Source organism: Mastigoproctus giganteus, chromosome 11 (genome assembly GCF_048544385.1).
Source record: "Mastigoproctus giganteus isolate SK-2022 chromosome 11, ASM4854438v1, whole genome shotgun sequence".
Taxonomy (NCBI): domain Eukaryota; kingdom Metazoa; phylum Arthropoda; class Arachnida; order Uropygi; family Thelyphonidae; genus Mastigoproctus; species Mastigoproctus giganteus.
The window spans coordinates 33,105,969-33,334,732 of record NC_143585.1 but is presented as its reverse complement, the minus strand read 5'-3'; the positions used below and the strand labels follow the sequence as shown (position 1 = coordinate 33,334,732).

Genomic DNA, 228,764 nt, shown 5'->3' with positions numbered 1-228,764 from the left:
ATTCATGTATTTAATCTGAAGAAGGCTGCCTCCCAGCCGAAAGCTTATTAATTGAAATTATGTTTAGTTTGCTCTGAGAAACAAAATAAATTTTCGTAAGAGCTTTCTTTTGGAGCTCTCTTTCCGTGTCCAGTGAAAAAGAATAAGGAACATTTCCGACGGGGACAATACGCCGTGATCAACCTGTGTTCTGCTGTAAACACTCGATTAGAGAATTAGAAAAATGTGTTTTACCTTTATCCTTGAAATTAATCTGTTCTTTTGCAGAAATAAGTCATCGACACTTTCAGTAAATTTCACCTGTCTATGTTTACATGGTAGGTACACGTTGGCCCTAGTTTGTATCACGGCGTTAAAAAGAAGAAATCCCTTTAAAAATTTGAGATTACAGAGGGCCCTGCGATGACCCCCCCTCTGGTGAGGCCTGAGGCTCGTTCCTCATGTGCCTGTTCAAGCGCCGCCCTGAAGCGAGGTTAAAACCAATAATCAGCGCTCCGTTGTCTGCGAAATTCGGGGTTTCAGCACAAGTCAGCCCTAATCTGTTCGCAAGAAAGGCCATCTCGACCGAACATGCTTCATCTTTTCTTAGAAACAAAGACGAACTTTTCTTCTAATCTAATATGTCGACGGAAGTTCGATATTCTGCATTTGAAAAAAAAAAAAAAAAAACAAGTTTAGAGGCAATAATTGCAACACTTCCAAGGAATATCATGGAATATAACCCCAGGGGCTCATATCTGGTGAGTATGGGCTTGGCACACCCAGGATCCTGAGCTGGATATCATCATTCTTCTCTTTCTTGGCGATTCCCTTCTATTTCTGACTCTCTCTCTCACAGGGTAACTCGGGAATTTTTTTTTTGGCTAGTGCAGCATAAGCCTCAGGCTTCCTTGCACCATATGGCTAATAATAATAATATTTTATACGCAGTAACATTACTTTATGGCCGCAGATTATGCTAGGCTTAGTTTTTGTAGAAAAACAAATCTTTCCCTTGCTCTTCTGCTTCTAGCGCCTCTGTAAGAATGGTTCCCCGGACGAATGCCCTGTTAGCCTGTGCCTTAATTCGGCACTGAGGAATAATAACTGTAAAGTAGAGAGAAGAAATTTTCTTTTATTCGAAGAGTAGTTATTAACTGTGGATATATATTGCTGTCCAATTTTTTCTTGTGGACAGTGCAGTTTTTCGTCACGCCTGCTGGAAATTCGGATTTGCATACCGTTTAGACCGGTCACTTTTTTTTTGGTCAGTTTAACCTGCCTTGGCTCATTGGTCTTATTCTAGTAGCGTTTAAGGCCACTTTTGTCTATCTTGCTGCGACTGAATTGTTCCCATTTCTTTCTATTTTGGACCCTTTTCAATAGGGATACGGTTGCGTTGGTTAACTCATCCAACGAATACCTGCTGCATGAAAATCGGTCTCACGAAAGAGCTGTATACTTAATAGTAATAATTGCATAATGAATAATATCAAGGAAATTCGACTTTTTCGGCCAGAAAACTGACCGATTTTGTTAGATGCAAAATACAGCCATATTATACTAACATCTGTTGGCTTTATCTGCTTTTCCGCTTCATAAACGCTGAACTAGAAAAAAAAAAAACGTACGTAAATTTATTGACTAGTTGGACAGATTCCTTGATGAAATCAATTGTTTTTATTATTATTATTTTTTTATTTTTAGAAGGATGCTGACTAAGCCTGATTTCTTTGCATCAATTTGTCATTTTTAAATTTAAAAGCATAATATGTAGTGAATCTGGTCACCGTATTACAAATTCTATAGTATTTTGTTGCTATTTGTAAGAATTCACCGATGTACATCGTAGAATTATGAGACTAATTACTGGATTTATATTTCAGTTGCAGTTTATTTATAGTAATACCTCTGGTTCGAGAATTCTGTTTGGTTATTACGTCACTTGTGTTCATTATGGCAGATGATCGGTGAAAAGAGATCTTCATTGAAAAGAGTTTAGCAAAATGGCAGTAACAATAAAATTAAACATTTCATGTAGTATATCAGTTTATTTTTTTAATTGTACCGTTTAAATATAAATCCGCCATGTTAATAAAAAAGCGCATGCATTTAAATATTTGTTGTCGCAACAAGTATGTTTCTATTACTGTCTCTTAGAACTGTACATATTTTTGTACATAGCATTGCAAAATTCAGTCTCCGCTGACCTTCAATGAGAAAAAACGGAAAAAGAAAATACTTCCTTTTCATTCTTTGAAGTCCGTTAAGTTGTTCTTTTTTTTTTTTTTTTTTTTTTCGACTCTTAGTCAGATGATGCCTGCATTTAGCAATTGATTTATTTATTATTTTTTTAATTATCACGTTCTTCGTGTTTACGTTCGTATCTATGTGTGTGTGTTTATATTTAAATGAAGCTTAGGGTGAAGAGTTTTCTTTTAGGTGAATAGTTGTAAAATACATAATTTTTTGTTCACTGCCATTTTGTCACTCATTATTGTTTAATAAGGTCAGCATTTTCAATAAAACAGTCTAAAGTAAGTAGAGCATATTAAATTGAGATTTCTCTAACCAGCTGACAAGTGCCAAACAGATTATAGTTTGGAGAAAAATCATGAAGCTAGTTATAATATGTAATCCAAAGCTGGAAATTAATTAACAAATAAATCATAATAGTTTTAAATGGCAATATTTGAAAACAAATATTGCCATTTAAAACTATTATGAAGTATAATATATACTTTTAATGTCTCTACTTAATAATTACATATTTTTAATGTCTCTACTTAATAATTATATATTTTTAATGTCTCTACGTATAAGTATATACTTTTAATATATTTTGATGTCAAGTTTTTAGATTGCGTGTTGTGATTTTGAACCCCCCCCCCCCAATATGCACCATTTCGGCTCCAAAACTTTGGGACCGAAGCTGTGTTCTGCATGGTTAGTTTCTTTTTCTCCTGTAATAGCCAACTTCTATAGATCAAATGATTTGAGAGATTAGTTTTGGTGCATGGGGATTATTCTTGTCCAATGAGATTTAATTGCATAATAAACAAATCTGAAGTTTGCATTAATCCTCCTCCCCCCTCCATCTCACATGTCGGCCAGGTTTGACAGTGGCTCTGCTCAGACAATAAATAATGATAATTAATTTTAAATTTGGATTAATATAACATTTATGCAGATCTTTAAGGATTCAAATGGGCTATAATAAAATGTTACCCACTTTGAAATATTGGCTACTTTTTTGGGTGTCATTTCTACTTTTTATAGGCTACTTTTCCTATTTCATTTCAGCATCCCATTTTCAGCTCAAAAGAAATAAATAAAAAATGAGACAGGACTATGGAAACTAAATCTATAAAATATATGAAAATGTTTTTGTGTACAATTGAATGTTCAAAATCTGTTATTCAGGAAAATGGGCAAATTGGCAAACTAATTCAGATTGTTATTAGCTTCAAGTGGAGCTGAAATGTAGATTTCATATTAGAGCCTTAAAATTTTTTTTATCACAATTCATCTGCATGGTGAATTTTGTTGGATGATTATGGGATTGACTACTACTATTTGGGAACAAGAAAGCAAGTTACTGATAATTAGCAATGGATTACTCTAAGAGAGTCTGGTTCTTATTCATATACAAAGCATTAGGTTGATATAACTTATTTACTGAAGACTGAACTTTATGTTGGTGTGTTTGTAAACAACATTGATGAAGCAACTTTAAACCATTTGTTTTAATTTTCTTGACCATAGATATTATCTAAGCATGTGACCCAGAGGATTGCAGAGGTTCAAAATAGAAATAGGTCTTCGTTGTGGGAAAGGTTGCATTTTTAAAGAACCTTGAGAGTCAGACTTCAGTGCAGATTAATTGTATGAAGCCTTTAGGATTGGTTCAACAAGTATTCACAGCATATTTTGAAAGGCGAAATGAATTCTTTTTTTTTTTTATAGTATTATACATTACCATATACTTTACATTGCCTTTCTCTTGATAGGGGCATATTTTTAAATGTGAGACAATGAAAACGAGAATATATGAATGCTCGGTTTTAGGGTGTGGTGATGTGTTTGTTTAAATTGATGGAGACTGGAGTCACAGTTGATGTGTTGGAAATATTACAAGGCCCGGTACTGTATGATTGATATAAAAAATGATATAATGGCTGTAGATGTATTGTGCAATGATACAATGCAGTAAATATAATTAATGCAACAGAACCTGGGCTAGGTTCTGAGCAGGACCTAGGGTTGTTTTAGGTCCTGCCATATTATGGGAAGTAGACAGTTGTATGGTTTTTCCAGGCTGTCTGTCTCAATGTAGGGTATACTTGTACATTAACTTAAAGTATAGAAATGCAGTATTCCCCTTTTTATTTTTCTGTTTAATCAATCAACTATAATACAAGGTACTTCATGTGGGTAGCAGTAATCCCAGATTAATGTTCCAACTGTGGTCCTGTACTAAGGGTAGTGGAAAATAAAAAATACTTGGGAGTCAGATATGAAGTTCTCTGAGCAGTGTAGGTAGTCTGTCAGGACAGTTGAGAGGGTTTTGTCAGGAATAAGGAGGTGATTATCCCATTGTATAAAGCAATGGTTAAGCCACATCTTGAGTACTTCATACAGGTCTTGAAGCCTCATTTGCAGGATGTTGTTCTCTTGGAATTGGTGTAGAGAAGGGCGACGAGATTAGCGAGAGGAGCATAAGGGTGATCTTACCAGGAAAGGCTTCAGTTCTACGTTTGGTGACTAAGGGAGGATATCTGATTGAGATGTTTAAGGCTTTGAATGAATTTAATAAGGTAAATGCTGATGGAATCCTTCCTCTTGCTCAAGACTACACACGAGGTGATATAAATTCAAATTGAGAAAGGATGGTTGGTTGCAGAATGCATGTGTGGAAATATGCTTTCAGCCAGTGGGTAATTGAAATTTAGCAAGTACAGGCAACCCCCGTATAACCCGGTACTTCTACAACACAGTTTTGCTCTAACACGGTTGATAAATTGCAGCAATCCTCGCACTACACGGTACTTATATAACACGGTTTCGCTCGGTTAGAGAATTTCTGTAAACCTCTCATAACACGGTATTTTTGAGCTTTTGTGCGGGGAAACCCTGCTATTATTTTCGATGTAATTTTTCAACATTTCCACTCTTTTTGAATCCCCACTGTTGACTCACCAGTCAAAAAAAAAAAAAAAAAAAAAAAAAATTATTGAGAAATCCCTGTATTTTATTTTGTTGGAAAATTCCCTTGTTATGTTCTGTGATAGTGAACTTATAGAAAAATCTAGATTTCAAAGTTTTATTACTATTGGATAGCATACCAGTCCATCCAAAAGATTTAAGTTATCCAAACGTTGAAGTTATGTTCCTACCACCACAGTTGTACCGGGTTAATACAACTTCTTTCATTCAGCTGTTGGATAAAGGTATTATATCTGCGTTTAAAACTCATTACATCAGAAAATCGTTACAATGGATTTTGCAAAAATATTGATTCCGAATCTATTGAAGTAATGGAGGCATGGAAACATTTCTCAATTGTGGACTGTATCAGAATCATAGCTTTATTGCTGAAAGAAGTAAAACTGTCAATGTTAAATGCATGTGGAAAAATGTATGGCCATAGTTAGTTCATTCAGGAAATATGGTTGAACCGGTAGAAAACGGAATTGGTGCGTAGTAGAATTGCTACGTCGGTAGGAGGGGAAGGTTTTTATGATATGACTACTGAAGCCTCCCGGAAAGCACAGTTGATAGAATTGCCCTTCTCCACACACCGGGTGGAAAAGACCTGAGTTCGAATCCCATTGATGAAGGGAGGAATTTTTATAGGTCTTTTTCACGACATGTCTGAATTAGTCGGGCTCGGAGCAGCAATGTTTTTTTTCTCCTGGAAACTCAGGTTTTTCGTCCAGCAAAACAGAAAATCGACCTCAGGACACGCAATTTATAGACAATATACACAGAATAACATGGCCTTATTTGCCGGTGCTCCTAAAAGCATAAAAAAAGATATGATTACTGAAGATGTTCAAGAATTACCGGTAGAAAAGAGGACAGCACGGCGGATTTGGTGCAAATGGTATCGGAGGTAAAATCAAATCAATTCAGACAACGCAGATGAAAATTCTAAACTTTCAAATTTTACACTAAAAAGCATATGGAAAGGCATAAAGTTAGCCAAGCAATTAGCATCTTATTTTTTGAATGCAGATTCTTGAATGAAAGGAGCCCCAAGTTCAAAAGCGAGCTTCAAAAATGCTTAGTTCCATACGATGAAATTCACAAAGATTTATCAAGCAAAAGCAAACAAACCCAGATTACTGATTTTTTAAAGAGAACAGAAGATATACGAAATCTAGAATGGTGTATTTTTGTTAGCTTTTAGAATGTAATCCCCTTTTTGTACTTTTTTTTTTAGTCTCGTATAACACGGTTTCACACAACACGACATTTTATAGGAACATAAGAACCGTGTTATACAAGGGTTACCTGTTATTGAATAATGGAAGTTTGTTTCAACAGCCTGCAAGTGAAACAAATTCCCATCTGGTGTTATTTGAAGGGATGGACAGTTGATAATGAGTTTTTTTTTTTTTTTTACTGATGCTGTATAGGCCTGCTTTCCTGTAACATTTTCTGATACTGTTACTATTACTATCTGAAATTTGGTAAATTGCATAATCCAAGAAAGAACAGGTCCAAATTCGCCGGATTTTGGGAGTTTGCCCGTATTATAAAAAATTTGCTGCATTATTAATAATCAATTAATACTCTTTACTACAGTTGTATGTATTTAACAGTTAAATACATTAAATTTATTAAAATAGTGTTTTCAGCGTTAAATGACTCTCTCTCAGCATTTCTCTCAGCTTTAATCTGAAATATTTTATCTTCTTATATTTTACGAATTTATATTTCCATAAACTTTCCCCCTTTTTTCCTTGTTTTTTTTTTTTTTTTTGGTGTTGTAATAGAATTCTAAAATAAATATAGAAGTGTAAATTTTTAATCATTATTTTATTACATCGATTATACAAGATGTGGGCTCCATAATCTTTCATGTGATACCAGGGAAGATTATGGATTCCTTAGCTTGCCCTAGGAAGAGTGTATATATATATATTTACATTTTTTAGGTGTATGTCTTATGGTTATAATTATAATGTGCTTATTTATATATTAATTTGGCTTGGGAGCTTCCAGTAGGTGCTGTCATTTTTTATCTGTTTCCAAGTAAATGTAGGCAGTGTAAATAGATGGCAGCACAAAAATAGCTGTGAAAATTGGAATAGAAAATCACATCTGCTGTCTGATGTCAGAATTTTGAGCTTACAGTAGCTGAAATTCTGAGGAATTTAGATTCAGATATTGTTTAATTTGAATTGAGTGTTAGATAATGTTTAGAGGATATTATTACATAAGGAAAAGTAACTAGGAGTTTTAAATAAAAATAATGATTTGATTTTTGATTGCAATTTCTTTCTAATATTGTACAGTTAAGTAAAAATAACAAAAAAAAAAAATATATATATATATATTTAAAATCATTTATGTCAAATGTTTTTTGCAAAATTTCAAATTCTTTAAAGGAAGTCACACCACAAAGCTCTTAAAACCCTCTTAACCTCCCTTCCAGCAAGAAAACTCGTCTGCTAAGTTCCCATATTTTTTTTTCTGAGAACTCATTCCTTAATAGATTGAGGATAATTCCTCAATCTATTAAGGAATGAGTTCTCAGAGGTAAAGTTTGGTATAATCCTGAGCTATCTGGTGCCCACATTTTTAGAGGCCCAAAAAAATAAAGCAATAGGAAGGAATTGAGAGGGTTTCATCCCTTCCCCTGAAATTTGGAGTGCTAGTTCAAATTGTGCCACTGCACTTTGGTTTTGATTAAGGGCATCATACAGGATATTCAGGACAGGGATGGAAATAAGTGAAACACAGCATAGCCTTGTGAAAAGAAGAGCAGTGACTAATATGTCATTGAAGAGCCTGACTAATATAACACCTTTAAACAATATATTTAAACAGTAATATATATATATATAAGTTATATTAGATAGTATGAATCAGAGCTGTACTACTCAATATGTTCTACGTTGATAATAATATTAGTAAAATCTTTTTGAATATTTTCGTTAGATTCTTTTAATTGCGTTAATTTTATTTTTAATTGTTTTAAATTGATTTGTATTGTGTTAAATTGATTATTTAATTATTTATATTTTACTCTAATGTACCGGTAAGTTGTCGATTTTTTTCGTTTTTTCCATTTTAATTTCTGGAGGGGTATCATACGGAAGTGTTCTACGCACTATATTGAGGTAACTCCTCTTATTATTTTACTAATAAGTTATATTAATATATTGAATTAAGAATGCATAAATGGATGTGAAAGTTACACAAAGTGCCAGTAACTAGAAGGGTGAGGAAAGTAGAAAAAGAAATGTAGTAGGATTTATGAAAGGGGAAAGAATGTTAATATCCTAGAGGTTATGATGAATTAAGAAAATTATGGGCTGAATTGCCAAGCCAATATAAAATGGGGGAACTGTAAAGTAAAATTAATACATCAAAATACTAATAAAATGCAAAGAAAATTAAAATAAAATGGTGTAGCTGTCATTAGATATGGGAGGAAACATTTTTAGTAAATGATCTAATATAGGTAATGCAAAAATGCTTGATCTGATGTCAGCTGAAATAAATATTGATACATGATCAGGTATTTCATCAGGGGACTACACCTGACCATGTATCAGGAACTGCATTTCTATACTTGTCCATAGTAGAAGAAAAGTGAAAGGCCAAAAAAGCAACGAAAATGAAATTAGCACTTTCTAATACAGTATGGACAAGGTAGTCCCAACGCAGTGTAATTTATGTAGGTAAAAATAGGTATTGAGTTGGAATAAAAATGGTTAATATCAAATATGTTTAATATAAATGTAGTGTAGGATTTAATTTTGTATAGATAGGAAATCAATATATTTTAAAAAATAGATTTGGAACAAGCAAATTGTATAAGGGTGAGGTATTAAATTGAGGATGGGGAAGGGAAAAAGGAGTATTTTAAATAAATAAAGACGAAAAATAGCAATAGTGACACGAACGTTCCTACTTCTATTGCTATTTTTTATCTTTATTTAAAATACTCCTTTTTCCCTTCTCCATCCTCAATTTAATACCTCTCCCTTTTACCATTTGCTTGTTCTGAATCTATTTTTTAAAATGCATTGATTTCCTATCTATACAGAATTAAATCCTACACTACATATTTATATTAAACATATTTGATATTAACCATTTTTATCCCAACTCAGTACTTATTTTTACCTAAATTATTTTTGCCTATATAAATTACAGTGCATTGGGGGGACTACCTTGTCCATACTGTATTAGAAAGTGCTAATTTCATTTTCGTTGCTTTTTTTTGGCTTTTCACCTTTCTTCTACTACTACTGTGGACAAGTATAGAAATGCAGTTCCTGATACATGGTCAGGTGTAGTCCCCTGATGAAATACCTGATCATGTATCAATATTTATTTCAGCTGACATCAGATCAAGCATTTTTGCATTACCTATATTAGATCATTTACTAAAAATGTTTCCTCCCATATCTAATGACAGCTACACCATTTTATTTTAATTTTCTTTGCATTTTATTAGTATTTTGATGTATTAATTTTACTTTACAGTTCCCCCATTTTATATTGGCTTGGCAATTCAGCCCATAATTTTCTTAATTCATCATAACCTCTAGGATATTAACATTCTTTCCCCTTTCATAAATCCTACTACATTTCTTTTTCTACTTTCCTCACCCTTCTAGTTACTGGCACTTTGTGTAACTTTCACATCCATTTATGCATACTTAATTCAATATGTTAATATAACTTTTATATACTCTTGCATCCTTTAATGCTGCTTTGCACTTTTATGTGCATTTGTTATATCTGATTTATTAATCCTGCATTCACTGAAACCATTTCATCAACTGTATACCTCTTTTCATATGTAACTCTTTAAACATTAGCTTTAAGGGGTTACATTGAATACCCATTTATATATATATTTTCCTCTGAGTAAAGTAAGACCTTCTTTTAATCCACTTTTTACCCCAATTCTTATAGATATTTTAAGAAATTTATTATTTTGTATTAAAAGATGGACTGATATGACAGTATGAATCATATAAATTATATTTGTGTTTAAAATTTCATTTTCCTTAAGACTGACAACAGCTATTAGCCTTAAATCATAAAGAGTTGTTAATTACTGTAGGTGGCACTCATTATTGTGTAGTAAATTGCGACATGTTCTGAGCAGTTAGGTTAAATTTAGTATTAGTAGTGGCAAATTATACAAGAAAGCAAGCTTAGAGCATCAGCCAGAAAAAGAAATTACCCACCTCATCCATCCATTCCCTTTGAGAATTTGTTTAGTTCTTTGAATTAATTCAAACTACCACTTCCACAACAATAAATGGAATTTTGTTCCAGCAATCAACCACACATTGACTGAAAGCAAACTTCCACAGATCTATCCTGCAAGCAACTTTCCTCAATTTGAATTTATGCCCCCTTGTGTGTAGTCTTAGTAAGAGGCCATCAAGCTTGATCTTAAATACCCCATCAGATCTCCCCATAAGTGATGGTCTTCAGGTACTTCAGTAGCACACCCTATTCTCATAATAATTACTGGGGGCTTACTTACCTCCTTTCCTGCCTGCCTTAATATAATTGAATAGATTCCATCCACCCCAGATGCCTTTTTTTGTTTAGCTTCAATTTCTCTTCCACCTTCCTTTCAGTTATCACAGAATCTTTAACTCCCTATTAAAGTTTGATAAACTTCTGGCATTGGCTTTCCTAAAGAATTTCTCATGTGTGAATGTAGATACAATATACCTATTCAGTTTTTCAGCAACCTGAACAGGGTCTTCAACAGTTAACCCATTGACTTTAAGTGGCCCAATATGATTCAACCCCTTTCTTCTACTGTTCACATAAGCATGGAAGTCTTTGCTGCTGTTCTTTAAAAGAGACTTCTTGTAATCTGCCCTAGCTTGCCTAACCTCCTTTGTGACTTAATTACAGACTACTTTATATCTACCATAGGCTTTTGTATCACCAGATAATATATATATGTATCCTGTGCATTTTATTCTATGCTAAATGTCTGATGAGTTCATCTGACATCCATTTAGGTCTTCAACAGTATTTCTTAATTGGTATGAAAAGCCTGTATGCTTGTATGATTATTTCATTGAATGCTTCCCATTTGGAATTTGTTGTTGGTAACATCATCAGTTGCTCCAACTGCATAGAATTTTAAACTTTCCAAGTCCACTGTAGTCACCATTATGACAGCAAAAGCTTTGCCTTTGCACCCAGTTGGTCTTTTATGTGCATATTTTTAATGCATGAAGAATCGCTGATAACCAAATAAAAATTACTGCTTTCTTGTTGATGCCTCTCTAACATGCTGCAATGGAAAACAGTCATCCAGTAAATCCACAAAAGTCTTGCAAATTTGTGAGTGACAAAGCCATAAATTCTAGTCAATATCTGTAAAGAAAATCCCCCCCCCCCCATTAAAAGACATTCTAATTTACTGGCACACTCTGTTTCTTTGTATATCTATTTGATATATTCATTGCTGTCATTAGGCTTGTAGCACACCCTATTCTGATTTTTGTTTTTCCAATGCTAATGTCACACTAAACTGACAAAACATTACACTGGTCACCCATGTTGACTAGAGCCACTGCCTTTGATTTAATATGATTCTTAACTAAGAGTATAACCCCTCCTGTACTTCTTGTATACATTGTATTCCCCAAATTCAAATTCAGCATCGCTTAACTCTGAGTGACACTATGTTTCCACTATCCGAACAATATCTACCTGTGATGTCTTTACGGGCACTTCAGATTCATCAAATTTATTTACAATTTTCCTAGCATTAATGTATATCCTAGTATTAATGAATATATTATTGTAGATCCTTAATGTATTTCTTAACATTAATGTTAATAGTAATAGAAGCATGTGATGCAAGAAAGCAAGCGTATGAGCTTATGTAGCATCATCCAAAAAAATAAATAAATAAAAAAAATCACAACCATTCCCTCTAAAAGTATGTAGACATACTTTTAGAGGGAATGGTTGTGATTTTTTTTAAATTCAAGGAGGAACTAGAGTTCCTCCTTGAATTTATTTAAGCTATCAACTTTCACGACGACAGATGGAAGTTTGTTCCAGCAATTAACCACTCGCTGGCTAAAGGCAAATTTCTGCACATCTATTTTACAACTGTCATTCCTCAATTTGAATTTATGCCTCCTTAGGTTCGTAATCTGAGCAAGTGGAAGAATCCCATTAGAATTCAGCATGCTCAACCCATTCAAGGCCTTATACACTTAAATCAGATCACCTTGCATGTGCTAGTCTCCAGTTGCTACAATTTGTAGAACTTAAGCCTCTCTTGGTAAGATGATACCTTCATTCCCCTCACCAATTTTGTTGCCCTTCTCTGTACATGCTCAAGAAAATTTACATCCTAAATTGCGGCCTCCAGACCTGTATGCAGTACTCAAAGCGTGGCCTTACCATTGCTTTATACAAAGGGATAATGACTTCCTTTTTCCCTGATAGCAAAATTCCTGTATATCATTGACAAAACCCCATGACTTGCTCTTGTAGCCTGTTTGCATTGCTCAGAAAACTTCATAACTGCACAATTACTCCCAGGTCTTTTTCATTTTCTACTACCCTAAGATATTGTTGCACATGGAAGACTACTGCACAAATTGCTGCTATGGATAAAGGGATGGTTGAGGGGGAGAAGACAGAGTGGTAATCAATGGACACTGCTCTTTGTAGACTAATGTTATTAGTGGAGTTCCCCAGGGTTCGGTGTTGGGTCCATTGTTGTTTTCTGCATTTATTAATGATATTGATGATGGTGTATTAGGCTTAATGTCCAACTTTGCAGATGATATGAAGTTGTTAATGACAGTACGCTGCTGCAACAGGATCTAGAAAAGTTGAGCAGGTGGGCTGAGGTGGCAACTGATGTTTAACATTGACAAATGTAAAGTACTGCATATGAGAAGCAGTAACCCCAGAGTAATGTATCAACTGTGTTGTACTACACTGACAGTGGTAGAAAATGAAAAGGACCTGGGGGTAATTGTGCAGGCAGATATGAAGTTTTCTGAGCAGTGCAGACGGTCTGCAAGAGTAGCTCATGGATTTTGTCAGTGATATACAGGAATTTTTCTAGCAGGGATAAGGAGGTGATTATCCCCTTGTATAAGGCAATGGTCAGGCCACACCTTGAGTACTGTATACAGGTCTGGAGGCCTCATTTTAAGAAGGATGTAGAGTTGTTCGAACGAGTACAGAGAAGGGCAACAAGATTAGTGAATGGAACAAAGGGTTGCTCTTATGAAGAGAGGCTTAAGTGTCTGGAGACTAGGTACCTGCGAGGTGATCTGATTGAGGCGTATAAAGCCTTGAATGGTTTCAGCATGCTCAGTTCTGACTGGATTCTTCCTCTTGCTCAGAATAATCGCCTGAGAAGGCATAAATTCAAATTGAGGAAAGACAGTTGTAGGATTGATGTGCGGAAGTTTCCTTTAGCCAGTGGGTGGTTGATTGCTGGAATAAACTTCCATCTGTCGTTGTAGAAGTTGATAGCTTAAATAGATTCAAAGCAGAACTAGACAAACATTTGGAGCAAGTGGATGGGAGAAACGAGAAGGGTGTGTGTGTGTGTGTTTTTCTTTGGCTGATGCTATATAAGCTTGCTTTCTTGCATCATGTGCCTTTGTTAATGCTAAATAAGTGTATTATGTCACAGTTGGTACGTTCATCTGGCGTTATTTCTACCCATATGCAGTACTTTGCATTTGTCAATGTTAAACTTCAGTTGCCACTTCTCAACCCATCTGCCCAAATTTTCTAGATCCTGTTGCAGTAGCACACTGCCAAACCTTTGCAGTAGCACACAAACAAACCTTTGTATCATCTGCAAACTTCGACACTAAGCCTGATATACCTTCATCAATATCGTTGATAAATAAACTAAACAACAGTGAGCCCAACACCAAACCCTGTGGGACTCCACTAATAACATTAGTCTACAAAAAAGCAGCATCCATTGATTACCACCCTCTGTCTTCTTCCACTCAACCACCCTTTTATCTATTGTAGCAACTCACCCTTAATACCATTCTGCTCCAATTTGTATAGTAGTCTTCCATGCACAACAGTGTCAGAAGCTTTCCTAAAATCCAAGTATATAATATCAAAATTATTTTTTGCATCCAGTTCCTCTGTAACTACTTCATAGTATCCAATCAAATTTGTCAGATAAGACTTTCCCTTAACAAACCCATGCTGTGTCTGAATTATTTCTGCAGTCTTGTCTAGATGATCGTGCAATGCAGTGACTCCATTATTGGTGAAAGATGCATTACACATGTTCTTACTCTTAGTTCCCCTTACACAGCCCATGTTTTCACTGGATCCCTGATGCCTTGCTTTCCAGGCTGCTGCATTTTCCAATAGAATCAGTGCAAGGATCATTTTTGTCTCTGTTTGTGGCTTTAGTTAATCTATTAGTCTGTGTTTCCTCCCAGCTAATAGCTTTCCAAACCATCTATCACTGCCCCAATAGCATCAGGAAATATTTTTGCACCCCCTTCTGTTTAAGTGTATCCCATCCCTGTAAAAACAGCCTCTGCTGTTAACAAGCAGTCCATTGTGAGAAAAAATCTATCCCATGAGTCTTACACATTCTCTCTGAATTGATTGACAATGCTCTCAACGTGTACCTCCTTCTATCGTGTCTTGGCTGAATGAGAGACACTTTCAAATTGAATCCTAACTCTTGATTTAGTGTACGAGATTTCTATTCTTTTTCTTGGTTGGATTATTGTTTTAAATCTTCTGATCTCAATGGTTGCTCAGATTGTGTCGTGAAATTATTCTTGTTGGAATGAAATCTTGTATTCCACACGCCATTTTAAAATTTTGTTCTTTATCTAAAGCTTCGTTTTCCAATGAATGTGCTAAGGTTATTCAAGATAAGAATTTTGTATATCATTCACATACCAGAATAAGTGAAAATTCTGAACATACCCAGCGCTCTTGATCTTTCTATCATGAACAGCCTTTCAAAATACGCAATTAACGTGAGTAGTTTAAGCAGCTCAGATTAACATATAGATTAGTGCAAAAGCATCATTTTAATGTAGCCATCTACCAAAGCAGTTAAATTAATTAATTAAATTGACATCGTTTTGGTTATATCTCATTGTGAATGCCTTCACAATGATACCACAGCAAGTACAATACCACGACAACTCGTTGTGAAGGCATTCACAAGATGAGATATAATCAAAACGATGCCAATTTAATTAATTAACTACTTTAGTATCTCTCATTACACTTCATAACTGGGTTGTCACTATTGCAACATGTGGGTAACTGTCCACCCACTGAGGAGAAGCCAACAAGCTTTGAAACAGTGCCGTCTGGGTGGTGGTATCTGATGAGAATAAGTAACAGTAGTCTTCTCCGCTGGTGAAGTAACACTTCACCAGCGGAGAAGCTTTATTATTCGAGGTAGTACAATACCACGGCAACTTGTTGTGAAGGCATTCACAATATGAGATATAACCAAAACGCTGCCAATTTAATTAATTAATTTAACTACTTTGGTAGATGGCTCTGTTAAAACGAGGCTTTTGCACTAACCTATATGTGTTAGTCATTCTACCTCGTAGCATGAAGCCTTTGCTCTTAAATATTTTATAGGCATCTCAGATTGCAACTTGGTTGATAGTCTGTTCGTTCTGCATTTGGCCTTTCTCTTGTGGGCATCCTCTCCCTGTGTTGTTTGGTATTACAAGAATGTGAAATGGATGATCTGTGAGATTACTATTCTTTTTCTTGGTTGGATTGCTGTTTTAAATCTTCTGATCAATGGATGCTCAGATCGTGTGAGTGAAATTATTCTTGTAGGGATGATATTCTTTATTCCACACTCCATTTTAAAATTTTGTCCTTTATCTAAACTTTGGTTTTCCAACGAATTTGCTAAGGCTATTTAAGATAAGAATTCTGCATATTGCAATTGGCTTGCATCAATATCTCCAGGTTTATTTTCTGCCTACACTAAGGCTCGCAGCAATTGTAAAGCAATTATTAATTAGTCCATGCTAGATTTTGGACAGGCTGTGAGTACAAAACTTCCTTCTTGTCCAAATGATAGTCAAGCATTCTGGTCTCTTTCCAAAGTTATTGGCCACAACTTTTGCCCATCTGTAACCGCACCTGTATTAAAATATAATGGTTCTGTCTCCTGAGCTAAAGATAAAGCAAACTTACTACTATCCTACATTTCTTCTATTTCTTCTTTTCGCTTGCCTAATTTCCTTTGTGACTTGATTAAGGACTAGCGTATATCTGTCATAGGCCTCTGTGTCGCCTGATAATTTATATGCATCCCATGCATTTTTCTTCTCTGCCATGAGTCTGATTAGTTCATCTGATATCCATTTAGGACTAAACATTGAACAGTGCTTCTTAATCTGAAAAGCAGAGTGGCTTCCATGATTAATTCCTTGAATGCTTCCCATTTAGAATTTGCTGTTGGTAACATCATCAGTTGGTCCCACTGTACAGAATTTAAAAACTGTCTGAGGCCACTGTAGGCACCTTTACGAAAGTAAAAACAATTCCCCTTACCCTTGATGGTAATTATATCTTTAAGTAAATTCCACATCAATACACTGTGATCACTGCCACCTAGTGGTTTCTTTATCTGCAGATTCATAATGCATGAATAATCACTGCTGATAACCAGATCAAGGGTATTACCCTCTCTGGTTGCCTCTTGAATATGCAGCTGCAGAAAACAGTCATTCAATAAATCCACAAAAGTTTTGCTAGTGTGTGAGTGACCAACCCACAAGTTCCAGACAGATATTGGGAAGTTAAAATCATCCATTATAATACAATCTGATTTACTGGCGCATTCTATTTCTCTGTACAATTGTTTGTTGTACTCATTAGAGGCATTAAGCCTATAACCCTTCCTACTTTCATTTTTGCTTTCCCACTGCTTATGTCACACCAAACTGACTCAACATTGCACTGCCCATCTATATCAACTGGATGCACTTCCTTAGATTTTTTTTTGTAATTAGCAGCATAACCCCTCCTCCCTTCCTATCCTGTCAATCCTTTCTGTACACATTTTACTCTCCAATTCCAGTAAGATCTCAAATATCGTACTTGTAATACCATTACTGCCAACATGTAAACAATATCGCCTTTTGTGCCCTTAAAAGATGATATCTGCTGTTCAATGTCATCTGCTTTTGCCCCTGGCAGACATATCCTGGTCCTGTTCCACCTATCCTTGCACAACATATTTCCCGTTTCCCTGAGTCAACAACAATAACTAGCTACTGTGGGATCATCGAATTCTGCCTTGAAGATTGCTGCTGTGTTGTGTGATGCACATGAGTGAACTCTCTCATTGAGTTGGGCAGCTGAGAGTTTAATTGTCCCCCATTTAATTCCTTGGAGGGCATCTACCTGTGTGTGTACACACACACACACACACACACACACACACACACAGCTGTGATGCATTGATGTATCACCCTTAGGTTCTCCCCTGAGCCATAGCACTCCCGCTATTTTATGCCTGCTGCTCCAGTCTGGGCCATGATATCCATTGAAATATGATTCTAGCATTGATGATGGAGTTCCTCAATGTTCAGTGCTGAGTCTATTTTTGTTTTTAGTATTTATCAATGATATTGATAAAGTTATATCAGGCTTAAGGTCTAACTTTGCAAGTGATACAAAGGTTGGCAGGGTGGCTAATGACAATCATTAGGATGAGCTACTTCAACAAGATCTAAGAATATTGAGTTGATGGGCTGAGAAATGCAACTGAAGTTTAACATTGACAAATGCAGGGTATTGCACATGAGTAGCAGTGACCCCAGATTAACTTATCAACTGGTGGTACTACACTCAGGGTAGTGGAGAAGGAAAAAAACCTTTGGGTAATTGTGCAGTCAGAAACTTTGACTGCAGGAATAAGGAGCAAAGTTTCTTATACAGAAATTTTGCTAGCAGGAATAAGGAGGTGATTATCTGTTTGTAAGGATACGGTTAGGCTGCAACTTGAGTCCTAGTATACAAGTTAGGAGAATTCACTTTAAAAGGATGTAGATTTGTTGGAACGGTTGCAGAGATAGGCAATCCGATTGGTGAAGGGAACAAAAGGGTGCTTTTACCTAGAAAGGCTTCAGTTCTGTAACTTGCAATGTCTCTTGGGAGTAGGCACCTTTGGAAAGTTCTGATCGAGCTGTATAAAACACCAAATGGTGTTTTATACAGCTTGAATTGAGTAAGCTGAAATTAATGGTATTCTTCCACTTGCTTGAAACTACACACGTGAGGGGGCATAAATTCAAGTTGAGGAAGAATGGTTGCAGGATAGATATGCGAAAAATTGCCTTCAGCTGGTGGGTGATTGTTGGAACAGGCTTCCATCTGTTATTGTGGAAATGAATGGGTTGAATAAATGCAAGGGAGAACTAGATAAATTCTTGGAGGCCACAGGTGGGTGAATTCTTGTTTTTTTTTTTTTTGGTCGATGCTATATGAGCTTGCTTTCTTGCATCATAGACAGGCTGCTATCTTAGCAGCCTGTCTATGCTGCTCAGAGAACTTCATGTCAGACTTTATAATTACTCCCAAATCTCTTTCATTCTACCACCTCATTGGTATGTTATTATGCTAGCCATATGTTAAACCTTAGTTACTGCATCAGTCCATCTGCCTAATTTGTCTATGTTTTTTTTTTTTAAAGTAACACCGATAATAACTTGAACACTCACAAACATTGATTACTGTCTTTAAATACAAAGTTAATCTTTGTATCATCAGCAGTCTCAGACATTAAGCTATGTTTTCATCAATACAGTTAATAAATATTGTAAAGAATAACGGGTGCAGAATAAGGAATAGGATTTGAACCTAGACCTTTTCCACACACTTTAGGGAGGACAGTGTGTGGGAATGGTCTGTGTTAAAAACCATATTGCTATTCATTAAGGCATGACTGTAGTACAAAAATTAATCTTGTTATTATTATTATTATTAGCCATATGGTGCAGGGAAGCCTGAGACCAAAAAACATTTTTTAGCCAGTTCTCAGACTTTGCTGGCCGAAAAATGTGGAAGAATTCATGGAGAAAACCCTGTTCTATCCACCTGAGTATGACGAACTGTACCCTTTAATGAAGGGAACTCTAGAATTTCCTCCAGTTATTGATGGAAATCAAACCTAGACATTTCAAAATGAGTGGCAGCCTGCAATGTATCATGCAAACCGAACTGCCAGGAAGCAGGCAGTTATGATTAGTGCTTGCTGTTCAGATTGGGGCTGGTGCTAGAAGAGGGGTCCTTCAGGAAATCACTGCTGGGAATTCATTGTTTCTTATTTTCTTAAGTGACAAGTAAGAAAGGATGCAGAGTATGATATTCAGTTTGTATATGATATCAAAATTGGGAGAGTGGCCAGTGCCAAGCAACACCCCTTCAGGACAATTTCAGTAGGTTTCAAAGATAGTCAGAAAAGCGGAAATTATGTTTTAATGATGCAAAATGCAAGGTTTTACATATGGGTCGTAACCTCACATAGACTTGTACAGCAGGAGAAATTGATTTATACAAGAGGCGAGAGATAATAGCATTAGCAGTGGCAAATGATGTAAGAAAGCAAGCTTATATCTGTCATAGGCTTATATCAGTCAGAAAGAAAAAAAAAAAGATACACCTCCCATTTCGCCTATTCATTCACTCCAATAGTTTGTCTAGTTCTTCCTTGAATTTATTCAAGCTATCAACTCCACAACAGATGGAAGGTTGTTCCAGCAATCAACCACCCACTGGCTAAAGGCAAACTTCTGTGCAACTCTTATGCAACGGTCCTCCTTCAGTTTGAATTTGTACCATTGATGTGTGTCGTCTGAGCAAGAGAAAGAATCCCATCAGCATTCAGCTTGCTCAATCCATTCAAAGCCGTCAATCAGATCACCTTGCAGGTGATCTGATTGAGGTGTTCAAGTCTCCAGTTCAAGTCTATACTACCCTGAGTGTAGTACCACACAGTTGGTATGTTATTCTGGGGTTATTGCTACCCATATGCAGTACTTTGCATTTATCAATGTTATACTTCAATTGCCATTTCTCAGTCCATTTGCCTAGCTTTTCTAGATCTTGTTGCAGTAGCATACTGTCATTAACCACCCTGACAACCTTTGTATCATCTGCAAACTTGGACATTAAGCCTAATATGTCTTCATGAATATAATTGATAAATATGGAAAACAACCATGGGCCCAATGCCAAACCATAGGGGACTCTACTAATAACATTAGTCCACAAAGAGCAATGTCCATTGATTATCACTCTCTGCCTTCTCCCACTCAACCATCCCTTTAATCCATAGCAGCTACTCACCGTAGTTAGGTGCATTATGGCTTTGCTACCCTTGTGCCGTAAAGCCTACAAACAAGCAAACAGCAGCTATTTGCCCTTAATGCCACACTCCTCCAATTTGTGGAGGAGTCTTTTATGTGCAATATCATCAAAAGCTTTCCTGAAATTCAAGTATATGATATCAAAATTATTTTTTACATCCAGTTCCTTTGTGACCACATTGAAGTATCCAATCAAATTGACCAGACAAGGTTTCATCTTAACAAACTCATGTTGTGTAGAAAATATACCTGGAGTCTTCTCTAGATAATCCTGTATTACCTCTTTAACCAGTGGCTCCATTATTTTCCCTGGAACAGAAGTTAAACTAACAAGTTTGTAATTACTTATGTCATCCTCTGATCTCCCTAGTGACTTCAGGATACATTTGCACATTTCCAGTCCACAGAGACCTTGAATCCGGGGATGCTCTCATAAGTATGGCCAAGGGTTTGCATACTTCCCATCCACCCCAGATGCCATCCTTATTTTTAATTTCACAATTTCTCTTCCACTTTTCTCTCCGTTATTACAAAATCATTTAGCTTCCTGTTAGAGTTTGATAAACTTCTGGTATACCTGCTCTAAAGAAATTTCTCATGTGTGAACATAAATGCAAAATGCCCATTCAGTTTGTCAGCAACCTGAGGAGAATCATCAACGATCAAACCATCGATGTTGAGTGGACCAATTTGATTCATCTCATTCTTTCTAGTGTTTACATAAGTAAAGAAAACTTTGCTGTTTTTCTTTGCATTCTTTGCCAAAGATTTCTAGTAATTTGACTTTGCTTGCATGACCGCCTTTGTGACGATTACATACTAGTTTATATATATACTACAGGCTTCTGTGTTGCCTGATAATTTATATGCATCCTATGCATTTTCTTCTCTGCAACGAGTTTCATCAGTTCATCTGACATCCATTTAGGCCTATACTTTGAAGAGTATTTCCTAGTGGGTATGAAAAGCTTAGTACTTTCTATGAGTAATTTTTTCAATGCTTCCAATTTAGAATTTGCTAATGGTAACATCAGTTGGTCCCACTGTACAGAATTTGTAAACTGTGTGAAACCACTGTAGTCACTTTTATAAAAGCAAAAACTCCTCTCTTCACCCTTTATAGTAGTTACATCTTTATGTAAATTCCGCATTAGCATTAGTAGAGGCATATGATGCAAGAAAGCAAGCTTATTAAGCATCAGCCAAAAAAAAAAAAACACAACCACTACTCCCATTTCACCACTCCGTTTGTTCAAAATACCTGTCCAGCTGAGCCTTAAACTTATTTAGGCTATCAACCTCCACGACAAGGGATGGAAGTCTATTCCACAAACCAACTGCCCGCTGGCTAAAGGCAAATTTCCGCACATCTGTCCGACATCCATCCTTCCTCAATTTGAATTTATGCCCTCTCAGGTGATTATTCTGAGCAAGAGGAAGAATCCCATCGGCATTGAGCATGCTCAAGCCATTCAAAGCCTTATACACCTCTCATCAGATCACCTCGCCGATGCCTAGTCTCCAGACTGCAATTTACAAAACTTAAGCCTTTCTTCGTAAGAGCAACCCTTTGTTCCATTCACTAATCTTGTTGCCCTTCTCTGTATTCGTTCCAGCAGCTCTACATCCTTCTTGAAATGGGGCCTCCAGACCTGTATACAGTACTCAAGGTGTGGCCTGACCAATGCCTTATACAAGGGAATAATCACATCCCTATCCCTGCTAGAAAAATTCCTGTATATCATTGACAAGACACCATGAGCTACTCTTGCAGCTTGTCTGCACTGCTCAGAGAACTTCATATCTGCCTGCACAATTACCCCCAGGTCCTTTTCATTCTCTACCACTGTCAGCGTAGTACCACAGAGTTGATACGTTGATCTGGGGTTACTGTTTCCCATATGCAGTACTTTACATTTGTCAATGTTAAACTTCATTTGCCACCTCTCAGCCCATCTGCTCAACCTTTCCAGATCCTGTTGCAGCAGCATAGCATCAGTAGTGTCCTTAACAACCCTGCCAACCTTTGTATCGTCTGCAAACTTGGACATTAAGCTTGATGCATAATCAGTGCACTCTCACTACCCCCTAGTGGTTCTTTTATTTGCAGTTTCTTAATGCACGAATAATCACTTTTGATAATCAGATCAGGAATATTGCTCCCCCTTGTTCCCTCTTTAGCTTGCTGCTGTAGAAAAGCTATACAGTAAATCTACAAGTGTTGCTCCTTTGTGAGTGACCAACTTGCAATTTCCAGTCAATATCTGTTAAGTAAAAATCCCCCTTTCTAAGACATTCTGATTTTCTGGCTGTACAGTTGTTCATTGTACTCATCAGAGTCATTAGGCCTATAACAGTGTTCTGCAACCGGTGTGTTGCCACAAGGTGACAGTGGTGCTGCAAACTTTGCTGAAGCTGTAATAACTTTGCTGGTACCTATAAATAATACTATATGTATTATGATTATAAATTGACAACTGAGAACTTTTACCTATTGTAAGAAATTAACTGTACATTATTTACTCCCAATTATAGTATTTATATGTTTGTAATTCTATTCGTTGTTATTTTTCACAATACCATTTTTACTGAAACACAGTGTTGTACGCGTGGGACAGTAAATTATTTTTCGCGTGGGTATTCAACACTCACTTTCTAAAGTTATTTGTGTGTTTACCCATCGAATATTTCTTGTTTTGTCACTGAACTGACTGAAAAAAGATGCCGCTTGTTAAAGTTAGATACTTACATGTTGTTCTTTAAAAGTGTAAGGATTAGCAAAATATCCCCTGTCTTTTTTTTATTTTATTGGCTTGTTTTGATATTTGTCTCTGTTTGTCCGTACTTCAACTCTATTACTTTGTTCCTGTGCCGATGCACCCATCCTTTGTTATAAGACTATATTTTAAAGCAATAGATGTACCCCCCCCTCTGTTCGAAGAGTATTAGTCCCGTGTCTATTACTTTCAGTTTCCTCACAGCTGTGCTCTGAAATAGTCAGAAAACTGTGATTGTGAGCCACAACATTGTTGATTTTCTTTTTTTAACAATGGACAAGTTCCTCGTAAAGAGTATTCCATCCAAGAGTGCAAGTACTGAAAGTGCTAGCCCGAAAAAAAGAAACAAATAGTATGCAGGCAGTATAGGACAGGATTCTCAACTATGGATCACCTTCACGTAATATCACAGCTAATGGAGAAAGCAAATGAATATAAAACACCATTATGCGTGGCATTTGTGTATTATGAAAAGGCATTTGACTCCATACAGCATAAGGCAATGTTTGGGGCACTGGAAAGACAAGGCATAGATACTCCATATATTATGATTTTGAAGAAAATATATGAGAGTACTACATCCTTTATTAGACTAGACAAAGACAGTAGGAAATTTAAAATCGAGAAAGGAGTTCGACAAGGAGACACAATATCTCCGAAGCTGTTTACTGCTGCCCTTGAGGAAGCTTTCAGAAGATTAGACTGGTCGCAGAAAGGAGTCAATGTGAACGGAGAGTACCTAAACTGTTTACGATTTGCAGATGACATTGTGGTCATAAGCCACGATCCCAAAGAATTAGAGGAAAATCTTAATCAGTTATGCACAGTTAGTACGGATTTTGGACTAAAGATGAATATGGCTAAAACAAAAGTAATGATGAACAAGTATGCCACGGAAAGGGAAATAATGATTGAAGGAGCAGTAATTGAAAAGGTGGAGTCATATACTTATCTGGGACAAGTTATTAGCTGTAATAATGATAAATGGCTGGAAGTCAAGAGAAGAATAAATTTTGGATGGATAGCATTCAGGAAATATAGTCACATACTGAAGAGCAATATCCCAGTTTGTCTGAAACGTAAAATAATGAATCAATGTATACTCCCCACCATGACTTATGGAAGTGAAACTTGGGCACTCACCAAAAGAATGGAAGAGAAGCTAAGAACTACACAGCGAAGAATGGAACGAATTATATTGGGAATCAGACTGTTAGATAAGAAGAGAAACACATGGATTAGGCAGCAAACTCAAGTAAAGGACATTCTTATCAAAACTAAAGAACTAAAATGGTCTTGGGCAGGACACATAGCTAGAAGACATGATGACAGATGGACTAAGAAAATAACAGATTGGTACCCAAGAGGAGCTAGAAGAAAACCTGGAAGACAAAGGCGGAGATGGATAGATGAAAGGCATGAGTTTTTGAGTAGTAAATGAATGGCCAGTGCTCAAAACAGAAGGAACAGGAAAGTTGCTGGAGAGGCCTTCATCCTGCAGTGGATTGAAAATGGCTGATGATGATGATAGTGATAATTATGTCTTTTGGATTTTTCTGGTGTGGTGATAAAACATGCCCAACCGCCAATTGTCTCGTGCTCGGAAAAAAACTGAGAAATGTTGCTATGGTTCCCAGTAAACTGAAATCGCATTTCTCAAAAAAACATTCTTCTCTGGCGTGCAAAGATATTAGTTTTTTTCAACGGTTGTTGCAAAAAAAAAAACGGCCAACATTCATGACTTCATCAGTATGTATTTCAGAAAAAGTACAGGAAGCTAGCTACAAAGTAACCAAACTTTTAGCATTAGTAGAGGCATATGATGCAAGAAAGCAAGCTTATGCAGCATCAGCCAAAAAAAAAAAAAAAAAAAAACCACCTTCCACTTCACCCCTCCGTTCGTTCAAAATACCTGTCCAGCTGAGCTTTAAATTAGGCTATCAACTTCCACAACAAGGGATGGAAGTCTGTTCCACCATCCAACTACCTGCTGGCTAAAGGCAAATTTCTGCACATCTATCCTACATCTGTCTTTCTTCAATTTGAATTTATGCCCTCTCAGGTTATTATTCTGAGCAAGAGGCAATATCCTATCAGCATTGAGCATGCTCAACCCATTCAAGGCTTTGTACACCTCTATCAGATCACCTCGCCAGTGCCTAGTCTCCAGACACTGTAATTTGCAAAACTTAAGCCTTTCTTTGTAAGACCAACCCTTCATTCCGTTCACTAGCCTTGTTGCCCTTCTCTGTACTCGTTCCAGCAGCTCTACATCCTTCTTGAAATGAGGCCTCCAGACCTGTATACAGTACTCAAGGTGCGGCCTGACCATTGCCTTATACAAGGGAATAATCACCTCCCTATCCCTACTAGAAAAATTCCTGTATATCATTGATAAGACACCATGAGCTACTCTTGCAGCCCGTCTGCACTGCTCAGAGAACTTCATATCTGCCTGCACAATTACCCCCAGGTCCTTTTCATTTTCTACGACTGTCAGTGTAGTACCACAGAGGTGATACGTTGCTCTGGGGTTGCTGTTTCCCATATGTAGTACTTTACGTTTGCCAATGTTAAACTTCATTTGCCACCTCTCAGCCCATCTGCTCAACCTTTCCAGATCCTGTTGCAGCAGCATAGCGTCAGTAGCGTCCTTAACAACCCTGCCAACCTTTGTATTGTCTGCAAACTTGGACATTAAGCTTGATATACCATCATCGATATCATTTATAAATACAGAAAACAACAATGGACCCAATACTGAACCCTGAAGGACTCCACTAATAACATTAGTCCACAATGAGCAGTGTCCATTAATTACCACTCTGTCTTCTGCCACTCAACCATCCCTTTATCCATAGCAACAATTTGCCACCAATGCCACACTGCTCCAATTTGTGCAGCAGTCTTCCGTGTGCAACAGTATCAAAAGCCTTTCTAAGATCCAAGTATATAATATCAAAGTTATTCCCTGCATCCAATTCTTTTGTGGCTACATCATAGTATCCAATCAAATTGGTCAGGCAAGACCTTCCCTTAACAGAACCATGCTGTGTCTGAGCTATAACTGAATTCTTGTCAAGATGATCCTGCAATGCTTTTTTAACAAGTGCTTCCATTAATTTACCTGGAACAGAAGTTAAACTCACATGTTTATAATTACTTGTGTCAGCCTTTAATCCTCCTTGTAAATTGGGGTTATATTTGTACATCTCCAGTCTGTGGGTACCTCCCCTGAGTCCAAGGAAGCTCCCATAATTCTGGCTAACGGATTGCTTTATTTCCTTTGCTGCCTCCATTAATATAACTGGATAGATCCCATCCACCCCAGGTGCCTTTCTTGTATTTATCTTCAACAATTTCTCCTCCACTTTACTCTCAATTATTACAATATCATCTAGCTCACTGCCAGTGTTTACTTCATCTATGGCATTCCCCTTCCTGAATAACTCCTCATGTGTGAATGTAGATGCAAAATATTGATTTAGTTTGTTAGCTACCTGAGCAGGATCATGAACAGTTGACCCATCGATATCAAGTGGACCAATCTGATTCATCCCGTTCCTTCTAGAGTTTACATAAGTAAAGAACTCCTTGCTGTTTTTCTTTGCATCCCTTGCCAAAGATTTCTCGTAATCTGCCTTCGCCTGCCTAACCTCCTTTGTAACTTGGTTACAGATAAACTTATATCTATCATAGGCTTCTGTGTCACATGTAAATTTATAGGTATCCCTAATGAGACATATCTGCCAGCCGACCGGGCTAGCCGAGTGGGTAAAGTACCTGCCCGGCAACCCAAAGGTCGCGGGTTCGATTCCCGCCTCGGGCTTGGATCAAAGTACTGCAAAAACCTTGGGAGGTGCAATATGGCCACAGAAGCCGATGCGTCACCAACTACCAAATCAAAAAAAAAACATATCTGCCATATATCTCATTAGTTCATCTGACATCCATTTAGGCCTGAACCTTGAACAATATTTCTTAGTTGGTATGTAAAGCCTAGTAGCTTCCAAGATAAGTTCTTTGAATGCTTCCCATTTTCAGTTTGCTGTTGGTAACATCATCAGTTGGTTCCACTGTATGGAATTTAAATACTGTCTCAGACCATCATAGTCGCCTTTACGAAAGCAATAACTCTTCCCTTTACCCCTGATGGTAGTTACATCCTTGAGTAAATCCCACTTCAGCACACTGTGATCACTGCCACCTAGTGGTTCCTGTATCTGCCGATTCTTAATGCATGAAGAATCACTACTGATAATCAAATCAAGAATATTAGTCCCTCTAGTTGCCTCCCGAACATTCTGATGTAGAAAACAATCATCCAATAAATCCACAAATGCCTTGCTAGTGTGTGAGTGACCAACCCACAAATTCCAATCTGGGAAATTAAAATCCCCCATTATAAGACTCTGATTTACTGGCCCACTCTATTTCCCTGTACGGTTTCTTATTATACTCATCAGAGTCATTAGGCTTATAGCACACTCCTACTCTCAATTTTGATCTCCCAATGCTTATGTCACACAAAACTGACTCAACACTTCACTGTCCAGCGATGTCGACTGGCTTCACTTCCTTGGATTTTAAATGTTTCTTAACTAATAGCATAACCCCTCCTCCCTTCCTATCCTGTCTATCCTTTCTGTAGACGTCGTACTCCCCAAATTCCAGTTTAGCATTACTTATATCAGTGTGACACCACGTCTCTGGTATCCCAACAATATCCGCCTTTGATGCTTTGAGCAGTACCTCAAATTCATCAAATTTATTTACTAAACTCCTAGCATTGGTGTACACACAAGTATACATGCACCTGTTCTTTTTCTTAGCTACCCTAACACAACCCATGTATTTACTTGTACCCCAATGACTCCCAGCAGACTCTGAAATATCCTGCATCTTATTTTCCAAGCTGCTACTCATTCCAATAGAAGCAGTGCAAGAATCACTTTCACCTCTGCCAGTGGCTACTGTTAATCTATTAGTCCTTGTATCCCCTCAATCTAGCAGTTTTCCAACCCACCTAACACTGCCTCGATAGCATCAACAAACATTCTTGCACCTTATCAGAAAGCAAACTTATCGTAAAGGTCAAGAAGCCATACAGAGAGATTGTAAAAAGATTGTGAAAATAGTCCTTGGACCAGAAGCTGCTAACGAAATTTCAAAAATTCCACTCTCAGCTGACACAATCAGTTGCTGAGTCAATGACATGTCCAGTGACATTGAAGACATTATGAAGGAGAAAATCAGCAGCAGTCAGAAGTTCTCACTTCAGATTGATGAGCCCACAGATGTTAGCTGTCACACTCAGCTTCTTGCCAACATTCGTTTCATCGATGGAGATATAATTGCAACAAATTTCTTTTTTTGCAAAGAACTATCGAGGCCGAGCAATCCACCGGTGAAGAAATATTTTGTGTTACTAATGAATATATTCTCCAAAAGTGAATTAAATTTGAAGAATTGTGTTAGTGTTTGTTCAGACGGAATCACTTCCATGACCGGTCGAGTTAAAGGCTTTGCAGCTAAAGTGCACGAAGTGACGTGACATACGATGTGACCATTGTCTTATTCACAGTGAAGCCATCTGCTCTGAAAGTTGCGTTGGACAAAGTAATAAAAGTTGTTAACTTCATCAAATCACGGCCCCTCAATTTGTGACTTTTTTCCATTTTGTGTCAGGAAATGGGATGTGAACACACCACACTCCTGCTACGTACAGAAGAACATGGTAGTCACGTGGTAAAGTGTTAACACCTTTTTGAACTTAAGGAGGAGGTACAGATGTTTTTAACATTTGCGTGGTATGAGTATGCAGAGTTATTTGCAGATGATTAATGGGTGACTAAGTTGGCATATTTTTCCAATATTTTCATTCACTTGAATGACCTGAACTGAAAAATACGAGGCAAGAATGAAAATCTTTTTACAAGTATGGATAAATTTCAAAGCTTTCAGAATAAGCTGGATTTGTGGATACAGCGCATTGCAAATGGGTTTTTTGAGATGTTCCCAACTGTATGGCCACTTGCTGCTGGTAATAAAGTGGTGATGGACTTCATTAAAGAAAATTTAGATAACTTGCAGCAGAAGTTCAAGGATTATTTTGGAGAGAGCGTTGAAGATTTTGGCTAGGTTCCTTGATCCATTTGTTGCAGATACAAAATCTCTTCCGATGAATGTACAAGAGAAACTAACAGAAGGAGTACAGAACATTGATATTAAAAAATCGTGAAGTGCAATTGGACACATTTTGGTTGTCAATAAGGAAAGAATACCTGGCTAGCCCCGAGATGGCAATTAATGTTATTGCCATTTTCAATTACATATTTGTGTGAACTGGCTTTACGACCTTGACTGAAATTAAAACATCAAAGAGGGAGATCCAGATCCATTAATGAAGAAATGAGGCTTGCATTGTCAACAATTCCTCCACGCATCAGCCATCTGTGTTCGGCAAAGCAGGCACAGGTATCACATTGAAGGTACGCGTAGTTATTTGGCTTAATAGAATTATTTTTATTTATTATTTTTTTTGTGTTGCTTTTGTACAGTGATTTAGGGTTCATAAAATGTTAATATATGCAGGAGCCAATTTCCTTTCGATTGTAGGAACAATAATAATTGATTCTATTGTGACTTATAACATATTCATATTAACATTGCCATAAACTATGCTTTTTGGGGGATTAAGATTTTGATGTGCTGTGTTGCGTCATGGTGTGCTGTGATGAGAAAAAGGTTATGGAACACTGCTATAATACACTCCTACTCTCATTTTTGCTTTCCCAGTACTTATGTCACAACAACCTGACTAGTACTAGCCACCCATGCCTTAGATTTTATGTGCTTCTTAACTAAGAGCATAATTCCTCCTATCCTGTCTGTCCTTTCTGTATTCATTGTACTAACTTGTTCTATGCCCCATGCCTGTGAAGATACCAGGAGCCAGCAAACAATACCCAACAGAGCAAATGCATCACTCTATGCACCCACACTTACCACACTACTGCCGTTGGCACATTCCTCATACATCAGTTAACATCTATCATTGTACATCTATAGCGGCTAATGGGGGGGGGAATCTCTGGAGACCATCATGAAACATAAACATATTTTGTATTCATTATACTCCCTATATTCAAATGATGCATCCCTTATATCTGATTAACATAACTGAAAATCCCAACAATGTTATTTATTTATTTTTTTTGCGTTGCTTTTGTACAGTGATTTAGGGTTCATAAAATGTTAATATATACAGGAGCCAATTTCCGTTGAATTGTAGGAACAATAATAATTGATTCTATTGTGACTTACAGCATTTGATGTCTTGACCAGTACTTGAAATTCATCCAATTTATTTTCTATACTCCTAGCACTGGTGTATGTGCAATTATTAGTAGCATCAGAGCCCTATTTAAACTTGTTATGTCCCTAAGCTATAACATGTATGAGGTCCTTTACCCGTTCACTGTGACAATATTAAAAAAAAAAAAATTTTTAAGGAGCATATTCTTCATTATACAAGGAGCAAGGCCCCTTGTCTAATGAGGCCCTAAGCTGTAGGTTGTTTAGCTTATGTGTAAATCTGGCCATGATTAGCATTAGTAGAGGCATATGATGCAAGAAAGCAAGCTTATATAGCATCAGCCAAAAAAAAAAAAAAGAAAAGAAACTTCCCATTTCACCCATCCATTTGCTCCAAAATTTTGTCCACTTCTTCCTTGAATTTATTTAAGCTATCAACTTCCATCCCGTCACCACCAAATACGGAGGATGCGGAAAGGTCAGGGAATGACCACCGTATATTCCCGGAGCAATATGGCCTTAGTTGCTAATGCTCCTAAAAACCAAATAACAAACAAACAAACTATCAACTTCCACAACGAGAGATGAAAGTTTGTTCTAGCAATCAACTACCCACTGGCTAAAGGCAAATTTCCTCACATCTATTTTATAAATGTCTTTCCTCAATTTCAGTTTATGTCCCCCTCACGTTTGTAATCTGAGCAAGAGTAAGGATCCCATCAGTATTGAGCCTGCTCAATCCATTCAAGGCCTTATACACCTCAGTCAGATCACTTTGCAGGTACCTAATCTCCAGATGCTGCAATTTGTAGAACTTAAGCTTTGCAAATTGCAGCTTCTGGAGAGTAGGCACCCGTATTCATGCACCTGTTCTTACTCTTAGTTACCTGAACACACCCCATCTGTTTACTTGCTTCATGATGACTCCCAGCAGTCCTTGAAATTCCCAGCAACTTGCTTTCAAGGTTACTGCTTGTTCTAGTAGAAGCAGTGCAAGAATCACTTTTACCTCTTTCTGTGGCTATTGTTAATCTTGTGTGTTAAAATTCGTCTGCGTATCCTCCCAATTGAGCAGTTTTCCGGCCTATCTAACATTCCTTGACAACATCGGCAAATTTTTGCAATCTTTATTTATTTATTTATTTATTCAGTTGATTGCAAGTTACAATCGCCCCTTGTATGGCGTGCAAGCCAGAAGGGCATATTTACAATGCAGAGGATAAATTTACAAAAATATTTACAGTTTAGTAATAAAGGATATGTATATTAATATAAAAATTTTGATCTTCATTGCTGGATGTCTTCGTAAAGGAGCATTCGCAACACTAAAATTTATTAATTTCGCACCTGAGTGTCATGATGACAGCATAACTCAAAGTAACTAGAAGACGATGGGTTCCACCTAGTAGTGTTGTGACTCAGTTGTTTGTTGGTAGATACTCTTTCTACAGGCCTTATTGGAGCACAGCTTTTCACAGTTAACCTGAAACCAGTTTATGGTTTCTATTGTATTTAGTGGGATCATCCTGTGTAAACTTTTCAATGAGTTTAGATTAGAGTGAAGTGGCCTAATTTGCAGGCTGCACGATTGCCTCTGACTTTATGGGTGTAAGATGCCTGTAAGTACTGGCACATCATATCTTTCTGTCAATAGCTTGGCCAGGATGTGAATATTTGTCCAAACGACAATAAACATCCACAGTGGCCACTTCTTATTTGCATACAAAATGCCTCTGGAGACAGTGAAGGGGAATTGGAAAATCTTGTTTAGCCAGCTAAGTATCCAATATTCTGTTTAGGAAGGTTTTAACGTATATTTCAGGAGCTGAGGACCAGATAACCGAAGCGTATATGGCAACCGGGGCAACGCACCTAACAATGTATTCCCTCACTAGTTGAGCATTTTGAACCCCAACCAATTCTTGTCTTGAGTGCCAGCTGGTGTTTTCTTCCTGGTGGTAGTGAAATTCTCAGTGAAGGATAACTTGTTCCAGGTAATTCCCAGATCCTTGTGATGATCAACTTTTTGGATGAGTTGGCCGTTTAAGAGAATGGTGATGTTATGTATTTTATGCTTTCTGGAGAAGGACATCTGGGCAGTTTTAAGAGGGTTAATTTTAAGCCCAGCCGAGGCGAGGAAGTTGGCCAGATTATTTAACTGCTGTGTGGCTCGTAGAGCAACGTTATGCTCACTATCATTACTGCTGGGTGGGAAGAATATTTTCAGGTTGTCCGCATAGGCTAGGATGTTATTGCAGGTTGAGAGGAAAGGATCGAGGGCTGCAGTGAATAGTGTCGCAGAGAGCACCCCTCCTTGGGGAACTCCTATTTACTGTGAAATTGACTCTAAAATCTTTATGCTTTACTATTATGATCCTCTATCTGTAAGTAAATCTTTCAGTAATGTGAGTAAGTTTCCTGTAATGCAACAGTGAAATTCCAGGAAGTGGAGGAGGGGTTGGATCACTATCCTGCCATGAGCGACTTTGATGTCCAGGAATAGGATATCCACCTGGTTTTTACTGTTCAGGGCTGATTTTGGATTCTGCAACTTGTCTCTAGGAGGTTAGTAATGGTAGACCTGTTTTTGATGACTGAGTGAAGATAGCATTAGCATTAGTTGAGGCATATGATGCAAGAAAGTAAGCTTATACAGCATCAGCCAAAAAAAAAAAAAAAAAAAAAACCTTCCCATTTCACCCATCCGGTCACTCCAAATGTTTGTCTAGTTCAGCCTTAAATTTATTTAAGCTATCAACTTCCACAACAACAGATGAAGTTGTTCCAGCAATCCACTACCCACTGGCTAAAGGCAAACTTCCACACATCAATCCTACAACTGTCTTTCCTCAATTTGAATTTATGCCTTCTCAGGCGATTATTCTGAGCAAGAGGAAGAATCCCATCAGAACTGAGCATGCTGAAACCATTCAAGGCATTATACACCTCAATCAGATCACCTTGCAGGTGACTTTTAAGATCTGCAGGTTGCAGATCTTAAAAGTCTTTCTTGTAAGCGCTGTTGTCCAATCTTGTTGCCCTTCTCTGTATATGCTCAAGCAACTCCTTCCTAAAATGAGGCCTCCTGACCTGTACACAGTACTCAAGGCGTGGCCTGACCATTGCCTTATACAAAGGAATAATCACCTCCTTTTCCCTGCTAGCAAAATTCCTGTATATCATTGACAATACCCCATGACCTGCTCTGGGAGCCTGTCTGCATTTCTCAGAAAACTTCACATCTGACTGCATAATTACTCCCAGGTTTTTTTAATTTTCTGTCACCCTAGGGGCTATACTAGACAAGTACTTGAAGCACGAGCATAAGCTGGCATTGTGAATGCCTCCAAAACAGCAAACTACTTGTAGTGCTCCTAACGTCAGATCGTTTCAAACTAGACGGGGCACTTCTAACATTTCATTGGATATCACCAGCGACTCACTTTTTCTATTCCCAGTTTCAAGATGGATGTTGTTCAAGTTGGATGTATTGCACATTTATGTATAATGTTGATTGCGAGTAGAAAGAGAAAACGACAATGGTGGATTCATCCAGAAAATTCAAATAGGTTAAAAAAAACAGAAAAAGTTTTATATTATGTTTGAAACACACAGGAAGTCTCCCGAGTATTTTTATTTTACAGAATGTTGATAGAGTTTTGATGAACTTCTAACATTAATTAGTAGAAAAAACGCAAAATTTGATACCGTGATGCAGAAATCAATACTGATACCGTGATGCAGAAATCAATACTGATACAGTGCATAAAGCATAGTACCAACAAGCCAACTCCCACTAATGGAAATATTTCTGAAACATTGTTTTATTTGTTTGTAAAATTATTTTATTTCTACCCACTATTCTTATTCGGAGATTAAGGTATTTGTAAATAGAATTACTTTCGGTAACATAAAGGACAACTTCCTGTTTGAATTTACCGCACAGGAATGCCCAGAATAAAACACCTATGTTACTGTCTTCCCGCCACTTGACATTATTTCCAGATGGAATATTGATGAGTATTTTCCATCCTTTTGAAGCAGAAAACATTCTCTACTACCTACACTGTAACGGAGTACTTTCCATGAATAAAGGATTAATGTTGTTTGATTTTACGAATGCTCATTCGAAGACACCAATATTTGAAATTTGTAACTCAGCTATCAATAGAAATATTTTCTTGAAATTTTGCTAGAAGATCAAATATATGAACAGAAAACGTGCTGCACCGATATTATTCCGTAAAAACAGTTACAGTAAAGCGAAATTTTTTTTTTTTTAAATGAGATGTGCATTGCAGTGTTATCAGTTTTACACCAGTTTTTCCTGTTTCCAGTGTGATAGGAATTTCCTCAATTTTGTATTAGTAGATGCAATATACTGAAGATATGAGGTATGATATTTTTGTTTTTGAAAAACAATCCATTGCAATTCTTTTGGTCATGTTTTTTATGCCAAGAAACAGTTGCATTCATTATTTTTTTTATTATTATTCCCCCCATCCCTCGTATCACGCTAGCAACGACTCTGTACTTTGGGGCTTACTGCATGCTTTCATTGCTTTCACAATACTTTTTAAAAAAGAAAGACACCTAAGTTATGTTTGAAACGAAAGGTTTTCAAAATTCGTTTTGGAAGACAGAGACCCCCACGTGATTCTCATTTGTTAACACCGACATTAGTTATACTCTTGCAGTGGATATTCTTCAGCAGTTTTCCGATTACTGGCTTGATCTTATTTAATAATAATACGGTTCTTTATTAACTTAAATTATATACATTTGTGATTCTGTACACAGATAACCACAGGAATCTACAATAAGTTGTCTCTGCAAGTGAACAAACTTGTATTTCATTAACCATTAAAAAGGTACTAAAATAGAAGTAATATTTACAGTAAATATAAGGTTCAGAACTGAGCTTTCGGATTCTTCTCATCATTACTTGCTTTGTAAAAAGGATAGGTGGAACAGGACCGGGGTATGTCTGCCAGGTGCAAAGGTTGATGACGTTGTAGAGCGGATATTATCTTTTAAGGGCACAAAAGGTGATATAGTTGTACACGTTTGCACTAATGATATTAAGAGTAGGAGACCGGCGGAATTACTTAACAAGTACAGGTCACTGTTGAAAAAAAAGCCGTGAATTAGGGTTGAATTTGAAAGTGTCTGCAATTCTGCCCAGACACGATAGGTGGGAGTATATGATGAGAGCCCTGTCGATCAATTCAGCCCTGGAAAGATTGTGCAGGGCTCAATGGGTAGAATTTTTTTTAGCCTGGTGTGTACTTGTTAACAGGAGAGACTGCTTCTACAGGGATGGGATACATTTAAATAGAAAGGGTGCAAGAATGTTTGCTGATGCTATCGAGGCAGTGTTAGGTGGGTCGGAAAACTGCTAGATTGGGGGGATACAAGGACTAATAGATTAACATTAGCCACTGGCAGAGGTGAAAGTGATTCTTGCACTGCTTCTATTGAAATGAGCCGCAGCCTGGAAAATAAGATGCAGGATATTTCAGAGACTGCTGGGAATCATTGGGGTACAAATAAACACATAGGTTGTGTTAGGGTAGCTAAGAAAAAGAACAGGTGCATGCATACTTGCGTGTACACCAATGCTAGGAGTTTAGTAAATAAATTTGATGAATTTGAGGTATTGCTCAAAACATCAAAGGCAGATATTGTGGGGATTTCAGAGACGTGGTGTCACACAGATATAAGGAATGCAGAACTGGAATTTGGGGAGTACAATGTCTACAGAAAGGATAGACAGGATAGGAAAGGAGGAGGGGTTATGCTATTAGTTAAGAAATACGTAAAATCCAAGGAAGTGAAGCCAGTCGACATTGCTGGACAGTGCAGTGTCGAGTCAGTTTGGTGTGACATAAGCATTGGGAGATCAAAATTGAGTAGGAGTGTGCTATAGGCCTAATGACTCTGATGAGGATAATAAGAAACTGTACAGGGAAATAGAGTGGGCCAGTAAATCAGAGAGTCTTATAATGGGGGATTTAAATTTCCCAGGTATTTTAGCATTAGCATTGCATTAGCATTAGTAGAGGCATATGATGCAAGAAAGCAAGCTTATTCATCATCAGCCAAAAAAAAAAAAAAAAAAAAAACACACACCACTCCCTTTTCAACCCTCTGTTCGTTCGAAATACCTGTCCAGTTGAGCTTTAAATTTGTTTAGGCTATCAACTTCAACAACAAGTGATGGAAGTTGGTTCCACCAACCAACCACCCGATGGCCAAAGGCAAATTTCCGCACATCTATCCGACATCCGTCCTTCCTCAATTTGAATTTATGCCCTCTGAGGTGATTATTCTGAGCAAGATGAAGAATCCCATTGGCATTGAGCATGCTCAAACCATTCAAAGCCTTATACACCTCTATCAGATCACCTCGCCGGTGCCTAGTCTCCAGACTGTAATTTGCAAAACTTAAGCCTTTCTTCGTAAGAGCAACCCTTTGTTCCATTCACTAATCTTGTTGCCCTTCTCTGTACCCATTCCAGCAGCTCTACATCCTTCTTGAAATGAGGCCTCCAGACCTGTATACAGTACTCAAGATGTGGCCTAACCATTACCTTATACAAGGGAATAATCACCTCCTTATCCCTGCTAGAAAAATTCCTGTATATCATTGACAAGACACCAAGAGCTACTCTTGCAGCTCGTCTGCACTGCTCAGAGAACTTCATATCTGCCTGCACAATTACCCCCAGGTCCTTTTCATTCTCCACCACTGTCAGTGTAGTACCGCAGAGTTGATACGTTGCTCTGGGGGTTACTGTTTCCCATATGTAGTACTTTACATTTGTCAATGTTAAATTTAATTTGCCACCTCTCAGCACATCTGTTCAACCTTTCCAGATCCTGTTGCAGCAGCATAGTGTCAGTAGTGTCCTTAACAACCCTGCCAACCTTTGTATCATCTGCAAACTTGGACATTAAACTTGATATCCCATCATCAATATCATTCATAAACACCGAAAACAACAACAGACCCAACACTGAACCCTGAGGAACTCCACTAATAACATTAGTCCACGTTGAGCAGTGTCCATTGATTACCACTCTCTGTCTTCTGCCACTCAACCATCCCCTTATCCATAGCAGCAGTTTGCCTCCAATGCCACACTGCTCCAAATTGTGCAGCAGTCTTCCATGTGCAACAGTATCAAAAGCCTTTCTAAGATCCAGATATATAATATCAAAGTTATTCCCTGCATCCAGTTCTTTTATGACTACATCATAGTATCCAATCAAATTGGTCAGGCAAGACCTGCCCTTAACAAAACCATGCTGCGTCTGAGCTATAATTGAATTCTTGTCTAGATGATCCTGCAGTGCTTCTTTAACCAGTGCCTCCATTAATTTACCTGGAACAGAAGTTAAACTAACAATTCTATAATTACTTGTGTCAGCCTTTGATCCTCCTTTGTGAATTGGGGTTACATTTGCACATCTCCAGTCTATGGGTACCTCCCCTGAGTCCAGAGAAGCTCTCATAATTATGGCTAAAGGTTTGCTTACTTCCTTTGCTGCCTCCTTTAATATAACTGGATAGATCCCATCCACCCCAGGTGCCTTTTTTATGTTTATCTTCAACAATCTCTCCTCCACTTTCCTCTCAGTTATTACAAAATCATCCAGCTCACTGCCAATGTTTACTTTACCTACATCATTCTCCTTCCTGAATAAATCCTCATGCGTGAATGTAGATGCAAAATACTCGTTTAGATTGTTAGCCACCTGAGCAGGATCCTCAACTGTTGAGCCATCAATATCCAGTGGACCAATCTGATTCATCCCTTTCCTTCTTGAGTTTAAATATGTAAAGAACTCTTTTCTGTTTTTCTTTGCATCCTTTGCCAAACATTTTTCGTAGTCTGCCTTTGCCTGCCTAATCTCCTTTGTGACTTGGTTACAGACCAACTTATATCTATCATAGGCTTCCATGTCACCCATTAATTTGTATGTATCCCATGCATTTTTCTTCTCTGCCACATGTCTCATTAGTTCATCTGACAACCATTTAGGCCTAAACCTTGAACAATATTTCTTAGTTGGTATGTAAAGCCTGGTAGCCTCCAAGATTAGTTCCTTGAATGCTTCCCATTTTGAGTTTGCTGTTGGTAACATCATCAGTTGGTCCCACTGTATAGAATTTAAATACTGTCTCAGACCATCATAGTCTCCTTTACGAAAACAAAAACCCTTCCCTTTACCTCTGATGGTAGTTACCTCCTTGAGTAAATCCCACTTCAACACACTGTGATCACTGCCACCTAGTGGTTCATTTATCTGCAGATTCTTAATGCATGAAGAATCACTACTGATAATCAGATCAAGCGTATTGCTCCCTCTTGTTGCCTCACGAACATTCTGATGTAGAAAACAATCATCCAATAAATCCACAAAAGCCTTGCTAGTGTGTGAGTGACCAACCCACAAATTCCAGTCAATATCTGGGAAATTAAAATCCCCCATTATAAGACTCTCTGATTTACTGGTGCACTCTATTTCCCTGTACAATATCTTATTATACTCATCAGTCATTAGGCCCATAGCACACTCCTACTCTCAATTTTGATTTCCCTATGCTTATGTCACACCAAACTGACTCGACACTGCCCTGTCCATCGATGTTGACTGGCTTCACTTCCTTGGACTTTGTGTTTCTTAACTAATAGCATAACCCCTCCTCCCCTCCTGTCCTGTCTATCCTTTCTATACACATTGTATTCCCCAAATTCCAGTTCCACATTACTTATATCTGTGTGACACCACGTCTCTGATATCCCAACAATATCTGCCTTTGATGTTTTGAGCAATACCTGAAATTCATCAAATTTATTTACCAAACTCCTAGCATTGGTGTACACGCAGGTATACATGCACCTGTTTCTATTCTTAGCTACCCTAACACAACCCATGTGTTTACTCGTACCGCAATGACTCCCAGCAGTCTCTGAAATATCCTGCATCTTGTTTTTCAGGCTTCTGCTCATTCCAATAGAAGCAGTGCAAGAATCTCTTTCACCTCTGCCAGTGGCTACTGTTAATCTATTAGTCATTTTATCCCCCCCAACTAGCAGTTTTCCGACCCACCTAACACTGCCTCGACAGCATCAGCAAAAATTCTTGCACCCTTTCTATTTAAGTGTATCCCATCCCTGTAGAAGCAATCTCTCCTGTGAACAAGTACAGTCCAGGCTGAAAAAAATTCTACCCCTAGAGCCTTGCACAATCCCTCCAGGGCCGAATTGATCGAAAAGGCTCTCATCATATACTCCCTCCTATCGTGTCTGGGCAGAATTGCAGACACTTTCAAATTCAACCCTAATTCACGGCTTTTTTTTTAACAATGACCTGTACTTGCTAAGTAATTCTGCCGGTCTCCTACTCTTAATATCATTAGTGCCAACGTGTACAACTATATCATCTTTTGTGCCCTTAAAAGATGATATCCGCTCTACAACATCATCAACCTTTGCCCCTGGCAGACATACCCTGGTCCTATTCCACCTATCCTTTTTACAAAGCATGTTCCCCGTTTCCCTGACAATAGAGTCACCAACAACTGCTAGTTCCTGTGGGACCAGCGCATTCTGCCTAGGGGCCTCCCTCTGTGTTGCCTGATGACCAAGTGCAAGCTGTGGCGTTGATGTGGGCAGCTGAGAGCTTGATGGGCCCTCAATTTATTTCCTTCGAGGGCATCCACCCTGTCTTTCAAGCTCTCATAAAGGCCCATAACAACGCTGAGTTGTCGCCTGATTTCCTTCCACTCCTTACATCGTGCACACACAAAAACATCCCCCTTGGCAGTATCATGTCCCGTACCCGACTGCTCCGCAAACATCAAGCAAACAGTGCATTTTAAAAGACTGTGATTCAGAGGGCAACTGCCCCCCCCCCCCCTCAGTTCTCCCTTGAACCACAGCACTCCCATTAGCTTGAGCCTTTTGCTTTACTGCTCTGGTCAGAGTCATGATTCCGATTTAATTCAATAAAATTTCAAAACAAAAATTAAATCCTTAAGTTATATCCCAACAGTTATGTCATATATATATATATATATTTTTTTTTTTCGGTATCTAGTGTTTTCTACGAGTTCCCTTTATACAACTTCCGTATCACGTGTACCACTATAGTTATGTATTAATTATTTGTTACGATTAAGTCGTTATATATATATATAGAGTTAAAAATACAATTTAATTGACAATAAAGTTTATCAAGATTAATAGATTTACTGATTAATTGACAATATTATATTATGCACTATACTACACTAGGCTTACGCTATCGTGTAAAAATGGTGGGAATTCTAGAACGGTACTTCTACGGACTCGTAAGTATTGATTAGCTTCCAAATCTCGCTATCTCAATTTAGAATAAACTAAGGATCCTGACTAGGTCTATAATCTACTTATAGAAGATAATTTGATATAACAATTGGTTAATAAATCGACTAAATTTGGTTAAAAAAAAGACCTCTCGTTCAATTTGTAACACGTGGATTTGATACCATTACCGATACTAAGTAATACCTACAAAATCTCTGTCTAAGTTAAACTTTAATTGACTGGAATTTGGGGGCTGGTCACTCACACACTAGCAAGGCTTTTGTGGATTTATTGGATGATTGTTTTCTACATCAGCATGTTTGGGAGGCAACTAGAGGGAGTAATACTCTTGATTTGATTATCAGTAGTGATTCTTCATGCATTAAGAATCTGCAGGTAAATGAACCACTAGGTGGCAGTGATCACAGTGTGCTGAAGTGGGATTTACTCAAAGAGGTAACTACCATTAGGAGTAAAGGGAAGGGTTTTTGCTTTCGTAAAGGCGACTACGATGGACTGAGACAGTATTTAAATTCTATACAGTGGGACCAACTGATGATGCTACGAACAGCAAATTCAAAATGGGAAGCATTCAAAGAACTTATCTTGGAAGCTACTAGGCTTTACATACCAACTAAGAAATATTGTTCAAGGTTTAGGCCTAAGTGGATGTCAGATGAACTAATGAGACATATGGCAGAGAAGAAAAATGCATGGGATACATACAAATTAACACGTGACAGAACCCTATGATAGATACAAGTTTATCTGTAACCAAGTTACAAAGGAGGTTAGGCAGGCGAAGGCAGATTTCGAGAAATCTTTGGCAAGGGATGCAAAGAAAAACAGCAAAGAGTTCTTTACTTATGTAAACTCTAGAAGGAAGGGGATGAATCAGATTGGTCCACTTGATATTGATGGGTCAACTGTTCATGATCCTGCTCAGGAAGCTAACAAACTGAATGAATATTTTGCATTGACATTCACATATGAGGAGCTATTCAGCGAGGGGAATGCCAGAGGTGTATTCAACTCTGGCAGTAAGCTAGAGAATCTTGTAATAACTGAGAGTAAAGTGAAGGAGAAATTGTTGAAGATAAATACAAGAAAGCCACCTGGGGTGGATGGGATCTATCCAGTTATATTAAAGGAGGCAGCAAAGGAAGTAAGCAAACCCTTAGCCATAATTATGAGAGCTTCCTTGGACTCAGGGGAAGTACCCACAGACTGGAGAAGTGCAAATGTGACCCCAATTCACAAAGGAGGATCAAAGGGCGACACAAGTAATTATAGACTTGTTAGTTTAACTTCTGTTCCTGGAAAATTAATGGAGGCACTGGTTAAAGAAGCACTGCAGGATCATCTAGACAAGACTTCAGTTATAGCTTAGACACAGCATGGTTTTGTTAAGGAGAAGTCTTGCCGGACCAATTTGATTGGATACTATGATGCAGTCACAAAAGAACTGGATGCAGGGAATAACTTTGATATTATATACTTGGATCTTAGAAAGGCTTTTGATACTGTTGCACATGGACGACTGCTGCACAAATTGGAGCAGTGTGACATTGGAGGCAAATTGCTGCTGTGGATAATGGGGTGGTTGATTGGGAGAAGACAGAGAGTGGTAATCAATGGACTGCTCATCGTGGACTAATGTTATTAGTGGAGTCCCGCAGGGTTCAGTATATTGGGTCCATTATTGTTTTCTGTATTTATAAACGATATTGATGATGGTATATCAAGCTTAATGTTCAAGTTTGCAGACGATTCGAAAGTTGGCAGGGTTGTCAAGGACACTACTGACACTATGCTACTGCAACAGGATCTGGAAAGGTTGAGCTGAGAGGTGGCAAATGAAGTTTAACATTGACAAATGAAAAGTACTACATATGGAAAACAGCAACCCCAGAGCAACGTATCAACTCTGTGGTACTACACTGACAGTCGTAGAGAATGAAAGGGAACTGGGGGTGGTTGTGCAGGCAGATATGAAGTTTTCTGAGCAGTGCAGACGGGCTGCAAGAGTAGCTCATGGTGTATTGTCGATGATATATAGGAATTTTTCTAGCAGGGATAAGGAGGTGATTATTTCCTTGTATAAGGCAATGGTCAGGCCACACCTAGAGTACTGTATACATGTCTGGAGGCCTCATTTCAAGAAGGATGTAGAGATGCTGGAATGAGTACAGAGAAGGGTAACAAGATTGGTGAATGGAACAAAGGGGTGCTCTTACGAAGAAAGGCTTAAGTTTTGCAAATTACAGTGTCTGGAGACTAGGCACCGGCTAGGTGGTCTGATAGAGGTGTATAAAGCCTTGAATGGTTTGAGCATGCTCAATGCTGATGGGATTCTACGTCTTGCTCAGAATAATCACCTGAGAGGGCATAAATTCAAATTGAGGAAAGACAGATGTAGGATAGACGTGAGGAAATTTGCCTTTAGCCAGCGGGTGGTTGGTTGGTTGGTGCAACAGACTTCCATCCCTTGTCGTGGAAGCCTAAATAAGTTTAAGGCTCAGCTGGACAGGTATTTCGAACGAACAGAGGGGTGAAGTGGAAGTGGTTATTTTTTATTTATTTATTTATTATTTATTTATTTATTTTTTTTTTGGCTGATGCTGCATAAGCTTGCTTTCTTGCATCAAACGCCTCTACTAATGATAATGCTAATTACATTCATCCCGGTTGGAAACATTTATTTTCCAATTTCAATACAACACTTTGCTTTTATTTCTTTGCTGGAGTAGTCTTTTAATGACTTGTTGTACAGGAGAGGCCTCCTTTCCACCCCACAAATAAACTCCTCTGTGTCAAACATTGTTTTCTCCAAAGTACAATAAACAAACAAATTAAGGCCAACCACCCCATGCATGGGGATAATTCTCCTCAGCCTACGAAATGCCAAGGTTTATGCGCTTGTAACATGACTGAAGGCATTGGCAAGCGTTTTATGCCAGCTTACGTCATCCTACCCGGCATTCGAAGTGCCCATCTCGTTTGCATGCATTACCCTCTTCTTCCTGTAAAATTCGTCATTGGAAGGCATTGCTGACACCGCGCTTCAAGTGCTCATCTAGTATAGCCCTAAGTGTAGTACCACCTAGTTGGTACATTCCACATTTGCCAATATTAAACTTCAGTTGCCATTTCTCAGCCCATCTGCCCAAATTTTCTATATCCTGTTGGAGTAGTACAGTGTCATTACTGTCATTAACAACCCTGCCAACCTTTGTATCATCTGCAAATTTTGACACTAAGCCTGGTTTACCTTCATCAATATACAAAACAATAATAGGCCCCAACACCAAACCCTGTGGAACTCCACTAATAATGTTAGTCCACAAAGAGCAGCATCCATTGTTTACCACTCTGTCTTCTCCCACTGAACCACCCTTTTATCAACAACTTATCCTTAATACCATTCTGCTTCAGTTTGTACAGTAGTCTTTAATGTGCAACAGTGTGAAAAGCTTTCCTGAAATCCAAGTATATGATATCAAAATTATTTTTTGCATCTAGTTCCTTTGTAACCACATCATAGTATCCAATCAAATTTGTCACACGAGACTTTCCCGTAACAAACCCATGCTGTATCTGAATTGTTGCTGCAGTCTAGTCTAGATTATCCTGCAATTCATCTTTAACCAGTGACTCCATTATTTTCCCCAGAACAGAAATTAAACTAACTGGCCAGTAATTACTTGTGTCACCCTTAGATCCCCCCCTTTGTGAATTGGGGATACTTTTGCACATCTCCAGTCCATGGGGACTTCCCTTGAGTCCAAGGATGCTCTCATAATTATGGCTAATAGTTTGCTTAGTTCCTTTGCTTAACTTCAATTTCTCCTCCACTTTGCTCTCAGTTATTACAAAATCATTAAGCACCCTGTTACAGTTTGATAAACTTCTGGCATATAAAGTAGAGGGCATCATAATGTAGGATATGATGGAGTCCCCCCAAATGATTTATTGAACTCTTGTAGCGAGAAGGAGGTCGTAAGCCCACTTAATAAAGCAATGGTGATATTACATTTCGGAGACTGTGTCCAAGTATGAAGTCTTCACTTCAAAAAAAGCCATCAAGTTTCATTCAAAGATAAATGGCACCTGGTGAGAGTCCTTCCCCATCTATATGGCGAAAGACTTTGAATATATGCATAGCAGACTTGGTAACTGGGCATCTTAAAGTAGTGTTACTGAGGTCTATAAAGCTTTGTTGCAGTAAAATGAATGAAGATGTTATTTTCACAGTATTTTAAATAATAGTAGAATTAAGGGCCATAAATTCAGATTACAGAGTGGATTGTTGGTAGTTTTTTCTTAGCCAGCAAATTGCATTTGCTGGAATAAGTTACCTCCATAGGCAGTTGAGGCTGACACTTAGGAAATTTTAAGGGTTAGTTGGATTGGTACTTATGTATGGAGAATAGGCATAGCAATTTTTTTTTTTTTTTTTTTTTGTTATTGTTGTTTTATTAGTGCTTTAAAATCTTGGGGCTTCCTTCCACCACAACTTTTAGTAATACTAATTTTCATTCCAAATGTCTACAATCCTTATATAAGAAAGGCACCTAGGGTGAATGGGAGGATCTATCCAGTTATATTAAAGGAGGCAGCAAAGGAAGTAAGAAAACCCTTAGCCATAATTATGAGAGCATCCTTGGACTCAGGGGAGGTCCCCCATAGTCTGGAGATGTGCAAATGTATCCCCAATTCACAAAGTGGGGATAGAAGGGTGACACGAGTAATTACAAAACCAGTTAGTTTTATTTCTGTTCCGGGTAAAATAATGGAGTCACTGGTTAAAGATGCATTGCAGGATCATCTAGACAAGACTGCAGCAATAATTCAGACACAGCATGAGTTTGTTAAGGGAAAGCCTTGTTTGAAAAATTTGATTGAATATTATGATGTGGTTACAAAGGAACTGGATGCAAAAAATTATTTTGATATCATATACTTGGATTTCAGGAAAGCTTTTGACACTGTTGCACATGGAAGACTACTATACAAATTGGAGCAGAATGGTATTAAGGGTAAGTTGCTACAATGGATAAAAGGATGGTTGAGTGGGAGAAGACAGGGTGGTAATCAATGCTTGCAGTGGCTGGATACTAGGCACCTGCGAGATGAACTGATTGAATGTTATTAGTGGAGATGCACAGGGTTCAGTGTTAGGTCCACTGTTGTTTTGTATATTTATCAATGATATTGATGAAGGTATATCAGGCTTAGTGTCAAAGTTTGCAGATGATATAAACATTGGCAGGATCTAGAAAATTTGGGAAGGTGGGCTGAGAAGTTGCAAATGAAGTTTAACATTGACAAATGCAAAGTACTGCATATGTGTAGAAGTAACCCCAAAGGAACGTACCAACTGTGTGGTACTATACTTAAGGTGGTAGAAAAAGAAAAAGACCTGGGAGTAATTGTGCAGTCAGATAGGAAGTTTTCTGAGCAATGCAGACAGGCTGCCAGGGCAGGTGATGGGGTTTTGTCAATGATATACAGGAATTTTGCTAGTAGGGAAAAGGTGATTGTCCCTCTGTATAAGGCAATGGTCAGGCCACGCCTTGAATACTGCGTACAGGTCTGGAGGCCTCATTTTAGGAAGGATGTAGATTTGCTTGAGTGTGTACAGAGAAGGGCAACAAGATTGGTGAGGGGAATGAAGGGATACTCTTACCAAGCGAGGCTTAAGTTTTGCAAATTGCAGTGGCTGGATTCTTAGGCACCTGCGAGATCAGATTGAGATGTATAGGGCCTTGAATGGGTCGAGCATGCTGAATTCTGATGGGATTCTTCCACTTGCTCAGATTACGAACCTAAGCGGGTATAAATTCAAATTGAGAAAAGACAAATGTAGAATAGATGTGTGGAAATTTGCCTTTAGCCAGTTTGTGGTTAATTGCTGGAACAAACTTCCATCTGTTGTTGTAAAAGTTGATGGGTTAAATAAATTTAAGGAGGAACTGGACAAACATTCAGAGGGAATTGTTGTGTGAATTTTATTTTATTTATTATGTTTTTTTGGCTGATGCTGCATACGCTTGCCTTCTTGCATCACGTGCCACTACTACTACTACTCTGAGAGTTCTGTGAGATTATAATAATACTGTACTGTCGAACAGTACAGTATTATTATCATATATAAATCAATATTTACACTGTCTCTCATACTAAACTCCTGTTAATAACTTAAATTTTTTTAATTAAAGGTCCTTGGAAATGTATAAAAAAAGGTGATGCAGTGCAGTTACATCTCATGATATCCTTATGATATTTTCAACCTTCACTGCAGACTTGCCACTTTATGTTTTTATTCAACAGACATAAGTTAGCGCAAATGTATCGTCTACATGTAATAAATTAACGAAAGTCATTTATAATTGCATTATTTCATTACATCTCATATTGTGATATGCATATTGTATATCACAATATCTCATATTCATATGAGATACCGTGATATATATATGAGATATTGTGATATACAATATCTCATATGAATACGAGAGATTGTATATCAGGATATGAGAGGTAACGAAACGATACCATTTTAATTAACTTTGGTTAACTTCTACTTAAAGACCTGATGCGTTTGCACTAACTTATATGTCTGTAGGTTTTTCCGTAGTCTGAGGCTTTTAGCCCTGAATTTTTATTCTTTTTATTCCACTTAAGATTATCTTTCATTCCATATCTTTCATTCCATAAAATATAAAAGAGCAAATTTTAGGCACTCAAGTGATACTGTTTATGTATTCAAGCTGAACAAATTTTTAGATGTAACTGTCATTTCCTGCTCTTTCAATTATATTTTATTTCTTTATGTTATATTTAATGATAAGGTTATTATAAATTTCAGAAATAAGTTTTTGCAATTTTTAACTGATTGGTCTCAAGTTATGCAAATTAATTTTCTCTTTCTACATTTCAGATGGTTAATTGACAAGCTTCTTGTTAATTTAACTATCCCTAAGGCCTTGGTTCAAAAATACCATGAGCCAAAACGGAGGAAAGTGGGTTTGCCAATACTGCACGTATGAAAATTGGCCAAAATCTCAGAAGTGTACTATTTGCTTATCATTACGACCACCAACTCTCATTTGTGAAGAAGCTTCTAATCAAGAAAGGGACATTTATAAGGTATTTTTTCATAATGATTTTTATATTTTTTTAGATAGATATACACTTTTCTTCAGCACGTATTGGGACACCTTACTTATGAGAAGTAATGGTTAATTCCAGATGTCATATGACAGGTGGATAAATTACATTCTATTTTTAACTGGTGCTGCCATCTGGCATCAGTTAAAAATAGAATGCAAAAAGTTAGAAGTTTTGCATATATGTAAATGGGACAAAATGGCCCAAATCCCTTTATAAGAGGTTCATAGTAGGTTGTCATATAGTGGGCTGTCCATTTTCCAGATAGCAGAAAAAGTGGGACACCTGAAATCATCACAAATGAAAGGCAGAAAGTAATGTGACCATTCATCCCAAGGCAGGTCCTCAGCATTAACAGATCTGGAGAATATTGACAATTGAAATGGATAGGAGTCATAAAGGCATCAGTAATCCATTTTTGAGAAAGTTTCTGGATAGTATGTGTGATATCTGGAGTGTTTTTTTAAGAAATATAGATGTCTGTAAAACTTAGAAAAACTGAAACTGTTTACACAAATGTTTTAAGTATTATTTTTTAAAAAAATTTTGCTTTACAGCCAGACACCTTGCAATGCTTTCTTTCAGATTGGTCAGATATTGTATAAATTTTTGATACCCCCCCCCCAGTTTTGAGATATCCCCCCACAACCAAAAGTCACGAGGATTGCATTCTAGAGGTTGAGGTGACTTGAAATGATGTGGGCATATTTGAATGTGTTATGATGAAGCTGAATTACTGGTTGACCTTTGTGGAGGAAACTTGTCCTGCATGAAAATATTTGTTTCCAAATATGCCCCTTAAGAAGTAGGAGTCACATGATAAAGGAGAAGATTGCAGTAATGCTTGGGTGTCAGGATACTCTTCTGTGGACTGCAAACTTGAATCTCTCAAATAAAAATTGTCGAATTACAAAATTTCTGGAAACCCACACCAAATAGTAGACGGTGGAGGATACTTAGTTGACAGTACCTTGAGGTGATGATTCTCCCAAACCTAACAATTATGTCAAGTGTGGGGGAATCATCATCAGTGTTCTCCCCAGAAAATTTTGCCAGCTGGGTGGCATTATGAAGTAGCTGGGTGTGGAAGTGTAATATTTCTCAATATTATAAAATTTTCTGTTATTTATAAATGTCACTTAAGCGATCCAGAAAAAAAATTAATTGCATAATTTAACATTATGTGCTCCTGTCGCATTGACCTCTATTGCATAGTATGTTTGAATTAATATTGATCAAGATCAGTGAGCAGTACCATATGGTACCTCAAGAATCGCTTAAATTTTAGTCGGGCAGTGTGCACCCATTCGATAGGTCCTGGGGAAAACACCATCTCAAGGTATTGTCAACAAATGATGATTTCCACACACCTGCCACTTAATTGGAAATGTGTTTCATTTGTCAACAAGATGTTCCTTGTCATTAATCTCCATCTAGAAACCATAGAGGTTATTACACTTTTTTCTTTATGTGGATCAGTTCAGGCTATTTGTTACACCATGGATCTTGTAGGTATTAATAAATATGGACTGAAAAACTTTACTAACAGTTGACCAAGGAACATTAAGCTGTTGTGATATTCGACTTTGCTAATGGATGAATATTGATTTTGTGTGGCACCATTGGCCACAGCAACAGCAATATCTTCAACAACATCTGTTGTGACAAGGGATGTCCTCTACCATGAGTTGCAATTTAGTTATTAATTTCTTCTTATTTTCTTTAGATGTTGGTATTAATTTTGTGCAGCTATGAAGTTGCATTGGTAAAATAGCCTTACCAACAAAGTGGTAGCTCTCCTTTGTTTGGATTGCTGTTTTGAGATCTGTTGAATGCATTCACCAGTTCCATTTCTAAATCATCTCAGAAGCATCTACAGTGGTGATGTGATAAGGATAGATTTACATTCTGTTGCACACACTATGCCTTTTTCTACTTGGTGGCAGTTTTTGTTTTGCCCTTTCCATTTTCACATTTAATAGTAATAGCCATGTAGTAAGGAAGCTACAGGCTTTTGCTGTGCTGGCCTGGAAAAAAAAAAGTAGTTAAGAAAATACAAATTATTTGCTTCCCTCCTCACATAAGTAACTCCAGTTGACCTTTGAATTTATTCAAACTCAGCCTCAACTACCTGTGAAGGCAACTTGGTCCAGCAATCAACGACTTGCTGGCTAAAAGAAAACTTACCACAATCTAGACTAAACCTCTTCCCTTGTAATTTGAATTTATTGCCCCTAGTTCTGGAATTCTTTATAACAGTGAAAATTCCGTGTTCATTCATTTTACTAACCCCTCTCAGAGCCTTATAAACCTCAGTCAGGACCCCACTGAGGTGAATGGTTGACAAGCCCTACAGCCCACATAATTAGTCTTCCTTGTAGGATCACCCTTTTGCTAATCTCTTCAATGGTTTGCCCATCTTTGGACTCTTTCAAGAGCTCTGTCTTTTATCACATGAAGTCCTCCATAATTGCACACTGCATTCTAAATGTGGTCTCACAATTGCCTTATATAGTGGGACTATGACCTCCCTATTCTACAGGATAATGTTTGATAAATCATCGATAGGACACCATGGGCTTTCCTGATTGTGTGTGTGTACACTGCTCAGAAAACATCATATCTGCCCATAATGTAACTCCCAGATCCCTTTCTTCCTCTGCTGTTGTTAATTCAACCCCACAAAGTGTATAATTTATTTTGGGGTTGCTATTCCCCAAGTGTAAGACCTTGCATTTTACTTTTCTGACCATCCTTAAAGCCTGTTCACGTCATCCTTAAGGATCGTCGTTTGGTAGTACTGATCATTAAAGACTCTGCCAATCTTTACGTAATCTGCAAATTTTGACATAACACCTTTCCATTTATCAATATCATGTATGAAAATCAGAAACAACAGTGGTCCAAGAACTGATCTTTGGGGAGACTCCCGACTTCTGACTTTACACCAATATGAAGAATAACCATTAATCACAACCCTCTACCTTCTGCTCTGCAGCCATCGAGCAATTCATCTTAAAACTTTTCTATTAATCCCAACATTGTGCAGCTTATACAGTAACCTCTCATGAGAGACAGACAAATGCCTTGCTAAGATCTAAATAAACTATATTAAAATCGTTCCCTGCATCCAGCTCATGAGTAACTGTATCAAAACAGCATACTAAGTTAGTTAGACATGATTTTCCGTTAATGTTGTGTTTTATTCAGAATACCGTATTTATTTAAATGTCTTGAATTGCACTCTTAATCATTGCCTCTAAGATTTTCCCTACCACTGAAGTTAGACTAACCAGTCTGTAGTTACTGGCTTTGCTCTTAGAATTGCCTTTATGTATTGCCGATGCGTTGGCACTTCTTCAGTTCAAAGGAATCTCTCCAGAGTCCAAAGATACCCTCATAATTAACGTCAAAGGTTCCATATGCTCCCTGTCAGTTCCCCTCAAAATCGCTGGGTATATACCATCAACTTCGGGCACCTCTTGCCTTTATGCTCAAAAGTTTTTTTTTTTTAATAAACAGTCGTAATTTTGAAATCACTGATTTCTCACAGCCTCTTCCCAGCACGAAGGGTCTTTCTTCAATAAAGAGAGATGCAAAGTACCTGTTAAAGTCATCTGCAACATCAGCTGGGTTGGCTAAGATGTTCCCATACCCAGTATGCAAGGGTCTGATCTGATTCCCTTTTTTCTTCTTTGTATTCACATACATGAAAAATCCGTAGCCGAGTGGTCAGGAGCGGGAGTGCAGTAGCACACGCTCTTTGAGTAGATCGGGGTTCAAGCCCCTGACTGCTGAATACGGTCGATCTGCCAACCCGCACTGGACCAGCGTGGCAGATTATGGTCCATTTCCCTCAACATGAATTGTTGAGAAGGCTTCCATCCTGCAGTGGGTTGATAATGGCTGCCCTTTACCTTTTTACATGAAAAATTCCTTGTCCCCATTCTTTGCTCTCTTAGCCAGTGTTTTCATATATGCAGCCCTGGCCACTCTGACCTTTCTCTGTTTTACTCTTACAATCAACTTGTAGCTGTTGTAAGCTCGGTACTTTTCATCTCTCTGTAACTATCCCGTCCTCTCTTTTTCTTTGTTTGTGATGTGCCAACATTCATTCATTTCAGCATCCTCCTGCTGCAATATTTTTTTGGTGGTATGAGCATTTGTGGTTTCAGTGATTTTTGACTTTTGCTTTAAAGGTATTCTGAGCACAAGTGGGATACACTTAAATAGAAAGGGTGCAAGAATATTTGCTGATGCTATCAAGGCAATGTTAGATGGGTCGGAAAACTGCTAGATTGGGGGGGAGACAAATGACGAATAGATTAACAGTAGCCACTGGCAGAGGTGAAAGTGAATCTTGCACTGCTTCTATTAGAATGAGCAGCAGCCTGGAAAGAAAGGCAATGGAGATTTCCAGGACTGCTGGGAGTCGTAGTGGAACAAATAAATACATGGGCTGTGTTAGGGTAACTAAGAGTAGAAACAGGTGCATGTATACTTGCATGTACACCAATGCTACAGGTATAGTAAATAAATTTGATGAATTTGAAGTGATGATCAAGATATCAAAGGCATATATTGTTGGGATATCAGAGACATGGTGACACACAGATATAAGCAGTGCAGAATTGGATTTGGGGAGTACAATGTGTACAGAAATTATATACAGGACAGGAAGGGGGAAGGGGTTATGCTATTAGTTAAGAAGCACATAAAATCTAAGGAAGTGCATCCAGTTGACATGGGTGGACAGTGCAATGTTAAGTCAGTTTGGTGTGACATATCATAAACATTGGGAAAGGGAAAATGAGAGTAGGAGTGTGTTATAGTTCCCAACACGCTCCATTCAATGCCTCCTGTGGTCTTCCGTCAAAAGGATGTCAGAAGGATTTTGATGGTATTTCTCCACTTGTTCTCAAAACCTGTGCTCCTGAACTTACTCCTATTCTTTGCCGCCTTTTTTCACTTTCTTATTCCAAAGGTGTTTTTTCTTCTGCTTGGAAATTTGCTCATATCCAGCCAGTTCCTAAAAAGTGACAAATCCCTCCCATCCAATTATCGTCCCATTGCAATTACTTCTACTCTTTCTAAAGTAATGGAGAAATCAATTAACCGCCAACTCCTAAACTACCTAGAAACTTTCCATCTGATCAACGATCGTCAGTAGTATGGATTCCAGCAGTGTCGATCCACTGGTGATATTCTGGCTTATGTTACCCATTTATGGACTAATTCAATGGAAACGTTTGGTGAAACACAAGCAGTTGCTCTTGACACCTCAAAGGCTTTTGATCGTGTTTGGCATAAAGGTCTTCTAAACAAGCTTCCATCTTATGGTTTGCCAACTGTTTTTTGTAATTGGGTTTTCTCTCTGATCGCTCACTGAGGGTGATGGTAGATGGCTCTCTGTCTTATAACTTCTCCACTAATGCTGGTGTCCCCCAAGGTTCAGTTCTTTCCCCCCACTATTTTCCTCTTGTATATTAATGACCTTCTTCCATTGACTGGATTCCTATCCATAGTTTTGCTGATGATAGCACATTGCATTCCACTTTCCATTTTGAGAAACCTTGTCCTGCTCAATCAGCTTCAACTTCTCGAAAATCTGCTACCAATTCCTTAAATACCAATCTTCAGGTAATTCTCCAGTGGGGGCAATGACAACTTAGTTGATTTCAACCCTTCTAAAACTCAGTCTTGTTTTATATCTTGCAAAAAGGATTCTTCTGCTCCTATGCTTATCTTTAGTGACACTCCGATTTCTAGGCAAAATGATATATCTCTTTTGGGGATTACCCTGACTTCTAATCTCTCTTGGCACAAGCACATTACAAATATTGCTTCCTCTGCATCTAAAAAACTTGGTTTTCCTCTTTCGCTCTCGGCGTTACTTTTCTTCCAAACAGCTGCTCACTCTGTATAAATCACAAATCTGCCCTGCCATGGAATATTGTTCCCCATCTGGGGTGGTGCCCCCAAAACCTCTCTCAGGCGTCTTGATTCCATTCAGAAGAGGGGATTTAGGTTAATTAATGATTCATCTCTAACAGAGTCTCTCCACTCGCTGTCCCATAGACGTACTGTTTCTGCTGCATGCCTCTTCTACAGATACTTACATGGCACTGTTCTTCTGAATTGGCTTCTATAATTCCCGCTTTCTCTTTCAAAACAGTCCGAACACATGCCGCCACCAGCCAACATCCATTTACTGATCAACTTCAAACCCACAGAACCAACTTTTCATCTTCCTCATTTGTTCATTCAACTGCCGTTTTCTGGAACAACCTTCCTTCATACGTATTTCCTGAAAATTACAATCTACAGAAGTTCAAGTCCAATGTCAACAAATATCTTCTTTTGTCTTCTCAACCTCCAACCCAAGCACGGTACTAAGTACTATAGGTTCTAATACCTCTTGTGCTTGGGGTTCACATAAAAAAAAAAAAATAAATAAATGACTCTGAGTACAATGAGCAGCTGTACAGAGAAATAGAGTGGGCCAGTAAATCAATGTCTTGTAATGGGGGATTTTAACTTTCCAGATATTGACTGCAACTTGTGGGTTGGTCACTCGCATGCTAGCAAGACTTTTGTGGATTTATTGGAGGATTGTTTTCTACAGCAACATGTTCAAGGGGCAAACAGAGGGAGTAATACTATTGATCTGATTATCAGCAGTGATTATTCATGCATTAAATGTTTGCAGATAAGGGAACCACTAGGTGACAGTGATCGCAGTGTACTGATGTGGGATTTACTTAAAGATGTAAATACCATCAAGGGTAAAGGGAAGGGTTTCTGTTTTTGAAAAGGTGACTACTGTGGTCTCAGACAGTTTTTAAATTCTATATAGTTGGATCAACTGATGATGTTAAAAATACAAATTGTAAATGGGAAGCCTTCAAAAAAATGATCTAGGAAGCTAATAGGCTTTTCATGCCAACTAAGAAATGCAGTTCAAGATTTAGACCTAAATAGATGTCAGAGAACTAATTAGGCTTGAAGCAGAGAAGAAAAATGCGTGGGATATGTATAAATTATCAGATGATACAGAAGCCTATGTCAGATATAAGCTAGTTTGTAATGAAGTCACAAAGGAAGGTTAGGCAAGCGAAGGCAGTAAAAGAAATCTTTGGCAAAGGATGCTAGGAAAAATAACAGACTTCGGCGAAGGTAAAGAAAGCCCACATGAGAAGCACACTAAAGTTCGATAAATTTACCAGTAAAAGTACTTTGCCGTAACGGCATTTGTATTGTTGCTCATTCAATAAACATACAGTGGTTGTTATCGGTCAGGAGTAGAAATTGAATCCAGTGGGAGATTGTAACCCTCCTGAAGTGGAGGGGGTAACATGACCTTTTTTCTTTAGAATCACTGGTGGACTAGTGGATAAATTGTTTATTAAGGAAAAAAAGGCAAAGATAAAGGAAGCCCACACAAGAAGCACGGCAAACTCGAAAAAGTTTACCGGTGAAACTACGTTACGAACATTTTTTACGTTGCCAGAACTTCCAATACGACTCTGTTAGTGATTCAGTTAGTTAATTCAATTAGTGTTTCTAAAGAAAAAAAAGTCAGGTTACCCCCCCCCCCCCTCCACTTTTGGAGAGTTTCAAGTTCCGTGGTATTTAACTCCAATCCAGACTGATAACACCCACAGTCTGTTTACTGAGCGAGCAACAATACAAATGCCTTTACGGCAAAGTACTTTTACTGGTAAATTTCATCGAACTTTTGCATGCTTCTCGTGTGGGCTTTCTTTACCTTAGCCGAGACTTCTTTACTTATGTAAACTCTAGAAGGAAGGGGATAAATCAGATTGGTCCACTTGATGTTGGTGGTTCGACTGTTGATGATCCTGCTCAGATAGCTGACAAACTGAATGAGTATTTTGCATTCACACATAAGGAATGGGAGGACAGAAGTTTATTAAACTCTAACAGGGAGTTAAATGATTTTGTAATAACTGAGAGCAAAGTGGAGGAGAATTTGTTGAAGTTAAACATAAAAAAAAAGGTACCTAGGACAAATGGAATCTATCCAGTTATATTGAAGGAGGCAGCGAGGGAAGTAAGCAAACCCTTAACCATAATTATTAGTGCCTCCTTAGATTCGGGGGGGGGGGATCCCCATGAACTGGAAATGTGCAGATGTATCCCAATTCACAAAAGGAGTTCAAAGGGTGACACAAATAATTATAGACCTGTAAATTTAACTTCTGTTCCGGGGAAAATAATGGAGTCACTGGTTAAAGAAGTGATGCAGGATCACCTAGACAAGACTACAGCAATAGTTCAGACAAAGTATGGGTTTGTTAAGGGGAAGTCTTGTCTGACCAGTTTGATTGGATACTACGATGTGATCAAAAAGAAACTGGATGCAAAAAATAATTTTGATATCATATACTTCAGTTTCAGTAAAGCTTTTGATACTATTGCACATGGAAGACTTCTGTACAAATTGGAGCAGTATGGCATTAAGGGCAAGTTTCTGCAATGAATAAAGGGATGGTTGAGTGGGAGACGGCATAGTGGTAATAAATGGACACTGTTCTACCTGGACTAATGTTATTAGTGGAGTACCCCAGGGTTCGGTGTTGGGCCCATTGTTGTTTTGTATATTTATCAATGATATCAATGAAGGTATATCAGGCTGAATGTCCTAGTTTGCAAATGATACCAAGGGTGGCAGCGTTGTTAATGACAGTAAAGAGAGTATGCTACTGCAGCAGGATCTAGAAAAGTTAAGCAGATGGGCTGAGAAGTGGCAACTGAAGTTGAACATTGACAAATGCAAAGTACTGCATATGGGTAGCATTAACCCAAGTGAAACATACCAACTGTGTGGTACTACACTCAGGGAGGTAGAGAATGAAAAAGACCTGGGGGTAATTATGAAGTCAGATATGAAGATCTCTGAGTAGTGCAGATGGGCCGCCAGAGTAGGTCATGGAGTTTTGTCAATGATATATAGGAATTTTGCTAGCAGAGACAAGGACGGTGATTATCCCTTTGTATAAGGCAGTGGTCAGGCCACCCTTGAGTACTGCATACAGGTCTGGAGGCTTCATTTTAGTAAGGATGTAGAGTTTCTAGAACGAGTATAGAGAAGGGCAAAAAGATTTGTGAAAGGAACAAAGGTGTGCTTTTACCAAGAGAGGCTTAAGTTCTCCAAGTTGCAGTATTTGGAGACTAGGCAACTGCAAGATGATTTGATTGAGATTCCTTGCATTGTTTGAGCAGACTGTATGCTGACGGGATACTTCCCTTGCTTAGATTAAAAACCTGAGGCTACATATATTCAAATTGAGGAAGGACAGTTGTAGAATAGATGTGTGGAAGTTTGCCTTTAGCCAGCAGTCTGTTCCAGTAATCACCTACCTGCTGCATTTAGCCAGCAGGTAGGTGATTGCTGGAATAGACTTCCATTTGTTGTTGTGGAAGTTGATAGATTAAATAAATTTAAGGCTGAACTAAACAATCATTCAGAGTGACTTGTTGGGTGAAATGGAAGGTTTTTTTTTTTTTTTTTTTTTAGCAGATGCTGTATAAGCTTGCTTTCTTGCATCACATGCCTCAACTAATGCTAATTAGCATTAGTTGAGGCATATGATGCAAATTCCATAGTTCAAAGGTGTTCTCCTGTACTCTGCATTCTGCCCATTATTAGATTCCATATAGTGTTTTTAACTGTCAAAGTCCTCTTCTGAAATTAAAATTCATGTCTTTACCTTTAACTACTGCAATATCTTTCTTCATCTTCCAATCGATGACTGTGTGTTCACTACCTGCCAACGGTTCTTGTGTTTTGAGTGCTGCCATCTGGTTCTTGAGTAATGATGAGTTCAAGAATATTCTCATTCCTAGTATTTTCTCGACGATGCTGGTAGAAATAACGATTTATTTTAAAAAATTTTATCCCAAGGTAAGTTTTCCTTCCACTTATTCCAATCAGTATGGGACAGATTGAAGTCATCCATAATAAGACATTTACAGTTGCTTGCATATTCCATCTGCATGTAGAATCTCTCATCATATACTCTTCACAATCTTCTGGTCTGTAGAATACTTCCACTCTCATTTACCTTTCTGTCTCAACTAACTCATACTACACAGATTCTATGCTGAGAGATGTAACTTCGGTCTCAGCAAAAGCTCTTTCCTCACTCAGACTGCTTTTGATAAGGGGATGACTCCACCCTTTCCATCTTCCCTATCTTTCCTAAATGCATTATACACACCATAGTGGAACTCATCTCTAATTTCTGCGTTGCACCATATTTCTGTTATCCCGATTATATCAGCATTAGTTGTTCTAAATAGGAGTTCAAGTTCAGCCATTTTATTGACAATGCTGCTGACATTACTTCTGAACATTTGCTTTCCTGACTCATCCCCTGAAGTTAGTTTGGCTTGTTCCCCTATCTGTATCATCCTGCTCATTTGAAACATTGCTTCCCTCAGAACATCTTGCTAACATCAGCTGTTGAGGCAACAAAGAAGAATTCTTGAGATGAGTGCAAGCATTACTTTGATTCATATCATCAGATAAATGTGTGTCTATATTACCAATCTCCTCCCCTAACTATTCAGTTTCCCTGAACCCTTAAGGTATTTTCAATGATAGTAGCAAAAAATCTTTGCACAACCTTTGTTTAAATGAATACCTCTACAAAATAGATTCCTTTTACCTACAAGTGTGGGCCAAGCAGATAAAAATTACCACACCTAGAGTCTTGCAGAAGATTTCCTCAAGTCTTGAGTTAATCCACAAAGCTTTCAACATATAGCCCTTCCTATTGTGTGTGGGCAGAATTGCAGAGACATACACACATTCTGACCTAACTCATGGCATTTTTTCAGCATGGTTCTGTATTTATCCAACAAATAGTCAGGTCGTGTTTGTTTAATATCGTTAGTCCCCACGTGAATAATAATGCTCTTTTAGCCCCCATAAAATTTGACAATCTGTTGGTAACATCATCGATTGTTGCTCCTGACAATAGAATCTCCCAATAAAACTAGATTGCCCTCAACCAGAGTGGCATGTGCTTGACTATTCTTATCTGGGACCCGAATCGGGGGTATATCACTTGACAGGTCACGAGATACTTGAACCCATGGTGAGCTCCCTAATATATTTGTTTCTAGGGCAAGCACTCATTTCTTTAGTGGCTCAAGAATTTGTTAAGTTCTGAAGTTCTGATTTTCAGATTGGTATACTCCTTACATCGGGTGCAAAGAAAAGAATCGTCAATTGAGCTATACCAATCTTAGAATACATGTCACAGGCTGTACAAATGATGAACTCAGTGATTCACACTTGAAATGCCTGCAGGCATTTCCACAATGTCCTTGGACTTTGCATTATAAGTGGATCTTGTAGCAACCATTATTAAGGAAAAATCTGAACTTTAGAAAGGTTATAAAATTTAGCTTTACAATATATTACAGAATTTAGATTACCAAATTATTACAGGATTAAACTGTTGACATAACTTTAACCACTACATAAGTTAAATTTAAGCTACTGAGCAAAAGTTACAAAGTTCCTGCCAAAATATCGATAACAAAGGCTATTTGAAAATTAGAGTATTCCAAATATTTTAAAAAATTTAAATTTACAATATATTACAGAATTTAAATTAATAAATTATTACAGAATTTAAACTGTTAACAAAACTCCAACCACTAGTGAAGTTAAAATTTAAGAACTGGGAAAGTTAAGTTCCCACCAAAATATCAATAAGAATATTAAGCCTTAGCTTTAAATATTTATTTAAATACAAAAATAAACTAACCTATGTGACTATAGGAATTCAAACTATATATTAAGTACAGTTTAGTGTATTAAATTTAAAAAAAAAAAAAAAAAAAACCCTCAAAACTGTTCCAAAAACTAACCTGCTATGAGGTTCCGAAATGCACAGCCTCTGTATACAATCAAATGCTGCAATGTGCTATACATCTACACTGGCTGACGTCCAACCCGAGAATCAGATTTGTTAGGTAGTTTCCATTCCAAACTTTTTATCTTTATACTGTTAACAGTTTTCTGCCTACTGTTAGCTGAAAGTGAAGCATTTTAATTATAACACAGTATATCTATTATTTAATTCAGTTTCTTCAACCTCTGTATCTGAATTTCAGTGAATTTCTTCAATTTTGGCTTGCATAAATACACTTCATATGTAATTTTATTTAAAGGACACAGCCCCCATACTGATTTTTGAAAATATAAATTTAAAAATGTCTATTATTAAAAGGTATATATACCTGCATACTCATGCTGTGTCATAATGCATATAGGCAGTCATTCTTAAGTGGTCAATATGTAAGTGGTGTAAAGGTAAAGGCATGTGTAATGGACTGCTTGATTCTGTTGGCATGCTGATTGAACCCTGGCTGTTATCGTCATTGATTTGTTTCTGTTTATAGCTTGATACACATTGTTATTTGTTTCTTGCTTGTGTTTAGGTTACATACGTAGAATAAAATTTCGATAAAACTTTGTTTTGTTCTAATTTACAGCCCAAAAATTAAGTGTTAAATTTTAGCTATGAATTCCAGACTTTTACTTTTCTATCATCATTATTTACAAATTTTTGGAATGTAGAATATTGTTGTTCTCATCATTCCAAAACAAAACTCATGGCACATTTATTGTGCTCTCTCAAATATAGATGGCAGCAAATATGTTAATGAGGTGACTTGAGAGGTAGTTGATAGAAGAGGGATAAGACCAACAGCCATCGGAAAAACATTTTGTATGTGGGTTCTTGTAAATTGTATTCAGTTTACAAGAAGCAATCAGTGTTGCAATTCTGCCAACTGTAGCCTATTATGCCTTGTACGTTTATTCTTTTTAGTATTATTACAATGCACACCACCTGGCTCTCTCATATTGTGGAGTTATACTTCACAACTGGGTTGGCATGATTGCAAACCGGGATACCTACCCGCCCACCAACCCCCTGAGAATAAGTAACAATAGTCTTCTCCATTGATGAAACGTTACTTATTTGAGGTAGTGCAATGCGTGGTAACTCATGGAGGTAGTCACAATATGAGATACAATTAAATTGATGCCATTCACACTACTTCTGTAGTTTTTTACTACTACAGAAAAATACGGTGATATATCACTGATATTCTTATAGTGAATTGCCAATCCATAGCCAAATGCACAAGGTGTAAACCGTGTGCATTTATTTTTAGTTTTAAGAATCTGCAGATATAAAACCCACTAGCAGATAATGATCATAGTGTATTGATGTGGAATTTGCTTAAAGCTGTAACTGCTGTCAAGGGCAAAAGGAAGAACTTTTGTAAAGGTGACTACAATACTCAGATAGTTTTTGAATTCTATACAGTGGGATCAACCGATGATGTTACCAGCAGCAAATTCTAAGTGGGAAGCATTCAGGGAGGTAAACATAGAAGCTACTAGGCTTTTATACTAACTGAGAAATACTGTTCAGGATTTAGACCTAAATGAATATCAGGTGAAATAATGAGACTCGAGGAAGAGAAGAAAAAATGCATGAGATGCATATAAATTATCATGTGATACAGTAGCCTCGGTAGATATAAACGGGTCTGCAATCAAGACATAAAAGTGGTTAGGCAAGCTAAGGCAGATAATGAGAAATCTTTGGCAAAGGATGCAAAGAAAAACAACAAAGACTTCTTTACTTATATAAACACCAGAAGGAAGGGAATTAATCACAGCGCACTTGATAGTTGCTGACAAAACGAATAGGCATTTTCCGTTTGCATTCACACAGGAGGAATTATTTGAGAAGGGATGACAGATCTTTATCATTTTCTAACAGCAAGGTAAAAGATTTTGTGATAACTGAGAGAAAAGAAGACACGTTGAAGCTAAACATAAAAAAGGCAACTGAGGTGGATGGGGTCTATCTAATTATATTAAGGGAGACAGAAAAGGAGGTAAGCAAACCCTTAGCCATAATTATGAGTGCATCTTTGGATTCAGAGGAAGCCACTGTGGAGCTGAGATATGTGAATGTATCCACAAACAAGAAAGGGGGATCAAAGGGTCACATGAATAATTACAGACTGCTAGCTTAACTTCTGGTCCAGGAAAAAATAATGGAGTCTCTGGTTAAAGAAGTAATGCACGAACATCTAGACATGAATGCTGTTATACTGTAGTCACAGCATGGATTTTTAAAGGGATAATCTTTTCTGATCAATCTGATTGGAAACAATAATAGAGGAACTGGATGCAAAGTATAATTTTGATATCATGCACTTGGATGAGAAGGAAATCAGGAAACAGTGGCAGGACTATTTTGCAACCCTGCTTAATGCTAAGGCCAATATGAAGGAAGATGGTGTAAGAAGGGCAGAATCCACAGTGGGAGAAGAGAGCCCAAAAGTTGGTCTTAATGAAGTAAAAGAAGCAATGAAAAAGACGAATGGAAATGGAGGATGAATAAAAAGAATTCTAGCAGAATCCAAGCAACGGAAATGAAGGTGCTAAGGATTATTCAACAAAACTAGAAGAGATAAAATGAGAAATACTGACATAAGAATGAATTTGGGAATAGAAAGTCTGAGGGAGAAGATGATGACATCATGTTTGCTAATGTTTGGACACATGAAGAGAATGAACTTGGACAGATTACCAAGAAGAATGTTTGAGATGAAAATGGACAAGAAGAGGCCGAGAGGAAGACCTAGGAAGAGCTGGAGAGGTCAGATTAGAGAAGATGTGGAAATAAAGGGAATTGAGTGGGAGAGAATGATAGAAGGCAAGATCTGGGAATGTAAAAAAAAAGATGGAAGGCTTTGATCCACATGACCCATCCTTAGTTGGAACAGTGAGGAAGATGATCATGTGTTTGGATTTCAGAAAAGCTTTTGATACTGTTGCACATAAGATTACTGTACAGATTTGTTCAGTGTAGCATTAAGGGCATGTTACTGCTATGGATAAAGGTATGGTTGAGTTAGAGAAGACAGAGCATGGTTATCAATGGATACAGCTCTTTGTGGACTAATGTTATCAGCAGAGTCTGCTAGTGTTCAGTTCTGGGCCCATTATTTTCTATATTTATGAATGATGTTGATGAAAGTATATCAGGCTTAATGTCCAAATTAGCAGATGATACAAAGGTTGGAAGGATGGTTAATGACAATAATTGAGGTATGCTACTGTAACAAGAACTATAAAAATTAGGCAGATGGCCTGAGAAATGGCAACTGAAGTTTAACTGACAAATGCAAGGTACTGTGTATGGGTGGTGGTGGTAGTAGTAGTAATCCCAGATTAATGTATGAACTATGTGGTACCACACCCAGGGCAGCAGTGGAAAATGAAAAACACCTGGGAATAACTGTGCAGTCAAATATGAAGTTCTTTGAGAGTAATGTAGACAGATTGCCAGGAGAGTAAATGGTGTTTTGTCAATAATATACAGAAATTTTTGTAGCAGGGATAAGGAGGTGATTACCCCATTGTACAGTGCAATGGATCAGCTGCATCTTGAATACTGATACTGGTCTGGTGGCCTCATTTTAGGAAGGATGTAAGTCTGCTGGAATGGCAACTAGGCACCTGCTGGGTGTTTGATTGAGGTGTTTAAGGCTTTGAAATAATTGAGTAAGCTCAGTGCTGGTGGCATTATTTTTCTTGCTTAGACTACACATGTTACAGGTCATAAATTCAAATTGAGAAACAATGGTTGCAGTATAGATATGGAGTTTACCTTTGGGCAGTGGCTAATTTGTTAGAACAAACTTCCATATGCTGTTGTGAATATGAGTAGGTTGAATAATTCAGAGAACTAGACAAACTGTTGAAGGGATGGATAGGTGATGTTGGAAGTTTTTTTTTTTTTTGTTTAATGTCATATAAGCTTTCTTTCTTGCATCATTTTCCGCTACTAATACTAGTAACACTGCTATATTGAAGAAGCAGTAAATGTGTTGATAGATTTTCATCTAGTTGTGCATTGAATGGGACATGTTACTCAGAATGAAATGTTGTTGTTGTTTGGTTTTTAGGAGCATTAGCAACTAAGGCCATATTGCTCCGGGATATGCGGTGGTCAGTCCCTGACCTTTCCGCATCCTCCGTATTTGGTGGTGACGGGCTCGAACCCCGGTCTAATCAAGAAGCGTGTGCTACGCACTGCTGCTCCTTCCCACCTGGCTACGGAGGCGCCGCAGAATGAAATGCCGACTCCTGTTATCATCTAGCATTTGAGTGGAGTTGGGGTGGCACATGCTCTCATTGAGTAGACGATGATAATCTTATCGGCCCCTTCATGATACATTTTTCTCAACATGCATTTCCCTATAAAATGCCTCGAATTTCTGAAAATTACTGTTTAGTCTTGTGACAAATTTATTTTATGGCCTGTCACCCACAACTAATGATGAAAAACACTAGTATAAATGTGTACAAAATTTTTCAGCAACTAAGTTGGCATTATAAACCTAGTTATGTTGAATTCTTATTATATCAATAAAGCCATTTACTGAATTTTGTCAGTATTTTTCTTCTGGCATGCGAAAAATTGTTATATATATGTTTCAACTTATTTTCAGCATCTTCACAGGAAAAGATTCACCTTTTGTGCTTATTGCATGTACCACCTGTTCATCTGATTTAAATCTTGTGCAATAACACTAGAAGGGCATAAAAAGTGAGCATAGCGGTAGCACTGGATCTTTAAGAATGGAATACATCATCACAACTTTGCTGAACACCAGGAGAGTTAGAGCAGATACAAACTGATCTTTTGTAATTCACAAATATTCATGCAGTAGTAAAAGCAGTCATAAATACTTGTTCTAACACTTCAATCAAGTCAAATACCATGACCTGTATCTGCATTTTTGGTGTATTTGCTCACTGACATGTGAAAAATGTAAACTGATGATTAAAATACATTGTTTATCATAATGAGAACAGTAATTTATACCAGCACTAATGAATTATAAAGCACTGAACAGAACAAAGCTCTTGTTTTGTTGTGCTATGTAGTTTATAGCACATACAAGCAATTCTCCCTTTATGAGTTTTTGCTTTACGAGTTCCTGGGTTTACGAGTTTTTTTTTTTTAATCAAGTATCAACAAAATTGAAAATATAAACATTAATTTAAAAAAAATGAATGTTAAACATTCATAAATAATGCATTTCAAACCACGTCGTAGCGATACAATGCAACGTACCCCAATTTACGATATTAATCCCTTACCATCGTATTGTGAAAATATTGTAACGTGAACCCAATAACACATTGTTTTTTGGTAATTCATTCCATGACCTTGGAAGTTCAAATTTTCGCTATATAACTCCCTAAAAGGTCGTTTTTATAGCGTAAGTTGTATTAGTTACCAATTCAAATCATTAAACGCACTACACTTTCATCGTTATCATATGTTCTGTTATAAGAACCAATTTGGAAAGGCTTTGTGATATTTTTCTAAAGCACGTTTCTGGAGGTCATGACCATAAAATAATAAAAACAATTTGCACTTTCCAGTTTATCGGGCTTTTCTGTTACCGCAAGCAATTATAAATGGGTAGTAAACTCTGTGTTATCGCATTTGTGAAAATACCGATAGCTGGAATTGTGTGGGTTTTTACGTTATTATGGTGAAATGTGTTTGTCCTTTACTGAAATATTCAATTGCATAAAAAACATAAATAAATTTTCAGAATCTTCTCTTCGTCCTTTTTTTTTTTTTTTATTTAAGCTTCGTAAACTTGTTCCTCTGCGCAAATTGTGTTAGTTGCAATTTGTGCGTTCCGTTAAAAAATGTTTATGCATGCTATTGAAATTTATAAAGAAAAGAGAAGATTATCTTGGAAATGAACACCTCTTGAGGCATTTCTGAAGAAAACTGCTTGTGCAACAAACTAACGAGTGCTGAGCCAATAATGAGTGATCAACGAATGTGCATTTAGTCGATGATGATGATGAAGAATAAACATTCTTTAACATTTGTAAGTCATAAATAATTTCTTTATTATTATAATTTGCTTGATTTTATGGGCTATGTTTTCATTTCTTTGGATAACTCAATCATTGTTTAAACATAAACTAATTAGCTAACTAATTTCATCGTTGCTAACGTAACCCCTATTTTTAACATTGTCTATGGGAAATAAATTCCCGCTTTCCGAGTTTTCGCTTTATGAGCGTGCGCTAGGAACAAATTAACTCGTAAAGTTGAGAACGACCTGTAATGCAATAATTTTAGTGTTAGAATACATAAATCATTTATAACATGAAGCAGTATGTTTTAACAGTTAAGCTGTACACCATATTACTGAACAAAGCAAAGCTCTCATTCTCTAATATGTTTAATATGTTATATAGTTCATTAGTGTAAAAATAAATTAAAATTGTTAATACAGTGACATTTATCTATCCAAGTGTCTACATGCAAACACGTCGAAAACATGACACAGGCACTTGGATGGATACAACTCAATTGCTCACCATAAAACATCTCTTCAACTTACATTGGAAAGATATTTGTAGTGAGAAGAGCCTGGTTTAGGTAGTCCTTGGCCCAGGTGCACATATTTTTAGAGGCCTTTTCTAATGTTTTACACATGAGCAAGCTTGCAGAGTTTTTTAGATATGTATGGGATGTGAACAGATTGGGAAATGGAAATAAAAGATTAAAGCACAGTAAGCAGAAAGACCAGTATTTACAGTAAAAAAAAAAAATAACATGCTGAAAAGTTTTTTACTTCAACTAACTCTGATAATTACCCCCCCCTCCCACTTCCCTGCATGATTTTAGGGACCTGGAGCAACTGCACCACTATATGTTCTGTAAAATGAACTAGATGAACTGCACGAGAAGTTTTTTCAGGATCTGCTAAGTGGAACTTTATTTATTGATTTAAAATTAGTAGTGTAGTATTTATGTGTAATTCCTTGATTAATTGGCACAGTTGTTCTTTACTTGGGCCTTGTAATTGCTTAAAAAACTACAGTTGGCTTCTGCCGTCATTGTGTTGTATCGATAAGAATGTTTGAATTTTGCTGCCATTGTTTTATTATTGATATAGGAGATACTTGGATGTTTCTACATAGTTTTGTTGCAGTCTAATCAATATTAGAAGAGGCTTATAAACTATAATTTATAGCAAGGGTGGCCAACAAGTCGATTGCGATCTACCAGTTGATCACTGCTTTAATTTCGGTCGATCACGATGAATGTTAAATATATATAAAAAATAGATTAGTCAAAATCTAAATGTTGTCATTATTATGTGCCCCACTGCATAAGCTTATCAAAATCCATAGAACCACGTGACTACTCTTGTCGCCGCGCAACCACTATGCTTGTCTAGTGAAAATTTGCGCAGTTACATTGTGGAGAGCATAGTGTGTGTTGAATTCTTATTTAGCTTACTTAATATTAATAACTGGACAGTACTTATACGTTAATTTAATACCCTTTGATTTAAAATGAATACTACGAAAAAGAGTAAAATGTATAATTTTCATCAAGAGTGGGAACTAGAATACTTTTTTTAATGATAAAAGAAACATGTTTTCAATGCTTCCATGGCTATAACCAAAAAAAAGGAAATTTAGAAAGGCACTTCAACGCATTTCATGGTAAATACCAATCGGATTTTCCGCCTAATAGAGTGACCTTAGAAAAAATAAAATAACTTAAATCCAGATTATTTGCACAACAAAATTTCTTTGCAAACCTAAACTTACAATCTACAGCAGTAACTGTAGCATCATTTAAAGTGGGTCATCTGTTTGCAAAAAAATGCAAACCACTTCTTTGCAAGAAGATGGCTATGGTAATGATACAGTGCAGAAAACATTATTTGTGATATGTGCAAGTGAATTTTCTGATGGTCAATTCATCAAGGACACATTTTTAGAAATAACATTCTTTTTTTGAAAATTATAAGAACAAAAATGAAATTAAAAGTGCTCTTCAAGATCTGCAATTATCTCGAAATACCGTGATGCAGCCAGCACATCAAAAAAATGAGGTAAAAATGTGACTGAACAATTGCATACTCATATTGCTAATTATGTATCCTTTTCTTTACAACTGGATGAATGTACAGACGTCAGTGATACAGCTCAGTTGCTCGTTTTTGATGATTCTAACACCGAGAAGAACTGCTGGTATAGTTTCATTGAAAGAACTAGAGGTCTTGATATATTTAACGCATTAAAAAATTTTATTGAAAAAAATTAAATTACCACTATTTAAGCTCTATCAGTAACAACAGATGGAGCTAAAGCAATGGCAGTGCATCTTAACTGATTCATCACATTGTACCAAAAGGATGATGAATTCCCAGATATTTTGAGTTACCACTATATCATCCACCAACAAGTATTGGCCAGCAAAAGATTAAATACTAAAAGTGTTATGGACATAGCTTCTGAAATCGTGAATTCCATTAGAGGACAATCTCTTCAAAGGAGACATTTCAAAATGCGACTCGATGAAAATGAACCAGATCTGATATTACACACAGATGTGAGGTGGCCGGGTCAGAGTAAGTTTCTACAGAGATTTCGAAATTTGCTGAAAGAAATTAAAAAAATTTGTTGATCAAAGGGAAGATGATTATCAGCAGCCAGCTACAAGATACGGAGTGGTTGTGTGATCTGGCTTTTTTGGCAGATTTTACCAGTAAATTAAGTGATCTGAATTTGGAATTATAAGGAAAAAATAAAACTGTGGGTGACATGATTAGTAGTATTTCTGCATATAAATATCAACTTTTGGCAATAGCTAAGGAGCTCAAAGAAAAAAAATTCGATCATTTTGCAAATATGCACGATCATTTGCAAAAAATCCTGTTTTTGAATTTAATTATGAGAAATATGTTTCTGAAATTAAGGAAGTTGTTGATGGTTTTGAAACCAGATTCATTGATTTTAAAACAATTGAAGACATTGTTCAATATATTTCTTATACATTTAATGTCGACTTAGATACAAAACAAATTGTAGAAAAAATTGCTGAGATTTTTCACATGGAGAAAATATTACTTGAAAATGAAATTATTACATTGCGAAATGATATCTTCCTAAAAGCCAGATCATCAGAAAAAGACTTTTGGAAATATGTTTGCTGAGAAAAGTACCCAACTGTGTAAAAAAATGCAGTGAATTTTTAAATTTGTGTTTTGGTTCCACATATCTATGTGAATTGGCCTTTTCGTATTTGAAACAAAAAAAGACAGAATCGCTCTACTCTTACGGACTTGCATACAGAAGATTCTTTACAGTTCGCTTTATCATAGCGATTTTGAAAGCCTGGCAGCAGATGACATTAAGACACAAACTTCACATAAATTCAAAATTTAAATACGTATGAATTTAAAATAAGAATTCTGAATTGTATTTAATTTTAAAATTTATAAAGATTTGTTTGTTTGTTTTTTTTTTTTTGGAGCATTAGCAACTAAGGCCATATTGCTCCGGGATATGCATTGGTCATTCCCTGATCTTTCCGCATCCTCGGTATTTGGTGGTGACGGGCTCGAACCCCGGTCTAATCAAGAAGCGTGTGCTACGCACTGCTGCTCCTTCCCACCTGGCTACGGAGGCACCTATTTTATAATGAACATTTTTCAATGTGTTAATTAACTTTTTTAACCATGTGCAATGAAATTCTTGAGATGGTAGATCGCGCACGTTTTGAAGAAAAAAGTAGATTGCATCACAAATTAAGTTGGCCACTCCTGATTTATAGCAATACATATGCTTTTTAATAACTTGACTTTACCACATATTACATAATGTATGACATTAATATTTTCAAGGGGTATAAATTCAAATTGAGGAAAGACAGTTGAAAAATAGATGTGCAGAAGTTTGCCTTTAGCAAGTGGGCAGTTGATTGCTGGAACAAACTTCCATCTGTTGTTGTGGAAGTTGGTAGCTTAAATAAATTCAAGGAAGATGTAGATAAACTGTTGGAGGGAATGGAGGCAATATAAATAGCATTACCCCGTTTCAGAGATATGCTTTTTATTTCTTTGAATTTATTTTAGTGACAGTTAATAGGTGAGAGAGGGATAAATTGATAGTTGATGGTAAAATGTGATAATGGATTGATATCCATGGCTTATGAACAGAAAATTGAAGCAAAATATATCACTTGGTAAGAGTCAAACATATTTTGATTGACTGTGCATGTTAACAACATCGAACTTCAATATTTCTTTCTCTGGCTAATCTCCGAGAATCGATGACATTAAACCATATCATTGGTTGTTGTTTGTTTGTTATTTGGTCTTTAGGAGCATTAGCAACTAAGGCCATATTGCTCTGGGATATGCGGTGGTCATTCCCGGACCTTTCTGCATCCTCCGTATTTGGTGGTTACTGGCTCGAACCCCAGTCTAATCAAGAAGCGTGTACTACGCACTGCTGCTCCTTCCCACCTGGCTACGGAGGTGCCTCATATCATTGGAGAGGAGGCAAACATTATTGAACTTTAGTGTTTTTTTGAAAGAAATTGGAATTTATGATCGAATATAAATAGTTTCTGAGCTGAAATGAAATTGAGCTGGCTTCATATTAATTATTATTTATAACATTGCTATGAATAGGCGCATTATAGCCACAGCAGCTTGTGCACCATTAAACACACACACACACACACACACACACACACACACACACACACACACACACACACACACACACACACACACACACACACACACACACACACACACACACACCCCACTTGGATAACTAAAGACTTTATTTTATTTTTTTTTTGTTGATACAGTATATGACAGTGATAAGTGGCAAATTTAGATTTAAAAAAAAAAAATGAGATGGCTATTCAATTGGCCAGTAATCATAGGGTGAATCAGAAAAATTTAACTTGGCACGGAAACCAAGTACACAATATGTGCATTAGCCATGTAATGAAAGGAAGCCTTTTTTGCAGGCAAAACAAAAATAATAATAACAATAAATAATTCAAATGAATAAAATGAAACAAAAAAACTACTGTGTGTTTTCCAAATTGAAATTCAAAGGTCCATCTGACCTTTGAATTTCCCCCAAGTGTCATCATAAACTATTACAGAGTCATCATCATCATCAGCCATTTTCAATCCACTGCAGGATGAAGGCCTCTCCAGCAACTTTCCAGTTCCTTCTGTTTTGAGCACTGGCCATCCATTTACTACTCAAAAACTCATGACTTTCATCTATCCATCTCCGCCTTTGTCTTCCAGGTTTTCTTCTAGCTCCTCTTGGGTACCAATCTGTTATTTTCTTAGTCCATCTGTCATCATGTCTTCTAGCTATGTGTCCTGCCCAAGACCATTTTAGTTCTTTAGTTTTGATAAGAATGTCCTTTACTTGAGTTTGCTGCCTAATCCATGTGTTTCTCTTCTTATCTAACAGTCTGATTCCCAATATAATTCGTTCCATTCTTCGCTGTGTAGTTCTTAGCTTCTCTTCCATTCTTTTGGTGAGTGCCCAAGTTTCACTTCCATAAGTCATGGTGGGGAGTATACATTGATTCATTATTTTACGTTTCAGACAAACTGGGATATTGCTCTTCAGTATGTGACTATATTTCCTGAATGCTATCCATCCAAAATTTATTCTTCTCTTGACTTCCAGCCATTTATCATTATTACAGCTAATAACTTGTCCCAGATAAGTATATGACTCCACCTTTTCAATTACTGCTCCTTCAATCATTATTTCCCTTTCCGTGGCATACTTGTTCATCATTACTTTTGTTTTAGCCATATTCATCTTTAGTCCAAAATCCTTACTAACTGTGCATAACTGATTAAGATTTTCCTCTAATTCTTTGGGATCGTGGCTTATGACCACAATGTCATCTGCAAATCGTAAACGGTTTAGGTACTCTCCGTTCACATTGACTCCTTTCTGCGACCAGTCTAATCTTCTGAAAGCTTCCTCAAGGGCAGCAGTAAACAGCTTCGGAGATATTGTGTCTCCTTGTCGAACTCCTTTCTCGATTTTAAATTTCCTACTGTCTTTGTCTAGTCTAATAAAGGATGTAGCACTCTCATATATTTTCTTCAAAATCATAATATATGGAGTATCTATGCCTTGTCTTTCCAGTGCCCGAAACATTGCCTTATGCTGTATGGAGTCAAACGCCTTTTCATAATCCACAAATACCAGGCATAATGGTGTTTTATATTCATTTGATTCATTTGATTATATTACAGAGTAGCTTACAGTAAATAACACTTCCTGACTAAAAGAAAGCTTCCTACAATCTAGTCTTAAACCTATTTCCTCTTAATTTCAGTTTATGGCTCCTAGTTCTGGAATCAACATTTGGAGTTATCGGATGAGTGAAATGGAAGGTTTTTTTTTTTGGTTGATGCTGTATAAGCTTGCTTTCTTGCATCATATACCTCAACTAATGCTAATGCTAATCATTTGGATCAGTGGAAATTTCACCTTCCTTCATTTTACTTTTCCTTTTCAGAGCCTTATCAGGTTTCCTGTAAGGTGCCTGGTTACCAAGCTGGTTAGCCCACATTTTTAAGGTCTTTCTTTACATAGGCAGCCTTTTGCAAATCTCACCAAGCAAATTACTTATCTTTGTACCCTTTCAAGAAGCTCATTTGCCTTATTTTAGCCTCCATAGCTAAAATAAGGCCTTATTTTGCCAGAGCTTCCATACTTGAATGCAGTGTTCCAAGTGTGGTTTTAAAAAATTGCCTTATGTGGGGGAATTATGACTGCTCTATCTTTACAAGAAAGATTTGATAAATTATTAATTTGACATTATAGACTCTCCTTGCTGACTGTTTGCAGTGTTATGTAAACAGTCAGCAAGGACTAGAAATCAAACTTCCAAATCTTTATCCTCCTCTTCCACTGTTTGTAATTCAATTTCTCCTAGTGTACAAGTTATTTTGGTATTATTTCCCCATGTATATATCCTTTCATTTTGCATCATAAATGTAATTGCCAATCTTCTGACCATCTCCAAAGCCTATTCTGGTGTTGTCCTGAGGGAGTGCTGCTTGGTACTGATCATTAACCACTCACCTAAATCTTCACATTGCACCTTCAATCAGCCCGTGCCCACCAAATATGGAGGATGCGGAAAGGTCAGGAAATGACCACCGCATATCCCCGGAGCAATATGGCCTTAGTTGCTAATGCTCCTAAAAAAAACAAATAACAATAGCACCTTCAATCACTTAATCAATGACATTTAAGAAAACTATAAAAAACAAACATCATTTAGGGATTCCACTTGTAATGTTAGCAGAACTTATAAAGAGTAATAAAAACCCTCTCCTGCCCTACTATTCATCTAATCCAAATGATCAAAATGTGTTCCACCTTATACAGTAGCATTTTGTGCAGGACTGAGTTAGATGTTTTGCTAGAATACAGATAAACAATGTGAGATTGATTTTGATTGAAGGTAAAGAAAGATTGTATTGAGAACTATCCATGGATTGGTGGAACCCTATTGGCAAACTGCTTACTGTTAAGAGCTGATTGATCTAAATTATTATGTTAGTCACTTAAACCTATGTTGTTATAATATTTTATTTATAGGCTGTTACACCCATGTGTTCGATCAGTTTATCATTTGTTACTTGTGCATGCCACTCAATCACTCATTCATATACTTTTATTTTCTGGTATGATATTTAATGTTAATTTCATGCAGCCCACCTGTGAACTGTGGATTGCCAAAGTGAACTATGTTTGGTTTGCTTTTAGGGCTTTTATTTGTTTCTTTAATCAGCCATTTGAACATTAACTTCTGAACACAATCAAATTAGTCATCCAAATGGCATAGAAGATACTTACCTTTTACTAACTTTGCATTCAGCAGAATATCAGGGACTCACTCTTGATATATTTAGTACTTCACTTACAATTAATTATGTAAATGAATCACAATTTCTGACTTAAGTCAGAAATTGTCATTTTCATAATTAATTGAAAGATGATGAGGAAAATACAACTCTTCCCCCATAAAATGTTCATTTTAACAGCAAGATATTGGAGGAGAACTGTTTCCCCCCCTCCTTCTTACCCTTATATAATAGTCAGGAACTGTAATTCATTTAACAGTACAGTTCCTGACTTTTTATACAAGGGTGGAATGGGGGATATTCCTCCCATAAAATGAATATATGTCTGTTATAAATACTAAATGTGACCTTGGTACCTGACATTTGTCCGTGTGTGTGTGTTTATTTTATTTTCAGTTGGAGTTGTTTTACGTGTGAAAGTGAGGCATGTTTCATTCTTGTTGTCGAATCTGGCTTCCCCCTTAGCATATGTTATAGCCATGTTTCCTGGTAAGTTTTTGTAGCCTATGGTGCTTGATGGTAACAACAAACATATAAATTTTTAACAAAGTCATGAAAGTTAAGTTTCCTCTTATGTGGTTGAAAAACATCTTAATTATAATCACTTTGCCATAGCTTTTGGTAGAGGCACATGATGCAAGAAAGAAAGCTTATACAGCATCAGCCAAAAAAAAAAAAAAAAAAACCAATTTCACGCATCCGTTCCTCTAAAGGTTTGACCAGTTCCTCCTTGAATTTATGTAACATATCAACTTTCACAATGTCAGATGGAAGTTTGTTCCAGCAATCAACTACTCACTGGCTAAAGGCAAACTTCCACACATCTATTCTATAGCTATCTTTCCTCAGTTTGAATCTATGCACCCTCAGGTTTGTAATCTGAGTAAGAGGAAGAATCCACTCAGCATTAAGCCTGCTCAATCCATTCAAGGCCTTATACACCTCAATCAGATCACCTCACAGGTGCCTAGTCTCCCGAAGCTGCAATTTGCAGAACTTAAGCCGTTCTTCATAAAAACACTCCTTTGTTCCCTTCACCAGTCTCCGTTGCATCTCTCTGTACTCATTTTAGCAACTCTACATCCTATAATGAGACTTCCAGATGTGTATGCAGAATTCAAGGTGTGGCCTGACCATTGCCTTATAAAAGGGGATAATCACCACCTTATCTCTGCTCTCAAAATACTGTATATCATTGACAAGAACCCATAACCTACTCTGGCAGCATGTCTGACTGCAAACAAAACTTTATATCTGACTGCACATTTACCCCAAGGTCTCTTTCATTCTCCACTACCCTGAGTGTAACACCGCATAGTTGGTACATTTCTCTGGGGTTACTGCTACCATATGCAGTACTTTGCATTCAGTTGCCACTTCTCATTCCATCTACCAAACGTTTCCAGATCCTGTTGCAGCAGCAGATACTGTCATTACTGTTATTAACAGCGCTGCCAACCTTTATATCATCTGCAAACTTTGATATTAAGCTTGATATACCTTCATCAATACCCATTGATAAATATACAAAACAACAGTGGGCCAAACACCGAACCCCGAGGCACACCACTAATAACATTAGTCCACGTAGAGCAATACCCATTGAACAGCACTCTCTGTCTTTTCCCACTCATCCATCCTTTTATCCATTGTAGCAACTTGCCCTTAATGCCATACTTCTCCAATTTGTACAGTAGTCTTCCATGTGCAACAGTATCAAAAGCTTTCCTGAAATCTGAGTATTTGATATCAAAATTATTTTTTGCATCCAGTTCCTTTGTAACCACATCATAATATTCAATCAAATTTGTCAGACAAGGCTTTCCCTTAACAAACTCATTCTGTGTCTGAATTTATGCTGCAGTCTTGTCTAGATGATCCTGCAATGCATCTTTAACCAGTGACTCCATTATTTTACCCAGAACAGAAATTAAACTAACTGGTCTGTAATTACTCGTGTCACCCTTCTATCCCCCCTTTGTGAATTGGGGATACATTTGCACATCTCCAGTCTATGGTGGACCTCCCCCGAGTCCAAGAATGCTCTCATAATTATGGCTAAGGGTTTGCTTACTTCCTTTGCTGCCTCCTTTAATATAACTGGATAGATCCCATCCACCCCAGGTGCCTTTCTTATGTTTAACTTCAACAATTTCTCCTCCATTTTGCTCTCAGTTATTACGAAATCATTTAACTCCCTGTTAGTTTGATAAACATCTGGACCTCTCCTCCTTGAATAACTCCTCGTGTGAATGTAGATGCAAAATACTCATTTGGTTTGGCAGCTATCTGAGAATGATGACAGTGAAACCATTGATATCAAGTGGACCAATCTGATACATCCCCTTCCTTTTAGAGTTTATATAAGTAAAGAAGTCTTTGTTGTTTTTCTTTGCATGCTTTGCCAAAGATTTTTCATAACATTCCTTTGCTTGCCTAACCTCCTTTGTGACTTGATTACAGACTAGCTTGTATTTACCATAGGCTTCTATGTCACCTGACAATTTGTGCATCCCATACATTTTTCTTCTCTTCCACGAGTCTCAATTCATCTGACATCCATTTGTGCCCGAACATAGAGCAGTATTTCTTAGTTGGAACAAAAAGAAGCCTAGTAGCTTCCAAGATTACTTCCTGGAATGCTTCCCATTTAGAATTTGCTGTTGGTAACATCATCAGTTGGTCCCAGGTGCCTCCATAGCCAGGTGGGAAGGAGCAGCAGTGCGTAGCACACACTTCTTGATTAGACCGGGGTTCGAGTCCATCACCATCAAATACGGAGGATGCAGAAAGGTCAAGGGAATGACCACCGCATATTCCCGGAGCAATATGGCCTTAGTTGCTAATGCTCCTAAAAATCAAACAAACACATCAGTTGGTCCCACTTTATAGAACCTAAAAAATCTCTGAGGCTACTGTTGTTGCCTTTACGAAAGCAAAAACCCCCTCTTTACCCCTGATGGTAGTTACATCTTTAGGAAATCCCACATCATTGCATTATGATCACTGCTATCTAGTGGTTCCTTTATCTGTAAATTCTTAATGCATGAATAATCACTGCTGATAATGAGATCAAGAGCCTTACTCCCTCTTGTTGCCTTTTTAACATGCTGCTGTAGAAAACAATGACCAACCCACAAGTTCTAGTCTATATCTGGGAAGTTAAAATCCCCTATTATAAGACACTCTGATTTTCTCTATAATTGTCCATTGTACTCATCAGAGTCATTAGGCCTATAACGAACTCCTACCCTAATTTTTGCTTTCCCAGTGCTTATGTCACACCAACCTGACTCAGCATTGCACTGTCCATCTATGTCAACTGGATGCACTTCCTTAGATTTTGGTGTTTCTTAACTGCTAGCATAACCCCTCCTCCCTCTTTACCCTGTCTATCTTTTCTGTACATATTTTACTCCCCAAATTCCAATTCTGCATTCCTTATATCTGAGTGGCACCAAGTCTCTGATATCCCAACATTATCTGCCTTGGATGTCTTATCTAGCACTTCAATTTCATCAAATTTGTTTACCATACTCCTAGCATTGGTGTACATGCAAGTATACATGCACCTGTTCTTACTCTTAGTTACTCCCCTCGATGTGGACACCTGTACATGGTAAGTGGACCTCTCCGTGATGCTGCTGGTCTTCCAGATTAGCATCACTGGGTTCCAACGCTCATACCTTGGTTCCAGGGTTACATCATTGGAATCTGGCGTGTGCAGCCATGCGCCACGACCTGTGGAAACTTGGAAAGGGGTATCCTGGTGGTTGAGTGGCCCAGCCTTGATACACCACTTTGGCCTCTGTTCGACAAGACAGGTGGTCCTGGGCCGGCCCAACTGGCATCAATCGGTGGGTGGTTCTTGCTGCTAGGGTGAACTGCTTTCCAATAAGTCTCCCTCCCGTTGGTCCTTGGACAGGATCAAGGCTTATTGGAAACATAGGTATGGTGCTCCTAAGTCAACTTGGCACCCCATTTGTGTACACAGTACCTGCTAGTTCACGAGTGGGCGTCTCCTCGTAGGGCTCTGTCATGGGTGAGGTACTTAGGGCATTGGAAATTATCTTACTCATATGAGTAATTTAAATTCTATTTCTTCTGGGGACCCAATTAGGCCCCTACCTAACTGATCAGAAGATACAAATAACTGCAGCTCAAAAAGGCAGAGAACTGAGGATAGACCACCATCTGTGACACCGCTTTTCCTTATTCTCCATTCCACCAGAGAGCACACACGCTCCTTGATTAGACCGGGTTCGAGTCTGTGACCACCAAATACGGAGGATGTGGAAAGGTCAGGGAATGACCACCGCATATCCCCGGAACAATATGGCCTTAGTTGCTAATGCTCCTAAAAACCAAATAACAAACAAACAAACTGGAGAGCAGGAACTTGGGAAAATGTCACCCTTCTTCATCCAGAAAGGATTAGAATGGTTGACAAGATCTCCAAAATCTGTCAAAAGGCTACATTCTGGAGATATTTTAGTTGAGGCTGCAAGCCAAAAACATGCACAGCAACTACTGAAAGCCACATCTTTAGGGGGATTACCCATCATTGTTACCCCCATAAAACCTTGAATTTTTCACGTGGTGTCATATCAGAGTGGGATCTCCTCTGAACTTAAAGACCAAGGAGTGACTGCTCTTAAAAGAATATCAATGCGGAAGGATGGGAATCTCATCCCTACTCGAGTTCTCAACCTAACGTTCAACACCCCATGGCCTCCAAGTTCCATAAAGGCAGGCTATTTAAACTGCCCAGTGAGGATTTATATTCCAAACTCACTGAGGTGTTTTAAATGCCAAAATAGTGCCACTCTCGAACAGCTTGTCGTGGAACCCCTGCCTGTGTTTGCTGTGGTACTAAAGACCACGAGAGCAAGGAATGTTTAACTTCTAACCAAGTTGTACTAACTGCCAAGGAGAACACCCTGCATACTCTTGACCATGCCAGTGGTGGAAGGATGAAAAGGAAATTCAAAAACTAAAAACAGAGCTAAACATCTCCTATCAGGAGGCCAGAAAACGCATCCAACCAATAAATAGCGCCAAGCCTTCATATGCCCAAAAAGTTTCTGGGAAAAATACCATCGATACTCAGACTGATATGACTATTAGTCATTTACCCCCATTGCACGCTATTTATTAAGTTCCCAAAAGCCCACCTAAAAATCACAGTCAGCCTCTACTCCTATATCCATACCTCCTAGTGCTCCACCATTTCCAAAACACAGTGCTAAAGAAAATCCGAAGAAAGGGGAACAGCCACCTACAATCCAAGAGACAATGGATGTAGAATATAAAGAGGTACAGGACAAGTCTGTCCTGGAACTCTTTGTGAAAGAAGGAGAAGATATGGATACAGACCAATGTCCAGTCTTTTCAAAGAGAGATAAACCCAGGACTAAGAAAATGAAGCCCTCAGCCCTTTGGAAGCGACCAGACGGACCCAATAAATCTAAATAATGGGTACATTCAAATTTCTACAATGGAATTGCCGTGGATTCCGTAGAAATAGAGATGACATCATGGTTCTCCTGAGTAAGCAAGAGCCAACTTGCTTTTGCTTACAGGAGACATATTTAAAGGCAAATGAGGACCCTTACTTACGCAACTGCTCAGTTATTCGCAGAGACAGAGCTGGGGATGGACCTGCCCATGGAGGAGTCAAAATCCTTGTGGGTAACCACACCCCCCTTTCAGTCTATGCTACTGAGAGGCTGTAGCAGTTCGTCTTACTGTAGGGTTCCTTTTAACTGTTTGCTCCATCTATTTGCCACCTGGGAATGACATCCCTCAGACAGACCTTGATGATCTCATTAAGAAGTTGCCACCCCTTTTCTATTATTGGGGGATTTCAATGGACATAATACTCTGTGGGGTAGTTCTGACATCAGTAGAAGAGGTTGGATTATCGAGCGATTGCTTGAAAACAATGATCTGGCCCTTCTAAATGTGGGATCTAACACCTTTTTTCCACATGGCTACCTCGACATTTACTGCCATTGATCTTTCCATCTGCTCCACTTCCCTCTTGCCTCTGAATACATGGGAGGTTGAAGAAAACTCTTATGGTGGTGATCACTTCCCCATGTTATCCACCCTTTCTAATGGGAGACAGTGTCACCAGTCAAGGATGCCACATTGGAACTGATCACGCCGACTGGAATCCCTTTCGTCATCTGGCAATGTTCAATACCACTACAGTCAGCCAGAAGCCAATTAATGAGTCAGTAAAGCACATCACAGAAAGTAGGGCCCAGGCAGCGGCAGTTGCAATCTCAAGGACATCATCCCACTTCCCACGTTTTCCAAAACCATGGTGGAATAGAAAATACACAGCAGCTAGGAAGGCTCAAAACAAAGCATGGGGAATATTTTGTCATTACCCCACCATAGATAATTTAATAGCCTTCAAACGTGCATGTGCCAAAGCACATGCACGTTTGAAGGACATGCATATGCATCAGACGTCAGAGCCAAAAGGAATCTTAGATCCGATTTTCATCTTCCATCACACAGGCTGCCAATCCCAAAGCCATCTGGGACAAAGTTCGGATAATGAAGGGAAAATACACCTCGCACCCTTCATCAATCCTGGAACATAATGGATGTACAATAGCAGATCTAACTGCAATTGCCAATACTCTTGGGGAGACATTCGCTAAAGTGTCTTCAGAAACATTGTACCCCCCAGAGTTCCTCGCACTCGAACAAAGATCAGAAAAACATCACCTAAAGCTCTCCTTTAACAGTTGCGAGGAATACAGTCAGCCCTTTACACAATGGGAGCTGAAAGCAGCACTCTCACTATCTAAGGCTTGTTTCTGCTGTTGGGCCAGAACGGCATCCATTATGAGATGTCATCTGGCCTTCTATAGGGATGGGATACACTTAAATAGAAAGGGTGCAAGGATGATTGAGTGGGAGAAGACAGAGTGCTGTTCAATGGGTATTGCTCTACGTGGACTAATGTTATTAGTGGTGTCCCTCGGGGTTCGGTGTTTGGCCCATTGTTGTTTTGTATATTTATCAATGGCATTGATGAAGGTATATCAATACCATCAGAATCCATGGATCTCTGTCTCTATGATAGAATGTATATTGAAGAGACATTTCTGGACTCATGGCATATGGCAACAGTCCTTCCCTTTCCGAAACCAAGAAAGGATCCAAAAATACCAAAAAATTACCGTCCTATTGCTCTGATGAGCTGCTTGTGAAAGATCCTGGAAAGAATGGTTAATGCTTGCCTTTTGTGATACAGTAAACCCCCGCTATTCGCGGGAGTTACGTTCCTGAGAAATGTCGCGAATAACGAAAACGCGAATACTGAGTTATGGCTCCCATGGTAATAAAGGGGTTCCGTTCCAAAGTATGAAATATATAAGAAAAACTAGTCTAAAATTTTGTCTATGTATGTATTATATGGTTGCTTGCATTTCACTATGTACATAGTGAAATGCAAGCATATGGCATCGAAATGAAAATAAGAAACAATTTAATATTAAATGTAATATTTATTAGAAATTTCAAACAAATCTTTCAAACCAGCGCCTTTGCTAGCAACAAAACTTATCCCACCAATGCTATCACCAGTTTTGCTAAAGTGTTGATAAAGGAGTTTTGCCTTTTCACGAATGATGAGTGAACTTAACTGAATTTTATTTTGAGTTCAGTCTTCTCTCCACAGATTTAAAGCTTTTTTCATTTTTTCTAATTTAACATCACGAGTTACAGAGCAAATTTTTGAAGCAATTAACGCGTTTTCATGGACACTATGGCGGATTTTTTTCTTCTGATTTCTTGATTGATCGTTGACTCATTGATTTTATAATGTTTTGCCACTGAGGAGACACTTTCACCATTAGAAATTTTGTCTAATAACTCAATTTTATTCGCTAATGTTATCACCTTCTTTGATCTTTTCACATTTCCCTTGTTATTCGTAGCCATAATTTTGTACGGGTTAGAAAGAACTTGTCCAATAAAGTCACTTTCTTCCGTTAACACGCTCGAAAAAGTCTGTTTTGCACTGCAAAACGGTAGATTTATCATTTTTGTAAGCATACCAATTTATAAATTGATAAATTTATTCAATTTATAAGCATATAAATTAAAAGCAAACGACGAAACCTTCAATGGCAAGAGCATAACACATACGGAACAAGAATTAGGAAGAAATATCCACGCTTGCAATTTTGTCACTCCTCTCCCCCCCACCCACTGAGCGTGGTTTTGACCGGGAAAGATAATTCTAGCCACGCCCATGTTTTTTTATGGCGGAAAATATTCACTGCGCTTTAATATTCGCATTTTTTTTAGATTTCATTTTATATTAAATCGGCGATCGCGAATATGCGAAACCGCGAATACAGATACTGTGAAGAGCGGGGGTTTACTGTGTTTAGAAGCTAACGATCTCCTTTCCAGAATACAATGTAGCTTCCGACATTGTCGGAAGTCAAATTGTATTCTGGAAGTCAATCGAACATGTCAACACTTGACCATTTAATCCGCTAGGAAACCTCTATACGTAATGCTTTCTTGAAACGTGAGCACCAGGTGTCGGTTTTCTTGATATGGAAAAAGCGTAGTTGTTGTTGGTAACTCTATTGTCAGGGAAATGGGGAACATGCTTTGTAAAAAGGATAGGTGTAACAGGACCAGGGTATATCTGCCAGGAGCAAAGGTTGATGACGTTGTAGAGCGGATATCATCTTTTAAGGGCACAAAAGGTGATATAGTTGTACACGTTGGCACTAATGATATTAAGAGTAGGAGACCAACAGAATTACTTAAGTACAGGTCACTGTTGAAAAAAAGGCATGAATTACGGTTGAATTTGAAAGTGTCTGAAATTCTGCCCAGACACGATAGGAGGGAGTATATGATGAGAGCCTTGTCGATTGATTCGACCCTGGAAAGATTGTGCAAGGCTCAAGGGGTAGAATTTTTTTCAGCCTGGACTGTACTTGTTAACAGGAGAGACTGCTTCTATAGGGATGGGATACACTTAAATAGAAAGAGTGCAAGAATATTTGCTGATGCTATCGAGGCAGTGTTAGGTGGGTTGGAAAACTGCTAGCTTGGGGGAGTACAAGAACTAATAGATTAACAGTAGCCACTGGCAGAGGTGAAAGTGATTCTTGCACTGCTTCTATTGGAATGAGCAGCAGCCTGGAAAACAAGATGCAGGATATTTCAGAGACTGCTTGGAGTCATTGCGGTACAAGTAAACACATGGGTTGTGTTAGGGTAGCTAAGAAAAAGAACAGGTGCATGTATACTTGCGTGTACACCAATGCTAGGAGTTTGGTAAATAAATTTGATGAATTGGAGGTATTGCTCAAAACATCAAAGGCAGATATTGTTGGGATATCAGAGATGTGGTGTCACACAGATATAAGGAATGCAGAACTGGAATTTGGGGAGTACAATGTGTACAGAAAGGATAGGAAGGGAGGAGGGGTTATGCTATTAGTTAAGAAACACACAAAATCCAAGGAAGTGAAGCCAGTTGACATCGCTGGACAGTGCAGTGTCGAGTCAGTTTGGTGTGACCTAAGCATTGGGAGATCAAAATTGAGAGTAGGAGTGTGCTATAGGCCTAATGACTCTGAAGAGTATAATAAGAAACTTTACAGGGAAATACAGTGGGCCAGTAAATCAGAGTCTTATAATGGGAGATTTTAATTTCCCAGATATTGACTGGAATTTGTGGGTTGGTCACTCACACACTAGCAAGGCTTTTGTGGATTTATTGGATGATTGTTTTCTACATCAGCATGTTCAGGAGGCAATTAGAGGGAGTAATACTCTTGATTTGATTATCAGTAGTGATTCTTCATGCATTAAGAATCTGCAGATAAAGGATCCACTAGGTGGCAGTGATCACAGTGTGCTCAAAGAGGTAACTACCATCAGGGGTAAAGGGAAGGGTTTTTGCTTTCGTAAAGGTGACTACGACGGTCTGAGACAGTATTTAAATTCTATACAGTGGGACCAACTGATGATGTTACCAACAACAAATTCAAAATGAGAAGCATTCAAAGAACTTACCTTGGAAGCTACTAGGCTTTACATACCAACTAAGATGTTCAAGGCCTAAATGGATGTCAGATGAACTAATGAGACATATGGCAGAGAAGAAAAATGCACGGGATACATATAAATTAATGGATGACATGGAAGCCTATGTTAGATATAAGCTGGTCTGTAACCAAGTCACAAAGGAGATTAGGCAGGCAAAGACAGATTATGAGAAATCCTTGGCAAAGGATGCAAAGAAAAAAACAGCAAAGAGTTCTTTACCTATGTAAACTCTGGAAGGAAAGGGATGAATCAGATTGGTCCACTTGATATTGATGGTTCAACAGTTCAAGATCCTGCTCAGGTGGCTAACAAACTAAACAAGTATTTTGCATCTACATTCACACATGAAGAGTTATTCAGGAAAGGGAATGCCAGAGGTGAAGTAAACTCTGGCAGCGAGCTAGATGATTTTGTACTAACTGAGAGGAAAGTGGAGGAGAAATTGTTGAGTATAAACATAAAAAAGGCACCTGGGGTGGATGGGATCTCTCCAGTTATAATAAAGGAGGCAGCAAAATAAGTAAGCAAACCCTTAGCCATAATTATGAGAGCTTCTTTGGATTCAGGGGAGGTACCCATAGACTGCAAATGTGACTCCAATTCACAAAGGAGGATCACAGGCTGACACAAGTAATTATATACCTGTGAGTTTAACTTTTGTTCCAGGAAAATTAATGGAGGCACTGGTTAAAGAAGCACTGCAGGATCATATAGACAAGACTTTAGTTATAGCTCGGACACAGCATGGTTTTGTTAAAGTCTTGCCTGACCAATTTGATTGGATACTATGATCCAGTCACAAAAGAACTGCATGCAGGGAATAACTTTGATATTATATATTTGGATCTTAGAAAGGCTTTTGATACTGTTGCACATGGAAGACTGCTGCACAAATTGGAGTAGTGTGGCATTGGAGGCAAATTGCTGCTAAATAAAGGGATGGTTGAGGGTGAGAAGACAGAGAGTGGTAATCAATGGACACTGCTCATCGTGGACTAATATTATTAGTGGAGTCCCTAAGAGTTCAGTGTTGGGTCCATTATTGTTTTTTGTATTTATATATGGTATAAATGATAGTGATATATCAAGCTTAATGTCCAAGTTTGCAGATGATTCAAAGGTTGGCAGGGTTATTAAGGACACTACTGACACTATGCTGCTGCAACAGGAACTGGTAAGGATGGGCTGAGAAGTGGCAAATGAAGTTTAACATTGACAAATGTAAAGTATACATATGGGAAACAGTAACCCCAGAGCAATGTATCAACTCTGTGGTACTACACTGACAGTGGTAGAGAATGAAAAGGACCTGGGAGTAATTGTGCAGGCAGGTATGAAGTTCTCTGAGCAGTGCAGATGGGCTGCAAGAGTAGCTCATTGTGTCTTGTCATTGATATACAGGAATTTTACTAGCATGGATAAGGAGGTGATTATTCCCTTGTATAAGGCAATGGTCAGGCCACACCTTGAGTACTGTATACAGGTCTGGAGGCCTCATTTCAAGAAGGATGTAGAGCTGCTGGAACGAGTACAGAGAAGGGCAACAAGATTAGTGAATGGAACAAAGGGTTTCTCTTACGAAGAAAGGCTTAAGTTTTGCAAATTACAGTGTCTGGAGACTAGGCACCGGTGAGGTGATCTGATAGAGGTGTATAAAGCCTTGAATGGTTTGAGCATGCTCAATGCCGATGGGATTCTTCCTCTTGCTCAGAATAATCACCTGAGAGGGCATATGTTCAAATTGAGGAAAGATAGATGTGCGGAAATTTGCCTTTAGCCAGCGGGTAGGTTGTTGGTGGAACAGACTTCCATCCCTTGTTGTGGAAGTTGATAGCCTAAATAAATTTAAAGCTCACCTGGACAGGTATTTCGAATGAACGGAGGGGTGAAATGGCAGTGGTGTTTTTTTTTTTTTTTTTGGTTGATGCTGCCTAAGCTTGCTTTCTTGCATCATATGTCTCTACTAATGCTAATGCATATGACACAGCTTGTAGATATGGAATTTTAAAAGACATATATAACTTTGGTGTTAGGGGACACATTGCCCTCTTTAGTAAAAACTTCTTTGCAGATTGTTCTTTCCAAGTTCATGTAGGATCCACCCTCTCCCGGCCATTTTGTCAAGAAGAGGGAGTTTGACAAGGATCAGTTTTAAGTGCTACGCTTTTTGCTATCAAAGTTAACTCTATAACTGAACAACTTCCTCCCACCGTAAACAGTGCCCTCTCTGTAGATGATTTTAGCATCTTTTTGCAGTCATGCAACATGAGGGTTATTGAAAGACAGTTGCAGCATGCCATTGACCACGTCAACTCTTGGGCAGTGACTAATGTCTCTCCACAGAAGACTGCGTACACTTTTGTTGCAAATGGAACCTTCACCCTGAACCAGATCTTAAACTCAGATAAGACATCATTCCAGTAGCACCTGAGACAAAATTCTTCGGGCTCATTTCCGATAAGAAGTTGACATTTTTACCCTATATTCGTCAACTGCGGACAAAGTGCACGAGAGGATTGAACCTCCTACATGCTATCTCCTCCAATAATCTCCTCTACTTTACTCAACCTGTATCGTGTGCTTGTCTGATCAAAACTAGACTGTGTCGCAAGTGTATGCATCAGCTAGAAACAGTGTACTTAGGTGGCTGGACTCAGTTTACCACCAAGCTATCCGTATTGCTACTGGAGCATTTTGAATATCCCCTGTCCAGAGTTTATATGTTGAAGCAACTGAACCACCACTGTCATTCCGACGAAAGCAGTTGTCTTTAAAATATACCTTTAAATTAAAATCTCTGCCAGACAACCCTACGTGGACATCTGTTTTCAAGCCACGATGGGAAAACCTATATAACACTCATCAGACTGCCAACCAGCCTTTTGGTATTTGTGTCCAAGAGCTGCTCAGAGAGCTCGACATCATAGTAGACAATGTTGCCCAGTCACCAAGGCAACCACTTCCACCCTTGCATGCTCACTTACCGTCATGCGACTTCTCCATTAAAAATTGGGGTAAGTCCATAATTCCATCTTCTGTTTACCAATAACTCTATGCTGCCCACCGAGCCGAATAATCCGACTTCTTGCCTGTCTTCACTGGTGGCTCAAGGTCAGAGTTGTCTATTGGATCTTCTGCTATCTTTCCAGGTTGTTCTATATAATTGGAAAGATTCCCCAAGAATGCAGCATATATACAGCTGAGTTGTATGCTATAGAGTGAGCCTTGACCACATTAAAACCCATAGGTATCAAAGGTGTATGGTGTACACTAACTCTCTAAGTAGCTGCAGGCTTTATCGGGGTTGAGGTATTAACCTCATACATTTGTGACCTGGATTCAGCAGATGCTACACTCTCTGTCTGAGCGTTCTTTCGAAATTCGTTTCTGCTGGATTCCAAGCCACATTGGGATCGGGGGAAATGAACTGGCAGATGCTGCAGCCAGATCATCAGAACACCACAAGACCTATTGCCTCTTAGTCCCCTATACAGACTATGGGCAGCTAATACAGGCTAAATTACTCTCCCAATGGCAACAACCTTGGCATGAGCAAGTCACAAACAAGCTCTATCAGATAAAGCCTGTAATCCGACACTGGCAGCCTAGTCTACGCAGGAACTGCAGGGAGGAAGTTGTTCTAGCTTGCCTCTGTGTAGGACAGAGTCATCTTACACATGCATTTCTGTTGAGGACAGATGACTGTCCAATGTGTGAGAACTGTGGCATCATTTTAAGTATTCATCACAATTTAACCAAATGTCCACATTTTAGACATAAATGTGATTTATATTTTACTGCCTTTAGTCATCTGGCTGAGCCTTATACACTCAGTCAGATTTTATACAACAATGACCATGTGTCTGCCGTTTTTAGCTATTTAAAATCAGTAAATGTTTTTACTCATATTTAAAATTTACCTCTTATTGTTATTTCTTTGTTGATATATGTTTTATACCTCTGTTATTATATATCTTGACATGGTGGCCTAACTAATTAGGTCACTGAATGCTTAATTTTTATATAAAACCTGGTTTTGGTGCATTATAGCCTTAGTTGCTAATGCACCAATAAAATTCAAACCAAACCAAACCAAACTCTTAGTTACTCTAACACAGCCCATGTATTTACTTGTTTCATGACTCCCAGCAGTTCCTAAAACCCCCAGCAACTGGCTTTCTGGGCTGCTGCTCATTCCATTAGAAGCAGTGCAAGAATCATTTTCACCTCTGCCTGTGGCTACTGTTAACCTATTAGTCTATGAATCCCCCCCCCCAGCCAGTAGTTTTTTCATCAACCTAACATTGCCTCGATAGCATCAGCAAATATTCTTGCATCCTTTCTATTTAAGTGTGTCCCATATAGTTTGCATGTGCATGTTTGGAGTTTTCATTTAAAAAAAAAAAAAAAAAAAGCTCAAGTGCAGTGGGCTGCAAAAATTGGCCGTGAAACTCAACAATAACGTGCAAAAAGAGAACCAGCCCGACTTTCATGTAAAACAACTCTGATTGAAATAAAAAGGTTGCTTCCTACTTTGCTTCTTTTACCTCCCACTTGCTACATCTTAGTAAGGGGAAAATTGAAATCACCCATAATAAGGCATTCATCTTGCTTACCTGTTCCATCTGCACATAGAGGTTCTTGGCATACTTTTCACAATCTTCTGCTGTGTAACATACCCCATACTTATTTTACCTTTGCTTCCAAGCACTGGATGGATATTTTCAGACAACTGTGATTGTATTCATGGTGGTTGCCACATACAACAAACAGTGTAAAGGATTTGTTAGAAGTAAGAAAGCTTTGAACAGTACGGTGCTGAGTTTTGTGTACTTCATTCTTTTGAATTTAATTCCCTATTCTGATGTTCACACTCGTCAAAGCAGTATCATACAGTGTGTGGTAAACATTATACCTGATATGCTGCATTCCACTGGTGAAACCTGCTCTTTCTTGTATCAGAATATTTTAGCTACCAGAGGGCATTACACTGAATTAATATTGCCCTGAAATAACAGTCCCCCCCACCACACACACATACTCTCTCTCTCTCTCTCTCTCTCTCTCTCTCTCTCTCTCTCTCTCTCTCTCTCTGTGAGTTTTGAAAGTAATTTCCCCTCTCCCCCCATATAAATACAATACAGTTGTTCCTTAGAGTGTGGGCAGTGGCCACAACTTTTTGAAAACAGTAGTATAAGCTTAATTCATGAACTATTAATTGCATTAATTTCTTTGATCATTATTAATATCATAATATAGAAAATTGAAATAATAGTTTTAGAATTGCTGATTTTTCTTAAAGTTACTGAAGCTCTGTTGCCTTCTTTTGGAACTGTTTCTTTTTATTCTTGCCTTCCATTTTGGTACAAGTGTATTTTGTGTTTGACAAGTACTTTACCACAATATTTATCAAGTAGAAGTCACCAGAGCGTTTATTATTTTTGAAGTTATTTTAGCTATTACAGTACAATTATATTTTAATTATAGTAATTACTTATTATAGATGGCACCATTGATTACAGAATCAAGTGTTGAGACAATACGTGGTATCAGCAGCAGTACTACTACCAACAGTTCATCTAATCCTTATAACAAATGGGCTTGTCACTTGTGTACATATATGAACTGGCCTCGAGCTTCAAAATGCACGCAGTGCTTAACTGTTCGCAAAAAAAGCATACCATCATGCTCAACTCCCACAAGTCCTAAACCTGAAACTGGTAGTCCTAGGAGGGGAAAGCTTCTTGCTGAGCCTGAATCAAGTAGTATTTCAGATAATTATCATAATGACAGGAATAAAGCATGGACTCGTTCAGTTAAGTGGGTGTGTCCATCATGTACATATGAAAACTGGCCAAAGTCTTCTAAGGTAAAATTAAATGATTTTTAAAGATATTTTCTTCTTGTATAGTTGTTGGTATTGCCATTTTAATTATATGTGATTATTAATATTATATACTTAATCTTGCTAATGGATCATAGTCAGGTAGAATGCCTGAAAATCATCAATCCTGGTACTTGGGTTTTTTCAAGTATGTGGATAAGTCTAAACAAGCATAAATTGTCAAATTCCACACTTTGACACAAATTCCACACAGCAGAATTGCTCAATTGGCAGCATTTGGGTGCCCACTTTTTGTCAATTTCTGCGTGATTAATTTATTATTTTTGGTTAACCTTAATTAATTAGATTATTTTATTTCTATTTATTCTTTTATTCCTTTTGGCTGTCGTTTAAGATTTGGAAATAAGAAGTTTTCTATTGAGAAACCTAGGCATGAAAAAACTTCTGAGTGATTAAGCAACAAAATTGCTTCAATAATGTTTCATAAAAAAATATAATAATGATAAAAAAAAAACCCAAGTGCTGTTGATTATAACTTGACCATGTTTTTTGATTGCAGCTTCTGATTCCCATATTTTTACCCACAACATATCCTACATAAATTATTATTATTATTGCTCATATTATTTCTCCCTGATTGGGGGTTCCACCTCATGACGAGTATTGCTACCAAATGCACATGGTGGTTGTTGTTATGTCTTATGTTACTATTGGTCGAGGAACTCTGACTGCCCTACAGGTGTTCAGGATTACGACTTTCTGGAGTTCCTTGTAGGTGTTCTCTGGGAGACCTATTGCTACTAGGCTGCTCTGTAGGGTCTTTGGCACCATACCTGTGGTTGACACGATGATCGGTATGCTCGTTACTTGTTGCATATTCCACATCTGCATTATTATTATGCACATGCGTTATTATTAGCATTAGCATTAGTAGAGGCATTTGATGCAAGAAAGCAAGCTTATGCAGCATCAGCCAAAAAAAAAAAAAAAAAAACCCACTTCCACTTCACCCCTCTGTTCGTTTAAGATACCTGTCCAGCTGAGCCTTAAACTTATTTAGGCTATCAACCTCCACCACAAGGGATGGAAGTCTGTTCCACCAACCAACCACCCGCTGGCTAAAGGCAAATTTCCGCACGTCTATCCTACATCTGTCTTTCCTCAATTTGAATTTATGCCCTCTCAGGTGATTTTTCTGAGCTAGAGGAAGAATCCCATCAGCATTGAGCATGCTCAAACCATTCAAGGCTTTATACACCTCTATCAGATCACCTCGCTGGTGCCTAGTCTCCAGACACTGTAATTTGCAAAACTTAAGCCTTTCTTCGTAAGAGCACCCCTTTGTTCCATTCACTAATCTTGTTGCCCTTCTCTGTACTCGTTCCAGCAGCTCTACATCCTTCTTGAAATGAGGCCTCCAGACCTGTATACAGTACTCTAGGTGTGGCCTGACCATTGCCTTATACAATGGAATAATCACCTCCTTATCCCTGCTGGAAAAATTCCTGTATATCATTGACAATACTCCATGAGCTACTCTTGCAGCCCGTCTGCACTGCTCAGAGAACTTCATATCTGCCTGCACAACCACCCCCAAGTCCCTTTCATTCTCTACCACTGTCAGTGTAGTACCACAGAGTTGATACGTTGCTCTGGGGTTGCTGTTTCCCATGTGTAGTACTTTACATTTGTCAATGTTAAACTTCATTTGCCACCTCTCAGCCCATCTGCTCAACCTTTCCAGATCCTGTTGCAGCAGCATAGTGTCAGTAGTGTCCTTGACAACCCTGCCAACCTTTGTATCGTCTGCAAACTTGGACATTAAACCCGATATACCATCATCAATATCATTTATAAATACAGAAAACAATAATGGACCCAACACTGAGCCCTGAGGGACTCCACTAATAACATCAGTCCACGATGAGCAGTGTCCATTGATTACCACTCTCTGTCTTCTCCCCCTCAACCACCCCTTTATCCATAGCAGCAATTTGCCTCCAATGTCACACTGCTCCAATTTGTGTAGCAGTCTTCCATGTGCAACAGTATCAAAAGTCTTTCTAAGATCCAAGTATATAATATCAAAGTTATTCCCTGCATCCAGTTCTTTTGTGACTGCATCATAGTATCCAATCAAGTTGGTCAGGCAAGACTTCCCCTTAACAAAACCATGCTGTGTCTGAGCTATAACTGAAGTCTTGTCTAAATGATCCTGCAGTGCTTCTTTAACCAGTGCCTCCATTAATTTTCCTGGAACAGAAGTTAAGCTCACAGGTCTATAATTACTTGTGTTAGCCTTTGATCCTCCTTTGTGAATTGGGGTCACATTTGCACATTTCCAGTCTATGGGTACCTCCCCTGAGTCCAAGGAAGCTCTCATAATTATGGCTAAGGGTTTGCTTACTTCCTTTGCTGCCTCCTTTAATATAACTGGATAGATCCCATCCACCCCGGGTGCCTTTCTTGTGTTTATCTTCAACAGTTTCTCCTCCACTTTACTCCCAGTTATTTCAAGATTCTGTAGCTTACTGCTAGAGTTGAATACACCTCTGGCATTCCCCTTGCTGAATAACTCCTCATGTGTGAATGTCGATGCAAAATATTCATTTAGTTTGTTAGCTACCTGAGCAGGATCATCAACAGTTGACCCATCAATATCAAGTGGACCGATCTGATTCATCCCCTTCCTTCTAGAGTTTACATAAGTAAAGAACTCTTTGCTGTTTTTCTTTGCATCCCTTGCCAAGGATTTCTCGTAATCTGCCTTCGCCTGCCTAACCTCCTTTGTAACTTGGGTGCATATCAACTTGTATCTATCATAGGCTTCTGTGTCATGTGTTAATTTGTATGTATCCCATGCATTTTTCTTCTCTGCCATATGCCTCATTAGTTCATCTGACATCCATTTTGGCCTAAACCTTGAACAATATTTCTTAGTTGGTATGTAAAGCCTAGTAGCTTCCAAGATAAGTTCTTTGAATGCTTCCCATTTTGAGTTTGCTGTTGGTAACATCATCAGTTGGTCCCACTGTATGGAATTTAAATACTGTCTCAGTCCATCGTAGTCGCCTTTACGGAAGCAATAACCCTTCCCTTTACCCCTAATGGTAGTTACCTCTTTGAGTAAATCCCACTTCAGCACACTGTGATCACTGCCACCTAGTGGTTCATTTATCTGCAGATTCTTAATGCATGAAGAATCACTGCTGATAATCAAATCAAGAGTATTACTCCCTCTAGTTGCCTCCCGAACATGCTGATGTAGAAAACAATCATCCAGTAAATCCACAAAAGCCCTGCTAGTGTGTGAGTAACCAGCCCCCAAATTCCAGTCAATATCTGGGAAATTAAAATCTCCCATTATAAGCCACTCTGATTTACTGGCCCACTCTATTTCCCTGTACAGTTCCTTATTATACTCATCAGAGTCATTAGGCCTATAGCACACTCCTAATCTCAATTTTGATCTCCCAGTGTTTATGTCACACCAAACTGACTCCACACTGCACTGTCCAGCGATGTCGACTGGCTTCACTTCCTTGGTTTTTATGTGTTTCTTAACTAATAGCATAACCCCTCCCCCCTTCCTATCCTGTCTATCCTTTCTGTAGACGTTGTACTCCCCAAATTGCAGTTCTGCATCCCTTATATCTGTGTGACACCACGTCTCTGATATCCCAACAATATCTGCCTTTGATGTTTTGAGCAATACCTCAAATTCATCAAATTTATTTACTAAACTCCTAGCATTGGTGTACACGCAAGTATACCTGCACCTGTTTCTATTCTTAGCTACGCTAACACAACCCATGTGTTTACTTGTACCGCAATGGCTCCCAGCAGTCTCTGAAATACCATGCATCTTGTTTTTCAGGCTTCTGCTCATTCTAATAGAAGCAGTGCAAGAATCTCTTTCACCTCTGCCAGTGGCTACTGTCAATCTATTGGTCTTTGTCTCCCCCCAAGCTAGCAGTTTTCCGACCCACCTAACACTGCCTCGATAGCATCAGCAAATATTCTTGCACCCTTTCTATTTAAGTGTATCCCATCCCTGTAGAAGCAATCTCTCCTGTTAACAAGTACAGTCGAGGCTGAAAAAAATTCTACCCCTTGAGCCTTGCACAATCTTTCCAGGGCCGAATTGATCGACAAGGCTCTCATCATATACTCCCTCCTATCGTGTCTGGGCAGAATTGCAGACACTTTCAAATTCAACCCTAATTCTCGGCTTTTGTTCAACAGTGACCTGTACTTGTTAAGTAATTCTGCCGGTCTCCTACTCTTAATATCATTAGTGCCAACGTGTACAACTATATCACCTTTTGTGCCCTTAAAAGATGATATTCGCTCTACAACGTCATCAACCTTTGCCCCTGGCAGACATACCCTGGTCCTGTTCCACCTATCTTTTTTACAAAGCATGTTCCCCGTTTCCCTGACAATAGAGTCACCAACAACTACTAGTTCCTTTGGGACCAGCGCATTCTGCCTTAGGGGTTGTCTCTGTGCCACGCGATGCCCAAGTGCAAGCTCTGGCGTTGATGTGGGCAGCTGAGAGCTTGATGGGCCCCTCAATTTAGTTTCTTCGAGGGCATCCACCCTGTCCTTCAAGCTCTCATATAGGCCCACAAGAATGCCGAGTTGTTGCCTGATATCGATACACTCCTTGCATCGCGCACACACAAAGACATCCCCCTTGGCAGTATCATGTCCCGTACCCGATTGCTCTGCAAACATCAAGAAAACAGTGCATTTTATAAGGCTGTGAGTCAGAGGACAACTGCCCCCCTCAGTTCTGCTCTGAGCCACAGCACTTCCATTAGCTTGAGCCTTTTGCTTTGCTGCTCTGGTCTGAGTCATGATTCTATTAATTATTTATTATGGAGCGGTCCCAGTACAGTTTGTGGGTTCGGGTCTCTAGTACTGCCTGGGGTTAGTACTTGTAGTAGGGTACACTTTCTTTGATCAACTGGTATTTCCTTGCTAGCTTCTGATGTATTATCCTGGCTGCCCAGTTGTGTCTATGAGTGTACTCAGTCTGGGTGACCACCTTGCATCCCGTGGTGATATGTTTGGATTGTTTCTGAGACCAGGTGGTATCGTCGACGTGTGTCATCGAACACTCTGGGCTCCTTGTCTATGTATTTTCTATAGTTCCTGGTGTTGATTACCTGATCTTGGATGGCGAGCATGAATCCTTCAGTCTCGGAGAAGCACGTCCCACTCGCGAGCCCTGCATTGGAAGCAATTTTATCTATGTGATCTTGATGGAGATCATTGTAGTGTCTGCCATGGAGGGTCTTCTGCAGATCTTTCTAGCTTTGTTTTTGCCTCCTGGTTGGGGGGGGGACTTCTCGCTTAGGTTGAGTGGGGTATACTGTCTATCTTCCTTATTGCCTGCTGGAGTACTGCTGTGTGTTTCTGGAATTAATCCTTCAGGTTAACTTCGCTGTCTTCTGTTGCTCAATGAGGTCTATCAGGCCCCTTCCTCCTTCTTTCTGGGCAATTGTCAGTCTCTCCATTGCAGATTTCGCGGTGGTGTTGGCAGCTCTTGATCATTATTGTCCTTGTCTTTCGCATGATATCCTCCAGCTTGGTGTTAGTCCAATCTGTGACCCTGAAGGAGTATGTTAGCACTGGGACTGTATAGGTGTTTATGGCTTTAACTGTGTTCCCTTCATTCAGCTTTGCTTTCAGCAGGCTTCTAAGTCTCTGATGGTATTTTTTGGTCAGGCAGGCCTTAATTTCCTTGTGCTGTAACTGCCAAGTCCGCATCATCCCCAAGTATTTGTATGCCTCTTCCTCTGCCATGGGTTTGATCTCTTTACCAGTCTGCAGCTGATGGTTTTGGTTGAGTAATTTTCCCTGGTGGTGCAATTCGTGGGTCTTGCATTTGTCTAGACCAAATTCCATCCTAATATTATTGCTGAATTTTTCTGTGATCTGGAGTAGTTGCTGGAGGTGCTTCTTGGTTCCTGTGTAGAGCTTGATGTCATCCATGAACATCAGGTGGGTGAGGGTGTACAAGTTCTTCCTTCCTTCCTACCTTCTTTGAGGTTATATCCGTATTTGCTGCTGTTGAGTATGGTGGATAGCGGTTATGTGCTAAACAGAACCACAGTGGGCTCATGGCATCTCCCTGAAAAATTCCTCTCCTGATGGGAATTGGCCTGGTTGTGATGTTTTTGACCTTAATGGTGGTACTCCATTTCTCAATTGTTTCTCCTAGGAAGTTTGTCATTATCAGATTGACTTTGTAGATGTTCAGCACCTCTATTAGCCAGCTATGGGGCACAGAATACCTTAATGGTGGTACTCCATTTCTCAATTGTTTCTCCTAGGAAGTTTGTCATTATCAGATTGACTTTGTAGATGTTCAGCACCTCTATTAGCCAGCTATGGGGCACAGAATCAAAGGCCTTGCAGTAATCGATGTAGGCTGTGTACATATTGCGGGTTTCTTGTAGGCTTGCTCCATAATGGTGGCATCTATGGTTAATTGCTCCTTGCATACTTTGCTCAGTCGCTTGCATCCTTTCTGCTGTTCGGCCATTATGTTCTGGCTCTCCAAGTGGTCTGATATCTTCCTGGTTATGCAGCTAGTCAGGATCTTGTATATCGTTGGGAGGCAGGTGGCCTATATTTCACCGGGTTTCTTGTATCTTCATCTTTAGATTGAAATAAAAAGGATGGCTATGTGATTCCTTAAGTGAGAAATTTCGGGATTATCTCTGGGTGTCTTATCATTCAGGTGAACTGCTCTGCCAGTTGCAAGTGAGCTTCTTGTACCAGTAGTTGTGGACGTTATCTATTCCTGGAGTTTGCCAGTTGTGAGAGTTCTTGATCATCTGTTTTACTTCTTCTTCCTGAATCTCCCACTCTCTCATTTTTTGTATATCCTTGGTTTTCTTGTGTTCTAGTTCAATACAGGGGGCTCGGCTGTTATGTCTTAACAGAACCCCTCAATTATTGTCTCCTCGGGTGGTCCGTTCCCTTCTTTCTCATGTTCTCTGATACTTCTGTAGAAAGCTCTTTGGTTTTCACTGAAGATTCAGTTGTTTATTTTCCTCTGGGAGCTCTCTTTGTATCGGCGTAGTCTCTTGCTGAATGCAAGGAGGTTCTGCTTCAATGTATCCAAGTACTCTCCTATTCTCTGATTTTTTGTCTTGTGTTTGCTGTGAACGTTGTCTCTCTTGAGGATGTTCTTCACTTTTCCAATTAATTTCTTACTGCTATTGCCCCGTTGGTACTGGATTAATTTGCCTATCTTGACTCTTAATTCTTCTATCTTTTGCTGAAGTCTTCTTTCCCAAGCTGGCAGTTCCTTTTGTTTTCGGTTCTTCTGCTGTTGGTCTCTTGTTTCTCTTTCATTAATCCTTGTGGCTGCCACCTCAGCACAATACATGGCTGTGGATGGCCTCCAGTGTAGCACCATTGCTGTCAAGGTAATGCAGTATTATGTGCCGATTGAGGTAGTCTGTGACTCTCCATAAGGTTCTATTTGGCCTCTGCTTCGGTATCATGTGAGTCTCTGTGGGGTGTGGGGTCTATTCCTTCGAATTCTGTTAGGGCCTTCTTCCACTCGTCCTCTATTCTGGATATCATGACCTTGTTTCTTTCCACTTCAGCCGTTGTTGACTGTATTTCTTCTCGCTCTTCCTCCTCTGGTTCAGTGGTGGTATGTTCTTCCTCCTCTGGTTCCATATTCTTTATCCTTTGGTTGATCGCTCATGTCCTGCTTGATTTTTTCAAAGATTGCAGTAGCTATCGGGTTCTTCGTGATGATGGTCCTTCTCTGGTCCGCTATTCGGTGACCTGAATATCTGAGAATCATTCCACAAGAAGACCACTTGGTATGTAGTCTCGCCCTGTAAGTTGTCATATCAGTCTCCAGCTTCGTTATTTCGTAGTATGCTTGCATGAAGTACATATTCATTTCGATGCTTCACTTCATGCGTTGCCATTTTCTCCTTTCCTGGGTGGTCACTACCACAGTTTTTTTTTTTTTTTTTTTTTTTATGCCAAAGATAAGCATAGGAGCAGAAGAATCCTTTTTGCAAGATATAAGACAAGACTGAGTTTTAGGAGGATCGAAATCAACTAAGCTGTCTTTGCCCACTGGAGAATTACCTGGAGACCAGCATTTAAGGAATTGGTAGCAGATTTTCGAGAAGTTGAAGCTGATTGAGCAGGGCAAGTTTTCTCAAAATGGAAAGTGGAATGCAATGTGCTATCATCGGCAAAACTATGGATAGGATTTCCAGTCAATGGGAGAAGGTCATTAATATACAAGAGGAAAAGAGTGGGGGAAAGAACTGAACCTTGGGGGACACCAGCATTAGTGGAGAAGTTAGAGAGCCATCTACCATCATGCTCACTGAGCGATCAGAGAGAAAACTGGATAACCAATTACAAAAAAACAGTAGCAAACCATAAGATGGAAGCTTGTTTAGAAGACCTTTAGGCCAAACACGATTGAAAGCCTTTGAGATGTCACCAGGTGGGCAGGAGCAGCAGTGCATAGCACACGCTTCTTGATTAGACCGGGGTTCGAGCCCATGACCACCAAATATGGAGAATGTGGAAAGGTCAGGGAATGACCACCGCATATCCCCAGAGCAATATAGCCTTAGTTGCTAATGCTCCTAAAAACCAAACAACAACAACAACAATTTTGAGATGTCAAGAGCAACTGCTTGTGTTTCACCAAACTTTTCCATTGAATTTGTCCATAAATGGGTAACATAAGCCAGAATATCACCAGTGGATCGACACTGACTGAATCCATAATGGTGATCGTTGATCAGATAGAAGGTTTCTAGGTAGTTTAAGAGCAGTTAATTGATTTCTCCATTACTTTCGAAATAGTAGAAGTAATTGCAATGGGATGATAATTAAATGGGAGGGATTTGTCACCCTTTTTTAGGAACAGGCTGGATATGAGCAAATTTCCAAGCAGAAGGAAAAACACTTTTGGAATAAGAAAGTGAAAAAAGGTGGCAAAGAACAGGGGTAAGTTCAGGAGCACAGGTTTTGAGAACAAGTGGAGAAATACCATTGGGACCTGGAGCTTTCTTAGCTTCAAGATTCGTCAAAATCCTTCTGACATCCTTTTGATGGAAGACCACAGGAGTCATTGAATGGAGCGTGTTGGAAATGGTGGGGAGATGTTTTACCAAGATCATTAATACATGAGTTGGAAGAAAAATGGGTTGCTAGCAGGTCAGGTGTATACTTGACTGAAATGACAACAGAACCATCTGGTTTGGTCAGAGGTGGGATCAGAGATGGGCAAAAGTTACGCCCAATAGCTTTGGCAAGAGACCAGAATGCTCGGCTGCCATTGGGGTAAGAAGCAAGTTTTCTACTGTTAGCCTGTTCAAAATCTGGTTTGGACTGATTAATGACTGCTTTACAATTGTTGCGTGCTTTGGTGTAGGCAGAAAATGAAACTGAAGAATTAGAAACAAGCCAATTACGATATGCAACATTCTTCTCTTGAACAGCCTTAGCACCTTTATTGGAAAACCATAGTTTAGATAAAGGGTGAGATTTTAAAGTGGAGTGTGGGATAAAGGATTCCATTCCTGCAAGAATAATTTTGCTGACACGATCTGAGCAAACGGTGACATCAGAAGTTTTGAAACAGTAATCTGACCAAGGAAAAGAAGAAAAGAAATCTCGCAGGTCATCCCATTTTGCATTCTTGTAATGCCAAACAATACGAAGTTGGGAATAGCCATGAGATAAAGGCTCCATTGGAGAAGAGACAGTCACCAAGTTGTGATCTGAGGTGCCTAAAGGACCTCTCACTTCGACCGTGTACTTAGAAGGGTTGTTTGTGAGAAAAAGATCAAGCTTGTTGGCTGCATGGTTAGGATTGTCCGGTATTCTTGTAGGTAAATGAACAATCTGTGAAAGGTAATTAGTAATTGCAAAAGCCTCAGCATCTCGACCAGCAGGGTCAGTGTGACTAGAAAACGGAAGCCAGCTGGAGTTGTGAACATTAAAATCACCAAGGAAAATCACCTCACTGATAGGAAAGTTGGACTGGAGAAAGTCAAGTTGCAAAGAGAGGAAGTCAAAGAGCTACAAGTGATTAGTGGAGTTGGGAGAATGGTAGAGACAACAGATGAATGTGACACAATGAGGTGGAGAGATATTAAGCCAGAGAAGATCAAAGAGAGGAGATTCCAAATTACCAAGTCTCTGACAGGGGATATCGGAATGGACATATGCACAAGTACCACCTCTGAGGCGAAAGGAATCATACAGTAAATAATTTGGGCAACTGAGATGAGCAAGTTAAATCAACAGATAACTGAGATTCTGTCAGAAAAAGTACATGGGGTTTGGCAGACTGCAAGTGGAAGTGAACATCGTTGAGATTAGAATTGAGACCACGTATCTTTGTGAAATGAATTAGGAAGTGTTTGGGAGGTTTAGATTTTTTTGTAGATAAGCTTACTGTATTAGTTTGACAATTCATGGTGTATTCAATAGTAAGAGAAAGTGGGTGGGACATGCTGTATAAAGTAGTGAAATTTTTGGATATGGTGTACACATGGTAAGAATATATCCAGATCCTTGACATATAAGTTGCACAGGAAGCACTTCCAGTTGGTGGGCTGGATGGTCATTCCCTTCTCTTGTAGTAGCTATACGGGGGACAGTGCCACTTGCTCCACTGTATTCCTCTGGAGACTATCTCTGATTTTTTGAACCAACCCCTCTGCCTTATTATTATTATTATTAGAAGTAGTAGTTGTAGTGCTAAATGATTCAAGAAAACAAGCTTATATAGCATCAGCCTATAAAAGGTAACACTTACCATTTCTGTTCATCCCATCTAACAGTTTATGTAGTTTTTCCTTGGATTTATTCAAACTAAACTCATTGCTCTTCTCAGCACTCTTTCCAAAAGATTCATGTCATTCCTAATATGTGGCCTCTAGACCTGTAAGTAGTACTTAAGCCCAACATGCCTTATACAGTGGGATAATTGCCTCCTTATCCTTGCTGGAAAAATTCCTGTATATCATTCGCAAAACATCATGAGCTGTCCTGGCAGTCTGTCTGCTCAGCTTTCAGAAAACTTCATATCTGAATGCCCAATTACCCCCAGGTCTTTTTCATTCTCCACTCCCCTGAGTGTGATACCACACAGCTGTTATCTCAATCTGCAATTACTGCTTCCTATACAAAGTACCTTGCATTTGTTAATATTAAATTTCAATTGCCACTTCTCAGCCCATTTGTCTAATTTGTATGACTAAATTTATATGATTGAAAGTTTGGCAGGAAGCTGACTTCCAGTACGATTGGCAGCTGATGTGTTCTCTATTTATTTTACTTCTAATGTTTCCAGTTAAGTTTGTACAGTTGCACAAAATAGCATTAAATAGCATTAAATATAGTATGAAATATAGAGTAACAAAATTTTATTTACTCAAGAAAATGTATTTTTGTTTGGTTGAGTTGAAGAGCTGCATCAGGCTGGGTGCAGTATTTATTTATTGAGAAATGCGAACTTGCTTGTTCCCATGCAATGCTATACTGGCTTTGGAAATAAATTTGCTAATTGTGGCTTTCTTTTCCACTATGTACTTGCTATATCAGTGATGAGCACATCTTATATTTAGCAATCAGCAGACTTAATTGGGAATTCATAAGGTCGTAGTATTTGCTTATAGTATACAAAAGTCGCTGGCAGCTAAATATAGAATGTACTCATTCATTTATTGGTGGAGAAGCAAGCTGGCGAATTAATTTTTGAAAGCATTAAGTTAGTTTAATATATAACTTAAATATGATCATATTGGGGAGAACCTGTTTCCTCAACTAATTAAAGAACAGGACTAGTTTCAAACCACTTGTTGGGGGGGGGGTGAAGTGGAATCTGCATCTTGAAAATGTCTGGTTTTTGGTTATAATTATTATTGTGGCTTTTGCTTGGGCTTTAAGTATAGAAACTATTGCACTTACTCACATACAAACATGGTATCTGTGTATTCATCACCTTGTATAATCATTATTTCTTTACAAACTCCTATTTCAATCTGAATAATTTTAAAAAAATCAGCCTTTATTTTAACTGCTGTCCACTTGTGTTGAAAATTTTTAAATGTGCAGGCACATAGAATATTTTGTACACCATTCATGTGCTTTATAATATAATTCTTTATTTTAACATTAGGATGTAAATAACTATAATTTCGTTATTGAAATACTTTCAAATAAGTTTTAAAAATGATTTTTGGAAGAAATTTAAAAAGGAGTTTAGTTATTAAGTTCTTTGTTAGTTATTCTGCTAAATTGATAACACTACATTACAAAACACTGTTTATATGTAACAATTTCTTATATGTATTTTTTTGTGTACAAAATCTAATAGTGGTCATTGGTTTTTCTTTAGTGATAGTATTTTGACAACAACTGGAGGTTTTGTTTTGTGATATTTATGCATATTACATAAATGCCACTTAATACTGTGATATATAAGAACCTATAATGTTTATATGAAGGGTTTTTTTTTTTTTTTTTTTTTGCAGTTTGCTATGACTATCAAATGAAAGTGTAAGTAATTTCAAGATTCATTCTGCTATATGTGTTGATATATTATATAGGTTTGAAGTAGGTGAAGCATGACACTGGTGGCACCAAGTTTTGCAGTGCATATGAACCTATTTTGGAATGCTTATAGGTGATCAAGACAAGTTGTGGGTATCTCGTTTCTGCTGTGTTAGTTGCAGGTCAACATTAGTGGTTTTCCTTTTGCTATATCTCAAATATGGAGGGAGCCCACAAACCATGATTACAACTGCTACCATTATACGGCAGGTATATCAAAGCTTAAAAAGTCTGCTGACCGAAAAAGTGTAGTGTATCCCAATGTACGACCCTCTGTTGCTCCAGCTATACAATGAAGATCTGCCAATTCCCAGTTTATATTCCTGAGAAGAATTTTCAGAATTGGATAATGAATATGATGAACAGGATGATTGGGATTTTACCTCAGAAACCTTTTCGTGTAAAGAGTCACATTACCATAATCAGCAAGAATTGGATGACTTTACTTCAGTGTGGCACTTGAGTTTAACCAAATCCATTGCAGCACTCCTGACATTTTGTTTAGAAGAATAGAATCTGCTGAATCCCAGCTGCAACACTTCTACATGCAGAAAAAGATGTCACTTATGCATGGTTTTGAACTGTTGCAGAATCCCTGTGCTATTATTTTGATTTGATTGGTCTTTATGAATAAATTGGTATTATGTTGTGTTGCTTCACAGTGGAAATATACACCCATTGATTTCTATCATACACTGTGTTCTCATCAAAGAAAACTAAGGAAATATGAAGCATCGCGTGTTAGAGAAGATTAAGTACAACCCGTATAAATGAGATGTCTGTGGGGATTTCGAGATGCTGGGGGTCCTTCTGGATACGAGGTGCTACCCAAAAGTTCCTGAAATGTATTTATAAAATAAATAGACTTACCTTGGGTCTTATTTGCCACCGTCACCTTCGAAGTAGTTTCCTTGAGAGCATAAACACTGATCCCAGCACTTCTCCCATGATTTGAATTCATCCTGAAAGTCCTTCATCATAGTGTTCAGCACTGCGATTCGGTTTGGATATCCTCTATTCTGTCAAATCTTCAACCCTTCAATTTGATTTTCATTCTTGGAAAGAGGAAGAAGTCACAGGGCTAAGTCTGGGGGTAGGGGACGATTGTCATGTTCTTGGATGCCAAAAACTGCACCACAGCAAGAGCTGTGTGGGCTGGTGCATTGATGATGAAGGGCCCAGTTCTTTGTGTGGCACTTCTCTGGACGTTTCCTCCTGACAGCTTCTCTTAGCTGCCTCAGGACATTGCAGTAGAACTTTGCATTGATGGTCTGGCCAGGAGGGATGAATTCCTTATGGATAATCCTGTCAATGCCCAAAAAACAGATCATCATGGACTTCATATTGCTCCTCACTTGTCGGGCTTTCTTCGGTCGGAGCGAAGATGGCCTCTTCCACTGGGATCATTGTTGTTCGGTTTCTGGGTCATACCTATATACCCAACTTTCATCACCAGCCACGATCAAAGGAAGTTTTGATCAATCCTGGCTCATTCTTGAAGATCTCTGCTGACTTCCATACAATGCTGCTTTTGGTCTTCACTCAGTAACCATGACACGAACTTGGCTGCAATCCTCATGTTCAACTCATCTGACAAAATCCACTGACACATGCCGTACGATAGTCCTACAATGCCACAAATGTTGTTGATGGTCTGGCTGTGATCTTCACAGATCACCACCCAAACTTTTGCGACATTTTCCGGGGTAGTGCTCAATTCTGGATGCCTAGAGCGATTGTCGTCATTAACCGACATTTGACTATTTTTAAAATGGTTAAACCAGTAGTAGGTCTGTCTGGCCTAAAGCATTGTTACCAAAAGCTTGTTTCAACTTCTTATGGGTTTTTCCTGCTGTATCATTAAGGAAGAAACAAATCTTGATGCAAGCACTTTACTCTCTCACATCAGCCATCGCAACAATCTAAAATGTTGCAAACTACACAAAACACACCGCCAAAGAACTGCGCATAAATATTCATTGACTATCCAGCCCGACGCCATGTGGCAAACTGATTCACAAAGGATGCATGGCATGTTACCAAGCGCCACAAGTCTCTACTAAATTTAGTTCCCGTGCAACATTTAAATTTCGGGAACATTTATGAGGGACCCGTCAAGTGCTCGGCTGCCCAGCTCAACGACAGAACTCACTCCTGTGCATCAGGCAAAACAGAGGCAATCTCCAAGGCAGAATGCGCTGGTCCCAAAGGAACTAGTTATTGTTGTCAGGGAGACGGGGAATATACTATGCAAGAAGGATAGATGGAACAGGACCAAGGTATGTCTGCCAGGAGCAAAAGCTGATGACGTAGAACAAATATCATCTTTTAAGGGCACAAAAGGTGATGTCGTTGTACACATTGCAACTAATGACATTAAGAGTAAGAGATCTGCAGATTTACTGTTGAGTCAAGTACAGGTCAATGTTGAAAAAAAAGTTGTGAGTTTAGGGTTGAATGTAAAAGTGTCTGCAATTCTGCCCAGACACGATAGGATGGAGTAGATAATGAGTGCCTTATCAATCAATTTCGCCCTGGAGAGAGAGAGAGATTGTGCAGGGCTCAAGGGGTAGAATTTTTCAGTGTTAGGTAGGTCCGAAAACTGCTAGCTTGGGGGGGGGAGACACAGATTAAAAGGTTAACAGTGGCTGCAGGCAGAGGCAAAAGTGATTCTTGCACTGCTTCTATTAGAATGAGTAGCAGCCTGGAAAGCAAGGTAATGGAGATTTCCAGGACTGCTGGGAGTCATAGTGGAACAAGTAAATACATGGGCTGTGTTAGGGTAACAAAGTAGGAACAGGTGCATCTATACTTGCATGTACACCAATGCTAGGAGTATAGTTAATAAATTTGATAAGTTTGAAGTGCTAGTCAAGATGTCAAAGGCTGATATTGTTGGTATATCAGAGATGTGGTGTCACGCAGATATAAGCAGTGCAGAATTGGAATTTGGGGAATACAATGTGTACAGGAAGGATGAACAAGACAGGAAGGGAGGAGGGGTTATGCTGTTAGTTAAGAAACACACAAAATCTAAGGAAGTGCATCCAATTGATGTTGGTGGACAATGCAGTGTTGAGTCTGTTTGGTGTGAAATAAGCACTGGGAAAGGAAAAATGAGAGTAGGTGTGTGTTATAGGCCTAATGAATCCGATGAGTATAATGAGCAATTGTGCAGAGAAATAGTGGGCCAGTAAATCAGAATGTCTTATAATGGGGGATTTTAACTTTCCAGATATTGACTGGAACTTGTGGGTTGGTCACTCGCACACTAGCAAGACTTTTGTAGATTTATTGGATGATTGTTTTCTACAGCAACATGTTCAAGAGGCAACCAGAGGGAGTAATACTCTTGATCTGATTATCAGCAGTGATTATTCATGCATTAAGAATTTGCAGATAAAGGAACCACTGGGTGACAGTGATCACAATGTACTGATGTGAGAATTATTTAAAGATGTAAATACCATCAAGGATAAAGGGAAGGTGACTACAGTGGCCTCAGACAGTTTTTAAATTCTGTACAGTGGGAGCAACTGATGATGTTACAACCTTGAATTCTAGGCTTTTCATTCCAACTAAGAAATACTGTTCAAGGTTTAGACCTAAATGGATGTCAGATGAATTAATGAGGCTTGTGGCAGAAAAGAAGAAGAATGTATGGTATGCATATAAAGTATCAGGTGACACAGAAGCCTATGGCAGGTATAAACTTGTCTGTAATCAAGTCACAAAGGAGGTTAGGCAGGCGAAAGCAGATTACAAGATATCTTTGTCAAAGGATGAAAAGAAAAACAGCAAAGAGGTTTTTTCTTATATTAACTCTAGAAGGAAAGGGATGAATCAGATTGGACCACTTAACTTAGATGGGTTTACTTTTGATGATCATGCTCAGGTAGCTGATAAACTGAATGAGTATTTTGCATCTACATTCACACATGAGGAATCATTCGATGAGGGGAGTGCCAGAAGTTTATCAAACGCTAACAGGGAGCTAAGTGATTTTGTAATGACTGAGAGCAAAGTGGAGGAGAAATTGTTTAAGTTAAACATAAGGAAGGCACTTGGAGTGGACGGGATCTATCCAGTTATATTAAAGGAGGCAGCAAAGGAAGTAAGCAAACCCTTAGCCATAATTATGAGAGCTTCCTTGGACTCAGGGGAGGGCCCCATGGACTGGCAGTGTGCAAATGTATCACCAATTCACAAAGGGGGTTCAAAAGGTGACAAGTAACTACAGACCTGTTATTTTTTTCCCTCGGAATACAAGTTCCGGGGAAAATAATGCAATCACTGATGAAAGAAGCATTGCAGGATCATCTAGACAAGACTGCAGTAATAGTTAAGACACGACATGGGTTTCTTAAAGGGAGGTCTTGTCTGACCAATTTGATTGGATACTATGATGTGGTCGCAAAGGAACTGAATGCCAAAAATAATTTTCATATCTTATACTTGGATTTCAAGAAAGCTTTTGATACTGTTGCACCTGGAAGACTGCTGTACAAATTGGAGAGGTACAACATTAAGGGTAAGTTGCTACAATGGATAAAGGGATGGTTGAGTGGGAGATGGCAGAGAATGGTAATCAATGTACACTGCTCTTCGTGGACAAATGTTGTTAGTGGAGTTCCCCAGGGTTTGGTGTTGGGCCCATTGTTGTTTTGGATATTTATCAATGATATCGATGAAGGTATATCAGGTTTGATGTCCAAGTTCACAGATGATACAAAGGTTGGCAGGGTTGTTAACGACAGTAAAGACAGTATGCTACTCCAACTGGATCTCGATAAGTTGAGAAAATGGGCTGATAAGCGGCAACTGAAGTTTAACATTGAGAAATGCGAAGTACTGCATATGGGTAGAGATAACTGAAGAGAAACGTACCAACTCTGTGGTACTACTCTCGGGGAAGTAGAAAGTGAAAAGGACCTGCTGGTCATTGTGCAGTCAAATATGAAGGTTGCTGAGCAGTGCAGACGGGTTGCCAGGGCAGGTCATGGAGTCTTGTCAATTATTATATCTAGGAATTTTGCTAGCAGGGACAGGAGGTAATTATCTCTTTATACAAGGCAATGGTCAGGCCACACCTAGAGTACTGTGTACAGATCTGGAGGCCTCATTTTAGGAAAGATGTAGAATTGCTAGAACAAGTACAAAGAAGGGCAACAAGATTGGTGAGGGGAACATAGGGGTGCTCTTACCAAGAAAGGCTTGAGTTCTGCCAATTACGGCACCTGGAGAGTAGGCTCCTGTGAGGTGATATGATTGAGGTGTATAAGGCCTTGAATGGATTGAGCAAGCTGAATGCTGATGGGATTCTTCCTCTAGCTCAGACTAAGAACCTGAGGGGGCACAGTTTCAAATTGACGAAAGATAGTTGTAGAATAGATGTGCGGAAATTTGCCTTTAGCCAGCGGATAGTTGAAGCTAATAAATAAATTTAAGGCTGTGCTGGGCAGGCATTTGGAACGAATGGAGGGGTGAAATGGGAGCGTTTTTTTTTTTGGCTGATGCTGCATAAACTTGCTTTCTTGCATCGTGTGCCTCTACTAATGCTAATTTGGGCAGCACCTTGTATGTAAGCTGGTATCACTAAGTTCTCTTGCATTCTCTTTGGGAGAGCAAGGCAGTGGACAGAAGAGAATATTCAAGCTGTAACTCAATTCTGGCAGAAGAGAATGATCTGCCAGAATTGAATTGTAGCATGACATGCAGAACTATATAGTAAATAGTTCCTTAGTTTCAAGAAACAGTCTTGCTTCCACCATCCTATGTCATATTGGGATTGGTCAAACAATTTGTCAAAGCATTGGATCCTCTAGGTGACACCTTCAAGCATACACTGTGTTTCGAAAGCTGTCTGATACAAAAGTGAAAGGCAGTATGTTTTATTTGTCTGCAATTCAAATAGACTTTAGCTTCACGGGAACTGGAAGACAAATTGACTGATGCTAAAATAAATACCAGGCAGTCAATTCAACTTGTAGTGAATGACTTCTTTGATAACATTGAGAGTGAAACATACAAAAAAAGTGAACAATTTGATTGAAAATTATAGAAAATTAGGAGGTAGAATGTCAGTCAAGCTCCATTCATTGTGCTCTCACCTGTATTTTTTCAGATGTAATCTGTGTGATTTTAGTGAAGAGCAATGCAGAGAGAGAGAGAGAAAAATTCCATCAGGACATACAATCAGTGGAGAAGAGGTACCAAGGATGCTGTGATGAGCAACTACACTGTTCGACAAAATTAACAGAACAAGATGCTTTTCATGAATATTTTATTGCGAATAGTGTCATCAAATGCGAATATTTGATATAATATGCATCTTGTCATGCAAATTCCAAGTGTCTGATAGAAATCATTCTAACACTGTACAGAGACTCACGTTATGCAAATTATTCATATTCATGCCTATAAAAACACAGGTTACGACCACATCATTTCAAACATACGCTGTGTATGCTTGAAGGTGTCACCTTGAGGATGACTTGCCATCTCCAGTACTCAGGATGGCGAGTTATCGTCATTTAGCTGATTCTTTTAGATGGTGGGCTGTTGAAGTTGAAGGATGGTTGGACAACTTGAACTGTACTAATCAAAGTGTCAAACAGTGTTGTCTCGGCACTATGGAAGCAGTTTCAGGAGACAGGAACCATTACAAGAAGACCTGGTCAAGGTTACCCAAGGGCTACATCAACCAGAACAGACTGCTATCTGGCTTTAATAGCAAGACAAAACCATTTTTGTGAAAAAATTTCCAACCAGACTGCATTAAGAAGGCTTAATTCAAGTGGACTCTAGGCAGGAAAGCAAGTGGTTTGTATCCCATTAACCTTAAACCACTGCAGAGCTCATTGAAACTTGTGCCATGAACATGTGACTTGGAGCCCTGACAAATGGGGTACAGTTCTGTTCTCTGATGAGTCCTGTTTTAGCCTACAAGCAGATTCTAGACATTATTTCATCTGGGGACAACTAGGAATGCAGCACCATCCCTCCAACGTCAGAGAAAGGGACACTTACGGTGGAGGTGTTTTTCTTGTGTAGGTCAGAATAATGATCAATGGCTGCTCCCCTCTTCAGGTTTTTGATAGAAGTACTGTAACTGCACACAGGTACTGAGAACAGATCCTCGAACCCTGTGTGCGACTTTTTTGAAGTGCAGTTGGCCCAGATTTTCTTTTCATGCACAACACCACTACTGCACATAGAACTTAAGTGGTGGAGGAATATCTTGAAACTGAAGATATCTAATGACTAGTGTGGCTAGCGCAATCAGCTGACTTAAATCCTATCAAATGTGTATGCCCTTGGATTGCATTGCACACCAAAAGCAAACTCCTCTGTTACTTGGTGAGCTAAGATCTGCGCTGGTGGAAGAATGGGATTTGTTGGCCACAGAATCTTATTGACACCCTTATATTGAGCATAGTTCACTGCTGTCAGGTCTGTTTAGCCATTGGAGGAGACATATGTTATACTGAAGTCATGACCATATTTTTGAGCATCCTGTATCTACTTCTGCAACGTGACCTTTTTTGGAAATTCTTATACAACCCTTATAAATGTCCCTTATACCTGTCTGAAGTTTCTCATTGTCTCCTCGTTTCATCAGTATTATATGGTACACCCTCATACCAAATTTTTACCCGCTTCATAGCAAGCTGCACAAATTCAAGGCCTTATACACCTTAATCAGATCACCCTGCAGATGCCTAGTCTCCAGACGCTACAATTTTCAGAACTTAAGCCTTTCTTGGCAAGAGAAACCCATTGTTCCACTCACCAATCTTGTTGTCCTCCTCTGTACTCTTTCTAGCAGCCCTACATCCTTCCTCAAATGAGGCCTCCAGACCTGTATGCAGTACTCAAAGTGCGGCTTGACCATTGCCTTATACAACGAGATAATCACCTCCTTATCCCTGCTGACAGCAAAATTCCTGTGTATCATTGAGAAGACCCCCATGAGCTACTCTTGCAGCCTGTCTGTACTGCTCAGAAAATTTCAAATCTGACTGCACGAACAACCGCAGAACAACCCTCAGGTCTTTTTCATTCTTCACTTCCCTCAGTGTAGTCCCACACAGCTGGTATGTTACTCTGGGGTTACTGCTACCCATATGCAGTACTTTGCATTTGTCAATGTTAAACTTCAGTTGCCACCTCTCAGCCAATCTGCTCAACTTTTCTAGATCTTGTTGCTGTAGCATACCGTCATTATTGTCATTAAGAACTCTGCCAACCTTTGTATTATATGCAAACTTGGACATTAAACTTAATATATCTTCATCAATTGATGAAATCAGAAAACAACAATGGATCCAACACTGAACCCTGGGGGACTTGCTAATAACATTACTGCACAAAGAGCAGCATCCATTGATCATCAGGCGCCTCTGTAGCCAGGTGGGAAGGAGCAGCAGTGCGTAGCACACGCTTCTTCATTAGACTGGGGTTTGAGCCCGTCACCACCAAATACGGAGGATGTGGAAAGGTCAGGAAATGACCACCGCATGTCCCGGAGCAATATGGCCTTAGTTGCTAATGCTCCTAAAACCAAATAACAATAACAAACCATTGATCATCACTCTGTCTTCGCCTAATCAGTCATCCCATTATCCATAGCAGCAACTTGCCCTTAATGCCTTCCTGCTCCAATTTGTACATTAGTCTTCCATGTGCAACAGTATCAAAAGCTTTCCTAAAAATCCAAGTACAGTCTGTCCTCGTATAGCACGATAGTTGCGTTCCTAGAAACTCTCGTGCAATGCGAAATCGTGCAATATAAACAACAGGCCCTATGGGAAAAGTAGGGTTAGGTGCCGACCACCCAAAATTGAACACACATTTGGAACCAAAACATTACCAAACAATAAATAATCGGGTAATTTTAATCGTTATAAAATGTAAGTATTTTATAACGATTAAAATAAGTAATAAAAATATTATAATAAAGTATTTTTAGTATTTTTCAATACTAAAAAAGTATTTTTTTACGAATAAAATACGTATTTTATTCGTAAAAAAATTATTATATTAAATAAAATAGTCGTAATAAAATACTTACGTATTTTACAATACGTAAGTATAAATTATAATACGTAAGTCGTAAAAAAATATTGCTAATGCTTTTGCTTCTATCGTAAGCAAACTTGTTTTTTATTTGATTTTCTATCGAAACAGATGACAGCCGTTCCATCTCTTCCAATTCTTGTGTCTTAATCTAATGGATTTTAATTACACCGAGTTGTTCCTGCTATGAAAGTTGTTTTTATTTTCTCTGCATTCTTTATAATTCTCGGCGTTGCCTGATTTAGGTCTATAGCACGTGCAATATCACATGGCGTTTCACAATTTCATATTTTTTCTCTATCGACAGAGGCGGACAGAAGCCTTACGGGGGAAACCACGGTGGGCCGGAGGCCGGTGTGATTTTGGCCATAAACCGTAGTATGAGGCCACTATAAATTTTCAAGGGTAAGAATTTTTGACTCAGTCCGCCTCTGTTTATCGATATTGCTTTTTTTTTTCTCTGAATCTGCAGTGTCTTAGCCAGAACGCTTCCTTTTCACACCTTTTAAGTATTTTACTCCATTTTTAGGGAATAAAGCACAATTACAAAACGAGGAGGCACGCTTGATACACATAAACAAAGCTGCGCGAGTGTAGCAACTGAATAAACAACACCGTAAAGGCCGAGATACACTATTAACACCTCACATTTTACTAAAGCACATTTCTGGGGGTTACTACCATAAAACAATAAAAACAATTTCCAGTTGCGTTTCTGCTAGTGGAAACTGTTATAAACTGGTAGTAAACTCCATCTAATTGCATTTGCGATTATATCGACAGCTGGAATTGTGTTGGTTTTTACGTTATTATTGTGAAATGTGTTTCCCCTTCACTGATATAAAACACATATATACATTTTCAGAATCTTCTTCATTCCTATCGTGTTGCGTTCAGTTGGGGTGATTCCGCGTTCGACTGCCATTTATTGTAAACACAAAGGCGAATCGTGTATAAGCGAATTCGGTTCGTGTTATATAAGATAACGTTCCCCTATTTATAAATCGTGTATGATCGAATTCGTGTAATGCAAACACGTGTTATACGAGGACTGACTGTATATGATATCAAAATTATTTTTTGCATCCAGTTCCTTTGTGACCATATCATAATTTCCAATCAAATTGGTCAGACAAGACTTCCCCTAACAAACCCATGCTGTGTCTGAGCTATAACTGTGGTCTTGTCTAGATGATCCTGCAGTGCTTCTTTAATCAGCGACTCCATTATTTTCCCCAGAACAGAAGTTAAACTAACAGGTCTGTAATTACTCATGTCACCCTTTGTAAATTGGTGATACATTAGTACATCTCCAGTCCGTGCAGACTTCCTGATCCAAGGATACTCTCATAATCATGGTTAAGGTGTTGTTTACTTCCTTTACTGCCTTCTTTAATATAACTGGATAGATCCATTCCGGGTGTCTTTCTTATGTTTAACTTCAACAATTTCTCCTCCACTTTGCTTTTCGTTATTACAAAATCCTTTAGCTCCCTGTTACAGCTTGATAAACTTCTGGCATTCTCCTCCCTTAATATGGTGCCTCCGTAGCCAGGTGGGCAGGAGCAGCAGTGCATAACACATGCTTCTTGATTAGACCGGGGTTCGAGCCCGTGACCACCAAATATGGAGGATACGGAAAGGTCAGGTAATGACCACCGCATATCCCCGGAGCAATATGGCCTTAGTTGCTAATGCTCCTAAAAACCACACAACCACAACCACCCTTAATAACATCTTATGTGTGAATGTAGATGCAAAATACTCATTGTTTGTCAGCTACCTTAGCAGGATCATCAACAGTTGAATCATCGATATCAAATGGACCAATCTGATACATCCCCTTCCTTCTAGAGTTTACATAAGTAAAGGTATCTTTGCTGTTCGTCTTTGCATTCTTTGCTAAAGAATTTCTTGTAATTTGCTTTTGCTTGCCTGACCTGCTTTGTGACTACAGACTAGCTTATATCTCCCATTGATTACAGACTAGCTTATATCTACCATAGGCTTCCGTGTCTCCTGATAATTTATATGCATCCCATGTGCTTTTCTTCTCTGCTACTAGTGTCATTAATTCATCTGACATCCTTCTATCTTCTGTCAATCTACTGTCCCCCCTTCTGCAGACTTCAACAACTCATTAAACTTCTTGGAGTTCGCGTTCAACTTCCTTGGCTCTAGGAATATCGTGATTACTTTGGATGTCAATGCAAAGTCCCATTTTTGCACAAAAATGTTGACTGGGACTCTTTTGATGCCTCCATCACTAATGACTTTTCATCATACCCTCCAGACAGGTTCAGCTTAACTTCTGCAAAAAATCTAGTCCAACTTATTCAACAATCTCTTATAAAAGCCTCCTATAAATCAGCAAAGAAGAAGACCATCCGCTCTAAAGTCCGCTCCTGGTGGTCCCAGGACCTTACTACTCTTCGCAAATCAGTTCACCGCGCTCGACAGTTATATCAGCAACACCGCAACTGGCTTGCTGACGACGTTATGCTATTATATAATGACTACATTGCAAAAAAAAATGCCTTCAGTAAAGCAATTGCAACGAGAAAAAGAGAAACCTGGACCATCTTTGTAAAAGAATCCAACAGCAAAAACCCATGGGGCCTCATGTACAAGATAGCTCGGGAGAGAACATTTACCTCTGATGTCCTTGGTACTGTTACCACCGAGACTCATGAAACCTCTGGCTGGACAGACTATCAACCAAATTCTTGACAACTTATTTCCTATGGATAATCCTTCTGAAGATTCTCCAGAGCATATAGCAATTCGGGAGGCAAATAACAAGTACACCATTGAGGAACATACCGAGCCATTTACTTTAGAGGAACTTACCTCGGTGGTCAAGAGATCAATGTGAAGAAGTGTCCAGGAATGGATATGATTGAATATGTGTTCATTCTCTGGCTGTTAAAATTAAGACATCTCTACTTCCTCTTGCTCTTCAATAAATGCCTCATGGAAGGCATCTTTCCCTGTGTTTCAAAGATTTCTTTGCCCCGTCTTATCAAAAAGCCAGTAAGCCTGCCTCAAATCCACGTGCCTACAGGACCAATTGTGCTGCTTGCTAATCTAGGGAAGATCTTGGAGCGGCTTATGGCTCTTTGACTAACAGCTCTGTTTCAACAACAAAATCTCTTTTCTCCCTGTCAATATGGCTTCACCCCAGGTCATTCTTGCGAGGAGGCCTTGTCTCTGACTTTGTCTGGCACATTATAAATTCTAAATTCAAGTTTGAACTAGCTATTATGGTCGACTTCGAGGGTGCCTTCGACACTGTCTGGTAGGACAACGCCCTTGAATGTCTCTGGTCTGCCAGATGCTCCTTTCTTATGTACAAATTATTTCAAAACTATTTCTCTGACTGTTCAATAATTGTCAAGTCAAAATTCCCCCAAGTCTCTAGGGAGGTTTTTCAAGGGTGCCCCCAAGGTTCAGTCCTGGGGCTCCTTATCTGGAACATTGTGCTTCAAGACTGGCTGGGCCGCTCTCTCCAGAATTGCAAAATTTTTGCTTTTGCTGATGACCTGACAATTGTAGTCTCAGGCAGTTCTCATGCAGTGTTGGAGGTGAATGCAAACTGTATTTTAACTGACCTTTCCACCTGGTCATTGGCTAACAAACTTAAAATTAATCCAGTGAAAACAAAAATGATGCTTTTTAAATCCATGGATCTCAGGCAGCCTCCCCAAGTCAAAATTTTTGGCAAGCACCTTCCTATAGTCACTGAGGCAAAACTCCTTGGGGTCATTATTGACCATAAGCTTTCCTTCTATCCTCATCTAATTCACATAAGTACTAAAATCAAAAAGTTCACAGGGTCAATTCAAATTTCCAGAGGGGAGCGGAGTCTCTCTAGGAAGTCACTCTTTCTCTACTATAATGCTGTTTTCCTGCCCATAGTCACTTATGCAGCAGGAGCTTGGTTTCATCGGGGCACCAATTCCAAAATGAGGTTAAAACTGAATTCCATCCAGCGGAGCATGCTCCTCTCTATTCTCAGAGTCTGTAGAACAGTTTCCACCATTGCAGTGCAAGTTATTGCCGGTCCCTCCTATTGGATCTATTTGTCATCTATCGTGGCATCTGCTTTCAACACAAAAAACAAACACCTTCAGAATTACTTGATATCCAGCTAAATTTAAATGAAGATCCTAAAAAAGAGAAATCCAGATGCTTTAATGAGCTAATTAGCATCTGGCAGACCAGATGGGACACCACTGCACTTGGAGTGACGACAAGAAAATTCCTGCCTGATGTGACCTTCTTACTCTCTAACTCGGTTAAAACCTGGTGCTCTTTAACTATGGCAACTTCCTTTCTGGTAACTGGACATGGCTTTCTCAATCAAAAACTCTTTCAATTTCGCTTGCATCACACCGATCTCTGCAGCTGCAGGAATACAGAAGATTGGAGTCACTTGCTCTTTAACTGTGCAGTATACGATGATCTTAGGGTGAAGCTCCAAACTGACATTCCAGATCTCTCTCCAGGACAAGAGGAAATGCTTCTGCATAATAAGAATCATCTCTCAGCTCCTCAGAACTTTGCCTCCGAGGTGTTTGCTCGCAGAAAAAGAATCAATGCCAGAGTAGCACACCAAAACAATCCACCAAATACAACTGTGTAAACGGGACAATAGTTTGCTTCTCTGATTTATTTTCTTCTATGGTTCATGTTTGCATGAATTGTCATTGCACTGATCCTAAAGGTCACCAGTTCTACATCTGAATTATTCTGAATACAAGAGTATTTATTGAAGACTACCCTTTTTTTTCTTTTTCTTTCACCAGCTGTTTTTTTCTTTTTTTATCTTATCAGTCCCAGAATCTTCTTTTTTTTACTATTTTATTCTTTTATTTATTTATTATTATTATTTTTTTATCCCGTGTCTTTTTTTTTTCCCCCTCGCTAATGATTTTTCACAAGTTGTTTATTTTATTATTATCATTATTATTATTTTTAAAATTTTTTTTTTATTATTATTATTTTTTTATTTTTATTTTATTTTTTCTTCTCTCTTGCTCCATTCTTTTCCTCTGGAATGGGCCCCCCTGGAGGAATCTGGCCCACCTTTTGGCAACATCAGGTGGGTTAGAGTCTCTTTTGAGGCATTACGTGCTCTACTGGAACTGGCCCACCTTCCCATGGTGTGGACGAGTACCCAGAATCATCTGTCCAGGTGACTCATGCTTCTGGGTAGCCAAGTGGCCAGAACATAACAACAGAACACACACACACACACAATACACACAAACCTACGTCACACACATATCTGGCCCGTTTGTAGTGATACTATTCTTCACAGAGAGACATGAGGTGAAGTTTAACAGACATTCTAGGTGCTGCCCATTACATATACACATGTCCACATGTTCATTTCTTACATTGCTTCACTAGCACCCTATTTTTCTGTTATCTCTTGTATTGATGATCTTGGTAAACCACCTTCTACCATTCCCAGTACATTCCATTCAGTGCCTCCTGTGGTCCTATGTCAAAAGAGTTTTGAACAATCTCTTGATGTCAAGGAAGTGCCAGGTCCTGATGGTATTTCTCCAGTTGTTCTTAAAACCTGTACCTCTGAGCGTACTCTTGTTCTGTATTGCCTTTTAACACTTTCTTATTCCACTGGTTTTCCCTTCTGCTTGAAAATTTGTTCATATACAGAGCATGTGACAAATCTCTTCCATCCAGTTCTAGTCCCATTGCACTTCTACTCTTTAGAAAGCAATGGAGAAATTGATTAGCCACCAACTCTTAAACTCCTTAGAAACCTTCCATCTTATCAATGATCATCAGTATGGATTCTGTCAGTGTTGATCCACTGGTGCTGTTACTAGCTTATGTTACCCATCTATGAAAAAATTCTATGGAAAAGGTTGGTGAAACTCAAAATGTTGCTCTCAACATTTCAAGGCTTTTGATTATGTTTGGCATAAAGGTCTTCTAAATTAGCTTCCATCTTATGTGTTGCCAACTATTTTTGTAACTGTATTCAGTTTTCTCTCTGCCTGTTCATTGCAGGTGATGGTAGATGGCTTTCTGTCTTCTGATTTCTCCGCTAATGCTTGTGTTCCCCAAGGTTAGTTCATTCTCAGTTCTTCCTCTTGTATATTAATGACCTTCTTCTATTTGGCTGGAAACCTATTTGTAGTTTTGCTGATGATAATGCATTACACTCCACTTTCCAAGTTTAAGAAAACCATGCCCTGCACAAACAGCTTAACTTAGTATTAGTAAAGGCATATGATTCAAGAAAGCAAACTTATATAGCATCAGCCAAAAAAAAACAAGAAAAACTTCCCATTTCACCCATCCAATCACTCCAAATGTTTGTCTAGTTCTGCCTTGAAATTATTTAAGTTGTTGACCTCCACTACAACAGATGGAAGTTTGTTCCAACTATTAACCACCTGCTAGTTAAAGGTGAATTTCTGCACATCTATTCTACAATTGTGTTTCCTCAATTTAAATTTGTCCCCTCAGGTGAGTAATCTGAGCAAGAGGAAGAATCCCATTAGAATTGAGCTTGCTTAAACCGTTCAATGCCTTATACACCTCAATTAGATCACCTCACAGGTGCCTATCTCTAGAAGTTGCAATTTGCAGAACTTAAGCCTTTCTTGATAACACTAACCCTTTGTTCCACTCATTAATCTCATTGTCCTTCTCTGTACTCATTCCAGCAGCTCTACATCCTTCCTAAAATGAGGCCTCCAGACCTGTATACAATACTCAAGGTGTGGCTTGACCATTGCCTTATACAAGGGGACAATCACTCCCTTATCCCTACAACAAAATTCTTGGATATCATTGTTAAGACCCAATGGCAGCCTCTATGCACTGCTTAGAAAACTTCATATCTGACTGCACAATTGCCCCCAGGTCCTTTTCATTCTCCATTACCCTGAGTTACCACTCAATTTACCACCTGAGTTACCACCCAGTTGATACATTACTCTGGGATTACTTCTACTCATATGCAGTACTTTGCATTTGTCAATGTTGAACTTCAGTTGCCACCTCTCACCCCATCTACAAAGATAACTGAGTTTATTTAAATCCTTCTAAAACTCAATCCTACATCAAAAAAAGGAGTCTACTGCTCCTATGCTTATCTACAATCACACTCAGATTTCTAGACAAGATCATATCACTATTAGGAATTCCCCTGACTTCTATTCTCTGTTGGCATAAGCACACTACAAACATTGCTTTCTCTGTATCTAAAGAACTAGGTTTCTCTTTTGCTCTTATTGTTGTTTTCTTCTAAAGAGCTACTTGCTGTACAAATCTCAACTCCACCCAACCATGGAATATTTTTTGCACATTTGGAGTGGTGTCCCCATAACCTTTCTCTCAGGTTTCTAGACTCTATTCAAAAGAGGGTAGTTAGGTTAATTAATGACCCATCTATTACAGTCTCCACTCTCTGTCTCATAGATGTTCTGTTTTCTGATGCCTGCCTTTTGTATAGATACTTCTGGGCACTGTTCTTCTGAATTGACTTCTATAATTCCCCTCTCTTCCAAACCAGTCCAAAAATGTGCTACAACCAGTCAGCATCCTTTTACTGTCCAGCTTCACATTCATAGAACCAGTGTTCTCCCCAGAAAATTTTGCCAGCCTAGTGGCATTATGAAGTAGCAGGGTGGGAAAGTGTAATACTTCGCAATATTATAAAATTTTCTGTTATTTATAAGTGTGGCTTAAGCAATCCAGAGCAAAAATTAATTGAATAATTAAACATTATATGCTCCTTTCGCATTGACCTTGGTCGCGTAGTTATGTTGGAATTAATATTGATTGAGATCAGTGAGCAATATCATATGGTACCACGAGAATCACTTAAATTTTTGCCTTTCTGTCAATTAAATTCACTAGGTGGTATGCCCATTCAATAGGTCCTAGGGAGAACACTGTAGAACCATCTCTTCTTCTTCCTCATGTATCCAAAGTATCTTGTTTCGTCTTCTCAACCTTTAACCCACAAATGGTACATACCAAATTCTGTAGGTTCTAATATCTTTCATGTTTGTGGTTTTCATTGAAAAAATACTAATAAACTTGACAGTTATTAATTAATTTATTATTTTTTTTGGATTCTCATTTTGAATGTTGGCAGTAATGTGCAATATATCCTATCTACCTGTTATGTGCACAGAAATAAGGCAGCATTTATTGGATGAAGAGTAACTTCTCATTACACTGAAGAGACGCCAACAAAATATTAATTTTCCATCACAATGGAATTTTTTATAAACATTTATTTAGTAACATTTATTTTGGGAAAAGAAAAGTGTGGTTATATCATTAAAGCCATTTAATCAGAATTAGTGTTAATATCATAGGCAGTGCTATCATGAGATATTTTTGTGCCCTAGGCAAATCAAGCATTTTGTACCCTTTTTAAATTAAAATTAAATAATCTGCACGATGGCAAAGTGCCCCTACCCAAATGGCACCCTAGGCATTTGCCTGGATGCCTACCATACTACGACAGCACTGATCATAGGTAATGCCACTAATAGTTATAGGTAAGGAAAGGTGTTATTACAAACCAGTCACCGCTATTTCAAAGTAAAGTCATAAAATTAAGGAGAGAAAGACCCAAGCATCTGCCTCTGGAGGAGTGAACACACTGCTTCTTGCCCACACTACCAAAGAATGACAACTACTTAATAAATTAATAACACAAAAGTAATTAGTAAAATTCAATTTTTCCTGATTTCTAGAAAATTTAATATGCATTTAATACCATCCTTAATATTTTTGACCTTGAGTTAGAGTATTTTTTGACATTGGTTTTGCAGCTTTTCTTTTCTTTTTTTTTTTTTTTTTGTTAATATTTCTGTAACGTTAGGCCATTTGCTTTGTTGTAGTGTGTGCTGTGTCTTGCACCACGTCCTAGAACCGAAGGATCTACTAACCATATTTCAGTAGATTTTGAAGAAAACAGGAGGAGACCACAGACATCTCGTGGAGAAGTTGGACAGAGGCTTTCTCCTCCCGGAGCACATTGTGTTGGCAGCAACAATAGCACTACAACTGTGACAACTAGTAGTAGAAGTAGGCAACAGAATAATAACAGATGTGCAGAAATAACAGAAATACAGGTAATTTTTTTTTTGTCAATTAAAAACAGTTTCGAAAAGTGCCTAAATTACTGTTGGCATTTAAATAAAATTAAAATTAATACCTCTATATTGCTAAAATTTATCCATCAGGGTATTAAACAATAATTGAATCAATTTTTTCCTAATTCTGTGTGTCTTCAACACCCTAATTTATTTTTCTAAAAATATAAAACTGTTTTTATTTAAAATATCAAACTAACCACATTCCATCCTGTATTTTATTTTCTTAATTTAATGGATGATTTTATTCTATTTGATGTTCTATGTTAATTTAAGTTTTGATTAATGCAATGTAAATAAAAGATTTTAATTTATGCACCTACATTCATATCACTGTACATTGTAATTTTTATCATTTTCTCATATATTGTAAATGGGGGAACTAATGTGTATTAAATAAATATAGATGCTAAATTAAAGAAATGAGAATGTAATAAAAATCAATTTTCCTTTTCTTTGTTTGCTTACACTTTTCAAAATAGAGATAAATGTTTTGTTTTTCATAACTTCTTTTTATATGAAGTTTCTTTACATAACTGTTATCAAGTCACTTATTCACCTCTGAATAAGAATAACTATTCCAAATTTGATGAAATATCCAATTGCTGGATTCCTAAACTTGATTAACTTAATTACACTTATTGTTAGAAAAGGAGTATAAATTGTAAATGTTAGCATTGACTCATATGTTTCATTAGTGCTTTTCTAGAAATTAATACATTGAAGTAAGCACTCAGAATGAGCATTTTTTCATAATTACCACTGCAGTTGATGCAGTGGGAGGGAGCATCATGCTTACTTACGATTGGTTACGTAAGATGTTTTTGTACAAGGAATAATTGCCATATTGCGCTTTTTTATTGTTTTTATAAGATTTTTAGATGGGAACCTGATCAAAAGAGAAAACATACTTATCTTTCTAAAAATGTGAAGAATTTATCTAGATTTGCTTGCTTTCACAAAATATGCTTCTTGTAAATTTCTGAGAGAAAAAAATGATTTTTATCTTTCTTGGCAATAATCGGGGTAGTCTAACGAGTCTTTGCTTCTAAGAAAGTAAAGATGAGTCATATGAGTGTGTTTGATGTATGCTCTAGCACAGCAGTTCCCAAACTTTTTTTGTCCCGGAACCCCTATATGCTGTTTCAAAAATTACGGAACCCTAACTATATATATAGTTATTATATTAAAAAAAAATATTTGGATAAAAATGTTTTACAAAATTATGGTAGTGGCATTTATTGAAAACATGTTTGATACAACTTTTAATACAAAAAAAACTGAAATAAATGCAATACATTTTCACAAACTTTTATTTATATAAATGAGACTGAAAAGTAACAGTTTTAAAAGTTAACATTCAATTTTATTTCATTCCTAAAAACTAGAAAAGATTAAAATGAAAAAAAAAAAATTCCTGTAATAAGTACACTACCTTTTATGATTTGTCTTTGTTTCATATTTATATTTTTCACATAGTCTGAGAACCTTTGATAAAACTTTAGCTAGGTTTAATGAGAAGTATGTTTTTGCTTTTTGGATTCTAATATCCTTTCAAAATTTGGTTCAATATTGGATAATCGAATTCACATACCTGGTGCAGCATTTAGTTTGCTGCGGTATTTAGTTTTTGTATCAATGTATTTCGAAAAGGCAGATTCACACATGTACGTAGTTGCAAACAGTAACAAAAACCGAATAGCCCTTTTTTGATGAATAAGGATATTCGTCATATATATCAGACCAGAAAGTTGTTATCAGAACTGCTTCGAATTTAGCTTTTAATTTAGAATCTGAGCTAATTTCAATTAAACTTTCATATTCTTCTGGCAGAAATACTTGTGGTTTTTCTTTTCCTCTGAATGGTTTTGTATACAACAATTATTCGTATCTTCATTCTTAATATCTGGAAAATATTTAATTAGGGATTCAAGTAAGCTGTGAAGATGACTTCTAATGTCATTACAGATTTCTTTATCTATGCCTAGTTCAGATTCTTGGAGAAATTCACTTAAAAAGTTGGAAAACAGTCAAGAGTATTTTGTTCCACAGCAGATATCCAATATTCTAATTTACGTGACAACGACAACAACCTATCTTTGACTTGAAAAATAATTTCATTTTCTTGTAAAATCGCACATGACCCATTCAATTTTGCAAATATATCAGCTAAATAAGTAGATCTTAATAACCGTGATGTGTTTGATAATCTGTCAGATAACTTAAATTTAAATTTATCGTCAGTGAAGTACATTAAGAGGTCTTTCCGCAATTCAAAAAATCTGGCAAGAATTCTACCTCGTGACAACCACTTTACTTCCGTATGTAGAAGTAAACTGGTGTGAAGACTATCCATATCTTCACACAAAGCTTTAAAAATCCGTGATTGCAATGCCGGGCTTTTTATAAAATTACTGCTTCTTCTAAAACTGATTTCAATATGGCTGGAATTTGTTTTGTAACTAATGCATATCTGTGAAGAATGCAGTGATTAGAGATACAATTTCTTGCAACATTCTTAATTCGTGTAACAGTACCAGCTATTGTTCCTACCATTGATTTGGCTCCGTCACTGCACATGGCAATACATTTTTCCCAGCTTATTTCATGTGTTTTCATAAAATTATCAATATGGTTAAATATATTCTCCCCTGTGGTGTTTAGTTCCAGACTTTCACACAACAGCAAATCTTCTTCAATTTTTTTCTTAAAGTTGTACCGAACAAACACAAGTAAAATTGCCAACCCCACAACGTCTGTGGACTCATCTAATTGCAAAGCATAAGCGTCACAAACCTTCAATTGTGATGTAAGTTCATTTTCAATATGATTAGCGATATAGTTAATACGCCTTGATACAGTATTATTAGAAAGAGACACAACATCAACCTTTCTAGCAAACTCTTTATCTTCCATGATGCAGTCTTCCATGTGCAACAGTATCAAAAGCCATTCTAAGATCCAAGTATATAATATCAAAGTTATTCCCTGCATCCAGTTCTTTTGTGACTGCATCATAGTATCCAATCAAATTGGTCAGGCAAGACTTCCCCTTAACAAAACCATGCTGTGTCTGAGCTATAACTGAAGTCTTGTCTAGATGATCCTGCAGTGCTTCTTTAACCAGTGCCTCCATTAACTGTCCTGGAACAGAAGTTAAACTCACAGGTATATAATTACTTGTGTCGCCCTTTGATCCTCCTTTGTGAATTGGGGTCACATTTACACATCTCCAGTCTGTGGGTACTTCCCCTGAGTCCAAAGAAGCTCTCATAATTATGGCTAAGGGTTTGCTTACTTCTTTTGCTGCCTCCTTTAATATAACTGGATAGATCCCATCCACCCCAGGTGCCTTTCTTGTGTTTATCTTCAACAATTTCTCCTCCACTTTCCTCTCTGTTATTACAAGATTCTCTAGCTTATTGCCACAGTTGAATACACCTCTGGCATTCCCCTCACTGAATAACTCCTCATGTGTGAATGTCGATGCAAAATATTCATTTAGTTTGTTAGCTACCTGAGCAGGATCAACAACAGTTGACCCATCGATATCAAGTGGACCAATCTGATTCATCCCCTTCCTTTTAGAGTTTACATAAGTAAAGAACTCTTTGCTGTTTTTCTTTGCATCCCTTGCCAAAGATTTCTCGTAATCTACCTTCGCCTGCCTAACCTCCTTTGTAACTTGGTTACATATCAACTTGTATCTATCATAGACGTCTGTGTCACGTGTTAATTTATATGTATCCCATGCATTTTTCTTCTCCGTCATATGTCTCATTAGTTCATCTGACATCCCTTTAGGCCTAAACTTTGAACAATATTTCTTAGTTGGTATGTAAAGCCTAGTAGCTTCCAAGATAAGTTCTTTGAATGCTTCCCATTTTGAATTTGCTGTTGGTAACATCTTCAGTTAGTCCCACTGTATAGAATTTAAATACTGTCTCAGACCATTGTAGTCTCCTTTACGAAAGCAATAACCCTTCCCTTTACCCCTGTTGGTAGTTACCTCTTTGAGTAAACCCCACTTCAGCACACTGGGATTACCACCTAGTGGTTCCTTTATCTGCAGATTCTTAATGCATGAAGAATCACTACTGATAATCAGATCAAGAGTATTACTCCCTCTAGTTGCCTACCAAACATGCTGATGTAGAAAACAATCATCCAATAAATCCACAAAAGCCTTGCTAGAGTGTAAGTGACCAACCCACAAATTCCAGTCAATATCTGTGAAATTAAAATCCCCCATTATAAGACTCTCTGATGTACTGGCCCACTCTATTTCCCTGTACAGTTTCTTATTAGGCCTATAGCACATTCCTACTCTCAATTTTGATCTCCCAATGCTTAGGTCACACCAAACTGACTCGACACTGCACTGTCACCTGGCTTCACTTCCTTGGATTTTATGTGTTTCTTAACTAATAGCATAACCCCTCCTCCTTTCCTGTCCTTTCTGTACACATTGTACTTCCCAAATTCCAGTTCTGCATTCCTTATATCTCTGTGACACCACGTCTCTGATATCCCAACAATATCCGCCTTTGATGCTTTGAGCAATACCTCAAATTCGTCAAATTTATTTACCAAACTCCTAGCATTGGTGTACATGCAAGTATACATGCACTTGTTTCTATTCTTAGCTACCCTAACACAACCCATGTGTTTACTTGTACCGCAGTGACCCCCAGCAGTCTCTGAAATATCCTGCATCTTGTTATTCAGGTTTCTGCTCACTCCAATAGAAGCAGTGCAATTCATTCCAATAGAAGCAGTGCAAGAATCACTTTCACCTCTGCCAGTGGCTACTGTTAATCTATTAGTCTTTGTATCCCCTCGAGCTAGTAGTTTTCCGACCTACCTAACACTGCCTCAATAACATCTTTATTTAACCTATCAACTTCCACAACGACAGATGGAAGTTTGTTCCAGCAATTAACCACCAGCTGGCTAAAGGCAAATTTTCGCACATCTATTCTACATCTGTCTTTTCTTAATTTGAATTTATGCCCCCTTAGGTTTGTAATCTGAACAAGTGGAAGGATCCCATCAGAATTCAGCGTGCTCAACCCATTCAAGTCCTTATACACCTCAATCAGATCATCGCGCAGGTGCCTATACTCCAGCCACTGCAATTTGCAGAACTTAAGCCTCTCTTGGTAAGAGGATCCCTTCATTCCCCTCACCAATCTTCTTGTTGCCCTTCTCTGTACATGCTCAAGGAAATCTACATCCTTCCTAAAATGAGGCCTCCAGACCTGTACGCAGTACTCAAGGTGTGGCCTGACCATTTCCTTATACAGAGGGACAATCACCTTTTCCCTGCCAGCAAAATTTCTATATAACATTGACAAAACCCAATGACCAGCCCTGGCAGCCTATCTGCATTGCTCAGAAAACTTCATATCTGACTGCACAATTACTCCCAGATCTTTTTCATTTTCTACCACATTAAGTGTAGTACCACGAAGTTGGTACATTTTTCTGGGGTTACTTCTACCCATATGCAGTACTTTGCATTTGTCAAGGTTAAACTTCAGTTGCTTATTAACCCCATCTGCCCAAATTATCCAGATCCTGTTGCAGTAGCACACTGCCATTACTGTCATTAACAACCCTGTCAACCTTTGTATCATCGGCAAACTTCGACATTAAGCCTGATATACCTTCATCAATATCATTGATTAATATACAAAACAACAGTGGACCCAACACCGAAGCCTGTGGGACTCCACTAATAACATTAATCCTCGAAGAGCAGCACCCATTGATTACCACCCTCTCTCATCTCCCACTTAATCATCCTTTTATCCATTGTAGCAACTTACCCTTAATACCATTCTGCTACAATTTGTACAATAGTTTTCCTTGCGCAACAGTGTCAAAATCTTTCCTGAAATCCAAATATATGATATCAAAATAATTTTTTGCATCCAGTTCCTTTGTAACCACATCATATCTGATATCCTATCAGATTTGTCAGCCAAGACTTTCCCTTAACAAACCCATGCTGTGTCTTAATTATTGCTGCAGTCTTGTCTAGATGATCCTGCAATACATCTTTAACCAGCGACTCCATTATTTTACCCAGAACAGAAATTAAACTAACTGGCCTGTAATTACTCGTGTCACCCTTTGTGAATTGGGGATACATTTACACGTCTCCAGTCCATGGGGACCTACCCTCAGTCAAAGGATGCTCTCATAATTATGTCTAAGGGGTTTGTTTAGTTGCTTTGCTGCCTCCTTTAATATAACTGGATAGATCCCATCCATCCCAGGTGCCTTTCTTATGTTTAACTTCAACAATTCCTCCTCCACTTTGCTCTCAGTTATTACAAAATCATTAAGCACCCTGCTACAATTTGATAACTTCTTCCATTTTTAAACCTTAATAACTCCTCATGTGTGAATGTAGATGCAAAATACTCATTCAGTTTGTTTGCTATCTGAGCAGGATCATCAACAGTCGAACCATCGATATTAAGTGGACCAATCAGATTCATCCCCTTCCTTTTAGAGTTTATATAAGTAAAGAAATCCTTGCTGTTTTTCTTAGCATCTTTTGCCAAAGATTTCTCGTAATCTGCCTTCGCCTGCCTAACCTACTTTGTGACCTGGCTAGCTTATATCTGCCATAGGCTTCTGAGTCGCTTGATAATTTATATGCATCCATGCATTTTTCTTCTCTGTCATGAGTCTCATTAGTTCATTTGATAACCATTTAGGCCTAAACCTTGAACAGTATTTCTTAATAGATATGAAGTAGCTTCCACGATTAATTCCTTGAATGCTTTCCACTTAGACGACAGGCCCCTACAATAATTTTTAATGTATTTATGCATATTTCCTCAGCTGTCTTGTCAAATTTTTCTCCATTACCTCTCAATTGATTAAAATTGATCTTACTTATTTTGCAGTACATATTTCAGATTCCATAACGAAATGTATTTCATGCATTTAAATAATGAATAACGTAATTTTTTTGTATTTTTCTTGAGTAACTTTTTACATAACTTAAATTCTTTCATTTTTTTAAAATACCTCCCCATTTTTATGAAACAAGAAAGATATAAAGGGCACCTTGTCTCGCGGACCCTGAATTTTATCACGGAATCCTGGGGTTCCGCAGAACACACTTTGGGAACCGCTGCTCTAGCAAGAACCACTTCTTTTATCTTAATTTTCTGGTGCAGGGTACCCAGAAAGATGGTGTCTTATTATCAACAAAAGTTTGTTCTTAATATGTTTTTGCCATATATTATGCCACTGGCAGTAATATGCTTTTCATATGATTGTTTTGTAGTCTTGAATGTGGACCTTCATTCCATTCACATACATATGGATTTATTGGTTGTTTGTTCTGCCTGATCTGCATATTCATTTTTAGTTATTCCAGAATCGGCTGGGATTAAACAGAATACCAGAATATATTGCCTGTCTTGTAGCTGGATTAGTTTAGATCTGATTTGTTTCAGCAGGGGATAATAATTATGGGTTTAATTCTGCATTGTGTTGATGGAGTTTAAAGAATTGGAATAGATTATGTTGTATGCTGGTTTGAGAATCTAAGTGCTTAAATGCTGTGTGGAAGGCAAAATGTTCTGTAGAAAGGCAGAAACAGTAAAAGCAGGTAAGATTGCAGCAGCACCTAGTTAGTTTGTTAGAGGTTAGTTTGTTGAACTTTGAGTTATCAATGTATATCTGGTTATGTTGAGAATAATTTTGGATATGGGCAGCATGGAATTGACATGTTTAGGGTTGCCTGGGCATGCTTTCCCCCACTGACTGAAAAAACTGTTGCATTTGGCTAAAATTGTAATCTGCTGAGGCTCAGACTGGTCCACATCTTGATAGATTTTAATTTGAAGTGAGCTTGTATAGTCCAATGCCTGCAGGTTTATTTCTATAGATACAGAAATAAACGTGAGTTTTATTTCTGTTTAGTACAGTCCATTGAGGTTTGAAGAGGTATTGCCAAATAGGATATGTTGCCAAGCTCCATACTTTGGATGCATAGTTCACCAGTAACATTTTACTTCTGAGATTAATAGTGGATCATAAACTATATATAGGCTTTGAGCTGGGGAATTTGTGAAAGCTCCCGGAGCAGTTCTGAGAGCATTGGGCTAGCTAGGTTTGAGCATTGCTATTGCACTCTGTTGCTCATGGTCTAGACATGATCTTATTAGGGATCAAGAAGGCTAGCACAGTCATCACCAATGTGAGGAATATTCATTTTTTCCAAACAGTTGATTCAGATTTGCTTTCTGTGTGCTAGCAATTAAGACCTTTTTTTTTTTTTTGTATTTGCATTCTATTTGTCAATTAGATGACATGTTCATCTAAACCAGGGGTGGCAAACCTATGGCACATGTGCCCAAAGTGGCATGCATACCAATTTTTTGGGCATGTGGAATTCAGAGCGCCCCAAGAAATGTCAACCTTCGAAACAACATCATTTGTGACCTGCACATGCCCATTCTCTCTACCAGGCATGTAATGACATCATACCATTCAGCAAATAGCTGTATTCATGCAGTGATTTGTTAGGTTTTCATGTATTCATGCAGTGATTTTTTTCACCACTTCAACCCTCCAGTAAGCAAAGTGGTGGTACTGCACTGATTGATGAGAGTCGTTTACCAACTAGTATTGCCTGGTAACACAGAGCAACGTTCCTCGGTGCAGTGTGGATGCCACACTTCGATCCCTGCTTATGTTGGTTCACACCTGGGTGTTCACTTCTAGTATATTAGTCCATATTTTAGGACTTGCACATGGAGGTTATACCAAGAGTTACTAACAGTGCAGGCGCCTCCGTAACCAGGTGGGAAGGAGCAGCAGTGCGTAGCACATGCTTCTTGATTAGACCGGGGTTCGAGCCCGTCACCACCAAATACGGAGGATGCGGAAAGGTTAAGGAATGACCACCGCATATACTGGAGCAATATGGCCTTAGTTGCTAATGCTCCTAAAAACCAAACAACAACCTACTAACGGTGCAACCATCATGAAGGTGCAAGTAGAGGCTTTAGTTGTTACAGAATGACTGAGCTTCAAAGAAATATTCAGTCCACTTAACTCAAGTGTCACCTGAATATCAGTTCCATCAGTGTTTTAGACTCCTAGCTAGCATACCTGAGAGAATCTCTGTGAGAGTTTTAGATACCTTTTATATGAAGGTAATTTTTCTGATGAGTAAGCTATTTTGTCTTCCATTGAGCTAATCACCACAACTGGTAGAAGAGAATTTGATGCGAAGAAATTGAAGAATGAAGGATTAAGTACAGACAATTAATGTAAATGTCAAATAAATTAAAAATTTTGGATGGTAATCGAATCAGTATTGGCCAGAAACAATGAAACAAAGTTCCTAAAATTGGCAAAGTATCTCTATCAGAAGGTAGTTCAGAAACTGAAGTAAAGAAATCAACAACAGGAAAGTGATCAGATCAGATGAAATTGTTACCTATAGAGATTGTGAAGAGAGTTGATTTGTGGGTAAAAACTGAATCAAAATAGGAGTTTCTAGTGTCAAAAAGGTATAATTTCAATTAGGGCATTTCCAAGTTAAATGCTGCAGAATTCTTTAGCCAGTGAATTTGGTTATCAGTTTGAGTCAAAGACAGGTGGGATGTTAAAATCTCCTAAAATGTGTGGTATTGTTTTTCTGGCTTTGAAAAAAAATTGATTGGTGGATAAAGAAATGGAGGAGCAAGGTAAAAAAAACATAAGAAGAAGGAGGTTTCCTACATAGTTAACTAATAATTTGAGACCTTTAATAATGGATGAATGTTTAATGAAATGCAGCACTTTGACAAGGTGATGATGTAAAGCTAGTACCACCACCACTCTTTTTGTCTCTAGCTGAATAATAGACTTAATAGGTGAAGGTATATATAGGTGAAGAGTGAAATTTCGCTGTCATATATAAATGTGCCTGTAACCAGGTTTTAGTGGGATCAGTTATGCCAAAAGTTTGTTGGAGAAGAAAAAGAGAAAACAGTGATTTTTTTTTTTGCAACACTTCTACAGTTAACATAAAAGAATAATTATAAAGATTGAGGACCTTGATAAATATAAGATAATTGCTAGCTAGGATGAACCAGAAGGAGACCTGTAAGGCTTGATAATAGCATCAGTTGGCCAGATATTAGTTTCTAAAATGCATGCATGTTCAGATGGATTACTTAAAATTATAAATAAAGCATAGGATAATGGGTGGATAAGTTTCTCTTAGAAGTGTGAAGGCCTAATTTAGCATTGAGAAAATCTTCAGTGTCTACAAGTCATTGGAAGAAGCAAGACTACTGATGGAAGAATGAGCTTAGTGAGGAACTGTTTGAAATCTAAAGTTCCTGTTGATACTGAAGGCAAAGAGTTTTGCTTTAGTTTTGTAAGATGAACAGGATTCTGGAACAAATAAGATTGAGGTGTATAGATGGTTTGGTGGTATTGTCTGACAGTGTACCAGTTGACTGGAGTGTATTCAAAGGATGAGCTACTTGATTGGAAATAATTTTGCCTTTCAAGTTAGTTGGTGATGACAAGTCAGGACATCATATGTTTAGCATATCCATGAGAATCACTGAAGGAAACCTGTTTTGGATTTAGGATAGTAGGTACGAGTACTGTGTGATTCGCCTGGATAGAATCTTTGGTGATTTTGCATTCAGAAGAATCAGCAGTGGAAGACTGATAGTATTTGTTGAGTGAGGCTTTGGATATTCAGTAGTCTCACAGTTGAAAGATGCGAGGAACAAGTTTGGAACACTATATCATATATCTTGAACAGGAGAGTTGCCTAGGAGTTTAGAAGTGGGTCTTGTGTGAGAATGCTGCATGCAGAAATCTGAAAAGTGAGAGTTTGGATGGGAAGAGGATGAGACTGAAGTTTGAATAATTTCAGAATTGGTCAGTGATTCATTGTTGGGAATTTTGGAAAGAAGAATTTTGCAGATGTATGCAGTTCTGTTTAGCTGATATGAAACAGATGAGATTGTAGCAGTAAGAGTTCTATCCAAAATTAATTTAGATTAAAGATTAGCCAATTAGAAATTGGTGTTGAATAAGAGAACTATACAAGAGTGACAGTATAGGGAGAAGTAAAGTAGCACTTGGGGCAGATTTGAGAATCAGGATTCTGGTGTGCAGAAATATCATCAAGTAGAAAGTTGAGGCAATGTTGACATACATATAATTTAAAAACTGTGCACTGAACTGCAATAAAAATATTGTTGGAACAGCAGATAAATACACAAAATTAAATAGCATATATATAATTTTCAGTTATGTTACAACTGTAAACAAATTCTGGGTAAGGCAAAGAGTAATGATTAAAATCTATTCTGTGCATTTGAAGTAAGGTTTCTACTTTTTTGCAGTAACTAATTCATAGCTCCCACGAAGTTACTAATTATAGTTATTTGCCATTCAAGAAGGCTAGATAATGAACAGTTATTGTGCTGTAGAGATGACATCTCAAATGGTGTTTTGGCAATTGAGCTTGCAAGTTTTGGAATTATTTGCCAGTGCTGTTATTAACAGCATAACAACGTTCCCTAAAGGGAATTTAGTTCATTGAAGAGCTTTAGATCATCGAAGTGACTGACTACACTTCTGTTAGAACTGACGTTCAAATTAAAGAACTGACATACATCTCTAAATCTTATTCTGCTAATATTTTGTTCTGCTAGTAGTAGTAACAGCAACATAACATTCTCATAAGGGAATTTAGTTCATTGAAGAAGAGTTTTTAGATCATCTGAGTGACAGCCTACACCTCTGTTACAACTGACAATCAAAATAATGTCAGCATTAGATGAACAAAATTTAGAGATGGAGAGGCAGTCTGTATTTTCAGTGCTCTTCTAGATACATTGTAATTGGCAGGAATGCAGTTAACAACAGTACAAGTGTGAATAAGTGCTACTAGGTAGGTATCATCTTGCATCCACAGATAATACAACTGTGCATCTCCATTTATAGAAAATAAGGGTATTCAAAGAAATAAGATAAATACTATGAAGACAGGTGGTATGAGAGTAATTAACTTAAATTTGTCTTGTGTTTATACCGAGTTATTTACTTAAACAAAACTTGTGTAATATTGGTTAAATATCAATAAGGCTTAGTTGAGAGATCAGTTAAAAATATGCATGTAGCCATTAAATGAAGCTATGCAGTGATTCAGCAGTTTGGCCACAACGATGTTATAGAAAGTAAACTGATATGCAAACGTATGAAATTTGTTAAAATTTATAACAAGGCAAGGAAAATAGTCTAGAATAACTGAATTAAGTTTAGAACACTAATATTCTTCAGAGATTAATTGTGAAGTGCACACTAAAAATATTGACCATATGAACAGACCACTAGTGACATTCAGTCACTGTGACACAGTGTCTTTTGATGTTATGACAGTCATGAGTGAGCTGCAACATTCCTTACATTTCAGGGGTACAGCTTTAAAACAAATTGTGTTGCTCTGCCTCTGAATAGTTCATTGGCACCATCTGGATCAGCTCTGAATAAGTTCTGAAGGAAATGCTGCATGCAAGAAACTGACAGTACAATTTTTCACTTTCAGCGTGTTGTTGACATCAGTGATCATGCAATAATTTCATCAATGTATGTGATGTTCACTATACCATATGTGATCTGAGTGAACTTAATAGCAGTGAATGATATTTCAAGTTTTTTTTCTCCATGTCTTTCACTGCTGCATAATCTGAATATTGTCCTTTCCAAATTTCATTGCAGTGCAGTTAACTGTTTTCTACCTATAATTCTCTGAACTGACAATTCTGTGATAAGTACTCTGCACTTAATATGGTAATAAGTACTCTTACAAAGTCTGAGTGATGGAAACAGCTAATCAAAATTATATCCTTTGTTGTAGCACTTGGTATCTTTGTGTGATGTTTACCAAAATAGTTACTAGTAATTATGTTGCTCTTTTTGTGGAAGTTAACTTGAAATAGAGTGACACACTCTATTACTTCTTTTATCTTGGCCTCAGTGAGGCCAAGATAAAAGAAGTAATTTTTGTGGGTCCTCAAATCAAACTGCTGTTCAAAGATGAGGAATTCACTAAAAAATTAAATGCTACAGAAATAAGAGCCTGGAAGGCATTTGAAAACATCTGCTGGAACATTTTAGCCAACAAGAAATCACAAAATTATTAAGACAAAATTGTGGACGAGGTAATTTTAGCATACAGAGAGTTGAGACCAAATATTTTGGCAGTCTACTCTTGAAATCTCATGGGGGAGACACCAGTGGACAATTATAAAAGGCAAAAAAAACAACAAAATAAGTGTTTTGTTATCAGATAAACATTTTGTAAATAGAATAAGGTTAATAGACCCACTGATCAATATATGAAATCTTTTTTATTAGAAACTTAGTTTTTGACTTTAATCCCTTCTCCCTTAAAATTGATGGGTGTCAGCAATATGGTTGCCATATTTGAATCCAGCAATGTCAAATATACAAGAATCACCCTGAATTTTAACAGAGAATGAAAAAAATGTTTTGTTTTGTTTTTTTCCCCCATCCAGTGTAATCTTTAACTTTTCTTCAACTCTATAATTTTTTTCTTTTGGTGGCCGTTATTGCAGTGATGGCCACTGAAAGAGAAATTAATAAATCATAATTTATTTACTAATTAGTAAAATCAGAAATAAATACACAGTAAAATTAGTAAATCAAAATCGATTTAATAATTTTTCTGTGTATTTATTTCTGATTCCCTAGGATCTACCAAGTTTTGAGAAAACCAAACTGTCCAGCCTGTCATAGGCTGAAGTGAATTTCTCCATAAATCACTTGTCGGTTTGTGTATATTTTTGTTTACTTTAGCCCTTAACAGTTTTTGCTATACAGTAAACCCTCGATTTAATGGACTAATAGGGGGAGAAGGAGTGTCCGTTAATGCTGAAAGTGTTAAATCGAATGTAACCGGTGGGGGGGAATTTTTTATTGTTCTTAATGTAAAAAAAGGCTTTACTACAATATACAGTACTGTACAATATATAATTATGTTGCAATTTGGCCTTTAATTTATGGATATCAGAAAGTTTTTTTTTTTTTTTTTTTACGCTGTAAATTTCACAAACATGTACTACTGAGACGCCTTGTTCTAATTTTTCAATTAGCTCTAATTTCTGTGCCACATTTAAGTTCACACGTTTTCTTTTAACTCCTCTATCACTTGATGCCATTTTAAGTTGTAAGGATTGCAAAATTATTTAATAAATAATCACAATTCAGAAATGACAGAAACACTCTGTATACAACCTGATAGCACGATAGCGTGATGCAGACTGAGACCGAAACAAAGCCAGTCGGTAGACCTGTAGTTTAGTGTCCCAAGTCACGTTCAGCTCAAGTCACCGCCTGCTCTTATCTGTAATCTGGGAAAACGGCTATATGAACACATTTTCAGAAAGAATAAAAAAACAATTTCCTGACCAAATTTGATTATAAAAATAAAAGCAGGTAATTATCAAAACAATAATGGAAATAGTTAATTATTATTGATTTTTAATTAATAATAACACTGAAGTTTTGTATAACTTAAAAAAAATAATATGGTTGAGGTTAATATGTACATTACTGTATTTTTTGTCCAGTCCGTTAAATCCGTTATATCGGGGTCCTTTACATTGAGGGTTACTGTACTAAGTATAACTTTTAGTCAAAGAAAGGATGCTGTGGCATAAATTACAAAATTTTACATTATAACTAATGTAACACACTTGACGAATGGCAGTTGTATTTTCCTTCAGAGGTAGCTGTTTGTAATTAGCTTTCTGTTGCTATACTTGCTATACTCTTTTATTGCATCATAGCTGAGGGGAGAAACTTAGTATCTACAGTAATTAGTATTTGATGAGCCCTGTTTTTTTACAAAAAGTACTCATCAACTGAATACTGAATATCGAAGTGAATATACAACCAAATTTTACCTAATTTCCTTTCTTGGAAATACAATAGTAGGATTTACAGTAGATATGAGTATATACAGTATTCGTTTTTTCCAGTATCAGTATGAAATTACCAGTTCTTTGAACACATTACAGGTACTCCTCTACCACCGAAAGAGTGGTAGAGGAACCTGTAATGGTGGTATAACTCGTATGTACGTAATAAAGCACAAAGCTTCTCAAAATGATAAAAATACTGTATATTGAAAATATATTGAAAGTTTTGAACGACACCTGCAAAGTGCCAAAATAAGCTGCCATGTACAGTGGACCCCCACTTTATGATATTAATCTGTTCCTCGGACACCACTGTAATGTGAACCTAATAACACATTGTTTTTTGGTAATTCATTCCAAGACCTTGGAAGTTGAAATTTTCACTACGTAACTAAGCTATTTATATCTCTAATAGGTCATTTTTATAATGAAAATTGTATTATTTTTATTTAAATTTATGTCAAATAAGCACAATACAATAATCACTTAACTAAAGGATGCAAAAACAAAAAACATGGCCAACATGTTTGCAAATGCTGCTACTGGCTGAGAGGAAGGACTATGTGGTTTGGTCAGAGATAATCGCTGTCCCTAAAATAAGTAGGCACTGGTTCATATGATCACTAGAATCAGCTGCTTTATAGAATCAAATTTCAAAAAACTAATCCAAACCATTAAAATGCACTACACTTTCACCTATTGTCCTGGAAACTCGGGTTTTTCATGTCCAGCAAACAGAAAACTACCACTGCACACATGCAATTTACAGACAGTATAAATGGAGCAATATGGCTTTAGTCGGCAATGCTCCTTAAAAAAATCCCTACTTCAACACCATTTATTGCCACGTTTGGTTACAAGAATCAATTTTAAACACCTTTGTGATATTTTTCTAAAGCACATTTCTGAAGGTCACTACCATAAAACAATAAAAACAATTTTCAGTTTCCAATTTATTGGGCTTTTCTGTTAGTGCAATCTATTATAAACGGGTGGTAAACTCGATCTTATTGCATTTGTGATAATACCGATAACTGGAATTTTGTGGGTTTTATGCTATTATGATGAAATGTGTTTCCCCTATGCTGAAATCTTCAGTTATATAAAAAACAAATAAATTTCAGAATCTTCTCTTCATTCCTATTTTTTAATCTTTGTAAATTTGTTACTCCATATCTCACTTGTGCATATTGTGTTAGTTGCAATTTGTGTGTGTTATTGATTGCTTGTCCTTTTTACTGTTTTAAATTTTACAACCCCCATCTTGTTTATTTTTGTTCTTTTATATTGTATCTTGTTTATATGGTCTACATTATTAATCACTGTGTGTTTTTTCAGCCTCATTTAACTTGATTACAAATCGTAAAATGCTGTAAACAATACTGTACATATAGCCTGGTGAAGTTTGTTGCGGATTATAATCTCAGTGAGTTGTATTGTACATGTACTGTACATGTATTTAGTATCTATAACACCAAAGTTGGACTTGTGTACAAAACGCACTTATATACGTGAAAAAAAAACAAAAAAACAATTAAGTATGTAAGTCGAGGTGTGCTTGTGCTTTTTTCATAATTCGTTTTGGGAGATATGATCATACCCACAGTATATCTGAAACCATGGTATTGAATAGGCATGTTATATCAGGGTTGCACTGTATTTTATATTTATATGTTCAGTCAGTCAAGAATTTACAATAGTCTTCTTTCCTGATTTCCATGGCCTTTTCAGTTGTGTTTGTTTCTTAGAGTGGGAGTAAAGAAATGGGAGAGGAAAGAAGAGATGGTAAAAATCTTACTGCCATGAACTGAAGAAAATTACTTAATGTTGAACACAAAAGAATCCTAGAAAATATTCTTATGAAGTTATTAATGGAACATTCATTTTGAAACATTATTGATGGAATATTCTACTTAACATGAGTACCCAATCCTCTGAGGCATCACATGGCACATATCTTTCAATAGTTTTAAAATAAAATTTTATGCATTCATCAGTTGACTTTTTTCAAGATTGCTATGCACATTAAATGTAATATGAATGTTATTTATTTTCAGCGGGATGACCTGTTAAGTCTCTTGTTATCTCATACTGGAGTTTCTCATCCAGTTGCAAAAAGAGTTCCATCGGATGTTAGTAGGGATATTGCAGCTGATATCCGGCATCATATTACAGCATCACTTAAGCAAAGAAAAGGCGAATTTCCATGCTATTTTGTAACAGAATTTGTTACATTTGCTCTTCCAGCAGGTACTACTTTTCAATTAAAACAAGGCTTACTTTTCAGTTTGAAAAAGCTCTTTATCATTTAAATTCTTTCACCATACTCAGTCTCATTTTATTTCAATTGATGTCACATTATTATTAAACAAAACAAATCCATGTATTGATACTAAATGTAGAGTAGTAGTAAAATATTAATTGTATTACTGTTACAAGCTCACTTTGTTTCATAAGAAATTAAAAATTGTAGAAATGTTATTATATAAATGTCAGTCAGGTTTCCTGTTAGTAAATTCTCTTTGTGTCTGTTTTATGTGGTTAATATTGCAAATTTAATATTACATACTTGTTTTAAAATAGAGATGAGATAAAAATAAAAGTACAAGCTGTACTTGTAACTGCATGACATATTCTGAAAGAAACTGCATTGTAGGATTGCATATTTTCATATAACAGTCAGAGACAGTATTGGTATTAGTAATGTTCATATGGTGCACAGAAGCCTAAGGCTTATGCTGCAACAGGAAGAAAAAAAAAAAAAAAGAGAAAGAAAAAAATGTAAAATAATCTCTTCTAGTCCTCTGCCCTTAGGCATGTTCAGGATTCCATTGATACCATGCTTCTCTATCTTGTGCTTTCCTTTTAATTCCTGCATAATTTCCTCTTCCCATCCAATCCATCATTCCAATTCTCCTTCTCCCAACAGCTCTCTTCCCACACATCTTCTCCTCAATTACTTTCCTCAACATGCTTTCTCTTCTCAATACATGTTCTTAGTTCTTTTACTAACATTCTATCAGACAGACGCAGCCGACTGATTGAAACTTTACTGGAAAAAGAAAGCCTCACTCTTCTTAATAGTGGCTTGCACACCCATATACAGTTACCCAACGGACAGACTTCTGCCATTGACCTATCGATTTGCTCCCCGATACTGTTTTCAGCTATGCAATGGTCCACTCTGGATGATCCCATGGGCAGTGATCATTTTCCAATTGTTTGTAATCCGTTGACTGCACAACCACAATTACAACAGCCCTGCAGGAAATGGAAATTCTCTAAAGCCAATTGGGCCAAATTTCAGTCAGCAATCACTCTTGACAAAAAAACTATTCAACTACAGCCCATAGATGAAGTTACTGATTATATTACATCCCGCCTTTTAGTTGCAACTAAGTACTCAACTCCGTTATCAAATCCCCCGTCCCGATGGCATTTCAACTACTGGTGGAACGAAGAGTACACCAAAGCAAAGAAAGAAAAAAATAAAGCATTTAATTTATTCCATCGATCTCCAACCACAGCTAATCTAATTAGCTATAAGAAACTAAGGGCAAAGGCACGTTACATTCAAAAGCAGGCCAAGAAAGATTCTTGGACTAGGTTCGCATCAACTATCAATAGAAACACTGACTCCAGACTAATACGGAAAAAAATTAGGCAGCTTTCTGGGAAGTTTCCAGCTGTTCCTTCCCCAATTCTCTCCTGCAATGGACAAGAACTCTCTGCTCCTCTAGATATAGCCAATGTCTTGAGCAAAACCTTTGCTCAAATATCGGCTGCATCAAACTACACTCCAAAATTCCAGAAAATTAAGACAGCCAACGAACAGAAACCTATCAACTTTCGAACCTTACTGTCACTTCCATATAATCAGCCTCTGCAATATTGTGAACTTTTACAGGCCATCAGAACAACATGAAACAGTGCCTCTGGGCCAGATGGCATATATTATGTCATGCTACAGCATCTTGATGACAAAAACTTACAACTGCTTCTAATCTTTTTTAACCGGATCTTCCTGGAAAATATTTATCCAACCTCTTGGCACCACGCTACAGTTTTGGCGTTTTTGAAACCTGGAAAAGATCCCTCCAGTTCTAATAGTTACAGACCAATATCTCTGTCAAGTTGCCTTGATAAAATTCTTGAAAATATGATCCATAGTCGACTCACTTGGATCGTTGAAACTCAACATCTACTGAGTAATTGTCAACATGGCTTTCACAAAAACAGGTCATCCCTAGATCTGATTATCAAGGCGGAATCTGAAATTCGTAATGCCTTTGTGAAAAACGAACACCTTGTCATGGTCTCCAATAATATGGAGAAGGCATTTGATACTACCTGGCGGTATGGCATTCTCAGTGACCTATATAATCTTGGTCTGTGAGGCAGCCTACCCATATTTATTAGGAACTTCCTCAAGAGCCGATCTTTCCAGGTGAGATATCAAAATTCCCTTTCTGCTATATTCTTGCAGGAAGGAGGAGTACCGCAAGGATCAGTTTTGAGTGCAACCTTGTTTGCCTTTAAAATTGATTCCATTACAAAAGTACTCCCAAATACTGTAGAGGCTTACCTTTACGCTGATGATCTCGCTATTTCTTGCCATTCTCAGAACATGAGATCTATCGAAAGGCAATTGCAGATGTCCCTCAATAAAGTTCAAAAGTGGGCTGAGCTCAGTGGATATCGTCTTTCCCAACAGAAAACAGTTGCGATCCACTTTTGCTGTCAATGCAAATTGCATGCAGATCCTGAACTTCAGATTTCAAATTCCACCATTCCGATTGCCAGCAATATGAAATATCTGCAATAAGGCCTCTAAGGTTGGGATTATTCATACCACAAGTTTAAACATATACACCAACCGTTTATAACTGATTTAATAGTAAAATAAAATAAAATGATACAAAAGACTGTAAAATAATATTTACAAAAAACTAATTTACAACAAAAATAAAATAAAATAAGTAAATAAGTTAAAATGCATTAAAATATAAATTTAAAAGCGATAAAAACACTATTGAAGCTTTCGGAGGTGTCTGCCTCCTTCCTCAGCAATAATGAAATTTAAGCGACACATCCTTAAGTACCAGGTTCACGGCACATGGACCAGGCACATACAGTCTGTCCTCGTATAGCACGATAGTTGTGTTCCTAGAAACCCTCGTGCAATGCAAAATCGTGCAATATAAACAACAGGCCCTATGGGAAAAGTGGGGTTAGGTGCCGACCACCCAAGATTGAGCACACATTTGGAACCAAAACATTACCAAACACAATAAATAATCGGGTAATTTTAATCGTTATAAAATACTTACGTATTTTATAACGATTAAAATACGTAATAAAAATAATATTTTTTATTATAATATAATAAATAATAAAAATATTTATTTTTTTATTATATTATAATAAAGTATTTTTTACGAATAAAATACGTATTTCATTCGTAAAAAATTTATTAAATAAAATAGTCGTAATAAAATACTTACGTATTTTATAATACGTAAGTATAAATTATAATACATAAGTCGTAATAAAATGCTTACGTATTTTATTACGACTATTACGTAATAAAATATTGCTAATGCTTTTGCTTCTATCGTAAACAAACTTGTTTTTTGTTTGATTTTCTATACAAACAGATAGAAAATCGAAAAACAGATAGAAAAGACAGCCGTTCCATCTCTTCCAATTCTTGTGTCTTAATCTAATGGATTTTAATTACACTTTGAGTTGTTCCCGCTATGAAAGTTGTTTTTATTTTCTCTGCATTCTTTGTAATTCTCGGCATTGCCTCATTTAGGTCTGTAGCACGTGCAATATCACATGGTCTTTCATTTCGATCAAAACGTTTCACAATTTCATATTTTTTCTCTATCGACAGAGGCGGACTGGCCATAAGCCTTATCCGGGAAATCCCGGTGGGCCGGAGGCCGGTGTGATTTTGGCCATAAACAGTAGTATGAGGCCACTATAAATTTTCCCGGGTAAGAATTTTTGATCCAGCCCGCCTCTGTTTATCGATATTGCTTTTTTTTTTCTCTCTCTCTCTGAATCTGCAGTGTCTTCGCCAGGACGCTTCCTTTCACACCTTTTAAGTATTTTACTCATTTTTAAAGCACAATTACAAAACGAGGAGGCACTTAATACACATAAACAAAGCTGCGCGCCTGTAGCAACTGAATAAACAACACCGTAAAGGCCGAGATACACTATTAACACCACACATTTCTGGGGGTTACTACCATAAAACAATTTCCAGTTGCGTTTCTGCTAGTGGAATCTGTTATAAACTGGTCGTAAACTCGATCCAGTTGCAATTGCAAATTATCGATAGCTGGAATTGTGTTGGTTTTTACATTATTATGGTGAAATGTGTTTCCCCTTCACTGATATAAAACACATAAATACATTTTCAGAATCTTCTTCATTCCTATCGTGTTGTGTTCAGTTGGGATGATTCCGCGTTCGACTGCCATTTCTTGTAAACACAAAGGCGAATCGTGCATAAGCGAATTCGGTTCGTGTTATATAAGATAACGTTCCCCTATTTATAAATCGTGTATGATCGAATTCGTGTAATGTAAACACGTGTTATACGAGGACCGACTGTACTCGGTATTCCTTTCACTTGTACCAGAACTGGAAGTGGTCTGGGGATGTGGAAAACTAAAACGTTTATCTCTGGAACAAACCACCGCCTCAAAAAGGGGGTGAAGCCTAACTCCCCTGTCTCTGTTCATGCTATTGTTGCCAGAGGATCCAATCCACAGACTTTCCAGCCACTTGCAGTCCAGAATCTATGTGCCCGGTCAAGGATGACAGCGTGGTCAGGGGAGATCTGGTGTTGTTTTTCCCAATAGTGCTCGGCAATGGCGGATTTATTGAGCTCTGCAGTCCGTATCGCTCTTGAATGTTCCCCCAGACGGTCCTTGAGACACCGTCCTGTCTCCCCCACGTAACATTCCCCACAATCCGGGAATGTGATCTCATATACGACCCCACTACTAGAATCCCTAGTAATGGGGTCTTTGACCTGTGACACAACTGTGTGCAACCTCCGGCCCGGGAGCTGCACACAGCGTGTCTGAAAATCGTGAAGAACCCTCGCAATGTGATCCGACAGGCCCTGATAATAGGGAACATACACTGTGGTAAGCGGTACAGGCAGAACTACCTGATTGGGCTCTTCCTCTCTATTGTATTTATCAATGACCCTCTGGGGGTAACCGCACCTCATAAGATCCATCATTATGCCTAATTTCCTTCTCCTCCTCTTCAGAGGTGCTGCAATGTGTCCTCACCCTACCCAAAAGTGCTCTGGCCACACTATTTTTATGTTGGGCAGTCTGCGCCATCCTATAATGTGTGTACTGGCCCCTACACATTGGTTTCCTATAAACCTTAGTTCTAAGTCTGGATCCTTCCCTACATACCATTATGTCCAGAAATGGGAGGGTACCATCTATTTCTACCTCAGAGTTGAATTTTATAAAGGGGGAAAAACCATTGAGAAACGAGACCACATCTTCCTCTCTCTCTCCCCTTCTTTACAATAGTAAACGCGTCATCAACATATCGTTTCCACTTACGCATAGGGAACTCCAATCTCGCAAAAACCCTATTCTCTATTTCCTCCATAGCCAGATTTGCAACAATGGCGCTGACTGGAGAACCCATGGCTGCGCCGTGAACCTGTTTATACATCACTCCTTGGAAAACCAAGGTTGTACTGGAAAGACATAATTCAACAGCACAACATATATCTTCTATGTTTAGGTGGGATCTAGCACTTAAGGTGTTATCCTTCTGTAAAGCCAACTTCACACATTCTATCCCATGTGCTATGGGGATACACGTGAATAATGATATGACATCTAATGACATCATCATCTCGTCCTCTCTGATATCTTGACTCCTTAAAAAGTTCACAAATTCCACATTATCTCCAATAACCGACCCACAACCGGAGAAATCAGCTGCGCCAGATATTTAGATAGAGCATACGTAGGGCTACCAATGAAGTCAACTATGGGCCGTAATGGAACATTCTCCTTGTGCATCTTAGGTAACCCATAAAATCTGGGCAGCCGACACCCTGTTGCATACATGGACCAATACTTGTCCTTTGGAATCTTTCCCATTTTTAGCCAGGAAAGTAGCATCTTATTTACACGCTGTTCTAAGCTAGCCAAGGGGTTTCTATGGATAATCTGGCACCTAATAATTTACTATTAAATCAGTTATAAACGGTTGGTGTATATGTTTAAACTTGTGGTATGAATAATCCCAACCTTAGAGGCCTTATTGCAGATATAGTTAATGTTTATGGCCATACAGTTCTGCGGCACATCCGAAGGTTCCAGCATAGGTGAGTCCAAACAGCACTTAAGGTTTGCCTACCATTGCAGGGATCATAATCTTATTCCTCATGGATTTAGGATCAAGGCACCATTCAAAGATGCCCGTTTGTCCAGGATTATCACGTGGTACCAAAAGAAGGTTTTGAATACATGGATCCAGAAACTTCATGATGACTTGAGACATAGTAGGAGATTGATTGATGTAGCATTAGGTGAGATTAGTAAACAGAGACATATTAGGAAGTTCAACACGTTAGTAGAGGAGCACTCCACTGTATTTAGGGGTAGTAACCATTCTAACTTTATTCAGAACTTAAGTGGCAAACCTCTAACCCAAGAACAAGAGAGAGACTATTGCCTCTTGGACCTAAGTTTGCATTGCTGCCCCCCCCCCAAACCTCCAATCACTGAAACATCTATGGGCATTGAGAGGGCAATTAGCAAATTACCTGAACACATTGCCAATCAAATTTGTGTTAAAGCTGTTGCCATTCTGGGCCAGGCAAAAACGGTTGCTCCAAATCTTACCCCGAAATTGAAGAAAGCACTAAAAGAACTTAAACGGGACGAAGATATTATAATCCTACCAGCAGATAAAGGCAGATCAACGGTGGTATTAAGCAAGGAAGATTACCACAAGAAAGTGTTAGACTTATTAGGTGATAATGGTACTTATAAGATTATCCATAGAAATCCCTTGGCTAAATTAGAACAGCGTGTAAATAAGATGCTACTTTCCTGGCTAAAAATGGGAAAGATTCCAAAGGACAAGTATTGGTCCATGTATGCAACAGGGTGTCGGCTGCCCAGATTTTATGGGTTACCTAAGACGCACAAGGAGAATGTTCCATTACAGCCCATAGTTTACTTCATTGGTAGCCCTACGTATGCTCTATCTAAATATCTGGAGCAGCTGATTTCTCCGGTTGTGGGTCGTGAACTTTGTAAGGAGTCAAGATATCGGAGAGGACGAGATGATGATGTCATTAGATGTCATATTATTATTCACGTGTATCCCCATAGCACATGGGGTAGAATGTGTGAAGTTGGCTTTACAGAAGGATAATACCTTAAGTGCTAGATCCCACCTAAACATAGAAGATATATGTTGTGCTGTTGAATTATGTCTTTCCAGTACAAACCTTGGTTTTCCAAGGAGTGATGTATAAACAGGTTCACGCTGCAGCCATGGGTTCTCCAGTCAGCGCCATTGTTGCAAATCTGGCTATGGAGAAACTAGAGAATAGGGTTTTTGCGAGATTGGAGTTCCCTATGCGTAAGTGGAAACGATATGTTGATGACACGTTTACTATTTTAAAGAAGGGGAGAGAGGAAGATGTGGTCTCGTTTCTCAATGGTTTTTCCCCCCTTTATAAAATTCACTTCAGAGGTAGAAATAGATGGTACCCTCCAATTTCTGGACATAATGGTATATAGGGAAGGCCCCAGACTTGGAACTAAGGTTTATAGGAAACCAATGTGTAGGGGCCAGTACACACATTATAAGACAGCACAGACTGCCCAACATAAAAATAGTGTGGCCAGAGCACTTTTGGGTAGGGTGAGGACACATTGCAGCACCTCTGAGGAGGGGGAGAAGGAAATTAGGCAAATAATGACGGATCTTATGAGGTGCGGTTACCCCTAGAGGGTCATTGTAAATAATTATATTTTTGTAAATATTATTTTACAGTCTTTTGTATCATTTTATTTTATTTTACTATTAAATCAGTTATAAACGGTTGGTGTATATGTTTAAACTTGTGGTAGCAATATGAAATTCTTGGGACTAATCCTGGACAGTAAGCTCAACTTCTTTGAGCATGTTAAATTAATACGTACTGCCTGTCTTAAAAAGATCGACATGCTAAGAGCTTTATCTGCCCTCTCTTGGGGAGCAGATCGTACAACTTTGCTGCTCTTATATAGAGCACTGATTAGATCCCGTTTAGATTATGGTGCTCCAGTTTATGATTCTGGTGCATACAGGACATCTCCAACTCAGAGTCTATACATTGAAGCTAATGAGCCCCCTTTGCATCTTCGTAGAAAAATGTTACTACTTAAATATGCAGCCAAAATACAGACTTGCGTTTCACATCCTATTCAGCCATACCTTTTTAATCAACCACTAGTTAATCGCTATAGAAATAAAAATAGTGTGGCCAAGTAAACCAAGTAAAATCCAACCAGCTGGCCTACGGCTCCTTGAAATATCACAGAACTGGAATGTTCCTCTCCACAATAGGGAACAAATAAAGAATTACTCTCATCCACCATGGACCACCTTTCCTCAGCTGACCTCTGATACCTATTTTCTTCAATGGGGAAAGAATTGCCTACCGGCAGTGACTGTGCAACAACTCCATGCTAACCATATTCAAACCTATGCTGACTTCTTGCCGATATATACGGATGGTTCGAAAATCTCTGTCAACTGTTGGAGCAGCAGCAGCAGTGTTTCCCTCTGCTATCATATCAGCTTCTCTTCCACCTGAGTATAGCATCTTTTCAGCAGAACTGTATTTAATACAGTTAGCTCTAGAAAATTTGACTCTACATCCATCTGCAAAATATATAGTTTATACTGACTCTCTCAGCTCAATTAAAGCAATGCAGAATACATCTCAAAAGAATCACCATATTGTAATGAAAATTAGGAGTTCTTTATTGCAGATTTATCATCGTCAACAACTAGTGAAGTTTTGCTGGATTCCAGCACATTCAGGCATAAAAGGGAATGAAGTGGCTGATATATCTTCCAGAAGTCCAAGTCCAGACCTAACTTCTGTCCCTATTCCAGCGCCCGATTATAATATCTTAATTCAAGCAGCATGCCATGCACAGTGGACAGAATTATGGCATAACCAAACGAATAACAAACTTTTCCAGCTGAAACAATACTCAAAGTTCTGGCACTCCAGCAATCAGACAGTGCAGCAGGAAGAAGTGGTACTCTCACGAATGAGAATAGGACACACCCATCTGACTCACCTCCATCTACTAATGGCCGATGATCCTCCTCAGTGTCCACACTGCTTAGAATATCTAACAGTCAAAACATTCTGATTGACTATCCATGGTATCAACAACATCGAGCTGCAATACTTCAAAATCTGGCTAATCGTCGAGAACCATTGGCGTTACATCATATCATTGGAGAGGACGCAAATGTTAACGAGCTTTTCTGCTTTTTAAAACAAATTGGAGTGTATCATCTTTTATAAATAGGCTTCAGAACTGAAACTAATTTAAACTGGATTATTTTTTAATATTCCTATGAATAGGCGCACTATAGCCATAGCAGCTAATGCGCCAATAAACACACACACACACACATACACACACACGAGTACAATGAAGGCAACAAAAAAGATTGATGAGAGGAACAAAGGGGTGTTTTTACCAAGAGAAGCTTAAGTTCTGCAAGTTGCAGCATCTGGGGCCTAGGCACCTGTGAGGCGATCTGATTGAGGTTTATAAAGCCTTGAATAGTTTGAGCAGGCTCAATGCTGATAGGATTCTTCCACTTGCGCAAATTATAAACCTGAGGGGGCATAGATTCAAATTGAAAAAGACAGTTGTAGAATAGATGTGTGGAAGCTTGCCTTTAGCCAGCGGGTAGTTGATTGCTTGAACAAACTTCCATCTGACATTGTAAAAGTTGATAGTTTAAATAAATTTAAGGCTGAACTAGACAGACATTTGGAGTGATTGGATGGGTAAAATGGGAAGTTTTTTTTTTTTTTGCTTTGTTGCATCACATACCTCAATTAATGCTATTATGTACTTTGCTAATTAATGCTAATATATTCAAAATTTTGGATGACATGTATTTGTGAAATAATTGGGGGGGGGTGTTCCCCAGATATGTCCTTGCTTTATATCTTATCAGAATATAGTGCTAATTGAAGTTTAAATGGGAAGCTTTTCTTATATAATTCTCTTCTAACAATTGTTATTAGGTACTTTGCTTCATTAATCTTTTTGCATAAATTAAATCTTAATTTATTATGAATAGTTTGGCACTAAGTGTGTACTATTGGTTCAGATGTTAGCAGTGTTTTTATAGCAATGATCAAATTTTTATTGTATATGAAAAAATCTATTGTTTTTAGAGATTGAAGATTTTCCAACAACAGTTCAGGAGAGGTTATTTGATGAACTTCTAGACAGAGATGTTCAAAAAGGTAAACTTTTTTTTTAGTTAATAAGTCAGTTTAATAGGCCAGTTTAATTAACGTAAAAGAAGACTTCGTTAGTTAAACTGGCTTATTTTAACAAAATTTAACTGTACATTAAAAGTAAATCATACATTTCCGTGTGACTGTGTGAATTGATTTGTAGTAATTAAGAAATGTAATGAACCGTCACAGATTATATTGATTAACAACTAGGGTATTTAGATTAATTAACAGTGGATGGTATTTATATTGCAACTGTAATCCTGTTCTTGCAGAATTGCACAAATACAAAGGGAAGGAGCTGCATAACTAACAGAATTCTTATGTGTGTTTATTATTTCTAGCAAGTTTACTTTTCTTCCGGCGCCTCCATAGCCTGGTGGGAAGGAGCAGCAGCAGTGTGTAGCACACGCTTCTTGATTAGACCGGGGTTCGAGCCCATCACCACCAAATACGGAGGATGCAGAAAGGTCAGGGAATGACCACCGCATATTCCCGGAGCAATATGGCCTTAGTTGCTAATGCTCCAAAAAAACAACAAAACAAAAAAAAAACTTTTTTCTTCCAGGTTTTAGTCAAGTTCCTCCTTCCCCAGTACACTTGTGTTATGGTTTGTTTTCTGATATGGACTTAGGTCCATTGTTGGCTGTCTGTTGTTAGTGCTTAGAATGAAGAATATTAATTATGTGCTCACTGTGTGCTTTTTGTCACAGTTTTTTTATCTGGAATGGCAGCAGTAACATGATGTTCTGGGTGATTTGTTCACTTGAAACTAATTCATTTTCCTTTATTATGCAAGAAGTAACTTGCTTGAAGTTGATTTATATTTTCTCTGAATGTTGTTGTCTCTAAATATATTAAGTTAAGCTAGTGCTATGAGAATAAAAATTGTTTCATTTTATAAGGAGAGAAGATTCATTTAAAGCATTCTTTACTATTTAATGCTCTACAGATTGTTCATTAAATCATATATTAAAGGATGGCACTCTGTTTTTTGTGCTTACTAACAGCTGCATTAACAATAACTTTAATTTAATATCAGTTGATTTCTTTACAGAATGTGTGAGTCTTACTTATTCTGTATACCTGAAGAGAGAATATATATATATAATTTTTTTGTAAAATTTGTAGAATTTTTTATTTAAAATTCAAATTCAAAAATGGTCAGAGTCAAGTCAATATAATCAATATTATCAAAATCAATATAATATAGTCAATATTATAATCAATATATAATCAATATAATGGTAAAAAAAAAAAAAAAAAATGTATATGTACACACACACACTAGACTCTCGATTTTCCGGGATGGATGGTAAAAAGAAATTCCCGGATAGTGGATTTCCTGGTTAATCCAAAAATACAGTAAGTCCCCGACATATGTGAGAGAGAGAGATATGTTTCAGGACTTCTTACATAAGTCAAGTTTTACGTAACTCTGGAAAGACTAATAAAATATTGCTGCTATATTCCTAATATGCCAAAATTACAAAAACCACATAATGTCCTCAGAAGAATGAAGAAAAATAGTTATATATTTTTAATTAGTTCAGTTAAAAACTTTACCTGGGGACAGCGGTGAAGTAGCCGGAGTGGCACATAAGAAAAGAAAACATAAAAGGAAGCAAAAAACGCATGTTATTGTATTGTAAAAACTGATATGTATTTCGTTGTTTTGATTATTATAGTCGACCTTCATTGGTGCCGATCGGTTCGTCGCTTCTCGTATTCTCTCTTTCTCCTTTATTGTGTTCACTGTTGCCACTGACAAATCTAAATTCCGCGCAATACTCGTTAGTTTGGCCATTTTCATACATCGCTATTATTTTAATTTTCTGATCCAACTCTATTGCTTTCCTTTTCTTGATAAATTTACTAGTACCGCTGTAACTTATTCTCTTAGTCAGCACCATGATAACGGTCAAAATTAAATTTTCTGAAAAGAACAAGGTTATCACCCTACGCAGGCTCACATTTTACTAAAGCACATTTCTGGAGGTCACTGCCAAAAAAACAATAAAAACAATTTTCACTTTCTGGGTTATTGGGCTTGTCTGTAGTGTAACCAATTATAAACGGATAGTAAACTTGATCTTATTGCATTTATTATAGTGTCAATAGCTAGAATTCTGTGGGTTTTTACGTTATTATAGTAAAATGTGTGTTCCTTCACTGAAAGCTTGTCAATCATACAAGTCCGAATCTACATAAGTCGGGGACTTACTGTATCGAAAAATGTTCAGCAACCTACATAAAATGTATGGTGATAGATAAAAAACGAAAAAACTTACCACGCACTACTCGCGTATCCAATATGCGAGTAGTGTGTATTGGACACACATTTATGTTTACAGTGTCGCTTTGAAATATAATAGCTTCCCTTTATTTTTTACAATGTTGCATATGGTTTGGTCACCAACATTATAATGGTTCATTAGAGATTTAACGGATGCACCGTTTTCATAATTTTGTTTCCATTAAACAAAAACTTGAATAATTTCAAGTTTTTATTTAATTGAAAGCACAACTCTTGCGTTTGCCCATCATTTTCCCGATTTCTAAACAAAAAAAAGAAAAAAAAAAAAAGTTACAATAAAAAAAAAATCCAACATCTCTGAAGTAAATAACGAAACAAAATTTGTACTTTTGCAGTGTGACGGAACACAACAATTGACGCGACGCACTAAATCAAACTAAACATTTGGTCTTTTTTTTTTTTTGATTGGCGGGTGTGAAGACAGCGGGAATTGCAAGATAATAGGTACACTAATCTCCTAATGATGACTTATAACGCCGTTTTTTTGTTAACCCCTCATCCCATAGTAAAAGAAATCCAGTCTCGTCTAAAACATTTATGGAATAGAAATCATACTGTAAGCTTCTGTTGGATTCCAGGGCATGCTGTCATCATAGGTAACGAAACAGCAGACCAGGCTTCTGTTTTGGAGCTATTTGGGCAAGAGTACAGATTTTTGTGGAATTTCAAGTTTTCGGGCAAAGTGTTGACATGTAACCCAGCGAATATGTAGCCCCGACTGTATATGCTTTTAAATAAAAAAAAGCACAGAAAATAATGCTTTCTGATGTCGAATATTGTTATTTACTAATTTGTAGAACTTTTCCAATCTGCAAAATTTTGTTTATATTGTGATTTTTATTCTTCAATTTTACATATGAATTAATATAAATTAGGTGTTATTACCTATCACTCGTTTGGAGAAATTTAGATTCAAATCTTTTTAAAGACTGCAGGAATTCTTAAAAGTTATTTGAAGTATGCAGTCTACGCAGGTAAATCAATCCATGAACATATAAACTGGCAAACTGTGACTAAAGTAGTCAATGCATCATAAACAATCTCCAGATCTGATACCTACACATTTGTGTGGATTTTCTTCTGTTTTGTATTAAAAGAGAAGAAAATCCAAATTATTGTTAATAAAAATTTCAAAAGAAAAATTCTTTTTTCATTAAGAACTTGTAACTTCTTTATATTTAGAGTTGGAAGAGGAATCGCCAATTATTAACTGGAGTCTAGAACTTACAGAACGCTTGGGTTCTAGATTATATGCTCTGTGGAATCGTAGTGCAGGTGACTGCTTATTAGATTCAGCTCTTCAAGCTACATGGGGTGTGTTTGACAGGGAAAATATGTTACGAAGAGCACTAGGTGACAGCCTCTGTGAAGGTGCCCCCATGTAAGTAAAACTAGTACTTATAGTTTTAATATGATTTGTTACATTTTATTTTAAGAAGTTTTATATTCCGTGATGTAATTTTTGCTATTAGATATTTGGGGATGTTTCGGATGTGATATTTAAAAGGATGAAAACTAAAATTTAATAGCACAAAAACTTAGCTAGGATCTTGTTTGTAAACAAGATTTATAAACAGTGTTAATTCATTATCATCCGGTTTTATTAAAATAAAATTGATTCATTTAATTTTAATAAAAGTGGATATGATAAGTTATCACATGAAAACTCACGTGTGCTTGTTAACAGGAGAGACTACTTCTACAGGGATGGGATACACTTAACTGGAAAGGGTGCAAGAATATTTGTTGATGCTATCGGAAAACTGCTAGCTTTCAGACTAACAGATTAACATTAGCCACTGGCAGAGGTAAAAGTGATTCTTGCATTGCTTCTATTGGAATGAGAAGCAGCCTGGAAAACAAGGTGCGGGGGATTTCAGAGACTACTGGGAGTCATCTTGGAACAAGTAAATACATGGACTGTGTTAAGGTAGCTCAGAATAAGAAAAGGTGCGTGTGTACGTGCTGCTAGGAGTTTAGTAAATATATTTGATGAATTTTAGGTGTTGGTTAAAACATCAAAGGCATGTATTGTTGGGATATCAGAGGCGTGGTGACACACAGATATAAAGAATGCAGAATTGGAATTTGTGGAGTACAATGTGTACAGGAAGGGAGGAGGGGTTATGCTATTAGTTAAGAAACACAATAAGTCTAAGGAAGTGCAGCCAGTTGACATGGGTAGACAGTGCACTGTTGAGTCAGTTTGGTTTGACATAACCACTGGGAAAGCAGAATTGAGAGTAGGAGTGTGTTACAGGCCGTACAGAGAAATAAAATGGGCCAGTAAATCAGATTGTGTTATAATGGGAGATTTTTAATTTTACAGATATTGACTAGAACATGTGGGTTGGTCACTCACACACTAGCAAGGCTTTTGTGGATTTATTGGATGATTGTTTTCTTCACCAGCATGTTAAAGAAGCAACCAGAGGGAATAATACTCTTGATCCTGATTATCAGTAGTTATTCTTCATGCATTAAGAATCTACAGATAAAGGAACCACTAGGTGGCAGTGATCACAGTGTGCTGATGTGGGATTTACTCAAAGGGATAACTATCATTGGGGGTAAAGGGAAGCGTTTTTGCTTTCATAAAGGTGACTGTATTGGGCTGAGATAATTTTTAAATTCTATACAATGGGACCAACCGATGATGTTACCAACAGCAAATTCTAAATGGGAATAGTAGCTTAATCTTGGAAGCTACTATGTTTTTCATACTTACTAAGAAAAATTGTTCAAGGTTTAGGCCTAAATGGATGTCAGATGAATGGAGTCATGTAGCAGAAAAGAAAAATACATGGGATACATATAAATTAACAGGTAACACAGAAGCCTATGGTAGATATAAGGTGGTCTGTAATCAAACCGCAAAGGAGGTTACGCAGGCAAAGGCAGATTATGAGAAATCTTTGGCAAAGAATGCAAAGAAAAGCAGCAAAGAGTTCTTTACTTATGAAGACTGTAGAAGGAAGAGGATGAATCAGATTGGTCCCCTTGATATCGATCGTTCAGCTGTTGATGATTCTGCTCAGGTAGCTAACAAACTAAATGAATATTTTGCATCAGCATTTACACATAAGGAGTTATTCAGGGAGGGGGAATGCCAGAGCTATATTAAACTCTGACAGTGAGCTAAATGAATTTTTAATAACTGAGAGCAAAGTGGAACAGAAATTGTTGAAAATAAACATAAGAAAAGCACCTGTAGTGGATGGAATCTATCCAGTTATATTGAATGAGGCTGCAAAGGAACTAAGCAAACCCTTAGCCATAATTATGAGAGCTTCCTTGGACTTGGGGGAAGTACTCATGGACTGGGGATGTGCAAATGTGACCGCAATTCGCAAAGGAGGACAAAGAGTGACACAAGTAATTACAGTCCTGATAGTTTATCTTCTGTTCCGTGGAGATTAATGGAGGGACTGGTTAAAGAAGCACTGTAGGATCATCAACTATAACTTCAGTTGTAGTTTGGACACAGCAAAGTGGAGCAGAAATTGTTGAAAATAAACATAAGAAAAGCACCTGGAGTGGATGGAATCTATCCAGTTATATTGAATGAGGCTGCAAAGGAACTAAGCTAAAACATAGCCATAATTATGAGAGCTTCCTTGGACTCGGGGGAGGTACTCATGGACTGGGAATGTGCAAATGTGACCCCAATTCGCAAAGGAAGAAAAAGAGTGAAACAAGTAATTACAGTCCTGATAGTTTATATTCTGTTCCGGGGAAATTAATGGAGGAACTGGTTAAAGAAGCACTGTAGGATCATCAACAATAACTTCAGTTTGGACACAGCATGCGTTTGTTAAGGGGAAGTCTTGTGTAACCAATTTTATTGGATACTATGATTAACAGTAGCCACTGGCAGAGGTGAAAGTGATTCTTGCACTGCTTCTATTGGAATGAGCAGAAGCCTGAAAAACAAGTTGCTGGATATTTCAGAGACTGCTGGGAGTCATTGCGGTACAAGTAAACACATGGGTTGTGTTTGGGTAGCTAAGAATGAGAATAGAAACAGGTGCATGTACACTTGCGTGCACACCAATGCTAGGAGTTTGGTAAATGATGAATTTGAGGTATTGCTCAAAGCATCAAAAGCGGATATTGTTGGGATATCAGAGACATGCTGTCACACAGATATAAGGAATGCAGAACTGGAATTTGGGGAGCACAATATCTACAGAAAAGATAGACAGGATAGGAAGGGAGGAGGGGTTATGCTATTATTTAAGAAACACATAAAATCCAAAGAAGAGAAGCCAGTTGATATCGCTGGACAGTGCAGTGTCGAGTCAGTTTGGTGTGACATAAGCATTGGGAGATCAAAATTGAGACTAGGAGCGTGCTATAGGCCTAATGACTCTGATGAGTATAATAAGAAACTGTACAGGGAAATAGAGTGGGCCAGTACATCAGAGAGTCTTATAATGGGGGATTTTAATTTCCCAGATATTGACTGGAATTTGGGGATCTGGTCAAACACACTAGCAAGGCTTTTGTGGATTTATTGGATGATTGTTCTCTACATCAGCATGTTCGGGAGGCAAATAGAGGGAGTAATATTTTTGATTTGATTATCACTAATGATAATCAAATCAACACACTGTGACCACTAGGTATCAGTGGTCACAGTGTGTTGAAGTGGGACTTACTCAAAGAGGTAACTACCATCAGTGGTAAAGGGAAGGGTTATTGCTTTCGTAAAGGCGACTACGATGGTCTGAGACAGTATTTAAATTCTATACTGTGGGACCAACTGAACATGTTACCAACAGCAAATTCAAAATGGGAAGCATTCAAAGAACTTATCTTGGAAGCTACTAGGCTTTACATACCAACTAAGAAATATTGTTCAAGGTTTAGGCCTAAATGGATGTCCGAGGAACTAATGAGACATGGCAGAGAAGAAAAATGCATGGGATACATATAAATTAACATGTGACACAGAAGCCTTTGATCTGTAACCAAGTTACAAAGGAGGTTAGGCAGGCGAAGGCAGATTACGAGAAATCTTTGGCAAGGGATGCAAAAAAAAAAACAGCAAAGAGTTCTTTACTTATGTAAACTCTAGAAGGAATGGGATGAATCAGATTTGTTCACTTTCTATCGATGGGTCAACTGTTGATCCTGCTCAGGTAGCTAACAAACTAAATGAATATTTTGCATCGACATTCACACATGAGGAGTTATTCAGTGAGGGGAATTGCCAGAGGTATATTCAACTCTGGCAGTAAGCTAGAGAATCTTTTAATAACTAAGAGTAAAGTGAAGGAGAAATTGTTGAAGATAAAGACAAGAAAGGCACCTGGGGTGGATGGGATCTATCCAGTTATATTAAAGGAGGCAGCAAAAGAAGTAAGCAAACCCTTAGCCATAATTATGAGAGCTTCTTTGGACTCAGGGGAAGTACCCACAGACTGGAGATGTGTAAATGTGACCCCAATTCACAAAGGAGGATCAAAGGCTGACACTAGTAATTATAGACATGTGAGTTTAACTTCAGTTCCAGGATAATTAATGGAGGCACTGATTAAAGAAGCACTGCGAATCATCTAGACAAGACTTCAGTTATAGCTCGGACACAGCATGGTTTTTTTAAGGGGAAGTCTTGCCTGACCAATTTAATTGGATACTATGATGCAGTCACAAAAGAACTGGATACAGGGAATAACTTTGATATTATATACTTGGATCTTAGAAGGGCTTTTGATACTGTTGCACATGGAAGACTGCTGCACAAATTGGAGCAGTGTGGCATTGGAGGCAAATTGCTGCTATGGATAAAGGGATGGTTGAGGGGGAGAAGACAGAGAGTGGTAATCAATGGACACTGCTCATCGTGGACTAATGTTATTAGTGGAGTCCCTCAGGGCTCAGTGTTGGGTCCATTATTGTTTTCTGTATTTATAAATGATATTGATGATGGTATATCAAGCTTAATGTCCAAGTTTGCAGATGATACAAAGGTTGGCCGGTTGTCAAGGACACTACTGACACTATGCTGCTGCAACAGGATCTGGAAAGGTTGAGCAGATGGACTGAGAGGTGGAAAATGAAGTTTAACATTGACAAATGTAAAGTACTACACATGGGAAACAGCAACCCCAGAGCAACGTATCAACTCTGTGGTACTACACTGACAGTGGTAGAGAATGAAAGTGACCTGGGGGTGGTTGTGTAGGCAGATAAGAAGTTCTCTGAGCAGGGCAGACAGGCGGCAAGAGTAGCTCATGGTGTATTGTCAATGATATATAGGAATTTTTCTAGCAGGGATAAGGAGGTGATTATTCCCTTGTATAAGGCCATGGTCAGGCAACACCTACAGTACTGTATACAGGTCTGGAGGCCTCAGGATGTAGAGCTGCTGGAACGAGTACAGAGAAGGGCAACAAGATTAGTGAATGGAACAAAGGGTTTCTCTTACGAAGAAAGGCTTAAGTTTTGCAAATTACAGTGTCTGGAGACTAGGCACCGGCGAGGTGATCTGATAGAGGTGTATAAAGCCTTGAATGGTTTGAGCATGCTTAATGCTGATGGCATTCTTCCTCTTGCTCAGTATAATCACCTGAGAGGGCATATGTTCAAATTGAGGAAAGATAGATGTGTGGAAATTTGCCTTTAGCCAGTGGGTAGGTTGTTGGTGGAACAGACTTCCATCCATTGTTGTGGAGGTTGATAGCCTAAATAAATTTAAGGCTTAGCTGGACAGGTATTCGAACGAACAGAGCGGTGAAGTGGAAGTTTTTTTGACTGATGCTGCATAAGTTTGCTTTCTTGCATCAAATGCCTCTACTAATGCTAATGATGTGGTCAAAAAAAAGGACTGGGTGCAAAGAATGAATTCGATATCATATACTTGGATCTTAGGAAGACTTTTGATACTATGGAAGACTACTGTACAAATTGGAGCAGTGTGGCATTAAGGGCAAGTTGCTATGGGTAATGGGATGATTGAGTGGGAGAAGACAGAGTTTTAATCAATGGACTCTGCTTTTTGTGGACGAATGTTATTAGTGGAATTCCCCATTTTTCGGTGTTGGGTCCATTGTTGTTCTCTGTATTTATTAATGATATTGATGAAGGTATATCAGGCTTAATGTCTAAGGTTGGAGATGATACGAAGGTTAACAGGGTTGTTAATGACACTAAAGACAGTACGTTACTGCAACAGGATCTATAAAAGTTGAGCAAATTGGCTGAGAGTAGGCAATTTAAGTTTAACATTGGCAAATGTAGAGTGCTACCTATGGGTAGCAGTATCCCCAGAGTAACATATCAACTGTGTGGTACTTTTTTGACTGTGGTAGAGAATATAAAATACCTGGGGATAATTGTGCAGTCAGATATGAAGTTTTCTGAGCAGTGCAGACAGGCTGCCAGAGCAGGTCATGGGGTGTTGTCAATGATATACAGGAATTTTGCTAGTAGGGAAAAGGAGATGATTATCACTTTCTATAAGGCAATTGTCAGGCCACACCTTCAGTACTTCGTACAGGTCTGGAGGCCTTATTTTAGGAAATATGTAGTGTTGCTTGAGCGAGTACAGAGAAGGGCCACAAGATTGGTGAGGAGAATGAATTGGGTCCTCTTACCAAGAAAGGCTTAAATTCTACAGATTGCAGGATCTGGAAACTAGGCACCTGCGATTTGATCGGATTGAGGTATAAGGCCTTGAATAGTTTGAGCAAGCTGAATGCTGATGGGATTCTTCTTCCCCAGATTAATTGCCTGAGGGCACATAAATTCAAATTGAGTAAATACAGTTGTAGAATAGATGTTTGGAAATTTGCGTTTAGCCTCTAACATTACACTTACTGCAGTTAGAGCAATATGCACATGTGGTAAAATAGTGTAATTTTAATTTGAAAAATTTACATACGTGTATTATTTGTGAGGGCAGCTTGGAAAGTTTGTGGCCTGAATATGAAAGGGTTATGGTACAGTCTTAAACATTTCTGTAATTTTTAAAACTTTATATAGTAACCCACCAAGTTTCGTCCAGTTTTGATGTCTTTTTTTTTTTTTTCCTTCTTTTTTTTAAAATTTTTGTTATTGCAGCTCCTGAAGTCAACAAAGTTGTATAAATGAGTTAAGATGGACAAAATTAGTCACCATGCAGTCATCAAATTTAAAAAAAAAAAAGGTATTAACACCAAAGGAAATTCATTATGATATGATTACAACACTGTGGGGGGAGGATGCCCCTTTCTATTCCATGGTTAAGAAGTGGCAGCAGTATTTAAATGAGAGAGGGGAAGCCTTGAAGATAATCCATGATGTGGAATCTGCAATATCCATCATTCCAGACATTGTTGACAATGTGCTTGATCTTGTGATGAGAAATCTATGAGTGACAGTACATTGCCAGCATCTTATCTGAATATGTGTACTCCATAATAACTGGGGTTCTTGCTATGAAAAATGTGTCAGCACATCGGTCCAAAGTTCTCAAGCAAGTGAATATGTGCATTGCAGATCCAATAATTGTTACCATGGATGAGATGTGGGTCTGACACTTTCAGCCAAAGACCAAGGAGCAGTCTAAACACTGCTCTTCTCCCCTAGAAGTTGCTGATAGATTATCTTCAGAAAGGCCAGATAGTCACAGGTGCTTATTACACAGGCCATGCTAGACATTTGATGTGGAAATATCAAAGATGGACAGCGAGGGGAAACTCAGCAGAGTGTCTTGTTCCACCAGGACAATGGGCATTCTCACAAGTTTCTCATCGCCATGGCTGCACTGCATGGGTGTGGCTTTGATATCTGGCACCATCAGACGTTCACTTATTTCCTAATTTGAAAAAATACATGGCTGACATCCATTATCCCACTTACAGTGATGTCATTGCTGCAGTGAATGCATTTTTGGAGGCCTAAGTGAAAATGTTCTTTGCTGCTGGAATCAATTCATTGCAGCATTGGTGGAAAAAGTATATTGACTCCAAAATAACATCAAAGTAATGTGGAAAAGTAACATCTTACCAAACTCCTCAAATAAACCCTTCATAATCAAGTCGCAAACTTTTCAAAAGCCCCTTGTACTTGAAACTTAACAAAAAGAGGCCTTATGTGATTTATTAAACTTTTGCTATATTTCTTATAAATAAAATATGCTTTTAAAATGATAATTTTGTAGAATGCTGGTTTTCTTTCTTAGTGTAAAGGTAGGTGATTTTGGTATATTTTTATGAACTGATTATAAAAATGTTGCCAAAAACTTGCTGTCACACTTTTTTTTTTTTTTTGAAAAAGTATATTTGTGACTTCCTTGAAAAACACGAAAATGTAAATTCTCAAAAACTTTCTGCATGGAAAGTGTGAAGAAGCATGCACCCTTTGGTTAATATAAAGCCATATAATGCTCAACTATTGTTCAGGAGATTGTCATGTTGTGCTTGATTGGTTGAAAAATTAGATCATGCATAACACCTACTCACTGTTTTTTTTTCTTGCCTGTTCAATATTGCTTTGAAACAGTTAGCTCTTTAATGGCACACCTAGCATTCTCAGAAGTACTTTAAAAATAATGATTACTTGGGGAATGGTTGAGGAATTAACTTTGAAATCCCAGAAACTTTTGAAGCAAGGGTTTACAGGTATGCTTCATTGATTAAAAATATGTAGCTATATTTTTACTTTAGATGTGGGTTCGATTCCCGCCTCGGACTTGGATCAAAGTACTGCAAAAACCTTGGGAGGTGCAATATGGCCACAGAAGCCGATGCGCCAACAACTACCAAATCAGAATCAGAAAACTTTAGATGTGAAGTTAGAAATCGGGATAAAATCTGTGCTTTCCCACATATTGGGAATACCAAAACTTGCCATCTGTTATTTGAATAGTATTCCATGATGAAATATTCATCTCATAACAAGGACCTTTGAAAGAATAATCAAATGAAAGAAGAATCAGGTTGATCAAGTTGGACAGTGTACCAACTGCAGCATCACAATTTATGGATCTGGAATTCCAGCCATCACCATCAATGCTGCCTCAGAGGATTTCAAAGTTAGAATTAAATGATCTCTTAGATTCCAAGATCACTGGGTTGGAGTCTTTTGAAAAAAAAAAGATACCAGATAGCTATGGTTTAAATGTAATCATTTATTTTTTTCAGTGATGATAATTAACTTATGAAGGCTTTGGGGATAGAACACAAATCAGATGAATTGCAATATTCATATTTTTAAAAGTACTGGCCATGATGGATATGTGGAATATTTTTGATAACCTACAAGTAATAGCATTTCTTCTTGAGATGTAGCTTGGCTACATCACTTTAGATGTGGAAACAGGAAGAAATCACACAAGGCTTAGTCTGCCACATCCCCCTTGTCCAGTGAACAAGGGGGATGTGGCAGAACCTCAGCACCTATGATAGTGATCACTCCCTGCACAATATTAGCCATATGGGGCCCAGCATTGTCTTGATGGAGAAACCATTTCACACCGGGAAGTTCAGTCACACCAAAATATTGCTGCTTTTTGTGAGTGGGATAGTCAAACAAAAAATAGTGATGAAACTTTATATTTATTGAATAAATTCCCAAGAATAAGTGAAACTAAATTCAAAGTGTATATTTTTTCCATCAGCCTACAAATTACAAATCTTAAACAGGACAGCACATCTGCAGTCATATTAAACTGAAGAAGCAGCTTGGAACTCTAAATTTTTCCTGTAGAATGGTAATTACCAATATCTGAGGCAGTGTAAGAGTAGAAAATTATTTTTGCAAAAGAAATGTACTTGGTGCCATTTTAAAAAATGGGCTACAGTATGTCCTTAAAGATAAATTTTCTGCATTCACATTGTTTTTTTTTTTTTTAGAAATTTTGAAATTAAAAAAAAAAAAAAAAAATTTCATGAAGGGATATTTGATATGGAAAAGCACCACCAGGAAAGGTGAAATCTAAATGTGTTGGCTTATTATTGTTGTATGTTGGAGAGAAATTCCAGATGTAAATCATCATCTGAATCTTCTGTGGATTTCTCCTTGAACTTTACACACTTTTGCCACCAATGCATTAAATGCTTCTTGCAAGCCATTTTTCAAAAGACTGTGAAGTGCTTCCTTTGTGGCTCTGCGAGCATTGTTGTGCCAGACACAATGTTGCCTTTCAGAGCATTCTTTAGATGTGGAAACAGGAAGAAATCACACAAAGCTTAGTCCGGTGAACAAGGGGGATGTGGCAGAACCTCAGCACCTATGATAGTGATCATTCCCTGCACAATATTAGCCATATGGGTCCCGGCATTGTCTTGATGGAGAAACCACTTCACACCGGGAAGTTCAGTCACGCCGAAATATGGGCGTCCTACCAAGACACTTATTACCATATGCTTCAGTCATTTCTTTAACAGTTTCCGATGCATTTAAGCCCCACCTGACACAATAATGAATTGCATATCACTTTTCAATCTGTATGACCATCATGATACTTGCTTCAAAACTTGCTTCGCGATACTTGCGTCAGTGACACGCAGCTAAAAAAAACTCTTTTCACACAGCACTAGCTCGACAAGTACTGGCATGTACACAGAGTCTCCTCAGTAGCGATCAGGGAGAGTCCCTCTAGTGGCAGTGATAGAAAGTTCGCGTGGTAAGCAAAATCTTGCACCAGTCAGCAAATTAAATGATCACCCCTTTGCATATGTATGTATATATATATATAGAAATTAAATGCTGTGGTTACATGTAACAGAGAACATTCAGAAGAATACAGTCTGTCCTTGTATAGCACGATAGTTGTGTTCCTAGAAACCCTCATGCAATGCAAAATCGTGCAATATAAACAACAGGCTCTATGGGAAAAGTGGGGTTAGGTGCCGATCACCCAAGATTGAACACACATTTGGAACCAAAACATTACCAAACACAATAAATAATCGGGTAATTTTAATCGTTATAAAATACTTACGTATTTTATAACGATTAAAATACGTAATAAAAAATATAATATATTTTTTATTATAATATAATAAAAAATAAAAAATAAATAATTTTTATTATTTATTATATTATAATAAAATATTTTTAGTATTTTTTAATACTAAAAAAGTATTTTTACGAATAAAATACGTATTTTATTCATAAAAAATTTATTATATTAAATGAAATAGTCGTAATAAAATACTTACGTATTTTATTACGACTATTACGTAATAAAATATTGCTAATGCTTTTGCTTCTATCGTAAGCAAACTTGTTTTTTGTTTGATTTTCTATCCAAACAGATGACAGCCGTTCCATCTCTTCCAATTCTTGTGTCTTAATCTAATGGATTTTAATTACACTTTGAGTTGTTCCCGCTATGAACGTTGTTTTTATTTTCTCCGCATTCTTTGTAATTCTCGGCGTTGCCTCATTTAGGTCTGTAGCACATGCAATATCACATGGTCTTTCGGGCACCTCCGTAGCCAGGTTGGAAGGAGCAGCAGTGATTAGACCGGGGTTCGAGCCTCTCACCACCAAATACGGAGGATGCGGAAAGGTCAGGGAATGACCACCGCATATCCCGGAGCAATATGGCCTTAGTTGCTAATGCTCCTAAAATCCAAATACCAAACCAAACATGGTCTTTCATTTCGCTCAAAGCGTCTCACAATTTCATATTTTTTTCTCTATCGACAGAGACGGACTGGCCATACCCGGGAAATCCCGGTGGGCCGGAGGCCGGTGTGATTTTGGCCATAAACCATAGTATGAGGCCACTATAAATTTTCCCGGGTAAGAATTTTTGATCCAGTCCGCCTCTCTTTATCGATATTGCTTTTTTTTTTCTCTCTCTCTGAATCTTCAGTGTTTCGCCAGGACCCTTCCTTTTCACACCTTTTAAGTATTTTACTAATTTTTAGGGAATAAAGGGCAATTACAAAATGAGGAGGCACACTTAATACACATAAACAAAGCTGCACACGTATAGCAACTGAATAAAGAACACCGTAAAGGCCAAGATACACTATTAACACTCCACATTTTACTAAAGCACATTTCTGGGGGTTATTACCATAAAACATTAGCATTAGCATTAGTAGAGGCATTTGATGCAAGAAAGCAAGCTTATGCAGCATCAGCCAAAAAAAAAAAAAAAAAACCACTTCCACTTCACCCCTCTGTTCGTTCAAAATACCTGTCCAGCTGAGCCTTAAACTTATTTAGGCTATCAACCTCCACCACAAGGGATGGAAGTCTGTTCCTGCCAACCAACCACCCGCTGGCTAAAGGCAAATTTCCGCACGTCTATCCTACACCTGTCTTTCCTCAATTTGAATTTATGCCCTCTGAGGTGATTTTTCTGAGCTAGAGGAAGAATCCCATCAGCATTGAGCATGCTCAAACCATTCAAGGCTTTATACACCTCTATCAGATCACCTCGCTGGTGCCTAGTCTCCAGACACTGTAATTTGCAAAACTTAAGCCTTTCTTCGTAAGAGCACCCCTTTGTTCCATTCACTAATCTTGTTGCCCTTCTCTGTACTCGTTCCAGCAGCTCTACATCCTTCTTGAAATGAGGCCTCCAGACCTGTATACAGTACTCTAGGTGTGGCCTGACCATTGCCTTATACAATGGAATAATCACCTCCTTATCCCTGCTGGAAAAATTCCTGTATATCATTGACAATACTCCATGAGCTACTCTTGCAGCCCGTCTGCACTGCTCAGAGAACTTCATATCTGCCTGCACAACCACCCCCGAGTCCCTTTCATTCTCTACCACTGTCAGTGTAGTACCACAGAGTTGATACGTTGCTCTGGGGTTGCTGTTTCCCATATGTAGTACTTTACATTTGTCAATGTTAAACTTCATTTGCCACCTCTCAGCCCATCTGCTCAACCTTTCCAGATCCTGTTGCAGCAGCATAGTGTCAGTAGTGTCCTTGACAACCCTGCCAATCTTTGTATCATCTGCAAACTTAGACATTAAGCTTGATATACCATCATCAATATCATTTATAAATACAGAAAACAATAATGGACCCAACACTGAGCCCTGAGGGACTCCACTAATAACATTAGTCCACAATGAGCAGTGTCCATTGATTACCACTCTCTGTCTTCTCCCCCTCACCACCCCTTTATCCATAGCAGCAATTTGCCTCCAATGTCACACTGCTCCAATTTGTGTAGCAGTCTTCCATGTGCAACAGTATCAAAAGCCCTTCTAAGATCCAAGTATATAATATCAAAGTTATTCCCTGAATCCAGTTCTTTTGTGACTGCATCATAGTATCCAATTAAATTGGTCAGGCAAGACTTCCCCTTAAAAAAACCATGCTGTGTCCGAGCTATAACTGAAGTCTTGTCTAGATGATTCGCAGTGCTTCTTTAATCAGTGCCTCCATTAATTTTCCTGGAACTGAAGTTAAACTCACAGGTCTATAATTACTTGTGTCAGCCTTTGATCCTCCTTTGTGAATTGGGGTCACATTTACACATCTCCAGTCTGTGGGTACTTCCCCTGAGTCCAAAGAAGCTCTCATAATTATGGCTAAGGGTTTGCTTACTTCTTTTGCTGCCTCCTTTAATATAACTGGATAGATCCCATCCACCCCAGGTGCCTTTCTTGTGTTTATCTTCAACAATTTCTCCTCCACTTTACTCTCAGTTATTAAAAGATTCTCTAGCTTACTGCCAGAGTTGAATACACCTCTGGCAATTCCCCTCACTGAATGACTCCTCATGTGTGAATGTCGATGCAAAATATTCATTTAGTTTGTTAGCTACCTGAGCAGGATCAACAGTTGACCCATCGATAGAAAGTGAACAAATCTGATTCATCCCATTCCTTCTAGAGTTTACATAAGTAAAGAACTCTTTGCTGTTTTTTTTTTTTTGCATCCCTTGCCAAAGATTTCTCGTAATCTGCCTTCGCCTGCCTAACCTCCTTTGTAACTTGGTTGCATATCAACTTGTATCTATTTGTAAGTATCCCATGCATTTTTCTTCTCTGCCATATGCCTCATTAGTTCATCTGACATCCATTTTGGCCTAAATCTTGAACAATATTTCTTAGTTGGTATGTAAAGCCTAGTAGCTTCCAAGATAAGTTCTTTGAATGCTTCCCATTTTGAATTTGCTGTTGGTAACATCATCAGTTGGTCCCACTGTATAGAATTTAAATACTGTCTCAGTCCATCGTAGTCGCCTTTACGAAAGCAATAACCCTTCCCTTTACCACTAATGGTAGTTACCTCTTTGAGTAAATCCCACTTCAGCACACTGTGATCACTGCCACCTAGTGTTTCATTTATCTGCAGATTCTTAATGCGTGAAGAATCACTGCTGATAATCAAATCAAGAGTATTACTCCCTCTAGTTGCCTCCCGAACATGCTGATGTAGAAAACAATCATCCAATAAATCCACAAAAGCCCTGCTAGTGTGTGAGTAACCTGCCCCCAAATTCCAGTCAATATCTGGGAAATTAAAATCTCCCATTATAAGACTCTCTGATTTACTGGCCCACTCTATTTCCCTGTACAGTTCCTTATTGTACTCATCAGAGTCATTAGGCCTATAGCACACTCCTGCTCTCAATTTTGATCTCCCAATGCTTATGTCACACCAAACTGACTCAACACTGCACTGTCCAGCAATGTCGACTGGCTTCACTTCCTTGGTTTTTGTGTTTCTTAACTAATAGCATAACCCCTCCCCCCTTCCTATCCTTTCTGTAGACGTTGTACTCCCCAAATTGCAGTTCTGCATCCCTTATATCTGTGTGACACCACGTCTCTGATATCCCAAAATATCTGCCTTTGATGTTTTGAGCAATACCTCAAATTCATCAAATTTATTTACTAAACTCCTAGCATTGGTGTACACGCAAGTATACCTGCACCTGTTTCTATTCTTAGCTACGCTAACACAACCCATGTGTTTACTTGTACTGCAATGGCTCCCAGCAGTCTCTGAAATACCATGCATCTTGTTTTTCAGGCTTCTGCTCATTCTAATAGAAGCAGTGCAAGAATCTCTTTCACCTCTGCCAGTGGCTACTGTCAATCTATTGGTCTTTGTCTCCCCCCCAAGCTAGCAGTTTTCCGACCCACCTAACACTGCCTCGATAGCATCAGCAAATATTCTTGCACCTTTTCTATTTAAGTGTATCCCATCCCTGTAGATGCAATCTCTCCTGTTAACAAGTACAGTCCAGGCTGAAAAAAATTCTACCCCTTGAGCCTTGCACAATCTTTCCAGGGCCGAATTGATCGGCAAGGCTCTCATCCTATACTCCCTCCTATCATGTCTGGGCAGAATTGCAGACACTTTCAAATTCAACCCTAATTCTCGGCTTTTGTTCAACAGTGACCTGTACTTGTTAAGTAATTCTGCCGGTCTCCTACTCTTAATATTATTAGTGATAATATAATTATTATAAAACAATAAAAACAATTTCCAGTTTCGTTTCTGCTAGTGGAATCTGTTATAAACTGGTAGTAAACTCCATCTAATTGCATTTGCAATTATATCGATAGCTGGAATTGTGTTGGTTTTTACGTTATTATGGTGAAATGTGTTTCCCCTTCACTGATATAAAACACATAAATACATATTCAGAGTCTTCTTCATTCATATCGTGTTGCGTTCGGTTGGGGTGATTCCGCGTTCGACTGCCATTTCTTGTAAACACAAAGGCGAATCGTGCATAAACGAATTTGGTTCGTGTTATATAAGATAACGTTCCCCTATTTATAAATCGTGTATGATCGAATTTGTGCAGTGTAAACACGTGTTATACGAGGACCGACTGTACTTAGTATCTCCCATGTTTCAACTTTCACAGACTTCATGTGACTAGCATACTTGATGGCGAATTTATTGATGAAAATAGCTAGCAGAAATTTTGAGAATTTTTTTAAAAAATTCTGAATTCAATTACAAAGCTGTAGTTTTATGATTTTTTTGTGTAAGATATTGAAGGAAAACTATGTTACAATGGTGAGATGGAGAAAGGGTCAAACAAGAAAGCAAATTGCTGGGGATTTCAGTAACTGCTGATAGTCATCACGAAACAAGTAAATACATGGGCTGCGTTAGGGTAACTAAGAATAAGAACTGGTGTATGTACACCAGTACTAGGAGTATAGAAAATAAATTTGATGAATTTATTCATCAAATTCATTTGCTGCTCAAGACATCAAAGGAGGATATTGTTGGGATATCAGAGACTTGGTGTCACACTGATAAAAGGATGTAGTGTGAAAAAACATTACGGAAATTCTAAAGTCTCAAAATTTTATTAGACATGTTGGACAGACAACTTGTGTAGTAGAGACCAACTGATTTTCGTAAAATCGAACAAATGCTAACTTATTGTGATTTTCTCTTGTAGAGGATTTGTGTTCTCATTTTGAATTTAAATCTTGTGAATTTTAACCAAATAGGATAGTATGGGCTATAAAAAAGTATTTTTTGGAATATTAAATATTTTAAATTTTAGAAATATTTGTAATCTCGTGTAAGAGAATTTCTGCCTTAAAATATAATATTTCTAAAATTTTAAATTTAATATTGCAAAAAAATACTTCTTAATAGTCCATACTATCCTATTTGGTTAAAATTCACAAGATTGGTTTTAAATTCAAAATGAAATGAGAACACAGATCCTTTATTATTATCATTAGCCATATGGTGCAAGGAAGCCTGAGACTTTTGATGCACCAGCCAAAAAAAATTTCTGAGTTGCCCAGAGAGAGAGAGTGAGAGTGAGAGAGAGAGTGTGCATGTCAGAAGTAGAAGGGAATCACCAAGGAAGAGAAGAATAATGATATCCAGCTCAGGATCCTGAGTGTGCCAAGCCCATACTCACCAGATGTGAGCCCCTGGGGCTGTACAAGTGAAAATCACAATAAGTTAGCATTTGTATGATTTTACAAATATTACCCAGTCTCAACTACACAAGTTGTCTGTCCAACATGACAGGTATAAGGAATGCAGAATTGGAATTTGTGGAGTACAATGTGTACAGAGGATAGACTGGATAGGAAGGGAAGAGGAGTTATGCAGTTAGTTAAGAAAATCTAAGTGTAATAATAAAATCTAAGGAAGTGCATCCGGTTGACATAGATAGACAGTGCAATGTTGAGTGAGTTTGTTGTGACATAAGCACTGGGAAAGCAAAAATGAGGGTGGAATTTGTTATAGGGCTAATGACTCTGATGAGTACAATGAACAACTATACAGAGAAATAGAGTTGGCCAGTAAATCAGAATGTCTTAAAATGGGGAATTTTAACTTCCCAGATATCGACTGAAAATTGTGGTTTGGTTACTCGCACACTAGCAAGATGTTTGTGGATTTATTGGATGATTGTCTTCTGTAACAGCATGTTTGATAGGCAACCAGATGAAGTAATACTGTTGATCTGATTTGCAGCATTAATTATTCATGCATTAAGAACTTACAGATAAAGGAACCACTAGGTGGCATGTACCCCTGATGGTAGTTAAATCTTTAAGTAAACCCCACATACTGATGTGGGGTTTATTTAAAGATTTAACTACCATCAGGGGTAAAGGGAAGGGTTTTTGCTTTCGTAAAGGTGACTACAGTGGTTTCAGAGATTTTTTTAAATTCTATACAGTAGGACCAACTGATGATGTTACCAACAACAAATTCTAAATGGGAAGCATTCAAGGAAGTAATCTTGGAAGCTACTACTAGGATTTTCATACCAACTAAGAAATACTGTTGAAGGTATAGGCCCAAATGGATGTAGAATGGATTAATAAGACTTGTAGCAGAAAAGAAAATGTATGGGATGCATATAAATTATCAGGTGAAACAGAAGCCTTTGGTGGATATAAGCAAGTCTGTAATCAAGTCACAAAGGAGGTTAGGCAGGCAAAGGCAGATTATGAGAAATCGTTGGCGAAGGATGTAAAGAAAAACAGCAAAGACTTATTTACTTATATAAACTCTAAAAGGAAGGGATGAATCAGATTCGACTGCTTGATATCGATGGTTTGACTGTAGATGTTCCTGCTCAGATGGCTACCAAACTGAATGAGTATTTTACATCTGCATTAACACATGAGGAATTCAATAGGGAATTCCTCGTGTTAATGCAAAAGCTTAATGTATTAACATATGAGGACGACATGAAGCTAATGTGGATGACAGAAGCTTATTAAACTCTAACAGGAAGCTTAATGATTTTGTAATAACTGAGAGCAAAGTAGAGGTGAAATTGTTGAAATTAAATATAAGAAAGGCACCTGGGGTGGATGGGATCTATCCAGTTATATTAAAGGAAGTACCCAAACCCTTAGCCATAATTATGAGAGCATTGTTAGACTCAGGGGAATTCCCCATGGACTAGGATGTGCAAATGTATCTCCAACTCACAAAGGGGGGGGGGGATCAAAGGGTGACACGAGTAATTACAGACATTTTAGTTTAACTTCTGCTCCGAGGAAAATAATGGAGTTGCTGGTTAAAGAAGCATTGCAGGATCATCTAGATGTAAAAGTAAAGTGCAGCCATTATCAACCCACTGCAGGGTGGAAGCCTCCTCAACAATTCATGCTGAGGGAAATGGACCATAATCTGCCACGCTGGTCCAGTGCGGGTTGGCAGATCGACCGTATTCAGCAGTCAGGGGCTTGAACCCCGGTCTACTCGAAGAGCGTGTGCTACTGCACTCCCGCTCCTGCCCACTCGGCTACGGAGGCCGTCCTATGAGACTGCAGTAATAATTCAGTCACAGCATGAGTTTAAAGGGAAGTCTTGTCTGACCAATTTGATTGGATACTCTGATGTGGTCATAAAGGAACTGGATGCAAAAAATTATTTTGATATCATATACTTGCATTTCTTGAAAGCTTTTGATACTGTTGCACATGGAAGACTACTGTACAGATTGGAGCAGTATGGCATTAAGGGCAAGTTGCTACAATAGATAAAAGGATGGTTAAGTGGGAGAAGACAGAGAGTGGTAATCAATGGACAGTGCTCTTCATGGACTAGCGGAGTCCCCCAGGGTTCAGTGTTGGGCCCATTGTTGTTTTGTATATTTATCAATGATATTGATGAAGGCATATGAGGCTTAATGTCGAAGTTTGCTGGTGATACAAAGGTTGACAGGGTTGTTAATGACAGTATTCTACTGCAATAGGATCTAGAAAAGTTGGGCAGATATACTGAGAACTGGCAACTGAAGTTTAACATCGACAAATGCGTATATGTTGCAGTAACACCAGAGAAATGTATCAACTGTGAGGTATTACACTCAGGATAGTTGGAGAATGAAAAGGACCTGGGGATAATTGTGCAGTCAGACATGAAAATTTCTGAGCATTGCGTACATGCTGCCAAGCAGGTAATGGAGTCTTGTCGATGATATACAGGAATTTTGCTAGCAGGGATAAGGAGGTGATTATCCCTTTGTATAAGACAGTGGTCAGGCTACACCTTGAGTAGTGTGTACAGCTCTGGAAGCCTCATTTTAGGAAGGATGTAGAGTTGCTATAACAAGTGAAGGGATTCTTCCTCTTGCTCAGAATAAACACCTGAGAGGGCATAAATTCAAATTGAGGAAAGGCAGTTTTAGGATAGATGTGCAGAAATTTGCCATTAGCCAGTTAGTAGTTGATTGGTGGAACAGACTTCCATCTTTTGTTGTGGAAGTTGATAGCCTAAATGTATTTAAAGCTGAGCTGGACAGGTATTTGGAATGAATGGAGGGGTGAAATTGGAGTTTTTTTTTTGTTTTTTTTTGTTTTTTTTTTTTTGGCTGATGCTGCATAAGCTTGCTTTCTTGCATCATATGCCTCTACTAATGCTAAACTACAGAGAAGGGCAACAGGACTGGTGAGGGGAACAAAGGGGTGCTCTTTCAAAGAAAGGCTTAAGTTTTGCAAATTGCAGCTTCTGTATAAATTTAATTAGATATGCCTGTCAGTTATTCACTAATCTTTTTCAATACTAATATGTGTAATCTAATATAAGATACTACAGGGTGTCTCAAAAATACACTGCATAACTTCAGGAATGAGTTCCTCATGTGTAGACAATAAAAATATTTTATATCAACATAGTTCCGGAAATGCTTGGTTCCCGAGTTATTAACCGGTCTTATCTCCTGAAGGTGATTTCCTTCATCACAAGGTACTGATAGAATCTGGTGGTTTTCCATTCCGACCATGTACTCAGATCAGAAGCATGTGGATATGCACTTTATGTACAGTTTGGTGGGCTGCAATTCTCTGGAGGCTCATCATTTGTACCACAAAAGGTTCCCAGAACGAAGATGTCCAGACAGGAAAACGTTTGAAGGTATCCATCACCACCTTTGTGAACATGGGACCTTTACACCTCGTGCTGCCGACAGAGGACAACCAAGATCTAAGACTCCTGAATTAGAGGAGGAGATTTTGGATCTTGTGCATGCCACTCCTGGAATCAGCACATGCAGAATACCATTTAAAGTTATTGGTGTATTTGATTCAGATAGCTGATGTGACAACTCTCTGCAATCGAATTATGGCAGGTTGTGAGACAATACAAAACATGCCAGGAATTTGGCATCGTCTTCGTGAGTCCATGAGACGTTGTTGAGAGGCCTGTATTCAGGCCTCACATCTTATAAGGTGATGTGAACAGTTAAGTGTCATAGACAGACGGAAACTCATAGACTCGGAAACCAAGCATTTCCGGAACTATGTTGATATAAAATATTTTTATTGTCTGCATATGAGGAACTTATTCCTGAAGTTAGGCAGTGTATTTTTAAGACACCCTGTGTGTATATATATATATATATATATATATATATATATATTTTTTTTTTTTTTTTTTTCTTTTTAAAGCTTAATACCAACTGGATAAATTGGAGAATTTGCATACAACTGGAGAAATTTAATAAGAATTTAGAATATAAGTATTAGGAGCGAAAACTATACCCATGAGGCCAAAGTGCCAAGTATTTGGGTAACCCAAGTTGGATTTCATTGGTGTACCCTATAATAAAACACATAGATTATAATAAAATAGTAAAATTAAAATGATGAAGTAGCTAATTATTGATAATTGGATACATTGAATGGAACGTTAGCAAGGGCTAGCTCCACTCAATATATCACATCAATAATTGGCTGAGGCTATCTGTTTCTATTTGCCATTTGCCAGTTTGTCTAGGTTCAAATATACTGAGAATATAATTTCAATATAGTTAAATTACTTTAATATAGTTAAATTTAGCAGAAAACTGACAGAATAACCTCTAGCCCAACTCCTTTTCTATTTATATTCCTCAAATTCCATATTCTTCTACATAATTTCATATATATAAATATATATTTTTTTAAATACTTTTAGATTATATCCTCGTTGGAAAGAAGCAGAAACTCTTCAAGCTAATTTACTCCAGTTTTCTTTGGATGATACACAGTGGCAAGAAGATTGGGCCATGCTTCTATCACTAGCTACACAACCTGGTTCTGCATTAGAACAGATGCACATATTTACATTAGCTCATATATTACGAAGACCTATTATTGTATATGGTGTCAAATATGTAAAAAGTTTTCGTGGAGAAGCATTAGGCTATGCACGATTTGAAGGTATGTAAAATTGTCACGTATCAGTTATCAAATATTAAATTTGATAAGATTTATTACATGACCTTAAGTTTCCAAGAATTGGAAAACTTTTACTAGGTAAGTTCACAAATGGGTAAGGTTCATGTTGTCTTCACTGAGTCCATTGATTCACAGTTGGTGAATTTTCATTAATTTTTATATTTAGGTGTTTTAGAAAGATTTGACAGACCATCCCAAATTTCATTAAAATTTTACCAATAGAAATTTCACTCCCCCCCCTCAATAAACAATTAAGATTTGCCAAAAAAAATAATAATAATAATAAAAAATCTAATGTCACCTATCCACTTGCTCCAAATGTTTGTCTAGTTTTCCCTTGAATCTATTTAAGTTATCAACTTCTACAATGACAGATGAAAGTTTGTTCCTGCAATCAGCCACACATTGGCTAAAGGCAAACTTCTGCACATCTTTCCTACAACTATCTTTCCTCAATTTGAATTTATGCCCTCTCAGGTGATTATTCTGAGCAAGAGGAAGAATGCCATCAGCATTGAGCATGCTCAAACTATTCAAGGCTTTATACACCTCAATCAGATCACCTTGCAGGTGCCTAATCTCAAGATACCGTAATTTGCAAAACTTAAGCATATCAGCAACCCTTTGTTCCATTCACTACTCGTTGCTCTTCTCTGTACTAGTTCCAGCAGCTCTATATTGACCATTGCCTTATACAAGGGGGTAATCACCTCCTTATCCGGGCACCTCCGTAGCCAGATGGGAAGGAGCAGCAGTGCGTAGCACACTCTTCTTGATTAGACCGGGGTTTGAACCCGTCACCACCAAATACGGAGGATGTGGAAAGGTCAGGGAATGACCACCGCATATCCCGGAGCAATATGGCCTTAGTTGCTAATGCTCCTAAAAACCAAATAACAAACAAACAAGACAGAGAGTGGTAATCAATGGAGACTGCTGTTCATGGACTAATGTTCCTAGTGGAGTTCCCCAGGGTTTGGTGTTGGTCCCATTGTTGTTTTCTATATTTATCAGTGATATTGATGAAGGTATATCAGGCTTAATATCCAAGTTTGCAGATGATACAAAGGTTGGCAGGGTTTATAATGACAGTATGCTACTGCAACAGGATCTTGAAAACTTAGGCAGATGGGCTGAGAAATGGCAGTTGAAATTTAATATTGAAAAATGTGAGGTATATGGGTATCAGTAGTTCCAGAATAATATAACATGTTAGGTACTACTTGGGATAGTGGAGAATGAAAAAGACCGGGGGGGGGGGATTGTGCAGTCAGGTATGAAGTCTTCTGAGCAGTTCAAACAGACTGCCAGGACAGCTGATGTTGTTTTGTTAATGATTTAGAGGAATTTTGCCAGTAGGGATAAGGAGGTGTTTATCCATTTTTGTATAAAGTAATGGTCAGAGTCCACACCTTTTGTATTGCATACAGGTCTGAAGGCCTCATATCAGGAAGGATGTAGAGCCTCTGGAGTGCATACAGAGAAAGGCAATGAGATTGATGAGGGGAACAAAGGGACTCTTACCAAAAAAGGCTTTGCTTCTGCAAACTGCAGCATCCGAAGGCTAGACTTTGAATGGTTTGAGCTTGCTCATACCATTCAAAGCCTTAAAAATCTCATAATTTGAGCAAGAGGGATTCTTCCCCTTGCTCAGGTTATGCACTTGAGGGGACATAAATTCAAATTAAAGAGAGACATTTGCAGAATAGATATTCTGAAATTTGCCTTTAGCCAGCTAGTGGTAGATTGTTGGAACAAATTTTCATCGCTGTTGTGAAAGTTTATAGCCTAAATAAATTGAAGGTAGAACTTGACAAACCTTTGGAGGGAATGATAGGCGAAATGGAAAGGTTTTTTTTTTTTTTTTTTACAAATACTAATGCTATTACCATAATTGAAGGAGTAATAAAAATCTTATACGAAGATACAGAAGTGGTCATTAAAAATAATCAATTTTAAGAATAAAGGTGTAAGACAGAGCTGTGGCCTCTTGCCTGTGCTCTTTAATTTTTATATAAACAAAATGTTAAAACCATATCATTGAGCTATAGAGTGGAATCCATTTAACAAAGGATTTATTATTAATACTATTCTGTATGCAGGTGACCAAGTTTTAATTGCTGCATGAGAAGATGATTTTCAAATTGCAGTGAATCACTTAAAGAAAATAGCTAAGAAATATAAAATTAAAATACCTAAGAAAAATGTAGTGGGGATTTGTGGAAACATATTTTTCAAACTTCCAATGGAAAGCAAGAATGGATGAATGGGATAATCAGATTAAAATGAAGTAGAATGAATGCAATAATCAGACAACACTAGAAAACAAATGACTAGAGAAACTCAGCTAAGGTAATGTTACAAGAAACTCGTAACATTGCATCTGAACCAGCCCTTAAACATACAGTGGTGGACAAAAAAACTGCATCACTTGTTAATTTTGCAAATACACCTAAACCACTTTTTACGCGCACATAAAAATAACATAAAAATTACGCGTAAAAAGAACTACTAACTCCATAGAAAAAGTGAAGATTGGTTCCAAACCTGAAATATAAGAAAAATAATGAAAAAAAAACAAGCATTAAATTCGTTAGGATCATAAGATTTTTATTTACATTTCATGGAGAACACACATACATATAATGAATTTTAATAACTTTTATAAAAAAAAAATCATTTCAGTTGTTTGCTAAGGATTCTATAAAAAAATTATGTTATTCGTTATCAGTTTCTGACAATAAACGTGAAAGTTTTCGTGAGACTGTAATATCACTAGAACTACTAGATATGGTATTATCGTCATCGACTTCTGCGTCAACTTGTGGAATTCTTGTCATGTCTTAGACATTAACTTAGTTATTAATCACCGTGTTGATGCTTTAGATAAGTCGCGATATAATTCTATATATGAAGACATTAACAACTGAAGCTCACATATTCAAGAAAATTAATACTCAAACACCAGCCAAGAATTTAATAAAATAGAATAAAATAAAATAAGATGATACAGTAAATTGGACTATTACAATAAGTACTAAAAGAAATAAAATCGGTATGATAAAACAATTAAAAACAACAATACTAAAATCGTTAAAATAAGTTAAAATACAGGAAATCTGAAGCTTTCGGAGACAACGGTGTACTGTTGCTACAATGACACATCCTTAAGTTAACAGGCCCATGGCACTCATGTGACTCACCAGGAACATCGTCAGTAATCTCTATTTGCACACCAGAGACGGAAGTGACCCGGGAGCGTGCCATGTGGAACCGATCATCGTGTCTGAGGACAATCGCCTCAAAAAGGGAGTGTAATCGCACACCCCGTCCCTATTAATAGTATGACAGGATGAACCGATTCACAAGCTCTCGAGCCACTTGCGTTCCCAGAACCCATGCGCACGGTCAGTAATGACCGCATCCTCAGGGGAGATCCGATACTGCTTCTCCCAAAAATGTTCCACCACAGCAGACCTTGCATAGTTCGCAGTCTTGATGGCAGTCAAATGTTCCCCCAGACGGTCTTTTAGACGTCGCCTTGTCTCCCCCACATAACAATCCCCACAATCCAGGATTGTCGGTTCCACATGGCACGCTCCCAGGTCACTTCCGTCTCCGTTGCGCAAATAGAGATTGCTGACGATGTTCTTGGTGAGTCACATGAGTGCCATGGGCCTGTTAACTTAAGGATGTGTCATTGTAGCAACAGTACACCGTTGTCTCCGAAAGCTTCAGATTTCCTGTATTTTAACTTATTTTAACGATTTTAGTATTGTTGTTTTTAATTGTTTTATCATACCGATTTTATTTCTTTTTCAATCTCTATTGAAATTTGGGAATGCTGCAGTATGATTGAAGGGAACAGGAGCATTCTCTTTAACACATGCGTGCCAAATAGCATTCCAGCATGCATTCATAGTTTTCTGGTCTCAATTCAGATAATGAAAATCGAACCTGATCGATACAATCCATAATTGAAAATTTTTTCCACACATCCATAACTGACAGTGTTTCATCATCATTTAGCTTGTTCAAAACAAACTGAAATGTTCGTCTGACATAATGTTTTAAAAGTCGCAATTATACCCTGATCTAGAGGTTGTAGCAATGATGTGGTATTGGGCGGCAGAAAACAAAATTGCACATTTGGGTATTCTATGGCAGGATGACTGGGTGCATTATCAAGAATCAAAAGCACTATAAATTCGAGACACTTGTCATTCAAAATAGGGTCTAACTTCTGGCACAAAATGTTTGTGGAACCACTCAGTGAAAATATCAATGGTCACCCAAGCTTTTTTGTTGGCAATCCAATGAACTGGCAATTTTTGAAAATCTACACCTTTCATTGGCCGTAGTCTTAATGATCGATTTATGAGCAGTGGTTTTAACATCCGATCTCCTAAAGCGTTCGAACAAAATAGGAGTGTTATGCGATCCTTTGCTGCTTTGAACCCACCAACAGTTTTTTGCATTTTTGATACGTAAGTTCTATTTGGAATTTTTTTCCAGAAAAAGCCAGTTTCATCCATATTCCAAACTTGTTCACGAGTGTAACCTCCACCTTCAATTATTTTAGCAAGTTTTTGTGGAAATGCTTTAGCAGCTGTTCCATCAGCAGAAGCCATTTCACCTTTAATTTTTATATTATGAAGAGCATGTCTTTTAATAAACTTAACCAGCCAACCATTGCTTGCATGAAATTCATATTTTTTCCTCGATTGAGACGAAGTATCTGGCTGCAGTTTTTTAATCTGTTCGTAAAATCTCAATGCTGATTGCTTGATGGAATTTCAGTCAACTGGCATTCTTTTTTGTACCTACATTATCTTCTATCCACATCACTAAAGCTTTTTTGGCCTTTTCTAGAACAACATCTCTTGTGTATGATGATAATTTCACACTCTATTTTGTACCAGAACATACCGCTTTTATAATAGCCTCTTCAATTTTCTTTATAAATCTGATAGTTGATTCACAGACTCCAAAATGCTTACTCACAGCCGTCGCACCTTCCCCAGTTTGAAGACGATCTAAAATTTGAATTTTTATGTCCAAGGAAACGGCTTTCCTTGTTTTTTTTTGTTATCAGCAACATCGTGTGAAGGCTGGATTAAAATCTTCAGTTAATGAAATAAAAGTTTGAAAATTACATACAGTGTAGCTTACCATTTATTATTTCTTGGCAAAATTATTAATTTTATAATGCGATTTTTATTTTGATTTCACTTAAAAAATGCAAATGCGAAAAATGCGTTAACTGTGTTGTCTACTCAAACACCAAATTCAAATTGCTAAGAACTGCTTTTTTTATGCGCAGTCAGTTATGTAATTCAGGGAATTCCCAATAAATGAAATTCGTAAGAATTTTCTAAGTTGATACGAGAAACCAAATTCAAACTGCAAACAACTGCTGTTTTTTTTTTTTTTTTTTTTTGTTTATGCGCAGTCAGTTATGTAATTCGGGGAATTTAGAATTTTCTTAATTGAAAAGAGAATGCAATTCTACAAAATTCTCAGAATTTTCTTGAATTCCGGATTTTTTCCTAACTTAGACTTTAGGTTGGTTGCGTAAAAGTGAATAAAAATCGCGTATTGGGATATCAAAAATTATTTTTGATATCCCAATTCGCGTAACTCCAAATTTGCATAAAAAAGATTTGCATAAAAAGAGGTTTAGGTGGAATGTGTTTTGTGCTGCATTGTGGGTTGCAGAAATGTTTGAAATGCATTTGTTAGATGGGATATATATCTCTGTGAATGAAATCCAATAAAAAGACTCCACCTGTCTTACCTAATTGCTATAAATATCTTCCCAAAGGGTAAAATCTGTAATTAATGGAAATATGAGAAATCATGCAAATGGCAATCACAACAACCAAACATACATTTTATTACATTTATGTACAAATTGAGATGACAAGTTAACATGATAGTATTATCTACTGTAAATCAGCAAAATAAGTCCTCAATATTTTGTTCTTCCTCCTCGAGCTACAATTACAGCCATGCAATGATCTGGCATAGGGTTAATCAACTTCTGGATATACGGTTGCCCAATTTCGTGGTACCACACCCTTACGATGCTGTCCTGCAGCTGAATCTTACTTGTTGGCTTCTGAGCAATTTTAGACAACATTATTTATCAGTAATTTTCAATATAGTTCAAATGTGGACCGTTGCAAGGCCAGTCCAACACTAATGCCAGCATTTCTGAGGTATGACTGCACCTTAAGGGAGAAAAACGAGGGAAAACATTGGTGTATGTATGTTTTAAACCTTGCGAGACAAGAAGACAAATTCATCGTTAAATCTAAATAGCATAAAACTTACCAATTTTGCTGTGTGGCAAGGTGCTGAGTCCTGTTGAAAAATGCAGTTTTTCAAATCTGTATGGTGATTCCTAATAACGGGTTTTAGGCACTCCTCCAAGATAGCAGTTGGGTTCTGCATTCACTGTTCCGTTAATAAACTTAATTCGTCCCACCCCCTTGCTTGTTATGCATCCGCAGACCATCTGACTGGCAGGGAACTATACAGTCAGTGTTATGCAGTCAGGGTGGTATGCCTCCAATTTTCGTCTTCTGACATATTGCTTCCCATCCGAGCCATGCAGGTTGAATTTCGATTCGTCAGAAAAGATGGTGTCCATTGCTCGTTTGTCCATGAAACATGCGTTTTAACCCAAGAAAGTCGCTTCTTCCTCATTTGTTAGGTCAACAAAGGCTTCTTATTGAGCCAATAAGCATGGAGACCACATTCCAAAAGCATATTTGGATAGTTCGTGCACTTGTTTCAACACCAGAGGCCACCTCAAAGTCCAGTTTTAGATCAGGAGCACTAGCATGGTGATTACGAAGGCATGGCCATTTCAATTATCGATCTTGGGAAGGTAGTCACTCTCTTATGGCCCGATCCAGGTCTTCTCTTCACATCACCAGTTTCATGCTTTAAGCATCCGCGATACTGTTGACTGGTGGCAGCCTATTTTATCAGCGATAGCACGCTTAGAAAGCCCTTCCTGGGACAATAACAGTTACAATTTTTTTTTCTTGGTGTCAACTGAACATATGGCGCATGCTTGCATCTCTGCAAAACAGGATACTAATGAACTCGCATACGCTTCCAACACCATATTTATTGAAACAGCTAATGCAATACCCATGCTTTACAACAAACAAAATGTCTGTAATCAAAACAAAATCTTATACGTTTCACTACAAATGTTACTTTTACTAAGGTGATGCAGTTTTTTGTTCGCCACTTTAAATGTATAGGAAGAAGAGACCATTGATGACAAAAAAAAAAAAAAAAAAAAAAAGATGGAGAAATTAACCTCATCTTGTGAGAGCTAGAAACAGGTTTTCTGAAGCCTAACCCTAAACTTGTAAAAACAAGAAAGACAAGACATAATGGCATAATATCATCTAGTTGCTTTTATGGAAACTATCTTTTAATTTCTCATTAAATGCCGTCTAAACATTAGGCTTCTGAATCAAGGATCACCAGACCTTATCGCTGTACAAACTACTTTAAAAATAAGCAAGTGCTAAAGATTCAGCAATTTTTTTTTTTTAATAAGTGCATCTCTGTTTTAAAAAAATATGCTAGCTATAGAATTATAATTGTTTTATTATAAAAATGCATTAGGTATGTCTATAAAAATATGAAATTAACTTTAGAACTATATCAGGCAAGTAATTAATGAGATTTCTGGCTGTAAATATTTTATAAGCATAAAGTTTAAAAAATATTTACTATAACTTTTAACAATAAAATTTTTGCAACACTGCTTGGTGTTTTAGAACGTGACCAATAGTGAAATACCACAGTACAATATTGATGGAAATGCGAATTCTGTGTTGCATATGGCTTACAAAACATGGAGTTTGGGCTGCCATTGGCAGATTCTCTGACCAAGCACTATAGCTTATACATTATTCCCAGACTTAGACTTGACAATACACCCAGTTGTCAGTGCATAATATTTTTCACAATACTGATAATTGATTCATTAATTATTAGTAGAACTTTGGTTGTTCTTGTAAGTAGGTATACTTCTATTTCTGTTCATGCACTACAGTTGACCAGAATGTGCTTTACAATCATTCAGTGAATCATTAGCATTAGTAGAGGCATATGATGCAAAAAAGCAAGCTTATACAGCATCAGCCAAAAAAAAAAAAAAAAAAAAACCCTTCCCATTTCACTGATTCATTTGTTCAAGCAATCAACTACCTGCTGGCTAAAGGCAAATTTCTGCACATCTATTCTACAACTGTCACTGTCTTTCCTCAGTTTATATCTGTGCCCCCTCAGATTTGTAATCAGATTAAGAGGAAGAATCCCATCAGCATTGAGCCTGCTCAATCCTTTCAAAGTCTTATACACCCCAATCAGATCGCCTCACAGGTGCCTAATCTCCAGAAGCTGCAATTTTCAGAGCTTAAGCCTTTCTTCATAAGAGCACCCCCTTTGTTCCCTTCACCAGTCTTGTTGCCCCTCTCTGCTCATTCTAACAACTCTACATCCTTCCTAAAATGAGGCTTCCAGACCTGTGCACAATACTCAAGTGTGGCCTGACCATTGCCTTATACAAGGGGATAATCACCTCCTTATCCCTGCTTGAAAAATTCCTGTATATCATTAACAAGACCCCATCACCTACTCTGGCAGCCTGTCTGCACTGCTCAGAAAACTTCATATCTGACTGCACAATTACCCCCAGGTCTCTTTCATTCTCCACTTTCCGAGTGTAAAACACCACCCAGTTGGTACATTTCTCTGGGGTTACTGCTACTCATATGCAGTACTTTGCATTTGTCAATGTTAAACTTCAGTTGCCACTTCTCAGCCCATCTGCCCAACTTCTCCAGATCCTGTTGCAGCAGCATACTGTCATTACTGTTATTCACAACCCTGCCAACCTTTGTATCATCTGCAAACTTTTGACATTAAGCTTGATATACCTTCATCAATATCATTGATAAATGTACAAAACAACAATGCCCAAAAACTGAACACTAATAACATTAGTCCATGTAGAGTGGTATCCATTGATTACCACTGTCCGTATTCTCCACTCAATGATCCTTTTATCCGTTGTAGCAACTTGCCCTTACCACCATACTGCTCCAGTTTGTATAGTACAACAGTATCAAAAGCTTTCCTGAAATCCAATAATTTTGATATCAAAATTATTTTTTGCTTCCAGTTCCTTTGTGACCACATTATAGTATCCAATCAGATTGGTCAGACAAGACTTACCCTTAACAAACCCATGTTGTGTCTGAATTAGTACTGCTGTCATGTCTAGATGATCCTACAGTGCTTCTTTAACCAGTGACTCCATTATTTTTCCTGGAAGAGAAATCAAACCAACAGGTCTGTAATTACTCATGTCACCCTTTGATCCCCCTTTGTGAATTGGAAATACATTTGCACATTTCCAGTCCACGGGGACTTCCCCTGAGTCCAAGGATGCTCTCATAATTATGGCTAAGGGTTTGCTTACTTCCTTTGCTACCTCCTTTAATATAACTGGATAGATCCCATCTACCCCAGGTGCCTTTCTTATGTTTAACTTCAACAATTTCTCCTCCACTTTGCTCTCAGTTATTACAGAATCATTTAACTCCTTGTTAGAGTTTGATAAACATGATCAACCATTTGCCAGCCCCTCCCCAAATATAAATGAACAAGTGTAAAAACAGCTTCCTGAACTGTTTATTTTGCTCTTCCATCAAATCTGATAGTAAAATAGCAAATTTCTGTTGGCATGTGGGCTTCAATTGATATTAAAATAACTTGATGCTTCTCTTTTTGAACAGTGTTTCTTGTAATTGATGGCTGTTTAAGTAAAATGGCAATAACCTTTGAATGCATTTTTCTCCATTGAGATAGCAAGTAATCAAATATTTAAATAAATATTACAGTTTAACTCTGAGTAACCAAGATCTCAGCTCACTAGGACTATTCTCCCTCTCGGTGGAAAAATGTATGAGGAACACTGAAGATAATGTTTTTCTCCTCTATGTCTGCCAGGGGAATTCTTGGTGTTCAAGAAAACCAATGATGATACGTTATGATATTTCTACTGAATTAAAATTATGCGGGACCAGTGTTCTAGCTGTAACAGTTTATCAGTATAGTTGAAGTAGAAATCAGGCTAAGAAATTAAAGCACTATAAATGTGTTTTCATAATCCAGTAAATACTCTGAGAATTGTAAGATTTTAAAATATATGTATTTTTACATTTTTTGAAGGTATTTATCTTCCAATGCTCTGGGAGCCTAACTTCTGTTGGAAATCTCCCATTGCCTTGGGTTATACTCGTGGTCATTTTTCTGCTCTTGTTCCAATGGAACCAGATTCAGGTGATGTCCTTGGTGCTGGTGCAAATACTCGAACATCTGATGATTTGCAAGTAGTGTTTTTACCATTGATGACTGCTGATCACCAGCTGCTGCCACTTCATTTTTTGACGCATGGAGAGGTATGTAGTTAAAATATACTTGGTATGCTTGTAACTTTGAATACAGTGCATCATAGTAACTTGTTTTTTTTTTTTTTAAATTCTGGAAAGAACATGGTAAGTCAAATGTAATGTGTTGAATTGTTATTGTCTAGTGCTAGATCCATTCATTGACGTGGCTTTTTTCCTTTTTTTTTTTTTTTTTTTTTTTGTTTCATAATTTTAATGTTGTTTAGCATATACTGAGTTGCAGTTTTGTTAGTGAATTATATATTTCCCAGATTGTTGATTTTAATTCAGAAGTCTTTACTTGTGGCAGAATTGTATTTCAATGTCAGGTATTTAGATGGCTAAACATGCTTGCTTTTTTTTTTTTTTTTTTTTTGTGTTTATGAGTATTTTATATTGTAGGGATTGTTTTTTACATACAGGAGTTAAAAATCATACATAAATAACTGATTTGGCCCCGAGTTCCATGCAATCTTTCTAGTGCGATTATCTGGCGTTTTTCCTAGGGCGAGTACTAGTGCTTTCTTAAACCCTCCACCGCTCGCAACGTCACTGCTTCCCTCGCCGAGCAACGTCACTGCTAATCCTGCTTGCAACATTACTGCTATCGCTAGCAACATACTGCTCTCCTATTCTTCTGATCGCTTGGGCACTAGTTGGCACTGCTCCTGCCTCCACGTGGCGGAGAAGAATCGGCCTCTCCCAGGGCTAAAAGGAGCAAGCATGGATTCGAATAATTTTCCGTCATTAGCGCCTTCAAGATCGGAAATGTCTGATGTCAATGACACTACTCAACCGAAAAGAATTCGAAGAGAAACTCAGTGCAATGAGATGCCAAACTTTCTGGTGATACACTCTCTCTCTCCAACCAGTCTGTAGGCAAGTTATCACCATTTGTTATCCAGAGATATTTGGAATCCATTGCTGGAACACCAAAAATGGTTAAATGTCTACAATCAGGAGACCTCCTAATAGAAACAGCATCGTCCAAACATTGAGTGGCTGCTCAAAACAACAACTTTTGGTAGGATTGCCAGTATCTGTCACCACTCACAATACGTTATTCATCCTAAGGTCACAGAATGGTACCTAATTACAGTGTCTGAAGAAGAATTAGTTAACTCTGCTTCGGTCCGGTTCTTTTTTAACCCTACTTTTAACCCTAACTTAAAAGTTGTCTTCCCTGATAAAAACTAATAATTTCCATAATCTCTACTCAATTTACAAAATTGAAACTCTCAATATACATAAACAGAAGTATATTCTTTGATTTCCTACCTTTAGCGTTCAGCAAAAACTATTAATTCACTCGAAAATAGCAAAAATGTACGATCACATATCAATTTATTAAATTTTTATGTCAACAAAACACGATTGAAGCTTTATAGATAATACGCGTTATAGCATTTGTTCAAAAATTCCCACATCAGCTCAGTGCCAGTGGCTAAAATGAATCAACACATGCAGAGATATAATTGACTGGTCAAGCTTACGTCATTAGCGTTACCATAGTGATCCAAGGAAAAAATAAAAATGTAAGCAACTTTCTTGGAAAACACACAGTTGAGCATCATTACTTGCGAACAATATTTTGCATGGCTCTCTCACAGCATTTTGCTTTACTGCTTTTCATAACTGTTGTACGAAAGAATTGCAACAAATTGTTTTTGAAAAACCAGAATATCGCATTTCCTTTCTTCAGTATGTATTGTATCTACTAACAAAAAATCAAGGAAATTCATCTATCGAAAGCCATACTGGAAACGGAATGAAAAAAGAAAAAAAAAAAAACTTGTAAAACTGATCACTACAATGCACATTTCATAAAAAAAAAAAATTTCGCTTTATCGTAATTGTTTTTAGAGGACTGTATCGGAACAGCAGTTTCCTGGATTTGATCTTCTAACGAAATTTCAAGAAAATATTTCTGTTCATAGCTGCGTTATAAACTATGAAAACTGATGTCGAAGGAACTTCGCATGCATCTCACCTGGTGTGCAAACGGGAAAAAAAAAAAAAAAAAAAAAAAACGCTACAAGTAACGGATTGTGAGAACAATCCATTACTTGTAGTGACGGATTGGGAATTTGTAAGTAATTGTTACCGAATACTTCGATATTTCCTTGATACCATCAAAAAATTTCCATTATCACACACACGCCCGAAAAATTCAGCATAAAGTGTTATGTGTTTGGATGCTTGAATTCCATTCTCAGCTGTTTTACCGGATGAAGGAAAACACGGTGCATATTCCTGAAATTTCCAGTTCCCTTCATTCACTTGGAGGAAAAAACTCCCTGGGGGAGGGAGTTCACTCTTTCCAGTCAGACATGAGAGAGAGAGAGAGAGAAGAAAGAGGGATAAAAGTAATTTTTTGGTGGGGAGAAGGCCAAGGAATTACAGGGAGAAGGCCTTCAAAGTAGTTACAGCCAAGAGCTGTAACTACTTTGAAGTGGTTACAGCCCCTGACTTGGCAATGTTATGATGAATGAAATCCTGATTTTTGTCAATTTTAAAATAGTGTAAAAATTATTTATGAGTAAACAATACATATTATATTATTATGTTTATGATATACAAGTAATTTATAAATAAACAATGTTATCATGAATAAGATTTGTGTGCAATTGAATTACAGAGTAAAACAAAATGAAGTTCAAATTATATTTATTTTTATGATAAGAAGGTAAACGTTCTAAATAAATAAAAAAGCATAACTAAAATTTCTGTTCATAATAATTTTTGCAACTTCATTTACAAAAACATTTAACATTATATACAGTTTTTGGACGATTTCTCAGTTTCTATGCATCTATGCTGATCTAATAACAGTCCATAGAATCTGGAATTGTACATTTGCCTATGATGTTTTCCATTACTTTTATTATTTCATCCGTTGATGACGCTGGCATTTATGAGAACTTCAACATCTGTGATGAAGCTGACATGATGCCTCTTGCATCTATTAATCCTCAATCACGCTGTTATTTATTCACGCAGCCACCATTATTTTCTATGCATTTCCTCATCTGAGTCATACATCCAATCCTGTAAAAGTCCTTACTCTTGCTCCGGATGACTTTGCGAAACTGTGCTTGAACTGATCGTCATACGCAAAATGGTTTCCACGTAGCGCATCCTTCAGTGGGCAGAAGAGGTGATAGTTGGAAGGTGCAGGATCTGGGCTATGAGAGTGGTGAGGAAGAAGTGAGCTTCATCATAAGAAGCCGAAGTTCAGATAAGTCCGATTTTTGTCTGGTGCACATTTCATAAAAAAACCTCTTTTGCTTTTTTTGCAATTGTTTTCAGGAACAATATTTTGCAAAAATCCCTCTGGAAATATTAGCGAGTGAACTGCATTATACATTTCAAACATCGCTGTATAGCTTATCCTTGAATACAAATGACTACCGTTACTTTCCTTTGAGTGATCACCTTGTACAGATGTTTTGTTGTGGACACTCCCTTCCAGTCAGTAAAATCATCAGTAGTCGTCCTTTATTGTACCTAAAATAATTTGTTATGTTGGGGAAAACGGTTTTTGCTCCTAATTGATGTAGCACTTTTCGCTAAGCGGATTATTTGAACAGAACGTACATTAGAAGGGCAAGTAAAAGAGTTGATAATTGGTGCCATTGGTGGGCAGCATTCCGACAAATTTTCTGTTTATACTCCGGGATGACCACATGGTCAGAGAAGATCCCAAGATAGAGAGAATACAAGAAACCACACCGCATTTAGCAGTCACCTGCTTGATTGTGTAAAATTGCACATCTGCCAAAAACCACAGTAAAACGAGAGAAGTGATAGGGAGTAAATCTTTTTACTCCCCAGTGGGATATATCTTTTTATTGCAGCTCAGAACAGCATATGACTGTGGATGGTGAATTTATTCAGCTTTTGTACTAAAACAGAATTTCTCCCTTTATGATAACATCAAAGCGTAACAAGCAAATATTTTCTAACAATACTTTTTGAGCAGCCATTAGTCGTAATCTGTTAGCTTTGTATTGTTTTAAAATATTGCAGTTTTGTTAACAATACACATTTCAAGAAACAATCCGTTATTCATAGTGGATGATTTTTTTCTTCTTCTTTTGCACACCAGTTTTCAAAGTTTATAAAGCAATTATAAATAGAAATATTTTCTTGAAATTTCTTTAGAAGATCAAACCCAGGAAACTGCTGTTCCAATATTGTTTACTAAAAACAATTACAATAGAGCAAACTTTTTTTTTTATCAAATGTGCATTGCAGTGTTATCAGTTTTACACTAGTTTTTCCTGTTTCCAACAGATGAATTTCCTTTTTCTGTTCATAGGTGTAATACACATCGAAGAAAGGAAATACAATCTGTTCGCCTTTCATAAACGGTTGTTGCTACTATTTCACTTTATTGCTTCTTATGTCAACTAAGAGTAGCTTGCGTTTATCTTTTGTTTGTTTTTCTTAGCGGTCCCGATGTAGCTTTCCGGAGCCTATATGACATAACACACTTCCCACGGTTCACTCATGAACGGCAAAGTTGTTTATGAGAACTACTCCTCTCTGTAAACAGAAATTTGCGCGCTCTACATCAAGAAATGAATCGAGTGTCGGGTTTCATAAGCCCTAGGCTGGTTAGGGCGGGGGTAGAAAAATTATTTGAAAAGGCCTAAAAAAAATGCATACTTGATGTTACATTTTGTCATTTACGTGAAATTCAATAGAAGGTTTTGAAAATTGAAGTGGGAAAATTCAAGGAAACAGTTCTGGTTCCAGCTATACTGAGTTTCAGCTCTGTAATTAGAGTAAAAATTATAGAATTTATGAATTCAAATTTGATATAATTGTCTAGTGTTGGATCCATTCATTGACTCGTCCTTATGTTTTTTTTTTCTGTAATTTTGATAGTGCATAACATAATACTGTTACAGTTTTAATAGGGAAATATACTTGTTTTCCCAGATTGTTGTTTTAATTTTCTTGTTTAGTTTAATATATACCACATTAAACTAATAAATTAATTAATTTATTTATTAATAAATAAATTAATTAATAAAGAAGGTTTTCGGGAGTGTTGCTCAAAAAGAAGTTATATTTTAGATAAAATAAGTGTGGGTGAGTGATAGGTTAAGATTTGGGACCTAAAGGTGGTTTTATTTTTCGGACTGTGAACTTTTTTAAAATGGCTATCATTATTATGTTCGGACATAGGAAAACATAGGAAATTTCAAGGTCATTAAATTTTTAAGGAACTATAATCAATCACTGGGAATTCTTAGTAGAATAGTTGTGCTACCTGATAGCTTTGATGTAGAAGTTTTCAGGATACTAAATTGTATTTAAAAATACTCACGTGTTGCTGAGTTATACATTATTGGTATTTTCAAGGTCACAGTAATTCTACCGAGTCAGCCATTTGGATGTTTCCAGGAGATAACAGAACTACAGCAGTGCCACCTGCTTGTTCAGTGGTGACTAGAAATTCGGCATAAATTGCGTAAAATTATTAAATTGTGACATCACGAGGAAGCTTCATCACTGAATAAGAGCTACTCCATTTATATGGCTGTGGCAGGTTTAGTAGATCGGCAGCTTAAATCCCAAACCCAAATAAATGGTGAGGGTTGACGTCAGGAAGGGCATCCGGTCGTAAAAACTATGCCAAAACCAATAGGTGTGTTCTGGTTAAGAAGTTAATCCAACTAGAGGAGAAGAAGAGGATGTAAAATGTGAATTGGGAACACTGAATGCCAACTCCATATAACGTGGGAAAAGGCGAAGACAAAGAAGAAGAAGGAGTTTAATGTATCCCACATCAAATTTTTATGATTGATTATAGTTATACATGAACTTAGCATAAATTGTTATTGCAGTTATTTGCCTTATATTGATTCCTCAACAAATAATCTTTTTGCTATTCAACAGTTGGGTCGGGAAGAAGAAATCATGAGGCAGTGGCTGGATTGCTGTGTCACTGAAGGTGGAATCCTTGTCGCACAACAAAAAATTCCAAAACGTCCTATTCTCATTGCCCAGATGGTAGAAGAATGGCTAGACTTTTATCGTAGCTTAACTCACCTACCTATTAACCATGCTTCAACACCTACATCAGATTCTCACACCCAAGCCTACTCCAGTGATGGAGACTCTGATCAAGAGTAAAGAAGTAAGTATATTTAAAAGGTTGTCAAATAAGCAAAGGCTAATGCAAAATCATTTAAATTTCAATGTAGTTTTTTTTTTTTTTTTTGTTTATAATGGTTTTTTTAAGGTAATTCCAAAAAAAAAAAAAAAAAGAAAAAAAGAAAAAGATTTAATGAACCTATAATACCAGCAGAGTGCTGCAGTCAGTAATCATGCTTTTATGCAGAATGCCCTTGTGACATTATGAATAAAATTCCTAAACTAACTATTCAGCCACCATATGTAACCATGCAGTGGCACCTCAGTAGCCAGGTGGGTAGGAGCAGCAGTGCGTAGCACACTAAGAGTGAAGTGGGAAATTACTGGCCGGTTAGTCTAACTTCAGTAATATGGAAAATCATGGAGACTATGATCAAGGGTAGAATTCAGGATCACTTAGATAAAAATGGAATTCTGAAGGATACTCAGCATGGTTTTATAAAGGGAAAATCATGTTTAACTAATCTCGTTAGCTATTTTGACAGGGTCACTCAAGAGCTGGACTTAGGGAACAATTTTGACTTTCTTTATTTGGATTTCAGCAAAGCATTTGACTCAGTCCCACATGAGCGGTTACTTTGTAAGTTGGAACAGATTGGAATCACCGGGAAAATCCTTAAATGGATAGCGGGGGGGGGGGGGGGGGCTCCAGGGCAGGAGGCAGAGGGTTCAGATAAATGGTTATTCCTCAGATTCGGTTGATGTAAGAAGTGGGGTTCCCCAAGGATCAGTATTAGGACCATTGTTGTTTTTGATTTTCATAAATGATATCAATGAAGGGATAGAGAGTGTGATGTCTCTGGCTCCAGGGCAGGAGGCAGAGGGTTCAGATAAATGGTTATTCCTCAGATTCGGTTGATGTAAGAAGTGGGGTTCCCCAAGGATCAGTATTAGGACCATTGTTGTTTTTGATTTTCATAAATGATATCAATGAAGGGATAGAGAGTGTGATGTCTAAATTTGCAGTTGATGTTAAGATTGGTAGAGTAGTTAATGATTGCTGCCAAGTAGAGCTTCTTCAGAATGACTTAGACTTCAGAGATGGTCAGAAAAATGGCAATTCATTACACTTTGCTGCTTTAATCCAGCAAAGTGTAAGGTATTGCACCTGGGGAACAATAACCCCAAAATAACTTATACAATTGTTGGAGTTGAACTAAAGCCAGTAGTGGAGGAAAGGGACTTGGGTATTACGATATGGTCAGATATTATTATTGTTATTATTATTAGCCATGTGGGGCAAGGAAGCCTGAGGCTTATGCTGCACCAGCCAAAAAAAAAAAAAAATTCCCAAGTTACCCTGAGAGAGAGAGAATCAGAAGTAGAAAGGAATCACCAAGAAAAAGGAGAATATGAAGTTGTCCAAGCATTGTAGACTGGTTGCAAGGAGGGCCCATGGTGTCCTATCGATTTATCGAACAATCGCTAGTAGAGATAAGGACGTCATAATCCCATTATATAAGGTTATTGTTAGACCACACTTGGAATACTGTGTTCAGGTATGGAGACCAAACCTAAAGAAAGACATTGTTCTTCTTGAAAGGGTCCAAAAACGGGTAACTCGCCTGGTGTGATTGGCAAAAGGGCATTCATATGAGGAAAGACTTTGAATATGTGGTTTGCAGAGCTTGGAAACTAGGCACCTTAGAGGAGACCTGATTGAGGTGTTTAAGGCTCTGAGAGGCATGAGCAAAATGAATAAGGATGAAATTTTCACAGTTATAAATGATTCTAGAACTAGGGGCCATAATTTCAAGTTACGGGGGGAGTTGTTTAGACTGGATTGCAGGGAGTTTTATTTTAACCAGTGAGTTATAAATTACTGGAATAAGTTACCTACATGGGTGGTAGAGGCTGACAGTCTGGGAAAGTTCAGAGGTAAGCTGGATAATTACCTATGGGAGGAGGGGCATAGGTTGTCCATTTCCTTTTCTCTTATTAATTTTTATTATTATTATTTATTATTATTTTTTAAATTTTCTTGTTATTATTATTATTTTATTTTATTATTATTTTTTTATTTTTTTTTTTTTGGCTGGTGCAGCATAAGCCATAGGCTTCCTTGCACTATGTGGCCATTATTAATACTAATACAAATTAATACAGGACCATTTTCAATTCAACAATAAAGCCACAAATTAATTATTTTTAATCAAAATAATTTGTGTTCCTTTAAGACTATTAAGATCAGTGGGTTAAGACCATTAAATGCAGGACTTATTCCCTTTAATATGCTGAGCTAATGGCAAACTGAAGCTTGCAGTAGAAAAAATTAATCTCATTTGCATCATCATCAACATGTTTGTGATATTGGAGATTTAAATCACTACTGTTTAGAAAGTTAAATGTATGAAATAATATAATGAGAACAGCTGTTTGTGTTAAAAAAAAAAAAAAAAAAAAAAAAAACAGCAGTAATTCTTGAAAGGCCAGTGCCTTTTGTTATTCAATACTGTTAACATTTTTCATGGACAATATATTTCATACAAATAAACACTGCTGTTAAGGAAAATCTTACTTTTCCAAGTACAAACATTGGTTTACCTTGCTTAATATGAAAGAGCATAAGTTATGTTATTGTTCTGTGTAAAAAATTATATTTATGTTCTATATTATGATCACAAAGAATTGACAGAGTACAGTATTTATGTATAGAACTAACTTAATTTAATACTGTCTTCTGTTTGTTATTCAATATTTTACTATATATTACTATATACAACAATATTTTACTAGAATAATCAATGCTATTATGTAAAAAATCTTACTTTCCTAAGTACAAACTTTGATTTATCTTTGCATAATATGAAAGTATAAGTTCCGTTATTGTTTTTTGTTGAAGGTTGCATCCATGTTCTATATTATGATCAGAAAGAGTTAACAGTACTGTATTTGGGAATAAAATTAAACTGTAAAACTGGCTTAATTTTATACTGTGTAAAAATAAAACACTTAAAATAGACAGACTTACAAGGTGTGGCTATAAAATTACAGGAATAGCCTGGCCATGGGTGGGTACTGCTGTCATTACCAACAAAAAGTCATATCACATTTCTTCATCTGTTATGACATCCTTCATCTGTTGCTTCCAAAATAAGAAATAGACGAAGGATGTCACAATATTAAATTAAAGTGACTTTTGCTTCCAAAATATAAAATTGTCTGAAAAATTTGAGCACTGTGTGAACTTGGAATTTCTGATTAAATTGAAATAACTCCTACCAAAATTAGGAATTGCCAAAAGAAGTTTATGGGAAATCTGCAGTGTTAAAGGGACAGTTTTTTTCCAGTGGCACAAAGGAAAGAACATGAAAAAAATCTTTGGTGATTCTTGATCTGGTTGGTAAGCAAAAGGTAAAAAACTGATGAAAGCATTAAAAAAGTGTGAGATCCCTGAAGAATGACTAAAAAGAATGATAGTAGAACAAAGGATGGATGCATAAAGTGAATATCCATCGAATTTTAATGATCAATCTTGAAGTAAAGAAATGCCAAAAATAAAATATGAAGCATGAGCAACAACTAAGGTGAGAACAGGTTTGCTGAAATCAACCTTTTGGATAAAATTGAAGTAGGGGTAAACTTCTACATAACATCATCACCAGTCATCATAGGGAATGAAACATGGAGATTTCAGTATGATTCCCAAGGTGAAAAGGCACATAGAAAATAGTGAGTTCTCCAAGGCTATGGTGGGGAGAACATAATTCAAGACCCTGCTCATCATTACTTTGAATGGAAAGCAGGCTTTGTGCACTCACACATTTTTGTTTTACCTTCAAGTTTTGAAATGTTTGAAGGAAAAGGTGTTGCAAAATTGATCCACTTGTGGCCAGGCAAGTACATATTGCAGCATTACAATGCATCTGCTCACATTGTTATTGGTGAGCAGTTTCTGATATAAAAAGTGGATCCTTCAGACGTAACATCTCCTCCCTCCTACTCTCCCAATTTTGTTCTATGACTTCTTTCTATTACAGTGTATTAAAACTCTCCTGAAAGGAACAGGTTTTGTCTTGTTTACTAATATCCAAGATTGATAAGAAGCAGAATTGCTTCTATTGAAGAAAATTAGAACTGTCCAAGAGGACTGCTTTAATGGGGACAAAAGTAAATAATTAGTTCAGTTTTAACTTAGTTATGAAGTCATTCTTGGAACTTTTTAGCCACACTTTGTGCTTTTATAGCTTATTGTCATGCTCTTCCTCAACGTGGAGAAAAAAATGCAAAATAAACTTGTTAAATCAAAAGAACAAAAGAAACCAAACATTGAATTGTGGCTTATTTCTTTTAGAATAATTCATATTAAATATAGATATTTGAAAGAAACATTTCAGAAATGCATGTGGTTTATAGAAACTGCACGTGCCATTGAATCATCAATTCCATTGTTTAGGTGAGTTGCATTCCCAGTACATAATTCTACTAACTACCGATGAAACCATTGTGTGTCAGTCTCTTTCACCCCATAGTCTGAATGAAAATGAGGACCTTTTCTTTTTTCGGGGTTTGAGACTAGGTAGTCATATTGCTCTAAGTGGGTTGCACAACAATTAGCCTGCACCAGCTCATCCACCACGCCAGCTGCTGTTTCATTGTTTGCCTTTCGTGTTTGATCCAGATGGCAGTCTTGACCAAAATCTTGTCATCTGGGTCAGAATAAATGCCGTTCGTAGAACAACTTCTTACATTGTAGGAAGGCTTTGGTATATTTCATGATTATGTGATAGTAGTATATTACATTTACATATATGTGGCAATAAATGTTCACAGATTGCTTGTGCTGTACTCAAAAATTGCATTACCATGTGCTAGGTATATTTGGATCTGTTTCTCAATAACATGGGAACTACAATCGCCATTGTCACCTTGCTCCCATACTTATACACCGGTTCTAAAGGGCATCATTATTTGTTCAGGTGTGGTCATTCATTCAGCATGTAATTCCCTGTTTATATCAATGATCTTACATTTTATTTGAATGAATTTATGACTTACAGTTTGTTTTTTATTGTGTGAAATTTCTTCTTCATAATGAGGAAAAGGGGTGGGATAATACACTTGTAAATATAAACATTTATATTTGATTGATGTATTTTTGTATACAAGAATGTTCCATAAGTAATACCCCTTTGGCCATAATGACAACAGATGCAAGTTGAAATTTATAGCATTTATTAAACAAACATTAGGAAGCTTGTATACATTATATTATATATATATATATATATATATATATATATATATATATATATATATATATATCCAATTGTTTTTCCATAATTTTGTCTCATCCTGCATATAGTCCAGACTTGGCTCTGTCTGATGTTTTCCTGTTTTTGCCATTGTTCTTCCCAGCTCACATATACACTTTGGTAAAAGGCCAGATCCTGGTGTTCAGGCAAGCCTGTCACTCTTTTTCAGCACCTCATCACTCAAAGTATGTTCCCCAAAGATAATGCCTCATGTGTACAAATAGAAAAACATCAGACAGAGCCAAGTCTGGACTATATGCAAGACAAGACAAAATTAATGATGAATAATTTTGTCCAGATGAGTTTTGCCTCATTAATGGGGAAATTAAATACAGATAGGTTTAAAGTGGTGCACTACTGCAATTTTCATCTGAGTCTTATAGGTAGTGTGTGGGCTGGCATTATCATGGTATGATATGATTTGGGGTCCTGTTAGAGCCTTCCTTTATTGTTTTATTGTCCTATTAAGTATTATTATTGGACTGTTGGGGATGTTAATGCAGAAATTAAATGCATACAGGTTTAAAGCACATTATTGCATTAGGCAAATTGTGGGAGTCTTCTCTTTTCTCCAAAGGTCGATTAAGCTTGGTCTTACATCCAGCTAGGGACAAATACCATTATCCATGATTCAGCCTAAGTTGCTAATACCTTTTTAAATTGCATAGCATTACCCAGTAGGTGAATCCACTCTGTTTTTAAAAATCTGAGACACTGACAGGATTTACTGGCTTCTCATCAGCTAGATTGTGGCCTCTATTAACAAATCTGTGCCGAACAAGTGAACAATTATATTGTCTAAGTGAATGGCGAAGTGTATGTGGAAGAAAACTTCCATTTAAACATACAACCCTTGTGTTCATTTCCTCAACTAAGTTGCCCTATGCCATATTAATATGCAGGATAGCAAGGGTATTAATAGGAAAATTAAATACAGACAGGTTTAAGTGTATTGCTGTGTTAGGCTGATCATGGGGACTGTTCTGTTCCCTCCAAATATCGATTAAGCTTGGTCCATGTCCAACTTAGTGTATATGCACTCCTGCCTAAAATTTTGGAATTATGTTTCATTTTTCTTAATTTTTAAAGTTTTTATTAAAATAGAACCAACTTGTTTACCAATTTTTATTAAAATATTTTCTGTTATGTATAAAAGCGAAAAAGCTTAAATAATATTTAAGAAATATTTGAGAAATTTCTAGAATATTCAAGAAAAGTGTGGAAGACTCCTGAATATGGTAGAAGATTCCTGAATTGTAATTGATTCTAGAGTATTTTAGAAAATGGGAGTGTTGTTTCAATATTATAGAAGATTGTAGATGATTCTAGAGCAGGGGTGGGCAACAGCCAGCCCGCGGGCCAAATCCGGCCCGCGACGATGTTGAATCCTGCCCCCTCGGTAAATGCATAAATATAGAAAATCCATACATGACTACACTCGCCGTAAATGTTCGGCTTAATTCGGTTCAATCAGGAATCGTGGCCAGTACAACAGTAACCAAGTGATTCTACGCAGCGTCAAAGAGTTATTTCCTAATTATTATTGTAGCATCGATCGAACGAGTTCCTTTGGGTTTGACTTCTTATTGAAAAAAATAATATTGGTGCGAGATATTTTATGTTTTATGCCTTTTCTAATTATTACAATTTTTAATTTAATATAATTTATAGCCCATAAAATGAGCCAATTAAAAAAAAAAAGAAAAATTGATGCCGAATGCCGCATTTTCAATGATAATTGGACATTCAAATATTTTTTTTAATAATTTGGTAATTCAAGTAATATAACATTTTTTTAGGTTCTGATTTTTTTTATTAAATTGTTCAATCTATTCCGGCCCGCATCATGATGCGAAAATTTCATTCGGCCCGCATCACAATACGAAAATTTCATTCAGCCCGCTGACGAAAAAAGTTGCCCACCCCTGTTCTAGAGTGTTTTTCAATAATATAAATTGAGGAGTAAGAGCTGTAACTTATTAAATTGAGCACCTGTCATTCAGTAATTCAGTTTGATGTAAGTTTTCTGTGCTTTGTGCTAAATATGGCAAGAAATAAGGAACTGAGTTTTGAAAAAAGAAGTGCTATTATAACTCTGTATAAAGAAAGTTATTCCACAAGAATTATTGGCAAAAAAACTACGTATTTCTACTATTTTCATTATGTAGCACAGAGCGGAACAGAAAGTAAAATGACGAGTTAATTAAACTAGGTTTAATGTTAAATACATACATACGATAAACAGTAAAAACGGAATATGTAGATACATGCAGTAACCAGTAATACAAAAGCTTTTGGGCTTTATGTTGCCTATCAGTTAACCGTTGGATTGAAAGTTTTGGGAATGTAGAACTTAAGAACGTGCGTGGCAGTCATGTACAGTGAACTGCGTGATGCAGCAACTAACTATTGGAAGTTGAAGTCTGTGGTTGTGATGTATGGTAACGTTGCCACCGTTTGTCAGTCGTGAAAATGGTTGCTTCAATAATAGGATGAATGTGACATCCTCTGTTTCTGTTGACAGAAGTATTAGAGCACGTGATGTGCAGTGACTCCAACCAGGCACAGTGCTGGTAATGGCAGACCGATCAACAACCATGACATTGCGGCGTGGGTCAACTTCGTGTCGGGTTGACCATAAGTGCTCAGCAATGGTCGAGTGTTCTATGTCCACTAAGCAAATGGCTCTTTCTTGTTCTGAAATATGTTTGCCGAGTCTTCTGCCAGTTTCCCCGACGTAGCAGCTAGTGCAGTCACAACAAGAAATGTGGTAGATTAGTCCACTCTGTAGTAAGGTGGGAACCGGTGTTTTCACTCTGGAGATGAGGGATTGTAGTTTCCTGCCTGGGAGTTGTATGCACTTTATCCCATGAGATTTCAGGACCCTAGAAACCTGATGTGAAAAGTTTTAGTATGGGATAAAGGCTCTCACGACAGAGTCATTACCTTGAACGGTCCTGCCAGTTGCCACGTGGTCACACCTACTTAGGATACTGGTGGGATAGCCACATCTCGTAAGGTCTGTCTTGACCCTAGCAATCTCAGTGCATCTCTCATCTGCAGAACTAGAGTCCAGGCGTGAGTCAACAAGGTTCTGCGCAGTGCTGAGAAGATGGCTGCGTGTGTGTGCTGATTGGTAGTTGGTAAATTGGCCAGCACACATTGGCTTGCGATAGACTTGTTCTCAGGCATGTGCCCTCAGACTAGGGTGTCCAAGTATGGTAGGGTATTACCCGACTCTAGTTCAATTGTGAATTTTATGAAGGGTGATAGAGAGTTAAGGTGGTCTAAGAGTCTGTCGCCTGAATCTCTGGGAATAACTACAAACTCATCATCCACGTAGCGACATCAAAAGGTAATGGGATCTGGTATACTCGTAAACGCACGACCCTCTAATTCTTCCATTGCGATGTTAGGTATTTCATTTAAAGGAGTATAAACTATCGTTTGATGATTCAAGGAGTTTAAAGGACAAATCACAATTAGGATACCCCATGTAACAACAGAAGCACAAGATAGGACCACAATTCTGATTTCTAAATGCAGTCAATGATTTATTGCACCTGAAATACAAGCTGAGTTCATTAGGAACAGAAAAACTCCTGTGTTTGCATCCACTGTAAAACTAGCAGGACTTTGTGGTTGTGTAGTGGTCCAAAAGCCCTTATTAAAGTCAGAAATCAAAAGAAATGGTTGGCTTGTGCTAAGAGCCATCAACATTGGACAATTGAAGAGTGGAAAAATGTACTATGGACAAATGAATCCAAATTTGAAATTTTTGGATCCAAGTGTAGAGTTTGTGAGATGATCAACTGAGAAAAAAATGATGCCACATTGTTTAGTGCTTACAGTCAAGCACAGTGGTGGTTCCATCATGATCTGGAATTGCTTGTTTTTCTGGAGTGGGTGACATCATCAGAATTGTAGTAGTAGCAATAGCAAATGATGCAAGAAAGCAAGCTTATATAGCATCAGACAAAAAAAAAAAAAAACACCTATCCGTATTCTGCAAGAATTTGTCTGGTTCTTCCTTGAATTTATTCAACCCATCCACTTCCACAACAAAAGATGGAAGCCTATTCCAACAATCTACTACCCACTGGCTGAAGGCAAACTTCTCCACATCTATCCTGCAACCATCCCTTCTCAACTTCAATTTATGCCCCTCCCCCTCATGTGTGTAGTGTTAGCAAGTGGAAGAATACCATTAAAATTCAGCCTAATCAATCCATTCAAGGCTTTAAACACCCCAATCAGATCTCCCTGCAGCTGCCTGGTCTCGAGCCACTGCAGTTTGCAGAATTTAAGCCTTTCTAGGTAAGAGGCACCCACTCAAAATGTGGCCTAACCATGGTCTTACACAAAGGGATAATCGCCTCCTTATCTCTGCTAGCAAAGTATCTGTATATCATCTGACAAAACACCATGAGCTGTACTGGCAGCATGTCTACACTGTACAGAGAATTTCATGTCTGATTGAAAAATTACCCCCAAGTCTTTTTCATTTTCCACTACCCTGAGTGTGGTTCTAGATAGTTGATTAAGTTACTGAGTTACTGCTACCCATGTGCAGTACCTTGTATTTGTCATTGTTAAATTTCAACTGCCATTTCTCAGCTCATCGACCCAATTTTCCTAGATCTTGTTGCTGTAGCTCATCCTGGTGACTGTCGTTAACCACCCTGAAAAACCTTTGTATCACCTGCAAACGTGGTTAGCTCACTATGGCCACAGATGCCAATGCACCTAATAAATCCCCAAACAAACAAACAATCTGCAAACTTAGACATTAAGCCCTGATATACCTTCATCAATATTATTGACAGATGTTGAAAGCAACAACGGCCCCAGCACTGAATCCTGGGGAGCTCCACTAATAACATTAGTCCATGAAGAGCAGTTCTCGCTGATAACCACTCTGTCTTCTTCCACTTAACCATCCCTTTATTCATAGCAGTAACTTGCCCTTAATGCCACATTGCTCCAGTTTGTTCAGCAGTCTTTTATGTGCAACATTATAAAAAGCCTTCCTGAAATCCAAGTATATGATGTCAAAATTATTTAATTAATTTATTTATTATTTTTTTATTGAAGGAATTTTAAGAAAAGAAGGCTATAAAAACATTCTTGAACATAATGCAATGTCCTCTGCACTTTGGCTTTGTGGAAGAAATTTTATATTACAAGACAAAGCACTACTCTAATCTGTGAGGGAATTTCTAGCAACAGGAGGGGATATTGCAAATTTTGGTGTGGCCAACCCAATTGCCTAACTTTAACCTGTTAGAGCTTTTATGGGATCACCACCCTGACCGTCAAGTCTGAAATCTGCCCATCTTCACAAAATTTATGGGGAACCTTGTAGATCACTTGGAATAAATGTTACTCAAGATACTTATAAAATTAATCACCAGAATGCCACATCAGTGTAAGGCAGTGATAAAATCTCATGGAAGGTATTTTAATGAAAAATCAGTATAGTTGCAATATTTAATCATTTCACTTTGTTTTGCTGTAAATCTTTCAATGCTTAATAAAAAAAAATAAAAAAAAGCTTAAAATACTTTGTAGTGTGTTGTGTTTTTATATTAAACTTTACAAAATCATAGCTAATTTCAAAAAAAATTAATGGAAACTTGTCTTACACTGTGATTCTAAACATTTAGGCAGAACTGTATACACTCCTTATAATAATATTGCATAGGATTAGTGCAACTCAGTTACTCTTGAAATTTCCATTTAATGGTTGTTATGTTTAAATAGGAGCATTCTTCTACACACCACTTTGCTGTTCTCTTAGACAAAATATAAATTGTCACTCGTTTGGCATAGTTCTGGTAATAGAGGCCATCTGCCAGTTAATGAGAAACCAATATGCTTCAAATAAGCTGTCATGGCAGTATCTCAGATTTTTAAATTCATAGGAGAGTCACCCTTTGGTGAATCTGCTATGAATCTAATTGCATGCATTATCTATTGAGTAATGCTGTGATTTAAAAAGATATTAGCAACTTGAACAGAATTGTGGATAATGGTATTTGTCTCTAAATTAGGGCATAAGACCAAGCTTAATCAATCTTTAGAGAGAATAGAACATTCCCTGTGATTGCCCTAACACAATAATGCACTTTAAACCTGCATCCCTATTTAAGTTTATCACTTATTTAGAAATGTCTTTCCTTATTGCCTGACTTTTCTCTGAAAAAATCAACCGAAATTGGGCCTTCTCTATTCCAAAACACTGTGGCCATAATTTTTTGTGATGAACTAGCAATTCAAGGTTTTATCCCAGATGGATATGTCCATTTCGTAGCTTATCTTTATATAAGATACAGGTCTCATCACCTGTTATTAGGCCTTTAAAAAATCTTTGAAGTTATTGCATATCTATTGCTAGCATATCTTCCTGTAATCTAATGTCTAAAATGGTTAATAAATCTCACTTTGAACACCCTAGTGCTTCATTGCATATGTGATTGGCGCCTCCATAGCTAGGTGGGAAGGAGCAGCAGTGCGTAGCACACGCTTCTTGATTAGACTGGGGTTCGAGCCCGTCACCACCAAATACGGGAGGCGCCTCCGTAGCCAGGTGGGAAGGAGCAGCAGTGCATAGCACACGCTTCTTGATTAGACCGGGGTTCGAGCCCGTCACCACCAAATACGGAGGATGCGGAAAGGTCAGGAATGACCACCACATATCCCGGAGCAATATGGCCTTAGTTGCTAATGCTCCTAAAAACCAAAAATAACAAATAACAAATAACCAAATACGGAGGATGCAGAAAGGTCAGGGAATGACCACTGCATATCCCGGAGCAATATGGCCTTAGTTGCTAATGCTCGTAAAAACCAAAAAAACAAACAAACAGCATATGTGATTATATCCTGTCATTTTGGTATTCTCCCCCTTGACTGGGCACAAATATTAGTGAATCCTTTAAAATATGGAAGCCATCTACCGACTGCTTATGTTAGTAGTATCGTGTTGGTATACTTTCTTCAATTTTTAATGAATCCTGACAGCTGAGTTTTCTCCTGACTTGAAAAGGAATTCATATCACTGATCATTGGTAGAAACAGACATCACTCTGACTGTTCATATCTGTAATAGACAGTTCATCAAAATCTCCCTTTAACATTGACTCATAATGGATCCCAGGCCACACTGGGATACCAGGAAATGAATGTGCAGACTGCTGCAAAACATCCATCCAACCCAGCATCTTCATGTTTTTGCATTCCATATGTTGATTACAGATCTAATATACAAAGGATATGTAAAGATGGACATATATATGGTAAGCTCAAATGGATAATAAGCTATTTCAAATAAAACCAGCACCACAGTTATGGACCTCTAGTTTCCATGCAAACAGAAAGGAAGTAATCTTAGCCAGAGCACGAATCAGTCATAGTCAGTTGATTCACCTATTTTTCCTCACAGGAAATGATCCTCCACAGTGTATGCATATGCACTGCAGCTGTCTGCTCACAATGAATCATATTGTTGTTGAATGTACCCTATACAAACATGCTTGGCAACTCTCATTCAGCTTTCCTCCAATCTAAAACCTTTGAAACTCTCATATCATAGGCAACGATGGTAATCCCACAGAGTTATTCTGCTTACTTAAATGAATAAAATTATATGATCATTTCTGACTTTTCCATTTTCAGCACAATATGGCCTAAGCAACAACAACAACTCAATGCTTTTGGCACACCTTTTTCTCTAAGTCTCTCCACAACAGCAGATGATTTATTATTTGGTGCTTGTTGAGTTTGAAATTTTTTGGCATATTTGTGAACAGCAATTACAGAACATGATCACAAATAAATAATCATATCTGTTAACACAAAGCAAAAATAAAGAGATTTGCAGTGGCTCCTCTGATATCAGTCAAACAAATGCCATACTATAAACAGCAAGTCAATTGTCATGGAACCCTCAACTAAGTAACAAACATATCAACACCGCTAGTATGTACTTGACCACACTGGTTACTCACCACTGGGTAATTGATATGATTCACATGGAGTAGAAACAACACTGTTCATTTTGGTGTTGATATATATATATATATATATATATATATGCTTTGTACTGTTTAAAGCCCATTTTACAGTCATATTTTTGTGACATAAATTTGAACATAAAAATGTTTTTACCATATTACATGGTTTTGTAATTTATGATTAATGTTTGATATCTCGTGAATGGCTTCTGTGGCTGAGTGGTCAGGAGTGGGAGTGCAGTAACCACATATTCCTTGAGTAGACTGGGAATGTAGCAGTCTTCCTGACTGCTAAGTACGGTCTATCTGCCAACCCACACTGGACCAGCATGGCAGATTATGGTCCATTTCCCTCAACATGAATTGTTGAGGAGGCTTCCATCCTGCAGTGGGTTGATAATGGCTGCAGTTTATTCTTTTTTTTTTTTTTTTTTTTTTTATCTCAGTAATAAATACTTTTGAGACCAATTTACAGGAACTTTTTTTTTTTTAATTGTAGAATATGTTTTTACATTTGTTCTGCACAGTTTTGAAATGCCCCATTTAAAAACTTTCCAAATTTAATATATTACAATCAGTAATTATAACAACCAGAAGTGGGAAAGATAGAATTAAAACTTATTAATATTCTCTTATACGTGTCTACTGGTGGGTAAACATTGATAGTGTGTAATTTTATGATGCGTCTACTCAGTGTCCACTGTTTTGTCCCTGTGTAAGTTAACCAATCTGTTGTTAGTAGCCATAGATGCTTTGCCAACTGGGCTAGCTGGGTGGGTAAAGTGCCTGCCTGGCAACCCAGAGGCTGCTGGTTTGAATCCCGCCTCGGGCTTGGATATTACGATGGCGTCGTACTGTCTGGCTGGACCGACCTCACGGCCATGATACACGAAGGAAACCAGGAAAAACTGGTTCCTTCGTGTATTGCTCACATCATATGATAAAAAAAAAAAATAGATGCTTCTCATATTATTCTTGCATAATGACTTTCAGACCACACATTATAGATGCTCTACATTAATATTTATTTTAACGGCCTTTTTAAAAGTTTATATTTCTTTCTACAATGGAAATAGATCCTATTAATTGTAATCCAGTATAACCTCATAAATCTGGCATCCTCAAAACAGCACATTCAGAATTTTTGAAACAACATTTTTTGATGATTATGCATATAGCCTTAGTATTCAGGAGTAATTTTTTATTTTTATTAGATAATGCAGTATCTCTGATCCCTGTAATCTCCACAGAATGTTAGTCACTAGCATTAAGCCAAAATGTCAAACTATATTGCCAGATTTCTTCAGTGAATAAATGTATTTGCCCAAAGAATTAAGGTTGCTGTATTTGAATGCTGCCTCTAGTATAGGTGTAATAATTGTCCAATATTTTTTAATATGAGGTATGAATGGTGCAATATGATTTCAGCAATTCACCTTAAAAAATAAATACACACTGCTGCACCACTAAGTACCGTACAGTGAATTAGTTTTGAATGTCTTACAAGATGAATGATTTTATACATTGCAAATACATAATAATAATGACATACAGTCTGAGAAATATGCAAAACAGAAAGAAATTATTAACAGAACGTAATGCATAAATTGGCACCTGTAGTGTTTTTTTTAAGTTTGACCAGCAAATTTTCCCTCTGCCCTTGTAAACTAGTCTTGTAGAAATATTCAAAATATGTTCCTGATTTTTGAGATTCTGCTATGCTTATAATTGAGTCAATGAGCACATGAATTTGCTTTTTGTAATGATAATTTTACTTTTTATTTCAGGATGTACATGTATTATTGTGACTGAATTCCTGGACAGGCTGCTCAAAGGCAGTCCATCCCGTCCAAATATAAACCGTGATAGTTACTTTAGCATAAAGTGACTAAAAGGATAAATATACAAGCCTCCCGCAGAGTATATTGTACAGAACATATTGTCAAGATAATTAAATGCAGCTAAAATACTCTGGGTTGTGCTTTGCAAAGATTTAAAAGTAGCAGTTATTATTTAGAGCATATAGTAGTCATTCTATATTATTAAATATCTGCATTTTCCCCACCCCACCAATTGATTTCCTCTGAATCTAGGTTTGAATTTGATTTGATTTGATTTTTAAATAATGTTTGTTATCAAAACTTTGTACTACTCTGTCATTAATTCTGTGCACCAGAACAAAATAGATCATATCTGGGAACATTTACAAGCAATCATAATTCTATGATGAAATTTATATCATGAATGATCTTCCATGTACAGAGAAATCGCAGAAACATACATAAAAGCAGTCTAATAAAATTTCTTATAACTGTACTTAAAACTATGCAAACATTCCTGTAAAATGATTTTTGTTTGTAAAATAGAAAAATTATTGTAAAAGCACACCCATTTTGTTTTAAATTTAAATACATTCTGCTTATACCATTCTTTTTATCATAAGGAAAACCATTTATAGAAATGGTTTAATAACCCATAATTTAGTCTCTGGTATAATTATGTTAGTATAATTCATGTTAAATTTATTCTTAGTATGGTAGAATATTGCATCAAACAGTAACACATTTAAAAAGTTAAATGACAGGTGCAGAAAAAATTGAGAATTATATTGGTTGTAACAGAATGAAGAAGCTGCTTAAGAGGGGAAAAATGTTAAAAATTGACTAAAACCAGTAGCAGCATTCATAATTGTATCACATAATTAAAACCTAAATGATCATGGTTTTAATAAATGAGTTCATAAATTCTTGAGTAACTGAAATATACAGATTGTTTTAAATGTTAATATCACTTTCTGTTTTCAGAATTAGATCTTTCTGTATTTGTTATTAATTCAAATGAAATACAAATTTGCTGATGTGCAAATGGCAATATGTTTCTGTAGCCAAGGTTTTTGTGTGTTCCTCCTTTGTTGGCTTACATGTACTACTTTTTAAGAAATGCTTTCAATTTAATGAAAACAACTAGGGAAGTTTCATTAAATTATTTCTCTATTTCATTTAAATTATGCATTCATTTTCTCCACTTTTTTTATGAAAATTTAATATAAAGTTTTTAACCATTCATATGTAAATTATGTCAGCAGAAAATTTATTATTCATATTCTCCTCTTCTTATCATCATTATTATTATTCATCATATTATTCATCTCAAAGTAAGCATGTTAGGAAATAAAACATTATAAGAGAAGTTAAGGATGATAAAGTATTTATTTTAAAAAAATGCATTTTCTCTCTTTTTCAAATAAAAAATAAAGTTCTTCCTACAGATTACTTCATGGCACTTTCCAGATGTCCTCAATTTATTGGTATGTGAATGTATATCATATATCAAAGCTGTTACTCAGGAATTTCTTATTTTAGCATAGCATTTCAGAATCAAATGTTTACCTTTTTCGTTCTATTAATCTTTCAATATGAATAAGAATTTAAAGTTTAATGGTTTTCTACTTACCTTTTATGGGTAATCGAATAAAACTACTCCCAAGAAATCATTTCTGGCCTTAACAATTTATATTAACGTTGTTTACAGCCTGAGATGGCTATATAGCATTTGTTAATCACTTTTAAAATACACGACTGATTAGCTGAAAGATTTGCAACATATAAAACCGGTAACACACACGCACTCTCTCTCTCTCTCTCTCTCTCTCTCTCTCTCTCTCTCTCTCTCTCTTAGTATTTAAATATGGAATTGTGTAGTCTATCTGAATACTTCATTCTTTAATTGAATTTTTATTATTTAGCAGAAATATGAACAAAGATATTTAATAAAGAAAATATGCATTGCAATGTAATAAATTTTAAACTATTTTTTTTTTTTGTTTGCTAAATGCCATGTATGTATTGATTAATTGGAGAAAGAGGGATAATAGTAATCTGTTCAGATCCCTTTTTGCACTAATCATTAAAAAGGAAAGTGGAAAGCCATATAGACTACTTTAATGGGATTCCCTACCAGTAACTTCATTCATCCTCTTTTTTTATAAAGGCAATTCATTCATTGTAGATAGGCATTTAGAAACTTTTTCAAGGGCAGTTGAATGAGCACATCTCGATATTGTGTGTTTAGTGAAATAGAGAATATTATCTTCTTCTGTTTCCTGAAATCCATTGTGAAAGAACTGAGCAAGGGATTATCACGTTGAAATAAAAGTGTGATTTCATGTTGTTATGCTATGCATGTTAAAACAATCTAACATATTTATTGCTGAATACTGTAAATACTAGTTTTATGTGATTCTAGAACTATCGTATAGTTTTAAAAAAGCACAATCTGTAAGTCAGAAATTATTTTTGTGTAAATTCAATCATGACAATATCTCTTCATATGACTAAAACTTATGTTGTACAATGTGTACATATGGATTGTAGGTAAAGTTCTGGTTTTTCATAAATTACTATAAACAAGTCATTAATACCTGTATGCTAAGACATTTTTGATTGAACTTTGAAATTAAAGATAATCATATGTTACAGAAGAACTGAAAGAACAATAAATTCAGATACAGTATAAAAGTTTATCTTCAATTTTCCAAGTGTAATTCTTAATTTATTTGATAGCAATATAAATTCGTCAGAAAAATACACATGCATGTGTGCGTGCTTGCACACACACACACGTTTGCAATACAAAAATACAAATTCTGTAGATTTTATAAAAGTGGTGAGAAAATTAAGAAAAAAATCATAATTTTCAGTAAGAAGTAATGACTAAATAGACAAAGATAGGCTGTCTATTAATGAACATATAGTATGCTAATTTGTTTGTAGACATGATAGGATGAGAATGAATTTACAATTTTGCATTGTTTATGAAGTTTTGTTGCATTTTCAATCCTGTGTTAAGATTACATTCATTGTATGTGAAACATTGATGAATTAATCAGCACTTATCACTGAATTTGATTTCTACTACAGATAGTGTGCAAGTTTAATACCCAGTATAAATTATGTTCAACTGAAGTTAGCTTACTTTCCAAGGATTAAGGTTTTTTGATTTGGATATAAAATAGTGATGGGGACATTTTCCTGTTGAATTTCAGTGATCAGACCATGGCTATTCAAAAAAGTACTAAACATGGGAGTGTGATATATACCATCTTTCAGTTCTGCTAAAGGAATGAATATTAAAAATATTCTAAAAGAAAGGAGTAGAAAATCATCTAATTTTGGGAAAATAATTTGCATATATTTGCCCAGGTTATTGAATTTAAATTATAAAGTGCATATAACATATGCAAGAACATTATTTCAATGGAAAGCCAAGTTTCATAAAACTATTTCTTAATTCATGTCAGTTTTAAATTTTTGGCCAGTGCAGCAAAAACTGCAGTCTTCCTTGCACCATATGTCATTAATACTCTTTAATGCCCACTATTTTATATGCTATAATCTGTGACATTTAATTTCACTTTACAGATGCCATAGTACTAGCTGTTGTCTTAACCTTGGCCTATAACCCTATATGCTTAAAACTTCTTTCTATTACTTTTAACTTTACAACACATTATAAAACTTTTGCAAAATAAAACTTAAAATAGACATTTTCTTATGGTCTCATTGAATCAAACCTCAAAATGGGGTTATTACCCTTGCCATGGGGAAGCAGGCCTCTATTACTGGGCTTTCATTTAATGAAATGTTAACAAAATTTTAAAAACCATATTTACATATTTGATCTCCTCTCTCAACGATTTACAGTTACTTTTTGTATGCATAAGATCTTTAAATAAATAAAAGTAATGTATGTTTTCATTTATGTATAAAAAACATAAAATAAAACTTATTTACATTCACTTTTACTCTACAAATTTTTTTCCTTCTGAAGACGAATACATCTTGAAAAATCTCATATGTTGTGAAAGCAATTCTTGAATGTATGTCACAGTACTGGCTTGAAGTTTTGCATTGACAAAGATAAATCACATATCCAAAATGTTTCAACCAGTAATCAAGTGTGTATGACATTAAAAAGAATTTAGTGAGTTAATTTTTAAATATGAAATTCAGCAACTGAGTTTGCACACATGACCAACTAATTTCTGATCCACTTAGATTACAAGTATTATAGACAAGTTAATAAACTTCCATCAGTCTATACTGAAAATAATGTTATCTGCTTTTATAAAGCATTCTAATGAAAGATATTGCTAATAACCAACTAAACACTAAAATTCAAGCATTGCACATAAAGGTATTGCTAATTATTGTTAAATATACTTGTTTTCTCATTGATTAACAATGATTACCCATATCTTTAATTTGGTAATAAAATATTTTATTCCTTTTTTTTAGGGTCCATAGTCTAATGAAGGACCTCATAATGTCACTCAGTTGTCTATCTGTCCGTCCGTCTGTCACAGCATTATCTCTGGAACATCTTAACCTATTGAGTTGAAATTTTGCACGGGTTTGTACATCATGTGGGCCAACATAAGGCCATATTGATCATTGACAGAAATTTGTCTGAGAAATGGGGGGACAAAAATTTTTTGTTGACAACCTATAGCTTATTATACACTGTTAAAAAGAGCTCAACGAGTAGCTTTAAAATATACTGTATTTCTTCGATTCTAAGATGTACTTTTTTCCCCATATAAATGTCTCTAAAAACGGAGTGTGTCTTACAATCCGGTTTTTTTTTTTTTTTTTTTTAATTTTCCCATGCTTTGCACAGTACCACACATTTTTATGTGGAAACCCCGTCTCCAAGTTTGACCGTTATCACATTCTCCAATTCCATTGGAGAATAAAGTGGCGTGAGTGATTTCACGTGCTTTCAAAGTGTGAAGCCACCGTTATTTCATTAATTTTGATCCCTTATTGCACATTAAAATGTCAAAAAGATTGCACTACGAAGCTGCATTGAAACGAAAAGTTGTGTATGCAAAAGAACATGGAAATAGAGCTGCAGGTCAAAATTTTGACATAATGAAGTAAATATTCGTCATTGGAGAAATGGTAGCAATTCCATATTTTCGGGCAAAGCAACAACCAAGTGCTTTACAGGGCCTAAGAGGAAGATTTCCACAAGTCGAAGCTGTGATATGTTTTGTAATGGAGATGCATGCAAAAGGATTACCCATCACTCGACAAGCCATGCAATTGAAAGCCGGAGAAATTGCCGTCCCTCAGAATAGAGAAAATAATTTTTAAAGGCAGTTGCAGCTGGTGTGACAGACTCATGTGTCGCAGTGGATTATCATTAAGGTACCGAACATCTATCTGTCAAAAAATTCCTGCAGACTTTCAACAGAAGCTGATGACTTTCAGCAACAGGTGATGAAATTAAGGAAAAAAAAAAAAAAAAACTATGAGTTTAATCAAATTGGAAATGCTGATGAAACCCCAGTCTTCTTCGACATGCCTCGAAATTACTCAGTCAACAGTGCTAAAGAAATCAAGATTATAAGCACAGGCTATGAAAAGCAGCGTCTCACTGATGCTGTGCATCACCACTGATGGTCGAATGTTGCCACCATATTTAATTTTAAATAGAAAAACCATACCGAAGAATGAAATTTTCACAAATATGTGTATGCACAAAAAAATGGATGTCGGCAGAGCTTATGGAAGACTGGCTAAATGTGTGGGACAGCCGTCCTGGAAGTCTTCGTAACGCCCCCCCCCCCCTAGCATGCTAGTACTTGATGCATTTCGTGGACATTTGTCCGAACATATCAAAAATAAAATCTTGCAAAAACGTGACTTCGTTGTGATTCCTGGTGGCATGACTAGCCAGCTGCAGCCGCTCGACGTTTTGGTCAACACCATTTAAGGATTACTTGAGAAAGGAATTGAATCCTGGCATATCACACAACCGTCCACTGACACCTTCCGGATATATTAAGAAAGCGCCAACATGAAAATTGGCAGAATGGGTATCAACAGCTTGGAAGCTGATCCCAGAAAGAATAGTAAAGCACTCATTTAAAAAAAATTTCCATCACTAACACACTCGATGGCTCAGAAAGTGATATATTATGTAATAATGAAGATGACGGCTCAGAATAATCTGACCCCGAATGTGAATAGACTGATATTGATTCAGATGCAGATATAGATAATGATGACGTACCTACTAAAAAATACCAGTACTATTGTTAGTAAATTGAATGCTATTAGAATAAAAATATTTATTAGATTTAAGTGTTTTATTTTTATCTTAGAATTAAAGCTTTTTTACTGAAATTATGGTGCATCTTACAATCGATGGCGTCTTAGAATAGAAGAAATACGGTCATTTTAAATATTTGTAAAATTAAAAATGGCGGCACCAGACAGGAAAATGTAATTTTTGTGTCCCCCCCCCCACTCTATTTCTGATGCTAATGGAGCTAAAAATCACATTAACTATGCGTTATTCGATGCTCATGAAAGAAAAACTTCCAATTGAAATCTATCATTCGCATTGTGTTAAAATTAAAAAACCAATTTTTTATTGCACTTTGATAGCACGCTTCTTTGTACTAAGTAATTGTCCTTTTGATGAAAAAAAGGTTGCTAAATAGGTAATAATATAAAGGTAATTTATAAATTTTGTGACGAGAAGTATTAACAATTTTCAAAGCTGGAGTTGTCCCAGCAAAGATGTAATCGGCGAGCCAATGTTGAGACTGCCACAGTGGGGTGAAGTCTTGCACGGCCCTCACCTGCCAGTCACTTCACCCACCCTTGTCATTCACAACAACTGGAAAGACATAAATAGACGTTTTCATTAGTTCCTTAGTTTTAGGCCAAGCCCAGGGACCTAGAAACTTTCAGTTACCATAAAGCTCTATGGTGTACTTTATGGTAACTTCAGATAAGATTTAAAGTAATACTTCTAGGTGTACTTTAAATCTTATCTGGCAGTACAGTGGGTTAGAATTAGCAAGGCACATGAGGGAAGAAAGAAAGCTTATATAGCATCAGCCGGGGAAAAATAAAAAAAAAAAAAACACCCTTCTCATTTCACCCATCCACTTGATCCAAATATTTGTTTAGTTCTGCCTTGATTCTATTTAAGCTATCAACTTCTACAATGACAGACGGAAGTTTGTTCCAGCAATCAACACCTGGTGGCTAAAGGCAAACTTCCGCACATCTATCGTACGACTGTCTTTCCTCAATTTGAATTTATGCTCTCAGGCGATTATTCTCAGCAAGAAGAAGAATCCCATCAGCATTGAGCATGCTGAAACCATTCAAAGCCTTATACACTTCGATCAGATCACCTCGCAGGTATCTAGTCTCCAGATACGGTAATTTGCAAAACTTAGGCCTTTCTTTGTAAGAGCATCCCTTTGTTCCATTCACTAATCTTGTTGCCCTTCTCTGTACTCGTTCCAACAGTTCTACATCCTTCTTAAAATGAGACCTCCAGACCTGTATACAGTACTGAAGGTGTCTGACCATCGCCTTATACAAGGAGATAATCACCTTATTCCTGTATATCATTGACAAGACACCATAAACTACTTAAAACTTCATATCTGCCTGCACCATTTCCCCCAGGTCCTCACTATCTACCACTGTCGGTGTACTACCACACAGTTGATACGTTGCTCAGGAGTTCCTGCTTTCTATATGCAGTATTTTATGTTTGTCAATGTTAAACTTCAGTTACCAACTGAATAACTTTTCTACATCCTGTTGAAGCAGCCTACTCTCATTGTCATTAACAACCTTGCCGACCTTCGTATCGTCAGCAAACTTGAACATTAAGTCTGATATACCATCATCAATATCATTAATAAATACAGAAAACAACAATTGAACCCTGGGGACTAACTAATGACAGTCCAGGAAGAGCAGTGTCCATTGATTACCACTCAACCATCCCTTTATCCATAGCAATTTGAATCCAATGCCACACTGCTCCAATTTGTGCAACAGTATCAAAAGCATTTCTCAGATAGAAATATATGATATCAAAATTATTTTTTGCATCCAGCTCCTTTGTGACATCATAGTATCCAATCAATTTGGTCAGACAAGACTTCACCTTAACAAACCCATGCATTGCTCGAGCTATAACTGGTCTTGTCTAGATCCTACAATGCATCTTTAACCAGTGCCTTCATTAATTTCCCTGGAACAGAAGTTAAACTAACAGGTCTGTAATTACTTGTGTCGCCCTTTGATCCTCCTTTGTGAATTGGGGTCACATTTGGACATCTCCAGTCCATGGGTACCCCCCCCCCTCAGTCCAAGGAAGCTCTCATAATTAAGGCTACGGGTTTGTTTGCTGCCTCCTTCAATATAACGATAGATTCCAGTTGCCTTTCTTATGTTTATCTTCAACAATTTCTCCTACAGTTTAATCTGTTATTACAAGATTATCCAGCTTACTGCCAGAGCTTAATACACCACCTCTCCCTGAATAACTACTCATGCGTAAATGTAGATGCAAAATATTCATTCAGTTTGTTAGCTACCTGAGCAGGATCATCCATATCAAGTGGACCAATCTGGTTCATCCCCTTCCGTCTAGAGATTACATAAGTAAAGATCTCTTTTCATCCTTTGCCAAAGATTTATCGTAATCGACCTTTTTCTGCCTAACCTCCTTTGTGACTTGGTTATAGACCAGGTTATATCTATCATAGGCCTGCATGTCACCTGTTAATTTATATGTATCCCATACATTTTTCTTCTCTACCACATGTCTAAGTAGTATATCTGACATGTGATACTTAAATCGTGAACAATATTTCTTAGTTATGAAAAGCCTAGTAGCTTCCAAGATTAATTCTTTGAATGCTTCCCATTTGAATTTGCTGTTGGTAGCATTATCAGTTGGTCCCACTGTATAATAGAATTTTTATATATTACCTGGTCTTGGCGCATTATAGCCTTAGTTGCTAATGTGCCAATAAAATCCAATCCAAACCAAAGTCCCACTGTATAGAATTTAAATACTGCTCAGACCACCATAATCATCTTAATGAAAGCAAAAACCCTTCCCTTTACCCTGGTGGTAGTTGCCTCTGAGTAAATCCAACTTCAGCACACTGCCCCCTGCTGGTTCCTTTATTTGTAGATTCTTAATGCATGAAGAATCACTACTGATAATCCGATCAAAAGTATTACTCCCTCTAGTTGCCTCCCGAACATGCTGCTGCTGTAGATAATCATCCAATAAATCCACCAAAGCCCTTCTAGTGTGTGAGTGACCAACACAGAAATTACAGTCGATATCTGGGAAATGAAAATCCCACATTATAGAAACTCTGATTTACTGGCCCACTCAGGCGCCTCCGTTGCGAGGTTGGAAGGAGCAGCAGTGCGTAGCATAAGCTTCTTGATTAGACCGGGTTCGAGCCCATCACCACTAAATACGGAAAGTTCAGAGAATGACCACCGCATATCCCGGAGCAATATGGCCTTAGTTGCTAATGCTCCTAAAAACAAACAAACTGGCCCACTCTAGTTCTCTGTAGAGTTGTTTATTATACTCATCAGAGTCAGGCGTATAACACACTCCCCTAAATCTTGTACTTAAATCAAACCAAGCTCACTCAATCCTACAGTGGTCACCCATGTCAACTTGCTACACTTCCTTAGATTTTTTATGTTTCTTAACTAATAGCATAACCCCTCCTCCCTTCCTATCCTTTCTGTGCACATTCCAATTCTGTGTGTCACCACGCCTCTGATATCCTAACAATATCTGCCTTTGATGTTTTAACCAACACCTAAAATTCATCAAATTTATTTACTAAACTCTAACATTGGTGTACACACAAGTATACATGCACCTATTCCTATTCTTAGCTACCCTAACACAGCCCATGTATTTTCTTGTTCTGCAATGACTCCCTGAATCCCCTGCACTTTGTTGGAATGAGCAGGCTGCTGCTCATTCCAATAGAAGCAGTGCAAGAATTATTTTCACCTCTGCCAGCGGCTACTGTTAATAATAATAATAAAAACTCTTTATTATATACAGAAAGCACATTGCTGTATACAACTCCCTTCACGGCTACAAGCCAGGGGTTTACACAAAAGAAATCACACAACAATAAACACAAAAAAAAAAAAAAAAAAAAGCATGACTCCTGAAAGGTTTGAACACTGGGATGACGGATTCAAGGTAGTGATGAATAGGTCTCGGGCAGCGGGTTCTAAGGTTCTCTGACGCGGTCCTGGGAAGGAAGTCGACCGATTACTTTCTGCCTATATTCCTTGTCGACTGTGAATTTGTAGAGGTCGCTGTCCAAGGACTGTATGTCTTGCAGCATTTGCACAGGTAGGAACCGATCAGATAGCTTTAACCGGTTTGGACTATCGGTACGTGTATCCTCCCCAACCTAGCAGTTTTCCGACCCACCTAACTCTGCCTCTTCAGCAAATATTCTTGCACCCTTTCGATTTAAGTTTATCCCATTCCTGTAGAAGCAGTCTCTCCTGTTAACATTCTTGAGTTAATGTGTTAAGTCAAGAATATTGGTTCTGCTGATAGGAAAGAAAGGAACCGGGCAGAAACTAGTAGTGTCTACGCCAAAACTGGACAGTGTTTTGAAGCGCTTATGCCTTGAAAACCGTAAAGCTTCTTCGTCTGAGCTGAAAAGAGAATGGGAAGAACATGCAGGAGCGATAGCAAGTGCAGTAACAGTCAGCCGACGTCTCTTCAAAAATGGACTTGTAACCAGTCGTCCCAAGAAGAAGCTTCTCCTCACACAAAAAATGAAAAAAGGCCCGTTTTTTACATCGATTAATTTGGTGTAAGGAGCATGTCAAATGGATTCCCGAGCAGTGGAAGTCAGTTTTTCTCGGATGAGAAGAAATTCAACCTGCATGGCTCTGATGGGGAACAAATGTTTCTCCGTAGATGTGGTGAAGAATACCATCCAGGCTGTATGGTGTCTACAGTGAAATTTTCCACCAGCCAAATGATATGGGGGGGGGCGGTGCATTTCTGATACCTGTCTATATTGGAAGGCAAATTGTTGGCAACCATTAGTGACCATTTCAACGTACTAAGTAACTGCATCTTTCAGGATGACTGCTCCTTGTCATCGGGTGAAAAGTGTTAAGTAGCTACTTCTGTAGTGTGTTAACTTCATTTCTGCATTAGAGGTGGGACAGTAATGTTACATTTTTTACAGATGAAAAAATGGTTGGAAGAATGATCCATTACAACACTTAGCTGGCCAGAAACAGCCCGGACCTGAATCCTATAGAGAACTGGTGGCATCTTGTGGAATCTGCAGTTTGCCAGAAAGAAACCACGGACTTTCGTGAACTTCAGGAAGTCTTAATTCAGGTTTGGAACCATGAACTATCAATTGATTATCTTCAGAAATTCATCTTATCCATGCCTCGACGATGTGCTGCTGTCATCAGGACCAGAGGCGGTTTAACTAAATATTAGATTGCACTTGGTGAACTTTTCATTTTGTTTCCCATTTAAAATGATAAACTGGAGCAAATTGGTGGCTTCTGATAACATATCATCCATAATTGTCGTGTTTACCAAAACTCTTGTGTTAAGGTTGCAAATGCTCATTTTGAGAGCACCTGTCAAATATCACTTATTTTGCCCTTAATAAATATCTTTCTTTATATTTCTATTTGTGATGCTAGTCATTAATGTAACGTACCATCTTGAAAAAGGGTTAGATATGTGAAATTCCTAAGTGATGCACTTTATTTGAACACCAGTTTATATATACAGGGTGATTCACTACCAGTGCGACAAACTTGGAGGAGGTGTAGGGGGCACAAAGACGAATCGGAATCACATAGCATTGCAGGGTACGAATTGCCTTCGTCTTGTTTTGCGCAGGTAGCTTTGTTGCTCTAGCTGGGGCGTGATTTCCGTTAAATACAATTTAATTAACAATAAAAATTAAAAGGATTTATAAATTTAATTGATTAATTGCCAATACATAATTTTTATGTAACCATAAAAATTATGTAACCAATACAAATTATGGGAACAGATTTCTACTAGAGTGCTACATATTACACTATCTAGTTTTTCGTTACACCTTACGCTTTCAAATTCGAGATATAACTAATAGTATCACGTATCGATAGTACACTGGTGTGCAAAACTCAAGGACCAGCACTATTTCTAAAGGTTACAACCTCGAAAGCTATGAGTAATTACGAAGCTATGAGTAATACAGAGTTCGGTATTACTCATACCTTCGTCTCACGTGCGTGAGCAGCCTTCAGAACAGGTACAACTGTTGGAATGATCGTCCACGACGTGGACGATCATTCCAACAGTTTATTCCAGTAGTGGTCGTCCACGAAAAACAACGCCCAATGATGACCTCTATGTACTCCTACAAGCCAACAGGGACCGACACCAGACAGCCGGATCCATTGCAAACCAGCTGCGCAGGACGCAGGATATCGCGATTTACTGTGGCCAGGCGACTCCACAAAGGCGAACTGTTTGCCCGACGGGCACTACGCTGTGTCCCGTTAAGACCTGCCCATCAGAGACACTGTTTACAGAGGTACATCGAAAACAACGACTGGACAATGCGCAATGGGGTAAAATACTCTTTACTGATGAGAGTAGATTCAGTCTCAGTATCGATTCTGAACGTCAGCTAATCTGGCGACAGGTTGGCACACGGTATCTCCCCGCAAACATCACTGAAAGGGTTCGATATGGCAGTCGAGGTGTTCTCGTCTGGGGAGGCGTTACCTTGGATGGATGTAAACAACTCCAAATGAAAGGCGGTACTGTAACCGGTGCACGCTACTGTACTGAGAATACTTCCCCATGTGCGTCTGTTCCGAGGTGCCATTGACTCCCGAGTTCGTGTTTATGGATGATAACGCCACACCCCATCGCATTGCAGCTGTTGGTATGCTTTTGGAAAGTGAGGACATTGTTCGTATCGATTGGCCTCCCCGTTCCAACGATCGTCATCCCATCGAACACACGTGGGACGCTTTTGGAAGACGCGTAGTGGCACGCCTTGCGGTAACATAAAAAAATTGGAAGGGGCGCTGCTACTGCTCCTTAGATTGCTGGCTTGCAAATGTTTATTTGCAAGCCAGCAATGTTTATTATTTGTTTATTATTATCTGCACTTTATGGTTATTATTTGTTGTGTTTTCCAGATATAATCTCATAATACCTGATAATCAATGGAATCAGCCGTAGAAGTGCTACAAATGGAGTAAGTTAATTTTAGTTTTTCTTGTGGGTTTAACTAGGTTGTGCCCGTTCTTGTACTCTACGTTGTCGAATACGGATCTAACCGAGCAGTCGCCGCAGCGATAATTTAGGGAAGGCGGCTGTCTTTTAGTTAGCTTGCTACGGTTACAGATGAGTTTTTACTGGGGAGGGGATTCTCCCTGTGTAATCTGCGTTGTACTTGTACTTCAAGATACTTTGCTTACTTCCGCGAAAAAACTCGAATAATGAAATTCTCAAAGAACAAAGACTTCGATGGCCGCCATATTGCATCGGTTAGAGTTACTACTGCAGTGCCTCGTGGTCGGAAGTACTGAATGCCGCTACGAGAGCAAATCAAACTGATTGGAGAGTACGTGTTACAGTTCTTACTTCCTCAGCGGATTGTGCTTCTTTAAACTTTTTTACTTTTTTTTTCGTTGGACATATTCAAAGCCCTCCCTGAAACCCTGAAAGAGAGAACTATTCTCCTTGATTGCCACCAAGATAAGCAATATATCTGACAAGAAGAACAAATTGTGCAACCCCGTAGTCCTGCTGTTGAAGGCCGCCGAACTGGGACCTTCGGATGGGGAAATTAAAAAAAGGGAATCACTGCTTTCCCCCCAAACGCTCACTACAAGGTCTATGGCAAAGAAAAAACAAAACAGGCATGTTTTTCAAATATCTCCACCCAAGGAAGAAATATTCGGAAGAATTACTTAACAAGTACAGGTCACTGTTGAACAAAAGCCGAGAATTAGGGTTGAATTTGAAAGTGTCTGCAATGCTGCCCAGACACGATAGGAGGGAGCATATGATGAGAGCCTTGTCGATCAATTCGGCCCTGGAAAGATTGTGCAAGGCTCAAGGGGTAGAATTTTTTCAGCCTGGACTGTACTTGTTAACAGGAGAGATTGCTTCTACAGGGATGGGATACACTTAAATAGAAAGGGTGCAAGAATATTTGCTGATGCTATCGAGGCAGTGTTAGGTGGGTCGGGAAACTGCTAGCTTGGGGGCGAGACAGAGACCAATAGATTGACAGTAGCCACTGGCAGAGGTGAAAGAGATTCTTGCACTGCTTCTATTAGAATGAGCAGAAGCCTGAAAAACAAGACGCGTGATATTTCAGAGACTGCTGGGAGCCATTGCGGTACAAGTACACACATGGGTTGTGTTAGGGTAGCTAAGAATAGAAACAGGTGCAGGTATACTTGCGTATACACCAATGCTAGGAGTTTAGTAAACAAATTTGATGAATTTGAGGTATTGCTAAAAACATCAAAGGCAGATATTGTTGGGATATCAGAGACGTAGTGTCACACAGATATAAGGGATGCAGAACTGAATTTGGGGAGTACAACGTCTACAGAAAGGATAGACAGGATAGGAAGGGGAAAGGGTTATGCTATTAGTCAAGAAACACATAAAAACCAATGAAGTGAAGCCAGTGGACATCGCTGGACAGTGCAGTGTTGAGTTAGTTTGGTGTGACATAAGCATTGGGAGATCAAAATTGAGAGTAGGAGTGTGCTATAGGCCTAATGACTCTGATGAGTATAATAAGAAACTGTACAGGGAAATAGAGTGGGCCAGTAAATCAGAGAGTCTTATAATGGGAGATTTTAATTTCCCAGATATTGACTAGAATTTTGGGGCTGGTCACTCACACACTAGCAGGGCTTTTGTGGATTTATTGGATGATTGTTTTCTACATCAGCATGTTCTGGAGGCAACTAGAGGAAGTAATACTCTTGATTTGATTATCAGCAGTGATTCTTCATGCATTAAGAATCTGCAGATAAATGAACCACTAGGTGGCAGTGATCACAGTGTGCTGAAGTGGGATTTACTCAAAGAGGTAACTACCATTAGGGGTAAAGGGAAGGGTTATTGCTTCCGTAAAGGCGACTACGATGGACTGAGACAGTATTTAAATTCCATACAGTGGGACCAACTGATGATGTTACCAACAGCAAACTCAAAATGGGAAGCATTCAAAGAACTTATCTTGGAAGGTACTAGGATTTACATACCAACTAAGAAATATTGTTCAAGGTTTAGGCCAAAATGGATGTCAGATGAACTAATGAGGCATATGGCAGAGAAGAAAAATGCATGGGATACTTACAAATTAACACATGACACAAAAGCCTATGATAGATACAAGTTGATATGCAACCAAGTTACAAAGGAGGTTAGGCAGGCGAAGGCAGATTACGAGAAATCCTTGGCAAGGGATGCAAAGGAAAACAGCAAAGAGTTCTTTACTTATGTAAACTCTAGAAGGAAGGGGATGAATCAGATTGGTCCACTTGATATTGATGGGTCAACTGTTGATGATCCTGCTCAGGTAGCTAACAAACTAAATGAATATTTTGCATCGACATTCACACATGAGGAGTTATTCAGCGAGCGGAATGCCAGAGGTGTATTCAACTCTAGCAGTAAGCTACAGAATCTTGAAATAACCGCGAGTAAAGTGGAGGAGAAATTGTTGAAGATAAACATAAGAAAGGCACCCGGGGTGGATGGGATCTATCCAGTTATATTAAAGGAGGCAGCAAAGGAAGTAAGCAAACCCTTAGCCATAATTATGAGAGCTTCCTTGGACTCAGGGGAGGTACCCATAGACTGGAAATGTGCAAATGTGACCCCAATTCACAAAGGAGGATCAAAGGCTGACACAAGTAATTATAGACCTGTGAGCTTAACTTCTGTTCCAGGAAAATAATGGAGGCACTGTTTAAAGAAGCACTGCAGGATCATTTAGACAAGACTTCAGTTATAGCTCCGACACAGCATGGTTTTGTTAAGGGGAAGTCTTGCCTGACCAATTTGATTGGATACTATGATGCAGTCACAAAAGAACTGGATGCAGGGAATAGCTTTGATATTATATACTTGGATCTTAGAAAGGCTTTTGATACTGTTGCACATGGAAGACTGCTACACAAATTGGAGCCGTGTGTCATTGGAGGCAAATTGCTGCTACGGATAAAGGGGTGGTTGAGGGGGAGAAGACAGAGAGTGGTAATCAATGGACACTACTCATCGTGGACTAATGTTATTAGTGGAGTCCCTCAGGGCTCAGTGTTATGTCCATTATTGTTTTCTGTATTTATAAATGATATTGATGATGGTATATCAAGCTTAATGTCCAATTTGCAGACGATACAAGGGTTGGCAGGGTTGTCAAGGACACTACTGACACTATGCTGCTGCAACAGGATCTGGAAAGGTTGAGCAGATAGGCTGAGAGGTGGCAAATGAAGTTTAACATTGACAAATGTAAAGTACTACACATGGGAAACAGCAACCCCAGAGCAACGTATCAACTCTGTGGTACTACAGTGACAGTGGTAGAGAATGAAAGGGACCTGGGGGTGGTTGTGCAGGGAGATATGAAGTTCTCTGAGCAGTTCAGACGGGCTGCAAGAGTAGCTCATGGTGTATTGTCAATGATATATAGGAATATTTCTAGCAGGGATAAGGTGGTGATTATTCCCTTGTATAAGGCAATGGTCAGGCCACACCTAGAGTACTGTATACAGGCCTGGAGGCCTCATTTCAAGAAGGATGTAGAGCTGCTGGAACGAGTACAGAGAAGGGCAACAAGATTAGTGAATGGAATAAAGGGGTGCTCTTACGAAGAAAGGCTTAAGTTTTGCAAATTACAGTGTCTGGAGACTAGGCACCAGCGAGGTGATCTGATAGAGGTGTATAAAGCCTTGAATGGTTTGAGCATGCTCAATGCTGATGGGATTCTTCCTCTTGCTCAGAATAATCACCTGAGAGGGCATAAATTCAAATTGAGGAAAGACAGATGTAGGATAGATGTGCGGAAATTTGCCTTTAGCCAGCGGGTGGTTGGTAGGTGGAACAGACTTCCATCCCTTGTCGTGGAAGTTGATAGCCAAAATAAGTTTAAGGCTCAGCTGGACAGGTATTTTGAACGAACAGAGGGGTGAAGTGGAAGTGGTTTTTTTTTTTTTTTTTTTTTGGCTGATGCTGCATAAGCTTGCTTTCTTGCATCAAATGCCTGTACTAATGCTAATGCTAATATTGGAACAACACGAGAATTACTCTATCCAACAAGTAGAAGAGACTGACTACGCTGCAAACCTACCTTTCGAGCGCGCATTGATACAGACGCTATATATTCTAGTGTCCTTAAGAATGGTACTAAGGGCTACAATGAACCACCACCACCACCACCAGAGACAACCCAACCAACAGAGGCCAATTTACCTGGAATAATCTTCGATAAGTCCACCCTCCCCGAGGGATCCATTATGGATCAAGTTTTCGCCCTCAGGTCAGAGATAGAAACACTAATGGCCAAATGAGATTATCAAATCACTACTACTCTCAGAGGAGAAATAATTCAAATCTGGGGTAAGATGGAACTCATTTTACTAAATTCCCACATTGTAAACGAGAAGGCTCAGGCCAAGTTAGATGCCTATCAAGTAGAGCGGAAATCTAAAAAAGCAACAGCACTCCTGCTCTTATGCTGATTCGCTGAGGAATTTAAAACCCAGTTCATCTAATATAAATAGGCACCAATAACAATAAAGAAGACGCTCATAAAGGAACCACATTTGGTTGTTCTCAGGCCCATACACCTAAAATCTACAAAACCCAGTCAGGAAGTGAAACGGACAGTAATTACAGAATTGACTACAGATTTCGAAAACACTAGGATCAAGTCAATTAGAAAGACCCGAGATGTGGGAGTAATCTTAGAAACTGAATCTGGCCAAGAAGCTGCTGATATTATGAACAACCCGAAGATACCTCTACTTAGGCTCATAGTCGCGCCACCAAAGAAAAGAGGACCCTCCATTATTGTCTTTGACATTTACAAAGATTTCACCCCTACTCAGGTGCAGGACGAGCTATGCGGAAGAAATATCCAGAGAACACTCCCAGACGTCAACCCGAAGGAAATTATCACCCCAAAGTACCTTACAAAGTCCCGGAATGGAAACAGTGTAACCTGGATTTTTGAAATTGCCCCTATTGCTTGGCAAACAGTCATTCACCAAGACAGAGTTTCCATAAACTGGGGCAGCCACCGCTTCATGGAGCACGTGGCTGTACCCAAATGCTTTAAATGCTGCAGATTTGGGCACACCACCCACACATGCACCTAGGCTGCTGCTACTAGTGGCCATTGTGCTGAAAAGGGCCAAGAGTATAATACGTGCCCTAATAAAGAAAAACTGCCCGTCTGTGCAAATTGCAAGGGGCAGAAGATTCCTCACGAACACTCTATCCGTGACAACAAATGTCAGATATATTGAAAGATGAAGGGTTTACACCAATCAAAGACCGATTATGCGCCAACGTCTTAAACCATACAACACCAGAGTTCTGAAGATACTCGAAATAAATGCACAACGGGCAAAAGCAGTAGCTGAACAGCTAAGAATAAAAGCAGACGAAGACAACTTTGATATTCTGATCTTACAGAAACCATACACCTATGCAAATCAGGTCAGGGGGTACCCTCCTCACCTATAAAATTACTCAAGTCGATGAAGAGGCCCCCTGGGCTGCAATAGCAACTAGGAACCCTAACATAACAGTCACCAAAATCCCTCATTTATGCACAGCCTGGGCGGCATGTGCCCACATCATCAGCTCCCTGGGAAATTTTTATGTAGTCTCATTATAATGCAGGCTGGGGGTGGATATACTTCCATACACGAGGTATCTGGAGATCGTCCTCACAACTCTCCCAAATGAGAAGATCATAATCGGTGCTGATGCCAACTGCAGGTCGCCTGTCTGGTTCAGCACTACTGCTGAAAGGCATGGCTGTAGGAACAGCCAAAAACTTGATCTTCTGCCAAATTCCCAGCTTACCGTTCTAAACAGGCCGAATAACCTTCCTACCTTTTGTAATACCCTGTGGGAATTCACAATTGATGTCACCTTGGCTACGAGAAATATATCAAACATCATCGTGGGTTGGGCAGTCCAGGATTCCTGGACCAACTCAGACCACAGGGCCATACCATACCAGTTAACGAGATCCTTGGATAGAATCCCAACTCCAATATTCACCCCCTCAAAGGTATGCTATCTCATGAGCAAAATGGGAAATTTTCTCGGAGAAGCTGCGTTCCTTAGCCCAGCAGCTGCAAGTTAATAATTACCATCCCAGTGATCCTGATGCCTACCAGAGAAAAGTCACAAATATAATTATAGAAGCTAGCAACTGCGCCATTCCTAGGAAGAAACCCATTCCTGGTGCTGTCCCGTGGTGGTGCCCAGAACTCCAGTGCCTCCGGCGGGAGGCCAACTCCCGAAGAAGAGCCTTCCAACGAGCGCGATGGTCCTGGCCAACTGCAGAGTAGAGGCTCTCCACCAGCAATACAGAGAGACCAGAAATATATACACGGCTACTATCAGGAAATGCAAGCAAACAACTAGTTTCTTTGTTAAATGCATGGGAACAACTAGTTTCCACAACCGGAAACACCGATCCCTGTGGTGTAGTCTACAAAATCACAACCAACAAACTCCCAAGAGGGGAAGTAATGACAGCAACAATAACCCCTCAAGGTAACATAACAACCTCATGGGGCAGATCCATCAGTAACATATTGGATACAATTATCCAACCAGCAATGGATCCTAGTACAAGTCAACAACGACAACTCTGCCAGGACAACAGTATATACAGTCCAGAACATCAAGAGCAATTCTTCACTATTGAGGAGCTGCACACCGCAACTCGTAGACTCCGCAACAATAAATGTCCAGGACCGGACCATCTAGAACCAGAGATTATAAGGAAGACTGTGGAGCATTCCCCATATCTCAGCCTCTACCTGTTCAATCACTGCCTGCAGACAGGAGTCTTCCCATCTGATTGGAAGACAGCTAGCATACACCTGATTCTGAAAAACCCAACCAAGCCTCCAGAAATTTCATCTTCTTATAGACCGATTACCCAATATCTGTTCTAAGGAAGCTTTTCGAATATCCACTACACAGTAGAATTACAGTACATTATAAAGCAGCAAATTTATCTTCTACAAGCCAATATGGTTTCAAACACGGATGCTCGACAGTTGACGCACTCCAGAATATTCTCACAACTTCCACAAACTCCAATAGAAAATATTTCCTGATTATTGCCATAGACTTTGCTGGGGCGTTCGACTCACTCTGATGGCCGAGCGTTCTCAACCGACTAAGACGTGCCTATCTTCCCGGAAACCTTTATAACACCATTAGAAGCTAGAGAAATAAATGTCAATGCACCATACTGCAGAGTCAAACGCCAGGTTTATAGGGGCTGTCTCCAAGGCTCGGTACTGGGGCCGCTCCTTTGGAATGTTGTACTTGATGACTTCCTCACAATTAACCTGAATGAAGTTATCTCCCAAGCCAATGCAGATGATTTGATCCTGGCCGTGTCTGCAGATTGCAGAGTGCAACTAGAAAATTCTGCAAATCAGGCTCTCTCGATATTACAAAATTTGGCAGGGATCATAATCTTCAAATCTCTCTAATGAAGACTAATTCCATCTTACAGAAAGGCTCCCTCAGAAGACGTCCACAAATAAGATAAACGAGACTACAATACGTTTCGCTTCTCAATTGTAATATCTAGGAATAATCCTGGACTCAGGACTTACATTCCTCCCACATTTGAAACACTCATGGGACCTCTGTCCCATGAATGACAACACTGTTTTGGACCTTCCTGATTTAGACTCTTCACAAACTGTGATATTATGCAGCTCTGCTGACTCAGTGACTAAATGGACGTAAGCCCTGAAACCGCCCCCCAAGTCAGACTGCAGTGAACATACATCTCTAATTTTGACTTAACAAACTGGAAAAATCCGAGGAGAGACTCGTACTAGTGACACAGTCCAATGATAACCACACACTTGATGACCAGACCTGAAAGCTACGAACTCGTAGTGACAAGTATACATCGGGCGGGACATATTACGTACAGTCCCAAGTGTGACAGCCTCACCAGACTCTGAAAAAGAAGACAAGATGGGACGGGACTTTTGTCCCAGGTATGACACTCAAAATCACAGCTCAGCTGCTGCCATTAAGCTTTCCTTGCCACGCTCCCTTGCATGGTTCTTTTCCTCCACCACCCAGGCAGAGGGGGGGGAAGGTAACCCCTGGTCGCCTGCTCCCTCTCCATCCCTCTGGTGGGGTATGTGCCTGCTCCACTGTTTTGGGGATCATCCTCTCTATGGATCCCTTATCTCTGTCTTTCCTCCCCAGCCTTCAGTCTCCCTCCCCCTTCTCTAACTTATAACCAGTGTCCGAACCATTTCTAAATTGCCTGAGCTCTACACCCAAAAACTTAATAACAACATCAAATCGAATAACCAGTAATCCTTTTGGCTGAGACCCCTATCTGTAGCGTTTTTTTTTATTATCACTACAGTTGATAATCAGATCAAGAGTATTACTTCCTCTAGTTGCCTCACGAACATGCTGATGTAGAAAACAATCATCCAATAAATCCACAAAAGTCTTGCTAGTGTGTGAGTGACCAGCCCCCAAATTCCAGTCAATATCTGGGAAATTAAAATCCCCCATTATAAGACTCTCTGATGTACTGGCTCACTTTATTTCCCTGTACAGTTTTCATTATACTCATCAGAGTCATTAGGCCTATAGCACACTCCTATTATCAATTTTGATCTTCCAATGCTTATGTCACACCAAACTGACTCGACACTGCACTGTCCAGCGATGTCGACTGGCTTCACTTCCTTGGTTTTTATGTGTTTCTTAACTAATAGCATAACCCCTCCCCCCTTCCTATCCTGTCTGTCCTTTCTGTAGATGTTGTACTCCCCAAATTCCAGTTCTGTGTGACACCACGTCTCTGATGTCCCAACTATATCCGCCTTTGATGCTTTGAGTAATACCTCAAATTCATCAAATTTATTTACCAAACTCCTAGCATTGGTGTACAGGCAAGTATACATGCACCTGTTCCTATTCTTAGCTACCCTAACACAACCCATGTGTTTACTTGTACCGGAATGACTCCCAGCAATCTCTGAAAAATCTTGCATCTTGTTTTCCAGGCTTCTGCTCATTCCAATAGAAGCAGTGCAAGAATCACTTTCACCTCTGCCAGTGGCTACTGTTTATTTATTAGTCCTTGTATTCCCCCAAGCTAGCAGTTTTCCGACCCAGCTAACACTGTCTCGATAGCATCAGCAAATATTCTTGCACCCTTTCTATTTAAGTGTATCTCATCCCTGTAGAAGCAGTCTCTCTTGTTAACAAGTTCAGACCAGGCAGAAAAAAAATCTACCCCCTTGAGCCTTGCACAATCTTTCCAGGGCCGTATTGAGACAAGGCTCTCATCATATACTCCCTCTTATCGTGTCTGGGCAGAATTGCAGACACTTTCAAAATCAACCCTAATTCACGGCTTTTCTTCAAAATGGGAGTTTTATTTTTTTTGCCTGATTCTATATAAGCTTGCTTTCTTGCATCATATGCGTCTAAAATTATGCTAAAATTATTCTTTCAGAGACTTCACTGCATGAAGTGCGCATTGTGAAGATGTTGTCATAATGGTTATGCCAAATTTATTTAATTTGTTAACGATTGGACAAAGACAATCTAGACAAACTATTCTAATTTTCTTATGTGTGTGAACTGTCTCTTAAATTTCATATATTCACGTCATGCATTTCTCTACATCAGTAGTTTTCAGTCTATTTTAATAACGTGACCGCTAAGCAATTTACTTTGTTTTGCGGCACCCCTACTCAATTTTCTGCCTGTTAGATCCCTTTGTGTGTGTGTGTGTGTGTATAAAGTTGATTAAAGTTGAAATTCAACTTTACGACAACCAAGGACGGAGTTAGTGCACTTCTACTTCCTTGCGCATATTTTAATCCCGTTTCCATCGTAATTACCACTTATTCATTCCCTTAATTTTTTAATAAACCAATCACCTTAAAGTTAGCCAATCTCTTATTATTCAAACCATAACAATTGCAGATCGATCAAAGGTGAGTACTGGAAATTTAAGTTTTGCTATTTTTGAATTTATATATACAGTATATAATTTTATTCTTTATATAGAGGTAGTCAGTAAACATCAATTATAGATCATCACAAAATTAAAAAGATACTGTACACCTTTTTATAATTAAATAAACATATAAATTTAAAAAAAGTAAGTTTAAATAACTTAAACACAAATTACATGGCACCCCTGGAATGTTGTTGCGGCACCCTAAGATGCCGCATCATCCCTGTTGAAATCCACTGCTCTACTTATTCCTTTTTTTCCTTCACCCTCTAGAACGGTATTAACTCGTTTTTGTAACTCTA

General features: G+C 37.8%; 2 protein-coding genes across 2 annotated transcripts; both read left to right on the top strand.

Moving 5' to 3' along the window:
- The first annotated feature begins 2,347 nt into the window (after positions 1-2,347).
- trbd (ubiquitin thioesterase trabid) lies at positions 2,348-205,660 on the top strand. The gene is made up of 11 exons (XM_090385535.1): positions 2,348-2,516; positions 47,987-48,195; positions 89,675-90,040; positions 120,628-120,861; positions 137,933-138,125; positions 148,372-148,443; positions 151,937-152,135; positions 173,089-173,333; positions 183,621-183,850; positions 189,749-189,989; positions 205,064-205,660. The coding sequence occupies exons 2-10, from the start codon at positions 48,049-48,051 to the stop codon at positions 189,983-189,985; spliced, it is 1,923 nt and encodes a 640-aa protein (XP_090241661.1). The 5' UTR covers positions 2,348-2,516; positions 47,987-48,048; the 3' UTR covers positions 189,986-189,989; positions 205,064-205,660.
- Positions 28,584-28,922, top strand: LOC150077875 (zinc finger MYM-type protein 6-like). Its single transcript, XM_090384390.1, has one exon. The coding sequence runs from the start codon at positions 28,584-28,586 to the stop codon at positions 28,920-28,922; it is 339 nt and encodes a 112-aa protein (XP_090240516.1).
- Positions 205,661-228,764: the final 23,104 nt, after the last annotated feature.

Excerpts from the sequence above, each read along its gene's own strand:
- LOC150077875 (XM_090384390.1), top strand. The coding sequence starts at position 28,584 with ATGTCCAGTGACATTGAAGACATTATGAAGGAGAAAATCAGCAGCAGT.
- trbd (XM_090385535.1), top strand. The coding sequence starts at position 48,049 with ATGAGCCAAAACGGAGGAAAGTGGGTTTGCCAATACTGCACGTATGAA. Across the intron at positions 48,196-89,674 it reads AAGAAAGGGACATTTATAAG|ATGGCACCATTGATTACAGA; the intron begins GTATTTTTTCAT and ends TACTTATTATAG. Across the intron at positions 152,136-173,088 it reads CTCTGTGAAGGTGCCCCCAT|ATTATATCCTCGTTGGAAAG; the intron begins GTAAGTAAAACT and ends AAATACTTTTAG.